Source organism: Styela clava, chromosome 1 (genome assembly GCF_964204865.1).
Source record: "Styela clava chromosome 1, kaStyClav1.hap1.2, whole genome shotgun sequence".
Lineage (NCBI taxonomy): Eukaryota > Metazoa > Chordata > Ascidiacea > Stolidobranchia > Styelidae > Styela > Styela clava.
In genome coordinates this window covers 3842055-4080377 of record NC_135250.1, presented here as the reverse complement: position 1 = coordinate 4080377, position 238323 = coordinate 3842055, and the positions used below count along the sequence as shown (strand labels likewise).

General features: G+C 36.2%; 24 protein-coding genes and 1 long non-coding RNA gene across 28 annotated transcripts; 14 read left to right on the top strand and 11 right to left on the bottom strand.

The window, feature by feature from the left end:
* Positions 1-1636: 1636 nt before the first annotated feature.
* Positions 1637-6347, bottom strand: LOC120325472 (serine/threonine/tyrosine-interacting protein A-like). Its single transcript, XM_039391585.2, has 7 exons — positions 6132-6347; positions 5880-5966; positions 5482-5579; positions 4236-4373; positions 3381-3431; positions 2449-2521; positions 1637-1882 (listed from the first exon to the last, which is right to left on the bottom strand). The coding sequence occupies exons 1-7, from the start codon at positions 6156-6158 to the stop codon at positions 1766-1768; spliced, it is 591 nt and encodes a 196-aa protein (XP_039247519.2). The 5' UTR covers positions 6159-6347; the 3' UTR covers positions 1637-1765.
* A 1270-nt stretch (positions 6348-7617) lies between these two features.
* Positions 7618-11171, top strand: LOC120325461 (mannose-1-phosphate guanylyltransferase regulatory subunit alpha-A-like). The gene is made up of 2 exons (XM_039391572.2): positions 7618-7774; positions 8434-11171. The coding sequence occupies exon 2, from the start codon at positions 8458-8460 to the stop codon at positions 9721-9723; it is 1266 nt and encodes a 421-aa protein (XP_039247506.2). The 5' UTR covers positions 7618-7774; positions 8434-8457; the 3' UTR covers positions 9724-11171.
* A 791-nt stretch (positions 11172-11962) lies between these two features.
* On the bottom strand, positions 11963-13502 carry LOC120345896 (large ribosomal subunit protein mL38-like). The gene has a single exon (XM_078116632.1). It carries the CDS (start codon positions 13500-13502, stop codon positions 12105-12107), a length of 1398 nt encoding a protein of 465 aa, XP_077972758.1. The 3' UTR covers positions 11963-12104.
* Positions 13503-13534: 32 nt separating this feature from the next.
* Positions 13535-17651, bottom strand: LOC120345905 (thiopurine S-methyltransferase-like). Its single transcript, XM_039415494.2, has 2 exons — positions 17091-17651; positions 13535-16413 (listed from the first exon to the last, which is right to left on the bottom strand). The coding sequence occupies exons 1-2, from the start codon at positions 17421-17423 to the stop codon at positions 16240-16242; spliced, it is 507 nt and encodes a 168-aa protein (XP_039271428.2). The 5' UTR covers positions 17424-17651; the 3' UTR covers positions 13535-16239.
* A 4788-nt stretch (positions 17652-22439) lies between these two features.
* Positions 22440-24403, top strand: LOC120341498 (thiopurine S-methyltransferase-like). Its single transcript, XM_039410025.2, has 2 exons — positions 22440-22798; positions 23708-24403. The coding sequence occupies exons 1-2, from the start codon at positions 22463-22465 to the stop codon at positions 24092-24094; spliced, it is 723 nt and encodes a 240-aa protein (XP_039265959.2). The 5' UTR covers positions 22440-22462; the 3' UTR covers positions 24095-24403.
* A 1484-nt stretch (positions 24404-25887) lies between these two features.
* On the top strand, positions 25888-32895 carry LOC120346652 (actin, cytoplasmic-like). Its single transcript, XM_039416448.2, has 7 exons — positions 25888-26166; positions 26751-26969; positions 27891-27999; positions 28789-28950; positions 29585-29706; positions 30711-30885; positions 31638-32895. The coding sequence occupies exons 1-7, from the start codon at positions 26026-26028 to the stop codon at positions 31850-31852; spliced, it is 1143 nt and encodes a 380-aa protein (XP_039272382.2). The 5' UTR covers positions 25888-26025; the 3' UTR covers positions 31853-32895.
* A 1984-nt stretch (positions 32896-34879) lies between these two features.
* Positions 34880-36119, top strand: LOC144421384 (uncharacterized). The gene is made up of 3 exons (XR_013474998.1): positions 34880-34982; positions 35506-35577; positions 35666-36119. It is a non-coding gene; the product is annotated as an uncharacterized LOC144421384 (long non-coding RNA).
* A 3468-nt stretch (positions 36120-39587) lies between these two features.
* LOC120325511 (translocation protein SEC63 homolog) lies at positions 39588-137407 on the top strand. Of its 2 annotated transcripts, XR_013478009.1 has the most exons (2): positions 39588-42092; positions 137270-137407. XR_013478009.1 is itself a non-coding variant. In XM_039391624.2 (1 exon), the coding sequence occupies exon 1, from the start codon at positions 39646-39648 to the stop codon at positions 41863-41865; it is 2220 nt and encodes a 739-aa protein (XP_039247558.1). In that variant the 5' UTR covers positions 39588-39645; the 3' UTR covers positions 41866-44672. The 2 variants fall into 2 exon arrangements, 1 of the variants encoding a protein (XP_039247558.1); XM_039391624.2 differs by lacking the exon at positions 137270-137407 and having other exon boundaries at positions 39588-44672.
* On the top strand, positions 44821-47206 carry LOC120325513 (thiopurine S-methyltransferase-like). The gene is made up of 2 exons (XM_039391628.2): positions 44821-45667; positions 46316-47206. Exons 1-2 carry the CDS (start codon positions 45356-45358, stop codon positions 46697-46699), a joined length of 696 nt encoding a protein of 231 aa, XP_039247562.2. The 5' UTR covers positions 44821-45355; the 3' UTR covers positions 46700-47206.
* On the bottom strand, positions 49388-51677 carry LOC120346700 (ribose-phosphate pyrophosphokinase 1). The gene has a single exon (XM_039416511.2). The coding sequence runs from the start codon at positions 51612-51614 to the stop codon at positions 50658-50660; it is 957 nt and encodes a 318-aa protein (XP_039272445.1). The 5' UTR covers positions 51615-51677; the 3' UTR covers positions 49388-50657.
* Positions 54427-83501, top strand: LOC120343181 (bifunctional glutamate/proline--tRNA ligase-like). The gene is made up of 33 exons (XM_078116628.1): positions 54427-54547; positions 54846-54927; positions 55370-55632; positions 55921-56057; positions 56589-56741; positions 57269-57343; positions 58089-58281; positions 58641-58812; positions 59172-59327; positions 60694-60771; positions 61307-61451; positions 62049-62159; positions 62895-63050; positions 63418-63609; positions 64235-64347; positions 65315-65469; positions 66441-66568; positions 71193-71402; positions 72155-72277; positions 72964-73098; positions 74157-74347; positions 75209-75353; positions 76255-76371; positions 77234-77386; positions 77829-77930; positions 78442-78597; positions 79250-79321; positions 79971-80096; positions 80544-80717; positions 81352-81507; positions 81957-82040; positions 82252-82316; positions 83139-83501. Exons 1-33 carry the CDS (start codon positions 54508-54510, stop codon positions 83290-83292), a joined length of 4512 nt encoding a protein of 1503 aa, XP_077972754.1. The 5' UTR covers positions 54427-54507; the 3' UTR covers positions 83293-83501.
* On the top strand, positions 84276-86429 carry LOC120343173 (ubiquitin-fold modifier-conjugating enzyme 1-like). The gene has a single exon (XM_039412303.2). It carries the CDS (start codon positions 84447-84449, stop codon positions 84942-84944), a length of 498 nt encoding a protein of 165 aa, XP_039268237.1. The 5' UTR covers positions 84276-84446; the 3' UTR covers positions 84945-86429.
* LOC120343164 (putative ATP-dependent RNA helicase DDX20) lies at positions 86486-91064 on the top strand. The gene has a single exon (XM_039412293.2). It carries the CDS (start codon positions 86498-86500, stop codon positions 88703-88705), a length of 2208 nt encoding a protein of 735 aa, XP_039268227.2. The 5' UTR covers positions 86486-86497; the 3' UTR covers positions 88706-91064.
* On the bottom strand, positions 91787-98428 carry LOC120345255 (uncharacterized). Of its 2 annotated transcripts, none has more exons than XM_039414645.2 (8): positions 98114-98428; positions 97928-98039; positions 97184-97382; positions 95683-95813; positions 94827-94976; positions 94070-94307; positions 93553-93686; positions 91787-92829 (listed from the first exon to the last, which is right to left on the bottom strand). In XM_039414645.2, the coding sequence occupies exons 2-8, from the start codon at positions 97998-98000 to the stop codon at positions 92621-92623; spliced, it is 1134 nt and encodes a 377-aa protein (XP_039270579.2). In that variant the 5' UTR covers positions 98001-98039; positions 98114-98428; the 3' UTR covers positions 91787-92620. The 2 variants fall into 2 exon arrangements, with proteins under 2 accessions (XP_039270579.2, XP_039270582.2); XM_039414648.2 differs by having other exon boundaries at positions 98219-98243.
* Positions 105616-108796, top strand: LOC120347561 (uncharacterized). The gene has a single exon (XM_039417591.2). It carries the CDS (start codon positions 105995-105997, stop codon positions 107426-107428), a length of 1434 nt encoding a protein of 477 aa, XP_039273525.2. The 5' UTR covers positions 105616-105994; the 3' UTR covers positions 107429-108796.
* On the bottom strand, positions 111852-113295 carry LOC144425393 (uncharacterized). Its single transcript, XM_078114875.1, has 2 exons — positions 112862-113295; positions 111852-112574 (listed from the first exon to the last, which is right to left on the bottom strand). The coding sequence occupies exons 1-2, from the start codon at positions 112906-112908 to the stop codon at positions 112277-112279; spliced, it is 345 nt and encodes a 114-aa protein (XP_077971001.1). The 5' UTR covers positions 112909-113295; the 3' UTR covers positions 111852-112276.
* On the bottom strand, positions 115418-119662 carry LOC144427162 (uncharacterized). The gene is made up of 4 exons (XM_078115926.1): positions 119565-119662; positions 118420-118524; positions 116479-116568; positions 115418-115596 (listed from the first exon to the last, which is right to left on the bottom strand). Exons 1-4 carry the CDS (start codon positions 119611-119613, stop codon positions 115502-115504), a joined length of 339 nt encoding a protein of 112 aa, XP_077972052.1. The 5' UTR covers positions 119614-119662; the 3' UTR covers positions 115418-115501.
* LOC120345533 (uncharacterized) lies at positions 129795-136933 on the bottom strand. Of its 2 annotated transcripts, none has more exons than XM_078116630.1 (8): positions 136700-136933; positions 135728-135926; positions 134564-134694; positions 134029-134178; positions 133234-133371; positions 132584-132686; positions 131949-132091; positions 129795-130466 (listed from the first exon to the last, which is right to left on the bottom strand). In XM_078116630.1, exons 1-8 carry the CDS (start codon positions 136779-136781, stop codon positions 130354-130356), a joined length of 1059 nt encoding a protein of 352 aa, XP_077972756.1. In that variant the 5' UTR covers positions 136782-136933; the 3' UTR covers positions 129795-130353. The 2 variants fall into 2 exon arrangements, with proteins under 2 accessions (XP_077972756.1, XP_077972757.1); XM_078116631.1 differs by lacking the exon at positions 136700-136933 and adding an exon at positions 136221-136311.
* A 7171-nt stretch (positions 137408-144578) lies between the features above and the next one.
* On the top strand, positions 144579-149975 carry LOC120348464 (uncharacterized). Its single transcript, XM_078114343.1, has 6 exons — positions 144579-144685; positions 145482-145618; positions 146592-146741; positions 147527-147764; positions 148218-148360; positions 149295-149975. Exons 1-6 carry the CDS (start codon positions 144579-144581, stop codon positions 149378-149380), a joined length of 861 nt encoding a protein of 286 aa, XP_077970469.1. The 3' UTR covers positions 149381-149975.
* A 4084-nt stretch (positions 149976-154059) lies between these two features.
* On the top strand, positions 154060-160709 carry LOC120347206 (uncharacterized). The gene is made up of 7 exons (XM_039417114.2): positions 154060-154175; positions 154590-154788; positions 155516-155646; positions 156248-156397; positions 157623-157860; positions 158588-158730; positions 160104-160709. Exons 1-7 carry the CDS (start codon positions 154094-154096, stop codon positions 160232-160234), a joined length of 1074 nt encoding a protein of 357 aa, XP_039273048.2. The 5' UTR covers positions 154060-154093; the 3' UTR covers positions 160235-160709.
* An 11542-nt stretch (positions 160710-172251) lies between these two features.
* On the top strand, positions 172252-176877 carry LOC120343335 (uncharacterized). Its single transcript, XM_039412476.2, has 4 exons — positions 172252-172351; positions 173071-173187; positions 173964-174059; positions 176132-176877. Exons 1-4 carry the CDS (start codon positions 172303-172305, stop codon positions 176218-176220), a joined length of 351 nt encoding a protein of 116 aa, XP_039268410.2. The 5' UTR covers positions 172252-172302; the 3' UTR covers positions 176221-176877.
* A 2915-nt stretch (positions 176878-179792) lies between these two features.
* On the bottom strand, positions 179793-185692 carry LOC120348269 (uncharacterized). The gene is made up of 4 exons (XM_039418379.2): positions 185586-185692; positions 184875-185003; positions 183891-184052; positions 179793-182537 (listed from the first exon to the last, which is right to left on the bottom strand). The coding sequence occupies exons 1-4, from the start codon at positions 185641-185643 to the stop codon at positions 181975-181977; spliced, it is 912 nt and encodes a 303-aa protein (XP_039274313.2). The 5' UTR covers positions 185644-185692; the 3' UTR covers positions 179793-181974.
* Positions 185693-188749: 3057 nt separating this feature from the next.
* LOC120345276 (uncharacterized) lies at positions 188750-196307 on the bottom strand. The gene is made up of 7 exons (XM_039414658.2): positions 196173-196307; positions 193390-193530; positions 192073-192192; positions 191386-191658; positions 190700-190840; positions 190327-190449; positions 188750-189635 (listed from the first exon to the last, which is right to left on the bottom strand). Exons 1-7 carry the CDS (start codon positions 196231-196233, stop codon positions 189472-189474), a joined length of 1023 nt encoding a protein of 340 aa, XP_039270592.2. The 5' UTR covers positions 196234-196307; the 3' UTR covers positions 188750-189471.
* Positions 196308-206739: 10432 nt separating this feature from the next.
* On the bottom strand, positions 206740-212883 carry LOC120348460 (uncharacterized). The gene is made up of 4 exons (XM_039418582.2): positions 212792-212883; positions 210241-210414; positions 208834-208944; positions 206740-207265 (listed from the first exon to the last, which is right to left on the bottom strand). The coding sequence occupies exons 1-4, from the start codon at positions 212835-212837 to the stop codon at positions 207093-207095; spliced, it is 504 nt and encodes a 167-aa protein (XP_039274516.2). The 5' UTR covers positions 212838-212883; the 3' UTR covers positions 206740-207092.
* A 17997-nt stretch (positions 212884-230880) lies between these two features.
* LOC120348426 (uncharacterized) lies at positions 230881-237525 on the top strand. The gene is made up of 4 exons (XM_039418541.2): positions 230881-231021; positions 233710-233856; positions 234524-234646; positions 236130-237525. The coding sequence occupies exons 1-4, from the start codon at positions 230967-230969 to the stop codon at positions 236486-236488; spliced, it is 684 nt and encodes a 227-aa protein (XP_039274475.2). The 5' UTR covers positions 230881-230966; the 3' UTR covers positions 236489-237525.
* The last annotated feature ends 798 nt before the right edge of the window (positions 237526-238323 follow it).

Here is a 238323-nt window from a genome sequence, read left to right as displayed (position 1 = left end):
TGCGCTATTCTGCAAGCTCCCGCCGAACCCCATCGTACTGAACGGTTGAAATTAGAAGCCAAACCGTAACGTTATGAAGCGGTAGCTAATTCTTGCAAGGTTATAGAATATGAACATTGTGATGAAACCTTAGATATCAATAACCATGTGGGAATAACCATTGTTTTGTCACAATGGCGTTGGCAGCAGAAAGAGCAGATGGTTTTTGTTGTATAAGTTATGCTGGTGAACCGGCGAAAACTGATAAAAAATAACTTTGAAAATCCGAAAGATGATAATATACTCCATAAACGTTGGTAGTTCAAGCAATTTGTTCTCAAACTTTAAACTGCGCTGAAATGCGAATGAAATCGTTTGCCAATTGTTTTATTTTACAGAAATAGAGATAGGATTAATTCGGCGCCATATCGAGGTTGTCCTGAATGGATCATAATAATTTCGGATAAAGCTCTGCGATAAACTATTCCTTGTCACAAATTTATCACCTAGTGAAATTCAAACACGCTCTGATTTTGCATTCATTCATGTACAATTACTGCCTATCTTCGATTTATCCGTAAAATTGAGTTAAATTGTATTAGTACGGTAGAATACAATAAGGGTAACACCAATTAATTGTTTCATTCAATTGTTCAAGTCATTAGTAATTAGTCATCATGAACTATAGTTATTTTTGCATAATTAGTATGCAGGGTGATAAAAAAGTCTCATAATATGCAACTGTTTCAGAGCACTTTCGTCGCACCTCTGGAACAGCTCCACCGAACCCCAGGGGTTCGATCGAACCCAGTTTAAGAACCACTGGCCTAGGACCTTATTCAGAGTAAAAGAGTACAGATACTCTAAGATGGAAAAAGTGGCTTTTCTGTTTAACATAGATTACTTTATATTAGGTTTTATATTTATTTATTTAAATGTAATTTGCAATAGTTTACAACAAGTCTAAAAAGCAGACTCTTTGCAGATATGCTTATAAATATATTCACAGTGCTGTATAAATATGGTAGGTTGCACACATTAACAAATCAAAGATGCAAGTCATTATGCAGGATAGAGTGAAAAATTAATTTGCCTCAAAGACATTGGAACGATGACAAGAGGTTAAAGCAGGGCTGTGCAACCTTCAATACAGGAGGGCCAAATACAAATAACTTGGTGAAACCGCGAGCCACACCATTATTTAACATAGGCTTTCTAATATATGCAGGCACAATACTCTGGGTGCATGCATTGTTCCTTTCGCACAGGCTAGCTGTTGGGGCAATGCAACGACATAGGCATAGATAATAAATAGGCTTTGCAAGTCAAAAGGATTGGAATTACTCGAACATACATACATTAAAAACTCTTCGCGGGACGTACTGTACACATCAATCAAAATTGGCACTTCTCCGCGGGCCGCAGAATGACATCGCAGACATCACATCCCAGGTTTAAATCTCATGCCCAGACCTCACCCAGAGTGTAAACAAATTGGTTCAGCAATTCCAAATTGTAAAGTGGGCGACACAAAAGTAGTAGTTCTTACATATCGGCAAATATCTGCTTGCACAGCGCCGTCGTTGCAGTGAAGTGAGTGTGTAAACATTGTAAAAAATATTTAATTTCACAGTCATGAATTTCATATTAATTGCAAACGTCGGAGCAACACTGATTTATTTAATAGGGTTAGATCAGTGCCCTTTTTCTGGATTAATAGATTGGAACAGACCATGAACTCAAAGATTGATTCAACGGTGCAGTCGATGGGTTTTTCACAAAATGTTCATTCCATTTCAAAACTTGATTCTTCAGATGACACTCTCCTTTTCTTCCCAGTATTAGAAGTATTTTCCATCCATTGACTACTCATATTCCGAGCTTTATATATTGGTTCGTATTCCTAAATTAAAATGACTGAATTATTTCAGGGATGTGACCTATTCACTCAATATACTGATAAATGCAAACACCAGTATTTTTGTAGTGTTGGGTGGAATATGTACTGTAAGTCACTGAGCTCATAGGTCAAGTTAAGTTACAGATCACAAAAGTTGAGTCAATCATTGACCAAAGTCTCACGGGCAGTTAGATAAAAGTCTTTGATAAATTGGAGGCTCTAGTCGAGTAACCTACTCAAGCCACCCCAACACTGCTTCTGCATAGGGATGACAGTTGATTTGGTCAGAATCGAATTGGGCTTGCAAAAGATATGGACAGATTCTACTTTCCAATTAACAGTTTGAGTTTTATTCTTTTCCAATGTCCCATTTTCATTGTTTGGATTATACATTAGAATTTATCAACATGAATCACATGACAGATAGATGCATATATATGTGTTTATTTGCTTTAAAAATGTAACAGTATCTGCATGATAATTAAACGGTATAACAGAGGCGGGATACATGTTCAAGACCATACTGACCTAAAACTGTTACCTAAAAAAGATACTATTGAGAAACTCACCTGAAGCTGAGATCTGAATCCATAATTAGGAGCAATACAAAACCTTCTTCTTTTAACAATTTCAAATGCTTCTCTATGATTGAAATAAACATGAGTCAGCATAAAATAGGTTAAAAAAATAAGAATGCCGAGTCAGAATTACGGTAGTAATTTAAAATTAGATGAATTTATATAAACAGTGTAGAAGGATAGGTACTGATGGAATATTGTAAGTGTCACGGGCATGTGGCTGAACGCCCAAATTGCATAATAGTGTTTGATGATTGTGTGGTTGAAGCACGGGTGTAGCCAGGAGGCCTAAAGGGCCATGTTCTCCCCCCAAAAAAAAAAATTTTTTTTCGTTCAACATTTTTTGTTTTAAATGTAATTTTGCGTCATTTGCAGTAAGATATAAACTCATATGCCTTTTCCAAGACCATTTTGATTTATTTTTAAACGATTTACTGAAAACCGTATTGCTACGCTCTTGCTGGACTTTACTATGTTGGCATTACAAGATAAAAATTTCTCGTTCAAATCAGGAAAAATTTCATATCTTTCAACCATAGTAGATCCCTATCTGGCAATGCCTGTTTGTACAGAGCCTTGTCTAAAGCAGAATGCGTTCAAAACATTACATGAAAAAGGTTTTAAAACTGTTAGGAGTTTGAATAAGATATCCATCCGTATATTCACAATACCTTTTTTCATGCTAAGTAAATTTGGAACTGAATAAATTATAAATATCTTTTAACCCTTTTTGAAGACTTGAACAGGATTTCAAATTTCACCTTAATAAAGGAGTGTATGGCTCTCATCCGGCTACCAGTACAAATCCAACAATCTAATGTAAATCTACTAATTGAAAATGAGGCAATTTGAATAACAAAGATAGTTCATAACCTGGTCATAGTCCTTTGATTCATGTGATAAAAAAACAAAAAAATACTTACTCATAGGAAATTGATCGTGTTTCCATTATGTAAGCGATGACTAGTGAGGCACTGAAAAAATAAATTCCCGAGATAAGACTGAATTGAAGGATGCACTGAAATTATTTATCCAAGTTGGTCAATATCATTTGTATATATCTCATATCTTTTTAACCATATTACGATTAGGTGTTCTGAATCAGAGTGAATTTAACTCTGGCCAAGTCATTAAGTGTTAGACATGGATCAGGATGAAAACTCTCTGAAATATGACGTCAATATTCCACAGTGCCACCACATTGTATATAAAACTATAATGTGTACCCAATTGATTACACCTTGCGTGAGGTGGTTAATACGATTGTTAAACTATTTCGATCCTCCATTGGGTACACAAATGTCGAAATGAAACAATCTTGATCCTCCCAAACCGTGTGAATCCTTACCTACCAATGGCTGCTTGTTCAGAGCTTTGTTCACAGCAAAAGTCATATGAATATACTATTTAATTCAAGAGCCCTGCTGCACACAAACACAGATGTATTTCTGTAACGTTTCGTCTGACCAGAGTCAGAATTCTTCAGACAAGCATTTTTCAACCATGATAAGAAACGCGAAAGCATGCACATAAATTATGGTTACAAATTGTTGATTTGTTTTCAACTAGTGAGAGATTCCAATATGTTATCTATGACATGACTTTTATATCTAAACTCTTAGTGTGCAGCAAAACTCTTGAATCAAATAGCATAAACACTCATACAGATCCACTTTGACAAAGGCATAGAGCAGGGGTGGGCACAGTTAGTCTTGCATAACACCAATTGATAGCCATATGAATATGTCATATAAAAAATGCAAATATCGGTTCAATACCTTCTTGACATTCCATTTACACCATGTATAAGAATCTTTCCTTTCGATTGCAAACATTCATTTATAAAATTTCTTGCTTCAGGTAATATAGATATGATACTTTCACACGGATGGTCCCTGAACTCTATCACTTTATATCTGAAAAATGTGTTGCATTGTATGATAAGAGTCTATAAGTAGGACTGGGCATTTTCGAATACCTTGTGATTTCAGAATCGAATCGAATAATTTTTTCGAATTGAATCTCGAATACTTGAAAATATATAATCGTAAGCGATTTTATTATAGAAATTGGTTCTCTCAACCTATGAATTACTGAAGACATAGAACAAATCACTCTGATAGATTACTGAGCGTTCACACAGAATAACAAACACGTTATATCAATAAGAAAATAGTCATATGTTAGAATTTCGTTAAAAAAATATGACTCCAATGAAAAAAAATGGGGAATTCACCTCGAAGATTAGTGGAAAGATCAAAAACAAGATGGTGGCGATTTGAAATTTAGCTCTGAACCGATTCGAATAATTTACTATTCGATTCGAAATGTCCAGCCCTATCTATGTGTCTATCTAGGAAAGACGCTGGAGAGATAAGTTAGCTCAATCAAATGGTTGCCTGTGACTCTCGTCTCATAATTTACTGGCATAAAAGGCACCATCATAATTTCATATAGTTTCAGTACCTATTGGCATTTTGAGGGGAGCTTCAGAAGTATGTGTACCAATATGAAGGTAACTAATTTTGTTCGTCTGCTTTATATCAAGTTGTGTAAAGGAACTGAAACCTATGGGCAGGGGGTATATTCACTTGGCTAACACAGACAGTCCCCGAACTTAGACCCTTTAGTGGCCCATATCTCTGCTCAGTGATTAGTCTTCTTTCTGTCTTTACTTCTGAGTGTGAGTGAGTAACCTTGCTTTGAGCAAATTCTCTTACTAAGAAGTGAATAGATAATACAACAGTTAATCTTTCCAGGTGTATGGACTTTAATACAGTTTTCCTTTGGAAATGAAACACTTATTTTTTGTCTTGTTACAAATTCAGCTCCAAATATTAAGTAAATATTTCAGCTGTCCATTCACACACTGCCATTTTGGGTTAGAAAATGAAAAAAATATTCAGAAGCAAAATAAAGCTGGCAATATTTTCACACAGTTTTTTTATTTAAAGGAATACAGTACATATAATCACTCAACAAATACAAGAATCCCGCTATTATTCTTAGACCAATCGTACCTACATGAATATATCTGGAAAGTTGACTTTTACGCATCTTGCTTCGACATCTTGCCGAACACATAAAATATGAGTGATGCCATCATTTCGAAGATTTTCAAGCTGAAAAAAAAAACAATTTCGTTTCAGTTCTGTCTGGCGCATTGTCTGATTGTATCAAGAGTTAACTTGAGAGCATAATAAAGAAGAAACCAATGGTTAGGTATAACTGTAAGTGGTAACTTTTTCTCATACCATGGTTCGTATTATGCCATCTTGTTGACTCTACTCATCCCAAAATAAATATGATCTATTTTACCTTCGCTAAACCACTACATTTATAATAAAAATTATGAAAAAGTCCTCATAAACAGTAGGTCTTCACATTTCATAAAACACAGACAACAAACTGACCCTCTTTACCTCAGATTTTGCAGCTGCCTGGTATGGTCCTAGATATACATTTGGAATGATTTCTTGTTTCTTTCTGCGCATGTCATATTGCCACGACTAAAAGAAAGACAAAATTTGTTTAGGCTTAATTGACTTAAATACTATAGGCCTAATGCACAGTTACCCTGTTACTTATAACATTCACTTATAACATTCCTATCCTATCCAGAACAATATGATAATTAGTCTAGATATTGAAATAAGTGTAAATTCTAAACTTACAATGCACGGCAACTCGGAGTCCATCATGCAACTATACACTGTTTATGACTAAATGCGCGCAGTAACATCACTGAATCGCAAACGCTGTTGAAGCGAATATAAACAATAGGCTTGGTTTGCTTGCATACTACTTTATTACAGAGTGCATCGTGCGGAAACACAGCAACTCAAATCATTTTATGAAAGTGTTCCCGTTTATCATTTTTGCCCGGAATAAGGGTGTAGAGTGGAAGTGGTGACTCCTCTTCGGCCCATGGGCCGGTGCCACGGCCCATCAAATTGGGCCTAGGCCCATCAGGCTATGGGCCGCGGCCCATCAAGTTGTGTAAAGGAACTATTCACTTGGCTAACACAGACAGTCCCCAAACTCATAATAGAACTATAATGTAAAAAAATCGGAACAAAATTTTGCCCTAACCCTAACCTGGTACACATACTACAGGAGTTTATTTTTTGGTTCGAATATTGACAATTTTGTAAAAATTGAAAAATTTTGGTAAGATAATTGAATTTTTCCTGACGGGGCCGCGGCCCATAGCTTGATGGGCCACGGCCCATGTGGCCCAATTAGATGGGCCGTGGCCCCGGCCCATGGGTCGTAGTGGAGTCACCACCCCTGTAGAGGGTGTAGACAAGAACCTCCCAAATGATTATACGGAAATTTGATGTATTTGGGGCAGTGGTTTGGAAAATTCAATATTATTATTGATGGAAAAAGTGTCTCGATTTTACTCTCATTGTGAGCACAGTAAAGAGACTTACAGAAACACACGACACTCGAGAAAATAATTTACATCCAAATGATTATATGCAAGGTTGAGATAGTTGAATTTCTGTTGCTGAATTTTCAAATTTAACCCCTATTGTATTGGTGCAGTTTGTTTCCGTTAAACCCTCGCGAATCTAAATATTTTGTTCGTTTGTTACTAATATGTAAATTCTATCCTAATTTGTGTAGACCGTAAAATGAGACCCGCAATATAAATATGCGATAAATGATGTTGTTGTGATCCATTGCAATACAGAAGATGCTCAGTTCAATTGTTTGTGTATTTCATTTTTCTATTTCTGATAGATTAATTGGCGAAGACGTGCTTAGTGATAACATTTTAAAGGTTTTTCTTAAAGTTTACTGTTTTTATGTGATGAATTTTGTCAGCAAGATCAAAGTTTGGCATACATATACTATATAAATCATGATAAATTTAGTTCAATGGTCTAAGTTCAACATTTTTGCGAGCACACTTGTAAATAATTTACTTCAAAGATTTGATCAAAACTGTATTCGTCGTTTATATTTCAAATACCGTTATATCCAATCAAGTAAGTTTTTTTTTTCGTTATTTCTCTATAAATAATTCAAAATCACTCGCTTCCGATCTTTGAAATGGTTATTATTGACTCCGCCACCACTCGTCAACGTGTTCCCAACTCGCGCCTGCCATCTGCCGTAGTAGTAATTGATCAGTCGCCAGCTGTTTTGAAAGACTTCGCGTTCCCGTACTTCTCGCCTGTGTTGCATTATCCAGTTATCATTCTCTGTGGTTGCATGATCTTGAATCCTTCTTGTTTCGAAGAACTTGTTTCTCCATTACTCAAGACAGATAACTTGACTACATATATTTTGTACTTCATGAAAACAGGTAATTATTTTGCTGTTTTCCTGATTTGATTCTGTAGGCCTAATCAGTTTTATTTTGTTTTCATCAATTTTTTTGTCGGAGTCATAATAAATAAGCTAGGTATATACCGGTATATAAATTATTGACATAGTCTGACAGTAGATGTGGAGTAAGCTGAAAGGGGCATTTATTTTGCAAGATCACACAGTTCTTCAGTTCTTTTTTAATTTGATGAGAGTAAGTGGCATATAATAATCATATGAGCTTAATTAATTTAGGCTAATTAGAATAATATAATTAATTTTGAACTTGCCATGGTGCAAAAAATATGCAACACACAGACACTGAGCAGCATAGAACAAAACTTAAAAAAATGGCCACTGAAAACTTTAAATGACTGAATGAGGTACAAATCCCCGAGACCTGAAGTACTGCATTGCAGAATTACGTTGTTACATATTTTCAATCTTATGAGCTTAGTTTACTTAAGTATAATCAACTGCTGAACTTTGTCACCTATCATAATCTTAGCGATATGGCTGGATCTTGTGAAATTTTGAATTTGGTATCTATAACTGTATAAGTTGACCACGACTCCATGATGAAAAGCTAACTACTATTTTGTTCAAAAATGTACAAATACTTGTCATATGCTCATCTTTCTATTTCTTTTATTTTAGATCCAAAACAGACAAGCTTGCAATATGTGGAAAGCAGTAATTCTGATTGGTGGGCCGGACAAAGGAACTCGTTTTCGACCTTTGTCTCTCAACCAACCAAAACCTTTGTTTCCAGTCGCTGGCGTTCCGATGATTCAACACCACATTGAGGCCTGTGTCGCAGTTCCAAATCTACAGGAAATTATTTTGATTGGATTTTTTCCAGAAGATGAAAATCTAAAGAACTTTATAAATCATTGTCGTAAAGAGTTCAATATCAGTATACGTTATTTGAGAGAATTTTCACAAATGGGAACTGGGGGTGGATTGTATCATTTTAGAGATCAAATTATGGCGGGAAATCCATCTGGCATTTTTGTCATGAATTCGGACGTTTGTTGTAATTTTCCGTTATCAGAAATGCTCAAATTTCATTTGAAATATGCGTCACCGTCGAACAGCTCGACGATTTTAGCAACTAACGTCCCTTCAAAGGAATCAATGTTTTATGGATGCTTGGTTGAAAATGAGGAAACGAAAGAAGTTACACATTATGTTGAAAAACCAGAATCATTTGTGAGTCCTTTAATAAACTGTGGAGTGTATCTCTTTTCAACAAAAATATTCGGGATGCTTGCTGAAGCCGTTTTACGAAATCAAGAAGAAATGTACGCTCAAGGAGTATTTTCAGATTCCCTCTCACTCAGCCTTGAACAAGACATCATCATGCCTTTGACCGACTTGGGGTCGCTTTATGCATACCAAACAACTTCAATGTGGAGCCAAATAAAGTCTGCTGCATCCGCAGTGTATGCCAACAAGCTGTATCTATCGTTATATCATAAAACCCATCCTCATCGGCTCGCAAAAAGTGAGGAAGGAGGCCCGATGATTATCGGGGATGTTTTCATTCACCCTTCGGCTAAGATTGACCCCACTGCACTTCTGGGCCCCAATGTCACAATCTGTGCTGATGTACGCATCAGTGCTGGGGTCAGAGTTCGAAATTCTATCATTCTTAATGAGGTGAATTTGTCAAATCATAGCTGTGTGCTAAACAGCATCATTGGTTGGAAATCTACAATAGGGGAATGGACCAGAGTTGAAGGCACAGCACAACAACCAGACCCAAATGCTCCTTTTGCAAAAATAGTCAGTGGTAGTCTCTTCGACCATGAAGGAAAACTAAGCCCTTCCATAACTGTCCTTGGTGGTAACGTGAATGTTGAATCGGAAATTGTAGTTTTAAATGCAATTGTACTTCCAGGAAAGGACTTGAAATCATGCACAAAGAATCAAATTATCTTATAAGACATTCATAGATTATCTATGAGAACTCGGAATGATTTATTGTTCTTGAAGCCAAGTTTATTTTTCTGTGCACATTTCACATAGTTTTATTATCTAACTGTACATGTAGTTATATATTCTCTAGCAATTGTAAAAAAAAATAATGAAATATTTTTGCTTAGAATTCACCCCAATCATACAGAACTATGTATTTATAGTAAAATTTAGAATTGTATTATTTTTTCCAGCCCCTATTTTGATACTGAAGAACTTATTATTTCGTATTTACAAACCCTTCATAAAATCTCCAACAGTCCCTTGGGCAAGGTTTTTGTACCAGGGGCCAAAGATTTTGCCCACTTAGACTGACGGGCCATGTAAGCGTGACATGAAAATTTACATTTTATAAACATTATTCGTAGTGTTACAAAAGCAAAAGTCTGAAACAATGAGCCTCGTGCCAAAACTAAATTATATTGCAATCTTATCAAATTCCTTGAGCTATCTTTTAGCTATAACATTAAAATTTGGTTTCAGTTATGGCAGCATCAGACGAGCAAGATTGAATTACGTAACGGGCCAGATTTGCCCTACAGGCCGTCGGTTGCTTTTGTCAGCTCCAGACTGATACTAAATATTATATATGCTCTCTCATTGCAATGTGTGTTCCTGAGTATTGTGGTCAAATATTATTGGTTCGGTTGGCATATCGTTTGTCGTCATATCATATGTTTTGTGTTCACCATATGACTTCAATTTCGTATTGCTTACGTCAAATTATTATTTTAGCCATATTTTATTTTTGTGACCTTGCTTGCTTTGCACCTTATGACTTCAGTTTTATAACATTTAGTTCACTGTTCCTCATTTCCAAATTATATCTTCAGAACTTTCGTGTAGCCCTTATTAGGCTGGTTGTAATTTTATTACATAGACACTTTCGTGTAAGTTAGTTGGCTTGGACCATATTTATATAAAAATGCTGCCAGAGGTTTGGCAAACTTTAATTGTATTGGTAAATTGAATCTTCAAAGTATATCAATTTAGTGATGGATCAGTAATCAAAAGCACAGGAAGTAGCTGGGGCTGTATTTGTAGTGGTTAAATTGAATATGCTGAATAGTAATCCAGAGCTGCTTGCTTCTCTATATTTATTCAAACTGCTTGCGTAATTCGTATGCAGCTCATTTGTTGCAACCTGAATAGGAAAATTGTGACTAAATTTTTACTTGCTAGTTGCGACTTGGTATAAACTTTTCCATTTAAACAATGATAAAGTCCATGTGATAAAAACACTGTAATAAGGTGATCTGAAACTTCAACACTTTTATAAACTGTACGTGAACTACCACACTATCTTTATTCTTCATTTCTTTTTATCCGTCATTTTTATTTTATATGTATTGTAGAAATAGTGCAGTTACTTTAGCTGGATATATAGGACCATAATAAATTTTTTCTTCAAAGAAGTGATAGTGTGAATCCATATGAAGGTAGGGCGCTTCAGAAGTGTGTTTACCAATGTGTAGGTAACTAATTTTGTTCGCCTAGTTTACATCAAGTTGTGTAAAGGGACTGAAACCTATGGGCAGGGGTATATTCACTTGGCTAACACAAACAGTCCCTGAACTCGTAATAGAACTAAAATAGGGAAAATTAGAATAACATTGTGGCCTAACCCTAACCTGGTACAAACACTTCGAGAGTACCAAAGGAAGAACAATATTAGACTGTATGCTCTTTTGATTTCTTAATTGCATAGAAGGCCTCGGCCAAACTATCCTTAATTGCATAGAAGGCCTCGGCCAAACTATCATGCATGATTAAAATCGATGAGTAATGAAAGTTCACTCACTCCATTCAGAAATGGCTTGAACTGTATTTTTCCCAGCTTGCCATTTTGACTAAGACAATAGTTTTCATGTGACATTCTGCATTACAAAATAATACACAGCACTTTTCAATAAACAGTATTTTAATAAAATTTAAACATAAGCAAGATGTGGATATTCAGCCAAACTAAGTTGATCTTTCTTTACTGTAAACATTTACAAATTGGTTACATTAGCCATAAATGATCTATTTCATTGATATCGATACCATCTTTACAATATTATGGAGTTCCGAACATAACGATACTGAACTTGGTGGAAATTTATGTCAACATAAAACATACCAGTCAAGTGGTAACACTTGCTTAGTTTGAATAGACTTGAAATTTGATTATTAATTAAACATCGTATTTGTATTTTTTTCCCTGGGTTTTTACCCCATATTCTGCCCCTCACAACTCAGTGGAGATACATAAAACATACCAGTCAGGTGGTAACACTATTACTTCGTTTGAATATCAACTATTTAATTATAATTATTAAACATCGTCTATTTTCTTCTGGGTTGTCTCATATTCTGCCCATCACATACACAGGATCAACAAGGCGCCTCCGAGAATGGTTTGGGTTTTCAACTGCACGAGAGGCGTCTTGGGCAGCTTGCCGTTTTAGTTTCTCAGCCTCTGGACTGCCATCGGGATAAACCATTTCTTTTGGCATAAACCTTGCAAGCCATTGCAGTGTTTTTCCATCGGGTCTATTTGTAAGAGCACTAAGTCTCTCCCTTTCGCTGAGTTTTTCGTATTCATATACTGGTTCTTCCATTTTTAACACATGATGAAAAGTGTTCTTTACAGTAAAATCCCATTTGCATTGAAAAAATCGTAAAGATACTGGAGTTATTTGAGCACTGTGTTTATTATAAAACTCAAAAGTTGAAAAATCACGTTCTCGTAGTAATGTACATGGCGCTTCTCTTTGTTCTGAAATAAAATCAATTTTGTCAGACTGTTCGAACAGTACGAAAATCATGCGTTGATAACCCGTGCCGCGAGCTGGAATGGGTTGTAAATAATCAACTATAGTATCTCCTTTCAACACATCACCTTCTGGAATATTCCCAACAAGCCAGTGGACATATTCTTTATCATTGTCCTCTAAATGCTCATCTGGGTTAGTCAGGAGCAATGTGTACAATTTATCAGCTTTTGGTTGAAATGTAATCGTAGGAGCAGACGCGACTTCACTTGGCAGCAACTCGTTACCGTAAAACACAGGATTTGAAAGTTCATTTTCACATTCGTAATCCACATCCATATGTAAAACAGGATGAAAATCACAATCCTTGAAAAGATCTTTATAAATATTATAGTAATGCGCAATTTCTTTAATATGACGAATCCCTATATTACTTTTCTCCCATTCACAAAGAATTTCATCACAATCTAGTATTAGAGTTCTTTCTCTCGCTGCCTTTTCCAACTCAGGGTCGATTTTATTTTTACTCCTGATTTTATAACCCCTTTTTTCTTTCAGCAGTTCATGTCCAATATCATTCAGTTTATCATTCATTCCTTCCCGTTCTTTTATCCAGTAATCCAGTGTTTTCCACCACACTCCCTCATCTCTTTGTTTTCTCCGTTCACGCTCCGCAGTTTCCAAATATCGTTTAATGCTTCTGTAAGTCGGAAGATCAGGCCTGTTCCTGTATTGTGCATTGGGGTCTAGTCCTTCAGCCTGTTTGAACAACCTCATATATGTAATCTTGTTAAATCCAGAGATCTTTGGTTTTGCTTTTCTAGCAATAGCAAGTTTGATTCGCTGACGTTCCAAGTCTTCTTCTGTAACATTGGATGGATGTTTATCAATTCGAATATTCTCTGGATTATTCTTGTATCCACTGATGAAGCGAAATGAATTTTGAAAATACACGTACGATTGAATGTGACGGCTATTTTGTAACAACATGTTGTTGTTTTATTTTTGTAAAATTCATAGAATCTAAATACAGAAATGAGGGTTGATACAGTAAATATATTTATATATGAATATAAAAGCTATGAAAAAAGAGAGAAATGAGGCATATCCAGTCTCAGAAGAGCAGAAATCGCATCAGAGTGTATTTTAGTCATAGTGGTAAAAATATTATGCAGTACTCTTACTCTTTTCAAATTTAATATGATTGATTGTTTTCTTAACTTGGGAAATCAAAGTAAATTAATGTCAGTTATATCTTCAATGTGTACCTTTGCCATGAAATGAAACATTTCTGCTAAGTAATCACATATATCAGTATAAATTATTTGAATTTGTTCAATGTAATTATCTGTGGAATCTCTTTAAATTTTGGGGTCTAGTATAGTTTAGTACCACAAGTACTTGTGGTAGGCGTAGCATAACAAATTTTGTATGTGTTATTCCTAGCCCTGCCTGACTATGTCATCCAAAATTACGTCACAATCACGTTACAGAGCTTGGCAAGTATAGCTATCATCGTCCGAGATGGCATCTGCGCCGACGATACCGTTCTCATTAACGCCAGCAGTCTCTCATACCATCGGTACACTTTGGAGGTATTCTTTACGCTATTGTGGCGTCGTAATGAAGTAATTTTTTGGTGACATAGTCATGTGGGGGTTAGGATTAACACATATGCAACACATATTAGGAATAACACATATGCGACACATATTAGGAATAACACATATGCGAACGAAAGACTAATACAGAGGTAATCGGTAGTTTATTTTATCACCATATTAGAAATACACACTGTGCATACAGAACGAGGTAAGAGGAGAAAAAATGCATTACTGGCAGCGGTGACACATATGAAAAGTCTAACATTGTGGTCATACAAGAGTAAAAAGACAAAGTGAAAAATCTAATTAAAGTGAAGAGCTTACGCTGAAATATTAACATTGTTTCTGGCATAAGTATGTTTAAGGGTAACAGTAATGTAACTGGGGCCGGATAGGGCAAGCTGGGTTGCAAAGTTTGAGGGATGCATGGTTCTGTGATTCCTGAAGGCTGGTGACGAATTGATACATGAAGAAAATATGAATAAAATGTATCTATATTAAAAGGTCACTAAACCAGGTAATTACAGTACGTTACAAATACTCAATTCTTGCAGAAGATACAGTAATAAAAATCACTAATTTACAGAAATTTGAGGCCACAACGGTTCTGTATTGCAATCAGGCAATTCATGCAGAATATAGAAGTCACAACTGTTCAATAAGGAAGTTCACACAGAATTTGAAAGTCACTAAATTATGTAGTCACACAATACTAAAATAAAGCAATTCGTGCAGAATATAGAAGTCACTCAATTATAGAAATTTAAGTCACCATGGTACAAAACTACAATGAGGCAATTTATGCAGAAAATAGAAAAGAAAGCATATTACAAATATTTAAATAAAATGAACTAATAATATGAAACGGGTCAGTATGACACAACACTGTTATGGTGAAATAACAAGAGTATAAAAACAACACAGTTGCAATAGCTGATTAACATAATCCCTTAATTACAACATAAGATTATGCTATTAAAACTACTGGAACTTGGATTTTGGCATATGCTGCTTCAGATTTTGTAACATTTGGTTTGTAGCATAACTGTACCTCCACAGTTATGTTATGATGGAGTTAGTCGGTATAGTAGCTATATACATCAATAAAAGTATTTCAAGACGTTGTTGAAAAAATCGCCAAATGAACATTGATAATTCCATTCACCGGTATTAAAAATTCATAAAATATTCATTCCACATGATTTGGACTCAAGGGCTGTGGATCAAGTTGAGTAAACTCATTGTATGAACAAGTAAATGCTAAAGTAGTCACTTTGCAAATTCAACTACACTGGTAGGCGGAAATCATGAGTTTTTATATATTTTACTTTGAATGTGGCATAAACGCACAAAACATACGGGCAGGCATACTGCGCGTTGCCACCATTAATATATTGAAGATGAGTAAAACGCTCTCAACCAGAAGCTTACGTTGCAACTTTAGCTTCAGGATCATACACTTCAAATATTACATGATTTTTTTAAATTCATATATAGAGTTCATCCCAATATATATTCGAATAGTCAAAATATAATGATATTTTAGCTACCGAGCACAAGTAAAATATATGGTGTGTTTTGGTTGCAAATTGATTTAATGGTGACTGAAATTGTTGGAGTTAAAATTGAAGATTGCGAAGATTAAAAAAATAATATCATTTTGATAATTCAATGTTTAGTTATTTTAGTAGTAATATAAATTTGTATGTAGGTCTAGTTGCAAGGGATTTTCTCCGAGAGCAGGAGGCGCACAAAATGCTTTGGTGCTTCGTGCCATAATTAGCCCATCCTTATTCTGGGTGATGATTTTATACAGATGACCCTCAAAATGTATCCAACTCTAAACTGGAAGTGAATGTACCGACAGAGGAAAAGTTGCAATTGACCAGATGAAGCAACCAAGACGGATATACATTCACTTCTTTGTAAGATAGTAATATAGTTCTTTCGCTATAGGTGTAGGTACGCCACGAAGGTATCTCTCTCTGTCTACGTCAAGTAGAGGTTTTATATTGAATATATCCCCAAACGCAACAGTGACCATTTCAGGTGAATTTGGATACGTTGGCGGTTTTGGATCCATATATCCATTGAAATCAAACGCGCATAACAGATAGCTGACGTCACGTCGTTTTGTTCATGACATCAGCATATTTTTTTCTCTCCTCTGGTTTTATTGCAATTACGCTCCCGTAGTCAAAAACTGCGTCGCATTTCTCGAATGCTGAATCTGGTAGATTGAAAATGTCCCCAGCGTACAATGTGATATTACAGCCCTCAGTTGTCGACTGCAGCACCTAAAATAGAGTCATAAAATGATTGTCAAGAAATGTAGCTATTTGACTCATTTCTTACGCATAACTTGTCAAATCTCGTTCCTACGTTGGTCATGAAACTCATTTCATTCCCAGCAATGAATTTTGAAATATAGGTGTGACAATATCGGATCGATACCGGTATATCTTAAAGCATGTTATCGCCATTCAAATTTTTAAATTTAGGAATATTTTATATAAATTGTAATTTGCAATACTTCATTTTAATCAGGTAGGCCTATAGTTCACTTATATGCCAATTTTCACGACCTTGGGACAAGTAGGACACTGTTAGCTCGATGACAACCGAAACTATAAAACAAATAAACGAAACACTTATTTAATTTTAAATAATGTCATCGTATAGTGACTAAACTTGTTATTTTTTTAAATTGTATTTTTATTCATCAGGTATGCTATACTTAAGCAAAGCTTACCTTGTGTAATAATACTCAAGGGGCAATGCTGAAATATAAGACAAAAATGAAAAAGCAAATTTATGGGGTCTTGATCGACTCAGAGTCAGTTTGAACAAAATAAAAGTAATATTCTCTAATGGCTTCATCGATCTTTGTATTTTTCACAACAACATTGTAGCGAAACAAGCCATACCGGAGGACACTTCGTGTACAGACTACACGACCCCAACAGCAACTTACCTGGCAACTACTTTCTTGCTTCTCGACATATGTTATGCCATGTTCATTGAAGAAATCTTCCAACGGTTTCGCGGAGCAATCCACGCCAATGACACCATGCCCTTTGTCCGCTACCCATTTCATATCATATGACTTCCCACATAGTGGAAAAAGCACCCGGTATTTCTTATTTGGTATGGGGAAAAGCATTTTTTCGAGCTTTAACAATTCTGGATTAAAATCATTGATCTGAAACGGAATATCCGCTGCAGAATTCCAAAATTTATCCCAGTCTTCCATAGTCCAAACTTGGTCTAACACAACGATGCCTTGCTTATCTAACGGTCCTGCCATGGTAACTAGGGTCAAGGCATTAAAAAATCTGTGAAGGTCAAAACAAATTTTTACCCGTAATCTTGGAAGCAAATAAAACAAGAGCCACGGTTGAACCCCAATGGATATTTCTACGAGTTTACACTACATTTTTATTTCTGTAATAATGACCACACAACCATAAGTTAACAATAGTGATTTCTAATTCAAATGTTGTGCAGCCGCTCGGACACTCTTTTATACAAATAGGGTTGAAAACAATAGCTCGTTTTCGTTTCGAAGGACCGCCCACTCCTCAACAGCCAAGCTTCGCAGACGAAAATAGGTGCAAGGAGTCGGAATCCGAGAATATCTGCTATATTGATAGTTGATTCAAAATCGTTTAGAGTGGAGCACGATAGTTTATTTATTGCCTTCAATCTACGTTTGCTATTTTTTTTTTAAATGATTTGATCGTTTTATCTCTTTATTGCCAAAATTATCTAGATATAATAGTTTGTTTGTAACTTTCATTAGACTCTATCAATTTTTGTATTGATTGTATGAGCCTCCAAATTGCATCTGCAGTAAACATTTTTGTGTTAGGGTTTGCCTTGCCTGGTTTTTAGTTGTATATTACGCCAAATTTGCCTTTTCTATGATTTTTATTCGCATGCTTATTAGTACTTATTCCAATATAATTTACATATTCCTAGTTTAACCATAAATATGTTTAACCATGTATCATAATTTCAAATATTTCTAATGTCGCAACTGTATTTGCATCATTCGTTGACTCATTCTTAGGATTTATATATTTTATCCCTCATTCATGTTACTTTTTATTCTAACCTGTAACATCGATGTAGGCGTCGCTGCTTGAAGATCTTCTTAGGTCGCGACTCCGGTCACACAAATAACATAATTAGTAGCCTACTGTATAGGAGGTATTCATTGCATCAGTTTTATTCTATTTATTTACGGTTTTATTTGAACTTGTTTTTGTGATGACAAATAAACGATTGATTGATTGTTATTTATCAGTTTCGTGTTTCCTATATTTGTGTATGAATGCGAAATAATACTCGATTATCAGCAGCACAAAATTTGTTCGTCTCTTTGCCTCACAAAACGTTTTGTGGTAACACCAGAGCCAATATAAAACGGCTTTGGTAACACTATGGAAGGAAAAGAATCACAGATAAAAAAAAATGTTGGGATTTTCCGAAGTTACAAAACGTTTAAAAAAAAAGATAATAAGTAAACACATAAATAATAGAACGACCAATGTGGCAGTCAGTCTATGCCAGTAGTTGCCAAACTTTTTTTTCGCGACCCCCATTTTCGTAAAATCAACATTTACAGATATTCGCGACCCCTCAACAAGAAAACTACGGCGCTCCCGAAGTATTTAAACCAAGATGGCGCACAACCTGAACCCTAACCTGGTACACATACCATGTTCAGGTTGTGCGCCATCTTGGTGCACATACTTCTGGAGCTTCAAAAGTACAGTAGAGACTCTACCCGCGAAAAGTAATTCCATTCTGAAGCCCCTTCGTAAAAAAATTTCGTAAGTAGAAACATTTTAACCGTAAATGCCCTCAATCCGTTCTAAGCCCACACAAAATTCGGAGTACTAATTATACCAGTCTCAAAATAAGTGTTAAGAATTTTGCAATGGTAAAGTATAGAGAACATTTTTCTTGTGTGAAGGGTAGGGGAAACATCCATTTTGTATCAAGTTATGTAAAATGTAACAAATTCAATAGCACATATTATTTGTGACAATTTACCTTTAGTCCTGGGTCGCGCTTCTGGCGCAAAAAAAATTGTCCGTTGTCATTTCAGTACCTAATCTGCAATTTTAAGGAAGTTGAAATCTTTGACTCGGTTGCCACTCATCTGTATTAAATGACTCGGACTCGCATACTCAACTATCCGCCAGAGATACTTGAATCGAGACTCACGGTTCACGGACTTTAACACAACACGGCTAATCGCATCCTTCAAATGGTATTTTTAATAGCCCAAAATCCAATGCGATTTAGCTGCTAACGCTTTTAAATGAAGACCGCATCTGTACCTTATGATATCATAAAACCATAGTCAGTCTTGTAACAAAATCATTTATGTTTCATAATTAACATCTTACCTATCCTTTATGAAATTGTCCGAAAGTCGATTTATTGGCAGAGTTCCCGAGAATTAAAAAAATGTATGTTGCGTGCAAAATTATCAGAAATGCTAAATATTACGCCGAAGTCATAGTGATTGATTTTTTTTAATTACCAAAAAACTAGAAACAAATGTTACATTAAATATGATACTGGCATGACTGATTCGCATACGACTGCTCAATTATCGTATATATATATAGGGTTAATCGTTAGAAAAACAAAAATATTTGTCATACAGCTATTTATTTTCACAACGAATAACTTTTTTAAAGGTATGTGTTATATTCGACAGAATAGCAAGCACGCATTTTATTCATGATTTCGTCTGACATTCAAATTTCCACCTTTAAGCGACCCTATTGACGTATATAATTACAAAACCAAATAAAATAAAAAAAGACTAGGTCTCATGTTCGACTTTTTACGTTTAGTCTAGTATTAATTGCATTGATTTGTTTTCTGGAAAATCAATCGCACAAAAAATAATTATGTTAATGATAGCGAAGAGTGAAGACTCTATTGTCAACAAATACGCAGAAAATTTAGTCCGACAGAATAATAAAAAATACATTTTTCGACAGCATGGTTGTAATGAGCCACTAAAATCCTTGGGCATTTTTGCCTGGTTTTAAATAATAATTTAAAATTTAAATAATCGTTGTGCGTTTATTGTGTTGCGGAAATTTGTTATTTATCAAACTCTATTTACATTATTTATTATCGGAAAAGGCACGCATCAACAATTCAGGACTAATTTAACTTCTTTGATATAAGGATTTACACAACAATTATTTAAATTTTAAATTATTATTTAAAACCAGGCAAAACGGATTTTAGTGACTCATTACAGACATGCTGTCGCATAATGATTTTTTCAATATTCTGTCTATCTAAATTTTCTTCGTATTTATTGACAAAAGAGTTTTCGCCAAGGTTCCATCTGAGGTGCGCATTGCAACCAGACCATTTACGCAATAGAATTTCATTTTCGCGCACTTGTGCCAGTACGATTTCAAAGCGTGACTCGTCATATTTTCTAACGCCTAGCTGGAATACTCATTCCATGTTTTCGAGTTAAATGTGTATCTCGTTCGCATTCTTATAAAATATTATACTGATGTAATATTTCACATAGTTTGTAAATCATTTAAGACTCTGCTCAGCCTTAAAATATTCATGCTCAGTAAAATAAACATTTGCTCAGTGTAACATTTTCTTAGAGGGAAACTGCATCTTCGTTATTATTAACATAATTGTTTTTGTGCGATTGATTTTCCAGACAACAAATTATTGTAATTAATACTAGACTAAACGTAAAGAGTAAAATATGAAACCAAAGGTCATTTGATTCATTGTATTTCTTGTTTTTATTTGGTTTTGTTATTATATACAATGATATACGTCAATATGGTCGTTGAAAAGCAGACAATTTGAAGGTCAGATTGGATCACGAATAAAATGAGAGCTTACTTTTCAATTTTTCGATACCTTTTTTATCTTTTAGGTTCTATTTGATTTAAGTAATATTCTGTGTAATACAACATATGCCTCTAAAAAAGTTCTTCATTGTAAAAATAAATAGCTGCTTAAACAATTTTTTTTGTTTTTCTATATACTATAATTGAGCTGTCCTATGCAAATTCGTCATGCCAATATCATACTTATCGTAAAAGTTATTTCTAGTTTTATTGTTAATTAACCAAATCAATCAGCCTGACTTCGGCGTAATAATAAGCATTTCGGTTAATTTTGCACGCAACATACATTTTTCAATTCTCGGGAACTTTGCCAATATACGACTTCCGGACAATTATAAATGACTGGTAAGAAGTTAATTATGAATTATAAATGATATCATTACAAAACTGAGGTTTTATGATACCATAGGGCACAGATACGGTCTTCATCGGCATTTAAAAACGTTAGCAGCTAAATCGCATTGGTTTTTGGGCTATTAAAGATAACATTTGATAGATTCGATTAGCTGTGTTAAAAACCTTAAACCTTGAGCAACTGGCGACTCGATTATTGAGTCCAGTTCCTCCGGCAGATAGTTGAGTACGCCAGTTCGAGTCATTTAATATAAATGAGTGAAAACTCAAGCACAGTCAAAGATTCCAACCTCCTTAAAATTGCAGATAGGGTACTGAAATGACGACGGAAAATTTTAAAACGCCAGCAGCGAAACCCATGAGTGAAGGTAAATTGTCCCAAATAAAATCTGCTATTCAGTTTGTGACATTTTACACAACCTGATACGGAATAAATAGGCTTTGGAAACGCAGACGAAAAACTGTAGAAACGATGCCATCATTTCAAAAGTGTGAAGGCCAATAGAGCTCTATCATTATTGTGAAGAACTATTATTTGTGACTAGGGCTGGGCGTTTCGGAACACAGATAGGTCGCAACGGCACTTTTTCGACCTACGAAACGGGCATTATAGCGTCATAGAAGATGCTAACTGAAATCGTCAATGTTCGAAGTTGCTCAGCACTAATTGAAACACAAACGCCGACGATGCAAATCCCTGTACACATCCTGTAAGTTTGGGGCAGCACGGCAAGTTTAGTGACCTTCTGAGAAACAGTTTGGGAAACAGATTTTTTGAGGTACATATATGTCGATTATGAAATATAAAATAAATTCGTCTTTACACTTACAATTTTTTTTTAAATGGTAAAAAGTGATGATTGGACACAGTAATGAGTAAAGACTTACAAGCCTCGCATTATCACGGATACGCATAGGTTGCAGTGACGTACTATGATTAACTTGATACGTAGGCTAAGTTTACCGGCATATGGGTTTGAAGATTTGCAAATCCCATTTGAAATGTTGGTGTTTATTTTTAGCCTTTATTGCAGTGTTTAAATAATCGTAAATTATTCACTTTAGTACCATGTCAGTATCCACAGATAAGCTTGACCTTCCAATGATCACGGACCACGATTGGACAACAGATCATTGGAAGAAATTTTGGAATTCTGCCCCGGTTATTCCGTTCCAGCTCAATGAATTCAACCCCGAATTATTGAAGCGTGAAAAAATGCTGTTTCCGATACCGGATAAAAAATACCGAGTGCTTTTTCCGTTATGTGGGAAATCATACGATATGAAATGGGTAGCTGATAAAGGCCATACCGTCATTGGCGTGGATTGCTCCGAGAAAGCATTGACTGATTTTTTTAATGAGCATGGCATGACTTTCGTCGTTAAAAACGACGGCAGTTTCAAGGTGAGTTTATGTCGGGGGCCCAGTGACTTCCCGTCTAAAATTTCAAACACCATCCCCCTCTTAATTTTCATGTGTGACACCTTGCTTCAATACTTAACGTAAGTAAAATGTATATTTTTAAACTGATTCATAGACTTGAACCCCCTCCCTCGTAAAATAGAAAGCTGGGGAATACTGGTCGGGGCTATGGAGTCCGAATTTTAGACGTCGGAGTCAACAAATTATTTTTAACCCGGATTTAGTTGCAAACTTTCTCCGACTTTATAGCCCTTATTTGTGGCGATTGTTTCAAGAACAAAGTTAGCGTTATTTGTGATGATTTCATGCAGACCTAAATGGACGATGTTTTAGTCACGATCCTGAGATAATTATTGCTAAGTAGCATAACTAGTCAGTGGTATAAAATGGCAGAAAATATTTACCAACATCCTCGTACTAGCGGTTCGAATTCCAGGCGGGGATAGTTATGGGTGAGAGGATTGATGGACCCCTCGCCGCCGTGGGGTGGTTAACGTAAACGCTGGTGGGTTACGGGTTTACGGCTTCCTCCGCCATCAAGTCCATGCTCCCAAAACAAATACCTGGCTACCTAATCCCATACCCAATATGGACTGGTAACCGAACGAGAGGCCGTCGTTCGCCATATGAATAAGCCGTCTTATCGACTTTCCTCTCCCAGGATAAATATGTAAAATTCTATCCTAACATTACTTACGTAACATTTTAGAACGACATTTTTCTCTTGAAATTGGTAGGGACATATCCAAAATCAGACATACGCAAAAATATTTAGCCTGTATTTCACGGCGATTCGTCATTATTTGCGCACACAAGAATTTTCATGGAGTGCATGTACGTTACAAAATTGAAATTATAGAATTTGACTAACAATATTTTCCGTTCTTTTAGATCCTGCAATCGACAACAGCGGGCTGTAATATCATGTTATACGTCGGCGACTTTTTCAATTTACCGAGTGCTTCATTCGAAAAATGCGACGCAGTTTTTGACTACGGGAGCGTTATCGCAATAAAACCCGAAGAGAGAAGAAAATATGCTGATGTCATCAATAAAAAGACGACAAGGGACGTCAACTATCTGTTATGTGCGTTTGACTTCAATGGATATATGGATCCAAAACCGCCAACGTATGCAAATTCACCTGTAATGGTTGTCGATGCGTTTGGGGATATATTCAATATAAAACCTATACTTGACGTTGACAGAGAGAGATACCTCCGTGGTGTACCGAAACCAGTAGCGAGAGAACATTATTACTATCTTACGAAGAAGTGATCATTTGTTTCATTACTCTTGCAACTTGCTTCTATCGGAAGATTATGTACTTTTAATTCTGATTTGGACTATTTTTTAAGCCAATTTGTATAAAATCATCGACTACTAGAACAAGGATGGACAAACTACGGCCCCCTGCATTTGGATAAAGTGAAATATCTAAATTATGAATTACTAAAATAGTATTAATATTTTTTATCTCCGGTTAATCAATGTCAGCCACCATCGAATCACAACTAAAATGTAACAAATAATGTGGCCTTTTGAAAAAATTAACTACTTTTTTCAAAAAAGATTTCCCGTACGTCGAAAAAAAACTTTATTCCTTTGTCCTTACGGATTAACAATCCGGTCTTCTGATCCAGTAAATTCTTCATCACTATACTTTGTGTTTTTAGATTTTGATGAGTCGGAGTTTTTGTTTTGTTTATTTAAACGTGCGAATTCTGGTTTTGCCAGATGGCTTCGTCGACGTATACTTGCCTTTTCGCATAAAGCAGAGTGACCGAAAAAACCTTTAATTACCTCTACGAAAATAAAGAAAATTTATTTAACACTTAAACTTATTATGTTCTGTGTATAATTGTACCCAAAAGTTTAATCAAGGACGCTTCTCACAATAGTTATGTTCTCTTTGGATTATGTTCTAAATTGCTGGGTTTCTGTTTTGGGGCTACTAATCGTTTGTTGTAATTGTTTTTTATTTCATTGTTTTCAGTCGACTTTATCGAGGGTGGCAGCCCTGTTACCGGATTTTCACGTCTTCTTTCATACTAAAATACCAGTGCGTTTTACTCATCTTCGATAATTATATTAAGGCGGCGATACGTATGGTCCCTTCGTTCGTTCAGTGCGTCAGTCTTTTGTTCACTCCTCACATATCCGCTCATAGAAGTAATGTGTTCAGTCGCGCGAGGTAAATAAACATAGCTTTCGTATTGCTGAATGATCACAATACTAGCGAATCATCGCATAGCGAATCGCTTGTGAAGTTGCAGCTATTTAGGTGGGGAGTAAAACAAAAAAGTATCTCTGAGGGCAATTCATCTCGCACGGGTTACTTTGGAGATATACGGTAAAAGCTTCGACCACGAAGAGCGTTAGCCAAAAAGTAAAAGATATATATATTGTGTCAAAAACGTCCCGTGGTTTGTTTTGGTCTAGAATTGTATTTTTTGCACTATCCTGATATTTTCACGTCACCAATTCTCTACTCGGCTTTCTTTTAGTCTGTTTAGTTTTGGACAAGTTGGGTTAAACAGAAAAGGGTGGGGCAGTAATCTAATCTTACCAGGGTATCAGGGTAAACAAAATCAGAGATACAAGGACAGTGCCGAACTTCATACGTAGCTTGAGACTTCAGCAATATTGAATAGAACTGTTCAGTTATCATTAACTTCCTGTCTATCGCTTAATTAGGCTTAGTCAGTAATAGCAAATCGTATTCAACCATCGATATAATCCGGGTTTGGTAATCTCAACTAGGGTGAATAAGACTTATGTTATGTACCTATCCCTCTCGACCCGACACCACCGTAAGGACTCAACACAACCCCAGGCAAAATTGTGGGTTATTATGAATAAATTTAATTCATAAAGATTACCGTGTAATTAGATCCGCAGCTTAGATTGGCATGGGCGTTAGGAATTGGGATACGTAATTGAGGTGATGCTAGGATTAAGTCAAGCCAAGTCGAAGCTTTTCTCTGTCTTAATATTCTGAATTACTACCAGTGGTAAGATTCAAATTTTTTGTCAGCTGGTTCCATCACAACAGTAATATTTTTCAGTCGGTTTTTGTACAAACTGAACATTGACAATAACCAGTATTGCTAACCGGTTCGCTTATCTCATAAAATTCCGTGAGACGGATTTATAGAACCGGTGCAAACCGGCTGAATCCCACTACTGGTTACTACCCAGCCGTAGACATGGCCGATTGCGATCCCAGAGAAGATCCTGACATCGCTGTTGTGATTGACACAGGATCGTGTTTGACGAGGGTTGGGTTCGCTGGTGATGATGCACCAAGAGCAATATTTCCATCAATTGTTGGACGGCCAAAAGTTCAAGTAAGGGCCTATTTTTAAATATTAATCAAAGGTATAGAGCAGTGGATCTGGCGAAAGTTTCAACAACACGTTGAGAATACGTGGGTGGAACGCAAATATCCAAAATAAACAAATATAAATATCGAAATCAAGACGGGCAAGATAAGCTCAAAACAGCTTCATGTCATCCATGCCATCTCTTTCAATAACTACACCCAAGACCCATGTAGGAAAAGCCAAAGGTTGTCGAAGCGGAAAGATTATAGTCTTTCCAAAATTGTATCTCATTATGTATCAGTGACTGTTTGTTCAAAGCATTGTTCGCAATAAAGACGTGAAAACACAATTCTAAGAGTTTTATAACACTTGATTTTTAATTTTATGATTTTTCAATTTACCAGCTATTTTACTGATACATTTTTCACAAAATTTTTTTTATTTTAGCCAGGCATTGTAGGATCTCACCTTTAAGACATCACTTACACTTACAAGATGTGAAAACACAATTCCAAGAGTTTTACAACACTAGATTGATTATTTTTGTGATTTTTCAATTTATCCGCTATTTTACTGATACATTTTTCACAAATTTTTCTTTATTTTAGCCAGGCATTGTAGGATCTCACCTTAAAGACACTTACGTTGGGGACGAAGCAGTAGTCGAAAATAGCATCTTAAAGAAAACAACTCGTCCTGTAGAAGGAGGCATTATTACAAACTGGGATGACATTGAAAAAATATGGTTTCACTCTTTCTATAACGAACTGCGAATAGACCCAACGCAACGATCAGTATTTTTGACAGAGGCTGTTACAAACCCAATTGTAAGTTAACTAGTTTAACAATACTGGGAAAATGGTTGAATTTTCATTCAGAATTATAATTTATAACTTATTTCTTCGAGGTCTTTCAAATAGATAAACGTAGGATAGTTTTGGGCAAACTCTTTCGAAAAAATCAACGCAAATCTCATACGTGATATTAGAATCCTATATATTCTAGAATGCGTATTATTTGATTTGTTTTTGCCATTTAACCTATTTTCGAGAGTTTGTAACAGGAAAATTGAAGTTTGTACGTTTCTCAATTTTTCACATATATATATATAGAGTGTTAAAAACGTGACGCAAAATTTTTCGTCATTGCCACAAATTACATCATAGATAGCGATTCCAATTAAACTTTTAACACAGAAAGCTAATTCATCATACTATTACACACACTTATATTACAGACACTGCATACATAAGAAAGATATTCTAATGATGTATAACAGCGTAACGGGGCCTTCATGGTGAAAAATTGCTTTTTTTCGCATCTACTGTATCAATTGATTTGAATTTGTTATTTTAAATTTCTCTGATGCCTATGGTGCCCGTTATTTTGACTAACAATTTATCACATTTTACACGGCATTTCGTTATGTGTCGCCGATCATTTTAGAAAGTGGCAAGCTAAACCTTTAAGGAATATTCCATAGTTATTGTGGCATCCGTAGTTTATTTCGTATTCTTTTCAATATGATTGTGTCTAAATAAGTAAATGTTTAATATTCAGTTGTTCCGTTGCTATATTTGTATACTGCAACAGGCCGATATCCGTTTTTTGTAATTTGTTACATGTCTTTTATTTATTTCATATCGTATATTGAAAATGAATACCTGAATCTATCGGTACCGACGCGTAACTCTCGTGTTCATATACTTCTTGTTTTCCACGCTAAACTGAATATCATTTTATACCAGGTTTCTCGAGAGAAAACGACGCAAACCATCTTTGAGAAAATCAAAGTTCCTCGCGCTTACCTTTGCTCACATGCTTATCTCTGTCAATATGTGTACGGATATACAACAGGTTAGAATCTAATTTGCAGTTCGGGTTACATTTAACTACCACGTTTGCATGTTACAACTGCTACTAACTAACAGTTATAGTGCAATATACTGACCTGACTCCGAAATATAAAAAAATAATATAGGTTACTAGCTTGAACTGGAATAGCTGTTAACTCGATATAACTGCAAAGACCATAAGAATGCCTTAATATGTTTTATTATTTCCGATATTAAGATTACAATGCAATTTAGTCCCATAAATAAACATACGTATCAACAGATGAATTGAAGTCAACTAATAATAACAAATGTTGTTGAGAATTGCCTTAAAATGATTGGAGATTTCATATTACTCGTTGAAATCACCTCTCTTTCTTTTTTATCTTGAAAACCATTCGTTTTCACGGAGCAGGATTTTGCTCCGGATCAATTATTGCGAAACAATTCAATCCACGAAAATGCATGTAAAACACGATAAATCATGTATATTGCTAATAATCACATGCGAAACTACTGAATTTTGTTACATCTGATGGCGAAAGCTACTATTCGAATGGGAACTCTTGAAGTATGCGCACCAAGATGGCGCACAACCTGAACTCAGGTTGTGTATCAGGTTGGGGTTCAGGTTGTGCGACATCTTGGTGCGCATACTTCAGGAGTACCTTCGAATGTTATCGTATTACCAATATCGAATTACTCAAATTTATTGGTTAATTTGTTAGTAGTAAGTAGTTCCTTGCCTGACGACAATTACAGCTTATAGCAAATATTGGCAATTCTTATCAAATGTTCTTATACTTTTCAGCTACTGTGGTTAGCGTTGGCCAAGATGTCGCCCGTGTAGTTCCAATGCAAGGCGGTCAAATCATCGGAAAAGCTATTTCACATATGTTCAAGGCCGGTACTGATCTGGATTATCATTTATTGAAGTTATTGAATGACAAAGGACATTCATTTGCAACTTCAGGTAAGAAAACACGACTTTTGTGTTCTCCATGTATACATAATATCAAAATCACAAACGTTGACGATTAGATTCCTCGCATAGATTAGCAGTACAGTATATATAAGTGCCGCCGCCGGTATTAGCAATTTAGCATACAGTAATTATATATTATTAGCCATGCAAGGTTGAGGAGAAATGTCAATTTATAAAGATCAAATTTGGCGCTTAAAACTTCTTAAGCTATGTTAAAAACGGGCGGATCAGTGGCCTTGCAGTTAAAGCGTATGACTTAACTGTGTCGTCATCGCGAATTTCATATCTCGAGTTCCAATTCCACGACCCCTCCCTCTCTAGCTCCCCAAACGTGTAATAAGTTGGGTAAGTGATTTCGAACGGGTAAGATTCCGGTCCTTGCAAATAAAAGTAGTTTTTGCAGAGATATCTGTGGCTCCTTTTAAGTGGCTGTTTGTCCAACAAAATGACGGCACGTTGAAATATTTTCTTTTGACTGGACAGCTATCAAAATAAACGATAAAAGATTTCATTACGTTCTGGGAATAATTCATCAGCTTATGCCCTTGTCATCATATAATTTTGTTGTTTAGAATGCAAAGCATTCAATTATTGAGTTAAAATTTCCACGCATCTTTTTCAGGTGATGTTAAAATATTGAGAGAAATCAAGGAAAAATTATGTTACGTTGCCCTTGATTTTGAAGAGGAGAAAAAGAAAGCGACCGATTCTATAAACAAAACCTACACACTCCCAGATGGGAAGGTATATTCTCACAATTATTTATTATTCTGTCGAGTTCATATGGGCTAGTATACAAAAATAAAAATATCGGTGACGTATCTTTGATTCCAATGATTCGTGGTCAAAACCGTATCAACCAGCGGGTGGGTTTTCAAGATTCTTGACTCTTGAGGGTCTGAAAATCGTTTCAAGCTACGAAAAATTACTATGTATGACAGTGGTTCTCAACCTTTTATGACTCGTGGCCCCCTTTCGGAGGCTTTTAGCACTCATGGCCCCCACTTTGATATTCCAGAGGTATTAATAGGGTTATTTTCATTGATAGATCCCAAATCCCATTATGTTAAAACAATTTGCACAAAAGAGAGCGAAAACACCCTGCGAAATAACCTTGTTGAGCAGCAAACTAGGAAAAGCTGTGAGATTTCTTGAAAAGTAAATTCAGATTTCAGCCCATCCTTGTGGCCCCCTTCAAACTCCTCTGTGGCCCCCTTAGATGGCCGAGGGCCCCCGGTTGAGAACCGCTGATGTATGATATAGAAAATGCCCTTTTTACATTTTTAAAAAGTGACGGAGGGTGGGATCGAACCCCTCCGCTGTTCTTAGGTTGGATTGAATTATTATTACATTTCAGAGAAAAATGGGCCGCCGAATCTAACTTATCCTAAAATAAACATAATTAGAGATAACACACTAAAGATATTGGCGAGGCAAAAGCAGGATAATACCCTTGTTTATATTGTCTGTATCGTTTGTCTAACTATTTTCTCGCCCGTAATTCTGATTGGCGGAGAATTCATAGTACTGTATGTTTACCTATATACACTGATAGTTGTATTATATCATATTGTGTTGAGCAGTGAGCTGGCTAATTCTGCTGAAATTTGTGATACACATGTTCATACACTCAAGATTATTTTGAAATTATTTTTATATTGTGTATCTTGATTATAAAATTTCCATATAAATTGAAACATGCCATGAATTTGTATTAAAAATTATGCGCCTGACATGATTTATGGCAGGATCTCACTATATCAGAAGAACAATTCAGTTGCCCCGAAATACTATTTCGAGAGACAGATCAAGAAACAACTCTTCATGAATTGGTTCTCAAATCTATTTCAAGGTGTGAGGAAGACATTCGAAATATGCTGTTTGAACATATTCTACTGGAGGGCGGATCCACTTTATTCCCAGGTATATTATGTTGTCTGTCGTTATCACGCAGATAATTTGCGTTTAAATTTGTTTGTCACGACCATAAATGCGCTTCTCCGAATTGCTGGAAATTCCGTCTAGTGTATTTGGCTGGTATTCAACTTGAAAGCTGTTTAACGTTTCTGGTTGCGCTTTTGCTTGACTAATGTTCAAGGGAATAAATAGTTCATGACTCGAAAATTGCGAAAAACGTGTTACCATAAGAACGCCATATAGTTCATGACTCGAAAATTGCGAAAAAACATGTTACCATAAGAACGCCACCGCGTTATTCGCTATTTACCTTCAACTAGATAGCATAGCAATTTCTCGAATCTCGATGCTCCAAATTTGGCGTTCCAGGTGTGTACCGCCAAGTGTGTGTACCGCCAATATGGAGGTAACTAATTTTGTTCGCTTACTTTACATCAAGTTGTGTAAAATGACGGAAACCTATGGGCAAGAGGTACATTCAATTGGCTAACACAGACAGTCCCTGAACTCGTAGAAAAACTAAAATAAGGAAAATCTGAATAAAGTTATGGCCTAACTCTAACCTGCTACGCACACTACGGGAGTTCCCCAAATTTACTCAAGAGCGTTTTGCACCACACTTACACAAATATATTTCTGTAAATTTTCAGCTGACCATATTCAGACTTTCTTAGATAAACATGATCAACTGTGTGTTCATCAGAAGCCCAACGAATAAAACTTTTAAATTTACTTCTCCGATTTGACCATATTGACAGGCTTCCCTGAACGTCTGCAGAAAGAAGTGCAAGCATTCGCTCCTGCAGGAATCACTGTACAGGTGGAGGCGATTCCCGACCGAAGACATTGTGCCTGGCTTGGAGGATCGGTACTGGCTTCAACCGGAATGTTCCAACAATATTGGATAACAAAAGATGAATATGAAGAATGTGGACCGAGTATTGTGCAGAGGAAATGCTACCAGGCGCCATGATAAACCAAGGATAACTGAGAATATCGCTTGGACCTTACTTTTGCGTATACTTTCATTAAAAAGCCGGCTATGCACCAAAACGGAGAAGCGAGTGTTCCAATAAGCGGCCTATGGTACACTTGTAATATTTTGCCGTAATGAAATCTGCAATATGCAAAGTCACACTATCCTTTGCCTCTTTTACTATATCAAATGCCGTAATGAAATCTTCAATACTTAATATATATATATATATATTATTTGTAGGGTTACCATATTTTTTTGACTTCAAGCGGGACGCCTCCTGTAACTTTACTACTACGATTTTACTACATAGGCCTACATTTAAGCCATCCCGGCTGTCTTCATTAACCATATTGTCATCGAGAGTTCATGCGCATATTCTCTGTCTAAATATTGGGTTCAGTTTGAAAAATAGAAAGGATTAGACCAGCGTTTCCCAACCTTTTTTGGTCGCGGACTATTTTCTCACCCGCGAAAACCTTTGCGGACTCAAAGTGAGTTTATTGCAACTTGTGCGAAGAAGCAATAAAATCAAATATATACAACAGAATTGTAAAGAATTTCAAAATCGGAAATTCGCCGCAGTTACGCGTTCGTTAAAAAGAGCCGACTTTTTTAGTGTATAATTGGCTTTCTGTCGCACAATATTCAATCCAATGTCTTTCTATATTAATTTAATTGTGTTCATGGCAACTCGCGGTTGCGTCGACTTACGACAAGGTGAAAGCATTTCTTCTTTAAAATGCCAATCGGCAATCTGTGAACATAACAATGTGAGACTATATTGCCCGATTATATTTAGTTTTGTTACATATTTTTTGCGATCTTGCAAATTTGTTATCGTCGTTAGAAAAATCTCACTATCTGTTATAAATTTCCAGAAAGTACAACTTGACACAGTACTTAATAATAATATATATATATATTTAAAATATATTAGTAAATGAAAAATGAATATTCATCACCTTGCTTTATTATTAATTTAATTGTGATCATTTTAATCTGTGATTGTGTTGGCGAAATAAATACTACTCAGAAAATCTCATGACAATCCGTGGACAAAAAAATGCGTGGTAAAGGGCCAGATTATATTTTGTTTTGCTTCCTATTTTTGTGAATTCCACAAATCTGAGCTGTTCGTACAACACATACTAGTACTGTACGGCGTATCAATGTTGAGGCAGTAAAGCAAACCATTCTAAAGGAACATGCCCTGGTATACGTATACTACGGTAGCACCCGAAATTTCGCGTTTGGCAATGTCTAAAAAAGCGTTTTTAATCGGTCGCGGACCATCATTATATGAAACTTATGGTGTTCTCCGTTTTGTATTGCCGCTTTTCAATTTGGAAAATTCGGGTTGCCACCATCTATCGACGCGTGTGCAGACTTGTGTGTTTTCGTCGAAAATTCTTGAGTGAGTTGTGAAATCCAATTGTTTGATTAGGGGACGCGCACAAGGGCAAGTGACCTGTCGCGTAACCTGTTACCAAATTTCCGAATATTTAATTGCTATTCTAATAGTTGAATATTCGAATATATGCCTAGCCCTACTCGGTAACGAGTAATTATTGACTCGATTAATGTTATGTGAATAAACTTGCTTTTTATGTTTTATGTAAATTTCAAAGTAAATCGTAAATTGGCTGATAGTTAAGTTCCGCAAAATAGTTTGCGGCTCGCACGAATTTCTGGCTCGTTGCGGACCCATTCAAACGCTCCGCGGACTCATTTGAGACCGCGGACTCAGGTTGGGAAACACTGGATTAGACGCTAACGATACAAATGATCCGAATTTAGATTTTTTATGTACAGCAAATAGAATGAAGGTTAATGAAATAGTCTGTCGTTTTCAAGCATTGAGAATTTACTTATTCGCCCAAGCATGCTTTTCTGTAGATAACATCTTAAAAAAAACTTTGTTCAATGTTACATTCACGCGAACAATGTTAGCGGGAAACAACGAAACAAACAAAATAACGCATTCACCTTCAGTAAGTACACTAGCGTTGCGCTACCCAGCAACAGCAGTAACGAGAACATGTTCGTGTATTATGCTGGATGGCTGAAAGCAAAAGCGGGACTTTTGGCTGACTTGTCGGGACAAGACGCTAAAAAGCGGGATTGTCCCGCCTAAGCGGGACGTATGGTAAGCCTAACAGAAATCCCCCCGCGTATGATTTTTTCTCGGCATATTCGAATAAGCGTATGCCGCTTTGCGTGACCAGAGTACGATCTTTACATGGGTAAGAAATACAATTGTCGCTGGTACTCGTTCCCGGTGAGCAGGTTTAGGTTTGAATTATAACAGTAGATTATGTATAGACTTGTAGACAAGTCAGCTTGAGGTAGCCCATGTAGATCGATTTTACTTTTGATTGCCTATTGAAATATTTTCTCTCTGAGGAAAACTTATTTTAACCATCGAAACGTACTCGTTTGTCGAAAATTAAAATCATTTTTGGTATTACCAAATAACAGATGCAAAGTGTGTGAAAAAGCTATGACCAAAAGATAAAACAGACATCAGATCGGCAATATATATATATAAGTAATTGTACATAACATGAACGACGATTCGCGCATTGTGCTGAGCAGTATGTTCCTCAGCTTTTTATTTTAGATACAAAATCCGGAAAAAAATGAAAAGTTGCATTCCGCGGTGAAAGGAGTCGCGATAAACCAGAAGTGGTTATCGAGCAGCGACACTCGTATCCGTCTATAGGTCTATTTACCAGCATAGATTTGTATGCTTTTCAAACTACTTAATGACCTTTTCATCACTGCCCAATCAGTTTATTTTTTCAGCCTAGTCGATCACAGCTATTTATGGACTAATTTGTGATTACTGCAACTGAACTAAAACTCTTCAGAAAACGGAATGCTAATCAAGTTATTCGATATGAACTCAAATTTCGGAAACACAACTTAGAACCAATGACATTTAACAACATGATGCGCAACTTCGGCATTTTTGTCCGAAGATTTGGTACTTGACGAGACGAAAACGAGCGGATGTGTGCTGCTTTCAAGGCGTAGCACAAATGGTGTTCGTGCCTGCTTTGACAGTTGTTGTCAATTTTAATAATATTTTGGAAAATTGAAGGTAAAAAGAAATCGGAAAAAGGTAAGGTAAATTTTATTGTTGTATATCACACCCAGACATAGCACTGTTAAGTACATGTGGGAAAGCCAGCTTTTGTCAAATACTACGAAGTTATCAAATCAATACGGTACGTAGTTGCCCATTTGCCGAAATTGCATATTCACTTACCCTTTATGGTTTCAAATAGTTCATGCACCTCCATTTAGATTTTTCTAATCAGTGTAGAAATATATACTCATTGCTGTAGCATACTATTGCTCATTCACTTTTATTTGCGTATTGAATCAAAGGGTTAACAAGTTCACCTAACATTTCACTCATACCGGTCTATATTGTATAGTATGATCTCTCAAGTATTTAGAGCCACGAATGCTTGTAATTTTCTGACTAAACCCTTTTATTAGTTGATTTATATACCAAATTCAGTAAAACATTTTTTACATTAAACATGAGATATTGGATTTATTAGCTTTTCCATTCTAAGTCATATAGACTGCTTTATTTATTCTTAACGAAAATTAATAAATCTCCTCTCTTTCTTCAGATGTGAAAGTTGTGGACAAACCTGTCTAAGCATTGTGAGACTCCTGCAGCACAAGAGGCAATAGCAAAAATAGTAAGTATATTAATCAAAAAATTAAGCCGACATAAAGCAAAACTTTCAACTATTCGTCTAATCTCAATTTCCTATTATTTATTCACAGGACAACTGTAGCAGAAGGGGAGATATCAGAAGAAGTCTGGCGACATATCAGTGACAGTGTGATTCCAAGAAATATAATTAGGATACTCCATAAATGTTTGCAATAGAAGAACAACCTATGAAGGCATGCAAAAGCATTTGACCCTCCGGTAGAGATGTGTATGGCCCCTACATCCTGCAAGGCTTGAGGAAAATAACTAAAAATTCCAATGCGTAAGATTGCATAAGCGGTCTTCTTTGTGAAAAAGCACAAAACATGCCAGGCATACTTAAAACAGCTTTGAAAAATGAGGATTACGGGTCACTACACCTATGTTATATTTGGTTCATCAACTTTTGGTAGTACTATAGAAAAAATTCAGGAAAGGATATAATCATGATTCATGATAAAATACTGGTATATATTTTGGACAACTTCAATCTAGACCAAACTCGCGGCCCCAGAGAACTTCCAGTGCGGCATCGAAAGCTTAACAATAATTGTAAAAGTATTTTGGAAGTTTTTTTCATCTAAATGTAACAGATTTTTCAAACTTTTTGAAGTGAAATTGAATATTCACACAGAAAACAATTTACTAAAAGTAGTTTTAAAAAATTAATTTTTTTTGTTCACATTTTAACCCATTTAAGAATACACATCAAGCTAGCAAAAGAATACTTGAATAAAACACTTGAGTTATTAAATTAAACGCAAAGTACATGAAGAAGGTGGCATTTTCGAAGAAAATGGGAGTTGCAATATTTCTGCATTTCACAAAATTCTCTGAAGCACATTGTTTAATTTGTCATATTTCCATCAGTACAATGAAAAACACAATAAGCCCAGCAGTCAATATGACAAATTCGAAGACCAACTTCGAACAGAAAATTTCCATGTGTTTGTATATTAATATAATTATACAACTTTTTTGTTACTAAATATCAATAATAATTCAAGCAATCCTATGCCATGCAATGTGGCGCGAAATGTCTTGTCGAAAAAATCTGTCATTTGTTTTTTTACTGATCTATACTTGAAATGATAAAAGTAACTTTTTTGCATTACTGGAATTAATTAAACATTCGCAAAGATCCAGATTAACCCATGATCATGTGACCTCGTTAGTTAGAGTTGGTACTATAAAATTATTTCATCCTGGCTCTAGTATGCTGGTGACACAAAAAAGATGCCAAACGTCAGGACAAATGTAATTAAAAAACATTGAGTTTATATTGTAGTATTTTTGTTAATTTTAGGTCCATATATTTAGATTAAGTCATTTTTTTAGTGTATGTATTATTCTTTCCTTATCCAAAGCTTGTTCAAAAATGATTTTGATGGTTGTACATAAAATGTTATGATTTTTGTAATAAATACAGTAACTTGCAATAATAGTGGAATGCAAATATTAACATGAAATTGCATTTGAAATTAAAGAAAATAATAAAACTTAATCCAACTGTTTAGTTGCATCCTAATATATGTCACAAACTAAAACTATCTTGAAAATATCTTTCAAGTATAGATTATCAAAAACTGTTTGCGGCACTTTTTACAATTTCCAACATGTAATGCGGCTCTCGAAAACCCATGAGTTTGACACCACTGATCTATTCTAGACAATTCAAGCATTGCTTTGGGAAATAATATCACTTCAATTAAATTGAAAAAAAATTTGCCGTATTAAATACGAAATCGTTGCTATCATAAAGGTAAACCAATTCATCCACTGGGAATATATTGGCCTTCACAAAGCAATGGAGGCAAAATTGAGAGTTCATGGGCTATGAACTTTTGTTCTTTTCTTTGTCTTGAATATTTCATACTCCACAGCCCCTATTAATTTTTTTTTATATATGGTCATACATATCTTTAACTTGTATTTTCTGTAATGATGTATTATCTCAATGTGTCAAACTTTCAATTAGTGTGCATATTTTGCTTCCAGATGACATAAATGTATTGTCTTGTTAAAAGGTGCCAGTAAATTCTTTGTTATAATCAGAATTCACAATTAATAGGAATTATAAACAGCCACCAATCAATGAGAATTACATGCGAAATTCCTCACAATAAATTTTTCTAATAATGTCTAATAAATTCACCTACTAAAGCAAGTTCGATAGGTGCAAACTTTGTGTTATGGAATTGTATCACAGCACCGTTAAGAGAAGTAAAAACAGTTTTGCTGTTTTGTATGACACCCTCTTTAAATGAAATTTCAATGTTTAAGCGCAAACATTAAAATTACTAACTTTGAACTTTGTCATTATCTGCAAAATGTCCCACACAAATCTTTACTCTATCGCGTTTGTAATCTGATAAAAAAAGTCTATGATGTCCAGAATTACTCTTTACAGCTTGTATGTCATTCCAGCTTTCCAAGTGAGCAAAACTTCTTAGATATAGAGATTATTTTCTTTCGTTACAGGCGCAAAAAGGCAGGTACTAAACGTAAAGAGGACGCCGATTAGCAAAAGCAAGCGGAAAACGGTCGCGAAAGGAGACGAGAAATATGTGCATTGGAGCGTATCATGAAATACAATCTTTCGCATGTAGTCTTATGGAGTGACGTCAGAGTTGCCTATCATGTTGTTTAATGTCATTGCTTAGAACTGACAAATAGCTAATAAAATAACCAAATCGCGGTAACTCTCATTACCATACCTAAAAATCTGTCTGCGTGAAAAAAAAATGTCTGAGCGGCTCCCGAGATTTCAATTGTAACGTCACCATTACCATGCTGCTGATTAGTCAATGTTACGGGAGTAATCAAAAAAGTCTATGCTCATATTGATTTTCACTTTTGCTCCTTTTAGTTTCTTAATTTTAGAATAAATAGAAACTCTGGTTAGAATGTAGAATTGTTTCAGAGTTATACAACCGCTGCAGCAGACTGTTGGCTCTGGTTGCAGCATTTTAAATAACATGTAGCGCCACCACCTGGCGTTGAAGTTTAATTATTTCTCAGTACCGGTAATCACATTTACTCATCCACGAAGTCGTGTCAAAATGTTGTTTCCTGGCGGCTGACGTGCTTGCTTTCGCGTCGATTGTTTGCTACCGTATGGCGAAAAAGGCCCGCAGGGAAGTATTAATTATATATTATATTAAGCTATCGCATATATTAGAAACTGAAACTCCGGTATTTGGTACCTGCAACATGACCTTCTGATAGCCTTTGTTCGCTTATCTTAAATTTTAGACAATACCGTTATCGCAACATGATGTTGGTTGTCTGGCTGCCTGTGGACGATTTTTGTTAATTATTTCAGCATTCTGGTATTTTAGAGTCTGAATATGGAGCAATGTGCTCTGTCTTTCTATTCCCAGATTGCGATATTGGCAGTCTACTGGTACGGTACTGCTGTACTGGGGCATTTCTGAAGTGAAATTGCAAAGTACAGTAGTAAGTTAATTCTGTAATTCCAATTTCTGAATTTACTTTCGGTATGAAGTTTCAGATCCTACAGTCCTATGAGTAGATGATGCAAAATTGACATCTGGCTGTCTGATGTTAACTTTAACAGCATTTCTTATCTGGGTGTTCGATATATTTTTAGAATTTTTTTTCTAAATTCCAAATTGAAATATCTCAGCCTTGTCAGCCATGGACTTGCAGAATTGAACTCTGTGTCGAATGTCCAGTTCCGGTATTATCTTTACAACATTACATATTACAAAATTATATATCTGTATATTGTGAAAATGAATTTAGCTTTGTGTGTGACACATTTCAGATTTGTGCATGCTAATATGCAAAAGTGTCCACTTTTTTTTTCTTCCCAATATTCTTAAATTATTCTACTTGGAACAATTTTTTTTTTAACATTTTATTTTATTAACTGTTTATTAGGACAATTGACAGATTCAGACAGTGAGGTAAACAATAATAGAAAAATTACAAATTTGGAGAATTTTGTTGTAATAACTTTTTCTAACACATTTATAAACTATTTTAACAGACAACTACTTCAATCTTAGACTAAAGTAATTCAAATATGGCACAAATTAATTATGACGAAAAAGGAACAACTTTCCTATATTTTATTGTGTCCTTTTTTGCAATGGTCTTAATACCTGCCACGTACTACCTGTGGCCAAAAGGTTTCAAAGAGGAAGAAAAACGATTGCAAAAACTTAGAAGTATTCATGCTAAAAGCAAATGGTATAAAAAATGTCTCGAAGAATTGCAAAAGAAGCGGAAAAAGCCAAGTTTCCGTAAAATATTTATAGTTTTAGCTTGGATTGGATTTTTCATTCTCGCTTACAAAGTATCGATGATTGAGCGTGATTTTGTGGAATACGATCCTTATGAAGTTTTGGGAATTAGAGAGGGAGCGGACAATGTTGTGATCAAAAAAGCTTACAGGAAACTGTCGAAAGAATTTCATCCTGATAAAGGTGGAGATCCAGCAGTATTTATGAGAATTCGAAAAGCTTATGAAGCTTTGACAGACGAAGCTACAAGAAAAAATTGGGAAGAATATGGTAACCCTGATGGTCCTCAAGCAATGGAGTTTGGTATTGCTTTGCCAAGTTGGATTGTCGATTCCGAAAATTCAGTTGTTGTTCTTGGACTTTACGTTTTAGCTTTTATGATAATTCTTCCAATAATAGTTGGAATATGGTGGAATCGATCCATAAAATACAGCAAGGAAAAAGTTTTGCTCAGCACCACACAATTGTATTATTATTTCTTTAATCGTACACCGAATATGAATTTAAAACGGGCTCTCACAATTTTGTCTGCCTCATTTGAATTCTCCCGTGATCATAATCCTGAAGTTCGTGCACCTACGCCCGCTGATAACATTGATATACCAGACTTGATACGAATACTAGGAACGCCCTTTGACCCTAAAGGACGTGAAGCACCCCTGCATTTACCTTACAGTGTAAAAGCAAGAACACTGATTTATTGCCATTTAGCTGGTCATGAAGCACCTGATAATCTATTAGAAGATTTGGATTATATTTTGAGAAAATGTCCGCTATTAGTCCAAGAAATGGTTAACTGTTTGACTCAGCTGACCGCGCTTGCTCATGCCGACAGGGCTAGCTTACCAAGACTTGAAACTGTTGAGACTGTCATGAAACTGTCACCCACAATGGTTCAAGGCCTTAAAGAAACTAAATCTCCTTTATTGCAACTCCCTTACTTCAGTGATGATTATGTCAAGTTCTGTTTGACGAAAAAAATTTCGGTTCGAAATCTTAAAACTCTCTCAAAAATAAACGATCACGACCGCAGACAAATGTTGCGACGTATGGGAGATGAGGAATATGACACGATGGTCGCGTGTTTAAAGAGTTTACCAATGCTTGAAGTTGACGTCCATATTCAAGTGTTAGATGATGAGGAAGCCCATATCATTACAGCAGGTGCGATTGTTACCGTCACAGTATCTTTGATTAGGAAAAAACTTGGCGATTTAGAAGAAGATCCACCGAGGCTTGCTGGCGTTAATTCTTCTGCAGATAAACAAGGGGATGGTGACGAAATGGAGCAAAACAACGTTGTTACAAAAACCAAAGTATGGGAAAAGCAAAGTAAAAAGAAAAAAGGGGCGAAAAAGAAACCAAAAAAAGCCGCACAAAAGAAACCAACCCAGCAACAACCTCAACATTCTGATACGACTGAAAAAAGTGGGGAGGAAGCGTCAGGTGATAAAGCAGACATGGAAAAGGTTGATGACACTAAAGGTGATATGACGGAATCGGAACTTTCCGATACAGAAACGTCTGCGGATTCTTACGACGATGAGGATGAATGGGAAGCAATGCAACAAACTTTTAAAAAGAAGCGAAAGAAAATGGCCGACACCGGAGATAAGATGACTCACACCGTTTACGCTCCTAATTTTCCGCTTGAAAAACAAGAGTGGTGGTGGGTCTACATATGCAGTCGCAAGAGACATTTACTTTTAACTGTACCAGTGCAGGTATGCAATCTAGCAGATTCACAAGAAGTTGAATTAAAGTTTCCAGCACCACAAAGTCCGGGACGTTACTCGTACGATGTTTGGGTTCGTTCCGATTCATATTTAGATTGCGACGTTAAAAAGGAATTGAAATTTAATGTGGAAGAAGCAAAAGAAATTGACGAGGATCACCCTCAATGGAAAATTGAGGATTCTGAAGAAGAGGATGAATCTGCTGTCGTAGAGGAAAGTGAAGATGAAGGAATCTCAACAGATGAAACTTCGGATGAAGAATAAGAGGTCAGAGGTCAAATGAATGGTTTCCAAACAGGATAGTTTTGTTGAAGAGTGCGCTATTGTTTTTTGTATTGTATTTCCGGTGTTTTACTCCAAAGTTTATATAAAATTGTTCATACCATATCTATTTCTTGATGTTGAGATATGTGAAAACAGCATATGATGTTAGGATTATTATTATGAGCATTAAAACTCGCAGGCTGACCCCCAAAAAAGGGGCTCCCGAAGTATGCGAACCAAGATGGCGTACCAGGTTAGGGTTAGGCCATAATTTTAGGTATGAATACTACGGGAGGCTCTTGGCTAGTCTTCGAACTGATAATAGGACTAAAATAAGGAAAATTGGAAAACAATTATTGCCTAACCCTAACCTGTTACCCATGTTACGTTCCGATGTCCGCCATCTTGGTTCGCATACTTCGGGAGCACAACAAGAATCATTTAGAACATGAAAATGCTATCATACAATGAAACATTATTCTGCGATTTTGCAAACAATTTTTGTGCAATGCCGCCTGGTTTACTAAAATTTTTGGTTACAATCATAAACAGAAGTTTTAGTGGTAAATATTCTTTATTTTCATGGAAGTAATTAGAAAATTTATATGTTTGTTTTTATTTGGGTCACCCAGTATGTACCAATAAACACCATGTAGGTGAGGATAAGCCTTTTGCATGTCAATAGTCCAATTCATTTGACAGTTCTCACTCTTCAGTGAAGATGCCTCACAGTCTATATCCGAAAGCAGTTTTTCAATTTCCTATCCAATTTCTTAATTTTCTTTCATTTCTCTGTGCCCCAAGCAAATTTTTAAAATCGCAGAAACATGCATTGAAAAAGTACTTGCTAGATTATGTTGGCCGGTAGCTGTTTTGCATATTAAACCTTAAATTCAAAATATACGTTAGTTTGAAATGTTGCATTATTTTTTTGTCTGTATTTTTGACTTACAATTAAATATTTATCAATCATATTAGCTGTGTCCAAGAAAGTTTATTGAGCCAAGTTTAAATAAAAACATTTTCCAAAACGTTGTACTAAGCATAAAAAAATCAGTGTAATAAATTTTTGTTCATTTTCCACCTTGCAATTAAAAGTAATATTATATAAATAGAACATATGCTGCATTACTGTTACGCAAATTCATTATATCAAATTTTTGTAAAACTATAACTCTGCAATAAAAAATGTCTGACCCCCGACTTTTTTAAAAAATTACATGCTGCGCCCTTGTTTTACATCCCCGACTTTTTTCTACCTATTTTTGTTTGAATATATTTATGTATTCCAGTAGGAGTTATTCGAGCGTTCCTTGGTTTTCTTTGCTGCCTTGTTTTCACTACAAGAATAATATTTTGTAATAACTTTTGGATGAAAATATTGGCCTTGGTTGGTTTCTATCTGAATTCCAAAAACATTTTATTTTAGATTTTTGTTTTTTTGTTCATATTTTATAGGGGACTGAAATGGCAGATGAGTTTTCATACCACGAGTCTTCTGTCTTATAAACAGGCACGACCATGATAACGGTTTAGCTTAGTATTAATTTTGATATGTATATTTCTTTGCATACATACCGTAATTATATTTCAAACCAAAATAACAATCATTTAAGTAAAATTATTTCCTAAATTACCAACATTTTTAATATGATATTCTGTTGTTTTGAGAACTTTCTAATGAACATATGTTAATATTAGCCTTATCATTTGCGAATAATCCTGGTCTATTTTCATATGAGAAATTTTTTTTTTTTTTTTATGTAAATGATTTGATTTCTACTTGTTAGTTTAAAGGACAAACTAGAGAATGGGGCTTGTGTCATAATTAGTGCCCTTCATTGTGAAATTATTAAGAGGAAAGAGCATTGTAAAGCTATGAATAATAGTAATATTTTTGATAGGAACCATTCGGACCTGAAGTATGCGCACCAAGATGGCGCACAACCTGAACTCAGGTTGTGTACCAGGTTAGAGTTCAGGTTATGCGACATCTTGGTGTGCATACTTCAGGAGTACCAACCTTTCTTTGTGAACACACCTACCGATAACTATATTATAAACAAGAATAACAATCATTTTAAGTAAAATTATTTCCTAAATTCCTGAACTGAAGGTATATTATGAAGTTTGCTGCTTAAAATAGTCTTTAATTTACCGTATGTATCTCAGAAAAGATGTTTGATTTATGGGGGCTCCCGAAGTATGCGAACCAAGATGGCGGACATTGGAATGTAATATGTGTACTACAGTACTAGGTTAGGGTTAGGCCATAATTTTAGGTATAAATACTACGGGAGGCTCTTGGCTAGTCTTCGAACTGATAATTGGACTAAAATAAGGAAAATTGGAAAAAAATTATCGCCTAACCTCAACCTGTTACCCATGTTACGTTCCGATGTCCGCCATCTTGGTTCGCATACTTCAGGAGCACCGATTTATGTGTATTCATTTTTTTGGTGCAAATATTATTAATTTTATAATAACATTTTGTCGGTGATTTTTTAGGAATATTATATAATGTTATTGTTGAAAAAACATGAATAAATGATAATCTCTTGATGGAAGGGAAATTTGACAAGGAATTTCAAACTTCAAACAAATTTTTATTATTATTTTTCCAAATTAGTGTCATGGCTGTTACCGGTATATTTCTGACAAACTATTTTAGTGCTTTTCCTTATTTTGCATTTAGGATAGGGTTTTTGGATATCATGCTATTGCTGAAGTGCAATAATGTACTATTTATGAGTGAAGTTTGTTTCAGAAATATTTTGAAGGAAAATAAAAGAAATGGAGTTTGTAAATATGTGTTGTGTTTTTGTTGATCTAAAATGTTACGAGTGAGGGAGATATAGTAAATGAATTTGATTACTGTTTATAATACTAGATAAATGAATTACGAGAGAATCGTCGCGTCGGTAACCTTCAGATTTTTGCCAAACTAAATGTAGATCAGCTTCTTCAAAACTGAGTTTCCATAAAAGACTCAAACTTTCTCGAGTTATGAGCTGCCCTAATGACAATTTTATTAATAAAAGCCAAGGAAAAACATGAATCTTCTTTCCATATTAAGGCTCGTGGCCTCCTTCTGGAGGCTTTTAGCACTTAAGGCCCCTCTGTTTGTCATTACAGTAGTATTTAATAGTGTTATTTTTATTGGTTGATTTTGAATCTCATTGGGAAAAAACATTTTATGCTTAGCAAAGTGAAAATAACCTGTTAAATACATAACGTTGTCAAGGAATGAAACTGGAGCGAACAGGAAATTCTCTTGTAAAGGGAATAGTAAAATCAGTTTTGCGGTTTGCATTGTGGCCCCTCTCCAACTGCCCCTCCCTTTTAAGGGGCCACAGACTTATGGTTGAGATCCGCTGCTTTGGAGCTTACATTTCAAGATTTTGGGGGTTATCGAATTTTTGATTGCTTTATTTCATTCTGCTATTATTCTTGTTTTTATGTAATGAGACCAAAAAAGTAGGTTTTCAAAATGGCAAATCCACCCAAGAACCAGGAATGGTCCACACAAGATTGGAACAATCATTGGGATTCAGGGAAATTATCCAAACACATGAAAAAGGAATATAATGAAGATCTTCTGAGGCAAGAAAAGCTGCTTTTTCCTGATTCTGGTAAATCGTATCGTGTCCTTGTGCCGTTATGTGCAAAGTCTTATGATATGGAATGGCTTGCCAGCAAAGGGCATTCTGTCATTGGGCTTGACTGCTCTGAAACTGTTTTAAAAGAATTCTTTGTTGAACATAATATGGAATTTAGTGAAGCACAAGATGGTAATTTCAAGGTATTCTTTTCATCTTTAAGTAGGCATAAACTTCAATCAAATGAATTACTACTAATTCAATTGAGTGTAATGCGTCAACATGTTTCGGTGCGTCTAGGAATTTCACATGGTTTCATGCATATGGATAGTTATGAAATTTTCGTTCATTTGGTGGGTGAAGCATGGGACATTGCTTAATAAGGGTATTTTCCCTTGTTGAGCATGAATTGTTTGAACATAATGGGATTTGGAATTTACCAATTAAAATAGCACTATAAAACCACTGGAATGAGTAACTGATTACCGTAAGGGCTAAAAGCCAGGAAAGGGGGCCATGGGTGGGCTATAAACTGGTTTAGGTCTAACAAATCATGAGATTTTCATTCATTTAATGGGTGAAGCATCAGAAATAATCATATTGGTGCCACAAGCCAGAATCTCTCAACTCTAAATTAGGTAGGCAATGCCGAACCGTCTTCTGGTCATTCTGAACTATAGCAGCAATCAGTGGCTGCTTGTACGGAGCCTTGTTCAGAGCGACTGGTGTAGAATAGGTCAGACAACTAAATATATTGCATTATTGATAGCTAGAAATAATTGTGATGACTCCCGATAATATTTTATTGCTCCCAACGCTTAGAAATCTAAAAAATATCAATCCTTGTTCAGGTATTCAAGTCAAAGTCTGAAGAACTCGATATCACATTATATGCAGGAGACATATTTAATCTGCCGAGCTTGAAATTTGAAAAGTGCGATGCAGTTTGGGATTACGCAAGTATAGTAGTCATAAAACCCCAAGAACGGCAAAAATATGCAAATGTTATCACTGAGAAACTGACCACAGATGCAAGTTATCTTCTTTGTGCTTTCAATTTTGATGGATTCGTTAACCCCAATGGACCAGCATATCACACATGTTCAAAAATGGTTTGTGATATTTTTGGAGATCATTTTGAAATTACCGAATTGCCAGATGCAACTACAGAACATATTTTCAACGGTAAAGCAGTGGCAATGAAAAATTTCTTCTATATGACAAAAAATAAATAGATAATTTTACATTCTCAAAAGTCCACCACAAATATTCGTATTTCCTTTGGCAAAGAATAAACATTTAAACATGTATATATAAGATATATAGGCCCATGTTAACTGATAACTACTGATTTATCTAAAGAATATTTGTTAAACATGTTAATATTTGAGGCAGTGGTTATCTCAAGTTTTAGTACCTCATCAGTGTTATTTTCAGGTGGGGGATTGTGTATTATCTATGAGAAGACTTGAGTGAAAATGAATATTAAGTGTTAAATTATTGTTTCATAATCATGCTCATATTTTCCATTTTTTGTTTGTCAATGGACATTATTTTTTTTTAATAGGTTTTTATCAACTTTTTTTTTTAAAAATTATATAAGTGTTCACTCAACTTCATTTGCACATCAATTTAAATGAAGACTTACAAATATTGTTTATTGCATTTTACACAAAATATCTTGTTAAAATTTGTACAAATATATTTCACAATCATACTAAATATACCTATATCAAAATATTAGTTTGCTGTTCTCTTAAACATAAGAGGCTAGTGTAATCAGACTACTATATTGATGCCCCCAGGCAAATTCGTCTCCCAAACAGGGGTCCGGAATGATGTTAAAAGAGTCTGATCAATCTTAAATGATTGATTTCAATCAAAAAGCCATTACATCTATTGAATTGATGTGGCAGTCGTTTGTATCTCGTTGGTTAATCAATGAAATTGATCAGGAATAGGATGGAGGTCTGTCAAAAATGAATTTCACAAACAGGGTTGCGCCCTGTGACCCAGTATATGCTCACTGCAGGTGGTTCCATTTCAATTACAAAGCAAGTTCGTGAGTGTGAACCTAGACTTCTTTAAAAGTATAATTAGATGTTGAATACTGGTACATGCAAAGGCTGCATTATTAATGAACTATGGTGACAGTACATGTATTTACATGAGTATGCAACTGCGAACATTTGTTGATTACTTGAAACTTATTTCTCGCCCCCACTTTTCATTCCCATCTAATGCTGAAAACCGGTAACACATCACTCTGCTAGTGAATTGAATAACAAAATTGACAACTTTGATATCCCATAGGACAGACTGATGAATAACTCACAAATTTCTGCACTTCTATATCCTGTCCACTAAGTTTCCAATACAAAATTCACCAGTATCAGTGTTCAGTAACTCACTCAAAAGGATGTTTTATTTTGCAAGTTCAAGGCAAGCTATGGGAATTCACAAATCAACCAAACAATTGATCTACAGAAAAGTTACACTAAATTAAACAATTGACAAACACTTTGCTGGGAGAATGTACAATAGATGATTTAGTGGAAGCATCCTGTTTTTAAAAACTTATTTATGGTGTGATATTTGATAAGGAAATAAATCTGAAAATATCATCAATTTAGCATTGTATTGTAGCACTCTGTGGGCGCTCAAGGTTTATGTGTACCAATATGCAGGTAACTAATTTTGTTCGCCTATTTCACATCAACTTATGTAAAGGAACTGAAACCTATGGCCAGGGGAACTAAATAGGGGGAAATTGGAATAAATTATGGCCTAACCCTTACCTGGTACACATACTTCGTAAAGTACCAAACTTTCAACTCTTATTGAAGAAACACTTTGTAATTACCGTACTATATCAATAAAGAATATGTCTTTAATTTGGTGACATTTTTAAACTTATCTACTTTATTTCATCATTTACATGCACTAGCTAGGATCGTACCCCTAAAACATCACCCAGAAAATATAATTAAACCCCATCTAATTTGCCAGCACCTATGTATAACAGGTCAGGTCGTGACATCATAAGTAAACAAACATAAGTAATGAATAGGGCTGGGCATTTTCGAATACCTTGTGATTTCAGAATCAAATCGAATAATTTTTTCGAATCGAATCTCGAAAATAGATAATGGTATGCAACTTTTTTTTTATTGTAATTGGTCCTGTCAACACATGATGTACTGAAATCATAGAATACATCACTAAGACAGATTGCTTAGCGTTCACAAAGAATAACAAACACGTTTTATCAATAACTCACTACAGAAAATAGTCATATGTTGAAAAATATGACTTCAATGAAAAAAAAAAATTGGGGAATTCACCTCGACTATTAGCGGAAAGATAAAAACAAGATGGTGGGGATTCGAAATTTAGCTCTGAACCGATTCGAATAATTTGCTTCTCGATTCAAAATGCCCAGCCCTAGTAATGAATAAATTTACTAATGGTTGTTAAACTGAAAAGACTATACCCTAGAACAGGGCTACTCAACTGGCGGACCGCGGTCCGAATCCGGACCTTTCGGGTATTCGTTTCGCGCATAATTTTTTATTTTGGATCCTTAGCCCCACTTTTGAAGTTTCCTTTTATAAAATCACTTTTATGGATTTAAAAATATATATGATAAGAACTATAACGGCATAACAAACAATCTCGATTAGTTAAGAATCATTAGTCGGCCGAGGAATTGCTGGTTTGAGGATGCCGAAATATAATTTCTGTAAAGTCCTGACCCAAATATTTTTGAAATTTTGTATGCGGACCTTCGGTAAAAATAGTTGAGTAGCTCTACCCTAGTACACAGATTCTCTAAGTGCCCTATATGGAGCCTCCAAGCTCAGTAAGAGAAACGTAGCGGCCCCGCACACTATTCGTTTTCTTATCAAAATACAGAACCCAGCCCTAGAAAACCGTTTTTTAATCGAATGGTCAGTCTAGTCCTAGTTACAATCAGAAAAAGGCAGTGTCTCATTTTAACAAGAGAAATTCATATTCTGAACCGGGAAAAGTCTATTAAGTTAGCAGTGTTGAACTATAAATAACGCACCACAAGAAGACAACATCAGGCTGAACCGGTAATCACATTTAGCAAAATGAAAACATTTCAGGTAAAATTGCAATATTGACAAATCCTAACACAAATAAGTAAAAAATGCAAATTAAATTCGCCATTCTAGGCAGTTGATACAACTTTTGAAGTTGTGGGTTGAAGATTATTTACAAAATACCACAGTAATGGAAACTGGTATATACTTCATCATGTAGGAGAAATCTGAATCCAAGATGAAGGTACTAATTCGGGATGACCATATCCAGAAGTTTGGTATTTGGAATACATTCTGGAATAATGTAGGGTGTCCATAAAGTCTTAAAATGGAATTCATCGATACCATATATTGTTTTGACCCTCACAGATTAATAAATGAAGTAAAAATACTCGAACAATTACTGATTAAAAAACAACAAACCTGGTTAAAATATATTGAGAACTGTGACTTCATAACAAAATTGAAGTTGTACAGACTTTATGGACACTCCGTATTTTCGAAGATGAAATATATTTTGAATGGGTTATTAATGTTTAACAGAAAAACTTGGCATATTCAAGGAAGTTGACTTTTGTTGGAGAAAAGTTTACAATGGACTGACTAGTTTATACAATGGCTGTTCATGTTCAAAACAAGCCCCTGTACAAGAATATACTGGTCTTTATGTAGGGAGACACTATTAGATTAGTCCTGGAATCAACAATTTGGCTTATGGAATATACCTAATTCGAAATCTATTCTGCTTGTTATTGTCATCTATCGTAGTAATGCTTTTTAATAAGTGAGCTTTTCTATCCAAACCTATATGAATATGATCTGGAATTTTCAATGGAAATTTTGATATATTGAAGACAATAATGATTCTTATGCCATATTTTGAATATAATTCAGTTGTAACTGAGAAATAACTTTGAGACATGGTTATTGATGATTTGATAATAAATTGATAATTTTTCATGATGTTGAGTCATTGGAAAAATGAAGTAAAAGTGTTTTTCAAAATTTGAAATGAATGGTGCAAAGTTAGATTTTTCAAAGTTCATGAAATAGGACTACTTCTGCGTCAGCGTCATGTGATAAGACATTTTTAAAGTCTTGTTTTTATTTGAAAATTTGATGAATTCTAAAGCGGGACATTGCTGAACAGATAAGAGACTGATTCTCCGTTGTGCGTTCTTCGAATTGCTTCAGCAAGGATCGGTGAGATATCTATTGTCTTGATTTTATTTGCCTGCTTCATATGCTCTTCTTGTGGTATCGTGTTCGTGACAACAATAGCTTCAAACGATGCATTGTTGATTCTAGAGATTGCGGGCCCGCTGAAAATGCCATGCGTCAAAATCGCGTATACTTTTGTTGCTCCAGCCGCAAGAAGTTTGTCCGAAGCGTGGCATATTGTACCACACGTATCTGTCATGTCGTCGACCATAATTGCGACGCGATCCCGCACGTCACCAACTAAAACCATACGGTCGACCTCATTTGCCTTTTTACGTTCTTTGTGAATGAGCGCGAATTCAACGTTCAAACGGTCAGCGATTGAAGTGACTCTTTTCGCACCTCCTGCATCTGGCGACACGATAACAGAATTCTTCCATTCTACGATATTTTCCTTTATCCACTTTAACACAGCTGGTTCAGCATAGAGGTTATCGACAGGAATATCGAAAAATCCTTGAATCTGTGACGCATGAAGATCCATCGTTATTATATGGTCAGCTCCTGCAATAGAAAGCATGTTTGCAACAAGCTTTGCAGAAATGGGTGCACGACTTTTATCTTTCTTATCTTGCCTTGCATAAGGAAACAATGGTATTAAGGCAGTTACACGTGAAGCTGAAGCAATTTTACAAGCGTGTATCATAATTAAAAGTTCCATAAGATTGTCGTTTATCGCTCCGCAACCACTTTGAACAATGTAAACATCTTCTCCGCGGACGCTTTCACCAATTTCAACGCATGTTTCCTGGTTACTAAATTTTCTTGTGACAACTTTAGCAACTGGTAACCCAAGTCGGTCAGCAATTTTCCGAGCCAGATCAGTGTGGGATGAACCACTGAATACTTTTATATTAGGCATTTCGATTTAATCAAGTATTGAAAAATGCTTGAAAAAAAATTTGAATTTAGCAGTGTTTTACAATGAAATATGTATATCAAACAAAATCACAAGATATTATCATAGTGCAATATATTTTAAAACAAATATAAATCATGAAAAGAATTTAATCAATAGATATATTTGAAACACTGTAATAAGTCTAAGTTCATTTCAACCCCATAATTCGCATAATAGACGATAAAATAATTGATAAAAACAAAATTAATAAAACTGATTATAGAATCGGGAGAGCAAACAAAACCTCAAGTATGTTGAAAAATATGGCAGTGTAATGATTGATGATACAAATAAACTGAAAACCTTCCAAATTTATAATATATCCAGAGTGTTATCAAATACAATATAATTTTGTATTCATCTTTGCAGTATATATTAAAAATAAACTGAAGGCAATACAGTAGTTTCGTGATTTGATATATGAATAACTATAATATATTTTGATCATAAAAAATAGATTTCATGCAATACTCAAGCTTTACAATGTGCTGATATGTGTGATGGCTACCAATACTGCAATATAGAATTAGGTCAACCTATGTCTCATTCAGCAATATACCATCAATTTATAAAACAAGTCAGCTATTTTTTATAACTGGCTGCATGACCCACATACTGACATAGGACTAGGAAGAGCAATATAGTCTAGATATGAACCACATTTGCATTTAAATTTTTGCGTATTCTCTTCAGATTTCCACATTTGCATCTAATTTTTTGTGCATTTTCAGATATTTGATTCTTAGGTCAGTAGGTAATTTTATTATTAAGATTTTAAGAAAATTCATATATTTCTACTAAATATAGTTAATTAAAAAATCATTGTGAATCAATGTTCCATAAATCCATTCTTTTAACTTTTCTTTAAAATAAGAAACAAGAACAGCAGCTACCAAAAACGTCACCACCGTTTTCCATCTTGTCGAAACAGGCTGCAAAGTATTTTCATCCATTAGTTTATATCAAGAGTAATTCCAATTAAACCTTCATTTAACCCTGCACCACACAACTATAAGACGGCGGATAACCGTCATTTGTCCTATGTCAGTATGCGCGGCGGAGTGGCTCAACGGGCTAAGCGTTAGGAATACGCTCGCCACCGCACCTCTAATTACTCTGCATGGGTTCGCAGGTTCGAATCCCATGCAGGGATGGTTATGTGCGAGAGGATTGCTGGACTCCTCGCCGTCGTTGGGTGGTTCACGTAACCGCTGGTCGGTTACGGCTTCCTCCACCACCAAGTCCATGCTTCCGAAAACAAACGATACAGTAAAACTAATCCCATACCCGACTTGGAATGGTAACCGGACGAGAGGCCGTGGTTCGCCATATGGATAAGCCGTCTTATCGGCTTTCCTCTCCCCCGGGATAAATATGTAAATCCTATCCTATCCTATCCTATCCTAACCTCAAGAAATGCAAACAAAGTCGAGAGAGAGCAAACACTGGAACACGCGTGGTAATTCTGGAGATAGCTGGAGTCGAAAATGAATGCAAACTTTTACCGGTTTTAGCATTACTTCTATTTCTGTGCGATACATTTTCATTCAGATTTTGACATTCATGTTTTAATATTTAATATAATAAAAACTGTGTAATAAAATGTTAAATAGAGTTTTGGATAACGCTGCATTTTGACTTTATTTGGCCTTGCATTTGGTTAAATTGTATTTCTATGACTGATCCAGTTTATAATGATGATATACCATATTTTGGTGCGGTGCTTTTCAACTTTTGTGATTTGAATACTTCCTTCAAAGATTCTCAACACTTTCAGACCACCACTCTTGTATAAAAATATCTAATTTAGCATTTAATTAAGCGTTGTTTCGTAAAATATTGCAGATGTCAATTTTCACATTTTCGGTTTGATAGCACCATCTCGCGGAAGCACGAAATGTTTTTGAAACCAACTGATGCAACTGGTAGGTAACACGTGTATGGCAGCTGCTTTTTTAAACTTACCTTTGGGCCAAGCGTCATCGATTCCGAATTTCTGAACCTTCGGAAGTGAGCGCACGGAAGTTTTATGCCTGTTTGGTATAAAATATTGCACTCTAAGTGTAGAAATTATGTATGAGACATATTTATACGTTAAATGAGAATTTCGTAAGGATTTCATCAGCAGGCGGCAGGTGCAACCGAGTTGTTAAGTTGTGACAGGTGGTTCCTGTGTCCCATAGTACGGTATTTGTCAGACAGATATCTTCATAATAAATATAAGATGCGGCAAATGTATGCAAAGTTTTTATAGGGCTCAATTTCTGAATTGGGATCTGCTTGAAATGGGTTTAGATAATGTTAACATATTTGTCTCGTCGTACCGGTACATTTGTTATAATTTTTAAAATCTCAACCCGAAATAACTTGGGACTGCTGGTTTATTTGGTATATACAGATATCTATATTTCAATTTATATTTTATCCATATTTAATTGCTGATGCTATATCTGATTGATTTCTTACAGCATGGGTCAGGAGCATTGGTGACCTAACTCAGTAACTGGTCTTTCATAAGGCAGTAAGGACCTTCACTGCTTCAAGATTAATCATCAACCAATTATTGCTGTATTGTTAAATTATATTTTATTTTGTGTTGCTTCAAATGTATCATAGTGTGACATTGTTCAGTTGTTTGTAATAATAAAATTTTTCTTTTGAGATTGTTAAGCTGTTATACGGTTAACGTTTGAAGGCATAAACCTTCATTCAGACTAGAGGTTTTTTATTCACATATCATATTCATATAAAGATATGAAACTTTTGTTATTGCAGTATTGGTTCAAATTCAATAATTTATATTTCTGTATTTACAAATTTTATAACATAGACACTTGTCTATTTTTCAAGGAAAATGTTGAAAATAACAACAGATAAAGAGAATCCGCCTGTAGGTAGGTTGTATAAAATGTCGAATTGGAAAATAAATTATTTTTTTGTATAGGGTGTTCATGAAGTCTTAAAATTGCAAAGGATATTTATCGTTACCATATATTGTTTTGAATTTCACAGATGTATTAAATGAAATAAAAATACTTAAACAATTATTAATAAAAAAACAACAAATGTGTTCACGATATATTTAGAACTGACTAAAATTGAAATTGTAAAGAGACTTTATGGACATCCTGCATATTCCATTGTAAATCATCCTTGTAACATTTTACTGATCTTTCTCCATTTTTTTTCCAGTTTTGTTCCTGTTATCAGAGCTTGCGGAAAATGTCAAAATTGAGTTTATTTCGGGCAAAGAAACATCCCACAACATATCAAAGTATTTTTTTGTTTGTTAAATTCATCAATCATATGAAAATATTGTTCTACCAATCACTGTTATATTATTTTTCATTTTGTTTCAACAATTATTGCAAGCGTATAGAGGAAAATAGTTGGTCCAAGGAATTTAGAATGTTTACGTATTCGAGTATTGACTACCTGTGTCCCGAAAACTCAAGAATGTATATTCAGAATTTAATTTGATATAATTAATTGATTTTTAAATTTTCACCTCTCAAATTAAAATTGAAATCTTATAATGTGAATTTCCATCTTAGCGCTCTTCTTTTTCAGTATTGTTGCAACTTAGCATACACTTGATCCTCCATCCCTATTTTTGGTAGGAATCCTCCTTTTTTTGGGCTCAGGAGCTCTCTTTTTACCTGCCATGAATTTGGCAACGCCTGTCTTACAGGTTAACGAAATTTATTTATTCTTAGTGACATCAAGCTGACTGGTGATGCCTCAATTTCTCGTTATGTTGCTCGATTAACGAAGAATTCATCAACATCCTTATATGGTCATTCAGTTCTTGATGCTACAGAAATAGACCACTGGGTGTCATTTGCGAGCGTTCATCTCAACGGATCAAAGAATCTCAAGAATATTCTCACTCATTTGGAATCTGCTCTTGCTTTGAGGACTTTCCTTGTTGGAGACTCAATCTCACTGGCAGATCTCGCTGTTTGGGGACATCTGAGAAGTATGTGTGCTACATATTTTAATTTTTTATTAAATATATGCTCTTAGCAAGGCCATGTACAAGTAGCCACTCTGCTATGGATGGCTACATGATTGCGTGTCAGATTTTGTAATCATGACTTTTACCAAGCATGGTGTATTTTGATGAATTGGCGTGAAAAATGGTCCGACCTGCAACCCCCAACCCCCCTGAATATGCCGCTGTCCTGTTTATTTCCAGTTCGACATATTTCTAACCTCTCCCACCTGCTACATTCATGAATTAAAGTTGACTTTTTCATTCTTCTAGTGAGCAAAGAATGGTCAAAATTGTCTCAAAATAAGAACAACAACAAGGCTTTCCAAAACATAAATCGATGGTTTAATTTCTTAACTTCAAAGCCAAAATTCAAGGCTGTCAGTGGGAAACTTCCTTCACAGAATGAGGTGAGTTTCAATATTTTTAATTTTAGCTGGTTGGAATATAAAGTATTGTACTTTCTTAAGCTTGGCTATTACATTTCTAAATTGGATTTCAATCAGCATTTGTTGTATTTAGCGTCTTGTATCAGATGATCGCATAATAACGAGTTTCTCACACAAAAAAACTCTTATCCATGTTCTCGGGACATGTCGTGTAGAATACTTGTGAGAATTCGCAGAACTATAGTTCACTGACAAAATACTGATGTTTAAGGCATAAATACCCACATGTTGAGGAAAACAATCATCACTTTTAACTAGATTAAACTTTTCGAGAATGCGCAATCGCCTCCTGTCATCCCCTTGCGTCCCATGCCTTATCGCTTTTGTACACTCACAGTATCGCCCACAACCACCTACCTATTTGACCTTCTAAATTCTTGGTGTCCCACGAGCCGAGATAAAAAGCGTATTTGTTCCGGGGCAAAAAAAGTTTGATAAACGTTGTTCTAAATGATCGAATTACAATATATACTTGATTTTGTTACTTTCAAGGTTTCATCAACCAAGCAAACTAAAGATGAAGGCAAATTCATTGACTTACCAGGAGCTGAGATAGGCAAGGTTGTTGTCAGATTTCCTCCGGAAGCAAGCGGCTATCTTCATGTTGGCCATGCTAAGGCTGCTCTGCTGAACCAACATTATCAGGTAAAGTTATTTATAGTGAAATTACGATTGAACTTGCTGCATATCACATCTTTAGTGGGAGCTGACCATCCTTGGTGGGAGCTAACCTTGATGACCATATGGTCGAATCGCTTCTTCCTGTCCATACCAAAAAAAGTTATTGCTGCTGTCATTCTATTGATTACTGTATTTTTTGGTTGACAAAATATTGAATATCTCTTTCTCATGTTCCCTACTTCACTGACCTGTATGCTTCAACAAGATGAACTACCTATCTCGGGGTGTAATAAATCAGTAGACAATGCTGGAGGCCTGGAGTTGAAATATTACTGTACTTTCATTATAAATCATTTTCTGGCATATTTGCTGTTTCTTGTACTGAGCATTGTTCATTGCAACTGTCAGAGGCGAGCCAAGGAGGCAGGGTTGTGGGTTAGAATAACACTGATGTATTCAGGATGGGATAATTCATTTCCTTCCCTCCAGGATAAATATGAAAAATCCTACTTCACCAGTCTGTGTAACTTTTTATTTTTTATTATTTTCAGCTTGCATTCAAAGGAAAACTGATCATGAGATTTGATGACACAAATCCAGCAAAAGAAAAAGAAGATTTTGAGAAGGTCTGGCGTAGTATTTGAATAATTATTTGGAATTATGTACCTAATATATCTAGAGTTTTTGAAGATTAGTATAATCTAGAGCAGATATGGCGATCCACTGAACAAAGTGACCAACCGTGTTCTTTCGGTGACCTGCCAAGTCACAAATTAATATAAAAACAGCACTAATTCAGCTTTAATTTAATGTAACAAAAAGTGAACCACTAAGGAGGATCAAAGCTACGCAATACCAGACAAGGATTATGCAGCAATCAAGGATTCCTTTCCTTTCCGGCAATATGAATATAATTTTTGACCTATTTATTGAAGAGGGTCCGCCATCCCTTATGTAAAACAATACTACATTGTAATGAAATTAACAGAAGAGCAAAATTATCGGGATTTTTATTTCCAAAAAATAGTTATTGCCCCATGTTTAAGACTTGCCTTAAAATGATCAAATCTGTTTGTGATCTGGCTATATTATACTTTAGCCGCGTTATAATAGTTTATGCCAACAAAAGCACGTAATGTACAACTTTTCCGTGTCCTAGTTTAATATAAATAAAGTTCGGTAACCTCTATTTTGAGTTATTTTTTAGACTTTTCTGAATATCAACACTTCATATCAGACTTACTGTAAATCCTTATTAAAATGCGTTGATTATTAACATGATGAAGCTTTTATTATGTATTACACCTGTTAATAATAATGATTTTCTCAAATCAAAAGTATAATTTTATAATAGATTTAACTGCTTTCCAGGTTATATTGGATGATGTAAAAATGCTTGATATCAAACCGGACATTTTCACATTCACGTCGGATAGTTTTGAAAAAATCAAGTCGTACGCGGAACAACTTATTAAATCAGGGGATGCTTATGTGGATGACACTGACGTTGATACAATGAGAGCTGAAAGAGAATCAAGAACTGAATCTAAACATAGAAGTAACAGTAAGTAAAGAATAAAAATGATCTTTATTAATGGCTTCGGGTTACAAACCCTTAACTTCTTTTATATCTGATCAAGAGCATAGCCACGAACAGGATCTGAAATTTCCAATTGCTAAGTTAGTGCGGACATAGAGCGGGAAAACGTAGGTTTTGAAGATTGCTATTGACAGAATTTTTTTTTGTATGTGGGGGGGGGACCCCCTAACCTCTTGGACTCTCCCTTGATCATCACCTGTAACCCTCGGACGATGCTTGATAACCTTTAATGTTCCACACTAGATAGCGTGAATAAAATGTGTGAAACGTAACTCTATATATACCGTTATGATAGATAGCGAAAAGCACTTCATTTCCTCTAGGTGTCGCTAAAAATCAACAAATGTGGGAGGAAATGGTCCGAGGTACTGATTCTGGAAAATTATGCGTACTGCGTGCAAAGATGAATATGGACTCTGATAATGGATGCATGAGAGATCCGACCATATACAGATGTAAACCAGAAAAACATCCGAAAACTGGAAACAAGTACAAGTAAGATCGTCATGTGGGTCGGTGTGGGATTTGTTGTTTCACATTTTTTTTATTGATATTGGAGTTCGACTCATATTTCCAAACATCGCGGAGCTGAGAGTTTGAGGCAGAGGTGAAGCTTTCATGAAACTTATTCCCTTTTTGAATTTTGTGTAAAGATATCTAGCTTTATGATGCAAGAGATTCAATGACCCTTTGAACTAAATACAAAGATATACATTTTATTCATATTCTCAATCAGGTTTTTTAAGTTTCACTCGTTTGGGCTGAATCCCACGATATGCCCAAATTTAAAGTCTGTAGTAAAGATATTTGTGATTGTTTGTCATGCCTATAACTTATTCTGTCTACGTTTTCAGTGTCTACCCCACGTATGACTTTGCATGTCCTATTGTGGACAGTTTGGAAGGAGTTACTCATGCGTTACGTACGACAGAATATCACGACAGAGATGATCAATTTTACTGGTTTATTGATAAATTGGGAATTAGGAAACCTTATATCTGGGAATACAGGTATTTTGATCAATTTTTGGAGATATTGATGAAATATAGGGAATTTATCGATACCATGTATTGTTTTGGCCCTCACAGATGTATTAAATGAATAAAAATACTTAAACAATTACTGATTAAAAAACAATAAACCTGGTTAATAAGATATATTGAGAACTGACAATTTTTGACACAAAATGTTCTTTGGAAAAATATTAAATTCCCAAAAATATGGCATTTCGAGAAATTCTTTCATAATCAGTTTGGCTTTGAAGTATTATACTCAACTGTGTTGGCATAGAATTTTCTCGTTATAGGCCTTTACAATCCAATAATTAAAACAGTAGCGACTGTTGAGGCAAAAAGCTTCAGGGATTTGTTGTTTGTGATATTTGTTCTCCGTACACGAATCCCTGGAGAGCTACCATATCATAGTATAATAGCTCATTGAATCTTTTGTCTGATTCCTATTATATATTAAAACCCTAATTATAACTGATGAGAAGCATTAGTTCTATGGTTCCCAAACAGTAGGACGGTGTAGTCAATTATTTTTTTGGGGGGGGGGGCATGAAGCTATTTAAAAATATAATTATTTGTTAGATGCCCGCCTAATTTTGGATATTTACATTTCTTTATTGTTTATATTCTTTACTATCTGTTATATGTAGCTTATTGTTAGCTAGTTGTTTTTGAAATGGGTCACGAGACCTGACAAGTTCTAAAAAAGCGGCATGGCTAAAAAAGTTTGAGAACCACTGCATTAGTTAGACCAGGGGTTCTCAACCATTTTTCTGTCAAGTACCCCCCGAGTCACGAAGCAAGCAACGCGAACCCCCTTAATCAGGCATCGAACAAAGTTGTGATATATTGAATAACAATTTGTTGCAACAACAATTTATTGACCATATGTAACTAAATTAAATCTTCGTGTTGATAATATTGCCCTTGTCGTTTGCCTAACTAATGAATTCTCAAAATCGTTCCAAGTTTTAATAAGCAAAATCACTTTCTCCAATGCTCGTTGCACGCTGTCTTAAGAGATTTCAGTTTGCCTGCAAAGCCGTGAATTCCACATTGTTGCGTCACAATCACAATAACGCAAGATCAGTGAAAATCTACGTTTCAATTGACATGCTTTTTCCTCTGGTAGTAATAAAGGATAATAAAAACAACAACACACAAAAACTCGACTGCCTTCCAAGTACCCCTGGAAATCTTCTCGTGAACCCCTGGGGGTTCGCGAACCCCAGGTTGAGAACCCCTGAGTTAGACCATTGGGCTTACATTGCCTTCTGGGTTAATAAACATGTTTCATGCGAACCCAGTCCAGCGACCTCACATGGTGTGTCATAGCTCCTTTTATCATTTTCCTCTTACACTTCAGTCGATTGAATCTTCAAAACACCGTTCTCAGTAAAAGGAAATTGACGTACATTGTGGATAATGGATATGTGGACGGATGGTGAGCAAATATGTATATAAAAATATAGATAGTCAGTTAGAAACAATATATGTCTGCCTTTTTATTGTTTAGATGCAATTCATGGTTATTATGTACAAGATTTGAATTCTACCTGGGCTGTGGGTATACCTAGTAGTTTGTAGCAAATATCTTTTTGTTATAGGCATATAATTCAACATGACTCTGACTTCAAAATTAGGGTTCGTAACATTTTTGCCTCTGTATTGAAATCAAATTTTATAATTTAAAAAACTTTGTCTTTTTGCAAGTTTTCTTCTACTGTCTGTTGAAAATGCTTACATTGCTTAGTCAATTTATTTTGCTTGTTGAGTTTCCGCTAGACATTTTAACCGACATCCCCACTATGAAGATTCAGAATCTTCATTTTAGTCCCAACTCTCGACAGTATGCTAAATATGAATCTGACCAAAATATCAATAAAAACATGCTTTAGTCACCACAACCCCCCGTTTTTCAACATTCATTTTGTATCGAGTTTAGTTTCTCTAATCAGACATTTTCTTCCTATTCCAAGGGATGACCCTCGATTCCCAACAGTTCGTGGCGTTCTAAGAAGAGGAATGACTGTAGAAGGATTAAAAGCTTTCATAGTTGCTCAAGGGTCTTCCAAATCTGTTGTTACAATGGAATGGGACAAGATATGGTCTTTCAATAAAAAGGTAAAACTTGTAGTATTTTGAAGTTGCAAGCTACTGGAATGCACAAGTTAGAGATCTTATTAGAACTTTGTCATCTAGCTATGATACAAAAATTTGGGCGCTCCAGAAGTGTGTGTACCAATATGGAGGTAACTAATTTTGTTCGCCTTATTTACATTAAGTTGTGTAAAGGGACTGAAACCTATGGGCAGGTGGGATATTCACTTGGCTAACACAGACAGTCACCGAACTCGTGATAGAACTAAAATAAGGAAAATCGGAATAAAAGTATGGCCTAACCTCAACCTTAACCTACGGGAGTACGCCTACTATATTCTGTGCTGCATTTTGGCAATGATTTTAAGGAAATCAATGGCTTTTTGACTTATTCATTTTGACAAACTGATTGGAAATATTTAATTTCAGTGCCGGCTATTCTATCGATCTGCCAACCTTATAAAGTGGTAATACATTACTTGTCTAAGCCGGAAATACAAAACATTTTACCTATGCAATTGGAACACAATTTTTGATTCCTATTTGTTAGAGCTTTATATTCCGGCCCTGTTTATACTTTATTTTTGGATAATTTTCAAAACCTATATACGTTTTCTTTAGGTCATTGACCCTATTGCACCACGGTTCACTGCACTCGTGAAAGACACTGTTGTAGTTGTCAATATTTCTGATGCGAAAGAAGTTAAAGCAGAAGCTGCAAAACATCCTAAGGTAAGACGATTTGCAATAAAACAAGGAAATATATCGCTGCGTTTCGTAACATTTCCTGATATAATTTATTGTTAGATTTCCTTATAGGTGACACTGTTCGATAATGGTTCATTGCATCTTCCCTCACACTGAAATGCATTTTTTTTATTTTTCCTAATTTTGTATGTAAAATAGGTATTTTTGGCATGTGTAAAATAAACTAATGAATTACCATGATATTGTGGACTCAGTTTGGTACTAGACACATAGTTATAACGGGAGTGTGATGTGAAAGGGGGTGATGAGCAAAAGCCTTCATTAGTTACCATTGGCAGCATTTGCGATGGTGACATTAATAATATAATAATGACATAGATAAATTAAACTTCGATTTGTTCAATTCTTTGACTATAATGCATTTATTTTTTTATACCTTCATTTTTTGGCTTTTTATCATTGTGAGAAAAAAATAACTGATGGTAACCCTTAAAAAACAAAGCTAAGTATCTTTAAGCCGTGGAGTGTTGATGTTTAATGACTGACCGCTGTTCTAAATCTATTTTTCATAGCTCAATAAATGAGCCATTCTGCTGAGTGTTAGGAACATGGCTGGTAGTTTTAGTGAGTGATTACTCGTCAGTCATAAGCTGTTTTATGACCTTTGCCCTCTCTGGGACTGGTATGTAAATGGACATGAGTATTGATAGTTTGAGGACCACCGTTCTAAATATTTTCACCATTATGTTCTGGTTTCAGAACCCAGACATTGGTAAGAAGATAGTCTGGTATGGACCGCAAGTTTTGGTTGAAAGAGAGGATGCCGATGCATTTGAGGAGGGAACTGACGTTACTTTTATTAACTGGGGAAACATAAGAATTCAGAAGATCCATAGAGACCAAAAAACTAATCAGGTTGGTATTATTCTGTTTCTGGTTTGCACAAAACACCTGTTTTGGAAGGGCATTGTCTACCCTGATAAAATGAGGTAGAGACTATGTTATTAGGCCTACATTTGACAATGTAATACGAAAAATTCAGGTTTCTATTACCTATCCAAAATAGTAAACAAATGGAAAGAGTTTGCGCACAATGAACTAAGTTTCTGTGCATGATACCATATTTTGGGCATTTTTTATGCTGGGAAAGACTCAGATATTTTCAATTTTATGCATTCAATATATACTCAATTTTAGCCAGTATTATTTATTAAGAAGTACATGCACACCCCGATTGTTGGAACACTAGAAAATTTATCATTTTTATTATTTTCATTCTCAGGTGACCAGTATTGATGCCAAGCTTAATCTCGAGAACCGCGATTACAGAAAAACTCAGAAAGTTACATGGTTGACTGACTCTGATGCTGCAGCTCCCATCCCTGTTACTTGTGTACATTTTGAACATATTATTTCGAAACCTGTTCTGGGCAAAGATGATGATTTCAAGAACTTTCTGAACACGGATTCAAAGGTGAGTGGCACTCCAGAAGTATGGGTACCAATATATGGGGGTAACTAATTCTGTTCGCCTACTTTAAATCTAGTTTTAGTTGTGTAAAGGGATTGAAACCTATGGGTATGGGGTATATTCACTTGGCCAACATAGACAGTCCCTGAACTCGTAATAGAACTAAAAAAAGGAAAATCTGAATGAAATTATGGCCTAACCCTAACCTGGTACACATACTACAGGAGTTCCAGGAAAGATTTCTTTTATGATGAGAGAGTTTCACTCGGAACAAATATCTCGACAATTACCTTTGTACTCAAAGCAAGTCTCTTAGCATGGACAGGATATGATTTACAAATTCATCCAAAGGGAGAGTAAAGTCGATGAGACGGCTTGATAGTATGGTGAACCACTGTCACTTGTCTGGTTACTAGTCCATGTCGGGTATAAGATCAGTTGCCAATTATTTGTTTTCAGAAGCATGTACTTGAAAGAGTACAGTTTTACTCTAGTTGTATGAAATATAATATAATAAAAGAAAAACCAACTTTACAGGCCAACAGGAAAACTTCATCTTCGTTCCTTATTATATAAAATGGCAGCATGGCATTTTTTACTCTTACTAAAATCTAGATCTCATTTGCAGAAAGAAATTCCCATGCTTGGAGACCCATCTTTAGCCGACCTCAAGGAAGGCGACATCATACAGCTGCAAAGGAAAGGATTCTATAGATGTGACGTGGCTTATGTATCACCAAGGTGCTTATTAAATGTGTTTTTGAATTTTCAAATTTTGTACATCATTGTTTTTCTCAGTGTGGGTTCAGAATAGACTGGGCCAAAATGAATCAGATCATCTACCACATTTGGAATTAGTTATATTCGATCGATATAGTACCTTCTTGATTTTAAGAATAATCCAGAAGTTTCCTGTGAAAATTTTATGTTTAGATCAACACACTATCAATGAAGTAATCGTTGTTAAAGATTCTGATTTTAAATCCCATGTCATTAACTATGCCTAGGGTGTATTAAATTGGCAATACCAAACTAGAAACATGTTTCTTTCCTTCAAAAAAAATTACCATTACATAAATGTGCCTTTTTTGCTTATGTAAATTTTAATAACGTTTCAATAGTAACATTTCGATCATTCAAAAGTGAAATTTGGTATCTATAAGTGTATATAACTATATTTCCAAACTACTTGAATACTCAACTTCAAGTGCTCTTTGAGGCGAGAAAGGGACTGTTATTGGACACGTTTAGTGGCCATAACGATCGTTTCAAAATTTTGTTGTTATTGTTATTTGTCTTCGTCTCCATTTTTAAAAAATCGCTTTGCTCTTCGAATACTGGACCAATTGCTTTGATATTTTCAGTGGTTAAAGATAAAATTTTTCTCCAGAAGGCTATTACTTTTTTTTTCCGCTATGACGTCATCAAAATTATTGCCACTGGGTGGCGCTACGTGTCCATATATTTGAGCTTAGCTCTCTTGTATTATATCGTATCGTTAAACTTTCACTGCAGTTTCTATATATCTGCCAAGCACTTATCATGTCAGTACCTAATGTGTTAGCTTATTTGTATACAGGTGTTTGAAAAAGTACAATTTATGATAGAGTAGCAACCAGACTGTCTTTCTTTGCTTTATATGCTTTTATAAAGTTGGGTGTGAAATAACATTTTAATAGAACAATCACGATAAATATTTTGTTTCCAGTATTCACACGTCAGTATCGGCACCATGTGTATTATTCCACATACCGGATGGACACACAAAAGAAATGCCGACGTCCGGTGTCAAAGATGCCAAGAAATCTAAAGCCACAGGAGGTTCTTCATCTAGCAGTGGGAAAGGCTCAAAAAAACAACAAGGTTGGTTGTTAAATGCTTGCTAGTAGAGTATGTTGGCCTAGTGCAGAGCTACTCAACTGGCGGATCGTAGTCCGAATCCGGATCTTCCGAGTATTTGTGCATTCTTTATTTCGGATCATTGGTCCTACTTTGGATACGCGAAGGTTTCTATTTATGTTCTGTATGACTTCTATATTTTTAAAGGTTAATTTATAATTTGCTCATATTTGCAACTGGCAATATATTAAAAGAACTGTACTGCCAAGGATGTCGAAATATAGTTTCTGTAAAGACCGAACCCAAGTAATCTTGAAGTTTTGTTCACAGATCTTTTGTAAAAATAGTTGAGATTGTGATTTCCAGTTAGAGGGTCCATAGTTAGATTTTAAGGGATTTGTGAGCTTCATTAGAGTAAAAATAAATAGTAAAAGCGGTATCTTTAAAAGTATTCTTCACCAGGGTAGCGGGGACTGAGTCTCAAGTGGAGTTTGGGGCATGTTTTCACTTGAGTCGTGTTCATATTTCAGCAAGATATTATTTTTATTGTAAAATTCGTTTTCATTAGAAAATTGAATTAGCTGATTTAACGGGATTTATGTCAAATTCCAAATTTGGATTCTATATCAAATCTAGTCACAAGACGGGGCTCCCGAAGTATGCAAACCAAGATGGCGGACATCGGAATGTAATATGTGTACTAGGTTAGGGTTAGGCCATAATTTTAGGTATAAATACTACGGGAGGCTCTTGGCTAGTCTTCGAACTAAAATAAGGAAAATTGGAAAAAAATTATCGTCTAACCCTAACCTGTTACCCATGTTACGTTCCGATGTCCGCCATCTTGGTTCGCATACTTCAGGAGCACCCACAAGACAATACGATACAATATAGACTTCAATTTAAAATTGTATTTTAATGTTTGATTCATTTATACAATCCTAATACTATAACAAGTAACAACGAAGACATTTCAAATATTTGCTTTCTTGCAGCAAAGCAAGATCCATCGTCAGGAGACAGTGCTGCGTCTTCTGATTCTCCTGAAGCTCAGAAACTATACGAGGAAGTTACGAAGCAAGGATCTGTTGTCAGAGATTTAAAAACAAAGAAAGCTGAAAAGGTAGGAAAAGAATTTATTCAAGAGTCTTGCTATTCACTAACAAAAAAATTTAGGGGCTGTAATATTATTTCTACCCTTGATTTAAATACCAGAGTGTGGAATTTTATTCAAAATAAAAAATAGATATTGCAGAGTGCTGTGTTTACTTCATGATCCATGAAGACAGCGCTCCAATATGGAGGTAACTAATTTTGTTCGCCTATTTTACATCAAGTTGTGTAAAGGGACTTGAACTTTTGGGCCGCGAATTCGTAATAGAACTAAAATAAGGAAAATCGGAATTATATTACGGGAGTACCATAAAAACAGATACCTTGTATGCACTAGGGGTGGGCCAGAGCAAGATATGAAAGGTCATTCAAGCACTGGATTAAATTAATAAAAAAAGAAAATATCACTACAGAGGCCAACAAACTATATAATTATGCTATCAATAAATTTACTTTGTGTTTCAAAAATTTAATTACGATACCTAATGAACACCCTGCATTATTCACATTTCACTCCATGAACTAGCGATAATATCCAACAGCCCCAACTCATTTTTATAGTTCATAAAAGGTGCAGAATTTATGGCCAAAGAAAGGACAGATAAGACCTCTATAATACATATTATAAATGATACATAGAATCTTGCTCGCTACAATTCCAAATTTATCATAAAGTCAGTTCTCAATATATATCTTAATTTACCAGGTTTACCTAGGTAAGGCATGTCAGAGCGAAAGACAGTAATTTCGAATGAGCCAAGAAAGAGCGGTGCGGGGCCGGTCGGAGCGCACCCTTTTCTCGGTGGCTGGCGGGCGAGAGAGTGCTGCGTCGCCGGCATCGGCGTCGAAAGAAGCCGAGCCGAAAAAAGTTAAAGTACAAACGTGCAAGCATACTAGCCTAACCCTAGGTAAGGCATGTCAGAGCGAAAGACAGTAATTTCGAATGAGCCAAGAAAGAGCGGTGCGGGGCCGGTCGGAGCGCCCCCTTTTCTCGGTGGCTGGCGGGCGAGAGAGTGCTGCGTCGCCGGCATCGGCGTCGAAAGAAGCCGATCCGAAAAAAGGCATAATAGTAACACACGTGTCACACTGGTACAGTAAACACATGAGTTTGATAAGTTTATTGACAATTCCCATTTTAGAACATTTTCTATAGTTAAGTTATAGCTCATGTTATAACACCTTATCAATAAGTCGAACAAAGAATGGCAATGTATTTTAAAATGGTCCAAATGGATATTTTCTTTTGTATTTTGTAGAGAGAATTGCTGGTTGAGGTTTATTGAATTTTTTTTTCTTCAGCAGTTTCTATTTAAAAATTCATTTATTTTTCAAATTACCGGTATATAGGATTGAATAGTTGCTTATAAATGAGGCATAGAATATTGCAAGATGGTTTAACATTATTTATCAAAAAGTGAGAGATGATGTGTTGGTATTTATTGGACACAAAGCGGATATATTGTTATTATATTGTTGTACTTTTATTCTTTTTTCCTCGTGTATTAATTTATTTGTCCATAGAGTTAATTTATTAAAATTAAAATTACATTTCAGAGTTGGTAGAGTGTAATTAGGATTGCTATTTGATCTTTCCAATCCCAATACTTATAAAATGCAAGCGCATATTTATGTTATTGGGTACTTGTACCAGGTTAGGGTTAGGCCTTAATTTTATTCTGATTTTCCCTATTTTAGTTCTGTTACAAGTTTGGGGACTGTCTGTGTTAGCCAAGTGAATATACCCCCTAGGTTACCCATAGGTCACAGTCCCTTTACACAACTTGATGTAAAGTAGGCGAACAAAATTAGTTACTTCCGGCGCGGCGGTGTGGCTCAACGGGCTAAGCGTTAGGAATACGCTCGCCACCGCACCTCTAATTACTCTGCGTGGGTTCGCAGGTTCGAATCCCATGCAGGAATGGTTATGTGCGAGAGGATTGCTGGACTCCTCGCCGTCGTTGGGTGGTTCACGTAACCGCTGGTCGGTTACGGCTTCCTCCACCACCAAGTCCATGCTTCCGAAAACAAACAATACAGTAAAACTAATCCCATACCCGACTTGGAATGGTAACCGGACGAGAGGCCGTGGTTCGCCATATGGATAAGCCGTCATATCGGCTTTCCTCTCCCCCGGGATAAATATGTAAATCCTATCCTATCCTATATTGGTACACACACTTCTGGAGTCCCATGTTATTTACTAGAGTGATGTAATGATGTGCAATGTAGCGTGACAAGAGATCTATTTTTATGAATGAAGTCATTTTACTCGGTTGAGTCTGTTTTTGTAGAAAATTTCTGAATAACTAAACCTTTTAAAACTGTTATCTTATAATTGTATAGCCATTGCTGTAAATATTTAAATTATGTTGAGAATGATGTAATCCTAATGCAAGAATGAAAAATTGTTACTTTAGTATTTCATAAATACTTGAGATATAAAGAGTTTGGTTTCAAAAGTTTTCATAAAGTTTAATTGAAAATGATGCAAGCTTCGAAAAATAAACAATTATTCACATATTGATGGTCACTTGGTCATTCAAGTTAATACTTATATAAGATTTCTGATGTTTGTCTTATTTTTAGAAAAATTCTGATGCAATGATGTTCTACATTTGTTATTATCAGTGTTTGTACCTTGTTGTTGTAATTCAAATCTGCCATGATGCAATACTTAAGTTTCACTGGGGGTTGTATCTGTGATGGGTTTATGTTGCAGTGTCCTATATTTTTGTATAAAAGTACTATAATTGTTTGAGATTGTAGTCAGATCAGAATAGTATTTCGCTAAATAGGAGACTTGAATGGATAGATCCATCAGTATTAAAAGTGAATTACAATACTTGCCTTTAGATTATGTGTATACCTTTCTTTAGGTGACCGTACATTTGAACCCATGTACATTTGAACCCATGTGTATATCCGCTGGTTCAATCTATATGCGGGTGCTAAAACCCATGGGTTATGGTTAGTATGGGTTCAAATATCCGCAAAACAAAAAAATTTCCATAGGTTCAATAGTATTCAGGTTCAAATGTAATGGATGGAACCCTTTCGTTATATTAGATCAGAAATTTTTTTTTAGTATCAGCGCTACTATAAAAGTATAATTGTTTGAGAATGTAGTCAGAATATTAGAAATCTTTATACTTAGCTCCATCGACAGCGAGATTGAATTGTAATGTTCCCAAACCTCTAGAAATTACGAATGACTTTAGTTTTTGTAGAAAATCAAAAAAACATCACCAGTATTAGTTTTACTGGAAAAGTATAATCATTGAGGATGTAGTGTTGCATTAGATATCATAAGATCAGTGTTTGTGCTACTATAGCCAATTACATAAGTGCAGTCCGAGGTCTAACAATACTGTAGTATTTAATCAATTGTTGCATTATTTAAGTCATTCGTATAATATGGACATGTTTCCAGCTAAATTAAATATATAGGAACAAGTGGTTTCCATTGGGAATGGGAAATGCAGCAGTAGACTTCACCCTATTGTACGGTATGCGCTATAGGTTTTATCTAGCCAAGTTAAATTCCTTTCGTTTGCCTATTTCTGTTTCCATCAGTTTGCGAGCCATGTTTGATAAATAGGCAAAATGAAGAATAGAACACATCATCTTTGTTCTGACTATTTGGAATAATATTCCCTTTTTATTGTTCAAATTGTTGGACCCAAGAAATTCTACATTTTCTATCACTGATTTTAACTAAACAAGGAGCTATGATGAAATTGATCGCCATCCTATGATTTGATGATTATTATGATCTGGGCTTGGCTGAGCTCTTTTACTTATTAACGAAATTTACAAATAAAGTGTGGTGTGTGGCGCATCATGCTAAGTGTTAGGAATACGCTGCCATCGCCTGTATGGTTTTGCAGGTTCAAATCCTGTGGTGATAATTATGTGCAACAGGATTGCTGGACCTCGCCACAGTGAGGTGGTTCACGTGACCGCTGGACGGTTATGGCTTCCTCTAACATCAAGTCCTTTAACTAACTAATCCTATACCAGACATGGACTGGTAACTGCGGGAGAGAGCGTGGTTCACCAAGTATTATTGCAAATCTTTGCAATATAATTCAACTCAGCAAATCCTGAGGACTTGAAAAGTTTTTAGTTTTGTTTTCTTAAGTTGACAAATACTAGAATATGCCTCAAGAGATCAGTGTAGTTGGTTGATATAGTCCTGTTGTATGTTGTTGTTTTTTTGTTTATTATTTCTGATGATTGTAATTATTACTTGAGATTAGTAAATAAACAATAAATATAACCAATGTAATAATTGGTGGACTACATTTTTAATAATTACTAGTCTTTGGTGATTGTTCATGGTGAATGTAAACAAGTTGTGGACATTATCTGTAACTAGCAAGCCTTGTAGTATCTCAGCCATTTATTTGCCTTCAAGCTAAATATTTATCGTTTTCGTATGTTTTGATTAATCTAGTTCAGGCTAAGGCTATATGAAGGCTGGGTTTATATACGATATTATTGGTTGCGGAACGTATTTGAATGGGAATTCATTTTAATAATTATTGTGTTTAAAATTTAATCCACAGTTAGGAGTTTTTATTATTTGGTGATTTAGATCTAAACTTTAATTTTATCTCATTTATATTTTGCAGTCTAAAGTAGACGAAGCCGTTAAAACACTTCTGGATTTAAAAACAAAATACAAAGCAGTATCTGGAAAAGATTACAAACCAACACCAGCTGGGGGTCAAACAAAATCTGCTGACCCTAAAAAATTATCTAAAGTCGGGGAGGAATTGTTTAAAAAAGTTGAAAAACAAGGAGAAGAAGTGAGGAAATTGAAATCTACGAAAGCATCAAAGGTGAGTAATTTTGCAATTTAATTTTCATTTGGCCCGCAGGGCTTACTTTGCCTATGTCTAAACCCTTGACGATTAGGCCTCCCTTAATCTAATTCAATTAAATCTTGAATTCAGTTATGGTCTAGGATTCCCACTACGATTCCCTCTCAATTTAATATAGAGCTATGATGAAACTGATCGCCATACTATGATTTGAATGATTATTATGATCTGGGCTTGGCTGAGCTCTTCCACCTATTAATTAACTAAATAGGTAATAAAATTTACAGTGGAATTCGTTGTTCACCACTTAAAAAAAAACAATAAAAAAATAAAATAGATATTTAGCAGACAGAAAAAAATTTATTTGGACAAATATCAGTGCAGTGATGTTTTTATGTATTCTTTTGTTAATAGATTTTACCCAAATTAAGGCCACTTATTCAGTCGTAAATCAAACTCCTCTAAGCATAGTTTTGGAACACCGCTGAAGTGCCAAGAGATATTGAAAGTATAGGAAGATGTTCAAGACAATATACAGCTATGAGGCAGTAAATAACTCATAACAGAAGCTTCTGGGAAGAAAAAACTGTTCAGGAATTCTAAAAAATTTATTTCATTTTACTATTGGGAGTTGACCTCGATGATCGCAGGGTCCTATTGCTCCTCCTTGTCCACACCAAAGCAATTTTATTTCTGTTACATTGTTTTCGTATTGATGACTGTTTGTATTTTGGTTGACAAAATATTAAATATCTCTCTCTCTCTCTCAGGATCAAATCGACAGCGCTGTAAAACTACTTCTAAGTTTGAAAGCTGATTATAAAAAAGAAACCGGAATTGATTATAAACCTGCTGCATCCACTCCTCAACCTGCTAAGAATAAGAAGCAAGAGGTTGGATATTTATTTTGTATTGTAGTATTATTTTTGTACAGTATATTTTGGCACAGCGGAAATTTAGAACCTTTTCTTTGACTTTATCTACATTGTAAAAAATTATTCATTTTTCTGACTTTTTTACACTTCTATTCCAAACACGGATAGGATATTTTACGCAGCAAAAATATAAATATCTGCTGCAAAAGTCTGCCCTTCTATCGAGTGGCATAATCGCGGTGACTGTTGCGGAGGCTGCTGTATGGAATCTTCGATATTTCTGATTTGGAACCCTCTTTTGAAAATCCTGGTCACGTCACTGATACCGCAGATGCCCGCACCCAGACCTAACAAAAGATTTGATTTGATGGTCGTTTTTCAAATTCAATCTGATAGTTGAATAATCTTTATTTGTGGACTCTATTAGCAGCTATCTAAGATTCATAGATCTAAGACCACCCCTATTGATGCGATATTTTAATGTACGAGTGTCCATAAAGTCTCTTTATAATTTCAATTTTGTTATGAAGTCAGTTCTCAATATATCTTAATCAGGTTTAATCAGGCCAAAACAATATATGGTACCGATAAATTCCCTTTGCAATTTTAAAATTTTTTTCATTAACATTCTATATGTTTCTCCTCAGTAAATGCGTTGATATTTTAACCTGATTAATTTTTACAAAATAATTTTCTATTTCCAGGCACCAAAACCTGAACCAATGGCAGAGACCGCAGAATCTCAAGCGGTCGTTGATAAGATCACATCACAAGGTGACAAAGTTCGTCAACTTAAATCAAGCAAAGCAGCTAAGGGTGAAGTTGATGCAGCTGTAAAAGTAAGTCTCCAATGTGATTGTTTTAATAATAGTTATCTGGAAAAAGTTTATTAAATAAGATGAAAAGGGCATGATAGCCTATTGTAGGGCTTCTCAAATATTTTTACCAAAGATCCGTAAATAAAACTTCAAATTATTGGGTTCCGGTCTTTCCAGAAATTATATTTCAACATCCTTAAATGCGCACTTCCTCGGTCGGCTTATGATTATTTGCTAATCAAGATGGCGCTATTTGCATTGTTAACATACCGTTAAAGTGCGTCCCATACATAGGCAGGTGCAAATGATAAAATAAACTTCTACTTGACTGCGTCGGCATCGCATTTTACACATCTCGGATTTATATCCCATGCCTGCCACCTCACACACGATGTAATAAATTGGGTGAGCAATGCTAACCAGAAATATTTCCGTTCCTTCAAGAATAATACCTCCAGGCATATAGTTAGATATCAGTGGTATGCCTTGTTTGAAGCGTAGAAAATGGGTAGCTGTCTGGTTCTAAAAAAACAAAAAACTTTGGTTTCTCACCCAAAAGTTTTTTATCGTCAAAATTTTTTTTCAATGGCTTTGAAACGTTTACAACACTTATTAAAAAAGCTGATCCCCTCTCCCCGCCCTGGCAGCTCTTCATTGTACATAGAAATTATTGTCTAATTCAATTAAATCCCGAGTTCAATTATATTTTATTAAGATTTCCATTACGATTACTGTAACAAATTAATATGGAGCTATGATGAAACTGATCGCCATCCTATGATTTGAATGATTATTATGATCTGGGCTTGGCTGAGCTCTACCTTTTAAACAAAACTTACAAATACTAATAAAGAATACTAATCAAAACAAGGTTTACCTCAATTATTCTACATAGCCAAATTTGAATTCTACGAATTACACTAGTCTTGAAGATTTTTCTTGTGGAACAGACTCATTTCAGAATGTTTTCAATGTTTTATAAGTGAAAAGAATATTTCGGAATGTATTCGGAATATTGAATTTTTCGATTTTGGCCCCGCTGATAACAGCAAACATCTTTTCAAATTTGTTTTCTGCAGATTCTCCTCGCTGCTAAAGCGGAATACAAGACTCTCACAGGTCGAGATTACAAACCTGCTGCTGGGGGAGGAGCTCGGGGTGACGGGAAGAAAAAAGAACAGAAAACTCCGCAAAAGAAAGAAGAAAAGAAACCAACAAAACAGGAACCAAAACAAGATGATGCTGAGAGCGGTGTCAAGAAACAAACAAGGTACAATAACTTAATAAGCCTCATTTTGCTGTGAGCAAAGCAATCATGAAGCAATCATGAAACTGCTATATTTTTGGAGGATTTTGAGATTTTTAACCCGCAAGTTCAATGTGGTAGATTAGTATTGTTTGGGCATAATTGGGTAGCCAATTCTGAGCCAGAGAGAGATTTTGGTCCCTATTGAAAATAGTGGCATCTGACATCTGGTGCCTTGCTCAACAGTGAAGGCATAAAAATATCATAGAAATGCCCGTGCGACCCTTACTTACTATAGTTAGCTTGCGAACATTTTTTCTTCTGTTTTACAACTTGACCAATAATACAGAGCTATGATGATAAAGGTCGCCATCCTATGATTTCTGATTAATGTGACTTGGGCTTGTCTGAGCTCTGCTTTCTAAAGTAATTGGAACAGGTTTTTGTATTCATCGTTTTTATATTCATCTGGGAGAAAAGGGAATGCAATTTATTAAGACTGATATGTTTATAGTTTGTTCTAACCGTTTTCTATTAGACTTCAAGGGTGGCAATTTTCGATAACCAGAATAGGCTTTTGCATCTCCCTTCTACCTTGGAATGCAATTTTTTAAGTTTATTTTACATTCTCAATATGATATCAGCATGACTGCAACTGAAAAATTGTTTTATTCGCTTGATTTTAGATTGTTTTCTTGTCTGATAGTTCATTGTTTATAGACTGCCATATTAAGATTTGAAGTTTACAAAAAAATGCCATTGAATGAAACGAACCCTAGCCAGTTAGAAAATTGATCTTTTGCGAGAAATTCTGATGAATTTTATATAAGTTGTTACTTCTACTGATTATCGTAGTCTATGACCTCTTCAACCTCATATTTTCAGACTTGGTCTGGAAGCAACTAAATCAGGCGATCTCGCAGACTGGTATTCCCAAGTCATCACAAAATCAGAGATGATTGAATATTACGATATTAGTGGCTGCTACATTCTACGTCCTTGGTCATATGGAATATGGGAAAGAATTAAGGTGGGTGAATCTTTACTGCTTGCTTAGAGCCTGGTTCGGAGTGAAGCTCTGTCAATGACTCATAAAAAAAGGGTGCAGAAGTGTTTGTACCAATATGGAGGTAACTAATTTTGTTCGCCTACTTTACATCAAGTTGTGTGAATGGACTGAAACCTATAGGCAGGGAGTGTCAATGACTCGTAAAAAAGTGTGCAAATGATTCGTCCCAAGGGGGCCGTAGAGCATTCGAAGGGGGGGGGGGCACAATGTTTCACACATTGATTTTACTTAACACATTGATTTTACTCACCCCATTTTTCTAACTTTCATTGCTTGATAAAGATATTCCGCAGGGTGTTTTGTTGAGCATGGATTGATTAACATAATGAAATTTGGAATTTACCAATCAAAATAACACTATAAATACCACTGGAATGACAAACAGGGGGGCCATGAGTGCAGGAAGGGGGCTAGAGCCATAAAAGGTGCAACCACTGATTCATAAGATTTTGTTCTCTTTGTGATTCAATCACGTTGTCTCATTATGAAAATGTCAATGTAGAATGAGCGGCATTTATATTCATTTGGAAATGGTTGAGGTCAAATGCTTGATTTTTCATGTGTTTCAATGACTTTTATGAGGCATTTTTCAAACCATGACTATGTTTTAGGCTCTATGCACACTGTCACTGATACATAAACGAATCCTTTTTTGAGGAATAGAATATAACTGGTTCAAAGTTCCCTTCATTTTCATTTCTCCCTAAGGATCTGAATTTTGAACTAAGGATTTTTAATTTGAGACACCAACATAATTGAATCCAATGCTCTTTGTTACTGATGGCTTGTCTTTTGTTGACCAAATTTTCAAAGAAAATCTCCACAAATTTTCCATGTACTCAATATTATACTATTTTCACAGCATTTCTTCGACACTGAAATCAAGAAGTTGGGAGTTGAAAATTGTTATTTTCCAATATTTGTTTCACAAGCTGCTTTGGAAAGAGAAAAGGAACATATCGCAGATTTTGCTCCCGAGGTTGGTTTATAGATTGTGTGTTATTTCTCGAATATACTTGGATATGAGTGTCTCAACAGTCTCGATATAAACGTGTATAATCTTAAAAATTGCGTTTTGCAAGCAAATCAATATTTTTTTCCAAATCTTCTTCAGCAATAATTCAGAGCGATGATGATAGAGGTCGCCATCCTATGATCTCTGATTAATGTGACTTGGGCTTGTCTGAGCTCTGTTATATTGAGAATTAAAGAATATATAGCGTACATTTATTGGTACCGCTGTAGTATGTGAACCAAGCTGGCGGACACCGGAACGTATGTGTGTACCAGGTTGGGGTTATGCCATAATTTTATTCCCTATTTTAGTTCTATTATGAGCTCGGGGACTAGCCAAGTGACTTCCATAGTATTTCATTTGTATCTGAAATTATGGCCTAACCCTAACCTAGTATACATACTACGTTCCGTTGTCCGCCATCTTGGTTTACATACTACAGGACTACCCATTTATTCTCCCCATGGATAGAGTTTGAAGATTAAACGTTCTCATATTTTACATTGATGAGTTAGTTTTAGGTTGACTCATACTTAGTAATAGTGCAATTTGTTTATTACAAGAACTTTCAAAGCTAAAAGGGCAATTATCTAAATGATTAAATTCATTCTGTTAGGGCTTTTCGAAGCTGGTTTTTCAAGCAATATTAAAATATATTGTTTTTAGTGGCAATTTATTGTGATACTGTTCAAAATTTTTTTTCATGTTGGTACGTCAAAAAATTTTCCCAATAATAGCTCTTCCTAGACATATTTTTTTATCTTAACCCCATACTTTGGCCATCCGGAGAAGTGCGTTTGAATCGCATAATTCATCTTTTTTTCAGGTTGCCTGGGTAACAAAATCTGGCCAATCAGAACTCGCCGAGCCAATCGCAATTCGTCCTACCTCCGAGACAGTAATGTATCCGGCATATGCTCGATGGGTGCAGTCACACAGAGATCTTCCACTGAGATATAATCAATGGTGCAATGTTGTGGTAGGTGTTTGTATTTTCAGATCGATTGGGTCATACAGAGTGGTATTAACCATTTAAAAAATTTATTGCACTAATATAAATAAATCATAATCTTATCGAATTGCTGCTAGCCAGCCATCATTTACCGTTAGTATGTATTGATTCAGAAAGTTTAGGAGTTTTATTTCATCAAAGGAAACATTATTCTTTCTCGTTGGTTAGGCACATAAATTGAAACGGCATAAGATGGGGGTACGTCAAAAAAAAGAAATTTACAAACAGGGTTCCGCAGCCCAAAAAGTTAGGAAAACCCTGTTATACATTATAGAAACAGACAGAGACATGCGAACATGAATTTTCAAAGTTATCAGCTGTGCGTTGACGAATCCATGACTTGGTAGAACATGATTCCTATTTTTTTTTTATAAAAGTTTGCTTAACAAGTTTCTGTTTTACTTCACAGAGATGGGAGTTTAAACATCCTCAACCATTCTTAAGAACAAGAGAATTCTTATGGCAGGAAGGACACAGTGCATTCGCTACTAAACCAGAAGCTGAGGAAGAGGTTTGTGTTGCAATAATATGTTTTTGAATGATGGGATTCCAATACAAGTTTATGAACTTATTCAGATTCTCTGTATGCGAGATTGCTTTTCACTATAAGCAGCCATATCTTTTTGATTTTGTCTCCCGCAATAGTTGGTGGTACTTTATAAACAAGGATAAAAGAATCATTAAGAATGTCTGGAATTTATGACGACCTAGAAGAAATGGTGGGCATGAACTGTTTAGTGAAGAAATTTACTCCAAAGCGGTGTTGAGTAGTAGTTCCTAAACTCTAAAATCATATAGGGTTTCCATGAAATCTCAATTTTTTTTTAAATTGCAAAGGGAATTCATCGATACCATATATTGTTTTGGTCCTCACAGATGTATTAAATAAAGTAAAAATACTTGAACAATCACTGATTAAAAAAACAATAAACCTGGTTAAGATATATTGAGAACTGACTTCATATTGAAATTGTAAAGGGACTTTATAGACACTCTGCAATATTTATCGTTCACATTCGCAGGTTCTTCAGATTCTTGAATTATACGCCCAAGTATATGAAGACTATCTTGCGATTCCTGTTGTGAAAGGAAGAAAAACGAACAAAGAGAAATTCGCTGGAGGTGACTATACAACAACATGTGAAGCTTATGTGTCAACTAATGGAAGAGCTATTCAGGTGAAATCTTCAGTCTTTGTTTAAAGAATTGTACACCATGGTCAACAAAGGATGGTCCTGTCGTTTTTGAGTGAATTTGGTCAAGTAAGATCAAAAGCTACCCACTCAAACGTGTAGGGAATTGGTTGATGTCACAGGTTGGTGAAAAGAATATCAAGATCTTTTGCTGGTCAACATAGTGAGGCAGATAGTCCATGATAGTTTTTGAGAATATTCAAGCCTTCGCCCAGTAATTTTCCTACACCCCCTTAAAATTTCGAATACAATAATTTTGATATGTAACAAACACCTTTTAATTTGCAGTTTGAATATAATTGTGTTTGAATATCTACATCTTAGCATATATACTGGTGCAGATGGCCAACCTTATAAATGACACATTGTAGAAATAGTTTTATCCCCCTTATTGGAGATCCCCCCATTCCCTAAAATGAAAAGCTGGGGAGCATACTGCAAACTTTGCCATTCTTTCTAAGATTATAACAAGTAAAAGTCAATCAGTTCGCAGTCTCAAAATTATGCAATGTCCCATGCTGTGCAATATTTTCAATTGAATTATTGAATTTCTTTTTTTGTGGAAAGATGATAAGATTGCGTAGTCAATATGGCATAGCATATGTTAATTTAAAATTAAAATAAAATTTGTTTTCAGGGTGCTACTTCACATCATCTCGGCCAAAACTTCTCAAAAATGTTTGATATCAGCTTTGAAGATCCAGTCAAGGTAGATTGGGATCTATTACTCATTTAATTCAGCTTTCGGTATTAGGCGTGAAGCATATAGATAGGACTTTTTACAAGTTCCAGTTTATACATAGTATAATTTTTCTTTTTGGGCGTTTTCTTCGAAACAACGAAATTTAAATTTGTGTTTTTTTGGAAAATAGTAGCTTGTTACTTATCAATATCTCAGAGCATTGTGAAAGTGTGAAAACGCTTCATAAGACAACAGATCTCTAGTAATATAAAAATTAGGTAAAAACTCCTGTACTAGAATGTAAGAGCAATGATGAAACATATCGCCATCCTATGAGCTTCTTTTATTTATGCGATATGGGCTTAGCTGAGCTCTAGTTAGGCCTATTTCAACTTCACAAGAAATATTATTTGCTTGAAAACATAGTAGCAGAGTTTTAAATTGACCAGTGTTTACATGAACCATCCTACATCCTACGAAAATGATCTTCCCAGCATTCCTCTTGCATGTGATTATCTTCCACAAGATTAGAACCATGTAGGGTTCTTTGAGGTGAGATGGCAAGCATGTTGAGCATGATGCGCTTTGAGGCAGCACACCACGGCATCAAGATTTTCCACCGTACTTGTCAATTTGAGTAAGCTTATGTCATCAAGCTTAAAACTGTTTTTGTCAGGTTGGAGAGAAAGAATTTGCCTATCAAAATTCATGGGGATTAACGACAAGAACAATAGGCGTCATGGTGATGGTGCATGGCGATGATAAAGGCCTTGTGCTGCCACCTAGAGTTGCAAATATACAGGTAGGAAAGAATATTTTTGCCATGATGTATATTGTATCATTTTAATTTCTGAATCTATTATCATCAATGTTATCATGGTTACCTGATAATAGTCAAATTGTCACAAACCATTTCTTTATTTGTGAATGTGGATGTGACCCAAAAAACTATGAAAAGAAAGGAAGAAAACTTCTGTTTGTGTATGATTGTACCCAAAAGTATCAGCACAAGAGTTATATTCTTTTTAGAATATGTTCCAATTGACCTCCACGATGTTAGAGACAAGCCTCAATCCATTGTATAAAGAATTTATATAGTTTTAGTAGCGCTTGGCGTTTAAGCAAATGCCTGTACCTTTGCCTAGAGTTTGTCTCCTTCCAAGTGAGTGCGGGTGAACTCGCCTTGCTTTGGTCAATTTCTTTTCAAAGTTTGCAGAATACAAATTTTTTCTTGATTTTCATTGTACAGGTTGTTATTGTACCCTGTGGTGTCACCGCAACTTTAGCTGACTCAGCACGACAAGCATTGTTCGACAAATGTTCGGATTATGTGAAAACATTGATTTCTGCAGATGTCAGAGCTAAAGCTGATATCAGAGATAATTATTCTCCTGGATGGAAATTTAATCACTGGGAATTGAAGGTTTGATATTGCATTTTGAATATATTTTGTTGGCACCACAGGGTAATAATCCCAGGTTCAAACCCTCTATGGGTTAGGGTTAGGGTAGCTACTTCACTCGGTGTAATAGGTTAGATAGGCAATTCCAAACTGTGAAGATTCTGACTGTTCCAGAATTATTAGCTTCTTGTATAGTTGATGGATACTTGAATAACCTTGCATAAAGTATCATAAAGCAAAATTTAGATTTATTTACACTTCAAGATTTATGTGAATTGAGCCATAGCCCTTGAGCTGGAAGGCCCTTCGTTATCAACACGAAGAAAGCTATGCTCAAATATATTGACACGAAACAGCCTTCTAGAGAAAAATACAATCTTCAACCACTGAAAATTTTTAAAGCAAACGGTCCAGTAGTTAAAGAGAAAAGTGATTTTGTTTTATAATACAAAGGAAAATAGCAAGAAGAACAGAATAACAAAACAATTCATAGGTTCACTTTGTGTCCAATTATAAGGTCCAACATGTTAACCACCAGTCGAATATGTTCAAATTTTGCGTAATATTCTGTAATGTAGCCTACTTGATACCAATGTATTATATATAATATAGCATCAATATATCAGTACGCAATTAAATTTATGCTTAATTCCAGGGTGTGCCAATCAGAATAGAGATCGGACCTCGGGATATGAAGCAAGGAGTGTTTGTTCTGGCACGTCGTGACACCGGTGAGAAAACAACTGCCAAGGAATCAGATTTATCTGCCACTGTCAAGACAATGTTGGAAACAATTCAGACCAGCATGAAGGTACAGGACAAGGAGATGAATGCTGAATAAGAACAGCTGAGCTGAATAATATAGCAGACTCGCATGGATTTTCTTGCTTTTTCATAAATTTTCCAGAAAGAGAGGAAACAATTTAAGATTGCAAACTATGGCCTGGTCTCTTATCCAACAACCTAGGCTGGCCCGCAATGCTTTTAACACATAATTATCTCTCATCAAAATGTAGATTGCGAATCCATAATAGTAATTTGCGGTGCGATGGCAAGTGTGTTCCGAACACTTTGCACGATGAGCTAACAGCTGAACCCATATTGTTCACAGTACAATAATGAATTGCCTCAAATATATACATAAATAAATACCATAATAATTTATCACTATTTAGTCAGGTTCAGAAGGCAATCGAACTAATGTAGCAAATTTATGATTGAATTCTAATACCTCGCATAAAACAGATCTTCCTATTTCAGGCAAAAGCATCAAAAGAACTGGAAGAGAACATGGTTGTTGCTGATACTTGGGATGAATTTTTAAAGCATCTGGACAATAAGAAGGTTTGTTTTAATAAATCTGCTAAAATGTGACATGAATCAGATATTTGAATAGATGAGGAAATAAGCCATGGTATTTAAGAGGTTACAAGAACGAAAATTCATGACAACATCACATCCAAATTGTGATATGGAATATAAATTCACAATTCAAGGCTTTATTTCCGAATGTTTTTATATTACGATATTTTATATTTTTTGATGTTTCATTCAGATTATCCAAGCTCCTTTCTGTGGGGAAGATGAATGGGAAGATTGGATCAAGAAAAACAGTGCAAGGTAAGTTTGCAATTTTTTGGCGTAAGTATTTGTCAGCCCTCCAGAGGTGTGTGTATGGTGACCGTACGTTTGAACCCATGCGTATATCCACGGGTTCAATCTATATGCGGGTGCTAAAACCCATGGGTTAGGGTTAGTATGGGTTTAACTATCCGTGAAACAAAAAAAATTCCATTGGTGCAATAGCAATTTTTTGGCGTAAGTATTTGTCAGCCCTCCAGAGGTGTGTGTATCGATATGGAGGTAATTAATTTTGTTCGCCTATTTTACATTAAGTTATATACAGGGACTGAAGCCTACGGGCAGGGGGATATTCACTCGGCTAACACGGGCAGTCCCGAACTCGTAATAGAAATAAAATAAGGAAAATAGAAATAAAATTTTGGCCCAACCCTAACCTGGTACACATACTACGGTAGTACCCAAAATCAATTTTATAATAATTTTATTTGCATATTTATCCCACTATAGTTTCATTACACGAAAAATTTTATTTCCAGTGACACAGCGTTTTCACTTTCTTGTGCATGGATTGTGTTATCATAATAAGATTTGGAATCTACCAATCAAAATTAGGGAAATCTGAATAAAATTATGGCCTAACCCCAACCTGGTACACTCACTACGAGAGTAACCTTTTGTCAATTTAAGACTGAATTGTGTCCAAATTTATTGATATTACATTGATATTACAACTTCACTGATCGGTGACTACATGTTTCAAACCTTGCTTAGAACAAATATGCAAAAACTGTTACAAAAAATTGAAACATGTCAGCATCATTGCAAATTCCATTCATTTAACCGTACATCTGTTTTCAGGGACCAAGATGTTGTTCCGGGTGCTCCATCTATGGGTGCAAAAAGTTTATGCATTCCTTTCAAGCCATTAAAACAACTCGCACCTGGGCAGAAATGCATCACTCCTTGCGGAAAACCTGCGAAATTTTACTGCTTGTTTGGAAGAAGCTATTAATTTAGATAATTATAGAATTATACGCTGATAGCGTTTTGGTTTGGATAGAAGCAATTGTTGATATATGTGATATTTGCTATAGAATGTATGTTGGCTGTTGTAGGCTTATTGCTTCCAATTTAGAATGCTGGTCAAGTTGGAGATGCTTCAATATATTTTAGTATAATTAGGTTCTAAAATTGTTCGCCAAAATATACTTCAAATCATGATGTGTTGCATTCTTTTTTCTCAAGTATGCTTTCTAGAAGGTTTTGTCTAAATGTATTATGGTGAATTTCAAGTCAGAGCTAGAGGGATGCAATGAGAATTTGATTTCTGATACTGTGTTTTGGGGGAAATGTGTGTCATGTGATGTTGCAGAACTTGTCGGGTGGCGCTGATTCACTGTTTAGGATTCTTGTAATAATCGTCTATGAACTAAGTGAAGGCCAACCAAATGCGAGTGGTTTAAAAAAAAACTACGCTTGGGCACAAGTTTAGCTTTCTTTTTTATCGAAATGTAGCAGCATCCACGACCTAGGACTAGGTGATAACAAAGATGAAATACATGCGCAAGAAATTATTGGCCTGAGATAGTCTTGATAAATATGCCCTCGATATCATAGTAGCGATGAAGTACTACTGCGTGCCGTACTGAAAGAAGAATCCACGTGCATGAGGTGCACGAATGCACACAACAACAGAAGAAAAAGTTTACACAATTAAAACATAATCCAATAAAGAAAAATATTTTAAGGCTAACAGCAATGATTTAACATCGTTTTGTGCAGAGCCGACAAATTCAGGACATGACGATTAAAATCTAAATGCATTGAAGAATCAGACTCAAAACCAGTTGTGTTGAATTAAAAAATTAATCAAAATTCGTTGAGACAATTTATTGTACACTGTAAAGCAAAGAAGCATCTCGTTTTCATTTTTTTTGCGCCCGCGTGAGTGACTCCATATGGAGGTGTTGAGAATTATGGGACTTCCCCTGTTTCGTCACTCCATTAAACGAACGCGTGTGTCTGTCGTTTTCACTTCGCCTGACTTTATTCCTGCGTCGCAACATCTACGCATCTGTCGCAGTTTAGATAACTAAAGAGTTTCTAAAATTCTTGTTCCTAAAGAAGCAGAACTTTATAAATAAGTATCCAAAGACAACAAGAAAAATGGTGGATGCAGCTACGAAGAAGACTTTGTCAAGCTTGCCTTTGTTAAAAACGAACTGCGGTCCTCGCGATCGGGAGAACTGGCCAACACGTTTGAAAGAGGAATACCAAGCTCTGATTATTTATGTTAAAAATAACAAGGAACAAGACAATGATTGGTTTAGACTTGAATCTAACAAAGAAGGCACAAAATGGTTCGGAAAATGTTGGTTTATAATGAATTTACTGAAATACGAATTTGACGTGGAATTCGATATTGCCGTGACCTATCCAACCACAGCTCCAGAAATAGCGTTGCCAGAATTGGATGGAAAAACTGCAAAAATGTACAGGGGAGGAAAAATTTGTCTCACTGATCATTTTAAGCCACTCTGGGCAAGAAATGTTCCAAAATTTGGGATTGCTCATGCTATGGCACTTGGACTTGGCCCATGGCTTGCTGTAGAGGTTCCAGATTTAATAGCTAAAGGCATTATTGAGCATAAACAAGCATCTTGATTATTGTTTTTTTGATTAATTTTAGGCTCAATGAATATTATCCACCAGAGTATGGTTCACTCATGTTAGATACTATCTCTCTCTAGCACAATTTGTTCTCAATATTGACCCAGAAATCTAAGATATAAATCAAGAAACCATCATATTTATGCTTTTCTCATTATGTCTTCAGAAAAAGGGTGAATCATACATACGATACAAAACTTTATTTTCATTGTCAAGTGTTGCTACAAGATGACAAATAAATGTTGTTAGTTATTAAATTATTCATAGATTTAAAAAAAATGAAATTCTTGGATTAGTAATGGAAAAATGGTCATGGATTTATACATTTAAATATCTACATTATAGTTCATATAGTGAAATCTATTTTTTGATCAGGAAATATTGCAATATTTCTAAAATCAAGAAATTACCTTCTCAATTATGACTAATTTCAAGTTCGAGTTAACTTCAACAATCATGGAGTGGTGTTTTTGTTATTCCTTATTGATCAGGTTCCTTCATTTAATAGGGGGTTTGTCTTTGTAATCCATGACAGACAAAACATTTTACTGTTAAAGCAGGTCACAACCATTGCAAGATAGCTTGTGAAGTTGTGATGTCTTTTTATTTATCAGAGAGTATTCGTCTGTAGGAATTGTGATCAGAATCTTTACCAAAACAATGAACTTCCCTATTGACGAGCATTTGTATTATATATGTTAGTTAATTACATACATGGTTTTGAATTTATATCTACACATTTCACAGAATTTAATGCTCATATGCAGGGCTGTCCAAAATGAATTGGATACATTTGAAATTGGTTATAATCAATATAATATTTTTATTTTAAAATTTTTAAGTGTAATGATTTGATGCTTAATGATATGTTGAACATAAAGATAGACTTCATTTTGTTTATGACATTTTAACAATTCAAATAATGTCCCAACTAACCTGAAATACAGGATTTGAGTTTTGTGAATTTACAATTATATGTGCAAATTTCTATGTTGAATACGGTCCAATTTAGAATATAATATTCCATATTCAAAAATGTATCTGTAATAGTACATTATTCAGTTTTGGCCTTTATGTTTATGTTCCTGTAGCATGATGCCGTGATGAACTGCCCTGCTTTAGTACTTTAGTATATGTGAACTATCATGGTTTTTTTATTCAGTGTACTGACTTAGACTAAATCAGCTGTCAGCTTTTTGTTAAATTGCAATCATGTTTAGGTTGCAAATTGCAATATATGAATTGTTCAGTGAATGGGGTTGGATCGGAATAAATGCTATTCAAAAAAGCCTTGGGAATGTTTTTCTGGATGTTTTCTTATTTTCTATCTCTTACAAGGAATATGTGATTTATAATGGCTTATACTATATGAGTTTGGTGAAAATCTCATTCAATTAAAATTTGTCTTGTATGGTTATTCCTAGTTTTAATCAAATATCGTGTCTTTTGGTAAATTTTATGGTGTTGTTTTAAATACAGTTTAAACTAACATAGAACAAGTTTAGTTTTATAATCAACCTTAAATATCAGACCAAAAACACACCACAATGTCTATACCAGGACACGATTTTTCAGCAAAAGAACGAACTGTTGACGTAATTACTAATGAAAATGTCAGTTTCAAAGACTTATTGATTTCACATAATGTTTTATCAGGGCTGCAGAAAGCAAGATTTGAAAGGCCATCTCCGATACAGTTAAAAGCAATCCCATATGGACGATGCGGTCTCGATCTAATAGTACAAGCAAAGTCTGGAACTGGGAAAACCTGTGTGTTTACTGTTATTGCCCTGGAAGCTATTTCTACCGACGCCCCAACTTTGCAAGTTTTAATACTTGCCCCAACAAGAGAAATTGCCGTACAAATTGAGGATGTTATTAAAGCTGTCGGGCAAGATGTCAAAGGTCTTAAAGTGGCTGCTTTCATTGGTGGACGACCACTCAGCGAGGATAAACTGAATGCTAGAGGGTGTCATATTGCGGTTGGATCCCCTGGGCGGATATTCCAACTTATTGAACTGGAGATTTTAAAATGTCAAAATGTGAGAATCTTTGTTTTAGATGAAGCTGATAAACTCTTGGAAGATAATTTCCAAACACAGATTAATTCCATTTATTCAATGCTACCAGAAAATAAACAAATGATAGCGGCATCTGCAACTTATCCTGAGGAACTGGCAGAATTTGTGACACTATACATGCGTGACCCCACCTTTATACGTCTGGACCCAAAAGACATGGCTCTTTTGGGTGTCAAACAATATTATTGCTTAATTGATGACCCACCAGATAAATTTTATTCGGTTTTTGAATGTAAAATTAAGGCTGTAGTTAACCTTCTAAAAATATACCCATTCCAACAAACATTGATTTTTTCAAATTATCATTCGCATGCAAAAGATTTGTCTGATGCTTGCAACAGTGCTGGGCTACCTTCCACTTATATATCTGGGAATCTAGAGCAAGAACGTAGACTTGAAGCGATGAAAATGTTGAAAGAGTTTAAATGTAGAGTTTTGATTTCTACCGACTTGACTGCGAGAGGGATAGATGCGAGTAATGTTGACTTGGTTGTGAATTTGGATGTTTCAGCGGACTGGGAAACTTATATGCATAGAACTGGCAGAGCGGGACGTTTTGGATCGCACGGAGCAGCGATTTCAATTGTTACTTCTGGTGCCGAAATTGAAGAATTGCTCGGAATTTCAAAGACTTGTGGCTTCACCCTTTTTTCTCTTAAATGTGAATCTGGAAAAATTATCATCGAAAATGAGCAAAATGATTTTACTGCCAATGGTATTACAAAAAACAAAAACATCTCGAGCTCTTCTGATAACTCTAAATTGAAAGTTGAGAAAGATCCACATCTTGTACCACGATTGAGGGCTAAAAATACCCTTCCAAAGAGTGCTAGAAAAACTGATTCACCAAATCCCAGTGCTGTTTCTGAAGACGTAGACTTCCCTAGAATACCATCTTTACCCGAATTAATGAACAAAGGCCAGGAATCAAGAATTCACCAGTATTCTTATAAATATTCTGATATTTTGCAGAATTTGAAAGATTATTTAAATGACGGAATATTTAAAGAGTTTGAACGAAATGAACCTACATCACAACAAACTGAAATCACAGAAAATGAGAAACTCAAAGAACAAGAATCTTTATCCACTATTCTACACCACAGTCTTACACTTAAGGACTATTCACCAGATGTCTCTAACACACCTGTTACTAAGCAACAAGTTCAGGGTCGAAGGTCAAAGAACCAAGATTCTGAAGAAGCAAGTTCAGATGATGATTATGACAACAGCAGCATTTCAAGCGAGTCTGAACGAGAACAATCTAATTCCATTAAAAATAAAGTCAGAAGGAAAACAATATCTAATAACAAAGTCGAGCTAGAAAGTAAGGGAAATTCTACTCGAAATAATCATCAGATGGATGAACAAGTCGATCAAAAAAATGGAACCAAAATTAAAAAGATTACAAATTCACGAGATAAAAAAGAACGACAACACGTTAAAAAACAAAAATCTTCCAGGAAAAAGAAAAGTCACCAAGAACGGGGCGATCGCCATCCTACATTTTTATTACCCCGATATGCTGGGGATCACAAGTTTGATGAGGATATGTCTAAGTTTCATTATCTAATGCAAGCGCAAAGACAATACGAAATGTCTTGGTATAATTATCATTACTGGAAACGCTGGTATGATACTCAAGTTATGTCGAACTTTGCGAATAATTCTTAGCACAGTTGATAATTTGCTCAGTTTAATAAATTAATAACATTGTGAATCAGGTCTAAAATTGACTAGAAATTACTATCAAATTTATTAAATCTATTAATTATCTATTAAAAGTGCGTGCTGTTCAGACCAAGGCTACTAAGAACGGGAGTTGTAAATTCGCCTATTTCTCACCATTCAGTTTATGAGATTCTTCCTAGTGAATTTCCACATTTGTAAAACCCCAAAACGATAACGAGAATTTCGGTCAGAGACCGAAGACTTATCGATCGAAATTAGGGGATCCCCCAAAACAGAAACTGCGGTTTTGATTCACCCGCTCTTACTCCACATCGACACCGTGTGTCTCATCACTAATTAATTAATTACTCGCTGATTATACGACAAAATTCATCCCAAATCAATGGGCTTCTGGTCCGAGATATGATGAATGCACATGCGAAATTTGGAGCAGATCCGCCTTCGTGAGATATCGCGTAAAATATGAAAGTGTCTAACAGACAAACAAACAAATACCTATCAATATACTTACCGATCAAGATCGATAAGTAATAATTCAATCATACCGGTATGGTTTGTGTTATAGCGCAAGTTGGTCTTGTGCGACCTTTAATACAGAAGGGACAGATACAAATAACTGGATTAAACCGCGGCCACACCTTAACATGGGCTTTCTATTAGGCGCAGGCACAAAAAATTTTGGTTATTTATCTTGTGACATGCCTCGTTCGCTTCGCTCAAGCTAGCTGTTAGGTATTGCAACGTCAATGGCATTTCCTCGCGGACCGCCCATTTTTATTTGTGGGCCGCCTTGCACGCCCTTGGCTAAGTTATAGGCATTAATATCGCATCGCTGATTTTGTTCGAGCGTCGTTCAGGAAACAGCTAACCGTCGATGATGAGGCACTGAGTCACATTCGTCAGAAATCGTGAATAAGGACGGTGCGTCGAGTGACTTGATAAAATGCGGTTGATTATGAAGAAGCGTGTGGTATCGGTTCTTCAGCAAAAGACACTTAAAAACATTTCTCTAGATTCAAATACCTCAAATCTTATTCGGTATTTTTTAAGTTACGACAACATGTTTTTTAATTAAAATCCATAATAATACAGGTTCATCCTATATTAGGAAGTTTTTTAAGGAAAGCCCAAGTAAAACAGAAACATCGACGGATTTTCGTTTCATTTTGCTTAATTTTTTTTGCGATTTGATTCATTACCATGGGAAACATTACGGAAAAATTACTAAACATGAATGCATCGTTTTGGCATGCACAGTTTGCTGAAGTTTTCATAAGTTATTGCCTGATTTTGTATCGTGTATGTTTATTTTATTGTGTTCTTTGACTGTTTTAGGTGCACGTGCGCGTACGTTTTTCAATTCCGTCCTCAAGTTATGTTCGTCTTCCAGGTCTGCATTTTGTTTCATATCAGTGACCAAAATAAAATTAATTGATGTGAAATGTACATATATTTGAGTTGTATTGCTAAATTACTTGTTATACCGGTAGTTGTTTAGGGATTGTTGTCGAGAAAATCGACTTTTTCGGAAACCAATATATATCAGGGTGAAATGAATGAAGTCACAATAGGGCTATTATATTTGTACTCTATTTTTTAAATTAATTTCAGTCTTATGAGCCCGATATTTTGCCCAGAATTTTACTGTTTTATTCCTATTAATGAGAACACTTTTTATGACGCGTGGGAACGAGATACTCTTTCACACTTATTAACAAACTCGGTGTTTACTCAAGACTTTAAGGGTGGGCAACCTCCGAAGGGATATATAAGATCATTGCTCAATTGTTGTGGATTATTTAGGCTTACCATACGTCGCGCTTAAAGCGGGACAGTCCAGCTTTTTAACGTATTGTCCCGGTGTCCCGACAAGTCAGCCAAATGTCCCGCTTTGGAGTTCAACCAGGTAGCATAATACACGGACCATACCAATTAGAATGTTCTTGATACTGTTGTTGCTGTGTAGCGTACCGTTGGCCTTCTTACTGAGGGTGCGTGCGTCGTTTTATTTGTTTTATTGTTTTTTTATTAGATGATAATTGCTCCATTTTGTTACGTGTAAGCCCCGTACACCAAAAGAGTGCTTTACGTTAACGTAAATTTATTTCTATTTTTTGAACTGAAACCGATATTCAGACAGAACTTTCGATTACAATATAGTCAATAAAGACGGTCGGAATGGTTTTGAATGTAGGGCCCCAATGTTAAATTTTAGGGTGCAAAAATCACAGCTATGGCATTTGGAGGCGTTCCGCTTTGAGATCACAAAAATATGGTAACCCTAACTATATATATTGAAATATCGGTTAGATATTTCAGATTGGTATTTACAGTGTTCAACCTTTAAAATGAGACCGATTGACTCAATAGTTTTACTTAGAAAACAAATGCCGATCCAAAAACGTATCCGTGCATTTTGATGGTACACATTATTTGTGCGGTGACCGACTTCGATCACATTGCCATCTCTACATCTATGCCAAAATCAACTGTATGGTACTTTGCTGTTCGATACGCCTCCAAATTCTGATTTACCGAAATAATAAACTCATTCGCGTTCGAATGCTCTTTTATATCGCCATTCGCCAATATCAAATATGTCTTGGTGCTATTGGAATAACATATTTAAATGACAAACGGTTCCGTGTTGAAAATGAGGGAATTTCATATAATGGCCCATTAGCTTGATTTCAGCCCTGACTACAAACAAATTAGCGCGTTTGGGGCAAGAATATTGAACTTGCTTTTATCAGAAACGGGACTCGGAAACTTGAACACTTGTAACGATATAACACCTGCCAAATTTCCAATCTCCACCTAAATATACGAACTGAGCCACTTTGCGTCTAGTTCTGATCGCTGCTTGAGGTTCTAAGCGTCGCTGTTGTGATGATGAAAACATATTTTCCCTCCCCGAAGGTAACTAAATTTGTTAGCCTACTTTACATCAAGATGTGTAAAAGAACTGAAACTTATTATTTAACACAGACAGTCTCGAACTCATAATAGAACTAAATACGAAAACTAACTTTGCGACGTAACTGACTTTTCGACAAACTTTGGTGACACTTTACGTTGAATTTATTATTTCGGTAAACCAGAATGTGGAGGCGTATGGACCTTTCCCCGAGCATCGACTTCCTTGTTTACTTCGGGACATTGGCCAATCAGCAAGATGCAAAAAGTGAAGTAACAATGCTCCCCTTTCGTATCCGCTCAGAAACATTTCTCACTCAGACAGATTTTTAAGCGTGGTCGTAAACATTACCTCATTTTCGCGTTTTTAAATCCTATTCGTTAGTTTTCAGTTGTGTTTCGAAAACTTAAATATAAATCAGATAATTCAATGATCCCTGTGTCTTCCTAGGAGTTTTAATTTAATTACAATAATTAAAAATTAGTGTAGAAATAGCTGTGATAGACTGGGCTAAAATTCTTTACCGGTACTTTTAAAAAACAAATTTTTGTACGCGATGAATCATAATGACGGTTTAAAACACATACCCTATTTTACAGGCGCCAACTCGCAAAAGCACTCTTATAATAGCCCCAAAAATTTTGCAATGATAAACTATAGGAAGAATTTTTCAGGGGTCAAAGGTCGGGAAAAGGTCCATCGAGCAGCAAAGTACCATACAGTTGATTTTGGCATAGATGTATAGAGATGGCAATGTGATCGAAGTCAGTCACCAGACAAATAATGTGTACCGTCAAAATACCATCAAAATGCACGGTTACTTTTTTGGATAGTATTGTTGCAATATTTTTTATGTATCTACTCTAGATTAGACGTTACAAATTTCCACAGCAATTTATTTTCATTATGCCATTGTGAATTATGAACAGTTTTCTTCAAGTTTCGTTTGGGTAATGACCGAAACCATGTTTCTTCATATTTTACGCGGGCGTTTCTCCGTCCATGGTGTCGTCCAGCCAAGGATCTTGTGGAATAATAATTTCTGATGGTACCCCGACTGGGCGAGTCATTCCCGGAGGTATGAAACCCGGAAACTCCACTCTCGGTGCCGATCTACCGATCGATAACATGCCACACGTTCCTGGTTTATCTGGTTGGCACTTTGGTATATAACCAGATGGAGTTGGTACTGTGTATAAGGATAATGTTATTTTATAGTTTTGCACGAGAATGGAAGAAATATTTTTGCTCTGGATTTACTCTTTCCTCTAAGACTTACGTTTTTTGATTATTTTACCACAGGGTGTGTTTATAAAGTCCCGTTACAATTTTAAAATTTCGTTATGAAGTCAGTTTTTAACAAATCTTAATTTGGTTATTTCATTTTAATCAATATTCACTTGTTTCCCCGAAAATAAGACTGGGTCTTATTTCAATTTTCCTACGAAAAATAACACTAGGGATTACTTTCGGGGGATGTCTTATATTTTCATTTATCAAAAACAAAATTACAAAGAAGAGAATTACGAGATTTTCAAATATACAAAATATGAAAACCGATATCCATTTACTCATGAATAACACGTTTATATGTAAAATAACTGCAAAACATAGATTATCGATCATTCAAAACGTATAAGAGAGATTTTTTGCTATCGACTAAAGTCACTAAATCGAAGAAAAAAAAAAAAATCGCGTTATTGAATAGGTCTTATTTTAAGGGGAGGGCTTATATGAAAATCATTTTTAAAATTCAGGGTAGGTCTTATTTTCGAGGAAACACGGTAGGTTGTTTTCCTGAATTTTTCCATCAACCAATATTGGTTAACCATTCCCATACGCGACATAGACTCCCCCCCCCCCCGTGTAATATGAAAACCCTATATTCCTTATCACAAATTGATAACATTACCTTGGTCTGGGCACTTCCAGCTTGGATGTTTATAGTGGCCGAATCCGCGTCCCGATATTCGAATAAGGCGCATAACCAACGCCATCTCAGACTCGTACGTGGTTGGTGTTACGCCGATGGTGCTCATCAACTCTCTGGATGTACAATACATATAGAATTTATCAATATATATAAGTAATGAAGAAGAGTTTTATCAGACACTGCATGGTGGCAGGTTGGACTTGAGTGCCCAAACCCCACGTCCGCTTCCTCACACAGTCATGGGTCACTGCCGCTACTCGATAACCAGTAAGGAGTTCGGGAACTGTCTGTGTTAGCCAAGTGAATATCCCCCTGCCCATAGGCTTCCGTCCCTTTACACAACTTGATGTAAAGTAGGCGAACAAAATTAGTCACCTCCTTATTTGTACACTTACTTCTGAAGCGCTGATTTTATATCAATGCTGAAGTTACCAGCAAGGACGTGAAATCTCCCTGAAATATTAACCCGCACTTTCTTATAGCTTGAAGTCCTTACCGACATTTCCACGTCTCTGTATCTTCTCCCGGTGATGGCGTTTGGGCCATTGTCGTGACCGCTAGGAGGCCAGTAAGCGGTTTTCCGGTAAAAGTCCCATTTTTATAGTTCGACTTTATATGCGATATCAAGAAGTTTCGTATCTTTTCCTCGACCCTCCTAAGTCGTCTAGCCATAGATTTCTGGTACTGATCTTTCGAGAGGCAATTCGCCGGATGTAAAGTGAAGATCGTTGTTTCTAAACACGGTGTTATATATACAGGGTGTTAAAAGTAACGCAAAATTTAAAGAAGTTAAGATAAAATGCTACTTAAAACATTTAACGGCTACAACTTTTTAACAGTATTGAATTACGATGAAATGCAATTAAAACATTTCACGACTGACACCTTTTAACAGTATTGAATTACGGTGAAATGCCATTAAAATATTTCACGACTGACACCTTTTAACAGTATTGAATTACCGTGAAATGCCATTAAAACATTTAACGACTGACACCTTTTAACAGTATTGAGTTACGGGGAAATGCCATTAAAACATTTCACGACTGACACTTTTTAACAGTATTGATTTACGGTGAAATGCCATTCGAACATTTCTCGACTGACGCTTTTTAACAGTTACTTTTTTAACGTTGCCATAACGAAAATTTTGCTTTAATTTTGCGTAAACAAATTGAAAATATCTAAATATTGAAAAATCAGACTCCATTTTACTATTAGTCACTTCCCACTCGCAAAAATCAAGTGTTTACCAATTTTGTTTCTCCCTTCTCCAAAACTTCCGTCTTCATTCTGATTAGCGAGCCATTTGTTGATAAAATATCTTCCAACTGGGACATCGGATATGCAAAGTATTGACATCGCTATGGAGAATGCGGAGATTCCTTCTTTCGGTACTTTAACTGTTGTTAAATGCAGTTTAGCAGTTTATATAGGCTTACCATATACATGAAACAATAACAGTTCTGATAGGAAAAACCTTGGTTCGATTCCTAGGTTTAGTAATATTAAATCATTGAAAAACGTGCACTTTCTTTTCGGCATTTTGATTAATTTATGAACAGTACAGCTAACGTTAGATTTTAAATCGACGAATTGAACATCTGATAGTTAAGACATAACAATACAGTAGTTGTTCCTCCTACTGAACTAGTGAAAAATTAGTGATGAATGGACTGTCGCTATTAACAAAAGATAATTTTGTATGACCGGGACAACGCCACTAGAATTCTATTTCATTGATTTTATTATATAGATTCCCTTCAATTCCAATGCTGTTCTGTTTTTATTCCGATATGTTTAACCGCCATTTTTTTCAGCAAACTCGTTGCATTACGGCTTTCGGTATTCTCGAAGTATGTGAACCAAGATGGCGGACACCGGAAGGTGTACCAGGTTAGGGTTAGACCATAATTTTATTCCAATTTTCCTTATTTTAGTTCTATTACGAGTTCGGGGTCTAGCCAAGTGACTTCCGTACTATTTGTACCTGAAGTTATGGCCTAACCCCAACCTGGTACACATACTACATTCCGGTGTCCGCCATCTTGGTTCACATACTTCGGGAGTAGCCCGCTTTCGACGCTTTTGTTTATATATTTACTTCACCTTTATAACCAAACTGTTGTTTCATTCTTTGTTTCAACATCTCTGTTAGATCCATTCCAAAAAAATTTGTGTTGTTTTTGCAAAGTCCTTTCACAGTCACTGTATGCAGTGCTAAGTCTTCCAAGGACATTCTGAACATACAATGAATAGCTTGTTATGCGCCACACGGTGTTTATAATGTCCTGTTTTTAATTATGTAAAACAGGGGTGTGCTACATTTTTGTCGGCGGGCTATATAACCAATTTCAGTCATCTAACTAGGCCACACAAAAAAAATAGTTTTGTCATGTACATAACAAGTTATAATTATAAAATCCTGCAGAAACAAAACACATTATCAACAAGTGTTGACAAGGGACATACTAAATGGCTTGGTGGGCCGGTGTGGCCCGCGGGCCACATGTTGCGAACCCGCCTATTGCATGTAAAAGAATTATGATGTGCTTCGTGCAACTGATGGTGGACACATTTTAAAACTTTGCCATGGGCGCCATTTTACGTGGATACGCCCCGAAGAGTTGTCATGGTGAAACTTCGGACCGGGCATCTCTTCTCATACCCGAATTGATACGACAACTGAACGGAATGCGTTGAGTATCTGTATGATCAAATCGGCTTTACTTCCTGACTCATGTCAAATGGGGCTCATGCATAAAAATTTCGAAAACAATTTCGAATTCGAAAATTCGTGCCTCTCGGCTAATTAAATAACTAAATCAAATTTTTGTATATGTTAATAACTGTTATCTGTAAACAATCAAACTAATCTGGCTCTTGTTAACAATAGAAACTCGGCTTTGTTTATCGTTTTGTTATTGTATTTGTCTAACGGATTTTCCTATATACAATTCAGCCGTGAGTACAAGTTTGTCTTATAAACTCTATTGGCAGGATCAGTATTCGTGTCACCATCATCTTGTAAATATTTATTTTAGTTTAATTTTACATCACAAAGCAATTAAGACGAAAATTCTAACTACTGAGAACGCTATCAAAAATTACTGCTTTTGGTAGGTAGTTGAAGAGTTTAAGAAATTCCATTTTAAACCTTTATCATACGGGTGCATCGCATCATAGGGGTATATAATTTTTTTGTATAATGACGTAATACGACGCTTACTCGTCCTTTTGCTTCGAACAAGGCCTGATGTATATTATATTACCAAAAGTTCAATATCTAAGAATTTCTCTACAGACTTACCTCGCTGTCGAAGCGCACATTTTTCTCGGTTTGTTCACCAGGAGAAAGAACCATTGATAACAAGCCAGGATGCGTCCGGTTTCAGATAATCGTTCAAGAATAGAGCAAAATTGTTTAGGGAAAGATGCAATAATTCTCACTGCAAATGCCATGAAATTGCATTTCAAAGAAAAATGTTTTTGAAAATTTGGGAATAGGGACCATATGAATGCCGTAGTAAAAAAATAATAATAGTTACGTGCCAGTGGGGTATTGCTAGATTATTGTTCGGAGTTAGGGGTGGAAACAAAAAATACTAACTTATCGGCCTCCGTCTCCAACTTTATTCTTATGGCATCAACTGTCTTTTCTTTTTCATAAAACTTGTCTGGACCATTCAGTTGAATTAGCATTGGAGAATGAATATATTTCCAGTTCCAATCTGTATTTCTCATCGCCATTAAACGGTCGATTACTTCTGCGATTGCTTTGGCGGTCTCCGGTTTGTATGAGTTGTCACCTGTTTGGAAATATTATACTGGTGTCATAAAATCGTGTGTTTATTTGCATCAAAATTAAACAACATCTGCTTAGTTAGTAAACAATATAACAGAGATTTATGTGCAGGAAACTTTGCTCATTGGCCAAAGAGCAGCTGTGCGACACTTGCACGTTTCAAATAGACGTCATGGACGTTTTTACCGGTGGTGTGTCTAGAAGGGGCCAAAGAGACAGCACGGTGCTCCAGAAGTATGCGCACCAAGATGTCGCACAACCTGAATCCCAACCGGTACACACATACTATGTTCAGGTTGTGCGCCATCTTGGTGCGCATACTTCTGGAGGTCCGGCATCAAGTTATAGAGGTGAGTTTGTTGCTTAGTTTAATGATATAAATAATAGCAGCCTATTACAAACATTTTACTTTATTTATCCTCTTGTATAACAACATCTGTAATTTGTTTAGTTAGGTATAAGCGGCATCATTAGCAGAAATTCGCCCGGGCAGCAGAAAAGTTCGACGCGCCACTGGTTTCCACAGATGCAATTCAAAAAGTCACTCACCACAAACTTTGTATCCTGCAATCTCACGTAAGGTTGCCATCGCAAGAAAATTTAGAACTAATTGAAGCTTCATCTTCGTTGCATAAGAGTCTGAGTGTCGTTATATATAAACCTAAGAGGAGAACAGAAGTTTAAAAAGGGTTGAAAATGTGGAAAAAAGCTGACTGACACTGATCATTGACACACCTTCTACAGAGCAAGTTTTAGCGGAATATTTTGTGTTGTCACACGTAGATTCAAACTTTAGTGCACTGGCAAACATCTTCCCTCAACTCCCGACAGTTGGCTCACCGTACTAGGCATCATGAACACGCACTCCTTGTTACTCTGCGTGAGTCCCGCTGCGGCTTACTCCACCATCCAGGGGTCGGTCGCTTCGCTACCCGCGAGGGGAAATGTAAAGAAATGTGTTTAGTAAGGTAAAAAGTAGGTGTTTGTTCTGATTTTGTTGGAAGACCCTGGTCGTTGCGCCGGACGAATGGCGGCATTCGTCCGGCGCGGTGCCCCCGACCTTTTTAGTCCATTAAATATTTTAAATACCAGGTTAGAAACCGATCACCCTCAATGGAAATCAAGTTTTATTAATTTTAGGGCCCGTGATCACTCAACCGTGACGAATTTTTTTTGACATAAATTAGACCTCAATTAACTTGTATGACCCAGATATGGCCTCTCTACCTATTACCATTCTCGAGATATAACGTAAAATCACTGGAGCATGACTGAAGAGTTGGAGGAAAAAAATTCCTTTTAAAATGGATTCAAATAATTTTTCCAAATATGCCCATGCTTTCACTTTCTCAATATGTCCTTTCAGAGTCCTGCAATAAGCCAAAATCACTAAAGCGTGACTGGGGAGTAAGAGAACAAAAATTTCTTCAAAAAAATGTTAAACTAATTTTTCCAACCATACCTATCTATTTCATTTCTCAATAGCTCCATTTTTAAGTGCGCAACCTTCTTACGCCACTGGAGGGCTATTGGGAGGGGGAAACACCGATTTTTCAGTAAAGAAAATTTCAAATATTTATACTCTTTGAGAGTTAGGCAAATCTTGGCCCAAAATCCCATTCACATGCCTCAGAATTGCCTAAAAACAATAGAACCTAAGTGGGCGTGGCTTTGCACGAGTTCTCTCACCACAGAGGGCGAGGGGGCACAGCCCCCACCGCCAAAAGGACTTGGAAAAATTCCTATTAGTCGGGCAAACGCTTTCCGGCCCCGGAAACTTAGCTAAACGGCCTCTAAACCCCTAAATCACTCTCGCGTGACTTGATTGACAGCTGATTGACCAATGAACAGCCTCGGGCCACTAAAACCCCGTTTTGACCCCTTTCCTCTGGCCCGATCGTTTCCAAAAATTTTCTGCGTCATGCGGACAGGGATACCTGACTAACGTGCTAATCACCTACCTCATCTGCCCTACCCTACATAGTGGAAATGCTCATCAGTCGGTCTCCCACGCATAGAATTTTAACTTCCACCTCACGTGCAACGTTTTCTGATTTAGACTGTGCATTCGCACTTTCAGTGCGACAGGTTGCGAGACCATCAAGTCCATGCACTCGAAACAAATACCTGGCAAAGTATTTCCATTAACCGACTTAGACTGGTGGCCAGACGAGAGGCGTGGTTCGCCATATGATTGAGCCGTCTTATCGACTTCATTTTTCCCCGGAATAAAAATGAAAACTTTTATGCTAACGCTACTCAAACGTCCTTGCCAGTTTCCAAAAGCTGTTGACGGACAATTTATAGTACAACGTCTTATATCTTATTATTTTTCAACCCTTTTCCACCTAAATGTAACTGTTAACAGTCTTGGTAGTAAATATTAATATGAAACCAGGCGTCCTATCTTGGCTATCATTGCGGCAATATTTAATGCATTCGAAACGCCTAGAGGAATCTAATTGTATCCGATTTATTTACCATAAACAAGCTCGCGATTTATAACAAATAAAATGCCTTAGGTTTACAAAATACGTCAAATGAAGGACTGTATTTACTACAACACGAAGATTATCGTGATACATTAAAGCACACACTGTGCAACAGAATAATAACATATTATGTTATTCCATTTTTGACTAAAGTTCGAATAAAAGTCAACCATACGGCTAGTAGTTTTCATAGCAAAAGTTTGAACTCGAAACCGATTAAAACAAGCAACAAGTTACGTTCAGCGATGGACTAGCTGTTGAAGCGCCACAAGAAAATTTAAAAGTAATAGATGCTCAATCCTTGATATTTTGGGACTAAACCTGCAACTAGGGCTGAGCATTTTCGAAACACTGGTGTTTCGAAATCGAAACGAAATTTTGCCTTCGAAACGAAATCGAAACGAAACGAAACGAAACACACGTTTGTCATAAACAGTGAAATATGATACCATTATTACCCATGGAATTTAATGTATAATGACATCTATTTTCCACAATTAAATCCACAAAACGATAGCACTGGATGCTAATTCGAGAGGATAAAACGATAATGATAATTCCACGAATGTTTCTGCTCAATGACAAAGCAGCGGCCAAATGGCACCAGGATAATACGAATTACGTCATTGTTAGAGATAGGGCTCGCAAGCAGCATAGCATGGGGCCTCTCAACGTCTCAATGCGGCCCTGCCCTCATCTAATGTAATGGGTGGGGTCATTTTCTACTTTATCCGATGCCACAAATCCTTGTGATCCAGTGTGGTAATTATACAAGGGAAAGCCATAACCGAATACCTGACTATTTCAAATACATTCTGGAAAAACATATTTTTGAATCTTCCGAATTCCGAATACATTCTAAACTCCAGGAACATAGGAATTGGTCTTTTATTGATTGAAATTAGTTATTTTTTTGCTCTAAGGAAATGGACTTGATAAACATTACAGTATTTATGAATTGTGGTGCATCTTGGCAAGCACAGGAAAAAGAACAACTAGGTGGAATGTTTGAATTATACAGTAAAATCAATATTAACTCGGATTTTTGACACGGCTAATTTTCGTTATGACTCTGACTGTTTATCGTCATCGTGACATCGACATCGTTGAGCTAAATTTGATTTGATTTTAGATTTATTGCGCGGTTCCCCAAACTATCTCGACTATGTTGAAATATATCATAATAATTGTAAAATATTTTCAATTAAAAACTTCCTCGACGTGTTATAAGTACTTCAAGTCGACGCTGACTTAAATCCTTTTATGTCGGCAGTAATTTATTGCACCTCGCAAAGAGTGTCTTCGTATACGATAAAACATGAAATTGTAATTGTAAAAATTGTCGATCAAAACGTGGACGGCGGCGCTTGGACGTTTGTGCGATATTTAATATTCTTATAAACACTAAAAACGATATTTGAGAGTCATGATATTCGAATAAATTCGGATATTAAATTCGAATTGGACACTAATTACAGGTTGCATTTGCTATGACGTCATAATATCCGTTTCGAAGGTCGAAACGCCGCCGTTTCGACATATCAGTGTTTCGAAACGTTTCGAAACATTGTTTCAAAACGCTCAGCCCTACCTGCAACGCATACTCGATGAAAATATAGGATTATTTCAAAAACACTAATAAGTTTTATTCTTCACAAATGCAACTGTGAGATAGTTTGCGCGGTAAAAGCGTTAACTTGAATGTACTGGCACCGCTGGTTACATATCCATCTAAATCCCATGTCCTGTCGCTACTAAGGGTGTGATTAATTAGGTAGGCCAGAGATGTGCGACCTTTAATACAGGAGAGTTAGATACAAATGACTAGGTGAAACCGCGGGCCACATCTTTATTCATCTTAGACTTTCTAAATAGTTGCAAGCATAAAATTAATAATTTATTAAAATTTATAATTTAAAACATTTTTATACCTTGTTTTTTTTTAACCGGTGCCTAAATGAATTCACGTTGTCACGGGTATTTTCACAATATACAAACTCACAATTTATGACAATACAATGGTTCACAAAATGTCAAACAAAGGAACATTTGCATGGACCTCTGACATCATTTAATCTAAATACACTTACAACAACATAGGATGAGATAAGAATTTCATATCTATTTTGATTAGCATGATAAATTAACATTCAGAATGTAAAGCGAACACTTGCTCAATCGATTTGAGGTCGAACATAGGTCGCCCATCCGGGTAATCGGTTCCGTGACTTCGTGAAGCTACGAAGCAAGTTCGAGTCTCATGTTATTTGATTCTATTAGGCAGTGTTTCCCAAACATTTTCGGACACTTACACTTCTTTATCTCGCCTTGCGGAACAACAAAAAATGAAAGAATAAAATTTATAAAAAAAAACGGTGCAGTGTTGCGGTTCCTAATGGGTTTGCCGTGGCGAGTTGACAAATGCGCCGCGAAAACTAACAGATTTGTACTAAACATACCTAAAATATGATTAAATATTTTACATATCGTATTTTTATAACTGTTTCATTGTTTCTTAATTTTATTGGTGTGTATATGAATCAATAAAATCATTTTACCTTTCTATACCGTTTACTTTCAGTCAAGCAGTGTTTGCCTCTAATGTTACGTTCAATGGAGATAGAAGTGCTTGCTGCAATTTCGCGAGCTGCAGTTCAATTATCTGCGGAATCTAGTTTGCCTTCATTCTTTAGACCTGCTTGTTTGCCTATAGCAAAACCAAAGGATTACTATAAATTTGGTAATGAACTTAACAATCAAAAAGCTAGACCGACGGTTAACGAAAATGCTACTACCCTACTTTAGTTAGTCATCTTTAAGCCGACGGTGACTCGGTATTAAACGGTCAGTTGGGCTACAATTTCACGATTCTAAGATCGCCATAGAGACCAATTTAGACGTATTCTTGATTTCTTTTCCACGGAACGCTCGGAAGACGCGGAACACAGAACACAGTTTGGGAAGCTGCATTAGAGCAAAAATAGAGCATGTTTGTAAACATTGTCCCGTTTTGGAGGTTTTGCGTTTTATTTATCATATTCCAGTTGTGCTTTCATAAAATATTTGTTACTCGGCTGTTTGGCGCATCGTGCTAAGCGTTAGGAATACGCTCGCCATCGCACCTCTGATTACTCCGCGTGGGTTTATCTGTTCGAATCCAATGCAGATTTAGTTATATGCAATAGGATTCAATCAATCAATCAATCAATCATTTATTTTGGTTCTCTGACATAAAAAATACAAAAAATAAACAGACAAAACAAAGTGCAGAGATACCTGTATGTTGTCCTATTATACCGCAGCAGTCCTAAACGGCTGTTATAAGGGTTAGTAGGGGTGCATGTCGCACATCTGTGTCTTAGGCTAGTAAGGTCTTGAACATGTATTCCCGTCTCTGTTTTACTGTTTAATTATTATGCAGATACTGTTATATTTTTGAGAAAAATAAACATACATACATACGGGCATAACTCAAAAAAGTTAAAAAGCGTACAATGTACGTGTCCGCCCACAAAGCTGCTGGACTTCTCGCCGCCGTAGAGTGGTTCACGTAACCCCTGGTCGGTTACGGCTTCTTCGATCATTAGGTACATGCCTACGAAAACAAATAACTGGCTAACCAACCCATACTCGACATGGGCTGGTAACCGGGCGACAGAACGTGGTTCGCCATATTATTAAGCCTCGGCTTTAATCTCCCCCGGGATAAATATGTAAATCCTACTCCATCTTAATCAACACAAACGCGACCATAGACTAGCCTAAAATTGTATATCAGTATCTGCAAGCGGGACGAGGTTAAATCTTCTAATGAAATTGATGTGAGTGAGTGTTTGTTGAAGTGAGCATGTTTGTAAATTACTCTCTTACAAACAATCTCGAAAAAGCTGTGTAAACTTTGCAATGATAAATTGTAGGGAGAGTTTTTCAGAAGTCAAGGGTCGTGGAAACGTCCAAAATACTAGTTATCCGATTATTTGTTTTATATGAATGAACTATCCAGAATTTTTAATTCAATTGATAATAGCGTGTCATGTATTCATTTCAATAAACGCACACTAGGGTGAGATATATTCGTGCATCTTACATAGTTTTCAAAATAAATTTGTGTTTCGAAATAAAAAAATGTGGCAACCATTATAATAGTTTTCTTTTGAGACGGGAGCGCCATCTTACGATTGTTTCAGCCAAACGAGGCATTTCGCGGTTTCGTCCTTGGCAGAAGAATCGGAAAATTAAGATTGGAATTAGGTTCGCGTAAGTTTGCATATTTTTCATATTTAGTTAGTTATCGTACCGGTATCGTTTATAAAATTATGACGTCAGCATTCAAAATAAACTTATACTTCAGTACTTATTATTTGTCAGTTTGTAGTTTTGGTGCATATTGCAGCGAGCAGGCACATGAAATCTGAAAATAGCAGAATACGTAATGTGAAAGAGTAGCATAAATTATCGAGATCGTTTTGGCATTAGTCGAATAACAGGAGTGGCGATTGTCACTCAGCATTTACAGTTCATAGACGTGTTATCACTGAATTACCATCTTTTCAAGGCTGACGTATCCTTGGCCCAGTCTGTATTTCAGGGCCTTTTTGAACGAGAAATCAGGCGTGCAATCAGAAATTCCCGCGTGCAAATAAGAATTCCTGGCATGCAATTATAGCTCACGTCGTGCAAAACAACTACGCTCGCTGCAACTTACTTTGACATTAGATACCTCTCAATACAGCCGCGTAAAATTACCAGTATCGGATAAAATATACGTTAAATCAGAGGAAAAATGGACGTTTGACCTTTGACCCCCAAACATTATTTCTACAGTTTGAATCAGAGCAAAAAGGACTTATATTGTCAATAATTTTGGAAGTGTTTTTACGTAGAATTATTGTATAAAAAATATGCTGAATCAAAGCCGTATCTGGCCAGCGTCGGTGAGGAGGCGATCTTTTCGCTCATAACTATTCTCATGGGATTCCTATCATTCAACACGATATGGTCTTTTTGCTTAGCATTTTTCGATCAGGCCAAATCTTGCAAGCTAGTATTAGTCGACAATTGTGGAGTTATAATTTTTTGGCATCTTTGTATTACTGGATTATTGATATAAAAACCATTTGAACCGATTTACATTGGTGAGCAATTGCAAATTTTCGCGTGCAAAATTGAATTCGCTCGCGTGCATTTTTGCGGAGCGCTAGCGCCTCACAGATTAAGCATGCTGTTTAATATGAGCTAAACTGATACACACTTCGTCAATGCTTTTGAGTCGTATCAAATATAGACTTTTTGCCTATGTATGGTTTTTCTAATTTTTTTTTACGTTTAATATATATTTACTTTTACTCCTTTGCCTTCGTTATGTGTGAATGTATATTTTAATTAGCTGGTAAAAGACACTTAGTCATCGATATTATAGAAATGTTTTGAAGTACCTGAATTTAATTTATGAATTCCCCCCCGTACCCCACTCAATAATTGAATCGATTCCAATATCAACTCTTACAACTTTTATTTACAATTTAATGTGTTTTTCTATTTTTTGGTTAATGAAGTAGACTCTCACTAATGACAGCCTTTATGATTTCTTTAAAATTTTCAAGCTTTGTATTACGGTGAGATTGATAGAGTGCCCTGTTTATGATCCTCATCAGTATTTTGTTTTGGACTTTTTCCCTATGTTTATCTCATATAATAGTTTATATAATTTTGCAGATTGCATAAGGTTTTACTCTTGGTGTTCTATTAAGATAATATTTTCTCCTTGAGATAATCCTCTTTTACAACATTCGCTTCCTATATTTAATGCATGGGACTTACAGGAACCTTGGATTATATTCTCTTGAATTTTAATTGCTGAAAACTACCTAAATTAAAACTTTTTGTACATGAACTGAGCTAAAACTATACTGAACTTCTCCAAGCCAAATCTTTATCTATCTTTCTATCTATAATTTCTTCATAGATGCACTATTTTGTTTGTTTTACATTTAATATATAAGTTATTATAGCAAGTTCTTAAAACGTCACTATTGAGAGTTTGTTTTTAAGTTCAATTAAATTTGAATTTCTTTATGTCCCAGCCTAAAATTACCTTTTTAAATACATTTGCAAAAGCGTGAGGATGAATCGAGACCGGGATTTGATTGATTTGGAAAGATCTTCAAGATCAGTTTTTGTGGGAAATATTCCTTATGAAGCAACTGAAGAGAGTCTAAGAGATATATTTTCAGAAGTTGGTCCGGTTGTCAGTTTTCGTCTCGTTTTTGACCGAGAATCTGGGAAACCAAAAGGTTATGGATTTGCTGAATATCAAGACACTGAAACAGCGATGAGCGCTATGCGAAATTTAAATAATCGCGAACTGCATGGCCGTTCGCTGAGAGTTGATCATGCTACAAGTGAGAAAAATCGAATTATGGAAGATTTAGGTCAAATGGGCCCCATAGGCCCACCGAGAGAAAGCCCATATGGTGAACCTGTCCCATCCCGAGATGCACCAGAAGCGATTAGCAAAGCAGTTGCCAGTTTACCGCCTGAACAAATGTTTGAACTTATGAAACAGATGAAACAATGTATTCAAAATAACCCAGTTGAGGCTAGAAATATGCTTTTACAAAATCCACAACTTGCTTATGCCTTGCTACAAGCACAAGTGGTTATGCGTATTGTGGACCCAGAAATTGCAATGAAAATGCTTCATCGACAAAACCCAGTTCCTAATCTTATTCCTGCAGGGGAACCATTAGACCGACCGGTCGATGGTCGATCGAATGGTGACCCACCTGGCAGAAGTCCGTATGGAAATCGTGAACCTCCTCGCAGAATGATAGACGAACCCATGGATATACCAAGGCGACGAGACGGGTCCCCACCACCTCGAATGCTACCACGCCGCGGACATCCAGATGACCGAATGCCCATGGATATTCCTATAGATAGAGGGCGTGGTGAGCCAATGGGTATAGGTCCTCGTGACCATCCTATTGATCGAAGAGGCCCCCCAATGGGTCCAAGAGGAGATAGAGGGAGGCGTAGCCCTGAGCCGTTTGGGCGTGGCCCGTTTGGAAGAGAATTCCCAGATAGGGGCATGGATGCTATACCAGGTATGGGTGGGCTGCCCATGGATCGTGGACCACCAATGGACAGGGGTCCCCCAATGGACAGAAGACCACCAGATCGGGGACCTATAGATAGAGATGGACCACCATTTCACGACCGAGGTGGCCGATTGCTTGATCAAAGAGGAGGATCATTGGAACGTAACAATGTACCGGGTCCAAGTCGTGATCGTGGGTCATCGTTAGAACGGGGTGGTGGCGACCCTCGAAGGGGACTGGGGCCACAACCTGGTCCCACAAGTGGGGCAGCCCCTCCACCCGCCGCATCAGGGCCTGCACCTGCAGGTGCCCCTGACCCTAATAACCCTGACCAAGAAAAGGCAGCGTTGATAATGCAAGTATTGCAACTCACTCCAGAACAAATAGCTATGTTGCCAGAAGAACAAAGAAAGAGTATCATGATTCTCAAGGAACAGATCACTGGAGGGCGACAATGAGCATTGAATTTGCTCTGTAGACTTCAATGGAAATTAATCTTTTTGGGAGACTTTAGTGAAGCCAGGTGGATTTGCGGAAAATTAACCATCTGGTTTAAAAAAATTTGGCTTTGTGTTTAAAAAATTTTACTTTTATTTTGACTCCAAGACAAAACTCTGAGAAAATCAAGTTTTGATAAAAAGAAAAAATTTTGCGTATGCCAACCTTCTTTAAAGGCGTTAATAAGAATGCTTAGTAAATTTGATGTCCTTTAATATTTTTTTTTAAAAATTCTGATTTTGGAAGACTGAAATTAGAATTTCAACTATGAATCCCGAGAATCGGAAAACTAGACTCTGGCTTTGACTATAGCGATAGCGACATACCAAACTTCAACTTGAAGCCCTGGTTTAAGCTTCTCTGTATTTTGGTTTGGGTTTTCGATCTTTTCTGAAACTTTAGAAAAGAGAGTTGTTATCTTAGGTTTAATCGAAAAGCGTACACAATCGATCGTATATGGTGCTTTTGTTGATAATAAATAAAGCACAACCGGTGTTAGCAAAACGATATACGGTAATTTGCTGATGTTTCGGCTGTTTTGCTAGCACCGGTGGTGCTTTATTTATTATCAACATGAGATTACCTGGTGGCAATCATGCAGTATATGGTGCTTTGTTTGATTAAGTGCTGTTTGGGAAATTTGAATTCAATTCAGTTTAACTGAACCTTTTTATGTGGGGAAAAATAGGACTTTCAATTTTTCTAGTCGAACTCGAATAAACTTTTGTTTTTTGAAGGTGAGAGAGAACAGCATTTTCAAACAGTAAAACGTACAGTAATCAATCTATATAGTGCTTTGTTGGATGTATTGTTATGTTTGAAAATCTTTTGATTTGACTCGACTGTATTTTTTGTGTGGCAAAAGGTTCCACTTTTGATCATTATTGAAATTAGAAAATAGCATTCGATTTTTTTTTAAAGAGATTGGACGTTTTTGTTATCAAGAAGGCAGAGTAATCAATCATATATATGGTGCTTTGATGTTTTTTTTGTTATTAAATGTGACTTGAATGCACCTTTTTCTGTGCGGAAAAAAGTTGGTTAATTCAATATTGATAATTGTTATTTTTTTCTTGTGTTTAACAATCATTTATAAATGGTGGTCGAGGGATTCATCACTACTTTTGGTGAATTGACTGAATTAGCATTAGAATTTCAAAGAATTCAGCATATGCAAAATTTTGAAATAAGAATGTTGCATAAATGGGTATTTCAGATCAAATTTTGTTCTTGTTTTGTTGAATTGGATGTGTTGCAGTCAAAGAGAGAGAGATTTTATTTTTTTGTCAATCGAAATAAAATAACAGTCATCATAATAACAAACAATAGTACTATACAGCAAATTAGTTTGGAATAGACAAGAGGGAGTTATACGACCAAGCAGCCATCAGAGATGTTAAAAGCGAATTCAATTTCCAAATACATTTCCTTATTTCAGTATAGTAATTTATTGATTTCAGCGATAAGTCAAAATATTCTCATTCGTGGGTTCATTATTTAAAGCGTATAACATTCGCTCAATTACTGACACTGTAAAACAGTGGTTCCCAACTGCAGGGCACAGAGCAGTTGCTGCGGCCACCATGCCAGGTGCATAACTAATTTTACCCTTGCTAGAAAACTCCCCTTTCTGCCTTGTTTCATTGTTTGATAGGTTATTTCACACAGTGTTTTCACTTGGAGCATGAATTGGAGTTTGAACATAATTGGACTCGGAATCTACCAATCAAATAACGCTATAAATACCACTGGAGTCATAAATGGAGGGGGGGGAGGAGGGTGGCACGAAAGGTTGGGGACCGCAGCTGCAAAAATAGGAAATCTACAATTCCGGATTTGAAATGATTTGTGCAAATATCCCTGTTGGCATGTATTTGATATTCGGTATTCAAAAAAACATTTTAGATGTAAATAGTGAACTCACCATTTTTGGCCATTGTTGGTTTAAGGTATGTGATCTGATTTGCTCATCAATCTATAACTAATTTTCATTATATAGCACATGAAAAATGAACGCTTGACAAGTCCATGAATCTGAAACAAACAAGAGAGCTACGCCCAAATATAGGGACACGTCTGTTCGCAGTACAGTACGGTGTACCGTACCGTCAGATCACAATCTACAAATATATTCACACCAAGCGAAGCAGTACAGTAGGACACAAAATGGCGTCCGATATCCGCAGAACGTTTAATGACGTCATAGCAAACAAAAACGAATCTCACAGAGCTAACAGAAATATTTAAAATGAATAAAAGTAATAGCCTTCTGGTGAAAAATTTTATCTTCAACCACTGAAAATGTCAAAGCAATTGGTCCAGTATTCAAAGAGAAAAGCGGTTTATTCTGTGTCAAATAACAACAAGAACAAGAACAACATAATATTGAAACGATCGTTATGCCCACTACGTGTCCAATAACTAACCCCATACCGAACATGGACTGATAACTACTAGAAGCCGTGGTTTCCCGTCTTATCGACTTCCTTCTCCTCCAGGATAAATATGTAAATTTTATCCTAATCCTGATCTAGCTCGCGTAGGTTTGAAACAAGTTTGTTCCTGCTGAATTTGCCATATCTTAGGATAGGATAGGATTTACATATTTATCCCGGGGGAGAGGAAAGCCGATAAGACGGCTTATCCATATGGTGAACCACGGCCTCTCGTCCGGTCACCATTCCAAGTCGGGTATGGGATTAGTTATACTGTATTGTTTTGTTTTCGGAAGCATGGACTTGGTGGTGGAGGAAGCCGTAACCGACCAGCGGTTACGTGAACCACCCAACGACGGCGAGGAGTCCAGCAATCCTCTCGCACATAACCATCCCTGCATGGGACTCGAACCTGCGAACCCACGCAGAGTAGTTAGAGGTGCGGTGGCGAGCGTATTCCTAACGCTTAGCCCGTTGAGCCACACCGCCGCGCCATCTTGGGTGCGTTTATTTGCAAAAGAACTAGCTGATAAACTAAAATTAGAAAACGCTTACTTGTATTAGTGATATATAGTGAGTATTTTATTTGGCCTGTTCCGAATAATCGACTAGGGTCGTGGCGGAAAAATAGAAAGGCAACGGAAATCTCTTGTGAGCTGGTGAAGCAAACGACAATTTTGAATGTTAACGTAGATAAATTTGTACCAGGGATGTGGCGTCGAGGAAATTTAGATTTTTTTTTTTACACCGATCTTTAAAAAAGTTGACTTCAACTTTGGAAAAATAAAATTATGATGGCGAAAGTATTGGCGTATGTCAGTTTTTTATTACGATACTGAGAACGCCATAGTAAACTTAATGATTTTTCATTTTCTGTAGTAAATTTGAAACCTAGTATCAACATTGAAAGTCTAAAATTCCGACTTTGTACCGGGGCTGCAAGGTCTTCGGATTGTAAAATAGTTGACTCCAGCTCTCAAATCCGAGAAAATATAAGTTTTGATGACAAAAGCCTCCTTTGTTAAAGAAAGTCTTGGTAAACCTAATGCTTTTTGAGTTTATGTAGACAAATTTTCAATTTATATATATATATATCACCATTGAAATTCAGACTTTGGTGACCTCGCTATTCCGTTCCGGGGAATTTGTAAATACGACTCCAAAATCGACTTCACAGCTTTGTACGGCAGACTTGGGCGTACTGACATTAACTCCTACCACATTGAAGGAGACTACGACAAGACATGAATTTTCATCCGCGCGTGATTTGCCATATGATTATTCCCACAATCGCTTTCTCCCAATTTCCTTTATCCTAGGAAGATATCAAAACCCTATTCTTACAAGACCGATTCTCATCGGTATTGATATGCGCCGTGTGGGCAAAGTTTTTGTAGGTGGCTTGAAAAAGTTTATGACAAAATCATTAACAACAAATCGCATTTCAGCTTCTTTAAGTCCCTTCCTCTTGAGTATATATCGAAAATCTATCGTTACAGGGCCGATTCTCGCCGGTATTTAACGTTTGCAGTATGCTCTAACCCAGTGGTTCCCAAACTTTTTAGAGTTGGGACCCACTAGTTATTACCACAGATTATGGCGACCCATTTAACTTTAATAGATTAATAAAACATTGATGGAGGAAACATATTTATTTTCTCAAATTAAATTTTCAGTGAAGCTAGTGAAAGGATGAGCTTGTTTCTTGCTACTTTCCATAATAGACTCGACATTTATTTCAATTTCAGATAGTTTTAGACTTAACTCTTCAAGCCCCAAGGTCAAATTCGAAAAAACCCACCTATACCTGCAATAATCCCCTAAATATGCTATGTTTTCAATTCGAACTCAAACGTCAACTACTGACCCTATAAACACGCATTCGGTAGCGTCTGAAAGAGGTAAACGAGTCCTATATTGCACTCCCTTTCATTTTTACCACATTCCAACCGACTCGCCGAATATGTAGGTCAAACTAATCGATGTTTTCACTCTTAGTAAATATTGGCGAAAATTGATCAAAATCGAGTGACCTTGAAAACGAAATACTCACAAAAAAACTATAAACGCCACGACCACCAAAGTTGGAGGCCAGAAACTACAAGCTATTGCGAATCTAGGAAAATTATCCCTTCCTGTCTAACCCATAAATTACTATTCATAAAGAGCATATGAAAATACACAAAAAATGAATTTTTTTCGTGGTCTCGGATGAAAAACAACAACTCAAACGAAAGAAAAGAACCAAACAGTGATAACAAATGATGAAAGAAATGAATTAAACAGTGATGATATATATATACAATGCATAAAATATAACAAGGATGATTTTAGAAAAAAGTGATATCCATCAAAACAGTGTATACAAAAAGACTAAAAAAAACAGTGTGGGAATAATCGCATCGAAAAATGTTTATATACAATGGGTGAAGAATAAATGAAAAAGAATGAATAAAAACACTGATACCCTGGCAATATAACATGACCAACATAACGTGACCATCTTCTTTTTACTGGTCTGCCTCTCCTTGAACGAGTCGTGCTTGTGGACGCAGACGAGGTACTTGGCATATCTGAACTGCCAGAACTGGAGAATTGCCTTATAAATATTGGAGTTGTTGATTCATCAGAAGAGGACGAAATGTCTTCCAACTCCCACTCATCTCCAGAGCTGTAAAGGAACAATTCTAATCAATCATACTGCACATCTGCTGACTTATATTTGAATATAGATATCAAGAACAGATTTATATGATATATAGGGCCAATATCTTCATTATAAGTGACTGCTTGCAATTTTAATCAGTCGACTTTCCTCTCCCCCCAGGATAAAAAAGTAAATCCTATTCCTATTCTAATATTGTAATTTACAGTGTCAACAGCAGAATGAATATAAACTAAGCCTTCTGTCAAGACTGTTGAAAAAAAACTAACAGGAAGTATATCAAAGTCACTTACCTCTCACCAAAATCACTTTCCACTTCGATTCCAGTAGATAATTCCATATTAAATTTCAAAAGACAATGCCGCTACGCTAACAGTTATCAAGCCAACATTCATAAAAGAGGTCGTCTTTGTTTACAAGCAGTATTTACAAGCAAAACGGCGTGTTCCCAGCGCCTAAATCGACTATATCACAAACAAATCACCATAGAAAATCGTCATTTTTCAAAAACATTGGGAGCACTAACATATCACGTGATGGCTTGATGCCTTTTTCTCGTTATCATAGCGTTGTAGACGAGACGGTCTTTGTTTACAAGCTGTATTTACAAGCAAAACGGCGTGTTCCCAGCGCCTAAATCGACTATATCACGAACAAATCACCATAGAAAATCGTCATTTTTCAAAAACTTTGGGAGCACTAAACAATCACATGATGGCCTGATGCCTTTTTCTCGTTATCTTGCGTTGTAGAGACGTAACGTCAGAATCGATTGATACCAAAACCAGGTCACACAGAAGCGTTGAACCGAAACAGTGAACCCGGAAAGCGGAAGGGATATATCGCCGGCTGGTTCGTTACCACGGCCACTAGGAGGCGATAATTCGCTGGCCGGGGCTTGAAGAGTTAAAGAATTCGAGACTTGAACCCTACCCTTAAAATAAATTAAAAATGTGTGGGAGAGGTTCAATGACCTGAGGTAAGGTGAAGATTACACCACTATTCAAGATTGTGTGATGTTACAATCACAATGATAATATTTGTCACTTGATTTTTGTATAGGAAATACAAATAAAAACAATTGATGTCGGTTTTTATATAATGTTTATTAAAAATCTTGCGATTTTCCTACAATGTAATTTTATTTTTGATAAATGAACACAAATGACCTCTCCCAAAATACCCCGTAGTGTTATTCTCCAAAAGAAAATAAATCTAAATCCTGTCTAAATTTCGGCGAAACACGGTAAGTAAGAAGTGCTGTACAGTGTACAAAACTGCTATGCGTAAAAAAGCCACATGGTTATGCTTTGTGTAGCAAATTTTTGTTCCTTTGAGAAGATCGTAAAAAGGAAACTTTCAAGGAAACGTTTTTTTGAAGATTTACGTATTCGAGTCGCCGTCGACCCCAATAACCAGTATAATCAATCAAATCTTCCTACATCTTTCCACGACCCACTAAGATTCCTTTTGCGACCCACCAGTGGGTCGCGACCCATAGTTTGGGAACCGCTGCTCTAACCCATGGGTGGGCACAATTTTTTAGTATAAGAACCGCATGCTGCAAGTCAGAACTTTAAAAGATCCGCAGAATTTATTATTATTAAAATACCATGAAGAGAAAAGAAACTCACACAGGAGTCTAATAACAATAAATAGATAAACAAGGCAGGTATACTCAAATATATGCACAATTTGAGCTCATTCAATTTGTGTTTCCTTATAGCTGATTTACGAGGGTAGTCTCGTAAGAGGCTTTCATGATTCGTTTCATGGTGCCGTTTACCATTGCTGACTTTATTCTGACTTAGTAGCTCATGGCAGATTAAGCACAAAGGTTTATTCTCCTGACTGGTAAATGCGTATTCTTCTTCCCATTCTGACTTGACAACTCTGTTTTTATCCTCGTACTTTTGTTTCGTAATTGATGACATATCGCCAGTGTTGCCATCTACCCAAAGCCAAAAATAAGCACGGGGTTCAAAATGTTATTTTTCAATGGGAGGGGTCTTAACAACGGCAGAATACAGAATAAGAAGGAGATCATACACGAGTCCCCCACTTTTTATCATTAGAAGTCGCTTCGAACATGGTTGTACGCAGCTCCAAAATTGCAATAAGCTATGGAAAGACACGGAGTCACTGCCACACGCAATCTCTAAGACAAGCGTCAGCAACTTTTGTCGCTCCCGGGCCAAAACCAAGTGTTACGAATCTCGGCGGGCTGCACATATTTTTTCAACAAAGTTAAAGACTGAACGGGTGGCTGAAGAACCACATTATTTATACAGATTAGCGGACTTTAATAGCGAGCGAACACTGCGACAACTCGTGGACTCAAGTCGTCTTATTATACAAAATATTTACAAATAACATTTAATGCGACACTAGGTGACACACTAGATAAAATCAAAATTTTCTAAATGTCTATCACTAATCCTAGTTCTTCGCAAGGAAAATTTCATTTTGATTAAGTAATTGAAAACAAAAGCAATTTTTTTCAAAAAGATTGGAAAACGAATTATTAATGAAGAACAAGAATAACATAATAACGATCCGTAGGTTTAAGTGAAGCACTGTGGGCCGGAATATTTTACTCCGTGTGCCGGATATGGCCCGCAGGTGGCCGACCTCTAATTTAAAATCCTCATACTTTGGTTTCCCGCAATGCTTCTTGTGTTTTTATGGTAGTATTGTGGCCACCGATTACTGTTTTCCACCTTTCTCGATGTCACAATAGTAGTAGCCCTGCTCTAACCCATTTGCGAGTTTGCGATTGGGAAAGTTACGACAAAATTATTAACCTTATATCGCCTTGGCGCGTTCCGTCCCAGCAATTAAACAATTGATCAAAATATAAGAAAAAACGAATTTAATGTAGGTATATACGAAAATGTTGCAAAATGATTGTAATTCTTTGGAATAGGAAAAAATTAGGACAAGATTTTGACAAGAACAAAACTGCATAAACTGAAGAGTAAAACGAATGCATTTCCCTTGATATTGTAAGCTCCACCATTGCAGCCATCTGTAGTAAATAAAATAATAAATTTGAGTAAAAACTCACTCATCTTAGTTATAATGATATTGTATTATTATAAAAGAGTTTAAGCGAATCATGGAAATCGCCTTAAGACAGATTAGTTGAATACTAGGATAACATTTACATATTTGTCCCAGGGGAGAGGAAAACCGATAATATCACAGCCTAATCATATGGCGAACCTCGGCCTCTCGTCCAGTTACCACTCCATATCGGGTGTGAAATCAGTTAGCCAGTTGGTTGTGTTCAAGATGCATGGACTTGATGGTAGAGGAAGCCATAACCGACCAGCGGTTACGTGAACCACCCTACGGCGCAAGGAGTCCAGCAAAATTCTCGCACATAACTATTCGTGCATGGGGTTCAAATCTGCGAAACCACACAAGGTAATCAGAGGTGCGGAGGCGAGCGTATTTATATCGCTTCGCACGATGCGCCACACCGGAAATCCTAAGCTAAAAAAATAAAATTGAAAAAGGACTAGCGCCACGGCGATCAGTATTTTTGTATGGAACGGTTACATGATGTTCATGACAATATTTATAAAAACGAGTAGAGGGCACTGAGGTTTCGTGCGCTGAACTGCCAATCTTTTTTTCTTTGTTTATTTTCTACTTCGGATTCGTGTGTGTCCGTTGCACAAGGATGCTTGAACAAGATAGTATTATGAAGATAAATATGAATAACATAATCCCTTTCTACGAAATTGCAAGTATATTTGTAAGCTTCGTTAGATCATAGTCTACCTTTTTCAGAAAACTTACAAATATACTTGTTTTTTCGTGTGAAGAGATTATGTTATTCTTATAGAAAACGAATTGATCAGTAAATTGCGTGTTTATTACATTCAAAATCAACTCAATGTACCTGTGCTACAAACACAAAGCCTTCCACCGCTGATAGGTTCTCGCATACAACCAGTTCCAGTATTTATCATGCATTGTCGTTTTACATCGCCTGTTAGAAAGAATATTCGTATTAGTTGGCTCGATGACCAGGGGGTGTCTGAAAGGTTCATAGGGTCAGAAACCCCGGGCAGCACCTCACAGGGGTGAGTTTGATGATTTCCTTTATAATAATAGAACAGTACAAATATTTTACTCCGACTCGAAATTTAAATTATTCAATATCATATGTATAACAACTTCAATAACCAGTTTATTCTCCAAATTTTGAAGCTAGGTATGAGGGGCATCATTATCGGAAACTCGACCTAGGCAGCAAAATATTTTTACTCGTCCCTGGCGACGACCCAAGTGCGTGGTTTCTCAAACTAAGCCATAGACCAGGGGTTGTCAACCTGGGGTTCGCGAACCCCCAGGGGTTCACGAGAAGATTTCCAGGGGTACATGGACGGCAGTCGAGTTTTTGTGTGTTGCTGTTTTTTATTATCCTTTATTACTATCAGAGGAAAATGCGTGTCGATTGTAACTAGGTGCCAATTGAAACGTAGATTTTTCCTGATGTTGCGTTGTTGTAATTGTGACGCAACAATGTGAAATTCACGGCTTTGCAGCCAAACTGTGAAATCTAATACGACAGCGCACTGCGATTATTGGAGAAAGTGATTATGGCTATTAAAACTTGGGAGAGATTTCAAGAATTCATTAATTAGGCGGAGGACAAGGGCAATAATATCAACACGAAGATTTAATTTAGTTACATCTGGTCAATAAATTGTTGTTTCAACAAATCGTTAGTTAATATATCACAGATTCAGATGATTTATTTCTATCATGCACGAATCAACACAAAAGCACGGAAATTGACAAACGTGTATAATGACAATTGTAAAAAATGTAATTATACACATAAGAATTGATACAAGTGAAAGACTCCTAGCAATAGATAAGTAGTCGCAAAAGACTGGAAAGACTGTGACAGTCATCAGGTCAGCAACATGAATCAAAATTAACAGAAAAACAAAATCACAACATATCACAGAGTAATAATACAAGCGACAGCGCCCTCGCGGGGTTCAACTGTGCGTTCATGGAGTGTAACACGAAGTTTGTTCGGTGTCTGATTGTCGGGGGTTCGCGTTGATTGTTTCGTGACTCGGGGGGTACTTGACAAAAAAAAAGTTGAGAACCCGGCCCTAGACCCTCTGTAGGACCACGGACAAAAAACCTCCCTAGCTATCGATTCACAATGACTACATTAATTTTAAATAAATTAACTGTGATTGCGTAAATATTTTTCCCTGACGTATATATTTTTTTACTCTTGGTTGTTCTCTTTTTTAAATAAACAAGGCGGATAAAATAATCGATTGGTTGACAACAACTTTGTTGGGATAATTATGAAGAGATCCTCCCGCAAAACACAAGGGCGCGACTTTGCTGGATATTCAGTTGAGTACCTTAGGGAAAGGAGGGGTGGCCTCATATAATCTGTTTATTATCAATATTGAAAAGCAGTGGCCACAAGAGGAAGTGGTACACCGATTTAGGCGCAAATTAACTCGTTTCCAGATAAACACAAAATATAAAACCGAGCGGCACACAAGATCCAAATGGCAGATAAGACTTGAGGAATCAGATAAAGGGTCGAATCAATTATAATTAAGTTAGGGATATCAAACATGCTATAAACTAGTAGTGCCAAACCTTTTATACCTCATGCCCCCTTGTTTATCATTCCAGTGGTATTTATATTCATTTATGATGCATGACAAAGTTAGCTCACATTTATTCTCAATTCAAGTCTGTCTGTTGGTCAATCGAGTCATTTCGTTTACTTTAAATAATGGACATGGATAACACTTGAAGGAAATCTTCAACAAATAGGAGCTTATAAAATACCCACCAACTCCGGTTACGTTTGCACATGCGTTCAATAGGATGCCGCAATTTTCAGGTTCTTTGCCTTTACAATCATCCCCAGTACATTGGTAGCATTTAATGGCCAGGCCTGCAACAATAAATTCATTGTTTTGTTGATGATTTTTTTCATTGGACTTGAAGATATAGATCGTTTTGTTGTTGGTATATTTCTTCTTGTTATGAAAAAAATCGCTTTTTTTCATCAACTACTGGACTAACGGTTTTCACATTTGCAGTCTCGTTTGAAGAGAATTTTGTATAAATACGTCGTATACAAAATAAAGAATAATTCCGGTTTTTATTCGACAGAATGAAAATAAGCGTCTGACGGATACATTTAACAAATCTTTTGTCCAAAGCTCCCCCCCCCTAAAAAAATTTCCCGCCACCGCTAACAATTTAAAAAATAGTAAAAATAGTTGGGGCTAGGAATGTAGATTGTGCAGGGAATTCAAATTTTAAAATACTAGATAATCACTGGTTTGTATTCTAAAACGTGGCGAGTAGGTCTGGGCATTTCGAATAGAATATTCGAATCGAATCGAATAGTAAATTATTTGAATCGGTTCAAAGCTAAATTTCGAATCGCCGCCATCTTGTTTTTTTCTTTTTGTCAACAATGGTCGAGTTAATTTCCAATTTTTTTTTCATTGAAGCCATATTTTTTCAACGCAATCCTCACATATGACTATTTTCTGAAGTGAGTTATTGATAAAACGTGTTTGTTATTGTGTGTGAACGCTCAGTAATCTGCCTGAGTGATGTATTCTATGTCTTCAGTAATTCATTTGTTAAGAAGACCAATTACTATAAAAAGTCGCTTACATTTATATAATTCCAAGTATTCGAGATTTGATTCGATTCGAAAAAATTATTCGATTCAATTCTGAAATCACAAGGTATTCGAAATTACCCAGCCCTAGTGGCGGATGTGATTTTTTTTTGCATCAGTTGCAGGAACTTTGTGCCAAGATCTCGTGTAAACCAGTAATTTTCAACCGTTTTAGTGGAGAGGAATGAAACCTTTAAGAGGCTTGAGGATATCCCGTGCAATAGGTGCCACGGCCTATGTTGCCACGGTATTCCGGTTGAAATTGACTGATATAAACAAGTAAATATAGAACTTACCTTCACCCACAAGCGCAACAAGTACAAGAACGGCCAATAAATTGTTCATGATTATCCACTTCCGTGTATAACGGTACTCGTGATTGTATATTACTATAATAACTGGAAAGCAATTTGTATCGATTATTTTTGATTGATATTCAAATGATGTCACAGATCGTGCGTTAACTGATTAGCAAGTTCCTCGTGTATTTTAAACACAACATGCTATGCTGAGTAACTAAACCAGTGGTGGCCCCACAGTGAATTTATGAAAAAAACAAAAACATTGTTACTTACTGATTAATATAACTGAGAAAATTAAATTTACTTTATTCATTGGATTGGATGTATTTGTTGCTTATCAAATTTGATAAGTTATGGTCGTTATTGCCTCTTTGGACGGTTCCATTACATTTGAACCCACGTACATTTGAACCCATGACAATTACACCTGTATGCTATTGCACCTATGGAATTTTTTTTGTTTCACGGATAGTTAAACCCATACTAACCCTAACCCATGGGTTTTAGCACCCGCATATAGATTGAACCCGTGGATATACGCATGGGTTCAAATGAACGTGGGTTCAAATGTACGGTCACCTCTTTGGACAGTTACAAAATTAACTAATTCATATTTTAATAGGTAAACGAATAGTTCACCGAGCCCTAGGTTTCTCTCATGGCGCCCTAGGGCTCGGTATGGAGCACTTTGATAACCTATGAGCTACAGGCACGTTATTCACTTGCCTGAGAAAAAACAAGGTTCGCTGATAGCACTGCGTACAACTTTCCTGACACATTCGTTTCCTTGCCAATTTGAAACATTTAATTTCTCACTATTGTACATAAAAACTCTGTTTCCGATTGTTATTCAAAGTATAATGGATCATTTAGCTGACGATATGCAGAACTAGCAAATACATTTTTGTATTGATTATTTGGTTTCTGCGAGACTCCTAATGCTCCTTTAACATGCGTGACTTCTATAATTCTACTATGATTGTTTAAATATGCATGTAACTGCTTTTCGTGTTGTAGTTGAACTATGTAGGTCTGAAGAAGTCTGACCTTGGTCAGACGAAACGTTACAGAAATATATTTGTGTTAGTGTGCAGCAAGACTCTTGAATCACTTACATTTTTGTATAGTTTGAAAATATTATAATGCGTGCTTAAATAGGTATAACAATCATACTGAATAACTAAACCAGGGGTTCCCAACAAGGGGTTCGTGGCCCCCTTTACAAGAAAACTCCCCGTTTTTTCTAGTTTCATTTCCTGAAAAGGTAGTTTCACAGGGTGTTTTCACTTTGTTGATCATGAATTCCTTGAACATAACGGGATTTGGAATACACCAATCATAATAACATTCTAAATACCAAAGGAATGATAAACATGGGGCGCGAGCCATAAAAGGTCGGGAAACACTGGACTAAACAATATTACTAAAACCACACGCAAATTCAAAGTGAAATCGTTCCCCTAAAATAATGAATTTTATCTCGATTGCGGAACGCAGACTTAAACGGTGTTTTACATGACCTTCAACTACACATTAGTTCTTCTTATAATACCTCTAAAATTTCTTATGCTTGAATAGTAATTTTCGCAATAGCGTTTTAAAAGAAATACTCAACGGATCGATCGTACGAAAATATTCGTGCCGCTTAGTCGCACGTTTAATTAGGGAGTCTTAGGTACACTTGCATTGTGGTTTCTAACAAGCACGTTACAAAATAACTTAACAGTAGTGAAATATGTAAATCCAATTTTGTACTTTCCAAAAATGCTTACTTCACATTGCAACAACGTTTTCATATTTTGTTTATTTGAAAATCTCGTAATTCTCTACTCTGTAATATTGTTTTTGATGAATAAAAATAAAAGATATCCTCCAAAATTAGCCCTAATGTTATATTTCGGAAGAAAATTGAAATGAAAAACCGTCTTACTTTCGGGGAAACACGATACATATCACCTATACAAATCCGTCGCTAAATGATCAGTGACGGTCATTTTTCTGGATCCCATAAAGCAACGGTTTCACAGCCGGGAGGGAATTCCATCCCATGGCAATTATGCCTGACCCATTCCATTGGAATAAGTTTCGATAAAAATAGTTAAATTTAGGTGCAGCGTCTATTAAATAGTACGTACTACATGTACGAATAGACATGCAAAACAACGAAATTTCCGGACTTTGTTAACTTTTTGTATATTCATAACTATTATACATGTGTCCATCAGCCCCTTCACGAAGTATATTGTTAATGCTGAATATATTTTGCTCTTTATAACTATAAATATAGGAACACGAAGTCCATTACAAATTGTTTTACCATCATTTCTTCGAATATCATATGGTTTTCGTGTCCCACGTGTCACATGGAAAATACAAATGGGACGTTTCACAAGCCTGGGTTTTCCGCGACAACGACTCACAGATTGATATTGTCAACCACGTGTTACAGCAGCCAGACATATGACTTCATGACATATGTCAACCAGCACTTTTTTTCAAAACGTTATTTTCACGAGAAGAACCATCGCGTCATTATGACAGCTAACGATTTATTCTCGTGCCATTTACAATGCTGTCAGTTGGCATAAAATCACCAAGCACTTTTTAACACGAATTGACAATGATGAACATATTTACCGTGATTGCAAATTTAACGTCGCGCTGGTCGCATGTTTTAAGAGCCAAAAGAACTGCTATATTTTGAAATGTAATTGATACGAGCAGTTTCACACATTCTCTTTTAACAATAAGCATAATCTATAAGCAGTCCCTTCCAAAAAAAAACTTATATGTGTGGAAAGGACCGAACTGCTTCCGCTCGACATATTATATGCATAAGCCCTGGATGACATCTTGAACGAGCTTCGAATACGCCATATTTAACTTGCGAGTTGCGACTTCAACATCATCATACCCAGCATGCTAACCACAAGATCATTGTCTCACAACGTCAGCTATCGTATAATTCTCGTGTTAACCACAATGCTGTCAGGTCGTAACAAAATTATCAAATACTTTTTAATTAACGTGAATTGGCAATCGCATTGGAAAAATTTGAGTTGCGCTGGTCGACAAGTCAATAAAACCCCGGTCTACTGATATGCACATTTTACATGGGCACTTCCAAAATTCTCTACGAACTCTCATAACGGAGTAATTGGCACATTAAAAGCATGCTCGCGTGGTATGTGTACCAAGATTGCGCACAACCTGAACGCAGTATGTGTACCAGGTTAGGGTTATCAGGTTGTGCGTCATCTTGGTACACATGGTACGGAAGCGCTCATTGAAAGTACACATTAACGACCACAAAATTTACTATTTTTTTCGTGTAAGAGCACAGTGAGTTTTTTCACTGATAATTCGGTGCCGCATTAACAAAAAGTTCGAAAACCGCTGACGTAGGGGGGCGATTTTTTGACAGAGACCCGAACCGTTCCTGATTTACATATTATATACATACAGTCTGGGTAAAATAACAGCCACGCTCTTCAAACGCGTTGCATTCAATCCACAATAGTGTCAAGCGCTGACCACTACGCAATAATCTACCCGCAAACCAGCTATTATACTGGGTGTCCATAAAGTCCCTTTACAATTTCAATTTTGTTATAAAGTCAGTTCTCAATATATCTTAACCAGGTTTGTTGTTTTATAATCAGTGAGTATTTTTGTTTTGTTTGTTTAAATATCAAGTATTTTTACTTCTATTGATACATACATGGTATCGATGCAATTTAAAAAATGTTAAGACTTTATGGACACCATATACTTCTTCCTGTGATACGTACAATAATGTCGTAATTCGGTACAAAATTATCAAACACTTTCTCTCGTGAATTGACAAAGACTTCGATGACTGATATGAGGTCATTTTTGAAAGCCTTCGACTCGCTTATAGCGTTTCCTGTTGAGACGGCAATACGGCTACATTAGGCTCAGCAAATCTTTGTTGCGCGAGGCCAACTTTCTTGTGTAGATAATAATACATCGAAGAACAAGTATACAATCCGTATGTGGTTATAAATCCCGCCACTCGGTATATTGTGATATCACGCCTAAAAAAGTTAACTAAGCTGGCTTGCACAAATAGCCACGTTAAACAGAAAATAGTTGACACCATGCTATTGGCTATCTTTCATAGTTCTACGACCTGCCCGATGTACGACAAGCACCAGTATCTTCTCAATATTCCACTACAAGAATCGCATTAAAATACAGCTTACAGCTGCTCAAATCTTCATTGTGCCAAGCTAAATTTTCATGCGCAGCCATGAGTAGATCGGCGAACTGATTTATCGAGTGTATGAGGCTCTAAATTTTGTATAAGTCACTTGGTAAATTATGGCATACCACCCATCAAAACAAGCTAACCAAATTGACAGTGCGGATCTTTTATAGAAAGTCCCCGTCACTACTGCAAAACTATGAGATTTGAGAACACCCCCCCGCCATGTTTTAATTACTGCAGATTGCGATCGCCACGTTAGCGATGGCAAGGACTTCCTACAAAATGTCTGACATCACCAAAAGGCTCTGCTTCCATAAGTAACATTCTACAAATCATTATTCGAAGCGTAACACTGAAGCGTATCTATTCCCTGGGGTATGGTTTACTGCGCTACAAGATGGCCAGCATTACAGCGTAATTATTATTATTATAATAAGTTATGGCGCTTTCAATTTCCAGGATTATGTGCGCCAGACTGAAAATAATTTTCTAGGCAAAAACAGTTCCACATAAGCCGAACACCATAATGCAACACGCTACTTTAATAAATTGCAGTATGATGCGGAATTAATGTAAAATATAAGCCACGCGTAAAAACAATTCAGAATTTATACTCAAACATCAAATGCACAAACCTCGTCTTTGCAACTCAAAGTTAGGCTCCTTTCGAATTCTCATTACAAAGAGCAATCAATGAATTCAAAACAACTTCAGTTAACGTGTCGTATTCTATCACTGCTTCACTGACATCACAACACAGTCGTTCGACGCTGTTAAATAATACATTGGTGCGCTCGAAATCTCATGCTGCTGTCTGTTCTAACCATACCTTGCCTTCGTCAGTAGGAAAAGAGGCAATACCTGTCTATTTGCTATTTTCAATAATTCCACAGCCTGCCTGATTTACGACAGCACCATTGTCCACTCAATATTCCACTTCAAGAAACGCCCTAAAATATCCCTAAATGTTTTGATCAGTTAGACTAGAACGCATCGATATCACGTGATATGACGTAATAATACGACTGTGATTCAAAAGGCAAACATGATCAATACTACAGCAATGTGTTTCAGCGCTTAATGAGCTTATTCTGCGACCAATTTTGGGCCAATAATAAATTCTGTACTTGTTATCAAATCCATCTATAAGCTTATATACCCAGTATATCGATACTTTACTGCTTGTTGCTTTTTGAACTTTGCAGTCGGAAGGTTGTACATTAGTTAGCTGTAGGTTTGCTATTTAGCAAACTTGGCTAAAAACAGATTTCCGACGCAGCCTAGGCGTAAAGAGCCTGGGGCAATATTTTGTTGTGAAGCACACATGTTTGTCTCTTGTTGCTAAATTTTAATATTATTCGCAAAACATTAAGATGTTCACGAAGTTATTCGCAATGTCAAAGGCGATATTTTTATGCGATGCTTACTCGCGCCCTTCTCTCTGAACATGGCCATGTAAAGGCGGCTACTGATTAGGAAATATATTATTTATTTGGAAACGCCGTAGCTGTGCCAACACAGTTAAATCTAATGATTTAACCGTTAGGCCAGCGGTTGTTGAGCATGAGTTGTTTGAACCTATTGGGACTCGGAATCTACCAATAAAAATAACACTCTAAAACTAACTACTACAGCAATGATAAACAGGGGGGGGGGGGGGGGGAGCGTGGGTGCGAAAAGCATTTGGAAGGGTGCCACGAGTCATAAAATGTCGGGAATCACTGCGCTAGGCTATCACGCATTCAAGAAGTATCTGTCGCTGTGGTATGATTATCTTTTGAGGAAAGATTCGGGTAAGCGCAGTAGTGTCCAAGCTTTGCCGTTAATTTTCGCCCTTCCCCTATTTTAAAACTCTTCATTTCTCCATCACTATTTCCGAACGACTTTATTTATTCTGTGCCGTGAAGTCCGAGTTCGTCATGTTTTCACTGCAGTGAAAAACCGTGGTGGTCGACGTTATTGCAAGGTTTTTTGGTGGTTTTTCACTGTTTGGCATGTCTTCCTTCGGAATCGAAATTCTCAATTCTCCCCAAACTAGAATTTCAGACTTTCCATGGCGATGGAAGAAGCTAAAATTTCCCACAGAATCTCAAAAAAAGCGTTAAGTTTAGCAAGCGTTATTAGCAGTCTATTGAACTTCAAACTTGCCTGAACTTCAAGAATCTCTTTGCAGCATACACACGAAGGAATTTCATTAGTGATATACAACATACCGCGACATTGAACAGAGCGTTTTACCTATTTGTTTATAAATAAAAGCGATATTCACTTTTAGAGATAATAGTAACAGCACATAGACAAATATTCGATAAATGATTTTCTATTCCATATTTACAGAGTCAAAAAAACGACAGATTCACATATACGAGAAAGGGGTTCTCCCGTAGTATATGTACCAGGTTAGGGTTGGGCCGTAATTTTATTCCGTTTATCTTTATTTAGTTCTATTACCAGTTCGGGGACTGTCTGTGTTAGCTAAGTGAATATACCCCCTGCCCATAGGTTTCAGTTCCTTCACACAACTTGATTTAAAGTAGGCGAGCAAAATTAGTTATCTCCATATTGGTACACTCCAGTGGTGGGATTCAAATTTTTTGTCCGCCGGTTCCTTCAGAAAAGTCATATTTTTCAGCCGGTTCTGTTACAAACAGAACATTGACAGTAACCAGTAATGCTAACCGGTTCGCTGATCTCATAAAATTCCGTCAGACGGTTCTATAGAACCGGTGCGAACCGCCTGAATCCCACCACTGTCGTACACACACTTCTGGAGCGCCGCAGTTTGCCTTTTTGTATTGAAGCTTTGAAATAGGGTATCAAATTCATTGTTCTCCAACACCTAATTTTATTTTTTCGAAGTCTGAATAATATTCTTTATTTCATTCATTTGAATTTACGTTTACGTAGATAGCGGGCGTAGGTTTTGTTTATTCAAAGATCTGATCTCGAAATTCATAGAGCCACGCAGGGAATTCAATTAATTGATGCCTGTATTAAAAAATGGGATCGTTCAAAATTTAAAATATATTTTCAATACTTATTATATAATTTATATGTAATGTATATTATTGGACACCGGATGGGCTTATGGCTCGTTTTGTTATTATGTTGTTGTTGTTATTCTTTATGCATTATTATTCTTACTATTGTTATGATAAAATCGCCTTTCTTTTCAATTACTGGACCAATCGCTTTGAAATTTACAGTGGTATATTTTGCTACAGGGCTATTACTTTTATCTATTTCAAATATTTCTGTGATTTTCATGGGATTCGTTTTTTGTGTTCTATGACGTCATTATAGTTAATAATGCGATGGTTCCAAGACACAAAGCAAATGCTGAAATTTCGAATAAGTTTTTAGTTGAAAGCAAAAAAGCTGCGTGGTAGAGTGAAATGTCCAATTTTGGAAAACATAAAGGTGCCAAGGATAAAATGGATCACTAAAGAACCATGCTACGCCGATATAAAGTCAATATAAAGGAGTTATCGGCTGTCATTGCTTATCTGGGTCATAAGTGGTGATTCTTACAAGCTTTTCAGCGCTCTGATATATCATTTTCAAATCGATGCTATTTATACTTCAGACAGTTTCTGGACGATGGTTTATTGCTTGTGTAATGTGTTTACTACTGACGTTTACGATAAGACGTGTAGGTATAAGATATTACTTACAAAGAAATAAGAGATATTCAAGCTGGTATCCAATCAAAGTTTTGAGCAATATTCACCAAATTGTTCCGTCACAAAGTTACAGGAATTCCAAAATTGAAATTATACATATATATTCCTTATTTTCCCCAAATAGTTTTTTCAAGTTTCTTCCTTCTGGGTTAAAGTTCTTGAAAAAATGTCATGGTTGCCTACAAGCCCATTCACTGCAAGTACAACAGTTTAAAACAGCGGTTCCGAAACTTTTTGTTCGTGTGGCGCCAAATTATCATAACGACAAAAAGTCAACTCTTCTTTTCCATCTCTACCTGATTTTTGTTTGAGATGCTGAAAAAATTACACGTGTTCGCTAAACTCGCTAAAGAGGTTTGTTACAAACAAAGTTTTATTGTTTTGTTTAATATATATATATTTGACCCGGGGTCTTCTTCAAATATCCGCACTTGGGTTTGGTTTATTCAAAGATGAAGACTGGCGATGCGCAGTTTCAGGTAACTTGATGATATATTTGACTAAAGTCATGTATCCTCTCAATCTGGTACCGAAACAGAAGAGCAGTGATTCTCAAACTGTGGGGCGTGCCCCACATGGGGGCGTAGACAATTTTTTGAAAAGCTAAATAAAAACATCATTAGACCTTATTCATTAAAAACCCATCCTACGCGCAAAAAATAAAAGTGATGTAAAAAATTTTTTTAACATTAGCTCTTATGGGAAATGTGATCACCAGAGCAGAAATTTGCATTTTTTGTAATTTTCTAGATATCTTTCATTGTATATGTGAGCAGTTTTGAGGATAGAATATTTTTTACATCTTTTTTGATATTTTTATCATCAAAAATAATAATATCAATTGGATGTGATCTTCTCCGCCGTATTTCGGATATTCAAATTTTTTTTATTTTGAATATTTATGTTCCATCCACGTGTTTTTCAAACAAAAAATACTTTCGTCTTACTATCTGTTATTTGTAGATTATTGTTAGCTAGGCATTTTTGAGGTGAGGCGCGAGACAAATTTTAAAAAAGGGGGTGCGGCGCAAAAAGTTCGAGAACCACTGCAAAAGAGCAAGGATCAGAGGTATGGACACTGAGTTTACGCATATGTAGGTAAGACTTTATCTCTGACATGGGCGAACTACCGCCTGCGGTCTAATTACGGCCTGTTGAATAATTCAATCTGACCCGCCTGATGCTGCCACAACCACAGTAAGACCAAATTTCGATATTTTAGCTAAAAATAGTTCCAAGGAATTTGTTAAGATCCCAATTAAAATTAATTTTGGAACTAGACTTATTGTTTTCCACTTTTTTCTTGTAACTTCGAAAATATTGTTCATAAAATGTACCTTTTATGCCACACTCACATGGCCCGCCAGTCGAAAAAGGAAAAAATGAATTGGCCTCTGGTCGAAAATTTTTGGCCACCCCTGCTTTAGCTGATATCGGCAGTCAAGCGTGACGAAGGCAACAAGCGCTGCCATATTTCGTAAATGAACGATTCTGTCTACATCGCATTTATATATTGCATTGACATTCACGGTAATTACAGTCTCACACTCAAAGCAATACACACCGCGGAGATGGAATCAGAAAGAGACGTTTCAATTGAAATAGAATAATTATTAAAAAATTGTTAATATCGATGCAAACACATCACGAAGACGAAATATTTTTTTCATTATACAGAACCTGCTCCACCTGGTTATCAACCGAAATGTTAACCCGATAAACCAGAAACATGTGGCATGGCACCAATTGGGAACATGGCACAAGGTATGGTGTCTCCAGCTGGCATGGTACCTGGTGATAAGCCTCCACAAATACCACCCTAAATGTTGATGGAACAAGGAGAATTGAAAGACGCAAGGAAAGATGGAAGACTGATTGGACTTTCAGGATCAAGATAAATGAAGAAAACCACGATTTTAATTGTACAATATTCATATTTTCAACACTAAGAGAAAGTAATACGGATAAAGAAGAAGTGGCATAGGCAATGGTTCTTGGTCATTATTGCCATTGACAAATAGTTTCGGGATCGCAAACTAACGTTTTGCAATCGAAACTAAATTTTTTAAAATATAAAATTGTTTGGCTCAATATTGTTTTTATTTTTATGCGTATTTTTGTGAAAAATACTTAATACACCCATTTTTAAGTACTCCCGTAGTGTGTGGTTATGGTTAGGCCATAATTTTATTCCGATTTTCCCTGTTTTAGTTTTATTACGAGTTCGGGGACTGTCTGTGTTATCCAAGTAAATATACCGCCTGCTCATAGGCCTCAGTCCCTCTACACAACTTGATGTAAAGTAGGCGAACCAAATTAGTTACTTTTATATTGGTACACACACTTCCGGAGCGCCCATTTTTAATATTAGTACTTTTGCCTCTTGCTCATTGTAAAGAGTGCAAAAGTGAATGTATTGAACAGAGACAAAAAAATGTTTTTATTATATCATTTCAATGACAATAGAGGAGTGCTTGAATAAACATTCAGATGAAATGAATTGTATCATTTATTGGCTGTCAGAATCTTCATCCATGTGTGAGTGTGTGTGATGTTGTAATCGCGTAGGCGTCTTTACTTGGGTAGCTAATTTGAATTGGTACCAACCTGACATTATAAATTGAAAACAGCAAAAAACTAGCTGATTTACAGCCATGAAAATTGGTATTTTCTATGTTTATTCGATGACAATTTTATAAAAGATGATTTAATATGTAATATCATAGGAAGCTAATTTCAGTCTCCACGTGGCCAGTTTTTCCTTCAGCAAATACAAATTTTTATCAAAAAGTACACAATAATATACAGAAAAAGGTGACATTTTTCTGGGAACACTGATTTGACTAATTGTATACTTTTTGATTACTGATTACAGCATTCGATAGAAGGCCGATCTCTTTCGTCTCTTCTTTGGCACTACACCACCACACGTATCCGGTCTTGTATAGTCACATATGGGTCGGTACCCTTTTGGTATAGGAGCTGAAAATGATAAAAAAAAATCGCCTTCAAAATACCGCTACGAGTTATAGTCAATATTTGGGGCTCCCGAAGTATGCGAACCAAAATGGCGGGCATCGGAATGTAATATGTGTACTAGGTTAGGGAAGGCCATCATTTTAGGTATAAATACTACGGGAGGCTCTTGGCTAGTCTTCGAACTGATAATAGGACTAAAATAAGGAAAATTGGGGAAAAATTATCGCCTAACCCTAACCTGTTACCCATGTTACGTTCCGATGTCCGCAATCTTGGTTCGCATACTTCTGGAGCACCCAATATTTTTCCCCATCTTTTTATTGTATGGGGATGTTTCAAAATTGGGGTGGGGGGGTAGTAAATATTTTGTTATTAACGATAAAACTATTTGTAACTTATAAAAATGTGTTTGACAGACTATCTACTACAGTGATAAATATGCCACTTTCTGAATATTCAAATATAAAGGTTTTCATCCTTTTATAGAGGGTTTAGAGAAATCACTGAGTTCTTTTGCATATTGTCGAACTGATTAAAACTGGGAATTTGTATTAATTAATTTGAACTTTAATTATACATGCATGAAAACATCATAAATACGAACGGCTTTGATATTACTTCAAAGGATTCGTAAGCATCCTAGAAATCCTTATAGAATTGCAATTTTGCGATATTATCGCAACGATGCGATAAACAACACAGTTTACGAATACTTTTTGCTCTTTCATAAGAGAGATTATTGAAATAAGTCGGCAACATAAAGCATCGATCAATCGGACTCAAACCCCGTGGCCAACCAGGGCTGGGTTAACTATGAAGCTATCTAAGCACTCTTGGGACACCAAGAGAAGGGGTTACAACAGATATTTCATAGCAAATTTTCAATGATACCCCAGTGTTTAATGAAATAATTGGAGTTCATCTGGCAACACAGATCTCAATATTGGTTGAATTTTTTCTCAAATATTATAAACTATTACTGTATTATACATGTTTGTAGGTATGAAAACTGATTAAAAAAGAACACCAGTTTCATTGTAAATATTTTTTACATATAGGGCACTAGAGTCTTAATTGCTTAGGGCCTCATAATTGCATGATCCGACCATGAACACAACCAAATTGGGTAGGGCATGGCATGTATTAGCTTTGTACATACGCAAAGGGGCGCTCCAGAAGTATATGTACCGATATGGAGGTAACTAATTTTGTTCACCTACTTGACATCAAGTTGTGTAAAGGGACTGAAACTTATGGTCAGGGGTATATTCACTTGGATAACACAGACAGTCCTCGAACTCGTAATAGAACCAAAATAAGAAAAATCGGAATAAAATTATGGGCCAACCCTAACCTGATTCACATTCTACGGGAGTATCCACCACAAAGGTATCCAACAGATTGTAGTTCGTATCAAAGGTGTATGTTCCTCATATAAACACATTTGAATTTTTTTCTTCAGTTTACAAAGTCAACTATACTCACCAATGTCCTTTACATCCAGGCAGTTGTAATTCTTGTCGTGCAATTCCAAATAGTCAGAAGCAGTGATGCGTAACAACCTTTGACCTAACGTTTCTTCATCTTCACTTTTTTTCGGGTGAATCCCAATCGTTCTCATGGCCTCACTAAACAGAGGACAAAGCTCAAATATTGAAAAAGCGCGCATAGGTACCGGTACGTTAAGGCTTCAGCACCAAGTTTGACGTAAACATCGGCGGACAAGGTCGATGGAATATATTCATCATAAAAATTTTATGAAAAATAGGTTTCATATGACTTAAAACAGAATAGCAAAATTTTCAATAAAATATCAGGTCTCATATGATTACTAGCGATTACTTCGATGTTATGCCCAATATTTAAAATTTGTACATACTGAAAAGCAGTGCTATGCGAATGTGCTATCACCAAACTAGGGTTCAGAATCTCAACCTACAACACCATTTTTCGCTTATATCCAAGTTCGCTAATTCTAGAGAGAAACTTCCACAAAATGGAAAAATTCATTCAACTACAATCCTCTAAAAATAAACGGAAATCGAGTTTCTATAACTGAGTCCGAGTTGAGTGATCAAAAATTGCTAATTTCTTTTCTATAATTACATTAAGATACTTACTCGCAATACCATCTTGATGTGCTTTCGTTAGGTTGCCTTGAATACCACAGACCAATGATCGCATCATTTGACATCGCTTCGTCCTCTCCTATGTAAACTTCTCCTGTGAGAGAATGGTGTATATAAATTTCAAAGATACAAAAATACATATTTTTGCTGTCATTTACATATATAAATTGAGGAGAATATAACACAGATTTTAAAACTTCAGCATCTTAAGCCATTCACAGTGGTTCTTAACCTTTGCGAGCCTGGCGAACCCCTACGTTAATCTTGGGGATTTCATCGAACCTTAATGTTTTAAACAGTTACAACCAGTAGTGGGATTCAGCCGGTTCGCACCGGTTCTATAGAACCGTCTCGCAGAAATTTATGAGATCAGCGAACCGCTTAGCATTACATGACTTTTTGTAACAGAACCGCCTGAAAATATGACATTTGTGTGATGGAACAGGCTGACAAAAAATTTGAATCCCACCACTGGTTACAACCAGAGGCGCAACTAGAACTCTATAAGACAGAACCTAATATTGTACATGGTTATAGAAAATGCAACTGCCCACAGTTAAGCTGAACGTTTAAATTTCGAGTATACGTAGAAAATAGCAAAGCGGATAGGGACGAACCAAATTGGCGTCCACCCAATGTACCTTTCCGTGTCTTATGTATATTCTTTATGATATATTCTCGCATCTTGTTAACAACTTCTTCAACTTTTGTAACGTTGTAAGTCGTATCCGTCATTTGGGTTAGACATTGGAACGGTCTCAGAATCCAGATTGTGTCGTCTAGTAAAATATAAGAAACTTCTATTTATAATTTTGTAAGAGATGATACTATTACTTTTTCAGTTCATGGTCCCAAATCAAGAATGGGACCCATGATGTATGATAAGCCACTAACAAATTATTGACACATTACGGAAGCAAAATTCTAAACGTTATGAAACGTTGTATCAGGTCCCTCATTTCAGAAAACCAGTTTTGTTTTAAAAAACAAGATAGGGTTCGCACAACCCATGTGAACCCCCTGCTTCTCACCACTGGTTATAATATGGCAGTAATTACTCAACAACAAAATAATACTAGAATTCGGTTGGAAACCGAAGACTTATCGATCGAAGGTTAGGGGATCCTCCAAAACAGTGGGCTTACTCCATAGTGACACCGTGTGTCCCATCACTAATTAATTAATAACTCGCTAATTATACGACATAATCTTTTTAAATTCAATAGGCTTCTGATCCGAGCTAAGATAAATGCACATGCAAAATTTGGAGCAGATTGAATCTTGCTTTCGTGAGATATCGCGTGCATCTAACACACAGACATACATACAAATACCTATCAACATACTTACCGATCAAGATCGATAAGTAACTAGCAAAAAATCAACCCAAAAACGAAAAAAAAAATTGAAGCATGTAATTCAACAAATCTTCTTACCAAGTGCAAAGTCAGGTTCTCCAAAACTTCCATCTGAATTTTGCATTTCCAGTAATTTATCGACGAAACGTTTTTCAATATGATAGTGGTTGATGCAGAGAGCGCTCAGAACAAGAGAGTATTCGCCAATAAAGTCTTGTTCAATGGTAGCTGGATAAAGTAAAATTGAGCATGTAACAACCGTTATGTGGAGAAGTGTTGTCGAAGTCCTAAACCCCGATTAGCCATTCAAGTCAGTTAACGAGACACTCGAGTCTCTAGAGTAGTCAATCACTAAGTTAAGTCTCACTGGCGATGAGTTGAATACGAGATGAAGTTATTCTATTTAAATGAACCCGTTCATTGACTTGAGTTACCATGTACCAATAATTCGGTTCATGACGAAATTGAGGCTTTGCGCACTTATGTTTTATCTCTACAGAAATCAATTTATTTCTTGAGTGTTTACTGTCTGACGATTCATCCGTTTATGTACATTTAAACATTATGAATTACGTGAACGACTATTTTAAAGCAAGCACAAAATAGTCCTAACTTGAATTATCTAAGTAGGCGCCAATCTCATTGCTGATTGTTCGTAAAAGATCTTTTCCACTGATTTTTTCGGGATCGAGACACAGAGCTCTGGCAGCGAACGAGAATTCTGCAAGATCGAGAACGTCGAGACTGGGAAAGAAATGAAAGTATTATATTAATAGGTTTAAGTTAATAGATTGAAGCAAAATTTGTTGTTACCGTATAAGGCATTGCCATAGTATGTGAACCAAGATAGTGGACGCCGGAACGTAGTATGAGTGCCAGGTATTTTATTCGAATTTTTCTTATTTTAGTTCGATCACGAGTTCGAGGACTAGCTAAGTGACTCCCGTAGTATTTGTACCTTAAATTATGGCCTAACCCTAACCTGATGCACATAATACGTTCTGGTATTCGCCATCTTGGTTCACATACTACGGAAGTACTAATTATATTACAGTTGTAGTAGATATTATCGTTGGCCCAATGTAAGGAATAGGCTACATGAATTCTTAAGCTTAATCTAACATTATATTGTGGGTTACGTAAACCTATGGTTTCAATTTCATTTCTAATATATATGTGTTTTTCACAGCTTCGGGCAGCCATGCGTACGACACCAATTATTGAACACAAAATGGGTCTAAGTATCGTTTTGTTATTATGTTGTTGTTGATCTTCATGTTGTTAGAGTTTCTATTCGTTTACTACTTTTTGTCAAAAAATCAGTGCAGTGTATTTTGGACTCCATGTTCATATAGTTGATCATCGCTCTCTTGTTTTGTGAAGGATTGGATATTTACACGCCGCGTAGGCCTCCTAATTTATTACACTTCGCGTGAAATCAGTGATCAGAGTGTATCAGTGTCTCTGACTTGTTTCGATTCTCTAATCGACGATCGAGAATTTGGTACTCGCGTAGTATGTGTACCGGGTCAGGGTTAGACCATAATTTTATTCCAATTTTCCTTATTTTAGTTCTGTTACGAGTTCGGGGACTGTCTGTGTTAGCCAAATGAATATACCCCCTGCCCATAGGTTTCAGTCCTTTCACACAACTTGATGTAAAGTGGGCGAACAAAACTAGTTACCTCCATATTGGTACACACACTTTTGAAGCGTCGAGAATCGGCTCACGAATCCTTTAATATTATTGGAAAAGCAAAAGAAAAAATGATCTCACTAATCCCAGTCGTATTCGATAACTTCTCTCAGCAAATGTGCCGTCAAATCTCGAGCAAAGAATTTTTCTGGAGCAGAGACTTGTAAAGTAATAACAGTAGAAAATGTTTCCCATCCCCAGTCTGGAGTTCTCGCTTCCATTAAACGTTTTACGATTTCCTTCACTGCGGGCTCAACTTGCTCATTCTGCTCCGTGTCGCCTTGAATAGAATATATATCACAATAATAGTCACAATTTTGCGACGATACTTAGATAGGAGTAGAAATTTCCATGCCAGATCTTGGTGTTTTAAAACTTCAAATAAACATGGTATATCAAGAAAAATATCCTTCAATATAAAAGCTGAAAGGTCGTCGTGTTTCTGCATTTTGAGAGACATAGTTAAGATAAAATAATCAGGGAAAGATCAAATGTCGTTGGGGAGGTCTAATATATTTATGGAATATGGTTGGATCAGGTGATATTTGTTTGAAGCAATGTCACAAAAACTCACTCAGAAGCAAAGGAGACTCATTTCTGAGCGAAGTTACGGGAGATCACTCAATTACTAAGAGCTATCGACACTATAGAGCAATGATTTTCAAACTTTTTGAGCAGCGCCCCCTTTATTAGAATTTGTCAAGTCTTGCGCCCACCTCAAAAATAACTAGCTAACAATAATCTACAAATAACAGATAGTAATACGAAAGTATGTGTTATTCAAAATACACGTTGAAAATGCGTGTACATAAAAAAAGAAACGTAAACAATAAAGAAATGTAAATATCCATAATAAGGCAGGAAAAATCAAATTTGACAAACATTTTTATTTTTAATTAGCCTCACACCCCTCAAAAAATTGTCTACACCCCCCTTGTGAGGAGGCCCCACTTTTTGAGAACCACTGCTATAACGTGTTACAAAGATGAATAACGCATTGAAAATATTGATTAAAACTTAATATAGTTATTTAAAAATACTTCTAACACCTACCACAAACTCTGAATGCTGATATTTCATTCATCAACTCTGATGCAAAGATGCACATGCAAATAAAGAAATATGCAGCCTTCATCGTATCGGGTTTTCAGTCCTCATAAGACAAGCTTTCAAGATCTAATAGTTTTAAATTTAATCTAGAATTTTTTGCCCCTGTCTCGAGACGCAATGGTCATGGTTAATTACCAACTTATGTTTATTATGCAATTCAAGAGTCCTGCTGCACACTAACACAAATGTATTTCTGTAACGTTTCGTCTGACCATAATCAGATGACTGTTGTAAACTGCTTGTCTGAGGAAGTCTGATTTTGGTTAGATGAACCGTTACAGAAATATATTTGTGTTAGTGCGCAGCAGGACTTTTGAATTGCATAGTATGGTCTGTTCATTCCTGTTACAGCATCTTTGCATTATATACATACAGATCCACTAGCGCAAAAGCATTGTGGAATGATTGGGAGTTAGTCTCGCGTAACCTCTTCTGATAGGTATGTTTATTATGCTATAATTGTATTTGAAACTTCAACACCCACTCGTCTATAAAAAGTGAGGGACTCCCGAGGTATGCGAACCAAGATGGCGGACATCGGAATGTAACATGTGTACTAGGTTAGGGTTAGGCCAAAATTTTAGGTATGAATACTACGGGAAGCTCTTGGCTAGTCTTCGAACTGATAATAGGACTAAAATAAGGAAAATTGGAAAAAAATTATCGCCTAACCCTAACCTGTTACCCATGTTACGTTCCGATGTCCGCCATCTTGGTTCGCATACTTCGGGAGCACCAAAAGTGAAGTAAAGAATTAAAACGAATAACACTGAAATAATGTTGAAAAGGCAAATTGATAGCAAAGAAAGAAATATTTTTTGCAACAAAATTCTTCACTTTCACAACTTCTTAATTAGTTTTGTTGGGAACTAATTGCCACCTACGGTTCAAGTGGATATCTTCTTACTAAGACCTAGTGATGCAGGAACAACCATAAGGAATGCACAAATCTGACATTATTTTTCAATGCTGAAAAACAAGTTAACTTTGTCTCACTGAATTAGCGAACAATCACAAGCCGGAACGTTAATCATTGTTATGATTATTTATAGTGAAAACTCGTACCGATTAACATTAAAATAATGTTGCAAAAGCAATTCGTTATCAACGAAATAAATTGAGTGAACTTGAATCAAATATTTAATGCAACGACTTTCTTTATCTTACCGATTGATCAATTAGTTTTTAAATTCAAGTCAAGAGCTAATTGCCACTTATGGTACAAGAGCATATCTTCTTACTGAACGTCCATTACGTATGAAAACAATTTGACAACAAAGAAACAAATTGAGTCTCGATTCAAAAGCCAGAATTAAAAAGTTACGTCAACGGGCTGTTCCGTCTTCACGGATGATTTAAATTTTTGCAGAAAAAAGTAGATATCATTTCACTGAACGCCAATGTATGAGCAAGCCTACAGAAATACACACAACTCTTACATTTTCCCCCAAAGCTATGAAACAAAAGGAACTCTATTTCAACATCAAATATCTTTATCTATGCATAATAATAAGTTTCGTAGTTCAGTCACACACCAATATACCAATACAAGAGTTTTAGGGGACACTCTATACATATAACCGATAGTTACACTGCCAATAAACTTTCCATTAATTTCATTTGTCAATCTTTTAAGTTTTCAAGTTCATGAGCGTTTATTGTATCAGATCGGACTCGCATCCAAATTAGAAGCCCGTTTCAGCAATTGGTATTATTCTGCGTAATCAAATACGCTCTCAGCAAGTTACCAATGCAAGGGTTTCAAGTCAAAAGGGAAAACGGTTGAAACCTTGAAATAATTTTATTTTATTTGATAATATTACAAAAAAAAACGTGGTCGTTTAGCTGGAATCTCGTCATAGTTTCAAACAATGCTTAGTAAAGTATTAAAAAAACATTCCAGATCTTTAGAAATAAAAAATATGCATTTTACTTATTTTCTCAAAACAGCTTTTTCAAGTTTTGCCCCTTTAATTCAAAGCCCCTGAATGGTCAAATTGGATATTCGAAATCTAATATACTTTTCTCCAGAACTTTAAATTACCATAACGAAATAACACACTATCTTCAAACTGATATAAAACCACAACAAAAGAATAGCGCAGCAAACTGTAGGCTCAGCAAAACGTTTCTAGCAAAATTAAACGCCCCAGGGTTATCTTGATATACTACTATCAAAAATTTCAGAACTTTGAAATTTTTAAAGTAATTTGATAATTGTTTTGTCTCTATAGATATATCCGGTCCTTGGATAAGTTATATCACCCTTACTGGGGTTATATATAGCTTACAATCGGCCGAAGATAATATAAAGTTGGGTTAAAGTGAAAAAAAAATCTCCTTTTTTTGTTTACGTAATTTTTATAAATTATTCTTAATATTTGATATTTTATAACAAATTTTAAGATAAAATTTTTTCTGAAAAAGTTTTTATTATCAAGATCTTTTTAGACCAAAATTGAACCGGGATTTATTATGAGGTTTTGTGTATTGTGGGTTGGTGTCAGAAAATATAATGAAATTATAAGGAAAATAATGTTTTTATCGATTCTTCATGTCTGATAGGAGTTAAGCAGTAGAAAAGTAAAAAAGAGATGAAAAACCTATTTATAAATTTAATTTTAGGCTTCGCTTGATACGGGCTTTAAATGTGATCGACTTTTGTAGTTTATATCATATCATAAATTGTGGTGAAACACGTGACGTCATTAAAAACTAATTACTGCTGGAAAGAGGTAAAAATCCTATCCGCCATTCATTTCTTATCTTTTGTTTGAAAATATTTGAATACATTAAAACGCAAAAATGGGGTTTTGTAATTTTACAATGTTTGATTTTTGTACGACGAAAGTTGGTCCAAAAAAACACAAGCACAAAAAAACAAAAAACAATGAGAACAGTAATAATATATTTTCAAATAAAATATTAAGTGTTGTTCAATATAAAATGTTGGGCAATAGTTCTATAAAAATGTTTTTTCTTTGTTACTGGAACGACCTATCATCAGTACTCTTAAAATTCACTCTTTTTTTTCACTAATTGTATGAACTTGACCACATACAGTTATATCCTATGGCAACAAGAGAGAGAAAGATAAACTTGAAGCTGAATCAGTAGCATAAATATGCTTCGAACATGCAAAATTTATCGTAAACTGTGAAACAAATGTGTGCTTATTGGTATTTATGGTATGTGTGTCAAACGATTCAGCTGTGAGCTATATTATTACTTCTTTTATCGAAGAATAAGCGATATTACAATACCGCGGTCAGGTTAGCGGCAATCGCGGCTCTGGAGCCGCATGTGGCTCTATGTTCTCGGAGCTCTGGTTTCGTGAATTAAAGTGGCTACAGCAGTTTTCTGGGTACTCCCGTAGTGTGTGTACCAGGTTCGGGTTAGGCCATAATTTTATTCCGATTTTCCTCATTTTAGTTCTATTACGAGTTTGGGGACTGTCTGTTTTAGCCAAGTGAATATACCGCCTTTAGTCCCTTTATACAACTTGATGTAAAGTAACGAACAAAATTAGTTACATCTATACTGGTACACAAACGTCTGGAGCGTCCGTTTTTTGTTAGAACAGTGGGGATTCAATGAGAGTCAGTGGCATAAAGCCAAGCAGGTATAAGTCGAGGGCAGTGAAAATAGGTCGCACTAGGATGATTCAAATCTGTCAAAACAAACTTTTTTTTTCATATTCATAAAGTTCTTTTCAATTTGTCGTTAACTGAATTATTGCATCATTTGTAATTTATTTGGCCTTTTCTTAGTAAGATCTAGAATATTTCTTCTAGTGGTTTTCTGAGAGTTTTAATAGCTACTGACATCAGAATAGACGTTGCGCTCCTAGTAGGTTTGAGTTTGACGGAAAGGATGCCAAATGGCTCTTTCAATACTAAAGGTTGCCGACCCGTAGATTCGATATTCTAAGAAAAATATATTATTATTACAGGCCACGGCCATATTGCTGGTCAAGCATTTTATCTTGTAAATAAAAAGTTTGCGTCTATTCAAATCCACCAAGAAATATTTGTTTAGCTTGTGGATCAGGTATTTTGTTGTTATTATAAAACTAAAATTAGCTCACATATGAAGCAAACTAAAGAAACCCATTTTTTTTCTTCAGTGGTAACTGAATCAGTTGTATCATTAAACGTTCAGTCATTCGCTTATCTTATTAATAATATTTATATATTATCTGGTTCCTGGTTGCCGAAATTAATAATTCTCTCTCTCTCTCTTTTTATTCTCAAACTTGTTTTTATATCATACAATATACCAGAACTTGCTGTTCACTCTAAGACTTCCAACATACAAAATATTTTTTATTCATGCAAAAGACGTTTCACATTCCACATTCAGAGCATTTTTTATTTGATCTTTGTTTGAAATTCAAATAACGAAATTTCAATATATACTTACAGCATTAGATATTTTATACCATGAATTCATTAATAGCAATAAATATTTGCTTCTTCTGCCTACTGACTTCATATATCACCGATGTTGATGGGAATAAGGTTTGTGGTAAGTATTGATACTTTTTTATCGAATACCCTTTAAGCCAGTTACCAATCTTTTTGTTCGTGCGGCGCCAAATTATCAGGATAAAAAATTTACGGAGCACTTACGCGAAAAATATGCTGCAGTAGAATGGTAAAATGAATTTATTCATTCATATAAACAGCATTTAAAATAGAAAACAATAAAACATTTACAATGACAATATGTGAAATATTCAATCATATTTTAGGTAGGTTTAACACAATTGTAGTAATTTTTGCGGCGCACTTAGCAATTCGTACCGGTACACTGAAGCACTATGTCGAACCCTTTTCGAAATCAAGCTTTAAGCACACGATTAAAGACCCCTAGTATGTCGAAAGAAAGAGATATTATTGGTATTTGGACTGGATCTTTCTGTATTAACGTATTGCATTGATGAAGTGTTATACTGTACTGTAATTTTATGAATATTCGCAAAGTAAGTTCTCAACGACTCGCTAAGGAACTCAAAACTTTTTTAGTATTGTCCAGGGAGTTATGTGATACAAGTTATGTAAAATTTTCATTTAATATTATTGAATTAGTGTATTTACCATCTTGTACGATAATTTTGTGACCTTGATCACTTACAATTATATCCTCATTAAAAAATATCCCTACAAGAGAGAGAGACATAAACTTGAAGCTGGATTAGTAACATAAACAAACGCTGCGAACATGTAAAAATTTATCGGAAATTTAAAGAAAGGAAACATACATCACTCCAGGAGTAAGCAGAAAATGATAAGTGAGGTGTAAAGAGTTACCATCAGATACCTGACCTCATGAACTATAATTCAGGGAAACCGATTACCGCTGTTAGCACCGTGAATTAATTGCATTGCAACGTTATATAAAATTGCATGATAATTCACTCTAAGCAAGGCTCCCACAATCAATGTCGACAAAAGTCTCTCATAGTTTAAATTGCAATGGTGTAATAAATTGTGTATAATTAATAGTGCGCAATGGAAAATCAGCCAGTTCAATAATTCTTTAATAACAAATTTATTTTTCAATTTATAGACAAGGGCGAGAGGTATCTCTAAGAAATTAATGAAAAACAAGTAATAATGCCCTTCTAGTGATTTATTCCACTCAAGGTACTAAAAATTTGACAATTTTGAAACATTTAAATTGATGTACAAAGATGTGTGAAGCGCTATAATAAACACTTTAAGATGCATCATTAGATAGCGACTGACGTAATACTTCAACAATCCATGCGCTCAGCGAAAAACAGATCAAGTTTCATCAACTTGTTTTTCTCAATATTTGAATCCTGATAGCGTATTTCATTACACAGGACATACAAATACATACCAATTGTTGAAAATGGGCTTCGAACCCGATCAGATACAATAAACGGTAATCCCGTAGTATGTGAACCAAGATGGCGAACACCGGAACGTAGTATGTGTGTCAGGTTGGGCCATAATTGTATGTACAAATACTACAGGAGTCACTTGTCCAGTCCCTGAACTCGTAATAGAACAAAAATAGAGAAAACTGGAATAAAATGATGGCCTAGCCCTCGCCTGGTACACATACTACGTTCCGGTGTCCACCATCTTGGTTCACATACTACGGGAGAACCCAATAAACTATATAAACTTGAAAGATAGACAAATGCAACCAATGAAAAGCTCTCCTAATCTTTTGGTGGATCTGTTATACACCTTTTTTATCTATCTGTTTCTACTATCAAAGTCCCAATGACTCACTACGGTTGTGAACAAAAATTCGTTCTTACACAGTCATGAGTCACGAGTAAAGTCGCAAGAGGTCGCGTAGAATCAAAGATTTGCGATTGACTTCCACATTGGTAAAATTACAAGCGACTATTGGTGTTTACGCAAGATCTGAATAATCCATCAGCTCCATGAAAAACAGATCAAGTTTCATCAACTTATTTGCCTCAATATTTGAAACCCGAGAAGGCATTGAGTATCCATTGCTGCTGAATATATGGCCTTTATTCGGGTTAGAACACAGCTTGATACAGTAATTTCCCACAAGCTCGAAAATTTAATAAAACAGCGTTTACATTCTTTATGGCTATCCGACCAAATAAACAATCACGTCAAATAGGTTTTGGAAATTGCTTGTCATTTCAATTCAAACTGAAGTGAGTGTACTTAGCTACAATGGGGATTCAAAAATACTCAACTTTTTTTTATCACGATTTATACATATCTCACTCCGACCAATGGCCCAATACAAGTGTCATTGTTCTCGTAAGGAGCTACTGTATTTTGGAAAAACTGGAATATTTTTGGTTCTGCATCGACTATCCATTCTATTACGCCCAGGGTGAGGTCATGGCAATGTGGTTTGAGGTTTTTAAAATTTTTCATCCGATCCATAAATTCTGATCTGCAATTGCAAACTGATAAGGCTCAGCGCTAGGGCTGGGCATTTTAAATTGAATATTCGAACCGAATCGAATATTCGAATCGAATCGAATAGTAAATTAATCAAAAGGGTTCAGAGCTAAATTTCGAATCGCCGCCATCTTGTTTTTTTTCTTTCCACCAATGGTCGAGGTAAATTTCCCATTAATTTTTCATTGAAGTCATATTTTTTTAATGCAATACTAACATATGACTATTTTCTGTAGTGAGTTATTGATAAAACGTGTTTCTTTCTGTGTGTGAACGCTCAGTAATCTATCTGAGTGATGTAAACTATGTCTTCAGTAATTCATTTGTTAAGAAGACCAATTACTATAAATAAGTCGCTCACAATTATTTATTTTTAAGTATTCGAGATTCGATTCGATTCGAAAAACTTATTCGATTCGATTCTGAAATCACAAAGTATTCAAAAATACCCAGCCCTACCCAGCTCTTGGTACTCGTAGAAACAAAAAGTGCTCTAATGTGAAACAAACCAAGGCAGCAGAAAAGGCCAATAGGAGAACTGGAAGCACCTAGCGCCTATCAACAGCCTAAACAGCCCTGTGTACCAGGTTAGGGCTAGGTCATAATTTCAGGTACAAATACTACGAGAGTCACTTGGCTAGTCCCCGCGTAATAGAACTATAAAAAAGAAATTTGGAATAAAATTATGGCTTAATCCAAACCTGATAGACAAGCTACGTTACGGTGTGCGCCATCTTGGTTTACATACTTCGGGAGTACCCTGCGCTTTACCTACTTGACCAACCTTATCTTTTTATTTAGGAGATAACATGCCCAAGGCCGAGATTGACAAAAGTGTAAATGAGATCGTCAAGAGATTAATGTCGGTACGTTCCCCATCATGGGGTTGGGAAATGTGGTCAACGATCATTGTCCTTCAAGTCGCAGCTCCTCGTAAGTTTTTTGCACGAGAGAAAAGTATTGCTGCTTTCAAAAGATTGATCAGAACGGGATGGGATGAGTGAGTACTGAGTTAGATAGCAGTGTACACTTGAACTTTACGAGCAAGCCCAATTTTAGGCGCTGCAGAAGTGTGTGTAACAATATGGAGGGAGTTAATTTTGTTCGCCTACTTTACATCAAGTTGTGTAAACGGACGGACACCCATGGACAGGGGGTATATGCACTTGGCTAACACAGACAGTCCCGGACTCGTTATAGAACTCAAATAAGAAAAATCGGAATAAAATCATGGCCCTAACCTGGTACACACACTACGGGAGTACCCAATTTTATTTTCTATCCTCGATACTTGATTACATTGCGGTTTAATAAATAACTTACTTACTGCTCATTATAAATTTGTGCGTAGCATGGAAGTGAATGGCGATTTTTTTGAACTTTATTGGGTACTCCCGTTGTAGGCAATAATTTTATTCCAATCTCCCTTATTTTAGTTCCATTACAATTTCGGAGACTGTCTGTATTAGCCAAGTGAATATACCCCCGCCCATAAGTTTCAGTCCCTTTATACAACTTGATATAGAGTAGGCGAACAAAATTAGGTACCTTCATATTTGTAAACACACTTCTGGAACGCCCTTTAATAATTTAAAACAACCAACTTGTTATAGCTTAAATTTTGCTTTTTTTTTCTGAAAAAATGAGCCACCAATTGTCCTTATGATGCTCAAAATTGGCAAGATTTCAAGAAACGACGTTTGCTAAGCGATTCCATTTTTGAGGCATTCCCTTTTTGTTAGATATTATTTCTTCCTACTCTATATGAATCACCACTAATTACTTTCCGTATTTAGAATGGAGGTCTTCGATAAATGCGAGGCGGCCTTTGTGGTCAGAGCTCTTTGTATCCACCCAGATATCAGTTCTGGAAAAGGGAGGAATATGCTTAATGACATTCATGACAGGCTTGGTCAATACATACAGAATACAGGTAAAGTATAGTTCACAATTTTACCGCTCACACTGGTTCTGATTGTCCAGAATATCATGCTGGCATCACACCTGTCTTGTTTGTCCTATACTTGTCCTTCCCCACGCTTATCCAGGTAGTCACACAACTGTAATGCATGTCCTAAACTTTCGGCGCTCCCGTAGTATGGGAACCAAGATGGCTATTAAAAGTTTGGGGCTACCCATGTGACTCCCGTAGTATTTGTACCTGTAATTATGACTTAACTCTAACCTGGTACACATACTACGTTCCGGTGTCCGCCATCTTGGTTCACATACTACAAACTTTCCCGCTGGTCTCACACATATTCTCATTGAATCAAACTTGTTTCGCTTGTCTCACAACTTTTCTGCCTGTCTGCAATTTAACACCCATAATTATTTATTTTGGGATCTGTTCACACATTTTCAAACACTATCGTTGGCATATAGTGGATGCCATAGTTTCGGGTAGTGTTGAGTGGAAGTCACTTGACCCCCAAGTCTATTCAGTCTTTGGGTTGAATCAAGTAACCAGAATGAGGGATTAGTATAATGTCACAATATGATGTTGTAAACAAGCTTTCAACAACGAGATACATTACCAACATTAGAGAGCCGTAGAAAAGAGAATGCGGCAATCGCTTGTCTTACAGTAATAAATGCACCGGGCAAAACGTCGAATAACTTGACGCAGCAACAATAGCAAAAAAGCATTTTTATCCATGCGAGCGCCTTTTTAAACAGAAACTGTCGGATTAGGATGTTAAGCTTGATGGGGAAAATATACTGTTGACAAGGGCCACACTGAATGGCTTCGAGGGCTGGTTTGTTGCCCGCGGGCGCCTGTTGCACACTCTTGATTTTGATGACTTGGGTCACATCGATTCTCAAAAAATGAAGACTGGAGTCCAACTCGATTACTGAAACTTATGGAAACTTACAATAATCTAAAATAAGTGAACATTTTTCAGGTCCAATTTCTCCAGATGAATTGATAAACTTTAGTTTTGGAATTGGAGCGCTCTGCATCAACGACTATTCGATTGATAGATTCCTGGTCAACAAATTATTGGACATGCAGCATCCAGATGGCAGTTTTGGCGTTGGATCAGAAACCTATCGTAAGTTTGAATGTATTAGAAATCCTTCAAATTATTGTTTGCTCAGCTGGAGTCGGTTATTTTTGAAACCGGTGTCGAAATCAAAATGATAGTCAACCCGGGACCAAAGAAGGTTTTGTTAACCAGGGGTTTTCGATCGCGCGAAAGTATTATTTTGCATATAATTTATATATGAATGTAATCAATGATTTATGATTCGCAAATTCTTTTATGTTCTGTGGGATGAGACCTCTCACTCACTCACTTAAAAGATAAATCTAGGAATCAGCTACTCAAACCAAAAACTTTAAATTTTCGAAAGTTGACTTCCTAATTCCCAGATTCAGAGGGGGAATTGGGGTTAAAGTTCATTTTAGGCAATAAGTCATTGGGTTGATTTTAATATCTCGTGACTACGAACAGCCACCGACAGAAGACCAGTGCACATTCTGAGTACAAGTACCTTTGCTTGCACTACTCTAAATATCCGTGATTATTTTTGTATATCCATGAATTGTCGCTCTTTAGATATAACAGTGTGTCCATAAAGCCGCTTTATAATTTCAATTTGTTATGAAGTCAGTTCTCCAGGTTTGTTTTGTTTTAATCAATAATTGTTCCAGTATTTCCACTTCATTTAATACACCAGTGAAGACCAAAAAAAATTTATGGTATCTATAAATTCCCTTTGCAATTTAAAATAAATCTGAGACATTAAGGACACCCTATATAGTCCACAGTTGGGTATATTAGTGAAATTACATTTGCGTTAATGCTAACACATTTTCCTTGCTTATTTTTGCAAGGTACTACGTTATGGTTGCTACGTCCATTGTTTTGTTTAAGTCGGATGAGCTTTTCACATTTCAACGTAACAAGAGTCCAAGAATCCGTCAAAAAACTCCGGTCTTATGTTCTAAATTTGCTGAACAACGCAAACAAATATCCTGAAATTAAAGCTTTTGATTTCTTTGCTCATGATGCTCTTGTAGCTTTGTGGAAATCGAGGCCAGATAACGAGAATTCTTCGAGATGGTATTGCAAGTAAGTAACGTTACTCAAGCCAATGAATTTTGGATATTTTTCAATAAATATATTATATATCATTAATCGACGTGGTGAATCGTAGTTCACCTGATTACTTCATAATTATCGTTGAGTTTCAAGTGTTTTGGTGCATGATCGAGTTTAAGTTGAGTCATTTCGTTTAGATGACTCGAATCAGTTCGAAACTTTGAAACAGGTGATATTTCGACTTCCAGACACTGGTAACAATCAGTGGGAATTAAAATCTTCGGAAAACCGAATGATATGTGATATGAATTGATAGAGTGTTACGTGTTGAATAAAATACTTTTCATAACTGTAGCAAAGATCACATCATGAGAGCGGTTTCCCATTCGCTACCTTGAGTGAAGAGGTGGGACAGGAAATTGAACCCAAAACCTACCCGTTGACCTCAATATAATTAATAATATATATACTTCATTTCTACAGCGAAGTGATAAAAAACATCAGAGTTGCCCCATCAGACAGTGATACCGAAGAAGATCTTAACAGGAAACTGCTGACATTGACTGGCACCGACTACCTGGATTTACAAGACTCGAGCTATGCGTGCCTTTCTGCGAGTGAACTAGGTATGATTACAATCCCTTCGCAGGTTCGAATCTCATGCGGGATAGTTATTAGCAAGAAAATTGATGGACTCTTTGCAGCCGTAGGGTGATTCATGTAACCGCTGGTCGCTTAAGGCTTCGTCGTAAGGCTAACTGACTAACTAATCCCATACCCTACCGGACGAGAGGCCGTAGTTCGCCATATAATTAAGCCGTATTATCAGCTTTTATCTTCCCCGGGACAAATATGTAATATGTATCCAACCACTAAATTGCGATGTCGGGTAGATGTTCCGAAACTTCAGTCGAGCCCATTACTGGGTTGTCACACTGGTAGTCAGTTCAGTACGGACCCGAGTTATTTCATATAACAATCTAACAATCCTGCGCAGCGGTGTGGCTCATTGTGCTAAGCGTTAGGAATACGCTCACCACCGCACCTCTGATTACTCTGCGTGGGTTCGCAGGTTCGAATCCCATGCAGGATAGTTATGTGCGAGAGGAATGCTTGACGCCATAGGGTGGTTCACGTAACCGCTGGTCGATTACGGCTTCCTCCACCACCAAGTCCATGCTTCCGAAAACAAACAATACAGTAAATCTAATCCCATACCCGACATGGACTGGTAACCGGACGAGAGGCCGTGGTTCGCCATAGGGTTGAGCCGTCTTATCGGCTTTCCTCTCCCCTGGGAAAAATATGTAAATCCTATCCTAACAATATTTTATTTTATGCAATGTCAAAATATCCGGGTTGACTATCCCAGGGACTGGTACATTCAACAGAAATAGTAATACTCTTAGTCCATCTGTTGAAAGTAAAAACATTTACGTTTAAAGCAACTTTTTTTCAAACAGATAAACAGCCAAGCCAAGTAACGATAACCGTCAATCAGTTCACGCTTCTTGAATACATCAAAAGCAATTTTTTATCCTCAACTAAATTTATTTTTAGATAAAAAGCCAAAAGGATACAAGCCAACCTGCAACTATGAAATTCCAAAAACATGTGGACTTCCCGCTCCCCCGAAATATCTGTAAACGCATCATGGGGTTGTGGCCATCATGAAACCTCGGATTCGAATCAAACTGCACATAATCCTCTTGTACATTAGTTAAAATCAATTTGATATGATTTTGTTTCTGATTAGGCTGGTTCTTAAAAGGTGTTCAGTAGCCGTGTAAATTTAACTTTGGCTTTTCAAACCTTTTCTTGTTTTATTTGAATCTTTAGTCCAAAATGTTGGCCCTCATACTAAATTATGTTTGAATTTTTTATACAATTTTGTGCGCTCTCGAAGTATGTGCACCAAGATGGCGCACAACCTGAACTCTGACCTGGTACACATACTATGTTCCGGTTGTGCGCCATCTTGGTGCACGTACTACGGGAGCCCCCAATTTTGATCTGGCCTCATTGCATCAAATAGTAAGACAAAAACATTACACATTCTATTTATAACAGTTGCAGTTTTGGCTTTCGGCATCAATAGCGTTTTATCACCTAGTGATCGATTTCATTATCTTAATAAGGCCTGATTAATCAGTGCATTTGCAAGCATCTATGATATTTGAATACATAGTGTGTCATTTCGCATCGTTCTTATATACATACGGCGATAGGTTCAGTCATACATTTCCACTCATTTGAAATAGACCGTAGCGTAGATTGTCAATTTATATCTATAATGTTGGAAAATCCAGAAATAAGTGTTTAAGCTGGAGTAGCATTGAAGGTGTTTTAGTTAACTAAAGGTTTTTGGCGAAGTGCAGGAATGTATCCAAGAACCCAGTAAGAGCTCCTGGAATTTCTAGTTTCCGAGTTAGACCGTAACAGTTAGCGGAGTCCGTTCGGAACCAGGAAAACGTGGGTCTTGATTGTCTGAAAAGCGTTTCAAGCTCGGAATTTTCTTTTCACATTTAACAATAAAGAATAGTGCCGACTCTCAGCATCTCCTCTGTCTACGCCTCTCGTAGAATGTAGTAGAGACTTTGGATCAATCAAACATGTCGTTTCGAGTTCTCAACTAAAGTAAATAGATTACGATATCGATAAGCACAAGAGAGCTATGCTCAAATATATGGACACGTAGCGCCACATAATTTTGATGACGTCATAGCAAAAAATAGTAAAAAGTAATAGCTTTCTGGAGAAAAATTTCATCTTCAACCACTGAAAATTTCAAAGCAATTGGTCTAGTAATCAAAGAGAAAAGCGTGTCAATGAACAAGAACAACAAGAACAACATAATAACAAAACGATCGTTATGTCCACTAAACGTATCCAATAAGTAAGCGCCATTGAAACGAATAACGCTGTCTGCGGATTAATTTTTGAACCGATTAGGATTAATTAAAGTCAAACCTGTTGAAGAAAGCTAGGTAAAACATTACTTTCAATGTCAGACGATCATGGACATTCTAGCACTCAATTTCAACCAAAAGTGGATACTAATGAATGCCATATAATCGCTGATTCAGTATATTGAACAAAAGTTAGTTGTTGAAGGGAATAGATAAGACAACACTACTTTATTGGCGATTTCTAGAAACCAAACCAAAGTTGAGCCTCATGGTTATGGTTTCAAGTTGCAGTAAGTCAAAAGCCTACCTTTCGTGACAATTATTCTAAACTCTAGACAAGAGCACAAGTTCATATGTGAAATCTATGACAATAAGCGTTTAAAGTATTTTTGAGTTTTGGTAGACAGATATAATACCTTGAGATCATAGATCAGTGTTTCTCAAACTTTTTCGGCCGCGCTTCCGTTTTAGAATTTGTCAAGTCTCGTGCCCCACTTCAAAAATAACTAGCTAACAGTTAACTACGAATAACAGATAGTAAGGCGGAAGTATGTTTTTTTTAAAAACACGTTGATAGAACGTAAGTAATGAAATAAATGAAAATTTTTGAAATGTAAATATTCATATTATTCATAATATTCCAACGAATATTTTTATATTTAATCAGCTTCAAGAACCCTCACAAAATCGTCTCCGTCTCCCTTGTGGGGTGCGGCTCACCGTTAGAGAACCATCGTTTTAGCGATTTGTACATAGGGAAGGAATATATTTCGTGGATAATTTCAATGACAGATATATAATACATTTAGATCCCTGATCAATGACACGTAAAGTACTTTAATTTTAGAGAGTAATCTAGCAATCGGAAAACGCGTTCGTAACGTTGAGAACAACTGGAACGACGGGGCTCTGATCCAAGTCGGTAGAAATGTTGGCTAAATATGGAGGTGACTAATTTTTTTTGCCTACTCTACATCAAGTTGTGTAAAAGAACTGAAACTTAGGGCAGGGGGATGGCTTGGCTAACACAGACAGTCCGCGAACTCGTAATAGGACTAAAATAAGGAAAATCGGGATAAAATTATGGTCTGACCCTAACCTGGTACACACACTACGGAAGTACCGAAATTTTTATCGCGTTTCATAAAAGGACTGACACAAATATTGTCATAGCATTTTAGCAGGTAGATGAAACGAAATGAATCGACTAGGCGCCATTCATTCGAATTGGTTTGTAATTTCTTAACCCGTTATCAAACCACGAGTCAATTCTATCGCAATTTGCAAAGACGGACGCCTGCGTTTGCGATTAATTAAATTTAACTTCGGACTTGAAAATAAAATCTAATCGGCTAGTTGGTTAATGATTTTTCACTGAATGAAATTACCGGTTCTGTGAAAACGGTGTTTTGAAACACGTATTCATTCGTCGTAACAAACTGTTTTTTAATTATTTACAAGTTCATCGAATCTAGACCGAAAAGTCTTAAACTGATCCGAAAATATTGTAAACATAATTATGGGATTTAAATATATTAAACGAATTCCTCGAAAACTTTGTTGCTTGAAAACAATAAAAACTCAATTATATGCTCATTATGAACTATAAAACATTATGGAGTGTAGCAAATAGTTTCAAACAGATTTATTTCTTTTAGGCAGAGACCAGCATTGAGAGACTATCTTATCACATAAATAAAGAGAATAATTCGATGAATGACAAAGAAACCACACTTTTCCCGCCTGTATATAAATCACTGTTTAAATAGTCCTCTTTTTGTTTGAACTTGCGCTAGTTTGTTTATTTATACATATTATCTTATCATCATCCTTTTAGATTAAAGTTGACGCCAAGATAATTTTTTCATATTTTTTCTTTTTCTTGCTCAATATATATCCACTTGTGTCCTTTCCATATCATGCCCTGATGAAGTTTTTCTGTATAGAAATTCGAAACGTCGGCAAATTACATCGTTTTGCTAACACCGGTTGTGCTTCATTTATTATCAACAGAGACCAGCATTGTCTGTTTGTGCTGCAACTACTTTGCAGGTTTTATCTTACAGAATATCTCAAATATTTATTTGTGTCAACTTTTATTTCTATAATCAGTTCCAGTCTAGCTTTAAATGAACGAAAAAAATATGCGTATCTAGCCGTGTGGTTCTTATGTTTGTGCAATGGCCTTTAATGTGGCTATGAACTGCCTCGATGCTAAAATTAGCGATAAAAAATACCTCGAAAATACCAAGAAAATAATATAAGTTTCGCGAGATAATATTTTTCGAGATTAATGTTTGTATACACCATTTACGATAAAATCTAAGCAACACGGATAGCCTGCAGACATACTTCAAGTTATGTTGCAAAACAAGTACGAGAGGGAAACTAAGACAATAATTGGCAATCCTTCAAAAATTGCCGAAATGCTTACAAAGAATTAGAAAAAAGGTTTACAGATTGAAGTTATTGATTCGTTTAGAAACATTAGTACAGCTCATTTAGTCTTGTTAGAGTAGGTATGTTGGTTTTGGGAGTCCCAATTATTTTGAAAATATAGGAAAGCGAGTCAGATTTGCCCAATAAAAAATAGTATTTATCATAAGTAATATGTTTACTGCAAGTCTAATAAATGGGTCAACGTGAAAATAAATTTCTGTTCTTTCCAGGAAACCTTAAAAAATTTATTATTTAAATTAAATATTTTTCAATAGATTTGAGCTTCCTGCCACTGTAACATTTATTTATCATATATATATTCCGCTTATTAAAAATGCTTTTGCCGATTTTTTAGTACGTAATGGCTGGACTACCATTTTTACGTCAGTCTGTATATGTGTGTGTATTTGCATTATGATAAAAATAAACCACTGATTATTGATCGGAATAGGTGGACTTTTCATTTCCGATTTCCGTGTTTGAAATTTTCAGTTAATTAGTTTGGTGTGGAAAAGCTTTCTTGAATTTAACCATCCAATTTGCATCAAATTTGTCGAAGGACAAATCTGTGCACAGAGTGACTATATATTGTAAGGAGGATTATAATTTTACATATTTATACCGGGGTTGAGGAAAGCCGATAACACGACTTAATCATATGGTGAACTACGACCTGTCGTCCGGTTACCAGTTCATGTCGGGTATACAATTAGTTTGCCAGTTTTTTGTTTCGGATACATGGTCTTGATGGTAGAGTAAGCCGTAATCAACCAGAGGGAACCATCCTATGGCGGCGAAGAGTCCAGCAATCCTCTCTCCTCATCGGGATTGGAACATGCGAACATAGGGCATGGTAATCAGAGGTGCAGTGGCGAGCGTATTCTTAACGCTTAGCACAAAGTGCCACACCGCCGAGCTAATTAATAGTGATGGCTCAAATCTATATTATCAATTTCAAAAATATTGTTATGGTATTTCACAGGCTTTTTTAGGCTAGCTAATTGCAACGTGATGGACAAGCTTGTTTTGAATGTAGTTTTCGTTCTAATGTTATCTTGGACCATCCAGGAAATCCAGGCTCATAAAGTTTGTGGTGAGTATATTATATTTTAGGTAGCCACAAAAAATTTGAATTTCCAAGGAGTATGCCCTCGTTAGGAGTTAAAAATGCATCCACCATCACTATTCTTACCCATAAAGGAATTCCTTCGCAGAGGAGAATTTCGTCATTCTCCGGGACGGAGCGGGGGATTTCGCCTTGCATTGGCTGTATTTGTACTAATATTCTTCGTTCTTTATTAATATTATAATACTTTTATGAACGCATTATATACTGTACAAAAGATACTTGCGCATAACATTATCTGTACACAGAACTAATCATATTCCAATATTTTACGGAAAATTCTCACAAATTAACATGTATATATAACAGTGGCTACTTAATTAGAGCTCCCTTTGGAGTTATGTTAAGGTAAACCTTATTAAAATTTACCGCGTTTTACAGACGACCATACACCAAAAGCCGAGGTCGATGAAAGCGTGGAAGAAATTGTCAAACGTCTCATGTCCGTTCGTAACCCATCTTGGGGCTGGGAATTCTGGTCAACAGCAATTGTTCTGCAAGTTTCTGCACCAAAGATGTTTTTCGCTCGACAGAAAAGTGTGTTTGCTTTTAAACGGCTGATAAGCTCTGGCTGGGATGAGTGAGTATATATTTAGCTGGTCTTGTAACAGTGGTTCTCAGCCTTTATTTTCTCGCGTTACCCAATGGCAAATTTCAAAGGTTGTAAACTTTTTCACAACTTTCCTCAAAAGCAGGGGGCGCGCAAAATGCTTGGCACATTGCGAGCTATAATTTGCCCATTTCTTGGGTAGATATTTTATTAGCAACTAACAGTATAGATATTTTGAATATAGGGGCCACACAAAATGCTTAGTATATATTAAATTGGGTAGGTAATCCTGAACAAAAAATTTTCAAAAATTGGAATAACATTTTCCCTTCCACGAAATAGCAAGTATGTTCGTAAGCTTTCGTTAGATCATAGTCTAACTTCTTCAGACAAAACAATACAGTTACCCCCTATACTAGTAACCAATATATTGGAATTTCTAAAAATAGAAGGTAATTTCTTACATATCATAGTGTGTTGGTGGACGCTCCACAGTAGTATGTGTACCAATATGTAGGTAACTAATTTTGTTCGCCTACTTTACATCAAGTTGTGTAAAGGAACTGATTACTATGGGTAGGGGGTATATTCACTTGCATAACACAGACAGTCCCCGAACTCGTAATAGAACTAAAATCAAGTAAATCGGAATAAAATTATGGCGTAGCCCTAATCTGGAACACGTACTACGGGAGTACCGGTTGGTGTATAAAAAATTACAAGTACAAGTATATAGTAAATATATTTTATTTCACAGACTTGAATTCTTTGACAAGTGTGAGGCAGCTTTTGTGGCTCGTGCTTTATGTTTGAATCCGACCAAATTGTCTGGAAGAAATCTGCTGAATGAGATCAACGACAAACTAGGAGAATATGTGAACAACACAAGTTAGTATTATTTTAGTATAAAACTGCCTAATTTCTTTAACTTTAAGCATGAAATTTTTTTTATCTGACAGGTACACCGACAGTGAACATCAAATAAGAGCTCATAGTCCAATTATGTTTGAGGAATGAAACTCTTTTAGTGAACGTTATACGTTACTATTTTTTTTCAATGAGGAACGTTATGAAACTATTCGCCCAATAGTAGAGAGAACAGTTTTTGTCTCAACAACACGACTTAGCATAAACTTGACAACTTTAAGTCTAATGAAAAGTTAATACTTCCGAAGTATGTGAATCAAGATGGCGGGCACCGGAACGTAGTCTTAGTACCAGGTCCGTGTTAGGCCATAATTTCAGGTACAGATACTACGGGAGTCACGTGGCTAGTCCCGGAACTCAAAATAGAATTAGAATAGGGGGAAATGGAACACAATTATGGCCTATCCCTAAACTGGTATACATACTACGTTCCGATGTCCGCCATCTTGGTTCACATACTTCGGGAGCGCCGAAAAGTTCGATTTGGCGTTTAGGTCGTTAAATAAATGCTACATTCATTAACTGCTTACCTTGATAAATGTTTCATATTCTTTTTTTGAAGCATCGATATCACCAGAAGACTTGATAGAATTCAACTTTGGTCTCAGTTCTCTTTGTATCAACGGTTATCCGGTTGATAAGAATCTTGTTCATAAACTATTGGAAATGCAAAATCCTGACGGCAGTTTTAGTGAAGGACCGTTTTCATCTCGTAAGTAATTGTTTTTTAAATGAGGAAATCGATTTGATTCATTAACGAATCATTTATTAGGTGGGTACTATAGGATATTGAACTGTAAGTTCTTTCTCCTTGTTAACTTCCTACTTCGGATCTGTATGTGTCCACAAGGGTGCTCGAACGAGGTTATAAAGATGAATAAGTATAACACAATCTCTTTCCATGAAATAGCAAGTACATTAGTGAGCTTCGTTAGATCATAGTCTAACTTCTCCAGACAAAATATTTAACTTAGTCAAACTTATTCAATGATAACGCTTAGGTACTCCCGTAGTATGTAAACCAAGATGGCGGACAAAGGAACGTAGTATATGTACCAGGTTAGAGTTAGGCCATAATTTACAAATACTACGAGAGTCCCTTGGCTAGTCCTCAAACTCGTAATATATTTAAAGTAGGAAAAATTGGAATAAAATTATGGCCTAACCCTAACCTAGTACACATACTACGTTCCAGTGTCCGCCCTCTTGGTTCATAAACTTTGGGAGTACCGGTAAGCTTCGTTAGAACATAGTCTACTCTAACTAACCGGGGTGTCAAACTCGCGTCTTCGGGGAATTTTCAATGTGGCCCCCAAACGCTTGACAATAGTTGTAATATTTTTTATTTTTTTTTTATTTATCTGAATGTAATGTATTTAAGAAAATAACAAAGCTTCTTTCGGCTGTTCGATTACATCACAATTATAACACAAACTAGATCTATCTACAACCAAAATACATCAAAAACTGGGACCTTCTGAAGTATGCGCACCAAGATGTCGCACAACCTGAATGAGGGTTGTGTACCAGGCTAGAGTTCAGGTTATGCGACATCTTGGTGCGCATACTTCAGGAGTACCAAAAACTGTTTGCGGCCCTTGGCACAATTTTCAAAATACAATATGGCCATCGAAAACCCACGAGTTTGAGCTATTAGCTCCTCTAAATTATTCCATCTTAAATGAGGGTTGCTGTCGTGGAAATCGAATTAGATATCTGTACCCATTTTAAAACTTTTGTGTTAATTATTAGGAGTAAAATAAAATGCATGTCTTTAATATTCCTACATTTTATTGGGTATAATTGACACGACAAACTTTTCCATCAATTTGGATTTAGAAAACTATTAAAAGCAAATCTCCAATTTCAAAATCAGGCAGCCTTTATTACATTTTTACTAGAAGTACAACTATAACAACGCCTTTTTCTCATTACAGTTGCCACTATTTGGGTTATGCGACCGATATTTTGTCTAAGTCGTATGAAGAATCCAGCCTTCAACCAAACAGCCGTTAAGGAATCAGTCAAGAAAATTCGGAACTATGTAATAAATTCTATTACTAACATAACGGGACAACTAACCTTTGGTGGATATGATTTCATTGTTCACGATGCTCTCGTTTCACTCTATAAATCGATGCCAGAAAATGAGAACGTATCAAAATGGTATTGCAAGTGAGTAATATAACAAGTTGGTACTACCAAGATGACGGACACCGGAACGTAGTGTATGTACCAGGTTAGGGAATAGGCCATAATTTTAGGTACGGGAGTCACTTGGCTAGTCCCCGAACCCGTAATAGAACTAAAATAAGGAAATTTGGAATAATATTATGGCCTAACCTTAACCTGGTACACATTCTACTTTCCGGTGTCCGCAATCTTGGTTAACATACTTCGGGAGTACCAACAAGTCCATATTTCGAATTTGCTTCTATTTTAGATCATGTATTTGAATCTAATAAATCACTAACTAACTTCATATCCATATTCCTTAATAACTATTATTTACGGCTTATTTACATTAATCGGTCCTTCAGAAGTATGTGAATCAAGATGGCGGACACGGGAACGTAGTATGTTTACCAGTTTAGAGTTAAGCCATAATTTTATTCTAATTTTTCTTATTTCAGTTCTATTACGAGTTCGGGGACTAGCCAAGAGACTCCCGTAGTATTTGCATCTGAAATTGCGGCCTATCTGTACGTACACATACTACGTTCCGGACCGGTGTCCGCCATCTTGGTTCAAATACTTCGGTACCGGTACCCATTTTGCCACTTTGCCATTTCCCATCGTAATGTTTCATTCGGTTAAACGGGATCCTCAGCTGAATGATCCGGGTTCAAGCCTGTAACTTTCAGATTGTAATAACAACTTTCGCTCATTATTTATTGAACAGCGAAGTAATGAAAGATGTCGGAATAAAACCATTAGACCACGAAGACGAAGAAGTATTGACTGCAAGGTTGATGACAATTACTGGAACTGATTATTTGGACTTGCAAAATGAAGATTACAAGTGTTTACCCAGAGAAGACTTAGGTATGTATCGGTCAAGTTAGGGGGGCATATAACAGTCTATTGCAGTGGTTCCCAACCATTTCAGTTCACGAGTCACGACCCACTTTTGTTGCTATTTTCTGTGCTGTGAGATGTTAATATATGAGAAAAGAAACAATGTATACCCATGCAATTTATTATTAATACAAAACTTGATCTTGCATATTGGATATTATCAGATCAAGTCTGAAAACGTGCATAATTCTTACATTGTTTCATAATTGTTACGTAAGGATAATGCCACAATTTCTCATTCTTATCAAAAAGTGTATGTAACATTTGGAATTACCCACCTTAAATAGCTTCGGGACCTGGTCTTAGCTGGTCTTTTGATTTTTGAATACGGAGCTTACTCGTGTCAAAGCTTGGGCAGAATTTTAACAGTAGTGTGATGAATCCTACTAACTAAATAGTTGTGAATCTGATTTCGGTTTAAACCAAAACGATTCGGGGTAAAATATCGCACCCTACGAGTGTAAAAAAATAGTAATCAGTATTTTATTTTTTTACCATCATGTAAATACACCGGAAAAAATGAAAGTAATAGCTCCTTCTTTATGTACAGTAGATCTTATGGCCTCAAAATTTCAGAAAATAGGCAACCAAAAACATTAATAGTTAACTTCGCGTTCAACAAGATAGAACTTACCACTTAAAAAAAAAAGATTGGAAGTAATAGCCGCCTTTTTCGTAAGTACTGAAAATTTTTTAATCCCGAAATTACACGAAAAAGCTGCAAAAGCAAACTTGATAGTTCACTTCGCGTTCATCCAGAAGTAACTTATGTAAATCCGATCAAAATGAGTGAATGTTTATGCAATCACAGGCACCCGTGACACAGGCGCAAGAATTAGGCTAAAGTTGTCACATAATATGGTGCTGATCGTATCAGGCCTCTGGCAATATTCGAAGTTTGATATATCAATAAAGATTTACAATTTATAGCATCAGGCGCAATACCAATCTGATTATTGTTAACATAAAAAAAAAACGGCAATTTCTGTATAAGTACCTATTCTTCGCGAGTAAGGCAATAAAATACTGAAAATTTTTGACTTGAGCTTAAATACCGCGATTATCGCTTTAATTTTCGAGTCAAAGCTATTTTATTAAAAACCTACAAAATAGCAAAAAAACACTAGATGTCGTTAAATACCCACGAGCTATAAATTGATTTATTGAGCAACCGTCGCATGTTCTTGGTTGAAAAACCATCTTTGGGACCTTAAACAACAACAATATATGTGGACTACACTCCGTGTCCCATAATCAATTAATGGCAGATAAATAAATAAATATATATATATATACATACTATCGATAGAATATTAATAATTAAGTTTTCAAACTTTAAGATAAACGACCAGTGGGTTACAAACCGATATGCAATTACGAGAAACCAGAAACTTGTGGACTTCCTACACCCGACGATTTTCTAGAAGAAGAAGAGGAAAGCGAAGAGGGAGGAGAGGAAAGCGGAGAGTAACTCAAAAATTGTTACTGAACTGACGGACATTTCATACTTTAATTAGTCGATACTAACACATAAATAACATGAACATTGCAAATTATACTCTGCATAATGTTCGTATCTTGTTGATAATTTATGAAAGATTGCAGTATTTTAAACAAATTGTGGTGCTACTATGGTACTCCCGTAGTGTGTGTACCAGGTTAGGGTTAGGTCATAATTTTATTCGGATATTCCTCATTTTAGTTCTATTATGAGTCCGGGAACTGTCTGTGTCAAATGAATACCCCTGGCCCATAGGTTTCAGTGCCTCTATACCAATTAATGTAAATTAGGCGAACAAAATTTGTTACCTCCTTATTGGTACACATACTTCTGGGGCGCCGCTGCTATAGCATGAGATCTACCGTTATATATCGCTATAGTCACACCCAAATTATTTATGACATTTATACATGGTGTAAGAGAGCAATAAAAGAAATATAAGAGACTAAATGACTATTACAGTAGAAACTGTCCTTACAAAATAAATTTGTTCGGAAGCTGTTTCGTAAGCAGGAAAATTCGTATGTAGGAACGCATTTTACCCTATAAATGTCCTAATACGTTTTAAACCCCCTCAAAAGTAGGACAAAATTTTTGTATAAATTATAATTAATGGTTAAAACTGGAAGTGTGGCGCGTCAGCCAATGGCAAATCAGATCAGGCGCGCCACTTTCGAAACGAGCTGCCCACCCGCTTAAACGGCCAGGAGCACATTTTTTTAATTTTGGATTCCCGGTCTTTCGTATTTAGAAGCATTTTTTTGAGCAATATTTCTACAAAAGTACGTTTTGTAACTTGGGAATTTCACATCGGTGGTCTTTTGTGTGGGTGTTTTCGCGCGCACGTGTGTGTGTGTGTGTTTGTGTGGATAGATTGGGTTCTATTGTATATACGGAGTGTAAAATAAGATATTCCCTGTTAAACTAATTTATATACAAATCTCAAGCTGGGGACTTGGTTCGTAGAAAAGATTGACCGACTGGCCTGGCGGAATGAAACGCGGTGGCGCAGTATACGTCAAGTCAAATGAATTTGGGGTGCAATGTCACGTCCCAATAAAACCCATTAAAATAAAAATATATTATATTCTAGCGACTTTATAAAAAATAGCAAAATGTCCAGCACCATAGGAACATTAAAGGTAACGAGAGAGCCATGCTCAAATATAGAACACAAAGTTTAAAACGTACCGCAAACTAACATAAACGTAACAGCCACAAGGTGCGCAATTTTCGATGACGTGATAGGACACGTGATAGGCCAAACAAAAAGTTTTGGAACAAATAAAAGTAATAGCCTTCTTGCAAAAAATACAAACTTTAACCACTGACAATTTTAAAGCAATTTGTCCTGTATGTAATGGGAAAAGCGTTTTCTTCCCAACAAGAAGAAAAATACAAACAGCATGATGATCAAAAACAACAACAACAACAGAATAACAAGACAATCCAAAAGTCCATTACGTGTCCAATAAAACTAGTAGACTACTAGCGATTTTTCCATCTTGAAGTACGGTACTCAAAATTTGAAACCGATCATTATATTGATTGTAGGAAAAAGAGCACATAAAGCACAAGAACATTAAAATCCAAATAAGATAGGATTTACATTTATTCCGGAGGGAGAGGAAGCCGGTAATACCGCATATTCATAGGCCAAACCACGGCCTCTTGTCCGGTTACCAGTCCATGTCAGGTATGGGATTAGTTAGTCTGTTATTTGTTTTCAGATGCATGGACTTGAAGCCGTAACCGACCAGCGGTTATGTGAACCACCCTACGGCGGGAAGGAGTCCAGCAATCCTTGCGCACATAATTAACCCCGCATGGGAGAACAGCAACAACAGGCCTTTGAGTCCAATTTTGACGAGCCTATAAAAAGCAGGTGATATTTTATCTAAAGGTGACGAATTACAATAATTCAAACAGAAGGAGATCATGGCTCAAATATATCGAAACGAAAATCCAATACTTAATTGCAAAACCGGTGAAAACACGCTACTCATGGTGCTCGGCGGTCTGGCGAATTGAGCTAAGCGTTAGGAATACACTTGACACTGCACCTCTGACTACCCCACGTCAGTGCGCAGGTTCGTATGGCATGAAGGGTTGATTATCGGCGAGAGTATTGCCTCGCCTCCGCAAGGTGGTACACGTAACCGCTGGTCGGTCACGGCTTTCTCCATCATCAAGTCTATGTAACTGCAAACAAATGGCTTCCGGCTCTCGCTGGGATAAATATAGAAATCCTACCATATGCTTATACGGAGATGTGTTTGAGCCCGAGCTCACGAAATGAAATCGGTGTTCTGTCGTGATGTAGGCCGTCACGTTTGGCGGAATAAAAACAGTGTTCCCATGATTTAAAATAAAACAACAAAATATTGGGTGAAATATCGGATCTTATAGGACTCAAAAAATTGAAATCGATTGATACAGCAGGTCCAACAACAAGACTAACAACAACAACCATATACCATGTGCCACGGACCATAGTGTCTTTGTTTATGTTGTGTATATTTTTATATGCTTACGTCTTATTCAATGCTGTTTTGTCGAGTCTCAGTCTCCGGATTTATATTATAAGACTCCAACCACCTACTACACTTGCGAGAGAAAATATATTTCTTGCTCTCTACTTCGACCGTTGTGCTGGAGGTCGGCTGCTTTTCATGTTTCAAGGGTGTTGCCGTATCAATGCCAATCCGGAATCGTGGATCTTCAGTTTCAACTATCACAGGCAAAACCTTATCTGTGACAATGGCGAGAACGCCAGGTTTTGGCCAAACTGTGACATATCTACATATGGTCATTTCGCATCCAATAATTAATTAATATAAAAGCGTAAAATACAAAGAAAAGACTTTTCTATTCAATACTTCTACGTTTGCATGAGTCCAAATCTGATACCCAGTTGCGTGCGAACGTCTACTATTACAAACAAACAATTTGCGACTGATATCATTTCCTATTAATCATATAATTATGATTCGAATTTTAAAACTTTGTAAAACAAGCAACAATTTAACTCTGCAAGAATGGTTAAAATGACTAATTAAATATTGTTTGTAAAATTAATAGAGCAAGAAATACATATGCTCAGAAAAAACCTGTCAAGCATTAAATATAGAATTTTTGAATACTGGTAATCTATGAATAAATAGTTTATCCATACTAGAGAACGATGTTTCCTGAGTGATGAACATGGGGGCCAATGTATGCAATTTGCCATAGTAGATTACTGGTAACTGCCGTCACAATGTCATAAAAACGTGTTTCCGTAAATAATACTAAAACAGCGTAATTTTAGATGAAATATCAGATCTTGCAAAAATTTAGGATTAAATAATAGTAATAGCGTTCTGGCGACAATAAGAATCTTTAATATCGGAAAATTTCAAAGCAATTGGTCCAGTGATTAACGAGAAAAAAGATTTTTTCACAACTGGAGGATAACAGCTCCAACAGCGTGAGATTAAAACGAAACACTCGGTGTCCAATAATATGTATGAACTACACAACGGGCAACTTGCTAATTACATATTGCCGCTTGTATTGGCGTTTAAACAGGAAACCAAATTGAAACCAGGAAATAATTCATTTTACTTCTATGAGAGAGGGAACCTATGACGTGGCTAATCATACAGCTAACAGAAGATTTCTCTCAAACTCGGTATTAGAAATGCGCTCGCCACCTCTGATTGCCCTGTGTGAATTCGCAGGTTCTAATCCCGTGGGGATAATTAGGTGCGAGAGAATTGATTGCTGGATTCCTTGCTGCTGTAGGGTGCTTTGCGGGCTCTTCTACCATCAAGTTCATTTATCTAAAGACAAATAACTGGCAAACTGATCCCATACAAGACATGTACTGATAACCGGACGAAAGGTTGTGATTTGCCATATGATTAAGCCGTCTTATTAACTTTCTTCTCACCCGGGATAAATAGGTAAATCCTAATTCAAAATACATACCTGTGTAAAATGTGAATTACTGTGATAAGTTAAACAAAGCGTGTATTTCGTGTGGGATATAATACTTGTGTCAAACTAAAAACACAATCATGAACATGATGGATAAATAAAAGTAAAAAGTTTTTGACAAATACAGTTTATTTCATTCATTCCAAGTCGCACAAATGATTAGGAAACCCAGAGTTGTGCAACCTTTAATACAGGAGGGCTAATTACAGACAACTGGGTGAAATTGCGGGCCCTCATCTTCATTCAACATAGGCTTCTAGTAGCAGCAGGCACAAAAAAATGGCGCTCCCGAAGTTTGTGCACAAATATGGCGCACAACCTGAACCCTAACCTGGTACACATACTATGTTCAGGTTGTGCGCAATCTTGGTGCACATAGTTCTGGAGGACCCAAAATTTTTTGGTATTTGACTTGTAAAATGTGTTGTTCGCTGCACAAGCTCAGCTATAAGCTTTGCAACGTGAAGGGATTGGAATTACTTGCACATACTAGATTAAATCAAATTTAAAACTCGTTTCATGGGCCGCACACCGTTCAAAAGTGGCACTTCCTAGTATGCATCACAATTTTTCCTTGTGGACCGCAAAGGCTGCACACATCTGAGCTAACCAATAGATTGCACCCGTATGTCACCATTTTCAATAGTGCTCCTATTCTGTGACGCCAAGTAATGACTCAAAAATAGGCCTACGGTGCATTATAACACACATTGTTTCAATATAAAAGAGTGTAACTAAGTCTATATAAAATAAAATACATGATGCTGTTACGGGCATGTTAACTCTTCCGGGTGAGATACCTACTTCGTTGTGCGTCATAATTTTATAATGGTTGCTAGTTTTCTAGTTTCTTGCACAATGACTTAGCTTGATGGTTCCAAAATATGATATGATGGCATTTTCTTGTATCACGGTTAAATACAATGGAGTAAAGCATACGAATACAAACTATCTACTACTACCAACGGCTTCTTGGAGGTCACAAATCGTCTTTATCACTTATAGTAAGTGGTGGTTAGCGCAAACCAAATTTGTGGGATCTTTTGTAGCTTCCGCCTCTACTGCAAAAATTTGAGATTTGAGAAAAACACCCCCCCCCCCCGTTTTAGAATAACAAATTAGTTCTCATCCAGTTAGAGTTAGGAATGATTGAAAAATTTGAATTTCCAGCGCAAAAGCCATTTCTAACTCTAACTCCAATTGGATACTTACTAATTTTCTTATTTTGGGCGATGGCGGGGGTGTTGTGCAAAAAATCCAGATTGTGTCGGAAAAGGGTTGTATCGCACGCCACAGATGACGACTGGCGATATATTTATCGTTTCGAAAGTTAAGTATCTGATTGAAGTAAAGCGTGTCATGTTGATGTAGCTTACGTAATGACATACATACTTTTTCGGCGATCCAGAAGTGTATGTATCAATATGGAAATAACTAATTTTGCTCGCCCATTCGACATCAAGTTGTGCAAAGGGACTGAAACCTAAGGCCATGGGGTATATTCACTTGGCTAACACAGACATTCCCCGAACCCGTAATTGATATAAAAAATAAGGAAAATCGAAATAAATTATGGCCTAACCCTAACCAGGTACACACACTACGGGAGTATCAATTTTTGAAGTGAAGGAACCTGTTGTTAGTGAGTTCGCGGCCGTTCTTACAATTTTGTACCCCATCACTGCGTAATTGTAATACAGTGACCTTTCACCCCTTTCACTTCCGTGTACTTATCACGTGTACAGTGGTTCAGATATAGAAGGGTGCATTAACTGTTATTTTTTCGGTACTCGGTACTTCCGTTGTGTGTGTACCAGGTTAAGGTCAGGCCATAATTTCATTTTTTATTTTCAATTCTTAGTTCTATTACGAGTTCGGGGACTTTCTGTGTTAGCCAAGTGAATATACCCCCTATCCATAAGTTTCAGTCTCTTTACACAACTTGATGTAACATCGACGAACAAAAGTAGTTACCTCCATATTAGTACACACACTTCTGGAGCGCCTTTTTCTCTATCCGGAGTGTGCTCTGTTTTGATGGTGAATAAAGCATGTAATAGCAATATAGTTGTGCGTACATACACACCACCTCATGGCATGGTTGCGAGAAACCGGTCAATGAATAGAAGGGAAATGATTTATACAGAACTTCTTGTGCGTATACTTTCATCACTAAATTAGTTTGATTTAAATCACGTATTATCGCGTTCTTAACTAAGAGATAGTCTTCTAGAGAGTCGATCAGATTACTACAAAAACATGAGAGCAAATATCTGGACTCGACGGTCCCATATCGGTACCGGTACGGTCACGCATTAGTTGAGTACCGAGTTTGTAGAAAAATTCTGCGGACGAAAGTAGGGCCCACAAAAATACCTATAATAGAATCTCTTTTACAAAGCTCCCGTTAAAAAAACCTCCCGCCAACGCTCAAAAAAGAAAATCAGTATTTATCCAGTTAAGATCGAGGTTAGGATGAAGAATGCATATTGCGCGTAATGAAAAATCAAATTTTCAAATCATTCTTAAGGGAATTTTCCCGAAAGCGAATCCATATCGCTTCCATTGTTTTCCTGTTGAGCGCCAGTAAAAAAGTTTCACATTTGAGTCATTTCCGAGAAACCGTTTGAACCGGGACTTCAGTTTAAGCTTTGACACGAGTCACGACAAAAGTTCCCTGAACTTAACCCACAAGACTTTAGGTGAAAGTCGTCCGAAAAAGGTTATTTAGCAGTTAAATACAAATTTCATGGCCTCGCTCGCTACTTCGAAATTGTTATTATTTAATATTATCCAATGATGCTAATAACTGGCGTAATTTTGTGCTCCGGGACTATAAAATTTTTCGGTATTATTTCAAATGCTTCGCCACGTTATGGGGAGATTCTAGCCTTTTGTAGCTTGGGAAATCATTTTTTTGTCACATTTACCGTGAAATTGAAGTTGATATCACAATATTTTGAACATTATTGCTTTAACGTCTTCATGAACTATTTCCGCAAACGTGTTGCTTGTAGCTGTTAATTACGTTATTTCGCATTGTGTTTGTATAATTCCGAAACTGATCTCTGCTTCTTCTTTGAAGAGAAACATATTGATTAGTTTTTATTTGCAAGCTTACATCATGTTCTCATTCGTCGTTTGTGGAAATCCCCAACTAGGAGATATTCCTTGTAAAAGTGTTTGAGGCGGATGAACCCGACTCAACCGTGCATTTGATATTGATTTGGCGATCCATATGTGTGTGTACCATTCTGGAGGTAACTACCTTTGTTCGCCTATTTTACATTAAGTTGTGTAAAGGGACAGAAACCTATGGGCAGGTGGTATATTCACTTGGCTAACACAGACATTCGACGAACTCGTAATAGAACTAATATAAGGAAAATTGGGATAAAATTATGGCCTAACCCTAACCTTGTACACACACTACGGGAGTACCATTGATTTGGCAACCCCTTGCGCTAATCGCCAAATTTTACACAAATGTTGACGCTTAGGAATTAATTTACATGTCCAAAGCAATTATTTAGATTAAAAATATTTGACCAATTGCTATTGGAAAGTTCCGACGGATAATCTTAATGTAATTGGCCACCGTTACGGATGTATTCAATGGACGCAGTTACCGGTTGCTGGGCAACGAAAACTTTTTGGCGTGGGCCGCGGACGTATTAAAATTGCTTATTTATTTGCGTCTTCACCCAATTGCCCCTGCTACGGATATAAGAACTTGATGCTTTGGGAAACAACCATTTACCCGGAAGTACCAAGTACCAAGCGACCCGTCACTACGGGGCCGATTTGCCGTCCGAATTGTAATTGTCAATCGATTGTATTTGGGATTATGAATAAATAAATGAAACAGGAATGACTTTAAATGAATGTGAGGTTCTTTCCTATACATATATGACAAAAAATCCCTTGTTGTATTTGTATGGACAATTATTATGTAAAAGTTCTATATGTTAAATATCGTATTTTTAGTGCTTGGTGTAACACACAATAATACCAATACTCTTGGATTTTTGTTGATGTAGCCGATGAAGATATCAACGAAACACGTTAAACATCAGAGGCGTATCCAGGAATGTTCAAAAAGTGGGTCCGAACAGACGTCGGAATACGTTTGTTTTCAGAAGTCTCGAGGATCTAAAAAACGCACCGGCCACGAAAATATGTATTGTGGATACACAATAATGCTTTTCGGCCCCTAACCTCTCTGTTAATAGTTTTTTCAAGACAAAAGGACGAATATTGAAGGGTTACAAAGTAATATTATAGCATCAACCTCCCAGATTTACCCCCACTTGAGTTGAATATATGATAACAAAGGTAATTTTTCCAAATTTCTAACAAAGATTTCCGTAGGAATCAAATTATAGAACATTGAGCTTTAGGAATATGTTCGCCCGGTAATTATAATTATCAAACAAATTTTTTTTTCTCGGGAATTTTAACACAAATTCAAAATATTCATTTGCAAGTTTTCCTCATTTTCCCAAACCATTTTTTTTTCAATTTCTTCCTCCCTATTTTGTTTTGACCCTTTTTAATTAAAGTGGTGCTGTTTCTTAAGCCCAATTGCCTAAGCCAGCGGTTCCCAAAGGGTGCGCCGCGGCGCATTATAGCGCTCTGCGAATTTGACAGAATAATTTAGATGTTTTTATTATAAATGTTCTTTTGTTTCTTATTTTAACTGTTGTGTTTATAAATCAATAAATTTCTTTTTTATGTCGTTTACTTCCTGTTACGTAGTGTCTACCTCTAATGTTACGTAACAATAGATGGATAAACCACTTGGTGCAATTTCGTGAGCTGCAGTTCATATTTCTACTGAACAGAGTTTAGCGAATATGGGTGATTTTCCCAGCATTTCGAAGTAAAATCGAGCAGAGATTTACAGTACACATTAGCGATACCAAAATTGAGTTTTATTTGAAAAACTGCATTTTTTTTGTGTAAGTGAGCCGTGAGTTTTTTTCCGTAATAATTTGGCGCCGCATGAACAAAATGTTTGGGAACCGCTGGCCTAAGCAAAAAACTATAAAATTATTGAGTTGCACCCGAAGCTTAGAAATACATCAAAATGTGGGAGCGCATGTTGCCGGACTTCGTTAAACAGGTGAGTATTCCATTGTCTGTATGGATAAAGACATGTATATACTAGTGAAATCACAAAATATATCTCAAAAAGATATTTAGCACATACATGCTCATTTCAAGACTTTGCTCGCTACTTTGAAGTCTGGATTTGCAGAATTTGACTCCTTTTGTCTTTGTTGAATCTAACAGTCGACAAAGTATTTCTCTGTCACACTAATCGTAAAATTCGAGTGGACTTCACACAATATTTTTAACATTATTACCTTAACTTCCTTAATAACTTCCTGTTTTCTTCTACGACGCGAATAACAATGTCAGCGTCATGTTACGGTATATCATATATTCTATGCCCTGATGGTCATGTAGACATTTTGATGAGGACTCCTCTGTATTGGCAAACCCGAAATTATATGTCAGCAAAACTGAATGTCAAAATAACGGTACTCCCAAAAGTATGTGAAACAAGATCGAGGACACCGGAACGTAGTATGTGTACCAGGTTCGGGTTAGGCCATAATTTTATTCTAATTTTTCAAATTTCAGTTCTATTACGAGTTCGTGGACTACCCATGTGACTCCCGTAGTATTTGTACCTGAAATTAGGGCCTAACCCTAATTGGTTAAAATACTACGTTCCGGTGTCCGCCATCTTGATTCACATACTTCGAGAGTACCAAAATAACTTGATCATATATATACAGTTGTCATCTTTGACGTCTAACTGACTATCTCTATTCACGAGAATACTGATAACGAATAACGGTACAAACGAAAATTTAACAGTCGATATTGGAAGGATAATATTTGATACTAGTTTACTAGAAAACCTGGTGTTTTTTATTCGCCAAAAAATAATAGGGGCTCCCGAAGTATGCGAACCCAGATGGCGGACATCGGAATGTAATATGTGTACTAGGTTAGGGTTAGGCCATAATTTTAGGTATAAATACTACGGGAGGCTCTTGGCTAGTCTTCGAACTGATAATAGGACTAAAATAAGGAAAATTGGAAAAAATTATCGCCTAACCCTAACCTGTTACCCATGTTACGTTCCGATGTCCGCCATCTTGGTTCGCATACTTCGGGAGCACCAAATAATAGGTCTAACATTTTGAACCATATACCGATAACAATATTTAACAATTTGCTATTCTATTGTCCTATTTTATAATCAAAAACTCCACAAAACCAATAAAATGATACCTCGTTCGTGTTTTTTCTATTTTCTTTTCATACTTTTGGTGCTTAAGTTCAATATTGTGTTGCCGGTCCGCGAGGTTACTTTCTTTCATGGTACTGACCCGCCGAGGTAAAAGGTTGGAACCACTGCACTAGCTCTGGGCTAGTTATACCAATTTACCTTGTGTGAAATAATCGAAAGAATCGAAATTATGTTAATCAAAGTAAAAATGGGTAACAGGCTTGCTTGTTTCTTATAAGTCGGTTCAGGAATCTATTGTACAACATCTCCACCAACGCTTAAAATAAGAAAACTAGTAAATATCCAGTTAGGGTTTGGGTTTGAGCTAGGATTGCAGATTGAGCTCGAGTTCAAATTTTTAAATCTTTTCTAACCCTAACGAGATAATTAGTGCCTTTTTTATTTGAAAACATAGCGGGGTGTTTTTCCTAAATCTCACATTGCTGCATCAGTGGAGGCAGTTTTGTACAAAAGATTCTAGTTCAATGATAGTTTTAAAAGCTTGCAAAGACGGTTCATTTCACATCGATTTTTTTTTATTCATTGAATCAGTGTTCGTCCGTATTGTTTTCGGATATGCGGTGGTTGCGTCTCTTCTGAGTCAGCTTAGTCATCGAAGAAAGTAATATGTTCGACAGGACGTGATTCTCTTTAAAGATGATGATCTCCGGAAAAACGCAATTTCCTCATGCCTTAAATTATTAAATGAAAAACATTTTTTTTCAGTTGCGCATTCCGTTTTTTTTTATCGAATCATAGTTGATCATTGATGGTGAGTTGCTGAAATTTAGGGTCGCTGCAAATTCCTATCGCGGGATAGTCGTTCTCTCGTCATATTTTTCCCCTTATTCTCTTTATTTTATCCATTTAGTCTCTGTTGCTCGTATTAATATCTTTCTTTCTTTGTTATCTTTTGGGTAAAAAAAAAAAGTTTTAGGTACACATTTCGCGACGTTCCCGCATGCTCTCTTATTCTCTTATTACACTGCAAATTAGATTACAGTTACGTTTTTTATAGCAGTATCACCGGAAACCCAACACAGCGTTTAAGAAGGCCATAAGGCTTCGGAGAATTACTTTGGGCGGTGTCAGGCTCCTGGAAGCTGAGTGTTCAGCGGAAAGTAGACTAGATTTGATGTGGTTTGTCCAGAGAGTTTTTGCGGGTTCCATTTGCTTGAAAACGAATGGTTAAATAAAAATTGAGTTTTTTTTGGGTGAAAATTATTGCTACACAAAACCGACAAATTGGTGATATAAAAATGTTGTTCCCGTATTTTCCCGGTATCTCGAATTTTTTTTTTAAATTATACTAATTTCTAATATTTGTAGCGTTCAATTGATGCATATCTGTACGCTATTATTACAATCTCATCAATGCTATTTAATTATCCAGATGCGTTCGAAATATACTTATTACTTAAAAAAGTTTTTCCATTCAATGTTAAAATTGACTGAATGTATTTAGAGATTCGGCAAGTTAATAAAATTTGTTCAAAATCGAATATATCTTAGTTGTTTCAACCATTTGCAGCAAAAAAATTAATAATTTATTTCACTGACTATTTTTTCCTACTTCTGATGAAAATGTTGTATAAAATGAATGTTTCAGTAATTAATTAAAAAAGTTTTAGTCCAAAGACGGAAACAAAATTTTTTCATACTTCTCTTAAAATTAATTCTGCTTTTTTACAAATTTTCCAGTGTAAATATTAACTTTTGTTAACAAGAGTAAATCGTAAAAACAAGAAAGATGAAGCCAATTATGATTGTGTTTTTGGTTGTATTGATGGCTGCTACAGGTTTGTATAATAAAAATTATATTTATTCATATTTCCCTATGTCAGGACCAGTCTTCTGCGCTTTCATGATTGTCAACTTGTTTCTAACCAGATTTTGAGCAAAGGCTGAAAAGCCTTGATGGCTGATAATGTTTTCTGTTGTTCTACCCCTGTCAGTGTCGTATCCACGTAAAATGGCGCCTGTGGCAAAGATCTAAAATACGCCCCAAAAACCCCAACCTGGTACACAGCCCGAGTTCAGGTTGTGCGCCATCTTGGTGCGCATACTTCAGGAGGTCCGAACAAAATTAGGTACTCCCGAAGTATGTGAAGCAAATGGCGGACACCGGAACGTAGAGTTAGACTATAATTTCAAATACAAACACTACAAGAGTCACTTGGCTAGTCCCCGAACTCGCAATAAAACTAAAACGAGATAGCAATCAAAGACCGCCGACTTATCGATCTAGCGGCGTGTATTCTTTGCACTGACACAATAGCGACACCGCGTGTCCCATCCCTAATTAATTAATAACTTGCTAATTATACGACATAATTCATCCAAAATCAATAGGTCCGTGATATGGTACACATACTACGTTCAGATGTCCGGCATCTTGGTTCACATACTTCGGGAGTACCCGAAATTAGTTACCTCCATATTTGTACACATACTTTTGGAGCGCCCAAGAACCTCTGCCTATTACAGTAACAAATCTTTTTTTCATTTTCTCATTTAGGTTATGCTATCCAGTGTTACGTGTGCAGTAACTGCGCTGATGCTAAGAAGTTGAGCGACAGTCAACTTTACAATTGTTCTTCTCTCACTGACACTTGTATTAAGGCTTCTGCACAGAGTAAGACATTCAATTTAAAAATTTAGATGTACTTTGTATGAAGGATATCCTTGAAATGTACTCATTTACTAGTTGGGCGCAAAGCGGTGTTTGTATCGCTTACTAAAGCGTTGCTAATCCGATACTTAAATCCAAATTACGCTGTTTTCTTTTACTTCATTGTGAATTTTTGTTCTGCCAAGCGTGGCAGGTAAAACTCGATTATCAGTCACATTTTGGTGTGAGTCACACCGTCACACGAGCTGGCCGTACAGTGGTTAGTTATTTAACCTCCTTGTTTTAATATGAGCATTTCTATCATGTTATAACTATACTTACTTACCTTTATAATTATGAATGTCAATGCTTGCAATCTCAACAGGTTCATTGAGCTTTTTTGTTTGGCAAAACATCAAAATTTGATTCTAGTTTGGTTGTTGTATAGCATTAAGCTTGCCAGATTGAATTGCCCAGTGGGTAAATTTGGCCCGCGGCCCTAGTTTGCCCATGTCAGCTAAAATATATCAGATTTGAGTGTAAACTTGCTCTTCGGCATCAATATTATATAAAATATCAAATCTTCACACTACTGAAGTGCTTTATTTGGGAAATTTATTCATGTTTTGGCAATCCCGTAGTGTTAGGGTTAGGCCATAGCTAAGTGAATATAACCCCTACCCATAGGTTTCAGTCACTTTACACAACATGATGTAAAGTTGGCAAACAAAATTAGTTACCACCATATTGGTACACACACTTTCGGAGCGCTCAATTTTCAATTGGAAACAATTTTCTAGGTGTTGTGACAAGAAGCTGTGGCGCAGGTGGTAATGTTGGATGCCAGAGTATTTCAGCTTTTGGTGTGACAGCGGAGACTTGTATTTGCAAAGGAGGTCAGTTTCATGGAAACCTTATCAAATATAATTTGAAAGAATTAAGATTTATGCATTAAACAATGAACAGTGATTTAGAAGCTCTTTGATTCCAAAAATTAAAAAAACAAAGTGTTACCAGTGTTTAAACTTATTAATTTGTCAATAATTTGGCTCATTCAAGAGAGTAGCTTCCTACAATCGTTAAATATCAGTGTCTGGTTGTGTAGGTCAGGGTTACTCAACTATTTGTACCGAAGAAAATTTTGAAATTATTTGGGTCCGGTCTTTCCAGAAATTATATTTCGGCATCCTTAAACGCGCACTTCATCGGTTGGCTAATGATTATCAGCTAATCAAGATGTTTTATTAAGGTATTATGATTCCTTTTATATATATTCAAAACAAGTTATTTTATAAAAGGGAACTTGAAAAGTGGGGCTATAGATCCAAACTAAAGAATTAGGTGCGTTCCAAATCAAACACTCGAAAGCTCCAAATTTGGCCCGCGGCCCGCCAGTTGAGTAGCCATGGTATAGGCCATAAGATTACAAGCATTCGTGTAAAAAATAAACACGAGAATATCGGTCGGACACCGAAGACGTACCGATCGGAGGTTAGGGGATCCCCCAAAACAGCGCTCCTACTCCATAGTGACACCGTTTGTCCCATCACTAATTAATTAATAATGAATGCACATGCAAAATTTGGAGCAGATTCAACCTCGCTTTCGTGAGATATCGCGTACATCTAACAGACAGACAAACAAACAAACAGACAAATACCTATCAACATACTTACCGATCTTAAGATCGATAAGTAATAATTGTAGCATAAGTGATTCAATAGTCTTGCTGAACAATAACGTTAGATTTCTATACCGTTTCGTCTGACTAAGGTTAGACTTCCTCAGAAGTAGATATATGACTGTTTGTTAGTGCGCAGCAACAATATTGAATCACTTAGAATAGTTATTACTTATCTATTTTAATCGGTAGGTATGTTGATAGGTATTTGTCTGTCTGTATGTATGTATGTATGTCTGTATGTCTGTTTGTCTGTTAGATGCGATATCTCACGAAAGCGAGATTGAATATGCTCCAGATTTTGCAGGCGCATCATCTTATCTCGGACCAGAAGCCTATTGATTTTGGGTGAATTATGTCGTATAATTAGCGAGTTATTAATTAATTAGTGATGGGACACAAGGTGTCACTACGGAGTAAGAGCGCTGTTTTGGGGGATCCCCTAACTTTCGATCGATAAGTCTTCGGTCTCTGACCGATATTCTCGTCTTTCTCTTGCTACAGCATCCTTGCATTATATGCGTACGGATCCACCGGTGCAAAAGCATAGAAGAAGGATAAGTACTTGATCTCGTAGAAACCCAATCGATAGCGTAGCATTACTGTATAGTAATGTTAATTTTCATATTTAAACTAAGCACTGCCGCAGTTGCCACATTAGAATAAGACACAAATGAAAGATGATACCGATTGAAATTAGTATTAATGCTCGAATTTGTTCTGTTCTTGACTGACCTCCCGTTGTGGTATACGCTCCCATTTCTGGTTATTCTAGCACACTTATATTCAAGTGTAAGGAATCACTGTTTACGCATAGCATACGCATAACGTCAAGCAATCGACAGGGCTGCTTGTTTAATTGGCAACAAATGGATAACAAAATTACGCGTCGGCCTACGAACTGCCGTGACAGCTTTGAAGGTTAAAGATTGTGGGTCAAGTCCTGAACCTGCAATCTCGCCCGGGTATTATTAAATTGATTAGACAATGCCGAACCACATTTTTTTTTCACATTGTAGCTCTTTGCGTATCAGTGGTTAGAGGCGACCGTTTTTTACGGACCATAATGCGCACTTCAAACACTTCAGTTCTCTCAAAAATCAATCGTGCGCCGTATAAGCCGGTGTACCTAATGTACAAATCAGGTGGGGCTTTTTGCTCTAATGCGCCTTATACGCGGATAAAACCACATTCCAAGCAAGATATTGGCAAGGCGTCTTATAACTTAGTGGTACGTAAAATACGATAGTTGAACAGAACATTCAAAAAAATGTTTTTTTTTTTCAGAAAAATGCAACGGAGCTGGAACCCTCAAATCAAGCATCTTAGTTGGATCCGTTATCAGCCTCCTCGTAGCTAAATTTATTATTGTTTAGATGCGTTGTATAGTATCTATCCTTATGAAAAAAATTAAATAGTTGATTTGAATAATGGATTGATATTATTGTTAATTTTCTTTACTATGTAATCGTTATTATGCAATTCATGAATGGAATAACATTTTGATTTTGACTTAAAAATGAGTTGTGAGTAGGGCTGGGCATTTTCGAATCGAATCGAATAGTAAATTATTCAAATCGGTTAAGACAAAAAATTTCGAATCGGTTAAGACAAAAATTTGAAATTGCCACCATCTTGTTTCAAGATGAATCGTTAAATTTTCATTGTGAAGTCATATTTTTAAAATGTTGTTTTAACTTACGACTGTTTTTTTCTTCGTGAGCTATTGATGAAACATGTTTCTTATTGTATGTAAACACACAGAGAACTGTCCGATTGTTGGATTCTATGTTTTCAGTAATTTATGTGTCTCTCTGACTCATTACAATACAAAATTCACATACAATTATGTCGTTTAAATATTACATTTAAATATCTTTTAATTTAAGATTTAATTCAAAAAAAAAAAATTGATATTTTAATTCGAATCTGAAATCATCAAGTATTCAAAAATGCTCAGCCCTAAAATGAGTCGTAATTTGTTACAATTTAACAGATTGATTCCACTGTATGACACTGCTAATACTAAACATTCGTGGGTGCCAGAAAACCGTCTTTAAACTAAATCAGAATTCGACAGTAAAACTTGTTTATAAATGCTGATTCAATTACTGTTTATTGTCCACCATACTGAAATCACTATTGCGCGCTCCAGAAGTGTACCAATATGGAGTAAACTAATTTTTTCTCCTACTTTACATCAAGTTGTGTAAAGGGACGGAAGCCTATGGGCAGGGGGGATATTCACTTGGCTAACACAGACAGTCTCCGAACTCGTAATAGAACTAAAATAAGGAAAATCGGAATGAAGTTCTGGCCTTATTCTAACCTGGTACACATACTATGGACGTACCTGATATTGTTTATATTAAATACTCTTGCCCACCCAATTAGAAGGTTTTGCTTTTCTAGACTGAATATGTTTGATTTTGGCAATGCCAATAGTATATAAAATTTTTCAAAATGGCAATGAGAATTTATCTGTATATGACCATATATTGTTTCGGCCCTCACATATATATTAAATGAAGTGAAAACACTTAAACAATTACTGATTAAAAACAACAAACTTGGTTAAGATATATTGAGAACTGACTTCATAACAAAATTGAAATTGTAAAAAGACTCAAATCATAAATCATATTATTATTTTTCCATCTTCTTGCATTAAAAACTATAATTTAAAAACCAAACTAATTTTCACTAATTACACCAATTACAATTTTAGAAACGGTATCAGAAGTTGATAGCGGAATCTTTCTATTTACGTAAAGAACTTGTGTAAAGAATCAGTATATGTCTTGTTACTCCTACCCTTTTAGTCAATCAAATCAAAAATTTTCCATTAATGTCATGAAGAGAATTACAATAGCGTTAGCATGGGTAAAATTTTTATATCAATGTAGAATCATTTGTCATGGTGATGACGCACTATGGTCGAGCTTTGGTGTAACCATGGCAACGAAGCCTAGAAAGGCGTCAGTTTCTGTTCTAAATATGTCTCACTTGTTTCTTTGACTTGACTGACACTTAAGTCTGTATAATATAATAGGGTGTCGATTATTGCCTCACCGTATACCTAAAGAATTAAATATTACAACTCAGAAAATTGGTGGTGGTGATAATGACAGAGTAGTATCCGATTTATGTTCCGGATATGCGGATCTAGTATTCAATTTGTCTGATCGGTTCTCAAAACGCAGTAAACAGTTTATGAAACAAAAATTGTATTATTGATGACGTCATATTTCATGACTGACGTATTTTATTACATTTTTAAATAAACTGTTTTCAAAAAAAAATCTGTTTCTTTTTTATGTCTTATCTTATTTATGAAAAGTGGCATATTACGGAAAAGTAGATTAGTATAATGTGGCTACTTGCTCCAATATCAGCGGTTCCCCATCGGGAACCGATGCCCTCTCCCAAGTGGGCACAGAGCAGTTGGTAAGGGGCCACAATGCTATACGCAGAACTGATGTAACTTTTTAATTTACAAATAACATCGCTGAGAAGATTCCTTAAAAATTTAAGGGCGCCCCAGTAATATGTGCACCAAGATGGCGCACAACCGGAACCATAATCTGGTACGTATACTATGTTCAGATTGTGCGCCATCTTGGTGCACATACCACGGGAGCACCCAGTTAGGATATAGGTGCAGTGATATTACTTTTTATCGATCTCGGAATAATTGAAATTGTCAAGTTATTTAATGGTACCTAAATCCCCGTAGCACAGGCCATCAAGCCCGATGAGGCCACGATAATCACAAGCAATACAATATTCTTTAGATTCCCCAAAATTGAAGAATTGGAAATTTAAAGTATTGTATATAACTATTCAACTTTATCAAAATTTAACCATAACCAACAAAAAAGGGTACTCCCGCGGAACATAGTATGTGTACCAGGTAAGGATTAGGCCATAGTTCCAGGTACAAATCCTACTGGAGTCACTTGGCTAGTCCTTGAACTTGTAATAGAACTAAAATAAGGAGAGTTGGAATAAAATATGGCCTAACCTTATCTGGTACACATACTACGTTCCGGTTTCCGCCAATTGGTTCGCATACGTCAGGAGTACCAAAAAAAGAATCTCTATGTTTAAAAAAATTGTTCGTTTTGACTGTTATGTTTGAAGAAAAATGAATTCTCTTATTTTTTCGGATTCTATGGAACCCCTCAATTCACTCAAAATTTTGATCTTTCATTTTAATTCTTCAGAACATCTTTTACAAAATATGAGAACACTGTCTCTGTCATGGTTTCCTTGGCAAAATTACCGGTCCTCTCGTAGTATGTGAACCAAGATGACGGACACTAGAACGTAGTATGTGAGCCAGGTAAGGGTTAGGCCATAATTTTAGGTACAAATACTACGGGAGTCACTTGGCTAGTCCCCGAACTCGTAATAGAACATAAATAAGAAAATTAGAATAAAATTAGAGCCCAATCCTGACCTGCATTCCAGTGTCCGCCATCTTGGTTCCCATACTCGGGAGCGCCAAATTTCCGAATTGTAATGCAATCAAGAATCGTTATCAGATGGCAATATCGAATCCTCTTGCTATAATATGGGGTATTATTTGCCATTTTGCAATGTGAGATTCATGATATTTCACACGGAGACGTCCTTGTTGAGTTGTATTGAATTTTCACCCATTTTTATCGTTTTGCCTGCACTATTATCCAACTACGATAGGCGCATATACATTACTAAGCCGTGCAAAACTTCACAGGAAAATTTAGTCCGATGGACTTGCATTTCAACCTCAACCTTTGAGCTTAGATTTTCGAAATTTAAAAAATAGCAAGCTAATTTTCTTTACTGGAAGGGGAATATTCGGAGGGGGCGTGCGCACTCACGGGGTTTTGAATTGAATCCACGTTAATAGATCGATCTGCTCTTCTTCGGAGATCAATAAGCACACAATATATTGCGATGCTAAATGTATATTGTAAAGTTGCACAATCAAATTGAATTCAGATAACAGATATATTGAATAATACACTTAAACCTTAATACAGTTACGATCGAATGTAAGTAGTAGGCCAAAGTAAAAAAAACAAGAAGGCGGACACTGGAACGTAGTATGTGTACCAGGTTAGGATTAGGCAATAATTTTATTTCAATTTTTCTTATTTTAGTTCTATTACGAGTTCGGGGACTAGCCAAGTAAATTCCGTAGTATTTATATCTGGAATTATTGCTCAACCCCAACCAGGTACACATACTACGTTACGGTGTCCGCCATCTTGGTTCACATACTACGGGAGTACCCACAATTAACCTGTTTCGACATGCTATAATAAAAAGGGTTAAATATTTAAATCCATAGTTACAATTCACACTCGCTACAAGAAGAGTACTTACTGTCAGACTAGTCTAACCAATTGAAAAGTATATCAGAGTTCAGAGTAAAAAACTTTATAATTTTTACGGTACTCCCGAAATATGTGAACCAAGATGGCGGACACCGGAGCGTAGTATGTTTACCAGGTTAGGTTTGGGAAATAATTTCAGGTATAAATACTACGGGAGTCACTTGGCTAGTACCCGAACTTAGAGAAAACTTGATAATTTTTTTCTTAATTGTGAAGTAGACTGTTCTCTTGTTGGTTTGAAAATATCGACACACTTTACCTTAGACACAGCTTACTCAAAACTCATAAAATTATAAATATTTTCTTTTCAGATTCGTTTGTTATCTTTGAGCTTTTCGGGACTTTTAGAGTTAACATTTTGATGATTCTGTGTCTTCATATAGAGAAAACAGGGACTAATGTGCTTTAATAATGCACAACATGAGTAATACTCAATTTAAAAATTATAAATTATGGGTCTAAAATTCTGATGGTGAAAAAAAAGGCGCTCTGGAAGTATGTGTACCAAGATGACGCACAACGTGAATACTAACCTGGTACACATACTATGTTCAGGCTATGCACCATCTTGGTACACATACTTTGGGAGCACCGAAATAAATGATAAATTGTCAATAATCAGTATTTCAATTTTCACCATATTGAAAATAGACACAAACATACAGATTGCAATAAATTATAAATAAGCCACATTCCAGGGTGAAGCAGACGCGGAAAAACCAGTACTGTTTATCGAGTAGCGGCACCCATAAAATAAGTCTAACACAAAATGATAAAGAAGAAAAAGTAGAACTGAGTACATTTAATTAAAAAACAAAAACACACACAAAATATCTCGAGGCGATGTGCTATAACCAGCATTCGCTCACTTCAAAACAAATAAAAAGATGACTACGAGCACCACCAACTCGGTAACTGGGAGATGGCAGTAGTGGTCTGTATCACAACAATACCATTGTGAGATGCACGTTGTCTAACAATGGGCAATAAACGTCAGATTGTAATGTCTTTGATATAAAAATCTTCGGGATTTTCGCGATCTTTAACTATGATTTTTTGACTTCATATAGAAAAAAAAAAAAAAAAAACAGGGACTTATGCGCTTCATATAAATGCACAAGATAAATAATACTCAAATTTAGACCTCATTTTAGACCCATTAATTATGGGTCTAAAATTATGATGGAGAAAAAAAGATAAATTGTCTTTAATTCAAAACAGGATACTCTAGGCAAAGAACAGAAAGAAGATGGACAACATGAATAATGTTCAATTTAAAGATTTTGAATTTAACTTGAGTCCTGACTGAGTTTAGTTAGATCAGGGGTCTCAAACACAATTTACCTAGGCGCCACTGAGAGCAGAGTCTGGTTGGGCCCGAGCCGCATCAGGTTTTCTACAATGAAAGCTTAGTTTAAACAATTCAAATATTTTCTCTTTTATTTTTGTTCAAGCAAGCATTTTGCCGATGAACAGTGATGTCTTACTACACGGAAAACATGGTTATAATGATAATGTATCAATATAAATCTAAGCGTTTGTGATTGTGACGTAAAAAACTTAACTTAACCGAAAACTTATATTAAATGTTTTAATGATGCGGACTGAGCTAAGTTACTTGCGGGCCACACTAACATTAAATTTTCATACTAAGGCGGGCGTCAAAACTATTGTACTGCGGGCTACAATTGGTCCCCGGGGCGCAAGTTTGAGACCCCTGGTTTAGATTGATATATCTTCAATTTAAAACAGGACAATCAACGTAAAGAACAGGAGATCCAAAATGACATAGGTATTGAACTGAGTTTGTGTTGCATCACTTGCTGTCGTCGTAGCTTCCAGGGGAGTAGTGGCTGGGAGAGTTTGAGTTGCGCCACTTGGCTTTGCAGTAGATTCCAGGGGAGTAGTGGCTGGGAGAGTTTGAGTTGCGCCACTTGGCTTTGCAGTAGTTTCCAAGGGAGTCGTTGCTGGGAGAGTTTGAGTTGCGCCACTTGGCTTTGCAGTAGCTTCCAGGGGAGTAGTGGCTGGGAGAGTTTGAGTTGCGCCACTTGGCTTTGCAGTAGCTTCCAGGGGAGTAGTGGCTGGGAGAGTTTGAGTTGCGCCACTTGGCTTTGCAGTAGCTTCCAGGGGAGTAGTGGCTGGGAGAGTTTGAGTTGCGCCACTTGGCTTTACAGTAGATTCCAGGGGAGTAGTGGCTGGGAGAGTTTGAGTTGCGCCACTTGGCTTTGCAGTAGTTTCCAAGGGAGTCGTTGCTGGGGGAGTGTATCCATCTTCGCCAGGAAAGATGCTCAATGTATTACAACCATCTGTAAAAACAGAAATAATTGTGTTATGGAATTGATTACTGTGGCAATAAATAACGCAAGCAATAAGCAACGCTAAAAGCAAGCGTTTTTACTCGCAAACAAGAGAACAATGCTGAAATATATGAATACGACGGCCGCTGGTACTTCCGAAGTATGTTAACTAAGATGGCGGACACCGGAACGTAGTATATGTACCAGGTTAGGGTTAGGCCATAATTTTAGGTGCACATAATACGGGAGTCACATGGTTAGTTCCTGAACTCGTGATAGAACTAAAATGGGGAAATTTGAAATAAAATTATGGCCTAACCCTAACCTAGTACACATACTACGTTCCGCCATCTTGGTTCACTTACTTCCAGAGTACCTCAAATCTCTTACAAGACCATCAGTCTATCATAAACAAACCCCGACTTTGTGGACCACCAGATCGCGGAAACGCCGCACAGTGCGAAATTAACACGTCATCATACTAAATAATGTATTTTTTTAATTTTAAAGAGAAGCTCCCAAAGTATGTGAACCAAGGAGGCGGAAACCGGAAAGTAGTATATATACCTAGTTAGGGTTAGGACATAATTTTATTCCTATTTCCCTTATTTTAAGTCTAGAGTCCAGGGACTAGCCAAGTGACTCCCGTAGTATTTGTACTTGAAATTATGGCCTAATTCTAACCTGGTACACATACTACGTTTCGGTGTCCGAAACCTACATTGGACTTCAGCTCTAGCTAGGGGATTCTTATTATCAGTCGTTCTGTCTGTATGTTTAGCTGTAGCGTCTAAATTGCTGGGCCGATCTGGTTGAAATTTCTCACGGGGGTTGTGCTAACACCCTAATATTATGGTAATATGCGTTCCACGGGAAGTTTCCATGTTATCAGCGGCAAACGTGCTGATTGTTGAGGAATTTCATTTTTTCACTATTTGTCGCCATTATCTCCTAAGCTACATCGAAAATGATTCTGAGATTGCTACATCCCGCAGAAGTAAATACTCTTTCCATTTTGCATCTCGTTAATAAATGAACTTGGGAAGCCTTAGGAATTTTGGTGACCATGGCCTATCATTAGCGCTCATGAATAAAAAAAAACGGCAAACGCGCAGTGCTTAAAATTAAATGGCAGTTTCGGCAACGTGATTAATGAAATACGCTGTCGTTATAGCTACAATTTTGCGTTGATGGTAACGGTTTACTGAAGTGCGGGCCGTTTCATATATTATCGGAGAACCTAGACGCCTACCGACTTGTATATTTACCAATTACCAACTACTTTTTATGATCGCTATTGTAGTTATGACGAAGAGTGTAAATTGTATGCACACTCAACATTTCAAGTTATACTCAATTTACCTGTATCGCATGTGTAAACACACTTTGTAGCAGAAAGGCTTTCAAGAAGAAAAGTAATAAAATCAATATATTCATTATCATTTCGGTCATCTTCTTCGCATCCAATATCAACAGCTACCGGGCTGCATGTTCTATTGTACTCGAAGCCATGAGCTTTTCCAACTGAAAGTGACGGAAAAAATGTCATAAATACTTGACCTAAATTTTAATTATTAGGGTATGCATTGAGTATGCCTAACTGTGTGCGGCGATGATTAATTTTGCATCGCAGGTCAAAGGTTGGTACTTCCGTAGTATGTGCACCAAGATAGGGTTAGGCCTCAATTTTATTTCAATTTTTCTTATTTTAGTTCTATTACAAGTTCGGAGACTGTCTGTGTTAGCCAAGTGAATATACCCCCTGACCATAGGTTTCAGTCCCTCTACACAACTTGATGTAAAGTTGGCGAACAAAATTAGTTACTTCCCTATTGGTACACACACTGCTGAAGCGCCCTAAGATCTGCGAGGAAATTAAAGTTAGAAGCGAGAAGTATGATTTAGAAGTAAGTATCGGTATTCCGCAAATCAATGGATTCATGAAAATGTTACACAATACCTAATTACAAGGCCAAAGCACCAAAATAATAAATAAAAAATGATAAAAAAAATTATATTAAAAGAAAGTTTTTCGGATCGGTGGACTATCAAAATCAACGGAAGATATCATAAACACCCAGAAAAAAAAAACAATATGATATTTAAATTTGATGGTAAATTTGCGTTTTCTGTTTTAATCGAATTTGTAGTTAAACTAAGGAGACAGTAAACGGTCAAAAAACCGGTGGTTGAAAAAGCTTGAGGAAAAAATCGTCGCTCCGGGAGTATGTGAACCATGATGACGCACACCTTGAACACTAACCAGGTAAACATACTATGTTCAGGTTGTGCGCCATCTTGATACACATACTTCGGGAGCACCAAAAATCAATAGCTCTTCCTTACTCTTTGTAACCAGACAGTACTGATCTTCAGCTGCACAATCAATTAAATAATCATCAGAAAAGTCATCGCCGTGACATCCATCTGTGGGATCGTATGTATATGATAAGCAGTTGAAACAGCGGAGTGAACCTGAACAGAGATGTCGAAGTTATTTCAGAATTCTGTTCCGTATAGTTTAAAGCTTTTTTTATCTGACCATACAAAAGATTTAACTAAGATTCAAGGATTGAGAAACTGCAGCTCACAAAAATGCAAAAAGGAATGTCTGTCTCTACATTAGTTGGGTTACGTCATAATTTTATTCTAATTTACCTCATTTTAATATCTTAACGAGTTCGGGTACTAGCCAAGTAACTCACGTAGTATTTGTAACTGAAATTATGGCCCAACCCTAACCTGGTACACACACTACGTTTCGGTGTCCGCCATCTTTAGATTACGATTAGTTCACCAATAAATCTGGCGCTCCTGAAGTATGCGTACCAAGATGGCGGACACCTGAACGTAGTATGGATACCAGGTTAGGGTTAGGCCATAACTTCAGGTTCAAATACTACGGGAGTCACTTGGCTTATCCTCAAACTTGTAATTGAACTAAAATAAGGAAAATTGGAAAAAAATTATGGCCTAACCCTAACCTGGTACACATACTATGTTCCGGTGTCCGCCATATTGGTACACATACTTCAGGTGTATCATAAATTCAATTACCTGTTTCCAAGAAGAAACTAAGTACAAATATCCCCGAAATAATGATATGCAAATTCATAATAAAGGTCTTTCTGTTAAACTATTCTATTGGAAGAATATTATCTAAAAATGTAATATGTGATAATTACATCAATTTAAAAACCGTAATTGATTGTTAAATATTCAAATTAACATTACGTAGTAATAATCTATTTGTTAAATAAGTCTTGCTGCACACTAACACAAATATGCTACAACCAGTTTTAGGCTCAAATTGTAATTATGTAATCGGGTCTCTTCCAGAGTGATTTTTCTAATTTCATTTTCAATTTCTATCCGTGATACTTGTAGATGCGTTTTTGGTAATAGTGCAAGATAAATAGTTGTAGGATTTCTGATTGTTAACGTCCTGGTACTGACCCTTTCTTCACTTCCCTCGACAGTGTAAGGTAATACGGTATGTATTCTATATATCCTCTTCACATCTTAACCACATTAGCGTACAACTTATACAGAAGTTTGACGCTACCGTAAACCAATTCACAGTGATCTGTTACATTGGTGATAATTTTGCTGAAGGAACCATTTAAGTTTTGGCCTAATTAGTACGAACGTGTTACGTAAGTGATTTTTTCGAATTAGAAAAAGGTTTTGGACCAGTTGGGATCCATCTGAATCATCATTTTTTTTTTGCCGTTCGAATTACTAATATTCCCTACAATAGTTTTCGAATAAGGAGTTTTATATAGCTTTTCATGATTGTTTTTACGGGTTTGCAGTCCGGTTTGCGCCTAGTTTCCCTGACAGTGTTTGACTTTCTAGTCTTCAATATTTCAATATATCTGATGATTGATTGAAATTTTCATTTTTTTGCTAACATTATACTGAAAGATGTTATCCATGTCATTAGAATACAGATATTTCTTGTTTTTTGATCTGACATGGGCAAACTACCGCCCGTCGGCCAAATCCAACCCGTTGACTAATTCAATCTGGCCCGCCTGATGCTGCCACAACCAAACTAAACCCAAATTTTGATGTTTCAGCTAAAATAGTTCAAGAATTTTGATGAGGTTGCAGTTAAATTTTGTTTCGGCACGAGTCTTATTGTTTTCCACGTTTGCTTTTGAAACGGGCTAACGGATCTTTTGTAACGGAACAGATCTTTTGTAACTTTTTGGGGGAATTTTTATGATTCTTTGCAAGAACTCAATAGCTCAGCAATAACACTGTGAATATTGGTCATAATATGTGAATTTTTACGTCGCACTTACATGGTCCGCCAAACTAGGTGGACTGAATTTTTGGCGAATTTTTTTCTGATTCTTTGCAAAAACTCAATAGCTCAGCAATAACACTGTGAATTTTGTTGTTTTCCACGTTTGCTTTTGAAACGGGCTAACGGATCTTTTGTAACGGAACAGATCTTTTGTAACGTTTTGGGGGAATTTTTATGATTCTTTGCAAGAACTCAATAGCTCAGCAATAACACTGTGAATATTGGTCATAATATGTGAATTTTTACGTCGCACTTACATGGCCCGCCAATCTAGGAGGACTGAATTTTTGGTGAATTCTTTTTTGATTCTTTGCAAGAACTCAATAGCTCAGCAATAATACTGTGAATATTGTTGTTTTCCACGTTTGCTTTTGAAACGGGCTAACGGATCTTTTGTAACGGAATTTTTGGGGGAATTTTTCCGATTCTTTGCAAAAACTCAATAGCTCAGCAATAAAACTGTGAATATTGGTTATAATATGTACATTTTTACGTCGCACTTACATGGCTCGCTGATCTAGGTGGGTCTGGATTTTTGGTGGAATTTTAGATTACTTTTATTGACTAATAATTTTTGTGAAATGACTTGTAAAATCCCCCCGGTAGTCAGGCGGCCATCCAGCCTGAAAAAATCGCAATAATCACAAGCAACACCATATTTTGAATTTACAAAAATTTGAAAAATATTGATTTTGAAAATGATGTATATGGAACTATTTAAGGTTTTTAAACTTCAGCCATATCCAATAGAACAGGGTTGTGCACAATTTTTTAGTATAAGAGCCGCATGCTGCAAGTCAGAACTTTAAAAGAGCCGCAGAATTTGTGAATTTATTAATATTATCGAAATACCATGAACAGAAAAGAAATTCACACAAGAGTCTAACAACAATAAATAGAGAAACAAGGCAGTTGTATTCAAATATATGCACAGTTTGAGCTCATTTAATTTGTGCTCCTTATAGCTGATTTACGAGGGTAGTCTCGTAAGAGGTTTTCATGATTCGTTTCATGGTGCCGTTTAACATTGCTTACTTTATTCTGACTTAGTAGCTTATGACAGATTAAGCACAAAGGTTTACTCTCCTGACTGGTATATGCGTATTCTTCTTCCCATTCTGACTTGACAACTCTGTTTTCATCTTCGTACTTTTGTTTTTTAATTGAGGACATATCGCACAGTAACTTAGATACTCTAACTAACCGCAATCAAGCTGCAATACCGTCGACGCATCAATGAACATTGACCATTGTGACGAAAGATTTGCTGACTTGACTGACTTAAATTCAAAATTCAACACTACAGCGATTTTCATACTAAAACACAATTTGTCCTAATCATTGACGAAAACTTCTTTACGACTTTTGATAAATTAAAAGAGTTTACATTAAAGTTTTTAGTAAAAAGTTTGTTAAAATCTGGATAATAATTTATGTTAGCGAGAAGAGCCGCACAAAAAGTCTGGCGAGCCGCATGCGGCTCACGAGCCGCGGTGTGCCCACCCCTGCAATAGAAGATACTCCCGTAGTATGTGTGTGTACCAGGTTAGGGTTATGCCATAGTTTTATTCCGATTTTCCTTCTTTTAGTTTTATTACGAGTTCGGGGACTGTTTGTGTTAGCCAAGTGAATATTCCCCCTACCCATAGGTTGCAGTCCCTTAACACAAATTGGTGTAAAATAGGCGAACAAAATTAGTTACCTCCATATTGGTACACACACTTCTGGAGCGTCGAATATAGGGGTTTCAGAATTCAGAGTGGAAAAGTTGGAATATTTTGTTGATAGCAAATCATTCCGCGCATTTGTTGATCTCACTGTAGAATGCGAAGACATGAATATAATTCTCTCGACCACATCATGGCAACAATATCTTCAACAACGCAAATACAATTCGCTCACAAAATGACAGTCATAGTCGAGTTTATTTATTCCATCCAGTAAAAAAATAACATACAAAATTCAATAATATAATTCTGAATACTAATTTCATTGGAGAAGTGAACCCGCGGAGAACTGAAGCTGGTTATCAAACAGCGAGACCCAAGGTTCGAGTATCTAAGTAAATATTTTAGGTTCTAACAATTTGACATAAGTGTACTGTTTTTATTGATGAGCGAGGCTTTGGTAGTCAATCCACAGAGAATAATAAATGTGGTCAAACAACCAACATAGCGCAACGCAAATTTCATGTATTAACATTAACATTCGTCCTGCTTTGAGACTAAAGGGGGATTCCTCGATTAAGCAGACTGAAATGAGAAACACAATGAGAGAGCGTGGGTGGGAAAGAATAATATATTCTTTTTAGTTTCAATTTATTATCTTAATTTTTGGGGATTTTTGATACCTGTAATTAATATTTCGATGATTTTTGTTTTAATTTATTAAGGGAAAATCAAGGACGCGTGAGCTTCATAAATCCACAACATAAATGAAATTCCATTAAAAAATTAGTAATTATGGCTCTAGAGTTCTGATGGAAAAAAAAAGATAAATTGTCTCCAATTTGAATTAACGTAAAGAATAGGATGGAGTTGGTAAACATAAATAATATTCAAGTCAGAGATTAAGGATTTATAGCATAAACTTAAGTACTGCCTGAGAATAGAAACAGAAATCTTCATTTTAAAACAGAACAATTAACGTTAGAGACAGAAGATGCAAAACGATGTAGATATTGAAATGAATTTGAGTTGCACCACTTGGTGTCGTAGTAGCTTCCAGGGGGGCCGTGGTAGGGGGAGTATATCCATCTTCGCCAGGGAAGATGTTTAATGTATTGCAACCATCTGCAAAAAAAGGAAAAAATTGGATAAAACGAATCTTTTAGGACAAACACAAATTTTTGAAATAAATTACAGTAATAGCCTTCTAGTGATAACAACAACCTTTGACCCCGAAACCCCCGAAAGTAATTGGTTCAGTAGTTAAAAAGAAAAGCGTTTCACATCAACAGAAACAACAACAAGAACAACAAATAAACAAAAAGATTCATAGGTCCACGTCGTTTCCAATAAGGTGGGCTGCACCGAATCCGAACATCGCGGACCTTCCAACAAGTTCACAATTACGTATCTTTATTTTATAAAGATGAATAAGTCATGTTGGTGTGGCGTATCGTGCTAAGCGTTAGGAGTATGCTCGCCACCGCATCTCTGATTACCCTGCGTGAGTTTGCAGATTCAAATCCCATTCGGGTATAGTTATATTCGAGAGGATTGCTGTACTCCTCGTCGCTATATGGTGTTTCAAGCAACCGCTGGTCAGTTATCGCTTCCTCCACCCTCAATTCAATGCATCTGCAAACAAATTCCTGGCTAACTAATCTAATACCCAACATGGACTGGTAACCGGACGAGTAGCCGTGGTTCGCCATATAATTGGTTCGTTCTCCTATTGACTTTCCTTTCCCCCGGGATGTAGAATATATCCCATCTTGTGGAATTGTAATTTCACCCTTTAAAGCTATTCCCCATTTACCTGTATTGCATGTGTAAACACACTTTGTAACAGAATAATAATCATAGTCAAGAATTTCGCATCCAATTGCAACAGCTACCGGGCTGCATGTCCGACTGTACTCGCTGTACTCAGCTCCTTCAACTGAAAGTAATAGAACAATTTTTTTTAAATATTTCACTCTAATTATGATTGTAGAGCAGCGGTGCGCACTTTTGTTTTTGGAACATTGATTTCGGACTCAACTGGAGACTCGGATAACTAGTGAGAAAAGGATTTAGGGACTTCAACCAAACCAAATTGTAATACGTATATTGGAGGACCGACAGGAAAGTAAAAACCGACAAGCGGTTCGTGAAAACTCTGATCTGAAACTTCAAAAGCTCTTTCTTACCATCCGTTGACATCCTTGTAATCAGACAGTACTGATCTTCAGCTGCACATTTCGTCAAATAACCATCGGAAAAGTCATCGCCGTGACATCCATCTGTGGGATCGTATGTATCTGATGAGCAGTTGAAGCAGCGCGGTGGACCTGAATAATAACATCGAAATTATTTCAGAATTCTGTTCCGTAGAGTGTGATATGTTTTCATCCGACCCATACAAAAATTTCGAGAGATTTGAGAAACAACAGCTCGCAAAAATTGCGAAAAAGAGTGTTTATCTCTACAGTTACGTAACAATACTTAACAATATGATCTCTACTGTTACTTAACACCATTGTCATAGTCAAGTTTATTTTTTTTCATACAGTAAAAAATAATATACAAAATTAACTAAAGGGACCAAAATAAAACTGACAATTTTCAATATATCTGTGGCCCATCTCAGAATATTTCCGTGGCCCAGCAGTGGGCCATGGCCCACTTATTGAGATTCGGTGGTTTAAAGCAAAAAGCGTGAATTCGCGTCTAATAAAAAGAATATGATTAAATCAAATTACTTGTGGATAAAACAATTCGGCATCGTTAAAGCTTCATAGCTTCATTTAATTCTGTTTTTTCAGTTTGCATCGCAAAACAAAAACAAAACAGAACGACGTAATTTACTTTCTAAAGCGGTAGAAAATAGACTCACTTCTGGGCTCCGAAGACGTATCCGGAACAGGTGGTTCTGCTCTCGGAGTCGAATACTCCGGTACAGACTCCGGTGTACTATCCGGCTCTGGCGAAGCACCCCACTCCGGTGTTGTTTCCGGCTCTCCCGTCGCGCCTATTTCTGCCGTAGTCTCAGGTTCCATATCGTACGGTTTTGATGTTTCGTCCACCATAGAAAATGCCTCGGTAAGCGGCGAGAGTGTGGTTGTGAATTCGGGCTCATTTGGAAAAACATTCATACCATTGCAACCGTCTAAAATGAACGATGCAGAGTAAAACATTTAAAAATTCATCAGTACAATTTCCATTTTAAAATATTTGGAAATGTTCTATTTTACTTTTTCAGAAGAGCAGGAGCCACAAATGACGAGAGATAAAAACATGTTTGTTGAAAGGTTGTTAATAAATTGGATAAACAACGCCGTATTAGGAAGATTCGAGTTCTTTCAAAAATATAATAGATTTCTATGTGGAAGTGGCTTCTTATATGAGGCCACGTTTAGAGAGACTGCTGTAAAAACCATCATGAAAGATATAAATTGCAGGTGTTTCAAATATCTTGCATCACAACTTTTATTCTTCAACGATTCATTACTCCAAATTCAGACTTCCTCAGTTTATAGTTTACAATAATGAGACTAGCAGTGGTCCCATGGGTTATTCTTACCTCCTTCGCACGTATATGTGCACGATACACCGTCATATTCAGCAGTGTTCACCAGAGCACATTTTTCAACTTTTCTTTTAGCGCACGTCCTTTCATACTGGATGAGCTCGGAACCGCCAACTGTAAAAGAAAATATCAGAATACTAGAATAATGGGTATATGTTGTTTACTATTATATATCTACTAGTGTTAAGTTGAAGCTTCAATACGACGAGTCGATATCCAAGTCGAGTCACGAGTCATCTCAGTCTAGTCAATTACTGAGTTAAGTCTCATTAAGTCTCTATTCACAATGGCTTTTTGATACATTGCAACCTTCAACGTTATAAGACAGGGGTGTGCAACCTTTAGTACAGGAGGGCGAGATACAAAAGAATGCGCAAAACCATGCCTATTTAAAATCTCGGTTATTGATCTCATGACATGTGTTGTTCGCTTCACACAAGCATTGTAACGTCCTGGCCATAGATAATAAATTAGACTCAGGTACATGATTTGCAACGGAAAAGGGATTAGAATTACTCGCACGAAGTAGATTAAATTAAAAATTGGACCGTACACCATTCAAAATTGGCATTTTCTCAACGATTGGGGGGGGGGGTTAATGGGGGGGGGGGTAATGATTTATTTCCGAATACAATTGAAAATAGTACGCACTTTTGCGGTGGAAAAAAAAGCCAAAATTTTTTTCGAAGGAGGTGCAATACTGCGGAATCAACAAGGTCGACGGTCTTCTAAAGAAATTTTCAAATACTGACCTTTTTACTAATAAAGATAAATTATACGTCTATTTTCAAATAATAGTAACCCATAGTAACTAACTATTATAGATAACATCTTTTGCCACAAAATAGCAAGTATATTTGTTTAGCTTTATTTAGGTTATAGTCTAACTCAGGGCAAGGTTTATAACCTTGGGGACAATTTTGACTACCTAGACTGGCGGGCCATGTAAGTGTGACATAAAAAGTTACATTTTATGAACAATAGTTACAGTGTTACAAAAGCAACAGTCGAAAACAATAAGTCTCGTGCCAAAACTAAATTTAATCGCAATCGCAACAAATTTCTTGAGCTATTTTTAGTTAAAACAATAATATTCGGTTTCAGTGTGGTTGTGGCAGCATCAGGCGTGCCAGATTGAATTACCCAACGGGCTGGATTTGGCCCGCGGGCCGTACTTTGCCCATGTCTGAACTCTAATTTTTCCGACATAACGATATAACTGCAAGAAAAAGATCATTTTTTGTTCTGTATTCAGATATGAGACAAAAGGTACTTTACAATAAACTTATTTTATTTATCATTAAAACTTACATGATCCCTCATATCTTATGACTTGGCAGAACGTTTCCGTCTCTTCACATTCAATAAGAAATTCGTCCGAAAAATCTTCGTGACATCCGGCAGTTGGCGCCAAAGATGCGGAAGTGCAGTTCATGCATATAGTGGCATTCCCTTAAAAGAGATTTTTGAATTTAGAATCTTTGAGACAATTACTGAGCTAATTTTCACTCGCGGTTAGCTGAGTATCATTCGATTTTGACAATTCAAGTCACTTCGAGTCACGGTGACTCGATCCCACTCGAGTTAGTAAGTATGTCATGCATACAATAGCATTGCCTTGGAATCGACTTTCGAATATAAAATAGAAAAAAAAAATGATCATAGTGGTAAATGTCGTTTTCTGAGTCATAAAAAGCAACAAATATTGAAAAAGTTGTTTGCTAAGTCTTTTTTTTGAAACGTATCTTATCCCCGTTTTTGGTCTGTTATAGCCAAAATCATAACAAGAAATGAACTACATCAGTATGCACAATAGATAACAATTCGAGAATTTTGAAGACGAGTTCAATAAAATAGGTATTGAATCAAATATAGCATCCATTTGGTTCAGCTACCGCATATCACACAATACATATGTACTGCATACAATCTATATTCAGCGCTCCCGAATTATGTGAATCAAGATGGCGGACACCGGAACCTAGTATGTGTACCCGGTTAGGGTTAGGTCATAATTTTATTCCAATTTTCCTTATGTTTGTTCTATTACGAGTTCGGGGACTAGCCAAGTGACTCCCGTAATATTTGTATCTGTAAATATGGCATAACCCTGACTTGGTACACATACTACGTTCCGGTGTCCGCCATCTTGTTACACATACTACGGGAGTACCCTATATTCAACTGGAGTCGAGTGAATCTAATACTGGCAGTTACTAGAATGTATTTTAACAAATTTAACAAATGTAACGACAAAATGAACAATGCAAACTCGGACCATGAACATTGAAAATGTCAAGCGACATTCGAGATATTCCAACGAGCCAGGGAAGGAAATACAAAAACACGATTAATTAGGTAATTTGAATACTTGATTGACAAAATTTTAAAATGTGTAATCAGTAGATTTTTTCATCATAGTGAAAATACGCGCTGTATATGGACAATGTAAAAGAGTGAAACTTGACATTTTAGGATGAAAGGAAACGCGAAAAAACAGAACGGGTTATGGAACAGCTATACCTTAGTATTACGCAAGACAAGAAAAAAATATTTAGCTACAGAACTGTTATAGCCAAATAATCTCTGCATAAACAAATTGACAAGGCTATTTTTTGATTATATTTATTTTATATTGAGTATTGAGTATACATCTGTGAGGGCCAAAGCAATATATGGTTCGATAAAATCCTTTTGAATTTTAAATTTTTCCATTACTTTTTGGACACCTTATATATAAAGTCTAAAAATGGATAATACAAATCTCGGACCATGAGCATTGGAAATGTCAAGCGACATTCGAGATATTCCAACGAGCCAGGAAAGGAAATATCAAAACACGATTAATTGTGTAATTTGAATACTTGATTGACAGACACACGAGGTCAGGTAATCAATTTGTAACCTCTACACAAAAGTTCAGCGTTAAAATTGAAACCAATTGCAGACGGTGGTTTAAACAAAGCAAAATTACATCATTGTGATAAAATGTTCAACTCAGCGATTTTCAACATGGGGCCATGGCCCTCCAAGGGGGCCACAAAGCGATTAAAGAGGGACCACAACGCTAGCCACAGAGTTGATTTCAATATTTCCCTTCCTGAGAAAACTCCCCGTTCTCCCTTGTTTCTTTTCGTGAGAAGGTTATTTCATGAGATGTGCCCACTTTGTTGAGCATGAATTCTTCTAACGTAATGGGATTTGAAATATACTACTGATATTAACACTAAATAATACCACTGGAATGGTAATCAGGGGAGCCATGAGTGCTGAAAGCATCCGCAAGGAGGCCAAGAGTCATATTAGGTTGGGGAGAATTCAACCCCTTTATCCAGTCCCGTTAAATTGGTAAAACATCTAATGACAAGGATGTGCTATATGAATAAATACTTTTGTAAGACAAATTGTCAAATTTGTATATATAAGACGCAGGTAAGGTCCAAAACCGGTCCTCCAAAAAATAATTGCCTATTGCGTAACAATGGTTGCTGTACGGAGTCTTGTTATTAGTGAAGCATTAAAAATACTAGATAAATTAACAGAGATTCGAGTAATATTCCTTTCAAAGCATTTTGAAGTGACTGTTTATTCGTAGCGAACGAAATTAACTTTTTGCAAAACATACACATAGGACTGAGCATTTCGAATCGAATATTCGAATCGAATAGTAAATTATTCGAATCGGTTCAGAGAAAATTTTGAATCGCCACCATCTTGTTTTTTTTCTGTCCGCCAAAGGTCGAGAGGAACTCTTTCAATTTTTGTGTTGAAGAGACCCAGTTATATTTAAAATGTCACATACAATCACAAGCGCCCCCGAAGTATGTGTACAAAAATGACGCACAACATGAACCCAAACCTAGTACACATGCTATTTTCATGTTGTGCGACATTTTGGTACACTTACTACGGGAGCTCCCAATCACATATTCAATATTCGAGATTCGAGTCGAAAAAAAAATTCGATTTGATTCTGAAAAGATCAGGCATTCGAGAATTCCCAGCGCTACAATACACATAATCATGTATTACTATTGAATTCACTGAATCCAACTTTATTCAATCACGATTGGTTGATTAATAAATTCCCTTACCTGTTTTCCAGAAGAAACTAAGTGCAAATAACCCCGAAATAATGATATGCAAATTCTTCATGTTAGAGACTTATATTCCTGTTAAACTATTCTATTGGATTAAATTAAGTGTCTGAAATTGAAACATTAAGGCATTGTATGAATTTAGAAACATTAATAGGTCGTTAATTTGATCATGAAATACTCAAATAACCATTAATAGGTCGTTAATTTGATCGTTAAATACTCAAATTACCATTGCGTAATACTAAATAAACTATTTAATCCAAGACTTTGCTGCACACTTACACAAGCATATTTCTGTGACGTTTCATCTGACCGAGGTCAGATTTTTTGAGACAAGCAGATTGTGGCATTATAAACTAGTGAATATATAATATACAGGGTGTCAAAAAAGTTACGCATCAACCTTAAAAAAATAACTGTTGGAAGCGTCAGTCGCTAAATGTTTTAGGTAGTTAACTTACTGTTAATTTTGCGTCACTCTTTTAACAGCCTGTAGTATGAAACCTCAAATTGCGTAATACTAATCAATCTAGTTCAATGGTTCTGATGCACACTAACATAAAAGGCTCAATTTGTGATTATGTAATCGAGTTTCTTTGATAGTGATTTTTATGAAATTGTTGAAGACCTTTTTGTCAACTTGTAAATGCGTTTTTTGCAATAGTATTCGAATTAGGAATTATATATACCTTTCTGTACTTGTTTTACGGGTTTACCTTTGATGTATCCGTTTAGCACCTAGTTTGCATCCATTAACCGAGATATATCCGTTTTACCAACGAAAGGTTTTCCCAAAACCCCATTTCTGTGACATTTCTTTACACCACGATATTTGTGTTTGAATTTCAAGTCTAGTTATGTTGTCTAATGCAATTAATATATATATCTAATTACTGAATAAAATTTGTCTTCATTTTCTAAAACTACACTGAACGATATTTTTCATATCATTATAAGATAAATCTTTCTTGTTTATGAGTATAGTTGTGAAGCCAAGGCCGAACCGTAAAGACTTTTGATTCCTCGACAAAAATAGTAACTGATCATTATCTGCCTGTATGGACTTTAAAACATATAACCGCATCAAAAACTTATTATCAGGATTACTTTTGCAAAAATAACAACATAGAATAGTTTATCCATACTGTGACCGCTAAAAATAATACATAACATTACATTAATGCATATTCTAACTTATACCGTATTCTTAATTTCCATACACACTCAAAGAATGTTTTAAATTCCTTTACTGTCCAAAACATTTTCGCGCGAACCGACAGTTTCTCTCGTGAGATCGTCCGATCGTCCGAAAATTTCACAGCGTCTATTGTGATTGCTACAATTTTGCTAATTTTAAACGGCAATTTAGATTTAGTTCCAAGATAGGTGAGTGACGAATGCGTCAATTTTAGAAAACATGAAAGCAATTCTCAAATATATGGACAGGTCAAACGTCAAAATAGTGTTCCCATGGACTAAATAAAAAAGGCAAAATTTAGTTTGATTGATTGATTGAAATAGTGAGCTAGTGAGGTTGGGTAATGGTCGGACCCCTCGGGTTAAATTGTGTTTAATGTGATCTGCGGTTGCGTCGACAACATAAGAACATTACTATGAAATATCACGGTAATCCATGCCCCAAAACTTTTTTAAACAGCCCGATTATATCTAGTTTTGATTCGTATTTTTGCGATCTTACGAATTATACAAATTTGATCTGTTGTTGCAACACTGACTCCGCTCCATCACAATGCTACCACTCAAGATTATTTTCAAGATATTAACGTTAAAAAAATCCTATACCTGCGATAGAATAGCAACAACATTTTATTACAATGAAAATTCATTGTACAGTGATACCCCGGTAGTCGACCAAAAATTTCGAGTCAAGGAATCTGCAATTCAAAATTCGGATGTCGAACACCCGAGCCGATGGAGGCTCGCGATCGAGTGAGATGGCGCTACCCGAATCCGAACATATTCGATATAGGTCAAGAGTCGAGACTGGCGTACGAAAATCTTGGTATGCAGTTGAAATTTCAAAATCGTCGGTTCGCCTTTATATAAAGCGCTCAGTAAAGTAGAAAAAATTCCCAAAATCTCACTAAGCAAAAGAGAAATATAGTTTCAAACTTTGTGCTTGGCTAGTGTACCAATAAACGGAATAACTTTTACTATATTAGGTCACATCCGAATAGATAGAATCATTAGAAATTACTTTACATGGCATAACTAATAATTGATAGTGCATTTAAAAAAATAAAGAATTCGATATGTATTTATTCCCCTCGCCTAATAACTGCATTTAGTTTATGCAGAAAAACTGGTACAAAAAAAATAATTGATGTAAGGATAATCCTTGATATCGTGAATCTTGAGTAAATTCAGTAAAAATTGATTACGGCCATAGATTTGTTTTATTTTCATGTACTTTTATTAGAAAATAAATGATGATACATTTTCCAGTAAACCTGGCCTTCCCCACGCAATGGGGAAAACACGTTATTATACAATAAATATATATATGATTTCAGCCTAAATAAAGAATTGAATTGACCCCCACACTCAACGTTTCCAGCCTTTTTCCACACATTCTTCTTTCTGACCTATCTGTGTTTTTACAAATCGAACACCGTATTGTGACACCGCCTAACCTCAAAAGGATTACAATCTACCGCATAAGAATTGGTCACATATTTTAAAACAATCGTCCGACTAATCTCGTGCCCGTAAGGCTAGATAGGCCGAATAAATATAAACATACGTATAGTTAAGTAGCTTAACCGCAAATATCTTAAACACTAAAGCTATGTACGAAGTTCAATTTTCATATTAAAATTTGAAGTTGTTGTTTTGCTATTTCTTTTTTCTTGATGAAAAATATTATGAATATGCTTTTATGCATTGTACGAATATGGTAAAATAATTAAGATAAGTGTAAACATCAGGTGGGGCTACGCTAGACTAATTCCCGTTCTTCTGTGCCTTGCATGAGCACACTACGGCCCGCGGTCTAAATCCGGCCCGTTGGGTAATTCAATCTGATCCGCCTGATGCCGCCACAACCAAACTAAAACCAAATATTGATGTTTTAGCTAAAATAGCTCAAAAATTTGTTGAGATCGCGATTAAATTTAGTTTTGGCACGAGATTTGTTGTTTTCCAATTTCACTTTTGTAGCACTGTAAATACTGTTCATAGAAGGTAACTATTTACGTCACACTTACATTACCCGTCAGTGTATGTGGCCAAAGATTAAGGCCTCTGGTCCAAAAAGCTTGCTCAATGTTACGAAATAATATTTTGACATGGCTATGGTTTACGTAAAATATTCTAAATAGTCGATTAATGCAAGTAATTTTATTTCATTTTTGCATCGTGCACGAATTTATGTTCTAGTATATGGACTTTAGTTATTGAGCGTGTGGAACCACATCTAAATATACACTCTCATTATAAATTAAACATAAATCAAATTAATATGTTTCTGATAGTCTTTCTGATCGATTGGGTGACATAATCTTTTTTACACGCGCACAAAACTACGCAGAACGTGGAATTAATAAATGACTTTGAATTGAATATTGTACATATACGTCTCTGCTGCACCTCCTATTATTGGGTGACCAACTCCCTCTCGTCAATGCTGAACTAATCAATCGGATCAGTTGACATTTTGATTCAAATGATGGTTGCAATATGAATGTTGAACATACGAGTATGTTGTTTGCCGATTAAATATTTCTACTATATTTTCAAAGCTCTTACTCTTTCAGGGATAAACAATTCTGGGTACTCCCGTGGTGTATGTACCAGGTTAGGGTTAGGTCATAATTTTATTCCGATTTTTCTTATTTTAGTTCTATTACGAGTTCGGGGGACTGTCTGTCTTAGCCAAGTGAATACACCCTTTGCCCACAGGCTTCCGTCCCTATGCACAACTTGATTGATGTAAAGTAGACGAACAAATTAGTTACCTCTATATTGATACATACATTTCTTGGGCGCCCAATTTTGTTCTATTCTCAAGCTTTTGGCGATTATTAATTATATATTTAATAATTATATTTGATATTGTTCAAAAATTTCCGATTTCAAATACAATAAAAAAAAAACTGTTAAATTATTAATAAACTAGTAGAAGTTCTAGATAATGCCGCTGTACTTCTTTCTCTCTATGTTTTCAACTTTCAAACTGTTTTTAATTTTTCTCCATTCAATTTTTCCTCGTCTATCTACTAGCAAAACTTTTTCTTAGTGAACATTTATAGTTCGCAAACGCTGAAGTATCACGCCATATTTAGAAAGATCGATAGCTCATGTTTTATGAAATCTAAAGATATCACTGTTAAAAAAATTGCAATTTGTCGTGAGTTTATGCAACATAGCATGTTATTTTGATTTCTGCTATCACGTTATGTGAGAGGTTGTTATCAAATGAATATCTTAGGATATTTATGAAAAGCTTCCAGAGGAAATAAATACCGGAGAACTGACCCCGCGATGACGTCATACAAATATGACGTCATGATCAACATTGGGCGTGACAATGGCTTGTGGCAATCACACTAATATGATAATTTTGATTCAAAAAATTCAAATGGAAGTTAAATTTGAAAATTTAAATTATTTATTCGAAAAAATAATTACTTTATCGATCTATTATTAACGCCGTTCGCAAAAATTTCTCAGTAATAATGAATTGAAATATTATAGTTGTTCAATTAATGTTGTTTTTTACAATATTTTCTGAAGGATATCGGATTCTGATCAACAGTGGCTCGTGTCAAGCACAATAATGTGCCAGAGTTTCTAATTGGTACTTTATAAAACTTTTGCTTGATCAATCCTTCTATTGACCACACCTTTGCAGAAATCTAGTCATATTCATATATTAGTGATTCTTAGTCAAGAACTTTGCTTAGAGTAGAGATTTGAAAACAATTCATGAAGTAATAATATAATCATTGAATAGTTAAAATTTTTCGGTTAACCTGCATTTGGTTGAACGTCATTGCAAACAATAGAGATGTAGGTAGTGCGATGGTCGGTACTTCCGTAGTATGTGTACCAGGTTAGGGTTAGGCCATCCTTTATATTCCGTTTTTCCTTATTTTAGTTTTTTACGAGTTCGGGGACTGCCTGTGTTAGCCAAGTGAATATACCCCCCTTACATAGGTTCACTCCCTTTACACAACTTGACTTAAAGTAGGCGAACAAAATTAGTTACCTCCATATTGGTACTAGCACTTCTGGAGCGCCCAGATTTCAGCTTTTGCTTGTACAGCAGGCGAAAGGGGGGAATAATCTTCGTATACGAAAAAAATGTTAAACGAACATTCGAAACAAAAATTGAAATGGGACCAGGGAAGTTTTGACTACATAAAGTCCGCAATGCTCTGGGAATAATTGCAAAATTGTAAATATGATTGATCTGTACTTACTGATTTCTTGAAGGTTTTCGGGTCAAATCGTGTCCATGCTATTTTTAAAATCAGATCACGTGACTAATTCGTGATAGGTGAAAAGTTCGTAATGATTGACAACCTTTTAGGTTCATTTATCATTGAATAAATTTTGAGTAATTTTACAAATATTTAATAGCTTCGTACATATCAGTGGCCGTCTACACAAGGCATTGTTCGGAGTAAAAGAAGTGGGAAAGCGTCCTAAATATATGAAGATCTTCAGAGCGACACTGATATACGACAGAAATAATAACGAGATGATGTAATACCATACCTCGGTCAACCGATAATTTTTAAAAAAATCGGGTAACCGGTCAACCACTTAAAATTCATTCTCATTAAATAGAACAAACCGTCGGATATAAGCAATGCTTTTCAATTGATGATCGATTTATCAATACAATAAATGGCGCTCCAGAAGTGTATATACCAATATGGAGGTAACTCATTTTGTTCGCCTATTTTACATCAAGTTGTGTAAAGAGACTGAAACCTATGGTCAGTGGTATATTCACTTGGCTATCACAGACAGTCCCCGAACTCGTAATAGAACTTATAAGAAAAATCGGGATAAAATATGGCATAACCCTAACCTGGTACACACACTGCGGGAGTACCTAAAGATCTTCAGGGCGACACTGATATACGACTGAAATAATATATGAAAAACGAGTTTGCGCAGAACTGATCAAACTTCAGCCTTATGAATTTTAAAAGTCCCGCAACATGCTTGCTATGTTTTTAAATGTCACGGGAGTCACTTGGCTAGTCTCCGAACTCGTAATAGAACTAAAATATGGAAAATTGAAATACTAGAGTTAGACTTGAGCCCAATTGCCCCCATAAACAGAAATATAAAAAAGAAAATTTCTTAGAAACACATGAATTACAATTGTTAATATATCTTTCGTTCGGGTTAAATTTAGAGCGATTTTTGGGAAGATTATAAGAAGAATAAGCACTTTGTGCAGGGGTTCTCAGAGCATACTACTGGCAGCGCTAACCAAAACACAGTGCACAAGCTATACCGTCGTCAATAAGTTGAAATCAAAATGGGATCTAACTAAAATTGAATTCATATTAGTGTGTCAAATTAATTCAGTATACTAAACGATTTATCATAATAATCGTTGTCAGTTATTGATACGTAAATTTGCATTTGCAAGCGAACGCCATCATTCACGCACTCAAACACGATAGATTACATAGGCGCTTCGGTATATGGCGTCCGTACATATTTTATCGAATGTTAATTAATCTACAGTGATAATTGCAATTTGACATCTTGCCACAAGTATCAGCTTAATTGATTTATTGCATTCGTCTGGGATATGTAAATTTAGTACGGGTCAATGTCTGTCTACCTTTACATGATTCAAGGTTATTGAAGAATGAAGAAAAGATCACATCATTGCATGAACATTAGCGACTAAAAATTTTTTTTCGATTGAGGTAATGCAGGAGGTCGCTAGAAAAGCAGGAAATTTGAAGGTCAAATGAGATAACGAATAAAATGCGTGCTTATTCATTTCTTTTTATATGTTTTTGTTTCTCTTAGGTGTTAGGTTGTTTTAGGTTAATATATTTTCAGATTCTATTTGATTTCTATATATGTTATATTTCTATATACCATATGCCTTTAAAAAAAGTAAAAGTTATTTTTTGTAAAAATAATTAGCTGTTAGATAAAATGTTCGTTTTTCTAGCGACCATCCTGTACCTCAATTTCTTTCTCTTTCGAAAAGTGAGTAGCCCCCACCTAATCTAGCAACCAGCACACATTAGACCAATTTCTTTAATTTCCGATAACCTCTTCTAACCAGGGGTGAGGTTCAAATTTTTTGTCAGTCGGTTCCATCACAAAAGTCATATTTTTCGGCCGGTTCTGTTACGTCTTTTTATTAGTAATGCCAACTGGTTCGCTGATCTCATAAAATTCCGTGAGACGGTTCTATAAACCGGTGCGAACCGACTGAATCCCACTACTGCTTCTAACTAACCCAATTGTGATATGTTGTATCAGAATTCTAACTGGTGTTTACCTTTTTTGTTTTCAAAACCATGATGGTAATATTCTAACCTCCAAGCGTTATTCCTCTGCTACACATCTTCTCCTATAAATGATAACGCTTTTTATTTAACATGGCCTCATGGGCATGGTCAGGATGAGGGAGGTTCAGACCCACTAGCTCACTGGTTTTCAACCAGTGGGCTATGACCCACTGCTGGGTCACCGGAACATTCTCAAGTGAGCCACGGACCTAATAAATATTGCTCTAGAGTTGTTGATAAAGTTAGTTAAGTTCGATGGTAGTAGCAATGAATGATGCAGTTTTTTGTTACAGAGTGGTAATTTTCACCTAATTATTATTGAATTGAAAATGTCTATTTTCGCAGAAACAAATGTTTTTTCTTGAAGTTTTCCCCTCGCATGAAAAAGTTAGTGAGCGACAGTATCAGACAGAACGTTTTTCGTGAGTACGGGAAAGATATCAAAGTTAAACGAAGCTTGAAGAGTGAGTGCTTCGCACACTGTGACGTCTGTAATTGTGACATTAACCTTGAGGCTGGAGCCCATAGGGAAGTCAGCTATTTCTGCTCACAATGCAGAAATTTTTCCAGTTGTCCTTATTTCGGGTTCCAGATCGATGGAATCCCTGCTTATAGCTAACAAGCCCAAATTAGGGTTCTATATTAATTGAACACATCGGGGGCAGATATCGACTAAAAATATAGACCTCGAGGTCAAGAGCGAAGTTCTTTACAAATAGAATTTTGTTTTTTTTTCAAAGGTTATAACCCAAAATAAAGACAACAATATACGCATAAATAAATACGCAGAAATGCTACATTTAAATAATTTCAAGACTTATTTAGATATGTAACAGAGTTGATGTATTGGAATTATTTAAAGCGCAAATGTATTTATAAAGTCTACACCTTTTTATCTTCCGGTATTTTGACCTATTGGCTTGAGTGCTAAACTTCCGGTATATATCTGTGACTTCATAATGTGAGAATTGAATTGATTGATTGAAATAGCTGTCGGTCGGACCTGACCCGCAGTAAAACTATCTATCAAACGTATACTTGCCGTTTTGATATATGAGAATAGCGATTAAATATTATTTTGAAATGATTCCTGCCTGGGGGCCACGTTTACAAACTGGGGTAGGTATTTGAAAAAAAAAGGTTGGGAACCACTGGCATAGGGTGTTAATGCTGTTTAGTTCTCTTTTAAATTTAATTCAAAATTCTAGGAAAAACAATGCCAATCTTTAAGCATTGCAAATTGAACTAAAATAGCTCGCAAATTCTCTTATGATAAAAATCAATTACGCCTTATGGCTAGTCAACTACAGAAAGCCAAAGTTATTTAAATTTCGATCGGAACAATGTAAATTTTCAGCATTACAAAAATGAACGATATTAATACGGAAACTCTTCTGCCATATTTCACATAACTCCGTTGGTTTTTAGCTGCTATCACGTTATTTGACAGGCTGGTAGGAGTAGTTTCTATGAAACGCTCCGTGGAAGAAACAGATTACCAAATCCTTGCATCATTAAGACGCCACAAAATATGACGTCATGGTCATCTTTGAGTGTGACAATGGCTTGTGGCAATTGCTAAAATACAAATTTTTTAAATAAATCTTCTATATTTTCAAATTTCACATTTTTTGCATTAGTGGCGGGGGCTTTGTACAAATAATCCATTTCAATTTCTAACTGGACCAGGGTGGTCCAAGGTTGTCGGCTTCGCGGGCCTCAAAATTATTTTTGCTTTGTTCGCGGGCCACAAAAATGCCAAGAATAGGTATACAGTGCAATAAAAAAACAAACAGTTTTAATGTGCAAACACATTAATAGAATCCGCATTCGATTTTTAGTTTTCTATTGTTAGCCTATTTTTCCGATCAAAAAGATAGAAAGCCAGATAATAATTTAGACTGCCAAGCACATCATTCAACTTCGCTAGTTGCCTCAGTCAGCCATAACACTAGTCAATTCAGTGACATTATTGATGTAAGAATATGTCAAAATATTTTTCTGATTAATTTTATTACGAAACAACACGAAATGCGATTTTTTGATTACTCTCCGAATGTGACGCGGGCCGCAGGTAATAAAGCGGCGGGCCACATGTGGCCCGCGGGCACGGGTTTGGACCACCCTGAGCTAGACAAAGTGATTTTCATGCCTTGCCTAGATGCTGTTATTGAAATAATCCTTCAATCATTTTTCACACAAATCCGCTATATTTCCAGCCAACTATTAAAAGACAACTAATTGTATTCCAGTTTCTGTCAAAAATGTGTCATTTTCTACCATTGAAGAATTGAACCAGAGTGTCACGAAAAATATTCATCATTCAACGAGCACATCCGCTATATTTTGGCCAAGAAGTTGCATGTTGACTATATTTAGTTGTACTCCACTCTTTCCGGCGCAGACTATGCAAATTTCATCTCCAGCAGATCTTGTCAATTTTATTTCATCATTCACGTTTAAAAGATTTATGAATACCAATCTATGCCGTTAGCGTACAGTGATGGCGAACAAGAGTTGAATTTGATCAATTTTGATTTATTAAGCTCGAAAAGTTTTTCGTGTTGTTAAAAAAAAAGTCTTTTACTCAAGTACCTTAATCAAGGTTTCTCAAACGGGGGTCCGCAAACCTCTGGGGTTCTGTGATGATCCCACAGGAGGTCTGCAACGATATGAAAAGAGTCGGATCGATCTTTAATGATTGATTTAAATCAAAATGCCAATACCAGCGCCGATTTATCAACGGCGCCACAGTGTTTAATTGAACAATCCGAGTGATCAGTTGACACAGACCTCAATATTGACTCGGTTGAAATAAAGTTCTCAAGCATCATCTTACACCTCTCTATCAATGTTTGTAGGTATAAGTTCTGTTTCCAAAAAAACTTGCAAATTAATCGTAACTTCGCCCTCAAGTAGCAACTTACCTATTTAATTTCAGATAAAATACAACACCGGTTTCATTAATATTATTTTTGGTACTTCCGTAGTGTGTGTACCAGGTTAGGGTAAGGCCATAATTTATTCTTATTTTAGTTCTATAATGAGTTCGGGGACTGTCCGTGTTAGCCAAGTGAATATCCCCCCTGCCCATAGTAATCAGTCCCTTTACACAACACAATGTAAATTGGGCGAACAAAATTAGTTACCTCCATATTGATACACATACACGTACTTCTGAAGCGACCTATTTTTATACATAGGATGTTAAAATAGTAAGTGCCCAAGGCCTCTTAAAGGCATGGTCCGGCTCTGCTTGTGAGACAAATTCGTTAATTAGCTGAAAGTTGAAAGTCTGTCATGGTTCGAACAAAGAGTCGCTGATTTTAGATGTCATATTAGTCATTTGACTTTTGTGAATATATATTTAAACAATACTTTTTGTTGCATTTGATTAAATATTACAATTTAAGAAATGTTGACTCAAAAATAATGAAATTATAACAAAATTAAACAGGTGAAATTTTAGCGTATGGGCGCCGCTAGGTGTCGTCGTCTCTTTGAGTTGGTTGACAGGCGTTGTATAACTGTATCCCATAGGCAGAGAATGAGGATCATTGCAAATATCTGAAATATAAAGGAATATGTTTAAAACTTTCAGTAGAGATTACGCGAGACTTCTTCAATCTTTCCTCAATGCGTTTGTTGTAAACTGCTTGACTGAGGAAGTATGATTTTGCTCAGACGAAACGTTACAGAAACACATTTGTGTTAGTGTGCACCAGGATTTGCGTAGTACTTATTTAAATATTGAAATAAAAATGGGTATTCCAAGTGATTTAAGAGTCTTGCTGCACACTAACACAAATATATATCAATATAGTACAATAATTAAATACGTATGGCGGTAATTATATACGCCTAAGACTACTTAAAGTATTACTCTGAATTTAAATGCTTATGTTAATATACTGAAAATAAAAATAGATATTCCAATTGATTCTTGCTGCGCACCAATACAAATCTATTTCTGTAACGTTTCGTCTAACCAAGGTCAGACTTCCTATTGAGTGCAAAAGTTATGTATGGCGGTAACTATATACGCCTTTTCGCTCTTTTTGCGCCCCTCTCCAAGTAGTGCCCATGGCACGGACCATGGCTGCCACACTCAAAGTGCCAGAGCTGGGAAAGTTTCTGAGAGAAACATAGGGGCTCCGCGAGTTGTTTGTTTACTTATTAAAATATTGATCTGGCTAATTCTGTAACTGTCCAAAGAAGCAATAACGGCATTAATGAAATTGACAACGGTAATGGCGGAATGTGGCAGCAAGGCGGTAATTCAAATATGACATTATCCAGTTTCAAAAGAATTTAATTTTTTTCATAAATTTATTGCGAGGGTTTCGTAAATAATAGTCAACCTCTTCACGGGCTCCATAACACCAAAAGTTTGAAAATCCTAGATCAGTGAATCCCAACCTATTGGTCGCGACCCAAAACTGAGCCGCCTAAAAATTTTCTTGGGTCGTTCATTCTTTCCACAAAAACCCATAAGTTACTGATTCTATTTCCTAGTAAATTTCATTGTTTATTTCATGTTTGGTATTGAAGTGTTGCTCAGTAGGATTTGTATATGTAGGAAGTATCACTGCGAAAGACTTTGCATCATCTATTTTGCTTAAGTCAAGTTACGCCAAGATTGAACAAAACTTGATGATGGCAAACATGCGCAGTTTTCTTACTTCAAAGTAATTATTTCCGGAAATAAATAGTATATAAAAATGATCGTTTATATTAGTCATTCAATTTATCGGTCATAAATAGATCTTCCCGGAGTATGTGAACCAAGATGGCAGACACCGGAATGTAGTGTGTGTACCAGGTTATGGTTAGGCCATAATTTTATTCCAATTCCCTTTATTTTATTTCTATTACGAGTTCGGGGGCTAGTCATGTGACTCCTGTAGTATTTGTATCTGAAAGTATGGCCTAACCCTAACCTGGTACACATACTACGTTCCGGTGTCCGCCATCTTGGTTTACTTACTTCGAGAGTAGCCATAAACGTACTACATGTTCTTTAGTATTTGATCATATCCTTGGGTCGCGAGATTTTGCATTTTTTTTTTTGAAATGGGCCGCATGAGAAAATTTTTAGGAACCGCTGCCCTAGATAAGTCACTGTTCCAGCAAACCTATATCACAGCTTTCGACGCAATATGATGTCCGAGTGGTTTCATTTTTCTCGCATCCACTTTTCTTCCCAATCCGACACCCTCTCTCATACTTGAGATAAGCAACAGCCACTGAAAAAAGGAATTAATATTAAAGCAATTGATAAGAATGGATTTAGTACAGAGGTCGTTGAAATGCTTTAGGAAATGGGCTCTCTATATCTATATACAGGGTGACCATAAAGTCGCACACCGATGTAAATATTAAAATTTCAAAGATACAAAAGCCTTGAAATCATATGATCTTAATTCACAGTCTTCGAAAGATTCTCTGTCTCATATAATTTCTAGTGGATGGTGTTGGTAGATCACCTATCAAAGCCCTATTCATCAATGATACCACTGTTTTGAAAAATTAATCCTTAACCTTCTAATTTAATTATGATATTGAAACTTAGATGGTGTTGCTCGATAACCAGTTTTGGTTCTCTGCGGCTTCTTTCCCTAGTAAGAATGTGTGTTGAATTTCGGGCTCAACGGTTAAGGTAGATAAGAGTGTGGCGCCAAGTGCAGTTTTAAGTATTCTATGGCGTCTGCAGCTGCCGCAAAACCATGGCGGTATTTCCATACCATGGCCGCTACGGCCAAACCTATGGCGACTGACTTTTTAGCTGCCACAAACCAATGTCGAGCTGCCGTTATCGCGGCAGCAAATTGAAAACCCATGGCAGGTAAAATTTTGCTGCCGTAACCGCGGCAGGTGGGCCGTAAGTACAGGGCTGTCCCTTATGGTGACAAATATTGGGTAGGATGGAACATTTTTTCTTATGAATACAGTCTTGATGGATTTGGGGTTAGGGTTAGGGTTTAAGTAGATATAATTCCGCATGATCAATTAGAATTTGGTACATTAGTTTGTGAATATACCGTTAATACTGATTACTGAATACAGAATAGCGCTATAAAACCATGGCAAGAGCTGCCGCGGTTCGTTCGTGGCAGGAGCTGCCATGAAGTGGTAAGAACTGCGCTTCGCGCGGCAGGCAGTGTGGCTCATCGTACTAAGCGTTAGGAATACGCTCACCACTGCACCTCTGATTACCACGCGTGGTTCGCAGGTTAGAATTTCTTGGAAGATAATCATGTGCGGCTGGATTTCTCGTCGCCGTAGGGTGCTTCACGTAACCGTTGGTCCGTTACGGCTTTCTCCACGATCAAGTCCATGCATCTAGAACAAATACCTGGCTAACTAATCTCTTACCCAACATGGACTGAAAACAGGACGAGAGGCCTTGGTTCGCCATATGATTAAGCCGTCTTAGCGGCTGTCCTCTCCTCAGGGATAGGGGTATAATTTAGTTGGCTATTTAACTGCATGAAAAAAAAAGAAATATGACTAAATGCATTTCTATATTTTTAATAACTTACCAACATTTACATCATCATCTGGTATTCGCATTAGCGTGTGAACAGCGGCATAACAACTATTGAAAGGAGGGATGCAATCTATTATGTAGTGGCCATCAGTAATGTCGTTTCCACCACAACCTTTATTGGGAAGCTCAGGATCAAATGTGCAATTTAAACAAAGAAGCGGTTCACCTGGAATATGGGAAAGATAGCAAGGTTATGTATATTCAATCGAAAGTAAAGGAACCTCCTCTGATCAAAACCAAGAGAGCTATGCTCAAATATAGGAACACGTACCGCCACATTGTGGCAAATTCGGATGACATCATAGCCCACAAAAAAACGAATCTAATGCAGCTCACCGGTATAAAAGTAATAGCTTTCTGGCAAAAAAAATCAATCTTTAAACACTGTAAATTTTTAAAGCTATTGCTGCAGTATTCGAAGAGAAAATGACGATTTTATCATGAAGAAAAATATCATAAACAACAACATAATATTAATACGATTGTTATGTCCACTAACGTGTCCATTAAGAGAGCGATGCTCAAATATATAGACACGGAGTCCAAAACAAAGTACTTATCGCGCCGTAGACCACCGGTAGCAATTAATTTCCGAGTTTAGCGTAGCGTCGCGTCTCATCGGAAACAGCCGTTACGCTTGGCGGATAAATATCGGGTTTCCGTGAAAAATAAAAATATAACGAAATTTTGAATGAAAACATCAGATCTCATAAGTTCATAAAAAATTCTGAAATGACCAAAAATAATAGACTTCAAGCGAAAAATACAAACTTAACTAATAAAAATTTTGGAGCAATTGGTTCTTCAGTGAATGAGAAAAGCGGCCTTTACATAACAACAAAAGAAAAATACCAACCTTCATTCGTTCTACTCATCATCCAATCATTGATGCCAGGCGTGTGACCAACTTATTGGGGATTAAATGTATTTATGGTTCATGTTGTTATTATGTTGTTGTTGTTGATCTTATTGTTAGTATACTTTTTCTTTGTCTTGTTATAAAAAAAATCGATTTTCTCTTTTATTACTGGACCAATTGCTTTAGAATTTTCAGTGGTAAAAGATTGTATTGTTTGCTTAAAAACTATTACTTTTATTGATTTCAAAATATTAATGTGCTTTATGGGATTCGTTCTTGATGTGGGATGACGTCATAAAAATGCGTATCTTGGGGTAGTTACGTTCACGTTAGTCGTGAAATTTGCGTTACGTTTTGGCTTCCTGTCGATCTGTTTGAACATTGGGTTACAGGCCGAGGAAAATAAAGACATTTCGTTATTATTCCTGATATTGCCCTAACACCATATCAGGTTGAGTTACGCTGTTCCTCGACTTTTATTTAAGATAAACAAAAAAGGGTGATGGTTCAATATCAAAACCAATCTTATGGCAATTCTGCTTAAGATAAACAAAATCAAACGATACATATCAATTTAGAATTTAAGAAAAGTCTCTTTAAAATATTTTGAGAGAAAAGAAAGGGTGTAGTTTCGTACCTCATGTACTTAAACTGTCATCCAAGACGCACAGACAATCACCCGAAATCGAGCAAGCTATTTCTCTCGTTTTCTCGTCGCAACGATATGAGAGAGATCGCTGACGTCAACGAGTATTTTATCGTCGGCGCAGATGCTATTTCGGGCGATCGTAGGTATAATTTGGCAAGCTCTATGACGTGATTGTGACGTCGAAGTGACGTAATTTTTGGTTAGCGTGATCAAGTGGGAATTAGGATTGACATGTACAAAAAACGGTATGCTACGCCCACTATTCCAGGTACCAAACTAAACGAGATCCGACGAAAGAATAAAAGGCGGCTTAATAATGGACGGGCAACAATCTCTCGAGACTCGGATCGGATCGGATTTAAGTATAATCAGATAGTCCATCATTATAGATGCATAGTTATTTTGTTACACAGCCATTCAAACCGACCAGTGGTTCTATGAAACACACTGCGACTGCAACTATCAATTTTGAAAGGGTGCGTATAGCCACGAATGCTATTATTAATGTACTCCCGTAGTGTGTGTACCAAGTTAGGGTTAGGCCATAATTTTATGCCGATTTTACTCATCTTAGTTCTATTAGGAGTTCGAGGACTGTCTGTGTCAGCCGAGTGGATATACCATCTGTCCATAAGTTTCAGTCCCTTTACACAACTTGATATTAAGTAGGCGACCAAAATTAGTTACCTCCAAATTGGTACACACATTTCTGGAGCGCTATTATCAGTGCAATGGCGAGAGTGTTCCTAAATCTTTTCACGATGCATCAATCGACTGACTGAGCATCAAAGCCTTCTATTTTGGTTTGTGTAATTTTTTTCTCGCTAATCCTCAAGTAACAACACTTAAATTCCTGCTATTTGACTAAGTTATAATTGGCTGCCAAATAACTATTACAGTATTAGTATAATACATTATTAATTTAAAGTCGTGTCGCGTTACATTTTCACTTCGGTATAATAAGAAAATTGGCAATTTTACATTGCCCGTTTTGCAATGTTGGCATTAACCAAAATACAAAACAAATCAACTTACCTATGTTAAGTGTCGAAAATATAATTACAGCAGAAAATATATTCATTTTTATAAATTGAATTTTAAATATTTACGAGTAATGTTTAAAGTCTACAAAAATAAAAATAATTCATATTTGACTTTATAATTATTAGAATACACTAAAACATTACTGAAACTTTCTAATTTACTAAGTTGTTGGTGAAATAGAAAATAAATTAATTGTGCGACCGATGAGTTAATACTTCTAAAATTCAAATTAAATTTTGAAATAATTAATAGAAATTAATATTCAATTCTAAAATAAATTGAACAAATTAAAACAATACTGAAATGTTTTTTGTACTGTTGCCGAAATGGAATTTAAAATGGTATAAATGCGCGCGCAATAAATCAGTAATTGTTTAAGTATTTTGACTTCTGTGGTAAAACATCTGTGAGAGCTAAAACAATATATGTTATCGATAAATTTCCTTTGCAATTTTGAATTTTTTTTAGACATTATGAACACCATATATTTTTATGATACGATTCCTACTACGTCATGAGAGAAAACCTTAGACATGCAAACAGAGAAGTTGCTAATTCTAAAAAAAAAATTTTACATTCAAATATAGCTTAGTAAATACTTTGTAAGGGGATCAACTGTCTGACTTTACATGAGATCTCTAGATAGAGTTACCAACTCGGGAAAATGTCTTCTATATAGCGATGGTGAAAATCGTTTAACATCTCAGTATTGCAAGCTCAACTAAAACCTTTTATCACAAATTCTAATCCTTGCATATACTCTGTTGACATTTAGTTGACATTGTAAGCAAGTAACAATTATAGACAAACTTGACAGTAAATTTTGTAACGCTATTGTACCTCGACCACTTTCTTATATCATAGTTTTCAAACCTCTTTATAAGCTAAGGTAAAGTACTAACTCAAATGCCCTTATCGTAACAATGACTTATTGTTACATACAGTTCTGAAATATTGACCATTCTAACCCTGCCACATATAAGAAAAATCCTTTCCACTGGTTGACAATGTCTTTTATAGATCGAGGATGTAGACAAACAATTTCAGCTCATATAACTGAATTTTATCACAAATTCTAATCCTTTTCTTAGATTTAAATACCTCTTCAACACTTACTTCTTTATTTTATTTATTATCAGCTCGATTTTTTTCTGAATATAATTGTCGTTGAATTAAAACTGCCTTAAAGACCTAATTAATGAATTCAAATTCCCGCTAAAAAATCCTCGGTAATTATTCACATGCCTCACGTTTTTAGCCATCGGGGATTAGGAGTCGTTACTGAATTGTAAACATGGGTTTATAAGCTGTTAAATAAAAATCCCCTTCTACAAGAAAAAGCTCTTTAAATTAACGTTTCTAAGTATTATTATTTTGCACAGTTTAACAGTTTTTTTTTAACAGCGATCGAATCGCAGCGATGGGGGTTGGTTTCTTATAAAAATTTAGGGATTCATCTAGGTCTTCAGTGGACAATAAAAAAAAACAAGATGGAGATGATTCGAAATTTTTATCTGAAACGATTGGAATAAATAATATACGATTTGAAATGAATATGGTTGCTATTGCATTGGTCTATTTGCATTTTGCGTATCCGTAAAGCCCGATTCCGGATTAACAATTTTCGGTAATTATTCGAATGCCATCACGTATTTAGCCATTGGGGATTAGGAGTTGCTACTAAATTGTAAACATGGGTTAATAAGATGTTAAATCAAAGTCCCCTTTTACGAGAAAAAAAGGTTTTCAGATTTATATAGTGTTTATTGTTATTTCACATCGAATCGAATAACGCTGTCAGCACAAAATTAAGAAAAAAAGAGATGGAGACGATTCGAAAATTAATCTGGAAGGATTTGAATAATTTACTATTTAATTCGAAATGGGTACTCCCGTAGTGTGTGAACCAGATTGGTGCTAGACCATAATTTTATTCCGATTTCCTCATTTTAGTTCTATTGCGAGTTCGAGGACTGTCTGTGTTAGCCAAGTGAACATAACCCCTGCCCATAGGCTTCAGTCACTTCACACAACTTGATGTGAAGTAGGCAAACAAAATCAGTTACATCCATATTAGTACACACACTTCCAGAGGGCCTCGAACTGAATATGGTTGTTACTTATCGATCTCGATAAGTATGTTGATAGGTATTTGTCTGTCTGTCTTCCTGTCTGTTAGATACACGCGATATCTCACGAAAGCGAGGTTGAGTCTGCTCCAAATTTTGCATGCGCATTCATCATATCTCGGACCAGAAGCCTATTTTGGATGAATTATGTCGTATAATTAGCGAGTTATTAATTAATTAGTGATAGGACAAACGGTTGTCGCTATGGAGTAAGAGCGGATGAATCGAAACCGCATTTTCTGTTTTGGGGATCTCCCAACTTTTGATCGATAAGTCTTCGGTCTCCGACTGATATTCTCGTTATTGTATTGGTCCTATTTGCATTAACGTCTCCTTAAACTTGACTCCCAATTACCAATTTCGGTAATTATTCAAATGTCATCACGTCTTCAGCCATGAGGAATAAGGAGTCGGTACTGAATGTAAACATGAATTAATAAGCTGTTAAATCAAAATTCCCTTTACGAGAAAAAAAGTCTTCAAATTTATTTTGTATGTATTATTATTTCACATAGTTGAACAGTTTTTTTCCTTTTTTATATATATAGAGAGAAGGAGAGATTTATTGATTTGTCAACCAAAACAAATATCAATATGAAGGTATTCATACAAATGAATAGACACTGTTTCTGGTAAAGACTGGAGAGAGCGATACGACCATACGGTCATCCAAGTCAGCTCCCCCCAAATTCACTGTTATTGGATGACTATGTGTGTAAAGGCTAATTATTAGAGTATGGTACACTTATACACTCGTCCACACGCATTTTGCTGCAGAGCCCGTCCACTGATATCTGACGGTATGCTTTCCGATTCGGCTTTGCCTACTCAATTTATTACACCCTGATTTAGGTGGTGGCATGGGAATAAATTCGAGATTTTAATCTGGCCAACACAGCTAAGTCAGCTAAAAATTTTAAAATTGACTTTACTGATTGATGAGAAAAGCTTAACAGACGTTGTTTAGTCAAATTGCGTAAAATCGCCCGCGTGCTTTTGCCATAATAAAGTCGTGTTGCGTCGATGGTATGTACATGTGAATTGACATTAAGTTGACAATGGCAGCAGGTAATAGTTATTTGTAAACTAGGCAGTCAATTTCACTTGCCTGAAATCTCAACCCCTTTTTACTTCTAAATCGGAGATTTTAAACCTCTAAGGCAGGGCTACTCAACTATTTTCACCAAAAGTCCGTTTACAAAACTTCAAAATTACTCGCGTCCGGACATTTTAGAAAATTTATTTCCTTAAATAAACAAATGCATTATTGGATTAAATACAAGAGCAATGAATGGTTCACAAATATGGACACAAATGTCGCACATCGGTACCAGTACGGCAAACTGTATAGCCGTGTATGTGAATAGTATCAAAATCATCAACAGAAACTATAAAACGATGCTTATGCTGCGGTCCAAATTGAATGGCCGAAAGGTCCGTTTTTGGACCGCGGTCCGCCAGTTGAGTAGTCCTGCTCTAAGGGACAGCACTAACGCAAATGCCCTTATCGTAATCCCTTTCCCTTGGTTGGCAATGCCTTATATAAAACGACATCAACTTATAGTGTATTATGGGTGACTCTGCTTGATAACCCTGGATTATCGCGTCTCCCTTCACACTGAAACTTATTTTTTTTTTCATCTTTTTTAATTCTGTTTGTCCATTGTGTACATTCGGCATGTGATAAAATAAACTACTGACTGACTGACTATTATTTACCCATCAAAACCCTATCATTTTTCTTACAGCTCAATTTACATTTCTTCCTTCTTTCCATTTCATTCTTAAACGACGTTTTTAAATACTTTCGAGTGCCTTTATCCAATAATGACTTTATATTGCCCATAGCTCTGGAAATTTAAGTATTACTTAACTCTACACCACAAGCATCTTTGATATCAACTTTAATATATTTGAGATAGTAATGCGGTATTAGCCGCAGGCTGTTTTTTGAAGTGCAGCTGCGATATTCTCTTACGAAATTCTATGATCATATTTAGTATTTAATTTGTCAGAATAAGTTGATTTGGCAATAAATTGTAATTTACTGTATGACAGTGTACTTTAGATTTATGTATGAATATTTTTTTGGAGCGATCATCTATGAAAAGCATTCAAATTGATTTGAATGTTTAGTTTTTATTTTATTGTTTTTATAAGCTGAAATCCATCGCATTAGTGTGGTTACCACGAGTCGCTTCCAAAATTACTCATGACGTCATATTTTGATGGCAATATAGTGACGTAAGTGCTTTGTAATTTAAAGCAAAAATAGAAACCAAAACATTCAATTTAAATATTTTATTAATTGGGTTTCTAAAAGATCAACTTTTTACCCTTCTTCTATGCTTTTGCTCTGGTGAATCCGTATTCAAGTTTAATGTTTTTAGCACAAATATATTTTTATGAGGTTTCTTCTGAACAAAGTCATACTTGTTTAGACAAACATGATTCGACTATGATAGAAAGTTTTTGAATATCAGACATCGTTGTTTTTCATATTTATTAACGTACAGGAAGGCCCAACATGAGTGTTGTTGGACCACGGACTAGACCTGTGAATCGTTTTTAAATTGTTATTAGTATTTTTTTATGATGTTGTGGAAAATTCGTTTTTTTTCTTTATATACTGGACCATTGGGATATTCCGCATATAGCCAGCTAATGATCAAATATTGATCCAACAACAAAGATGAACGAGTGTTTGTACACAATGAAGGAGAATGTAGAGTCACAAAATAGGAAATGTATTAAAAAATTGGGAACCAATGGCGTTGGGTTTTCACATGAGTGTCGCGACAACATTCAATGTAAAGTAATTAATTTTGTATTATAAACCGTTTTAAAAAGATAAACAATTACATATGGACGTTAATTATGGCGCCTGGGTGTATTGCTTCGTACGAATTTATCGCATTAGTTCATCGCCAATTAATTAATTTTTCATAGACAAAATCGTCTCACTTTCTCTGAGAAATTGGATCGGGTTGGTAATACTCACAGTTGTTTGTGGGAATTCGTTTGCGTTTCAGCGGATTTGGGGAGTTATCTCGGGCCAAACCTCAAAAATAACCAGCTAACAATAAACTACAAATAACAGACAGTCAGGTGAAAGTATGTTTTATTCAAAAGAACTCAAAATCCTTGGATGGAGCGTGAATAATGAAATAATGCAAATATCCAAAATAAGGCTGGCAAGATAAAATCTAACAAATATTTTTATTTTGAATTAGCTTTACTTCCCCTCAAAAAATTGTCTAAGCCCCAATTGCGGGGCGCGCCCCACCGTTTGACAAACACTGCTTTAGACAGAAGGATGAAAACATTATAGTACTAATGACACGTCTAGAATTTAACTTATTCGCGGACCATCGTTCAAGAAACCAAAAAATCTTCAGCGATGAAAACTTACCACAACCATATCCATTCAAAATTAGGAACATAGATCTTGTTTTTCAGCAACTTGACGCCACAGGATAATATTCGCGGAAACTTTACAAAATAATTTGTTTAAAAAGATAAACGAGATTATCGTCAAAGACCGAGGACTTATCGATCGAAAGTTAGGGGATCCCCCAAAACAGCACCCTCACTCCATAGTGACACCTTGTGTCCTATCACTAATTAATTAATAACTCGCTAATTATACGACATAATTCATCCAAAATCAATAGGCTACTGGTCCGACATATGATGAATGCACATGCAAAAGCAGATTCAATCTCGCTTTAGTGAGATATCGCGTGCATCTAACAGACAGACAAACAGACAAATACTTATCAACATACTTAACGATTAAAATCGAGAAGTAATAAAATCGATAAGTAACAATTGCATATGGACGTTACCCCAGGCGCCTTGATGTATTGACTGTTCGCCAGTTTATGGTATTATCCATCGACGATAATTAACTGTTCATAGACGAAATCGGCTCACTTTCTCTGAGAAATTGGATTAGGTTCGTAATACTAACAGTTGTTTGTGAGCATATGTTCACGTTTCAGGGAATATGGGAGGATATGTTACGATCTCGAAACATGGATAAACTACGACCGGCGGGCCAAATCCGGCCCGTTGGGTAATTCAATCTGACCGGCGTGATGCTACCACAACCTAATTAAAACCAAATTTTGATGTTTAAGCTAAAAAAAAAAACGGCTCAAGAAATTTGTTGAGATCGCGATTAGTGTTTGTTCCGCCACGAGGTTTAATTAATGTTTTCTGTTATTTATTTTGTAATAATGTAAATCAGGGGTTCTCAACCTTTTTTCTGTCAAGTACCAACCCCCGGTAATCAGACACCGAACAAAGTTGTGATATATTGACTAACAATTTGTTGAAACAACAATTTATTGACCAGATGAAACTAAATCAAATTTTCCTGTTGATATTATCGCCCTTGTCCTCCGCTTAACTAATGAATTCTTAAAATCCCTCTCAAGTTTCAATAAGCATATCACTTTTTCAAATGCTCGCAACACGCTGTTTTTGAAGATTTTACAGTTTGCCTGCAAAGCCGTGAATTTCACATTGTTGCATCACGACGCAACATCAGGGAAAATCTACGTTTCAATTCGCATCTAGTTTCATTTGTCGCTCATTTCCCTCTGGTAGTAATAAAGGATATTAATAAACAGCAACACACAAAAACTCGACTGCCATCCAAGTACCCATGGAAATCTTCTCGTGAACCCCTGGGAGGTTTGCGAACCCCAGGTTTAGAACCTCTGCTGTAAATATTGTTCATAAAATGTAACTTTTAAGTCACACTTACATGGCCCGCCAGTTTAGGTGGGCAAATATTGTGGCACGTAATCCAAAAACCTTGTCTAGAAGTAAACTTTTTTGAGGACCATCGTTCAAGAAACCAAAAGTCTTCATCGATGAAATTTCACCACAACCATAGTGAAGTGGAAACATAGAGCTTGTTTTTCTGTAACTATACGTCACAGAAAAAAATCGCGGAAACTTTGCGCGAGAAAATTCGTCCGAGAAGATAAACAATTGCATATGGACGTCAGTTATGACGCCTGGATGTATTGCTTTCGTAAAAGGTTATCGAATTAGTAATTAATTTTTCATAGAAGAAATCGGCTTAGCTTGTCGAAGAAACAGGTTGGCTTTGTAATGCTAACAGTTGTTTGTGAGCATTCGTTCACGTTTCAGGGTATTTGGGGATTATATTACACTCCAACTCTAAAAAGGGCCCTGTCTACAATCGAGAGTCTAGACTCTAAGCCAGGGGTGGGCAAGGTTTTTAGACCAGGGGCCAAAAATTTGCGCACTCAGGCCGGCGGGCCATGTAAGCGCAATGTGGAAAGTTACACAAGACCGCACACGACAAGCGCACAAGGCGAAAGAATAAAGTGTGGAAAGCACGCCATGGATGTATTGACTTCCCGCCAGTTCATCGTATATCCATAGACAACCATTAAATATGCATTGACAAAATCGGCTTAGCTTTTTGGAGCATATCGGGTTGCGTTTGTGATGTTAACAGTTGTTTGTGAGAATTCAAGACTCTTTTCGCACCACTGGTCCTCAAGATTTCGTGATCCGTTGCGCTCATCCAAAAAATCTTTAAAATCTAGTGTTATTTTGATGACGAGTTTTTATCAGTTATGCTATTTGCTATCAAACTTTGCTATAAATCATACAGGGTGTTTAAAATCGGGCAATCAAGACCTTTTTCATACAACATCGATCCGAAATCGTGATAACGTTACATAAATGTTTCAATTATTCAACCCGGAAAATAGTATAGCTCAGTCACGATAGAATCCGCGAAACCTTGCGAGAAAATTCGTTTGAAAAGCTAAACAATTGCGTATCTTGGACGTTACTCCTGGCGCCTGGATGTATTGCCATCGCACAAGTTAATCGTTTTAGTCCCTCGCCAATTATTTAACTATTCATAGACGGAATAAGCTTAGCTTGTTGGAGCTTGTAATGCCAACAGTTGTTTTGAGGATCCGTTTTCGTTTTAGAGGATTATTTGTGAACTGACTCACTTTGTGAGTGTCGCGACAACATCCAATGCCATAAGCAGTCGCCGTTTAGTTTATTAATTTTGTATATTAAACCGTTTGAAAAGATAAACAACTACATATGTACGATTCTTCTTTTACACTGTAGACTCGGGGACGCAACCCGTTTCGACCAGTTGATCATGGAATCTAACGATGAGGCAAAATAAGTTGCACACAAAATAATTAGTAGTATTAGTTTATAAATCCTAGTATGAACTATTATGCAATTCCTTTACAGATTCTTAATTTCATTCCATATTCCATTCCGCTCCAGAAGTGTGTGTTCCAATATGTAGGTAACTAATTTTGTTCGCCCACGTTACATCAAGTTGTATGGAGAGATTGAAACCTATGGGCAGGGGGTATATTCAATTGGCTAACATAGACAGTTCCCGAACTCGTAATAAAACTAAAATAAGTAAAATCGGAATACAAGTATGGCCTAACACTTAACTGGAACACACACTACGGGAGTGAACACACTCATGTGAATATTATTGTTTTATTATAAAATCTAATTTTATGCGATCTTTTTGTGTATGCTATGTGGCTTCATGTTAGCATTCCCTGAAAAAAACATTGATAAACTAAAAGTTGTTGAACGCCATCATTTGCTGAATGTGCAACGTATCAAAACCCTACATTTCCTATTTTGGAAATCTCTTATTTGTGGCCATTACGTCATGTATATCGATGAAATGATACGCATTACGTAACTTTCCGATACTTCCTGTCTATGGTGTGACGTCACCGATTGAGCAAAATATTTTCGAATAGCAATGCTGCAGTAAAAACGACTGAGCAATGACACGTTGAGGAGGTGGAATTTTTCTTAAGGCAGTGTATTGTGAAGATAAAGAACTTATAGATATAAAGCGTTTTAAGTTATTTATGCAGAAAATTTTTTTTTGTTTCCCTAAATTTTGACAGATGCGTGATGCGGTGGCCAGGTGCGTTGATGCGTTATAGACTCTATAGTGCAACGGTGGGCAAACCGCGGCTTCGAAAGTTTTTATGCGGCTCTTCTCGCTAGCATTAATTATTATCCAAATTTAATTTAGAGAAACTGTAGTGTAATAGTATTTTACAGTGTAACAAGTTTTTGTAAAGGCATATATATGTTATATTACACTCATAGATGCTCAAAATGTGGTCCGTGCACTTCAGAGCAGTGTCTTTAATGTAGAAGTCCAAGCTTGTGTAGCGTTTGAAGGTTAACTTGTGGGATGTTGTTCCAATTCAACCTATACCTATACAAATTTTATTCGTGATCTCATCTTACCTCAAATTTTCTGCTTTTCTAGCGACTACCCTGTATATAGCATCATTGAACTTATTTACCTACGAGAAATACGCATTAAATTGGGTGTTGTTGATTAAAAATTGCCCCCCAAATACGACCTAACTCTGCTTGGCAAGAGTTGTAATAAGTTGAGACTGGGGATAAATACATAGTCCTAATCGTCACTTGAAAAGCACCACCCGTAGAGAGATACTGTTTGTTTGGATTTCAAAGTATAGCTATGCAGAATATGAATAAATAAAAACTATATATACTGTATATATGGCAGCTTAATATGCAATTTACGGTAATGCCCATTTAAATAATGATTGGGTGTCGTATAACCATTCCTACTCCCGCATTAACGTCAGTCAGTCAGTAATTTATTTTTCAATACTGGAAAAACAAAGTCTACACACAGTGAAGAAAAATGCATTTCAGTGTGAAGGGATACACGATAAACCAGTAATGCCCAAAAAACCGTACAGTATATACCAGGGGTGAACAAGGTTTTGACCAAAACTTTTGCCCATTCAAATTGGCGGACCATATAAGTGTGGCGTAAAAAGTTTCATTTCATGAAAAGTGTTGCAAAAGTGAAATTGGAAACGGTAAGACAAACTAAATTTAATTTGTCAAAACAGATTTCAGATTTCAATAACAACAACTATGTAGTACATGCAAAATTGGTTGAAAGCAGAAATTTGTGACAGCATTAGGTGGGCCAGATTGAATCACCCAACGGTTCGATTTTGGCCCGCGGGTCGTAATTTGCCCATTTCAGATATATACTAACAGAAACCGGACTTTTAAAAAACACCAAGAACCCTGCTAAAACGCTTAAAAACAGTGAAAAACCGTCAAAAAACACCAAGAACCCTGCTAAAACGCCTAAAAACAGTGAAAAACCGTCAAAAAACACCAAGAACCCTGCGGCATGATGTTTCCAGTATTGCTCGGATCAGTGGAAGAACGACTAAGGCACGACAGCCGGGGTAACTGTGTCACCTTTTGTCAGGCCGTTTTAATAATTCAGTCAGGTTGATTTATATCCTATTTACGTACAGATAAGAGCGCTTGCTTTCTGAATATGTCTTATATATAACCCAGGCAAGAGAAACAAGCACCACACATGGCTCATTCATCATCCAAGGCGACTGTAATCTGTCTCGTCAAACCTTCACATTAATAATGTAACAGCGTCTGTGCAGGCGCTAAGCCGATTTAGTTGGACGCGAGTCAGACTGCGCTGTTAATGAATTTTTAGATAGTTTTAATTGTTTTTTATGCAATTGATGGAAAAAGGTCGGAAACTTTTCCTGGCTACGAGCCTGTATTCAATTAATTATACCTCGAGTAAGGTAGTGGACGGGATTTGAACGCAGGATGTTAATCTGCGATGAAATCATAGTTAATTGAGATTACTAGCTCATTCCCCGCTAGGCCCAGATTGAACTCTTGCAAAAATGAATTTGTGCGGAGTTTTGAATTTCATTATACAAATTGGTTACATGTATTATGGCTGCATATGAGGTCTCGAAAACTACAAACTGTAAATTGGATTACTTGTATAACAGAAATATAATCGATTTTCTATCAGAGGGTATAGAATATTGGCAATATACAAAATTGGCAATTACTTTGCAGCCAATATAATTGATGTTTGTTCTATTTAAAGAAGTATGCTGTCTGAATTGATCCATGTAGGAATTAATTTAATTGTTCTGGCCAGTTATGAAATGGATTGAAAATGATTGCACGACACAGACAAGCTATAAAATTTAAAAAAATTGTCAGTCTTCGAATTTTTTTTTTAGATTTTTGAATTTTTTTGCGATGAATTGTTATAAAATGTAATCAATCAGATTACATTTGTAATTTTGGGTATTTATATTCAATTTAATACCTTCCCATTCCATACATTTGAGTGAAATATTCATTGACACAATATACAGGCTATCCATAAAATTCCTTTACAATTTCAATTTTATTATGAAGTCAGCTCTCTCATATCCTAACCAGGTTTGTTGTTTTTTAATCAGTAATTGTTCCATTATTTTTACCTCATTTATTACATCTGTGAGGGCCAGAAAAATATATGGTATCGATAAATTCCTGTAGCAATTTAAAAAAATATATGGACTTTAAAGACACCTTATATTAATAAAATCGATTAGCAGGTGTTGTAGAAATGAAAATGTTTCAATAAAATTTGAATAGGATCTAACATAAAACGAATAAACATTGCGATCAGCTAAGAAAAGTATTCATAGAGCAATAAATACCTTTCATAAAATGTAATACATTTTCCCAGTCCACGATCAATTAATGAAATCCATTTTGAGTCCACTTTCCTTAGCAAAACAATATTTTAACAAGACCTTGTGAAGTCGCAACATGTCGTAAAGTGAGCACGCAGATCGCTCTGGCCTATTTATAAGAAAGTGCGCGTTGTATATTATGAGTCATTAAATGATGAAGAGGAAACGAGCAACGTAGTATATGGCTAATATTGAAAGCACTAGAACAGAAAGGAAGGAGCTCAAATTTCCCATTGAAGTAATTAGAATAGGATTTTTATTTTATTCACAGGGGGATGGGAAAGCCGATAACACGAAAAAAGAATATAAGAAGGGTAAGGTAGTCGGCCTGCAGAGACCAAATCGATAGCGCAAAATATGTGTTACTGTTTTTGTATGTCTATCAGAATATGTTTCGTCAATTTTGTGTTCATTACTATTTAAATATATGGCTAGAATAATCAGTGGTTCCATAACGGTAGGTCATAGACAATGTTTTGGGGGGCCTGAAGCTAATCAAAAATAAAAATATTTGTTAGATTTAATATTGCCCGCATGATTTTGAATATTGACATTTCTTCCTTGTTCAGAGATTACAGAGAGCTACTGTTCTTGTTGTTAGTTTTAAATATTTGTTATATTATTATCGCATTACTATCTGTTATTTGTAGCTTATTGTTAGCTAGTCAATTTTAGTCAATTTTAGTCAAATTCTAAAACGGGGGCGCGGCTTTAAAAGTTTGAGAGCCACTGGGCTGGAATGTGTAGTTGTCAAATTCGGATTTTTGAAAACCAATTTCACATCACAGTAATTAACACATGCCCAAATATCAATCTCGCGAATTTGGTTATGAATATTAAATAATCTGCAGCCGCGTTGCGAACATGAATAAATCATGAATAGGTATTTTTCAAGCTTATTGTTGTTATCTTTGATCAATAAGTTACGGAGTTAAAATATAGCGGGACCCGACACCAATGGTCATTTTCTGTTTTGGTAGCTGGTGATTGGACACTCATCATCTGTGTGACTATTACTTGGTAGGTTGCTTGCAGGTATGCAGGAGAAGTAATGCTAGAGAAACAATTGCTATGCTAGTTTTGTTCGTGAGCTATTTTATTGTAAACTTATTTTGTTATAGTTTGAAATTCCCCGTGTGTTGAGAGAACCTTTTTCGTACTAATTCAAAGCATGGTATATTTTTAAACCGAATATAGAGCGAAGGAAACTCCCGTAGTGTGTGTACTAGATTAGAGTTAGGCCATAATTTTATTCCGATTTTCTTTATTTTTGTTCGATTACGAGTTCGGGGACTGTTTGTGTTAGCCAAGTAAATATACCCCTGCCCATAGGCTTCCGTCCCGTTAACACAACTTGATGTGAAGTAGGCGAACAAAATTAGTTACCTCTATATTGGTACACACAATTCTTGACCGCCGAATAAAGAGCTTTGATACGAGCAAATTATATAGGTTGTTACGAAGGTGTAGGTCAGGGTGGTCCGACCCCAGGCCCGCGGGCCACATGTGGCCCGTCGCCCCATTATCTGTAGCCCGCGTCACATTCGGAGAGTAATCAAAAAATCGCATTTCGTGTTGTTTCGTAATAAAATTAATCAGAAAGCTTTTTTGACATATTGTTACATCACTAATGTCACTAAATTGACTAGTGTTATGGCTAGCTGAGGCAACTAGCGAAGTTGAATGATGTGATTTGCAGTCTAAATTATTTATCTGGCTTTTTATCGTTTTGGTCGGGAATATATGCTTACAATATAGGAATCATAGAAAACTAAAACTAGAATGCAGATTCTTTTAGCCTGGGATAACTATGTCTGATAACTATGTGTTTGCACAATAGAAGTGTTTGTTTTGTATTGCACTGTTTACCTGTTTTGGGCACAATTGTGCCCCGCGAACAATGCAAAAATAATTTTGTGGCCCGCGGAGCCGACAACCTTGGACCACCCTGGTGTAGGTAGATAGCGGGGAAAAAACGGCTTGAAACTATCAATAATGCCCTAGAAACACCTTTGCGCCGGCCACGTTTTTGTAGGTTTCTTATTTGCATTCAAGGTCGTTATGCTGGAGAGAAAATTTCTATTTCTGTTTGCGCGCTGTTTTATTGTAAATTGCTCGCTTTGTGGTATTTTTTGAATGAACCTCTGTACCGGTTACCGGTAAAAGGTGAAGTAAATACTATTTAGCTTTGGTCTTCAAGTTCATATATTGGAGCATCGCTCTCCTGTTTTGTAAAGGATTAAATTCATGTAAACGAATGGCAACTTTATTACTTAGTAAGTAATTACTTTTTACCATTCAATAATTTTAATCTAATAAAGTATTTTGATCAGGAATAATTCTATTCGCTATTTTCCGGGTTTTAAACTTGCTTTACTCGATAAAGTATCAATTATTTATTATCCTTATCAAGAATTTATAAGCACACGGTGCTAATCACAGTGTTGCGCTAAGTCTGTCTTTTTTATAACTGATTTTAAATTGTGTGTACCGAATTTCGGATATGAAAACTAACTCAAATCCCAAAATCATAATGCGTCCAATTTTTGTTTTAATTTTGGGGAGCACATTGTAATATGCTAATAGCAAAATTTGAATAGAAAACATTCGGGACATTTTGCAGGCCAGAATCAATAACAGGCGCTCCAGAAGTATGTGTACCATAGGGACAACTAATTTTGTTCGCCTCCTTTACATCAAGTTGTGTAATAGGACTGAAGCCTATGAGCAAGGAGTATACTTACTTGGCAAACACAAACAGTCTCCGAACTCGTAATAGAACTAAAATACTATGTCCTAACCATAACCTGATACATAACTACGGGAGTACCGAATTAGTGTAGTAATCACCGTGAAATTTTTACCTTGCCTTTTCTCGTAAGAAGGCAGTTCTAAACGCCTATGTTATATATAATAAGAATATTCAGATAATTTCAATGCCCTTGAGAACTGTTATCTCTAATCCAATTTTTTAAAATGTCTCGTTCCAGTTCTGAAAAGCATGAAATTCGATATATTCAAATTTGTCCCGTGAGACCAAGAATATTTTTTTGCTTATGTGATGAATTTAAAAGTACCATTCAAACGGAATTGCTCCCTTCGGGAATGGAAAGTTTCAATTCAAATTTGGGAAACAATCAAATGGAGCATGATTTGACTTTGTTTAGCAATCTGTTAAAGTCAGTGAAGTTAAAAGAATATACAGCACTACGTAGCAATTTAGTCAAGTTATATCTGTTTTGTTGCGCTCTTGATATGAATAATATTAATATGGTATTAAAAATCAAACTCCCTACGGGACTTAGGCATGTTTGACAGTGTTTCCATGAATAAAAATTGATACAGCGAAATTTTGGATGAAATATCAGAACTCATAGAATTCATAGAAAATTTAGGAAGCAATAGAAGTAATAGTCTTCTAGCAAAAAATCCAATCTTTAACTACTGAAAATTTCAAAGCAATTGGTCCAAAATTAAAGAGAAAGGCGGTATTTTCATAACGATAGGAAGAACAAGTTCAATATAAAGAACAAAAACAACAACAGGATTATAAATAATCGATCCATAGGTCCAGCTCAGGATGTTCACCAGATTTTTATTTTAGGAGAGGTGTTTCCAAATTTAGGGGGGTGGTAAATATTTTGTCATTAGTGTCTATTTGTAACTTATATAAAATGTGTTAAACTGATCATCTCCACTGGCGTATAAGAAACTTTCTGAATATTCTGCACACCGGAAAATTAAGGGGGAGTGGGGTGGTGGCTTTGTTTAGGGGGGTGTAGAGAAATCGCATGTGTTCAATAATATTAGGGCGTTATATTGGCGACGCCATAATTGCTGTGCCCAGCATCAGATTAAGTCAAACAAGCGTCGCAAATATCATTGCCTTGCCTTCATTCGTAGACAAGGCAGAGCAAATAAATTAAGTCTAGTCCTAGATAATTTTGCAATGCGTAGAACTTGCAATTAAACGTTTTATTTGGTAATATATTAGTCATTAATTTATGTTTGGCACTTAATCAAAAGTTTAATATAGAACAACCATATATAGATTTCGCTGTTAACATTTGCAGACAAGGAATTTAGCAATCGGTCAATGGGCCAGGGCCAGGGTCGAAACTTGAAAAAGCTGTTTTGAGAAATTGCCAAACCGTATATTTTTTTGGATTTCAAATTCCTATAACTGTTTTTATCGAATACTTCAGTGAAGAAAGAGAAGAGAGAACATAACTTCTGTGCAAAGCGTTACTGAAATTTTCAAGTACAATCACATCCAGACAGAAATTCGAGTGTTACATAAATGTTCTTCATTTTCGTAGAAATAATTAAGAAATCTACGAGTTCTTTTTTCAGTATTCCCGAAGTATGTGAACCAAGATGGCGGACACCGGAACGTAGTATGTGTACCAGGTAAGGTTAGGCCATATTTTATTCCAACTCTCCTTATTTTAGTTTTATTACAAGTTCAAGGACTAGCCAAGTGACTCCCGCAGTATTTGTACCTGAAATTGTGGCCTAACCCTAACCTGGTACACATAATACGTTCCGGTGTCCGCCATCTTGGTTCACGTACTTCGGGAGTACCCTTTTTTGGGCCACCGTGTAAAAGAAATAATGTCATATTATGTAACTTTGAGTTTTTTTAAAGACGACGTGTATGTATGTGTAAGCGCGTATGGGCTACCACAATTACGTGTTATTATTCATATACGTGCTTATGACGAAACACAACATGAGCTGACTGGCGGTGTAAGCATTGCCTTAGGCGCGTAATTAATTGATCCGCTAAACATAGAATGAACGCTGGTCGGTTTCAGCGTGACATTAAAATTCTGAGCAAATTAGAGTTAGAAAGGAAATTGTATTTTAGGGCCGTAAGCAGGCAATGGATGAAATAAAGGGTTAATAGAATGGCAGTGAATTTCCTATTATTTTCCTATTCCGATATTTGTTAATTCCAGGATTTTATTTAGGTGCGAACATAGGCAACAACTAATAAATAGAGTACAGGGTGTTCATATGTTCTTGTTACAATTTCAATTTCGCTACAAAGTAGTGATTTCTCAAGCAAATTTTTTCAATTTTAATCGATGTTTATTTAAATCTTTTACTCCATCTAATACATCTTAGCATTGCATCTAAATCGGATTCAGAGTTAAGTTTGCATCGAGCAAATCTTGGTTTTTGCATAACAGGATACAAACACAGTCAGGATTCAGTATGTAATTACTTGTAGAAGAGTTAAAAGCACCAAAGTATGCGCTTATGGATCTTTTTAGATTTATTTTAATCGATTTAAACAAAGATTATCAGTCTGAATAGCATTAACATGCTACTGTATTTATCTTAATTCAAACAGTAGTGAGTGTACCGGGTTAGGCCATAATTTTATTCCCATTTTCCCTATTTTAGTTCTTTTACGAGTTCGGAGACTGTCTGTGTCAGCCGAGTGAATATACCCCATATCCATAGGGTTCAGTTCCTTTACACGACTTGATGTAAAGTAGGCGAACAAAATTAGTTACCTTCATATTGGTACACAGTACACACACTTCTAGAGCACCTTTTTTGATTCATTTTAATCGATTTAATTAATGCTTATCATTAAAATGATACTGTATTTTATCTTATTTTCAACAGTATACGTCACAAAGTGAAACTACTTAATTAGACGTTATTAAAAGGGAAATTGAATAGGACCAATCGCTGAAGGTCCAAAAATACGAGAGTATTAATCATCAAAATCTTATTATAGTTTGTTTCACTTACTTTTACTTTATTTTGTTCGGCTTATATATAAATAAATGTCATCAGTACCTAAAGTGAAAGTATTCTTGAGAGAATTTATCTGTTTCGTTGTTACTAAAAGATTTGTATCGATTTGTCTGAAATTTTTTTGTTAATGACCTAACGAAAGCCTGTACTTGTATAGGCACATAATTGAAGTATGTAAATGTAAAATTTGATATTGAACTTTTGGTATTTTCTCATTCAAGCGTCCCTGTGGTTTAATTTGGTTACAGCTTCGAAAGTGTTGATAATATAAAAAAAAAGAGAGAAGTTAGCTCATGGCATGTTACTTTGCAGAATCGCAGTATAATAAGGAGTAGTCGATAGTAGACCTATAAGGCAGTGACATTTGAGACGCTGTTGACGTAGTAGATGAGACTAGATTAAGTTAAATACAGCTTCGAAAGTGTTAGTAAAACAAAAAAAAGTAAGCTCATGGGATGTTACGTTGCAGTATCACAGTCTAATAAAACGTTGTTAATAATAGTCTTGTAGGCAGTGACGCAGGCATGCAGTATGTGTTACTCGCATATTGGCCAGTCTAAAAATATCTCAAATAGATATGACAATTTTTTTTACAGATATTAACTTTAAATTTTAGTTTTCGCAACTTTTATGAACATGAAGACTTTTCTATTGATTGCCTCCTGTGTTATGCTGTTTGGTAAAGGTAAGTAGTTTAGTATCGAAAATGATTTTATCGTGGCGTAATTATTTAGTTTTAGGACTCGTGGTACCCTTTAGAAGGCTTTTAGCACTCATGGCCCCCTGTTCGTCATTACAGTAGTATCTATGGTGTTATTATGTTGTTAGATTCAGAATACCATTAGGTTCAAACAGTTCATGCTCAACAAAATGGAAACACCCTGCGAAACATTTCAATCGATTAAACTGGGAAGAACGGCGAGTTTTATTCTAAAGTGAAAAGTGAAATAAGTTTTGCGCTCAGCATTGTGGCCCTCTCTAACTGCTCTGTGACTCCCTTAGGGGCCACGGGACTCTGGTTGGGAACCGCTGGTCTATATAGACTGATCATGTTTTAGCATGTGAATGGATTGCAAATTTGATCAGAGATGAGTCACTAGTACTTCTGATTAAGCGTTAGGAATATGCTCGCCACCGCACCTCTAACTACTCTGCGTGGGTTCGCAGGTTCGAATTCCATGCAGGGATGGTTATGTGCGAGAGGATTGCTGGACTCCTCGCCGTCGTTGGGTGGTTCACGTAACCGCTGGTCGGTTACGGCTTCCTCCACCACCAAGTCCATGCTTCCGAAAACAAACAATATAACTAATCCCATACCCGACTTGGAATGGTAACCGGACGAGAGGCCGTGGTTCGCCATATGAATAAGCCGTCTTATCGGCTTTCCTCTCCCCCGGGATAAATATGTAAATCCTATCCTATCCTTCGTGACTTTGTTTCGAGCAAGTTTCATGCAAAAAAAAGTTGACGGAATATTAAAAGCGATAATTTGATTTGCCATTTGTAGTTCAAATTACTGGGTGAGATTCTCATCGTAAACAAGGGTGACATGAAACCTTGCACAGAGATAAATCTTCTTTACTTCTGAGTGAGTTCTCATGACCTCGTCTTAAGCAAATTTCTCTCAAAAAAAAGTTGACGGAATATTAAAAGCGATAATTTGATTTGCCATTTGTAGTTCAAATTACTGGGTGAGATTCTCATCGTAAACAAGGTTGACATGAAACCTTGCACAAAGATAAATCTCCTTTACTTCTGAATGAGTTCTCATGACCTTGTCTTAAGCAAATTTCTCTCAAAAAATTATTAAGAAGTTTGTGAAATTATATGCCATGTGAAGAATAAAATTAATGAGCCACAATCCAAGCACAGCCTTGAGTGCCCGCCACATTGCATTGAGACAAATTATTACAATAAGTGTTGCATAATTCTCCCATACCTTACAAGTACCTAATATGTTTGCTTTTATGTTAATAATTTAAGGAAATTTTTTTATATATCTTTTCAATAGAATAATTTATACGCCCACGTTCTATTTATCTGTCATATCCTCTGCAGCATTCAATTTTTTATGAGTCATTAAGAAAAATATGATGTAATGCTTACGTCACTGATGACTCGCTCGTTTAACGACTATCGAAATTGTAGAACCCATTATTTTGCTACAATTACGCTTTTATTTCGGTATTACATTTTTAAAGTGAAAATTATAGCCCCATTTTTTGATCCGAGATAATAAATGTTTCATAGCAAATGTTTATAATTGACATTATTACCTGGGGTGTTTCACGTAACAGCCGGTCGGTCCACCATCCAGCCCATGCTTCCGAAAACAAATAACTGACTAACTGATACCATACCCGACATGGACTAGTAACCAGACGAGATGTCGTGGTTCGCCATATGATTGAGCCGTCTTATTGGATTACTTCTCCCCGGGATGAATATGTGAATCCTATCCTATGAAATTTAAGTCATGAGATCAAATGGGCTCTTCCGCGTTTTACCCGGTCCCCTATTTTTTCTGTATTTTTTGGAAATGCCTGCATTAACCACCCTAAATTCGTACTGGCATTGAAATATTTCCGCACACTGACCAGTCAGATGAATTGCTTCTATCCACAATGTTACTACATGATATAACACAGAAATGGGCAAGGTATTTCGATCAGGGGCCAAAAATTGTGCCCACCCAGACTGGCGGGCTAGGTAACATTTTATTAATTTGAAGTGTTACAAAAGCATAAGTGGAAAACAATAACAAGTGGAAAACAATAATCCCCGTGCCAAAACTAAATTTAATTGCAATCTCAACAAATTTATTTTTAACATCAACATTTGGTTTTAATTCGGTTGTGGCAGCATCAGGCGGACCAGATTGATTAGCCCAAAGGTCGGATTTGGCCCGCGGGAGTAGTTTGCTCATGTCCGATGTAACCTCTCCCATTGAACATACCATAGCCCGAACTGAATGCATAAATATATAGATTCAAAGTATCATGTACTGTTGACCTAACTTTAGGAGAATTTAAAATCTCCCATTACCTCGTTCAGCGAGCGTTTTTAAAACAGAATAATGCCCCTAATAGTTCCATTATATTTGCACCCAACGTAAATTTGCACTCGCAGATTCCAACACTCACATGCCTATTGCGGTAGCGTGTGTACCAAGTTTGGGTTTGGCAATAATTTTTTAATTCTAATACGAGTTCTGTCACTGTCTGTGTTAGCCAAGTGAATATAACCCCTGCCCACAGGCCTCAGTCCGTTCACACAACTTTATATAAAGTAGGCGAACAAAATTAGTTACCTCCATATTGGCACACAACTTACACCCATGAACGCTTAATAATACGACTCTGTTTTACCACAGGCTCTGCTATTATGTGCTACAACTGCACTTCTGTATCATTATTCCCAGTGGAAGGCTGTGGAGACGGGAAGAACATGGACGATGAATTTCTTGTGGAATGTCCTGAAGAGAAACCTTACTGCTCTGTATTACTTATGGATGGAGTATGTAAGTCAGCGGTTGTTAGTATTTTCTCCGGTGCTCCCAAAGTATGTGTACCAAGATGGCGCACAACCTGAACATAGTATGTGTACCATGTTGGGGTTCAGGTTGTGCGTCATATTAGTACATTTACTTCCGGAGCACATTTTCTCCTTTATGCACCCCTTTGAAACCACCATCCGATACCTGCACTTAGGAACAGGCTGGTGAGACCTGTCCCAACCCCTCACCCATTTTTCACTCACTCCAGATGGAAATGACTGGGTGAAACTGTGGGTCGCGCCTTTAATTAACATAGGCTATCGAGTATTTGCAGGCGCAAAAATTTTGGTTATTGATCTTGTGACATGCGTTATTTGCACAAGCTGTTAAGGCATTGTAAAGCCATAAGCATAGATAATAAATTAGACTCAGGTAAAAGCTTCGCAATGCAAAGGGATTGAAATTACTCGCCCGTACCAAATTAAATTGAAAACTCGTTTCGCGTGCCGCCCATCATTCAAAATTGGCACTTCTCCACGGGCCGCACAGTTTTTCCCTCAGGGCCGCATTTTGCCCGCAGCTTGCCGCCCCTACCGGGTAGAATGCACCTGTTTAACGATAGTTCCCACGATACAGAATCTTCTTTTCATAACCATCCTATAGCTTCATCAAATATATATTTTCTTTACAGTTCCAGGCTATAATGATCCTATGCGGACGTACCAGCGAGGCTGTTCTGATTCGCTGATGAATACCTGCTTCCCTTCCCCTGCTGGGTTTGACGGAACAAGCTGCTTCACAACTTGCAAAACAGGTAAAACACTGGAACATTGTTCCATGAAAGCGTACGTTTATTTTTAAAGGATTTCACTAGGAATTTTTTCGGGCGCTTCCGTAGTATGTGAACCAAAATGGCGGACACCTGAACATAGTATGTACCAGCTTAGGGTTAGGCCATAATTTTATTCAAATTTTCCTTATTTTAGTTCTTTTACAAGTTCGTGGAATAGCCAAGTGACTCCCGTAGTGTTTGTACCTGAAATTATGGCCTAACCCTAACCTGGTACACATACTACGTTTCGGTTCACATACTACGGGAGTACCTTATTTCGCCATGTTTGTTTACTAAAATGCAAACAAACCAAAGTAAAACAATGAATAAATTCATCATGGTCAAAGAATTAACAAAACTCACTTTATTCACTATACAATGGACCTTTCCCCGAGCATCGACTTCCTTGTTTACTTCGTGACATTGGCCAATCATCAAGATGCAAAAAGTGACGTAACAATGGTCGCTTTTCGCATCCGCTCAGACACTTTTCTCACTCAGACAGATTTTCAAGCGTGGTCGTAAACATTACCTTGTTTTCGCGTTTTTGTACTCTATTCGTTAGTTTTCTGTTGTGAAACTTAAATATAAATCAGATAATTCAATGATCACTCTGTATTCCTGAGAGTTTTAATTTAATTGCAGTAATACAAAATTAGTGTAGAAATAGGTGTGATAGACTAGGCTAAAATTCTTCACCGGTACTTTTAAAAAACAGATTGTTGTATGCGATGAATCATAATGACGGTTTGTAACACATACCCCGTTTTACAGGCGCCCACTCGCAGAGGCACTTTTAAAATAGCCCGAAAATTTTACAATGGTAAAGTATAGGAGGAATTTTTCGGGGGTCAAAGGTCGGGGAAAGGTCCATAACGTAGGCTAGTTATTCCAGGTAGTACTTGTGAATATCTTTACTCGTGGCTAGGGTTGGGCATTTTTGAATACCTGGTGATTTCAGAATCGAATCGAATATTTTTTTCGAATCGAATTGAATCTCAAATACTTGGGAGATATGAAATTTTATGTAACTTTCTTATTATATTCGGTACTGCAGACACATAAATTACAGAAAACATATAATGCATCACTCAGGTAGATTGCTGAGCGTTCACACACAATAAAAAACACGTAATCATCAATAACTCACTACAGAAAATAGTCAGGATTGCGTTGGAAAAATATGGCTTCAATAAAAAAAAAGGAGAAATTTACCTCGACCATTGGCGGGAAGAAAAAAACAAGATGACGGCGATTTGAAATTTTACTCTGAACCGATTCAAATAAGTAATTATTCGATTCGATTCGAAATGCCCATCCCTACTCGTGGCACCCACGGTACAGCTCCATAACCCATTAAAGAGTTGCTCGTTTGAAAAACCGTGTTCTATTTATTAGTTGAAGATGGTCGTTTGTTTATTGCAATGTCACAATTTATGATGATATTTCAATTTTTTGTCTACAGACGGTTGCAACACGGAACAAACTACAAAACCGGTTGCCCGAGTAGCGACTCTTGCACCGCCGGCTTTCTCAGAATCTGCGACGGTTCCAAATCCAGAATCCCCCAAATCTGAAGCAATGGTAACACCAGAGACCACACCCGAGCCAACAAGCAAACCAGAACCTTCTTCAACACCGGAGCCGGAGTCAACTCCGGAACCCTCAAAACAACCGAAACCGGAACCGGCAACTACTCCAGAAACAGCCGATACTACGACAAAAAGCGACGCACAAAAAGTTGGACTCCAAATTCACACAATCATTAATTTATTCGTCTGCATAGTCTGCACAATTTTGTTTACAGGATTTAGAAGCAATTAATTTTTACGTTTTCGACTCCGGATAATCTGGTAACCGCAGAAGTCATAATGACAGACAATTATTCTACTATGCCTGCTCAGTTTTCAATAAATCTATATAAATCAAAGTCTAAGAATCGAATTTTTTTTTATGAAATAAAATAATTTAGCAAATACAGCAATATAAAAGTACTACCGTTACTTCGAGTACAAACTCGCAAAAATCAATTAGCAAGAATTCGCAAAAAGGCGCCTGGCGCCTAACACTCGCCCGCGCCTATTTTAAAATTTTTAAATAAAGCAAGATTCATAGGCCTCAACAGCCCAGTTAAATTTGAAAACAAAACCAGAAGGAATGGCATGTGTATGTGGCATTTTTGTCTTTAACTACTGAGACTATTTTAGACCATTAGTCCAATAGTTAAAGCAGTTTTAATTTGATAACTTCAAAACAAAAAGAGAAAAAGCAACCAAAAACCCATTCTGAATCCAACAATACTTATTTTCGTTTTGTTTTGTCTTGATTCTTGCTGATAGAATTTGTGAAATAGAGACAAGTTTATTAGCAGCTGTATATGTGGAAATGAAATTTCACTAATGTTATCAACGTTCATAATTAGAGTAAAACACAAGAAAACGGTTTGTGGTTTTTATATTGAAAATATGAATATGGCTCTCTCATTTTACACTAAATTATTGAAATACGCTGTATCCAACCTCAATATCTTATTTATGGGCCTATTTCAGTACAATATATAGGATGTCCATGAAGTCTTAAAAAATTTTTTAAATTGCAAAGGGGATTTATCGATACCATATATTGTGTTGGCCCTCACTGATGTATTAAATGAAATAAAAATACTTGAACAATTACTGATTAAAAACAACAAATCTGTGTAAGATATATTAAGAACTGACTTCATAACAAAACTGAAGTCATAAAGGAAATTTATGAACACTCCATAATATCGACAATCATTGTTTCAATACTAGTGTTTTATACTATGCTGCTTTTGTATGTAACCTATTTTATTGTCTTGAATAAACTCATGCCATACATATAGTTCTTCTCATTTCCATCTTTTGGTTTGTTGGCATCGGCCGTTAAAGGCCTCAAGTCTGTTACTAACATTTCTCGTTGTTCTGGAAGCAATCGAATCACGCGTAACAAAAAAAATGTATAAATGATGTCTAATAGGAGCAATTAATTTATCCTACTCAAGTAGCATCGTGAAAATTGGCGCTCCAGAAGTGTGTGTACCAATATGGAGGTAACTAGTTTTGTTCGCCTTCTTTATAGCAAGTTGTGTAAAGGGACTGAAATCTATTGGCAGGAAGTATATTCACTTGGCTAAAACAGACAGAAACGCATACGGATTCTAAAATTTATTCACATTCAATGGCGACTTTCGTTACATTCAATATCTACGTGAGTTCGCTTGAGTTGTGAGTTATGCTTGAGAAGATTGCTGGGCTCATCGGTATGAGTACTTAACGAAAGTTTTTACGTATTTTTGCGCTAGGTTGGATTAGGCAGGCAGGCAGGCAGGCAGGCAGACAGGCAGGCAGGTAGGTAGGTAGGTAGGTAGGTAGGTAGGATTATATTTTTCCCAACATCTGTCACAGATAGTTTTTTTTACCAATGTTTGTGTTAGATCAAAAGACCCAAGATTTCGAATTGGTATTTTATTGATACGGAACTCTACACTTAAAACAGCAAACATAACGAAAAAGCAGCCGACTTCCAGCCCAGAGTTCAGAAGAGAGCAATAGATATATTTTCTCCCGCACGTGCAATGGGTGGTCGGAGTCTTATAAAGCAAATCCGGATGTTACCATAATACTCATACCCGACAA

Coding starts and splice junctions, on each gene's coding strand:
- LOC120347561 (XM_039417591.2), top strand. CDS start 105,995: ATGAATCGAGACCGGGATTTGATTGATTTGGAAAGATCTTCAAGATCA.
- LOC120341498 (XM_039410025.2), top strand. CDS start 22,463: ATGTCAGTATCCACAGATAAGCTTGACCTTCCAATGATCACGGACCAC. Junction 22,799..23,707: donor AAAACGACGGCAGTTTCAAG/GTGAGTTTATGT, acceptor CCGTTCTTTTAG/ATCCTGCAATCGACAACAGC.
- LOC120325511 (XM_039391624.2), top strand. CDS start 39,646: ATGGCACAAATTAATTATGACGAAAAAGGAACAACTTTCCTATATTTT.
- LOC120345276 (XM_039414658.2), bottom strand. CDS start 196,233: ATGAAGAATTTGCATATCATTATTTCGGGGTTATTTGCACTTAGTTTC. Junction 191,659..192,072: donor CACATATACGTGCGAAGGAG/GTAAGAATAACC, acceptor CGTTCATTTTAG/ACGGTTGCAATGGTATGAAT. Junction 189,636..190,326: donor TGTTTACACATGCAATACAG/GTAAATGGGGAA, acceptor CTTTTTTTGCAG/ATGGTTGCAATACATTAAAC.
- LOC120347206 (XM_039417114.2), top strand. CDS start 154,094: ATGGACAAGCTTGTTTTGAATGTAGTTTTCGTTCTAATGTTATCTTGG. Junction 156,398..157,622: donor TGAAGGACCGTTTTCATCTC/GTAAGTAATTGT, acceptor TTCTCATTACAG/TTGCCACTATTTGGGTTATG. Junction 158,731..160,103: donor TTTACCCAGAGAAGACTTAG/GTATGTATCGGT, acceptor TCAAACTTTAAG/ATAAACGACCAGTGGGTTAC.
- LOC120348464 (XM_078114343.1), top strand. CDS start 144,579: ATGTGGTCAACGATCATTGTCCTTCAAGTCGCAGCTCCTCGTAAGTTT. Junction 145,619..146,591: donor TCAATACATACAGAATACAG/GTAAAGTATAGT, acceptor AACATTTTTCAG/GTCCAATTTCTCCAGATGAA. Junction 147,765..148,217: donor TCTTCGAGATGGTATTGCAA/GTAAGTAACGTT, acceptor TCATTTCTACAG/CGAAGTGATAAAAAACATCA.
- LOC144425393 (XM_078114875.1), bottom strand. CDS start 112,908: ATGGAATTATCTACTGGAATCGAAGTGGAAAGTGATTTTGGTGAGAG. Junction 112,575..112,861: donor GAAAGTGATTTTGGTGAGAG/GTAAGTGACTTT, acceptor GTTCCTTTACAG/CTCTGGAGATGAGTGGGAGT.
- LOC120345255 (XM_039414645.2), bottom strand. CDS start 98,000: ATGAAGCTTCAATTAGTTCTAAATTTTCTTGCGATGGCAACCTTACGT. Junction 93,687..94,069: donor ACAGAGACGTGGAAATGTCG/GTAAGGACTTCA, acceptor TTGTACATCCAG/AGAGTTGATGAGCACCATCG. Junction 92,830..93,552: donor CTGGAAGTGCCCAGACCAAG/GTAATGTTATCA, acceptor CCTTATACACAG/TACCAACTCCATCTGGTTAT.
- LOC120345533 (XM_078116630.1), bottom strand. CDS start 136,781: ATGAAGGCTGCATATTTCTTTATTTGCATGTGCATCTTTGCATCAGAG. Junction 135,927..136,699: donor ATCAGCATTCAGAGTTTGTG/GTAGGTGTTAGA, acceptor ATTCTATTCAAG/GCGACACGGAGCAGAATGAG. Junction 130,467..131,948: donor CCTGGATGTAAAGGACATTG/GTGAGTATAGTT, acceptor TATCATTTTCAG/CTCCTATACCAAAAGGGTAC.
- LOC120343335 (XM_039412476.2), top strand. CDS start 172,303: ATGAAGCCAATTATGATTGTGTTTTTGGTTGTATTGATGGCTGCTACA. Junction 172,352..173,070: donor TGTATTGATGGCTGCTACAG/GTTTGTATAATA, acceptor TTTCTCATTTAG/GTTATGCTATCCAGTGTTAC. Junction 173,188..173,963: donor TATTAAGGCTTCTGCACAGA/GTAAGACATTCA, acceptor ACAATTTTCTAG/GTGTTGTGACAAGAAGCTGT.
- LOC120325513 (XM_039391628.2), top strand. CDS start 45,356: ATGGCAAATCCACCCAAGAACCAGGAATGGTCCACACAAGATTGGAAC. Junction 45,668..46,315: donor CACAAGATGGTAATTTCAAG/GTATTCTTTTCA, acceptor ATCCTTGTTCAG/GTATTCAAGTCAAAGTCTGA.
- LOC120325461 (XM_039391572.2), top strand. CDS start 8,458: ATGTGGAAAGCAGTAATTCTGATTGGTGGGCCGGACAAAGGAACTCGT.
- LOC120343173 (XM_039412303.2), top strand. CDS start 84,447: ATGGTGGATGCAGCTACGAAGAAGACTTTGTCAAGCTTGCCTTTGTTA.
- LOC120348269 (XM_039418379.2), bottom strand. CDS start 185,643: ATGAATTTGCATATCATTATTTCGGGGATATTTGTACTTAGTTTCTTC. Junction 184,053..184,874: donor GTACTGTCTGGTTACAAAGA/GTAAGGAAGAGC, acceptor CGTCACTTTCAG/TTGGAAAAGCTCATGGCTTC. Junction 182,538..183,890: donor TGTTTACACATGCGATACAG/GTAAATTGAGTA, acceptor CTGTTTTTACAG/ATGGTTGTAATACATTGAGC.
- LOC120346652 (XM_039416448.2), top strand. CDS start 26,026: ATGGCCGATTGCGATCCCAGAGAAGATCCTGACATCGCTGTTGTGATT. Junction 26,167..26,750: donor TTGGACGGCCAAAAGTTCAA/GTAAGGGCCTAT, acceptor TCTTTATTTTAG/CCAGGCATTGTAGGATCTCA. Junction 30,886..31,637: donor CGGATCCACTTTATTCCCAG/GTATATTATGTT, acceptor CCATATTGACAG/GCTTCCCTGAACGTCTGCAG.
- LOC120325472 (XM_039391585.2), bottom strand. CDS start 6,158: ATGATGGACTCCGAGTTGCCGTGCATT. Junction 5,967..6,131: donor ACTCCGAGTTGCCGTGCATT/GTAAGTTTAGAA, acceptor TCTTTCTTTTAG/TCGTGGCAATATGACATGCG. Junction 1,883..2,448: donor GATTCAGATCTCAGCTTCAG/GTGAGTTTCTCA, acceptor ATTTTAATTTAG/GAATACGAACCAATATATAA.
- LOC120348460 (XM_039418582.2), bottom strand. CDS start 212,837: ATGAATATATTTTCTGCTGTAATTATATTTTCGACACTTAACATAG. Junction 210,415..212,791: donor ATTTTCGACACTTAACATAG/GTAAGTTGATTT, acceptor CCCATATTCCAG/GTGAACCGCTTCTTTGTTTA. Junction 207,266..208,833: donor CGTCGAAAGCTGTGATATAG/GTTTGCTGGAAC, acceptor TTTATATTTCAG/ATATTTGCAATGATCCTCAT.
- LOC120345905 (XM_039415494.2), bottom strand. CDS start 17,423: ATGGCAGGACCGTTAGATAAGCAAGGCATCGTTGTGTTAGACCAAGTT. Junction 16,414..17,090: donor AGCAAGAAAGTAGTTGCCAG/GTAAGTTGCTGT, acceptor ACTCTATTTTAG/GTGCTGCAGTCGACAACTGA.
- LOC120343164 (XM_039412293.2), top strand. CDS start 86,498: ATGTCTATACCAGGACACGATTTTTCAGCAAAAGAACGAACTGTTGAC.
- LOC144427162 (XM_078115926.1), bottom strand. CDS start 119,613: ATGAACAATTTATTGGCCGTTCTTGTACTTGTTGCGCTTGTGGGTGAA. Junction 118,525..119,564: donor TGTTGCGCTTGTGGGTGAAG/GTAAGTTCTATA, acceptor TTATTGTTGCAG/GCCTGGCCATTAAATGCTAC. Junction 116,569..118,419: donor TGCAAACGTAACCGGAGTTG/GTGGGTATTTTA, acceptor TCTTTCTAACAG/GCGATGTAAAACGACAATGC.
- LOC120346700 (XM_039416511.2), bottom strand. CDS start 51,614: ATGCCTAATATAAAAGTATTCAGTGGTTCATCCCACACTGATCTGGCT.
- LOC120348426 (XM_039418541.2), top strand. CDS start 230,967: ATGAACATGAAGACTTTTCTATTGATTGCCTCCTGTGTTATGCTGTTT. Junction 233,857..234,523: donor ATTACTTATGGATGGAGTAT/GTAAGTCAGCGG, acceptor TTTTCTTTACAG/TTCCAGGCTATAATGATCCT. Junction 234,647..236,129: donor CTTCACAACTTGCAAAACAG/GTAAAACACTGG, acceptor TTTTGTCTACAG/ACGGTTGCAACACGGAACAA.
- LOC120343181 (XM_078116628.1), top strand. CDS start 54,508: ATGTTGAAAATAACAACAGATAAAGAGAATCCGCCTGTAG. Junction 57,344..58,088: donor AAAAAGAAGATTTTGAGAAG/GTCTGGCGTAGT, acceptor ACTGCTTTCCAG/GTTATATTGGATGATGTAAA. Junction 74,348..75,208: donor GGTGTCAAGAAACAAACAAG/GTACAATAACTT, acceptor TCATATTTTCAG/ACTTGGTCTGGAAGCAACTA.
- LOC120345896 (XM_078116632.1), bottom strand. CDS start 13,502: ATGTTGTTACAAAATAGCCGTCACATTCAATCGTACGTGTATTTTCAA.